The sequence below is a fragment of the Anguilla rostrata genome, chromosome 15 (genome assembly GCF_018555375.3).
Source record: "Anguilla rostrata isolate EN2019 chromosome 15, ASM1855537v3, whole genome shotgun sequence".
Taxonomy (NCBI): Eukaryota; Metazoa; Chordata; class Actinopteri; order Anguilliformes; family Anguillidae; genus Anguilla; species Anguilla rostrata.
The window spans coordinates 10,572,771-10,826,372 of record NC_057947.1 but is presented as its reverse complement, the minus strand read 5'-3'; the positions used below and the strand labels follow the sequence as shown (position 1 = coordinate 10,826,372).

Below are 253,602 nucleotides of genomic sequence, written 5' to 3'. Positions count from 1 at the left end.
CATTCACTGGGGAACGACTGTTAAGGGTAATTTTCTCATGAATGAAAGATGATTGCCTGAATGAAGACTACAGATTGACCCCTAAAGTGAATGGGGTTGTCAGGCGTGGTCACCGTCAATCATTAGTGTCCAATCTGGGCATTGTATACTGACGGCATTGACCAAGCAACAATGGAACCCAACGGAAACGTTACAGGAGAAAACCCGAAAATACGCTGATGCATAGAGGCACAGGCAATCTCGGCATGATTTGTGGCTGTGAACGTACCGCAGCGGACAACAGACGTGGCTTGCTTAAGGATTTATCGTTAAATCTCCTCACGCTACGGATGGCTTATCTATCCTGCTCAATGTAATAAATAAGCGGAGAAGGCTGGTTCTGCTTCATAAATCTGCTGACGATGTGTAAGTGTAGACAACAGCACAGACATGCAGAACTAAGCTGCGGATTGGATCAAACTATCACCAAGATCTCTGGGAAACGAATCAAGCACTTACTACAGCTTAGTGGAGCTTTACCGCAGACAAAGTTACATCCATTATATCATTGTATTGAACAGTTTAATAGTTAATGGCATTACGTATACTGGGATACAATGTAGTAAAATTTAAATCCAACTTCCAACAGAATCTTGCAAAAACTCACTGTTAAATTATCAACCTGGCATACGTTTCTGCCCAAGTTATCATTTGAAATGTTTTGTCAGTAAAGACGCTAAAAACATTTCTTTTTCAATATTTTGGTCACTTTGATCCAAATGCCTGACTGCGCATCATAAATGATAACTCCACATTAAAAATAACCTTTATTATTTGCTTTTACTTAGTCAGAACGGCCAATGGACGCACCACAGTTAGACTACACGGAAAGCCCTGCAGCAGTGTAGGACTGGGCCAGGATGACATCATCCATTGGCGACTGACACCAGTTGTACAGCCTGTACCAGTATTCTATTGCACAACGCGCCTTGTCATTCACGTCACTGTTTGCAAAACTGGCATGGAGATGACGTCCGTCAGCAATGGCCTCTACACAGACTAAGACACAGTCTTTAAGCTTTAAGAGCTTGAAGAGTGACCTCAGTAATGTGGATATCTGGTTTAGGCTTCCATTTGAATGTTTGATCAGGCACTCTGTACTGGTCATCATTGGACGGTCAGCACCGTACTGACAAGCGTCTGGCAGGCTCCGCCTCCTCCACATTACTGAACGGGAAACGGTCTGGATAGGGGGATACGCAGGCATTCCTGAGAGTATTAGCAGATTCTGGACTCAGCTGAGGCAGATGTATAGATGTATTGATGTAGTGCAAGGGCGGCTGGTGTCAGGCCACCCAGGCTGCTGTCAGTCTATAGCAGTGGTGTCAAACTCGTTGCCATGGAGGGCCGTGTGTATGCAGGTTTTCATTCCAGCCTCAGATCTTGATTATATAATTAGTTAAATTATTTGCTGAATTAGGGATGCAGGTTTGTGCACAATGGTGACCCGACGTCTATGGTGACCCGCATTGTCTAAATAAAAATTTTCTTATATTCTGTGCTTCAATGCAGTTAAACGCATATGGCTGAATGAGTAATTGGACTCAATTAAGGCAGCATTAATTGGTTGGAATGAAAACCTGCATACACACGGCCCTCCATGGCAACGAGTTTGACACCACTGGTCTATAGCATACCTTGTCCCTGTTTTATGAAGCAGGATTAGAGTTAGCTGGATAACTGCATTGAGTAAAACCCGGAAAAGCTCTTTTTACTTCAGTCCATGTTCCAGATTTGGGAGGGTTCCAGGTTTTACTCAACGCAGTGATCCAGCTAACTCGGTAACCCTGCTTTGTGAAATACCCCCTGGTGTCCCTCTGCTGACCTGTCAACATTAAAACAGCCAGTAACTGTGCTGACCCCCACGCACAGCCTTCTAATGACCTCTTGCCCGCGATCATGTTTCAGACCTGGCAAATTCATTTATTGCATAATAGATGCCTTTCAGTGTAAACATCGCCTGAGTAAACATTCTCTGACAGACAGAAGAACGTGAGAAATATTTAGTTTCCCTGAAAGAAAAGAAAAAAAAAAACCTACAAGCATCATTTTCAAAAAGTGGCAGTTTATTGTACAGTATTTTTACAGTAGGTAACAGAACAAAAACAAGATAATTGTTGTAAAATGTAAAATCAGGGTGGAGGTCCAATAGAAACTGCAACTGAAGATCTGTTTTGCCTAAAAAAACAAACAGAGTGGTGACCGTACTGAAGGGAAGCGGTAAATGGGTCGGAAAGAACCTCAACGAAAAGCCCACGCGCTTTGCCCTCGGGTCTTGGCTCGTGGACAAAATCCTAAAAGCACCTTTTTGTCGTGACAGTCTTAAGGAGGACTTCGGAAGTGGCCGCAGGTGGTTTTTTTTTCCTTCCCCCCAGCCCCTTCCTCTTCCTGTCCTTAAATCGAGCCCCTCAGGCCCTGTGCGCCCGCAGCAGGGAGATGGGGGGCGGTAACGCTACTGCGGGGGCAGGGGGATGCCCCTGGGGTCCGTCACCTGGCCCTCCTGCAGGTTCTTCACCAGCTGTGCCAGCCAGCGCTTGGTGGTGGTGTCGTCCTTCAGCACCTGGGCGAAGGTGGTGTCCTTCAGCTGGTCGGGCAGGCACTGGCGCAGGGCTTCTCGGGCTCTGGGAGGAGGAGACAGGGGCCCGAACGTTACTCCGGCACATTCGCCTCCGACACCTCGCCCTGCGCTGCCAAGCCGCAGGCCTGCCGCGCGCAAGGCGGCGCACGGCTCCCCCTGGAGGAAGTTCAGGGTAAAAACAGGGAGGCTAAATCTACAGCGGGCTTTTTTTAATACCTTGGGTTGTCAGAGAGACGGAGGTAACAGCGGACGACGTGCTTCAGGAGGCGAGCCGAGGGTTCTTTAGACAGCTGCAGGACCATTTTACCCTGTAAACAAGAAGGGATATTAGCATATATCTGCATATATCTACATATGACACACACACCCGCACCAACACGCACACGCGCACGCACACAGCTTCAAATGAGAGCACAAGGCAATTAACAGAAAAGCTTACGAGTATCATTGCCACATGAGAAAATCGCTCGTAGGTCTGGCATATGTAGGCCAACCCTGTGTCATCCAGGAGGATTTTCTGTAGAATAAATGTAGCAACCTGCAAAGACACAGAGAGATAGCATGAAAAGGAAAGGAACAAGCCGTTGTGTCCGACAGAAAATGTGCATTGAACTGTGAAATCACCAACATTTTAAATAAATATCTTTAATGTGTTCACTCTCAAAAAAAAGCAACAATGCAAATGATGACTCCAGTTTGAGGTCTATAACTACATGCATGGTGGAGAGCATGTAGGCATCCAACCTCCTTTAGCATAATTATTGTCCGGTGATCCATATCCTGTTAATCAGGGTGTATTTCTCCCTTTCTTGTCACAATTTGCAGTAAATTTTTGACAGAAGGTGCAGATATGGACAGTATTGGGATGGTGTCGGGACAGATGTGGACAGCACTGTGATGCCGTTGGGACAGATGTGGACAGCACTGGGATGGTTTTGGGACAGATATGGAGGCACCGGCATGGTTTTGGGACAGATGTGGACAGCACTGGGATGGTGTTGGGACAGATGTGGACAGCACTGGGATGGTGTTGGGACAGATGTGGACAGCACTGGGATGGGGTTGGGACAGATGTGGACAGCACTGGGATGGTGTTGGGACAGATGTGGACAGCACTGGGATGGTGTTGGGACAGAGGCAAACACAGGAGAAGCTAAGGGTGCTCACCGTTTTGGAAAGCTCACTACCAGACTCCATTATGCGGAGGCACAGGGGAATGATTTCTGTCGTCAGCAAGAAATTTATGACTTCCTGTTCATCTGTTTTGACTAGTGCCCCTACAGAAAGAAGTCAAAAATGCAAGACGTTTAAAATTACTGACAACAAAAACACTGAAAACAGACTGCTCTTTACCAATGATTTCCAATTACATGCAGCAATCAAATTACAATTAGCAGTCATGCACACTCATGCGTATTTCTGCATTGAAGTTCCACGAGACAACCAGAACCAGGAGAAACATTAAAGATGGGGGTACCTATCACTCCTAAGCTAGTGAGCCTCAGGTATTCAAAGGGGCGGGTCTTGCTGACGGTGTGCAGGAAGGGGTACAGGAAGAGCGGGATGTGAGCGGCCAGAAACGCAGACCTGGAAGAAACAGAGTCAAAAACCAAGAACGCGTCAGACTTCTTCTCAGGCACCGCACCGCTGAAATTTCATTATAATGTAATGAAAATGTAATGTATTTACTTGGCCAACGCACTTATCCACAGTGATATACAATAAGTGCATACCGAAGGTCATTGGAACAACTACAAAATACAGGTCCGATACGGTACAATACTCATTATGAGACAGCTATTCAAAGCCATGAACACATTAAGTCCAGTTCACACAGTACACGTTAATCTCTGACCTAACCTATGCTAAGTCAAACTTGGGGGCATGACAAGCTATGACATCAAGATAATGATACAAAGTACAATAAGTTCTGGATAGATGTACATGTAACATGAAAGTGGTGACGGAGGTACATGGGTATCAAGAAAGAGGGGGATTTAAGTGATACAAATAATCCCAGATTGGGAGTGCCCTGCGCGCAGAGTGGTGATAGTTAGTCCAGGTATAGTCTGAAGAGATGAGTCTTCAGATCACAGCGGGAGATAGGCAATGACTGAGTGAGATGGGCAATGACTGAGTGAATTTCTAAAGCCAGCCTTTTCCCGATTAAACAGAAGATGGGGGAGAGAGGCACCTGGTCTCTGGGTGGGAGGCCACACACTGCAGCAGGGCCAGAGCGTTGCACACCCTGTTGGACTGGTGCGCCGTCAGGGTCGGCGGATTGATGGATGGATATATGTTGACAATTTCCTGTTAAAAAAACATGACGGCTATATTAACATTTATACAATGAGTCTTCAATAATGATAGGACTCAGCAAGTTTAAAGAAGAAAACCTCTTTCTGATAAACCAGGCTCCAGTGAGTGCAAGTTAATGACAATTATTTACAATAAATTCTAACAATTATAACGCAAACATTTACACGTTTGAAAGTTGGTAACTGCGGTGTCTGGAACTGAAGCTCAATACTAAGGGATGGATATATTGCTACAGATGCACAGCAATCAGGACCAATCCAGGTTTGAAGAGAAGTTTATGAACGCCATACACTAATGGCTCTCAGACTTGGTCTAGAGGACCCCTGTGTATGCTGGTTTTCCTTCCAACCACAATTGCAAACAGAGAATTCTAACAAGCTGCCAATTTCATGATTTGAGGGATTGTTTTCCAACTGAGACCACATTATATCAGAAAAAGCAATGTATGCCAGGAAGAAATAATAAAAGCCTCATATTCACATTGTGCTTATTGTTCTATAGTCTATATTGCAAATGATTACATAAAAAGGTGAAGATTACAATAAGAAAATCAACTGATCAAAGCAAAGTCGAAATCGAATCGACAGGCCCCTAACTGGCGAAAGTGTGGACACATGGCCAATAAAACTAGCCACTTGGTAGATAATTAAGAATTCAAAGCTAACGCTAATGACCCAGACCTGCATTGTCCTCAGGAAAAAATCCTTAACTGAACAAGAGATCGGCTGTAAGAAAAACCAGCATACACAGCGGTCCCCAGTCACCTATAATGGCAGGAATGTACCTTGAAATACCTGGAGCGAGGGTATTTCACAAAGAAAGATTATAGAGTTAGTCGGATAACTGCATTGAGTATAACCCAGAACCCCCCCCCAAAAACTGGAACATGGACTGAAGTAAAAACAGTTGTTCCAGGTTTTACTTACCGCAGTTATCCAGCTAACTCAGTAATCCTGCTTCACGAAATAACCGCGGAACGGCTGTAACTGCTTTGCTTTAAGTGCGTCGTTTCTGTGCCCGCGGTCGCTAAACAGTGTTAGCGCTGTCGGAACCCACCTGCAGGAGAGCGGCGATGGTGCCACAGGAGTGCCACAGCATGGGCGCCAGGTCGGGCACGGACTCCCGTTTCTTACTGAGCTCCAGTAGGGCATTCTCCCGAGTCTCCGGGCTGGAGAGCTCGTTGATCCACTGATAGATCTTTTCCCTATCCACTTGCGCCAGTGCCGTGGTTACAGCCTGCAATACGCAACACACGCGACGAACAAACATTCTGACGTGGGTAATCCTGACGCAAGTCCCAAAAAGTCACTTCATTGCTTATTTTTTTAAGGTATTCAGATTAGAGAATGTAAATAACTAACATGAATTATGCTAACAATAACCTAAACTCTTTTTCAGCTTAAATTAAAATGTCAGCCACATATATTTAACTGGTAAACTTGATATTTAAAGAGTGATGCCATCTTTTATCAAGTTGAGTTCATTCCCTTAAGTGATTCACAGTCTCATGCATGGTCCTTTTAATGTCAACGAATCGACTTAAGATTTGGCCTTGCTTAACATGTGCAGTGCGTGCGCCGCATACAACAAATGTATTTTCATCTTAATTCCACTTAAGTCATAGGTAGGTAGGTAGGTCGTAGATGAAAACTGCACTGACAAAATATGCAGCATATTTTGCCTAAGAAGGCCAAAAGCAGGTGCGAATAAGGCTGGATTATAGTAACTTCACCACTCTACTTTTGGGTAAAGCCTAGACACGCGCAACGAACTAAGGACGTAAGAGTCTCTGACGCTGTCACACATCATTGTTTACTCTGTACATACGTCTTTGCACGCACTGTAATAGCGGTTTACCTAGTCACAACAACCACATGTAATGTGAACATACGTCTGTTAGCTAGCCGATAATTAATATTTAAATGCTAAAATCTAGCAAGTTAACCACATCAATATACTCCGCCGGTTAAATTAATTGTTAAACTGTAACGTTAGGTAGCTCCACATCGTTGGCATTGAAATAAAATAACACTGAAAAAATTATAAAAATACAATGCATTTATAGAGCAGTAGGAAATTGTACTTAATAAACTATCTATATGCATATTTTAGGGATTTAAGCCATCTCAATATGAGATAATCGAAGTAATGGAAGGAGCTGTATTCACAGTTACGTTCATTTTGAGGCCTAGCTTGTTGTTAGCTAACTGGTTAGCTAGCTAGCAATTTATCAAGTGGCATTCGCTTCAGACAAATCAATAAAATGATCTTACTGCTCCTGTAGCCAGCATTCTCTGCAGCGCCTGGATATGGTCTCCCGGGGGCTGTTGAGTACCTATTTTAAATCGGTTTTACTACAAATGTTTAATATGAAAAATACTCTCTGTCTCAAAAGCAGAGAGAGCAACTGCAGCCGAAGGCCGGAAACGCGACCTTTCAACCCTAACCCCGCGCAGTTTGGATCTGGGGCTTCACAGACCCACTAATGCTTTTTCTTAAATGGATGCATCAACTTAGAAACCCGTACAGAATATATGCACTCAATTTTACAGTCGATGAGCAAAAAGAACCGGTACAAGAGGACATAAATATCAGACAACCTACTGCGCAGCGCCTGCTAAAAACTGATGCCTGTGCGGCTAATATCTCGCGATAACATGCGTAATTTTTTGTGTTTTGGTCCCTCGTTCCCGCCATCATCCAGCGCAGCGCTGCTCCGTCGCGCGCTACGCTGTCAACAGCAATAATAAGACGGACGCCGCGTGCCGGCAACTGGGACATCAGGATTTCTTTGGGAATAATAAGGAAGTTATTCCTATTTAAAAGTAGGATAAAACGGACTTAACTCGCAAGTGAGTCATTTTTATTTATTTAGTAGCGGGAGCCTTATATTCCCCTTGATGACAGACAGTCGCTCGCAATTATTTCTGGCCTTGGTGTCATAACGTTAGCTTGCTAGCTAGTGTAAGCTAATGCCGACTAATTAGCTAGCTGGCTAGTTAGCTTGACTCGGAGCTAACACGCTGGGTGAAAGTGCGAGGAAGATGGTGATGACTAACGAGTTAAATCGCTGTGAAGTTAAGTGAATAATTTGACAGAAACCAGTTTTGTCCTCTGTGTCGCACATATTGCCGTGATTCCGAGAAAGTGACGAGAAACTCATTGCTAGCTAACATTTTCTAGCTAGCGTAACGTTAGCTTACTTGCTAACCGGTTCCCTCTGGAGCTGACGATACTCCGCCAGTCAGAGCTACGCTAACTGGCTAGTCCGCTAACTTCAGTGTGCTAATTATCTAGCTCAGCTCGCTAGTTAACGTTAGCAAGTCACCAAGTATTTTAAATGAATCAGATGTCCTCTAGTCGCGTCTGTTCCGTTAGCTGACTGTGTTTTTGCATTCCGTAACATTTAGCTTGAACTAGCTAGTCGTCAAGTATGGCCGGCTGCCGAGCAAGGTAGTTACCTTGCGCTAGCTGCCGTAAGACAGATCGCTTCTAGTTCATCAGCCGGTAGCCAGTTGCCTACGTTAACTAAGCTTCATTTATATATGTAGTTTTTTTTCGATTCTTGGTGAGATATTGTGAAACCTAGTTAACTTGGCTGAAGTCGCTGTCCGAGTTAGTGGAGTATCTTAAATTTCGTTACCAAGTTTAAAGTTTATGTGCGATGCTACCCAGCTAACGTTAGCTCATTATTTGTTGTTGTTTTGGGGGGGAGGGGGGGTTGCTTGTTCATTTGGTTTACTTGCAAAACAGCTCGCTAGCTGCCTGCAATTTGTCCCACAGTTACTGGTGCGGTGTTTATTAGCAAGCTATCAAAATAACTACTGCGCTATGCAAAATCAAGCTGATGGTGTGTCCAAGTGGTTTCTGTGTTGTGGTTTGGTTGATGGCGTTATTTTCTCAAATAACTCTCGTGGTTCGCTAATGATGGCTAATTCTGTACACGGACAATACGACCTATTGTTCAGTTCAGTATAAGCGCCTAAGCGTGTAGCTAGTTCGCAGAGTGGAGTTTTACGGGTCGTTCCTGACTCAGTACGGACATATGCACTTCTAACCCACCCGGGAACAGTTGACTGTTTAGCTGGCAAGTTACCTAACCAGTTGACATGCAGTAATTAATACAGTAACTTTCTGCTTTTTAGACGGGCTGTTTCTGAAATACATTGGGCCCTGTCGTCCGATTTAAGAGGTGTGGGAGTTTTAAAACGGTCACGTGTTTTCATTAGAATAATAATAACAAGAGCAACAACGTGACTGTACTTCGTTGACGAGGATGTAATCTTAATTTTTCCCTCCTTGTTCTTGTGTGGTCAGGGTTTGTGTTCTGCACGCTGCAGTTTGTGGACTGAAACTGTCCTGTCAAGGAGAACGCTGTCAGTGCCCCCTTTCTGACGACCACTCATGTCCGCCTCGGTGCTGAAGCTCTCCACCAGCGGCGCCGTCCGCATTCGGATTTACAATTCCGAACTGGGGACGACCAGGTGGAAAGAAGGCGGCTTCGAGATCCAGGAGAAGGACAGCAAAGTCAACCTGTGTCTGAAGTTCAGCAGCGGCGGAGCTCCTAAAGTCTTTCAGGTGCCGTGAAATTATTTGCATAGGTTCTCGTTTGACGCCTCTGCGCCGCCCTTGAAGCGCACAGTTACTTTGCATCACCACGTAGACGGCAGCTTGGTCAACACGCTCTTGTTATGCTTGACGACTGTGCGCGCGTATGAAAATGCGTGCGTTTGGCATGTTCTGGGGGGGGGGTGCATCTGTAGGATTTGTGCGGGGGAATTTGCCAGCTTATTTGTTCCTCTTTGTCCCCCAGCTAAACCAAAATGTGAAGAACGTGGTACTCGGTCCCATGCAGAGTCCAGTGAGAATAGTGGTGTCGCTGAAGGACTCCAGCGTGGTGACCTTTGATCGTGTGCCAGTCCATCTGGCCCAAAAAATGAAGGAGTACCTGGATAAGCTGAAACAAGGCAAACCAACGGGTATGGGCCATGCTTTAAAATGTTAAAATCCCTGAAGCGTTTTTGGAAAAGTTATTTTCCACTGAGGTGGAAATTGAGCAGTTAGGCCTTTTGTGAGCTTTTCTTGGCCTGGCGGTGTGGAGTGAAGTGAATACGAGACTGTGTTTTATTATTCTAGTCCTGAAGACGACGCAAGGCGGTGTGAGTCTGGGGGGCGTGCTCGGGACCCGGCCAATAAAGAATGACTCCAGCCAGCTCTTGCCCTCCGTGGAGAGACAGGTGAACTTCAGTTAATGCTTTTCTCAGGTTACTGCATGAGGCTTTTTTCCCCAAAGTGCATTGGTGCTTGCCCTGATGCAGCCAGTTAACCTGTTCTATGAGGTACATTAAAATATTAGTGATACTTAACTTGTTATTTTATTAATCTGGTTTTGATGAATTAAGTCATTAGGTGAAAGTTCATGAGTTTTAAGAAGACAAAATGTCTGTTTCTCCTAGACGGTGTCGAGAAGAGCGAGTTTGGACAACCGAGAAGACTCCACCCCTCGCAAGCCCCTGGGTAGTCCCAGCAGAGTCGCCTCCACACCCCTCCGGAGCGGGCTGTCTGAGAACAGGTACGGGCATCGCCAGCGCTCTGGGGTGTGTGTGTTCATACGGTCAGGTATGCCTGTGCCCAGCGCTCTGGGGTGTGTGTGTTCATACGGTCAGGTATGCCTGTCCAGCGCTTTGGGGTGTGTGTGTTCATACGGTCAGGTATGCCTGTGCCCAGCGCTCTGGGGTGTGTGTGTTCATACGTTCAGGTATGCCTGTCCAACGCTCTGGGGTGTGTGTGTTCATACGGTCAGGTATGCCTGTCCAGCGCTCTGGGGGGTGTGTGTTCATACGGTCAGGTATGCCTGTGCCCAGCGCTCTGGGGGGTGTGTGTTCATACGGTCAGGTATGCCTGTGCCCAGCACTCTGGGGGGTGTGTGTTCATACGGTCAGGTGTGCCTGTGCCCAGCGCTCTGGGGTGTGTGTGTTCATACGGTCAGGTATGCCTGTGCCCAGCGCTCTGGGGTGTGTGTGTTCATACGGTCAGGTATGCCTGTCTAACGCTCTGGGGTGTGTGTGTTCATACGGTCAGGTATGCCTGTCCAGCGCTCTGGGGTGTGTGTGTTCATACGGTCAGGTATGCCTGTCCAACGCTCTGGGGTGTGTGTGTTCATACGGTCAGGTATGCCTGTGCCCAGCGCTCTGGGGTGTGTGTGTTCATACGGTCAGGTATGCCTGTCCAGCGCTCTGGGGGGTGTGTGTTCATACGGTCAGGTATGCCTGTCCAGCGCTCTGGGGTGTGTGTGTTCATACGGTCAGGTATGCCTGTCCAGCGCTCTGGGGTGTGTGTGTTCATACGGTCAGGTATGCCTGTCCAGCGCTCTGGGGTGTGTCTGTTCATACGGTCAGGTATGCCTGTGCCAGCGCTCTGGGGTGTGTGTGTTCATACGGTCAGGTATGCCTGTCCAGCGCTCTGGGGTGTGTCTGTTCATACGGTCAGGTATGCCTGTGCCCAGCGCTCTGGGGTGTGTCTGTTCATACGGTCAGGTATGCCTGTCCAGCGCTCTGGGGTGTGTGTGTTCATACGGTCAGGTATGCCTGTGCCCAGCGCTCTGGGGTGTGTCTGTTCATACGGTCAGGTATGCCTGTGCCCAGCGCTCTGGGGTGTGTCTGTTCATACGGTCAGGTATGCCTGTCCAACGCTCTGGGGTGTGTGTGTTCATACGGTCAGGTATGCCTGTCCAGCGCTCTGGGGTGTGTGTGTTCATATTTGTGAATGGTAGTAAACTGTGAGCATGCTCGTGTGAGGGGGAAACAGTCATATTTCTGAATGGTAGTAAACTGTGAGCACGCTTGTGGCTGATCCTCATTTGGCATGTCCCACAGGAGTGAGAAAAGGAAGAGACTGATCGCCTCAGAGACTGATCTGAGCGAGGATTACCCCAAGGAGAACGACTCCTCCAGGTAAACCCCCCCACCCCACCCTACCCATCACACCATCCTTCGGCTGGGTCTAAGACCTCGGAAAGAGAGCCCATTGCTCTGCTTTAGTTTGATTCCCTTTACACAATGCTGTAGTCTGTGCTTTTTAACAAAATGTCTTCTGCTATGCATGCCACTGTGACTAAGGTCATGCTAGTCATTTTAATCCGGGTGCCTTAAGTACTGGATTTTTAATTTGCACTTTCATTGAGTACTTAAAAATACTCTACTGTTTTGTGTGGCTATGTCTTCTTTTCCACTTTAGAACCCGTCTGCTTCACTTAGATCAGGTTCTTTTGTGCTTTTCTGTCGTCTTATTTTGGGGGAGTATTTATTGTGCAGATGATTGTGTAGATACGTGGCTCCAGTTGTCAGTTGGTTGTGTTTCGTGCCGCAGAATATTTGTGAAGTGTTTGATTCCCGCTGCAGCAATAACAAGGCCACCTCCGACCCGTCCAGGAAGTTTCTGCTCAGCTTTAAGGAGAAGCTGAAGCAGTCTGAGGAGAACAGGAGCTCAGGTTCGTGCTGCTGATTTAGCCCTTTTAAAAAAATCCCCATGGCGTGTAACTCTTCCTCTATATGGCAACCGAACAATCCGCTGACCGTGGCACTGGTTGTGTGTAAACACACCGCGTGGTGTATAATATGGGGCTGTGTTCTGTCGTTAAGTGCCACTGATCATTGTGATGTGGTGTTGGGATCAAGCGAGGCTTGATGTAATACTTTCTGTGATCTTTCTTCTCCTGTCAATCAGGCCCTGCGCCACTCCAGCCTTCCTCATTCTACAGCAGCAGATCAGGGACTAAAGACTACACACAGAGCCACTCCTTCCTGGACAGGTGGGTGCTGCACACTGAGCCACTCCTCCTACGCACTGACCCACTCCTCCTACGCACTGAGCCACTCCTCCTACACACTGAGCCACTCCTACACACTGACCCACTCCTCCTACGCACTGAGCCACTCCTCCTACACACTGACCCACTCCTCCTACGCACTGAGCCACTCCTCCTACACACTGAGCCACTCCTACACACTGACCCACTCCTCCTACGCACTGAGCCACTCCTCCTACACACTGACCCACTCCTCCTACGCACTGACCCACTCCTCCTACACACTGACCCACTCCTCCTACGCACTGAGCCACTCCTCCTACGCACTGACCCACTCCTCCTACGCACTGAGCCACTCCTCCTACGCACTGAGCCACTCCTCCTACACACTGAGCCACTCCTACACACTGACCCACTCCTCCTACGCACTGAGCCACTCCTCCTACACACTGAGCCACTCCTACACACTGAGCCACTCCTACACACTGAGCCACTCCTCCTACGCACTGACCCACTCCTCCTACGCACTGACCCACTCCTACACACTGACCCACTCCTCCTATGCACTGACCCACTCCTACACACTGACCCACTCCTACGCACTGACCCACTCCTCCTACGCACTGAGCCACTCCTCCTACACACTGAGCCACTCCTACACACTGACCCACTCCTCCTACGCACTGAGCCGCTCCTCCTACGCACTGAGCCACTCCTCCTACGCACTGAGCCACTTCTCCTACGCACTGAGCCACTCCTCCTACACACTGAGCCACTCCTCCTACGCACTGAGCCACTCCTCCTACGCACTGAGCCACTCCTCCTACGCACTGAGCCACTCCTCCTACGCACTGAGCCACTCCTCATACACACTGAGCCACTCCTCCTACACACAGAGCAGTTAAACAAATAACTGAAACACTATTTCTCATCTGAATATTTTCCAAACAATAGGCTCCATTTCCTTTTCAGTGAAGCATTAGCCTACCTTTAACCTAACTCTGAGATTTGTATCTAAGTTTCTATACAAATTCCTTGCTATTGCAGTATGAACATAAAACGTTGGTCACTTGATCTGTACTGGCACAAATTACTCAATTTATTTGATCTCCTTTTTTGAATATTCAAGGCCAACCACTACAAGCCAGTCACCATCATCGAAAAGGAGCCTGCTGTTTCCGGGTCACTCTACGCCCTTTAAGAAAGTGCGGTCCAGTTCGGACTACAGCGGGTGGAACAAGCCCAGGCCATCCTCTCTGACCCCCACACAGCCTCCACTGCAGGGGTAAGAGGGAGAGAGCTCCGGGCTCTGCCTGTGGGACTTCATTTTATTAATGATGAGTGATTGTGTGGTTATCTAGGCTGTGAGGTGCTTGTGTTTTATTAGTACGTGATTGTGTGGTTATCTTGGCTTTTGTGGTTATCTTGGCTGATGAGCACAGTGTTTCTGCTGCAGATTCTCCAACTTGGGAAACACGTGCTACATGAATGCCATCCTCCAATCCCTCTTCAGCCTGCAGTCCTTCTCCAACGACCTGCTCAAGCAGGGCATCCCCTGGAAGAAGGTTCCGGCAAACGCCCTGCTCAGGTACCACGGCCTCACCACTATTTCCTGTTGAGTTTAGTACTTATTTCCTGTTCTTAGCACCTCCTTCCTCCCTGAGCCTGGCTGAGGGATCGTCTCTGCACCTATGCGTCCTGTAGGCCACTCCCCAACTTTCTGCAGTGATCCTGTAACACCCCACCTTTCTGGTTATGCGTCTATACCCCTCCCCCAACCTTTCTGGACATGTGCGTCCTATAAGCCCCCCCCAAACTTTCTGCACATGTGCGTCCTGTAAGCCCCACCCCACCTTTCTGGGTATATGCGTCCTATAAGCCCCTCCCCAACCTTTCTGGACATGTGCGTCCTATAGGCCACTCCCCCAACCTTTCTGCACATGTGCGTCCTGTAAGCCCCACCCCCACCTTTCTGGGTATATGCGTCCTATAAGCCCCTCCCCCAACCTTTCTGGACATGTGCGTCCTATAAGCCCCTCCCCCAAACTTTCTGCACATGTGCGTCCTGTAAGCCCCTCCCCCAACGTTTCTGCACATGTGCTTCCTGTAAGCCCTGCCCCCTCATCCCCCTCCTTGCTCTGTGTGCAGGCGATTTGCCCACCTGCTGGCCAAGAAGGACACGTGCAGCCCGGAGATGAAGAAGGACCTGCTGAGGAGGGTGAAGAGCGCCATCTCCTCCACGGCGGAGCGCTTCTCCGGGTACATGCAGAACGTACGTCCCGCCTTCCCGCTTCCTGCTTCCTGTCCCACGCGCACGCACTTCCGCAGTCTGCTCGTTGCTCCGCTCAGCCCTGAACTCGCAGATTCCTCTCTGTCAGCTGAACAGTGAGTGAATGGGCTCTCTAAGCAGGAGTTTTCAGGAACGTCTCTGCCTTTGGACAGTTTCGCGGGTGTGGCTGCCCGACCTTGTTCCTGGAGATATGCTGCCCTGTAGGTTTTCACTCCAGCCCTAACAAAGCGCACCTCATTCAGCAGTGAGAGTTGAGCTGCTAATTTCCAGAGTCATGTGTGTTGAATTAGGGTTAAAGTGAAAACCCACAGGATGGTAGGCCTCCAGGAGCAGGGTTGGGCAGCCCTGGTCTGAATGGCTGTTTTAGTTTGGGTACCTGCCGTAAAGATGGGTCGCGTTGCAGGACGCTGTGGTCTGATTGGCTGCTTTAGTTTGGGTACCTGCGGTAAAGATGGGTCGCGTTGCAGGACGCTGTGGTCTGATTGGCTGCTTTAGTTTGGGTACCTGCCGTAAAGATGGGTCGCGTTGCAGGACGCTGTGGTCTGATTGGCTGGTTTAGTTTGGGTACCTGCTGTAAAGATGGGTCGCGTTGCAGGACGCTGTGGTCTGATTGGCTGGTTTAGTTTGGGTACCTGCGGTAAAGATGGGTCGCGTTGCAGGATGCTGTGATCTGATTGGCTGTTTTAGTTTGGGTACCTGCTGTAAAGATGGGTCGCGTTGCAGGATGCTGTGATCTGATTGGCTGGTTTGGTTTGGGTACCTGCGGTAAAGATGGGTCGCGCGTTGCGAGCGGGGTACGCGTGTGGTCTGATGTGATCTGCTTTGGTTTGGGTACCTGCTGTAAAGATGGGTCCGCTGTGCGAGGGACCGCGTAAGAGTTCGTAGAGCCACGAGTCTGCCATGGACCAGCTGAAGGAGGACGTGGAGAAGGTGAACAAGTGCTGGAAGAGCGAGTCGTGGGAGGAGCCCCAGGGCTCGCGGTCGGGGGAGGAGCCTGACCCCTCCCGAATTTACACCTGCCCCGTGGCGGCCAACATGGAGCTGGAGGTGCAGCACACCATCAGCTGCAAAGAGTGAGTTTCGGCCCGATGCCCCTCCCCTCCCCTCCCCGCCCTGCCCGACCTAACCCCTGCGTCCACACCTCGCCCTGCCCCTCTGCCTACACCCCACCCCACCCACACGCTCTGCCTCGCCCCGTCCCTCTGCCCTCTCCCCACCCTGCCCCTCCACCCACGCTTTGCCCTGCCCCGCCCCTCCCTACCTGCCACACCCTGCCCAGCCTCCGCCACTCCCTGCCCCGCCCTCCCGCCCCTCGCCCTGCCTGCCCCAGCCCCCCCCATCCTGCCCCGCCTCCTGCCCTCCCACTCCTGCCCCGCCCTCTCCCTCCGCCATCCTGCTCGCCTTCATCGCGGTCAACGTTTGTCGTTCCCTCCATTGCGGAGAGGTGGTCACCAAGCGCGAGCAGTTCAACGACCTCTCCATCGACCTGCCCCGGAGGAAGAAGACCCGCCCCCTGCGCTCCATACAGGACTCCCTGGATCTCTTCTTCAGGGTAGGACTGGGGGCCCGTGGGTAATGTAGTGAACGCGCAGAATGCGACGCGCTTGAGGCTGCGCCGCGTCTAGACTGCATGGCGGTGACGAAGCCCTGTGGATTTTACAGATGGAGGAGATCGAGTATTCCTGCGAGAAATGCAACGGGAAGTCGGCGACTGTGACGCATAAGTTCAGTAAACTCCCCAGGTGAATATGATTTGTTTTATATTGTTATGTGCTTTGCTTGGGCAGACGTAGCCTACTTGCTGTGTCGCAGTTGCATTTAAATTCATTTCAGAGTATGCTAAACTAGTACACCCATGTTTGCTTGCGTATGGCAGCTGGTTTGATTGCATTGCGAGAAATGGTCTGGAGGGCTCGATGGACTGACTGAGCTCCTGGGTGTGTGTCTCTCTTCCCTCCCGCTGCAGAGTGCTGATCCTCCATTTGAAGCGGTACAGTTACAACGCCCAGCTGTCCCTCAACAGTAAGCTGGGGCAGCAGGTGCTCATACCCAAATACCTGACCCTGCTGTTCCACTGCACCGACTCCACGCGGCCCCCGCTCGGCCTGGGCTGGAGCCCGCACGCCGCCACGTAGGTACCCCCGGAGCGGAGCCACACCCCCCGCCCCCCCTTTGCCCCACGCGCCGCTAAACCCCGCCGCCCTGTCTCCCTCTCTCCTCCCAGGCCCCGCACGCTCAAGACCTCGCAGTCTCTCAACTCCTCGGCGCCGCCCTCACGGTTAGTGCCGCCGAACCCGCCGAAGCCGCTTCGGCCCCGCCGTCCGCCGCATAGCCCCACAGTCCGCCCGCTGACGCTCTGCCTGTGTGTGTGTGTGTGTGTGTGTGTGTGTGTGTGTGTCTGTGTGTCTGTGTGTCTGTGTGTCTGTGTGTGTCTGTGTGTGTGTCTGTCTGTCTGTCTGTGTGTGTGTGTGTGTGTGTGTGTCTGTGTGTGTGTCTGTCTGTGTGTGTGTCTGTCTGTGTGTCTGTGTGTGTGTGTGTGTGTGTGTCTGTGTGTGTGTCTGTCTGTGTGTGTGTCTGTCTGTGTGTCTGTCTGTGTGTCTGTCTGTGTGTGTGTCTGTGTGTGTGTCTGTGTGTGTGTGTGTGTGTCTGTGCGTCTGTGTCTGTGTGTATGTGTGTGTGTTGGTGTGTGTGTGTGTGTGTGTGTGTGTTGTGTGTGTGTGTGTCTGTGTGTGTGTGTGTCTGTGTGTGTGTCTGTCTGTCTGTGTGTGTGGTGTGTGTGTGTGTGTGTGTGACTACGCAGGAAAGGGCCCCTGAAAGCGGGGAGCCCCGGCGCTGTTCTGCCGGACTCGGACAGCGAGGAGGAGCCCAGCAGGACCCGCAAGCGCCGGCTCAGCGACTGCCTGACGGAGGACGAGAGGGGGGAGAAGGTGCGCAGAGAGTGAGAGAGAGAGAGAGAGAGAGAGAGAGAGAGACACGTCTTACTGATACAGAGCTTCAGCAGCCACTCAGGGAGGGAGGGAGGGAGAGGGAGTGCCGTCTTACTGATACAGGGCTTCACGTTTCACTTTTGGAATTTTCCTGTTTTTAAACGCACTGAAACAGCTGGTGCGGTTTGAGTTTGTAAAGGGTATAATCCAGTGGAAATGACAGTTTTCCCCACTTGCATAAGTTTATCTTGGTAAGAACCCCTGGGCAGGAGCGTGGGCAGCCCCTCATTGGAGTTGGCGTACGCGCAGGCTGACCCCTGACCCCTGACCCCCCCCCCCCCAGGTGCAGCGGAGCCTGCCGGCCGAGCAGCCCGAGGACAACGTCATCAACGACGACGAGATGCTGGCGGCCGTCCTGGAGATGAGCCAGCAGGAGGCGGCGCTGTCGGGGGTCCCGGACGACGAGCCCACCAGCAGCCCCGACACGGGGTTCGGGGACGCCGACACGCAGGACCTCAGCCACCACACGGACCTGCTGGAGACGGACAAGCCCCCCGCGGGTACCCACTACCCCCCCAAACGCACGTTACACACACCAGGGCCCTGTTTCACAAAGCAGGATTACTGAGTAAAACCCGGAACCCTTCCAAATCTGGAACATGGACTGAAGCTGTTCCAGGTTTTACTCAGCACAGTTATCTGGCTAACTCAGTAAACCTGTTCTGTGAGACACCCCCCCCCCCCCGGGTCTCTGCGGTGCTAACGCCCAGCGGCTCTGTGTGTGCAGAGGCGCTGGACTCTCTGGACCTGACCAAGGACCTGGATGAGAACAAGGAGAACCAGACTCCCGAGGGGGTGCAGGGGGAGCTGGACTGGATGCAGCAGTACAGCCTGGACCAGGAGCGGGAGGAGCAGGAGCTGCAGCAGGCCCTGGCCCAGAGCCTGCAGGAGCAGGTAGAGAGCCCCGCCCACCACCGAAACTCCGCCCACCGCTGGTCGCTGCTTACACACCTCCGCACAGCCAGGCTGGGGTTCTGTGTATCTGCGTGTGTGTATGTGCGCGTGTGTGTGTGGTGTGTGTGTATGTGTGGTATGTGTGTGTGTGTGTGTTCTGACGCTGTGTGTGTGGTGTGTGCGTGTGGTATGTGTGTGTGTTTGTGCGTGTGTGGTATGTGTGTATGTGTTCTGACGCTCTGTGTGTGTGTGTGTGTGGTATGTGTGTGTGTTTGTGTGTGTATGGTGTGTGTGTGTGTGTTCTGACGCTCTGTGTGTGTGTGTGGTGTGTGTGTGTGTGTTCTGACGCTCTGTGTGTGTGTGTGTGTGTTCTGCAGGAAGCCAGGGAAATGAAAGAGGATGACGACCTCAAAAGGGCTACAGAGCTCAGCTTGCAAGGTACTGTACAGACTTGGGCAGCGAGTCCTTTTACTTAGCTCCCCTCAGTCCTCTTTTGAGATACAGGGGATACAAACCATAGGCTAGAATGAAACAGTGAAACAATCGCGTGTGGTGTGTGGGTGTGTGTGTGCGCTTGTGCTTGACCTCTTCAGAGTTCACAAACTCCTTGCCGGAGCTGCCGTGCTCAGACGAGGACTCTGGGAACGAGGACGTGCTGGACATGGACTACAGCGAGTCTGAGGCCGAGGACCTGAGGAGAAACGCAGAGGTCAGCTCTTCCCTCGCGCCTCGAACCCGCGCTCTCACACGCTTCACTAGCCTGATTCCTGCAGGCTCTCACACTCTTCACTAGCCTGATTCCTGCAGACTCTCACACTCTTCACTAGCCTGATTCCTGCAGGCTCTCACTCGCTTCACTAGCCTGACTCCTGCAGACTCACACACTTCACTAGCCTGATTCCTACAGACTCTCACACACTTCACTAGCCTGATTCCTACAGACTCTCACACACTTCACTAGCCTGATTCCTACAGACTCTCACACTCTTCACTAGCCTGATTCCTGCAGGTTCTCACTATCGCTTCACTAGCCTGATTCCTGCAGACGCTCACACGCTTCACTAGCCTGATTCCTGCAGGCTCTCACACGCTTCACTAGCCTGATTCACTAGCCTGATTCCTGCAGGGTTTTCCTGGCTCAGACAGGGGCTCAGGTATGAAATATGAAATGAAATGTTTCAGCGGGAGCGCCGACCGTGAACCGAGTGTGACCGCGTTCCCTCCGTGTTTCTCCTCAGAGCGGCGAGCTCGCCAACTCCTTCCGCCTCATCAGCGTGGTCAGCCACATCGGCAGCAGCTCCTCATCCGGTAAGACCCGCCTTTTCCCTCACCGGCTGCGCTCGCTGGAACGTACCGGCTGTAGTGACTGTCAAAGTGTCACTCCTCCAGTGGCTGTGAAAGTGTCACTCCTCCAGTGGCTGTAAAAGTGTCACTCCTCCAGTGGCTGTGAAAGTGTCACTCCTCCAGTGGCTGTAAAAGTGTCACTCCTCCAGTGGCTGTAAAAGTGTCACTCCTCCAGTGGCTGTAAAAGTGTCACTCCTCCAGTGGCTGTAAAAGTGTCACTCCTCCAGTGGCTGTAAAAGTGTCTCTCCAGGGCTGAAGTGTCCACTCCTCCAGTGGCTGTTAAAGTGTCACTCCTCCAGTGGCTGTAAAAGTGTCACTCCTCCAGTGGCTGTAAAAGTGTCACTCCTCCAGTGGCTGTAAAAGTGTCACTCCTCCAGTGGCTGTAAACATGTACCTTGCAGTTGAACGTTCGTGGTTAATTAGCTGGGCTTGGCTCGTAACCCAAAGGGGTGCAGGCTCTGTTCCCACACACGGTACCATTGAGCGAGGCGCGCTGTAGCTTCAGTACACCTTCAGCTGTTCACAGAGGGTATATATACACTGTAACCTGTGCAGGGAACCCTGCGTAAGGGCTGTACCCAGGAAGTGAACGCAGGACAGAGGGTATATATACACTGTGACCTGTGCAGGGAACCCTGCGTAAGGGCTGTACCCAGGAAGTGAACGCAGGACAGAGGGTATATATACACTGTGACCTGTGCAGGGAACCCTGCGTAAGGGTTGTACCCAGGAAGTGAACGCAGGAGTGACTGTCTTCCACAGGTCATTATATCAGTGATGTCTATGACATGAAGAAGCAGTCCTGGCTGACCTACAACGACCTTGACGTGTCGCGCACTCAAGAATGCACCGTTCAGAGGGAGAGGGACCGGAGCGGATACATATTCTTCTACATGCACAAGTGACGCGTCTCCAGGGCTGTTTATCTTAGATAGCCTGTGCGGGCTGGTAGTGGTTGTGGATAAAGTTCTGGTGTGTGTGTGTGTTCTGTGTGTGGTGGCTTGTGTGGTGTGTGGTGTGGGTGTGACTGTTGTGTGTGTGTTGTGTGTCGTTGTGTGTGTGTGTGGTGCTGTTGCGTGTGGAATGCACGTTCGAGGGAGGACAGGTTTTCTCTGGTGGTGTGTGTTGATTGTCTGGTTTCTGTGTGTGTGTGTGTGTGTGTGTGTGGATGACAAGTTTCTGGTGTGTGTGTGTGTGTGTGAATGGAATGACAGGTTTCTGGTGTGTGTGTGTGATTGACAGGTTTCTGGTGTGTGTGTGTGTGTGTGTGTGTGTGGATGACAGGTTTCTGGTGTGTGTGTGTGTGTGTAATGACAGGTTTCTGGTGTGTGTGTGTGTGTGAATGACAGGTTTCTGGTGTGTGTGTATGTGTGTGTGAATGACAGGTTTCTGGTGTGTGTGTGTGTGTGTGTGAATGACCGGTTTCTGGTGTGTGTGTGTGTGTGTGTGTGAATGACAGGTTTCTGGTGTGTGTGTGTGGATGACTGGTTTCTGCGTTTGTGGTCTGCAGGGACGTGTTTGAGGAGCTGTCGGAACTGGAGAGGACGGGCGGGTCTGGGGAGGCAGGTCGGACCGTGCTGCAGCCTCTCTGAGATCCCCCCCCCCGCGCGCCCTACAAACCGTTTCACGCCGAAAGCCATGGGGAGAGTTCCAGGGTTAAAAGTGAAATCTGTCTCATTTTCCAGTACTACTGATCACCGTCCACCATCCCCCCTCCACCCCCTTCACTTCAAGCACTTTGTCCTAACACATGAGCTACTACCCCTGCCGGCAGTCCTGCGGCAGGCCGACTTTCGACCCCGCTCACCCCCCTGTCCCAGAAACCCTATGTGAAATGAAATACGCGAGCGGAACTGAAAGCTTTTAACAGTTCGCGCCGTGTATTGTTTTAAGCTGGTGTGTTACATTCAACTGGAATTAAATTAGCCATGAACTTTTCAATCGTACATTTTTTCCGCTTCTGTTTGTTAAATAAAACTTTGATACGATGTTTCTCCGCATTGCAATGGAATTAAGAGATCGAGACCGCGGCGTCTCGACGTGAGAAATACTCTCGGTTCTCCTGAGCTCGTTTCTTTACACTTTTTAATCGGTCATATCCTATTTGACGAAATGCGTATTCTTGTACCTTGGACGAGCGTACGTAACGGTTGGGAGTAAGGTGACATTCGGGTTCTCGCTCTTCGATATGCAGCCTCATGAAAGTGGTGCAATATTTTTGTTTTGTGGTGGTTACATGCCCGTGGGCTTTTACCTGTTTTAAGTTTGTCCAGTAGAGCTTGGTATGAATGGTTTGCGTTTTCATTTTGGAGCTGTTATAGGACTGAAGTTTGAATGTTTTGATGTTTTTTTTCCCCCCTTCCTCATTTAAATGTTTTATTCACGTTGCATACGCCACCTCTAACGAACCGGCTGTTGGTGAGGGCATTTCGTAACTCCCTGCGTTTGATTTTCACTGGAAGTGCCTCGTGCCTCTCAGTCTGAACCGCGTACACTACTAGCGATTTCCTTTTTCCTTTTTTCTACTGAGCTTTACTTTTGTGAGTGACACAACCAAATTTCGGTTTGAATGTATTCTTCAAAACTCAGAATATAACTTAGAAACCTCTTACGAAAACATTAAGCTGTCCTGAATTGGGCTTTGCTGAAAAGGCCTATAAGATTTAACTATTTATTTTTAAAAAATGATTTCCGTGTTTACAATGCAATCTGTCAGATTATTCTTTCCACACAACATGGCCAGTATTCATATCTTGGGAAGTTTTATTAGCTGTTCTTACATTCTAAAACGCTGTCCTTGGACTGTTCAGATCCCCCTGCTTGCATTGAGCTGAGAGATGGAAACGCTACTGGTGAAGTATGTGTTTGATATGTAAAGTTTTCGGTGGTGTTGAAAGCTAAGCTTACATTACCTTCTAGGCACCCAGTATTTTACTCCTAAAGCGCATTTTAAAATAAAAATAACCTGGGGAAAAATTGTCTGTCTTTCCTTTCATTTTCACGTAAAACAATCGCATAAATGTTTGACATTTATGTTTTGTCGTCGTAACAGTGCAAATTGAATATGATGGCATGTTTCGTAGCGGTCATGTAAGACTGCCATTTTTCATGTGACCCTTTGAAATGTGTATGCATAGCTCACAGTTTTAGCTGGAATTGAGTCAACTGTTTCAGCAGTTCTCGACCTCCGTCGTGGGGACCACCACAGAATTTTAACAAGCTGTTAAATTTTCATGTTTTGAGGGATTATTTACCGTCTTCAGCCACATTATGTCCGAAATAGCTATGTATACCGTGAAGAATGAAAGTCCCATGTACATATTGTGCTATATTGCGAACAATTACACAAAGAGGTAACAAAATTTAATTGATCAGATTAAAGACTGGGATGAGATAATAGGCTCCAAATTAGGCTACTGAACACGTGTTTAAGTTCTTCATTTTTTCTTTAAATTTAACACGATGCAAGCTCGCCACGCTCGTCATTTGTTTTGTTCGAGTTTTTAGTTCAGTGGTTAGTTTTAGTGACGTTGACGTGATGTTGTCACGCTTTCACCAAATAGGAGCCTGAAGATTCTTTGATCGATCAGTTGAATTATTTTCTTCTCTTTATGAAATCGTTTGTGATTACGGGACTTGTATTATTCATGACACACATGGCTATTTCTGACATAATGTGTCTTAAAAGGGTAAATAATACATATAACCGTGAAAAGCGTAATTAAGGAAAATTAACGACTTGTTAAAATTCTGGGATTGCACCAGAACCAGCGTACACCGCAATACCCCAGGACCGAGTTTGAGAACTGCTACATTACTTGCATCGCGATCCACTTGTGGATGTTGAGGATTTTTTGTGGGTCGCTAAGTAATTTAGTTGTATTAGAACACATTGAATGCTGTAAAATAACAATCGTACTGGTGATGTATGCTGCATCGTTAAGTTCTGTTCGTGAGAAGGGGCGACCTGGGGTGTGATTTAGAGTGGATGTGGTCTCTAATATACCAACAAGAAAGGTAAAGGTGTTACTTTGGGTTTCTATCTACAGTTTGTATAGAAAAGGGATAACCCGCGAAGTGCTGCAGATCAGTTCATTTTCGATGAAGCCTGTGATTTTAAAGTAAAGCAGGCAAATAAATGACTTCCCTGGGAATGAATTACATGTACTGACTAAACTGGGGATATGCTATTTAAATTCAGTTTTAAATACAATAAATCCTTTTAAATATTAGGAATTAAAGTTATTGCAAATGCAAGTTATACAATTCAGATTACATTTCTGCTGGCACTAATTAATCCCCATGTTATGGGGAGGATTATTTAAATATTGAAATCAGTGGTTTAAAATGCAATCTAAACCGCAAGCAGTCATTTTCCCTGTAGATGGCAGTGTCTGCAAAGTAGCTCTCACGCGTAGTTTTATTTGATGGTGTCGGAATTCAACGTGACCCCGTGACGTTTAACGTGAAAGTAGCCAATCCCCATAAACGTTTTCTGTATCTTGTGAAAGCTACAGTCATAGAGGAGCATATACTGGCTACAGTGAACACGCAACTGCATGTCCAGAATGTCATTGCATTTCAGTCAAAGGTAGGTCTTGATAAATTCGGAGGCGTACAACATTACTTTATCAACAGTCGGGTGTTAGGTTACTGAAACGCCAGGAAGCTAACGTTGGCTTTCTTGCAGCGTGACTGAAAAAAGTTAAAAGCAGACTGACATTATTCGCGATCAACTTGGTTTTCTAGAATGTAAAGTAATACAGACTTGCAGTTGCCTGTGCGACCACGGACCCATGTCTGTTGTTCACAATTACATAAGCCTTCCATAACCATGTCGTAAAAGTCGACTGTTCGTGAAAGCATACGACCTTGGTTACCACCAGACCTGACCTGCAAAACATTTCATCCAATTTTACTATTAATGCATTTACCACATTTATTGGCGATTCTGAGTACGAGTGTCCCAGCATCACAAATTAATTGGTAAGCTAGCGATGTGCTTACTTAGGAGGAAGCTGGGTTCGTGTCAGACTTACCTCATACATATACAACTATGTACAGTGTGGGTAAACCTGTTTGGCATGCTCGGACGGGACAGGACATATTATTTTACGTGGAACAGACCTCTTTCGATCAAAGTACTTAAAATATTGGTTGACGAAAGCGAAAATACATCCTTGAACGTCCAACAATGGTTTTATTGAAACTACTGTAGTTGTGGAACAACCATGAATTAAATTTGAAGTTAGATTTCAAGGTAGCACAGACTTTAGTATTGTATATAGCAGCAACTCCACTGCCATGACCTGTCAGATGAGGAATGTGCGTATCACTGTTTATTTGTTCTACTTTGGATACCTCATAAAGTCTCACACTTGGACCTCTGTGTTGGCTCAGTCTTAATTTGAGGTAGGATTAGTTCTACTTCCAAATGACAAAATTACTGCAGGAAGATGATTTTGCTGTCTTGTGTTATCATTCAGTGGGTTTACATGATGTTTGAAAAAGTCGATTTATTGTATTAGTCCGGCTAAAACTGGACTTTTAAAAATCATGTAAACACTGGGTGAGGTTTCATATTCTGGTCTGAGAAACAGTGATGCTGACAGTGATACTTACAGTGATGCTGACAGTGATACTGCTGTTTGTCTGAGCTGCAGGTGTGGGGGTGCTATGCGTACAGCCTGTAGCACGGGTGTCCTGGCAGGCCGTGGTTGGCTGGCTTTTGGGGTGTTCTTGGCACAAGTGTTTCATTTACGTCACTGGCTGAGTAATCCACACACCTTGTTGTCAAATCCTTACTTGGTAGCTGATTGAGACGGAAATGCGAAAACCCTGCAGACTCTGTGGCCCCCTCAGGATTCAGTTTGACACCCCTGGCCTATGGCCTGAGTGTCCCTCAGTGAGCCTGTCCTGAGTTCACTGGACAGCCCCAACTTTATGAGCGTTTCACTGCTGCCTGGGCGGTCGAAAAGCCGGCCTGCTCCGCAGCCTGGAGCTACGGAAAGCAGTGCGGTCCAATCAGCACGAATTGACTTGCCTGTCATTGCTCCAAGTGTAATATTTCACGGCAGTATCAACAATCAAATATTTTCTCTCTAACCCGCACTGATTAAATGTATGTGACCTGTGTACAGTTCGCTGTTTTTGTATGACATTTTTATGACCTTTGTGACTATTCTGTAAAAAAGACTTTAGGCAACAACCTGTGATGATAAATTCAAATCATTGTGCATGCAGATCACATTAGGAAAAGATTAGGCCTATATCCTATATCTCAAAAGGATATTCTCTCTCTTTCAGGCTGAAGTCAGTCTGCAGATTGCGAATAATTCAGCAGCATATGGTAAGACTGTATCTCTTACATATCTGATAGAATCAGTTTTACTGCAGGGATATTGCCTTAGGAAGGTGCAGTTTGGGAATAACTAAGGCTCATTGATTTCTGTTTTTACCAATAAATTCCCTGATTTTTTTTTTTTTTTTGAAAAAAAAAAAAAAAAAACATTGAGCTGATCGGGAGGAAAATTGGGGATCTTGTATTAGCTGTCAGTCAACCCTGAAATAAGCAACAATCAAACATAGTGAGGCGGTTATTATTTAAGACACCATCCCGATTGCAGGCTGCCTGTAAAGTGGTGGCTGGCTTGAGATACCAGATTGCTGTGTTGTGGAATGAACGTTCTTACTTATAAAGTGTCTAGCATTGTATAGATTGTATAGCTTTATGTTTCTGTGTAAAGTGTCTAAAATTGTTCCGCTTTATTGTGAATAATAGACAGTTTAGTACTGTCTCTCTTGCTTAGATATACCAGTGCAGTATATTGGTCACTTAGCAGTTATTTGTAGGCTCTGTACAAGCGGAAAGCTTATCATAGAATTATGTGATGCAGTGGCAGTTGAGATGATTCAGCAGAATGTTCTACAAAGGAGTCAAAATAATGTTATAATATGTGTGTGTGTGTGCATGTGTGTATGTATGTGTGTGTGCGCGTGCGTGCGGTAGATGTCCTCTCAGGCGGGGTCGGACGTGCTGCTGGAGCGCGTGGGGAACGCGGGCGTGATCACGCTGAACCGGCCCAAGGCCCTGAACGCCCTCAACCTGTCCATGATCAGACAGATATACCCGCAGCTCAGAGTGAGTGTGACCGCCCCCTGCAGGAGACGCCTCGCACTGCGCCCTGTGTCCGCCCGGCCGCAGTGTGACCGCCCCCTGCAGGAGACGCCTCGCACTGCGCCCTGTGTCCGCCCGGCCGCGCGAGCAGCGCAGCGCGCGCCCTCCTCTCACTCTCCGTTTCCCCGCTCTCCCTCCGCAGAATTGGGAGAAGGATCCGGAACCCCACCTGGTGATTATAAAAGGAGCCGGAGCGAAAGCGTTTTGCGCTGGGGGAGACATCAGAGGTCATTCCCCCCCACCCCCCCCCCCCCCCCCCCCACCACCCCCGCCGAGTCGCTGTGACGCAAGTTGCCGCTCAAGTGCCCTATGCTTGGAGACTATCTAACTGTAGCTTTTATGTTTCTGATTTCGTTTTAAAGTGATTTCATGTCATATCACCTCCGATGGTCATATTCATTTAATGCAAGCCATTATTCTTAAAATTAACTTACATCATTCTGTGTCTAGCTCTTATGTTGAATTGAGTGGCTGCTTTTCTCCGTGGTGTGTGCCTTCTCTGTTCTGGAGTTGATGGTGTAAATCGTGTCTTCTACTCTTGTTCTCGCAGCTGTAACAGAGGCAGGTAAATTGGGCGAGTCCCTGGCACAGGACTTTTTCCGTGAGGAGTATATATTAAACAATGCTATTGGTAAGTACCTTCCCCTTATGTGGATTTCAGTTCAGCAACATTGAGATATATTATATTTCGCATAAAATGAAAGCACTAAACTGTTTTAACACTGTATCCTTATTTGTGCTTCATGCTCAAAACAATGGTTGTTCGGTAACATTTTACAATGCGATCACTTGATTGCCATTAACTAATGTAGCTGTTAACTACTAACTACTGAAAAGTTAATCTGTACTGTTTTGTTAATGTATTTGTACATCATTAATTCATGTAAACAACTACATTAGTTAGTGGCAATTTATGTGACCTTATTGTAAAGAGTTACCAGTTATTCTCCCATTTGCCCAATTTTCCTACCTGTATGCCCCTTTATATGATTCCACACGGTGGAGATTCCAAAGTCTGCTTCTGTAATTGGCTGGCGTGATCTCAGATAGATGGCTTGAGTGAAAGGTCTATATTAATTAGTCCTTCTATCTCCAGGTGAATTCACTGTTGTCATTGTTGTTATGGAGCCGGTTGTATGCCATCTTTTGTGAATTTTTCAGTCAGTATTGCCATGAGAGTCTGAAAAAAGCCTTTCAGTGAAGCAAAATGTTAAGAAACTCATTTTATGGTCAAATATCCTTCTGTGGACTGTTTGTGTGAAAATTGTTTTTTTGTTTTTAAGGGACATATCAGAAACCGTACGTGGCGCTGATTGATGGGATTACAATGGGAGGCGTGAGTATCAGTTTTTCCCCTCGTTGCTTTAAGCCCAGCTGTGAATGCCGAATGAATTCCAGTTTAGTTCATGACCCCCTGAGTGGATAACAGAAGCAGATGGCTGTGCAGTGTAGTTCAGCCTCATCTCCACCAGGTGTCACTGTGTGGAAATGATTAGCATGGACAAAGGTGAACTGAAGAATCTGAAGAAGGTGAAATTCAGTTGAAGAAGGTGGTTGTGTTTTTCACCATCGTTTCTGTTTAAAAGAAGAAGAAAGACGTCATGAGAATTTTTTTTCCCTGTGGTCCCAAACATGAAACCAGCTTGCTACACATTTGCACATTTGAATTACAATAATTTTTCTAACTTCTCTCTGTATGTATATTTAACTCTGAAGGTCAAATCAGCTGTGAATGTTTGAAGGATGAATGAAATACAAACCTCTAAAATGGTGAATATGATTTATCTATCCAAACGGAATACAGCACCTTTTCTCGTGTGCAGTAAATCTAGATATAATGGGGAGGACAGCACAGTCAGTTGTGCATCACATATATAAATAGTATTTTTGCGTTCTAGTTAAGATTGTACCTTTGCATTCATTCTCGTTCATTTTTGATTATTATAAGCATCCCAGACCTGTTTGCATACAGCATAGGCTTGTCTGGGGATTTTCCTCGTGCAAATGTGTCATTTGCTTAGCCTTATGTTTTAAACGATAACATAATAAATATATAGGAGTGCATTGAGTGTGTTGTGTATAAAATACGTGCAGGTATTGTCTGGATTTTCTATCAAGGTATAATGTGTTTCATATTGCTGTCCTTATAAAGATATAATGGTGTGGTATTCAGGTGCAGTTTGATATTACCTGTGTAGATATGAGGACGCAGTGTGTGTTAAGGTTTGGTATGGATAGAGGTCCAGTACGCGATGTGTATATCATGTGGATGCTATGAGTCGGGTGTGGGAGAGCCCGTTAAATTAACGTGTTTGCAGGTTTCTGAAGCCAGCTGCTCTTGTCAAAGCTGTGATAAAATATGGGAATCACCTCCTGAAAAATGCAAGCCTACCACCTCTCTTACAAGAGGTTGAACATGGTGAATATTCATTATATTGGTGACAATACGCAGTGGAAACAAATTGTGCAAGATTGATAATGGTTTAATATTTTGTAAGATTTTATTCATTTTCCTAAGAAAATGCTTATCAGACAACCTCATATCATGTTCAAGTTATGTTCTTCAGTTCCACACATGATGGATGTGAGATTGTGATTATGTGGCACACGGGTCTTAAACCATTACAGTGAATGGTCCCTCTGTGTTCATAATGTGGATGCATCGCATTTCCAGCAGGGGGCACCCAAGAGCCATGCTTTACGGTTCTGCTCCTGGGTTGTTGTGAATTAATGCCTCGGTGGCTTCTGATTGGCTGCAGAACGGAGTGACACGCATGCTGGTGTCATTATTTATGTAATTTCATCTTGACACTTCTGAATTGTATACTGAAAATGTTGTTTTTTTTAATTAGCTAAAATCAGATAAACACACTTTGCATTTTCCATCTGGACTGTGGATGAGCCTTAGCTGATATAAAGTATTAGTTCTGCTATCACAGTAGGAGAGAAACATTAAGATACACATAGTGTTGCTCTTGTACTGCTATAGCAGCACCAATGCAGTATTTTATATTCAAATATGATGTATAGTAAAGTATTTTATTATTAGCAAACAATATAGAATATTACAAAAATGTCAGGAGTTGGCTTTTTACTAGTAAGTTTTAAAGTTTAAATATTGGTTTGTCTTCATCCGTTTAGTCTCATTTATAGCAAGAAAAGACAGTATGTGCTTTCTGCTTTACCATTAGTCACTCACTAGTCCTACACCTGAAATACAAATTCAGCTGGTGATCTGGCTGTGCACAGGTCTGTCGCTGGACATGGGGGCTGCCCCTGCCCAAGCGTTTCCGCGGTGTTATACGCTGGCCGTTCGGAGGCTTGCCTGGTCGGCACGGTGACCGTCGGTAGAAGAGGGTCCCTCGCGGTCTCAACCGAACGCGTTAGAGACCGTCGCTCGATAACAGGCCTCGCCGGTTGAGTGGCACGCGGCCGTACGCAGACGAAGAGACAGACGTGTTTTGTCGGATGTGAACGGCTTTACCACTCTTTGCTTATTCTTAATAGCCCAGCGGCCAGGATTTTGACTCCTGAAGAAATGACTGTGAAAGAATACAAAATGGCCACCTATGACCCTGAAAGGCTGATTTCATTCCAAAGAGAAAGGCCTATTTTCTCTCTGCATTGTAACCATTTAAATCAATAGTCCCAAAGCCTGTACTGCCGTATATTTTGTCCTCCCCGCTAGATAGATTTTTTAATAGTCTTCCCGTTGGTCGATTCAGTGATTTGTTGAGGCAGCTCCTTTGCCGATGTTTAGCGATGTTAGTGTTCTGTCTGTGAGGAGACCTAGTATTAATAAATATCTTTATGTCCTTGTCACTTTACCAGCAGGGTTATTATACCGGTGTCATCGTTCAGCTTAGCAGTGTCCCTGCTCGGCCACGAAGCACACATTTAGTGTTCCTGTGTATTCTCGATGTGCAGTGCCCATTTAATATGATTTTTTTTTTTACATAATTGATGAATAGATATCAAATATTGTCTGTCAAAGCTCTCTTTGGAGTTTGAGAATGATGTTGGATGGAGTTAGTGGCAGCGTAGTATAGAGGTCAGAGAACTGACCTTGGGTGACTTGGGTTTGATTGACGGCTGCTGTTGTCCCCTTGAGCAGGGCGCGTGTCCAGAGTCGCGCTGGTAAAAACATCCGGCTGAAGCAGTGGATGTAAAGGTGTAAAAATGCGCGCGCTGCGTAAGTCTCCCGCGGTAAGAGCGTACGTCGTTCCCGCAGGGCGTGACAGCTCGGCTTCCCGGCCAATCGCAGGGGTGGTGGCAGTGGCCCCGCCCCGCCCCGCTCCGTCAGCAGCCGTCTGCATTCTAAGCCCCGCTGCGGGGGGCGCTCCGTCCGGTCCAAACACCTGCCTTTGATCCCCCCCACCCACACCCCTGTTTCCATCCCGACCGGCCCCCACGCCTTTTTAATCATCCCCCCTCCCTTTTATTTGCTCCATAAAGCCTGGTGCTGCCTCGCATATTTCCATTATCGCTGAGCGCAAATTCTTTACGGAACAGAGGAGAAGGCATAAATTTCCCCAGGAGCACAGATGCTGGGGTTGGAAGCTTGGAGTCCAGCTGATCAGACAGTCTGAACACAGCGATCACACACTCTCTGAGCACAGATCGAGCAGACTGAACACAGCGATCACACACTCTCTGAGCACAGATCGAGCAGACTGAACACAGCGATCACACACTCTCCAAGTGCAGATCAGACAGACTGAACACAGCAATCACAAGCTAGCCAAACACACAGGGGGCGGAGCCTGTGAGTGATTACATCACTCTCACGCTGGTGCTAAATCGCTGACAGCACATAGATGAGCTGTCATCTCTGCTGCAGAAGGGCTGTGTTAATTATGTGTTACACTTATGTGTTAATTATGATGTGTGTGTAACATAAACAAGTGAACTCCAGGTCCTTAATCGTGAATAATTATACTCAGGTGTTTCCTTAACGGTGCTTTTCCTTGCTGATATCATGAGTCCCCGACCGTGATCCTGGAAGGCCACAGACTTTTATTTTGAAAATTCAACGAAATAACGTAAGAAATGTAATTTTACTTCCTGAACGCGCGCGCTCTTAACCGCATTGCAGAAGGCCGGGGACCGTGCTGCTGGCCCAGCGCGGTCCTCCCTCCACGCGCGGGCAGGAAGAGCAGGTTTCCTGTGTTTACGCGGCCTGTCACAGAGCGGTCTGAGTGGAGGGGGAGCTCTGCGTCAGCGCTAACCCTCGTCCCCTCAGACAGAGGAGATTCGGAGCCACGCGCCCCAGCTCTCCCCGTCTGCTGTGAGCCCTGAAGGCTGTGGAGGGGGGTTTTAGGGTGAGCGTCTGTGATGAATCTGAGGTGAAGTCTGACGGTGGTCTGAATCAGAGCCTAAAAACCCTGTAGGGGATTTTGTGGTAAAGGTCTTTAGTAATGTCTGAGGTGAAGTCTGACAGCGATCTAAATCAGTGACTATGAACTATAAACTTATTTGGTAGCCTTTTCCTATAATTCTAGTTTTTGGTCTTGATTTGATTCAGTTGTGCATGCTTTTCATATTTTATGTTCTCATTTACAGTATTTATCTATGGCATTAATTCATGGTGGTTTGGGGGCTGTGTCTCTCACTGAAAGGTGTAGACAATCAGAGTAAGCTCTTGATATTTCGATCACTAAGCAACCTGAGATTTACCTGAGGTTTTGTTTGATTATATCAGGCAGTGAGTTGGGGCTGACTGCCAGTGAGAGCCTGCACTGTATTCCTCCACTATCCCATCAGCCCCAGGACCAATCAGCATCCCAGGACTGCTGTGGCAAGGCATCGCCACCACCGGTCACTGCTATTGGTGGGATCCCTAAAACGGCTGTTTAGGCAGAAGTTCTTGGTGCCCCTCTGTTCTTCTGTGTTGCACAGCTTGGACTGATATGGGCATGAAGGTGCCCTGTTTGACCGACCCCCCCTCCTGGCATTCTCACTTTACAAATCAGGCCAGCTTTGTGACTCCCTATAAATGAGCCTCTGCTTCTGACAGTGTTTCAGTGTTTATATTAATTGTCCCAGTGCAACCACAAGAGGAAATGTGGTGTTGGTCCATGTTTCAATTCCAGCAGCAAAGTGGATCTGCAATGGCCCTAGTAGGTATGATGATCACTGAGATCCAGAGTGTTGCTTTCCAGGGAAAGGCTCCTTATACCCGGGCAGTTCACAGGAACTGGCCCAAAATAAGGAGCACTGGACAGCACTGAGCTCAGGGCAAAAAGACACTGTTTACTGAACAGGTGAGACCAGACTGATGTGTCATTAAACAGTATCTTTTGCCCTTAGCAAAGTGTGCTCCAGTGTTTCTTACTTTGGGCCAGTCCCTGTGAAGTGCCCTTTTACTCTAGTTTGACCATCCTAGCTGTTGAGCACTTATTCAGACCTATTTTGTTTTAGCCGGCTTTAAGCACGTTGGGCATCTCAGTTGTATGTTGTTTTCAAGTGCTTAGGTTTTGTGCCGTTCGGTTCCTCAAGTACAGTAATAGAAACCATTGTCTCCTCTGGAGGGCTGACCTGACCCCGCCAAATTAGCGACGCACATCCCTGCTTCGGGCTCCACATGACCACCAAGGGTCCACCATGATTACTCAAAAAAAAAAAAAAAAAACCATATAGTATATCATTTATAATGTTGGATTTATGGGGGGGGGGGGTGGGGGGGTGAATAAAATCCTGTTTCGGGCCCCTAAATGGCTGGGGCTGATACTGCCCCTCTGGGGTAGCTATGGAGAGGCCAGTATTGTTCCAATGTTTCATTTTCCCACTGGAAGCTCAGCGATGCAATTTTTATTTATTTTTTTATTTATTTATTTTTCAAACTGATATAGTATCATAAGTCTTTATCTCAAAGTGGTTGGGCTCTTGTAAATTTAACCGTGATCATGTAGCTCAATGCTCTTTGAGGTGTCCCTTTGGCATAAAGTGATGTATCATAAATTAGATTTGTTTCATATTGACATAGCAAATTGATATATTCATCCATATAGCAACTTGGATCTATGGAACACAGTTTACAAATGTTCCTGTTTTCAATATGCACTTATGCCACTGAGACGAGTATTGTACAATTCCTCAGAAATCAGAGTAATCATGCATGCAGATATCAGGCCAGAGTGTGGTGATAGAGCTCAAAATGGGGATAGTCGAGTTTGTAGAGTACAGTGACCGTGCTGAGGGTACGGATAGCTGAAATTGTGCTCTCTTCCAGAGGTCATGACACACAAATATCTGGACTTCCTGATTTCCACACTTATGCAGTGTGTTGGCCGCCAACTTCAGTGATTCTGCAGATAAATATCTTCCACAGCAAAAGACAAGTTTTTGCAAGCTTTAAAACTCATAATTTAATGTTGAGATCGAAGGCAGTGTCATTTGTTCTACACTGCGCCCGACGTTTCGACTTACACATTTCCTTCGCTCAGTTGTGCAACCTCGGTGGAATCACCCATGTTATCACAAACGGCCAAAAATGATTCTCGGTTTGGGAGATTTGTTGCTCATATAACGTGTCATCCTCACTTATAGTACGCTCACTGGCAGTGTTAAGGTCGGTGTGTTAATAAGGAGTGACTGAGAGAGGAGGGCGTCTGAGAGAGAATCCCAGCGCGTTATCGAACGCCATCATTACACTGCATCTCGCCATGAAATGTCAGAGGTGGCTCTGGCTCACGAAGAAGCCATTTTGGTCTCGCTGAGGAACGGGAGAGCATTGTTTATTGGTCACGCTCGACTGGTAATGAAATGTGTGTCTCTGTGGAGGCTGTCCTATGGAAACGGGGGTTCAGTAAGTGGTTCCGTGTGTACGCCTGTTTCCATGGCTTAGCATTGCCTGACCGTTGTGGAATGCCGGAGGAAGGATCTCTTTTTAAGTCGAGTTATCTTGAGACGCCGCGCCGGTGGAGATATACAGCCAGGGAGAAAGAGTCTTCATGAATCTCCGTCGGGGAATTTGGTTTTCCACATCGATCTCCGTGGGCCGCCCTGCTGTGTGGTATTTTCCATGTTTGCCTCAAACTTGTTCTTTTTATAGAGCTGCCCTGTCAGACATCTAATTTTTATGAGCAACGTTCTACTTAACGTTCTTCATTATCTCTGCGAAGCACTAACAAAATGCAACCTGTTATTAAGAGAAAGGGATTATGAGAAGGGATTCAGCATTTAATTTGATTTGAAGAAAATGGAGAGCTATGCATGCGGAACTGTTTGCTGCTTTTGATGAATCAAGCACGAACTGTGCTCAAACATGAAGAAAGGTCAGTTTTAAGTATTAGAAATAAAGGAGTGGTTCTCATTATGTCTGTATGACATAGAGGGCTCTCTGTGCTGTAAGGCTATTGGTGGGCTCTGTGCAGGGCGGGGCAGCTTCAGAACCATGGCCCATATTGAGCGTGAATGACATTGAATAGCTGTCGTGATGTCACTTGATAGGATTCCCACCAAGGACCAATCACAACAGCCTGGAGAGCCAGTGATGCTGCTTTACATCAGTGATTTTGGCCAATGCTCTTACCCAGAGAATCTAGAATTAAAAAAAAAAAAGTGGTCCATTTATACAGTTGGGTATTTACTAAAGCTGTTATCTTGCTTCTGGGTCTGACGGCAGGGCACCAACTTGGGAATCGAACTGGCAACCTCTTTTGCTACGTGAAAGGTCGAGCATCGGTAATGTGACATGCTGCCGGTTCAGGGCTCGCAGTGTCTGGACCGTAATAGCGGTCATGCTCAGCTGCCTATTGAAGCCGTGGCTGTGGAGGGAATGACCTCCGGTCCTGTGAACTTGCAGTGGACGACACCGTGACTTTGCAGTCTTTCCCACCCAGACTTGGCACGGTAAATTGGGTGTTTATTTGTGTGGGTTTGTGGCAGAAAGGATCGAGCAGATTAATCACCTCCCGCAGTGCAAAGCCTCTGATGTCACGTTGGGTCCTGTCCTGCAGGCATTGGCCGGAAATCAGGTCCCGATTCCAGCTCCGCTTATTCATCGGTCTGTCTTAATGTTACCATGGCAACCAGGAGCCGACCTTCGGAAAGTTTTCCTGCGAGGCCACAGGAAAGCATCTTTTTACCGGTCGTCCAGTCCCTCTAGTCCCTAATCGCTGTGATGGTTGCTTAGCGATAATCTTTAACATCCTGTTAATTAGACCAGTACATATACGAATATCTGATCCACACCCTCGCCTCTTTTCATGGTTGGATTTGACGATGTCTGCTGATGGTAAAGGATGGTTTACATTTATATCCCACCTTTCATGTCTGATCACAGAGCTCTTTACAGTAAAAGGGGAACCTCAAATTTCACCCCCGTCCGTCCAGTGCCCACGTGAGTGCACGCGGCGGCCATTTTGTGTTATAACGCCCACCACTCGCGTACGAGGTCGAGGTGGCGAGGGAGAGAGTCATTGGGCCGAGCAAGCAGGGGAAGATTTGGGGACCAGGATAGGAACCCCTACTGTCCCATCCGAAAGCAGAGGAGGTTGCGATCTGTGTTGAGTGAGGCAGAGCGATGCTGCTCTCGATGACGTGGGTCTTGTTCTTTCCGCAGGGCGTCGGTCTGTCCGTCCATGGCCAGTTTTGCGTGGCGACTGAGAAGACCCTGTTTGCCATGCCGGAGACTGCCATTGGTAAGCATGTTGTTCCGACCTGCTTCTTTTTGTTTGGGTGCCCGTGAGTTCACCGTCTCCGCTCGGCGCCTGTGGATGAGTTTCACGTTTGCAAACATTGGAGAGTGCGCTCGCAGGCCGGGGGCAAAAACAACAAAGGGGACAATCTCAAACGCTTTCGCCTCCGCAGTACCTCTTCTCAGGGTTCTGTATTATTTTATCATCATTACGAGTTTTGGTGCGATAAAATATTTTAGTGTATCTATTGAATATAATATTTTAACTGTAGCATGTAGCCAGATAAGTTAGGAGACTACGTGGGCAGCCTGCTAATGTGGACCACCTGACAGCAATCGTGTCAGTAAATTGTCTGAGTGAAATTACCTAGGATCTATTTCACCCTACGTCAAAATAGTCTTACAATATGTCTTCTGTCATGGTTAGGTAGCTAGCCACGTAAGATAAGATGCTCCCATCTTATCTTCCACACATATATGTACCTGTGCAGAGCTAGCTCTCTTCCTGGTTCAGTCTGGAGCTAGCAGGCTTCAGAGATGAATAGAGGGTTCTGTGTTTACTAAAATAAGGGACCAGATCCTTTTCATGCTGTTCAGGGATTAATTTTACTCCCATAGCAAAAGTGAGTGACGGTTGGTGGTTCATTCTGGAGTCTCACATTTCAAAGGGGAGCCTGTCAGTGGAGCTTGCTTTATATTGCAGAATTCGATCAATGTTTGTAAAACATCAGGATTTGGCTGTAAATTTGGCTTCATATTTATGATTAATGTCCACCAGTAACTAAAACCACTGCGATGGAATGTTAGTTTAAGTCTGCATGTGTGGGAAGTGTGCATGTACATAACAGGATATGTGCTTAACATGTTCTATGAATGGTGTTATGTAAGAGCTATGTAACTCCCTCACAAGTATGACATAGCACATTTATAAATGCGTATGTCAGTAATTGCAAATAGGCACGTGCTGTGTCACTTGGAATGCCATGGCTATTTATTTTTATTTCACCTTTATTTAACCAGGAAATCCTTTGAGGTAAAACAGTTATTTTTTCAAGGGTGACCTGGGCAAGGTAGCAGCTGCTAAATTAAATGCACGTTCCATCCGAAACAAACACATAACAGCACAATAACACGCAGGAAATGACAAAGTCAATTAATTCAAACCCAAAAAACACAGCCTCTTGCTGTGTAAAACAGTCACGCTCTTCATTATGAACAAGAGATTAAAAATTACCCAGGGGTATTAGTGCTTCCAATTTAATGTTTTATTTTTATTTTTTTGCAAATTATACCAAGCCCAGGAGGCAGACTAAGAAAATGTTGTTTTTCCGATATCTGCAAATACCTTCGGAAGGACTGTAGCTGATAAATGCTCTTATTGGCCGAAAGAGAGAATAGAGAGCTGGAGGGCGGTCTATGCGGTATTGATCTATTGATGAAAATATAATAATGCCGCCGCCTACTAGGTTGACGAGGTCTGTGAAGGCCCATTCACAGGAAACGCGGACGTGACGGCATTTGCCACACCAAGCGCACAAAACAGCAATGGCTGTGGTAAAGGAGCAGATGGGCGCTGATCATTTCAAAGTCACTTTAGTTTATTTGCAAAAAAAAGAAAAGAACAAAGAGAAGATGGCGTTTGTCTGTTCAGTCAGACTAGAATATGGGACACAGCTCCTGCCTTTACTGGTTGCAGTAGAATTATGCTTCATGGCTGAAGCCTTTTCATTGGTTGCAGTAAAATTATGCTTTGTGGTTGAAGCCTTCTCATTGGCCGCAGTAGAATTATGCTTCACGGTTACAGCCTTTTCATTGGTCGCAGTAGCGTTATGCTTCATGGCTGCAGCCTTTTCATTGGTCACAGTAGAATTATAAATGAAAGAATGTCCTGAGATCTGCATACATCATCCTACTGTCACACCCATCCATTTTGTGTCTAGAAAAAGAAAAGAAACTCTGACTCATAATGGAGAACCTTGGTGGCATGCTTTTGTGGTTAATTAATATTTTAGCTTGTGAAATATTCATTTATAATTGTATACTGTTTTGCACTTGAAAATGTGTCTTATTTGTTAAACCTTGAAAGCAGTTCAAACGACGCTGGTCGGCTGATTGGCTCTGTGTTTGACATCACCTGGACGAAGTGCGTGCGGTGTATCGCATTGGAAAAGAGTGCCGCGTTCCTGGATAGTTAGCTTACGCTGTGTTTGACATCACCTGGACGAAGTGCGTGCGGTGTATCGCATTGGAAAAGAGTGCCGCGTTCCTGGATAGTTAGCTACAGTACGCTTATCTCCGAGGTTATTCATTATCAGGATCGTCTGTGCAAAATATACGGTTGATATTTTTATGTGGAAACAGCCCCGGCGCTCATACGGGCCTGCACGGGGGGGCGCCAACACGTCGGACAGGCATGCCGTTCCGTTTTGGGTAGCTGGAACACTACAGTATATCAGCGGGCTCAGGAATGATCACCACGCGCTCGCCGCAAATCAAAGGTGCGTTAAAACGCCGGGGCGGGGGGCGTCCCGCAGCGCGGCGGAACGCGTCTGTTTCCCCCCCCCCTCCCCCCCGCCGTCGCGCTGACGCTCCCGTTAGACACGGGAGAACATCTGGAGCCTCTCGAACCCGCGCCGGCGGTCCGTACGGCTGCGCTAAGGCCCCCCCCGAAGCACCGAAGGGCTGCGAGCGGTCAGCAGTGCGGCCTGCGAGTAACTGCCCATCGCGCGGAAGGCCTGTCCCCCTCGTGAATCAAGCCTGGCTGTGTTCAGGCAGCTGAATCTAATTACGGTTAATTGGTTAATCGAGTTGCTGTGGGGGGAGATTACTTTTTCACGTGGGCGATATGGGTGTTTGATAACTTGTTTCCTTAAATAAATGAAATGATAATTTAAAAAAATGTGTTTTGTGTTTACTCCGGGTTCCCTTTGTCTAATAGCTTTGATAAGGGAAATGTTCTGGGTTCCTCGCTTTGGAAACAAATTCTGCAAAGGATTAGTGTAGCGGTTTGACTGCTGGAGGTTACTGACTCGAGTTCGCTTATTTTTTTTGTGTGCTTATTTCATTTTCCACAAAATACTGTGTCTCTCGGTTCCTGTGTCAGTCTGAACCACTTCCTGACTTCTGCCGCGCCGGTTCTTCTTGCGTATTGTTCATAAATTGTATGGAAGTGTCGTGCAGCCTTGAGAGTAATTCAGCTTCCCGCTCTCTGTGCACATCGCTGTGCTTCCAGTTCTCTTACGTAAGCCTGGTGCTCGGAGACGTTGCTGCAGCGTGTCTGGTACTGAACGTCTTTATTAACCTCCCTGGCGGTTTCGTTCGAGTGGCGCGTTGACCTCGGCCACAGGAAGCAGGCCCTTTTCGAGAAGGATTCTCGTTCCTGGTCTTGGCCAGACGGGGGGGAGCGAGCGGCCGGACTGTTCCGGAAGCTTTGGCGTGGTGACGCCTGTGGCAGCGGGGCAGACTGGGCCTGTGCTGAAGGAGAGAGGTGTTACTTCCCCTCCGTCCTGGGAGCCAGCCAGCACTAGACCTGCGTTGTGTGAGTGTGTTTACGTCCTCTGAGCCTTTCCCTCTCTTCATCATGTCCTTTGTCTTCCTGCGGGAGCTGTACGGCGGCCTCTGCCTTTTGAGCCTGTAATGATTCATCATCGGCGGGGGGGCTGTCCAGGAATATCTCTTCACCCCCCACCCCCCAATGTGACCCGTGGCAGTTCACGGTGATTGGCTGCATCCGACCCCTATTTCCCTCCCCCTTGGCTCTCGTCCCAGGCTGGGCTTGGTTCCCGTCGTTCGTGTAACGTTCAGAGTTTTCCCCGGAAAAAAGTCAAACGCAAGGAGAGCTGGCTATTTTATCTGCTCCCTCATCAGAAGCCTGCATTTGCCTGTGATTTCGCTGAGATGTCATGGGAGTTGTTTTTAAAGAGGAGACCGAGGCTGTTTCCTGTGAGTCCCGTTTGCAGGCTTTTTATCAGTCCTCTCACTGGTCCTGCTGTTTCCAGTGTTACACAACCAATTTGCCAGTGAGCTCAGTTCATTCACAAAGATAACCCACTATACTCAACGTGACCTGCTGCGGGTGATATTGAAGTTATGATTCAATAATACAGTACCCCAGTGCTCACACATCTGTATCAGATACACATACTGTAGAAAATGATGGGAAGACATGATTTAAAATATTAGTCTGTGTAAATATGCTGCTGGTGTTTGTTTATGGTTCTTTAGACTTGTACTCCTTCATGCAGTGAGTGTATATGGGGACCTCCGTGTACTCCTTCATGCAGTGAGTGTATGTGGGGACCTCAGTGTACTCCTTCATGCAGTGAGTGTGTGTGGGGACCCTGCCTTCATGCTGGTGTGGGACCTCAGTTACCTTCATGCGTGGTGTGGAGACTTCTCCACCTCAGCTTCCCTTCCCCTTAGCCAGGAGATTAAAGGATAAGATTTTATTTCCTTAAATGGTCTTCCCTGGGAACCAAGCAAACCCCAGCATTGCAGTTATGGTCTGCACATGTAATAATGCATTTTCAGCAAAGGGTCAGGTCAGAGAATCAAATCTCTGCTCTTATCCAATGTAACTGACCTGCGGGATAGTTGGATATCTTTTCCGTGTGTGTGCTATGACAGATACGCCGATGTCTTTGATTTGTAACGGTGTCTGCTTAGTCAAGAACATCGTATTTGGATACATTTTCTGAAGCTCCGTTGTTTTTCCCATGGGTGTGCTGCGATATTAAAACGGTTTACTGATGCATATCTTTTTTTTCCTCGGAGATTATCTTTCGATTCCAGAGAGCATTCCGGAGGCTACGAGCCACAAGTTTACCCCGACGGCTGGTGTAGCGGGACGATTTAAATACGCGCCGGAGAGCTCTGTACCGCTTTTTAAAACGTCCATTTTGCTGCTTTGGGCTGGAGCGAAAAAGCGTTGTTGCATTAAGAGTATAGACATGCTCTCTCGTGTTCTCTGAGCCCGTAAGCATTATTGGCACTGTGTCCTTCTTCACTACACCGCAGGACCTCTGAGAGATTCGATCAATACTCTTAAATTTCACTCAACAGGCTGTGCAGAACAGCCGCCAGCGCGTGCAGATGTTACAGACTGACTGAGCGTATTCTCCGCGCTGTGATTATTATTGGCTTTTACAGTGGCTCAGAGGGTTTGAGCTGTCGTTTACAGTGGCGAGGTGGATCATTTAATTAAAGTGATCGTGATTTTTTTTTCTGAAATTCTAAAATGTGTAACATTTCCTTTAAAGGGACTCTCCATCGGGCTTCTGGGGGTTGTGGCAGGGTAGTTCCCTGCTAAAAGCGGAACGGCTAGTTTCCCCGATTTTCTTCCTTTTAAGAATATTTTTATGCATAGATGTAATGCATTGTTGATTTTGAAATTTCAGAAAAATCTGTATCTGGTTTGCGATCATTATAAATCAATGGCTAAAAGTTTTCTGCTGCTGCAGTTTGGTGATGTGCATTTTGGGAACCCCCTAGGGAACCCCCTTGTTCTTTACTCTTCGCCTGGTCTTCTCCGAGAGACTCGTCACTCCGTACTCTTTCCCTCATCCTCCTCTCTGAGCTCCTCAGCGGTCCCTCGTCTCAGTTTTTTTTTTTTTTCCCCTCTTCCTGTTCGGCAGGTCTGTTTCCCGACGTCGGAGGCGGCTACTTCCTGCCCAGGCTCCGGGGCAAGCTGGGGTTGTTCCTGGCTCTGACTGGCTTCCGGCTGAAGGGGCGGGACGTGCAGCGAGCGGGCGTGGCCAGTCACTTTGTGGACTCTGAGAAGGTGAGTGGGGGAGCGGGGCGACGGGGGGGGGGGGGGAGCAGCAGAGATGAGAAGGCGAGCCAGCTCGCGGCGGCGGCTCAGCGGAGTTCCGGGCCTGTTTTGGCGGAGCGCGCTGACGCTGACCCCCTCGTGCCGCGGTGGTGACATTGTGACCGCGAGGGCGATGCCGGAGCAGTGGGGAGTCCTGCTGGACGTAACCCAATTATCCCCACTCTGGAGCGCCGAGTATTCAGGTCTGCTCTGTTTCTGCTGGAAATGAGGCTCGGGAGAGACAGAGAGGAGAGCATCCTTTTATTCCACAGAGCGTCGGACCTGGAAATACACGTTACAGTGTAACCTCTGAGATACTGTTACAGTGTAACTTCTTAGATACTGTTACAGTATAACCTCTGACATACTGTTACAGTTTAACCTCTGAGATACTGTTACAGTTTAACCTCTGAGATACTGCTACATATAACCTCTGAGATGCTTTTACAGTGTAACCACTGAGATACTGTTACAGTATAACCTCTGATGTACTATTACAGTATAACCTCTGAGATACTGTTACAGTTTAACCTCTGAGATACTGTTACAGTTTAACTTCTGAGATACTGTTACAGTATAACCTCTGAGATACTGTTACAGTTTAACCTCTGAGATACTGTTACAGTTTAACTTCTGAGATACTGTTACATATAACCTCTGAGATACTGTTACAGTATATACTGTTACAGTATAACCTCTGAGATACTGTTACAGTGTAACTTTTGAGATACTGTTTACTGTTACAATATAACCTCTGAGATACTACTACATATAGCTTCTGAGGTACTGTTACAGTATAAACTCTGAGATGCAAGTGTATTCAGAACATCAGAAATGTTGCTAACTTGATAACATTAAAAAGGATGTCTAAATAGACTAATCTGAATCCATGCGTTGGTGTAGTTTTTTCCTTTTTAATTAGGTACTCTAATTTTGTACCTACAATCTCAGTTCCAATGAAGGAATAATCAAAGCAGTTTTAGTATTTTTATTATTATTAGATTATTCATTTTTTAAAATACATTTAACAACACGTTGCTTTTTCAGTGAACCACTATCGGTTTGGAACCCAAAGTAGGGTTCTTTTGTACTGTATGTTTGGTACTGTATGTATGTGTACTGTAGGTGAATCCATACCCCTGAGGTTCATATCTTAGGTTCTGTTGTAGTGGAGCTGATAGTGTAGCACGCGCACGCCATGGTGAATTTGCGTCACAGTGTGGCAAGAACAGCGCTGCGGGTGAGGCTAGCATTTCGCTGTGAGCTGCGCATCCGATTTGGAGCTTCTCACCCTCCTCTTCATCGGGCCTCTCGGGGGTCCCTGATCTGGTACCGATGACCTCAGCGCTGCTTTGCGTGGAAAAGGAGGCTCTTTTAAGGAAGCAGAGCATCATGGGAAACGACGTGCTGTGTCTGGTCCAATAAAACCAGGAGCAGTTGGGGGGGAGGGGTATTACTGAAAGTTTATAAAAATAAATGAAGTCATGCCAAAGATATTTTAATCCTGGATCAAGACATCTAACTGCTCCCGGTCTGCTGCTTTAACTGTGCCTTCCGTGCGATCCTGTGCAGACCAAACACATTCCTGTCATAGAGGAATGCTATCCCTTTGGTTATTGCAGCTTTACTGCATTATTTATGTGCTTAGCCAGTTCCTTTTTTCGTGGCTATGGCTAGCTTTCGCTTTCCTGTTTTTACATTCATTAAACATTCATGAACTGGGTGTTGGCTGAAGGGTATAGTTTAGGGCACAGCAGCCAGCATTGTCCTGCTGGGAGAAAGTCATCTTTTGGGTGGTACGGCCACCAGCTACATCAGGCTTTCCCAAACTTTTCAGGCCCTGTGAGTGTTTTAACGAACCAAAACCTTTTTCTCGGTCCCACCTCTCATTAGAATATAGCCTGGTAGGTGATAAACTGGAAAATGAATGTGCTGATGAAAATGTGTTTTCTCTTGCTTAATGATGCAGTGTTTCACTCAGGACTCTGAATGTTGTGTGCTGTTTAATCTGACTGGTGCAGTGTTTACTCTGACTGGTGCAGTGCATTAATTCGTACTGACTGGTGCAGTGTTATTGATTCTGTTGACTGGCTGAATCAGTGTTTTACTCTGACTGGTGCAGTGTTTAATCTGACTGGTGCAGTGTTTAATCTGACTGGTGCAGTGTTTACTCTGACTGGTGCAGTGTTTAATCTGACTGGTGCAGTGTTTAATCTGACTGGTGCAGTGTTTAATCTGACTGGTGCAGTGTTTAATCTGACTGGTGCAGTGATTAATCTGACTGGTGCAGTGTTTAATCTGACTGGTGCAGTGTTTACTCTGACTTGCAGTGTTTACTCATGAAACTGGGTGCAGTGTTAACTGACTGTGCTGTAGCTGGTGAGTGTTACCTGACTGGTGCAGTGAAATCGACTGGCGCATGTTAATCTGACGGTGCAGTAGATGGGAGTGATAATCTCTGAAGTGCAATCTGTATCCAGTCACTAAGCCTGAGGGAATGATTGTCAGCAGGCCTGTGTAGAAGAACGTGCTATGAATGGTCAGAGGATCTTTATTGTTCTCATCACGCCTGAGAGACCGGATCAGTCTCCTCAGCTCAGGCTGTCGCTGAAGTGTTGGAATCCTATCAGAGCGAGGTAGCGCACCTAACTCCATCCGCCTGACGTTGTGACCGAGAGCTTTTACATCATTGCCGTTTGAGCCATTATAATCACCACTTGAACGTGTCGGAAAGCACAGTCGACTGCGGTTCCCCTGGCATGTACGTTTTAAAACCGACGCCACATTGACGTCTTTCTCCCCCATTAGCGATGGGCTCTTAATCCGGAGTTCAAAGTAATCCTTTTTTATTTCGCGAAAGATAATTTGTGATCTGTATTTTTCATTCGCCGTCTGTTTTGCTCCCGGTCATTGGCCCCGTCTGACTTGGGCGTGCTGGGCTGGGGGCTTTTCTGTGGGTCGCCATTTCGGTGCTGACCCCTTGTAAGAGTGGGGGGTGATAGAGAATGCTCTGTTGTGGCTGAATGTGAGGTGTGGTTGTGGGGGGGGGGGGAGCCAGCTCCACAGTGTGGGAATCCTAACCTTGGGGGGGGCTCTTTTCTCTCTGTGCAGAGCAGTGTGGACAAGGACAAACCTTTCATTCTGGAGCCGCATATGGAGAACATCAATAGGTAATACCCCCCCACACACACCCTCAAACCCTCCACCCTCAAAACCCTACACCCTCAAACCCTCCACCATCTCACCTCAAAACCCTCCACCCTCTCACCCTCAAATCCTCCACCCTCTCACCCTCAAACCCTACACCCTCAAACCCTCCACCTCTCACCCTCAAACCCTACACCTCAAACCCTCCACCCTCTCACCCTCAAAACCCTACACCCTCAAACCCTCCACCTTCAGACCCTCCACCCTCAAGCCCTCCACCCTCTCACCCTCAAACCCTCCACCCTCTCACCCTCAAAACCCTACACCCTCAAACCCTCCACCCTCTCACCCTCAAAACCCTACACCCTCAAATCCTCCACCTTCAGACCCTCCACCCTCCATCCTTAAACCCTCCACCCTTAAATACTCCGCCTTCAGACCCTCCACACTCAAACCCTCAATCCCTCCACCCTCCATCCTTAAACCCTGAAGTCCTCCACCTTCACACCCTCCCTCCTCAAGCTCTCCACCCTCCAAACTCAAACTCTTCACCATCGTTAAAACGCGTGCCTGTCCTAATCAAGAAACAGTGTCCCCGAGTTCTGAGCTCAGCAAGCCAGAGGCCGTACCACCACAGGAACCAGAGAGGGGTCCAGAGCTGTGTTGCTTTAAACTTTGCTCTATTTGGCGGTGGAGCTCGCCCGGTCTGGGTTTGGGGTGAGCTGAAAAGCCCTCGCGCACCCCTGAGGCTCTTCACAATGGGCCTGGAGCCTCTCCAAACAGCAGAGCGGTTTCCTGATGGGGCGTTCCTAATGGCCGATTTTTTACGAACGCGCAACTGGGTCCGCTCTGACTAACGCGCGCGACTGAGCGCGTCTGGAGTGTCCGTGTGGGCCGGCTTCCTGTCCGTCGCCCGGGAAACGGGTGACGATGACGGTCTTCGCGCTACGGAACTGCGTTCAGCTGCCTCACCGAGTGTGACCCCGACATGCACGCGCCCCAGGGGTCGGCGCTTAGTATTTTGAACCCTGCTTCGTTTCGCTTGTCCCTCATGTGGCTCTTGACTGACAGATAATTGGGCTGGAGCACTGAATTAATTATGGAGTCTGGATCGTTTGAGAGTTTCGCAGCGTATTTGTCTCTGGGCTTAATTGGCGGTTTGCTTGTGCCGGATGGGAAGGGAAGAGGATTGTGGGAGACTGGGCCTGACTGCCGGTAAGCCTGGCGTGACCCCCATTCATAAAGCTCGCCAGCATAAAGCAGCCAATCCTGTGTCTGGGTAAACTGCCATGGAGTCCCTGAGTGATCGTCCTCTGCCACATCCGCTGCTTTACCACCCTCTGACTGAAGCACACCGGATTTGCACATTTTAAAGCGGTCGGTCCAGAAATCACGCGGTAAGCGAGTGTTGAGTCATCTGCGTTTGTTGGGCTCCACCGGGGGAAGGGGCCGCCGCTCGCGTCGTTTACGGCTAGCGCTCGCGCGTCTCGGCTGATGCAGTCGGAACTGATCCGGTATTCTGATCACAGCCCGCCGCTCCGCCCAGCGCTGATCGCCCCCGAGAGCGAGAGCTGACAGCTGCTGCCGCCTGTTGCATTTTAAAAGACGTGGACGAATCTCTGTGTCGGAGCTGTGACTCCACAGGTTTCTCATGAGCGTGTGCTTCGGCTATTCGGACATTTCTTCAGTGATTCTGAAACGAGCTGTTTCTGAGTTTGTGGCTGTTACTGCAAACAGTAACACTGTGTACACTTCAGAGTTTAAATGAATTGTCTCTGAGCAGTGTTTGTGTGGCGCGGGGGGGGGGGAGGTTGGGGGGAACGGGGGAAGGGGGGAGGGATGGGGGGCAGGAGGTTAGGGGCGGTCGTGGCGGTCGTATGGACGTGTGAAATTTAAATCCCTGACTCCCTGTGTTACTGCCATAGGCTGTTTGAAGCCAGCAGTGTGGAGCAGATCTGTGAGAATCTGAAGCAGGATGGCTCTTCTTTTGCACAGAAGCAGCTGGAGGTAAGGCCAGGGCCTGCTGCCTGAAAATACATACAGTATATTACACATTATTACTTTTACATTAAAATATATATTACTTTGATATCACCATCAGATTCCCTAAATATTTGATTATTTGATTATATATATATATACATATAATAAGATGATGAAGATGACAAAGCCACACCCATTTCTACACACACACACACAGTATATATATATATATATATACTGTGTGTGTGTGTGTGTGTGTGTAGAAATGGGTGTGGCTTTGTCAAGATGTCTACATACTGTAGAGACAGTCACTCCTATACAGTAATTACAATGAGTCACTCTATATATCTACGTAGACGCATCCCAAGCTAAATATATATGTAATATATATATATATATATATCTAAATATAAAAATAAATACATATATATCTAAATATATATGCCAAAATATACAGGGACAATTAAATGTGATATGTGCATTAAGTGAAACGAGACATCCCAAGCTAAGTAGACACATCCCAAGCTACACAGACCCATCCCAGGCTACACAGACCCATCTCAGGCTACGTAGACACATCCCAAGCTACACAGACCCATCCCAGGCTACACAGACCCATCTCAGGCTACGTAGACAATCCAAGCTACACAGACCCATCCCAGGCTACACAGACCCATCTCAGGCTACGTAGACACATCCCAAGCTACACAGACCCATCCCAGGCTACACAGACCCATCTCAGGCTACGTAGACACATCCCAAGCTACACAGACCCATCCCAGGCTACACAGACCCATCTCAGGCTACGTAGACACATCCCAGGCTACACAGACCCATCTCAGGCTACGTAGACACATCCCAAGCTACACAGACCCATCTCAGGCTACGTAGACGGCACAGTCGAGGGCCAGTTCACTCCCTGCAAAGCTTTACTGTAAACACACACCCCAGAGTTTCAGTTCCTTCCTTGGACTTTAATGATTTCTAATGACTTGCATAATGTGATCATCACTGTGGTATTGTAATAGCAGAAATGCATTGGTAGGGAACAGGGAGTTTTTGCATGACATCTTAACCCAGTTAGAACTGTACTGTACTGATAGGAAACCATCATTTTGCTTCTATAAATTTTTATGACATTTTATATTCCAGTGTTGCTGGATTTGGAGGATGTAAGACACCGAGCCATCTTTATTTAGGGAATCTGATACTGATAATTGTGTACTACAATGATAAATATGATATAATGTGCAAATGTGCTTGAGTTTCCAGAATTTTTAATGAATTTATGTAACTTGAGTATGTAAATCTAAACCACTTTTTACTGATATCCAGAAAAAGCAACTGCAAGACCCAGCAGTAATTTCTAAGAGTTTTTTTTGTGCTTTCTACACTGAGGAAATAAAAATGATGTTTTATGGATGTGGTTCTTCACTCCCTGTCCCTTTTGTTAGTTTGTTCTTAGAAGTTTATTAATAAAAACACTTTAAAAAATAGCAGGATCTTAAATGGAGAGGTGAGAATAGAATCTCCTGTTTCCTGTTTGTGGCTGGGCGGATTTCACCGATACTTTGGTGTGAAGCAGACTACCAATCAATTGATCAATTTTGGTGGAGGTGTCTCAGGGTTCAGAACAGTTACGATCAATCCTTAACCCAAAGGAAAGTCACTGATCCATCAGTTGCAGGAACACATACTCACTTAGACATGTTTTCAGCTGCAGAGGGAGTCTGAGGGCACTACTTGAAGACAGTCTTTGCTTCACGTTTCAGTGGTGAGCCTGATAGTTATGTGCGATGCCTTTTCTCATTCTCAGACCCTTTCCAAGATGTCTCCCACCTCCATGAAGCTGACGTTCAGGCAGCTGCGGGAGGGAGCCAGCATGAGCCTGCAGGACGTGCTCGTCATGGAGTACAGGCTGACTCAGGCCTGCATGGTAAGCCTCGCGTCCGAGTCTCACTGCACACGGCCTGCATGGTTCAGCTTAATGATGTTTACGTGTGTTTTAAGGTTAAGAGCAGTGCATGTTACATTCCTTTATGTTCAGCAGGCGTATTTAATCCTGTACTGTTATTAGTCTAGACAGTGTACTTTATCCATGTACTTGTGTTATTCTAGTTTAGCACAGGTATATTTAATACATGTAAATGTGTTATTAGCTAAGCACAGGTGTATGTTATTCATGTACCTGTGTTATTCTAGTTTAGCACAGGTATATGTAATACATGTAAATGTGTTATTAGCTAAGCACAGGTGTATGTTATTCATGTACCTGTGTTATTCTAGTTTAGCACAGGTATATTTAATACATGTAAATGTGTTATTAGCTAAGCACAGGTGTATGTTATCTATGTACCTGTGTTATACTAGTTCAGCACAGGTGTATGTTATCCATGTACCTTTTATCCTTGTTGTACCTGATCCATTAGCTTAGCATAGGTATATTTTATCCGTGTACCTGTGTGATTAGTTTAGCACAGGCGTATGTTATCCATGTAACTGGTATATTAGCTAAGTACAGGTATATTTTATCCAAGTACCTGTGTGATTAGTTTAGCACAGGTGTATGTTATCCATGTAACTGATATATTAGCTAAGCACAGGTATATTTTATCCATGTACCTGCGTTATACTAGATTAGCAGGGGTGTATGTTATCCATGTACCTGTGTGATTAGTTTAGTACAGCTATACTGTGCTATGTGTTAATGGGCCTTTCTCCTTGCAGAGCGGCCAGGACTTCTATGAAGGTGTGAGGGCAGGTAAGCAGTGTGTGTCTGTGCGTCTGCGGCATATCAGCGTTAAACAGTGGTGCTATAACCATGAAATACAAGAAAACAGCTAGCCTTTCTCAATATTCTGTAGAATGTCCTGGATTTCAGTTAAAGTTCATAATACACTGATTCACATTTCACTGGAATATTAATTACAGGGGTCTTCTATTGCATGGGGCACTCCTGTTAAAGCCCTTTAAAGTAATAATAATAATAATAATAATAATAATAATAATAATTGTACAGTATTTATATATTACTTCTCACAAATGATGTAGCCGAAGGTCTTAACCCAAGTGTGTAAATCTAAACTTGTGTTTACTGATGTGCATACCAGAGACTGCAATCCGCAGCCGATATATCCGTTTTTCACTGAGGAAACAAAAATTGCGTTTATATAAATGTGGTAGCTTTTGGTAGCCTATTCTTAAATGTGCATCAATAAAAGCACCCTCAGCGATGGTAAAACCCAAACGTGGAGAGAATATGTTTCTTTTATATGTGATTTGTATGCTCATTTCACAATAGAGGATAAAAAAAAAGATTTTATTGACTTGATTCAATAAAACAGCTGAATGAATTATTGCCGAGTATCACCGTATTTCTTGTCGTTAGGCTAAAAATGATGACCTACCTGAGCTCACCTCCACGTTATAGCACACATCACTTCCCCTGCCTTAAACCGCTCAACAGCAGATTTACATTCTGAAGGCGTAATGTCCCGTCAGCGATGTGAGGGGTTTTTACAGCCTCCGGGCTGTTTGTGAGATTCTCACCCTTCGGTTGTACGGATATGCAGATGCACACGTGCGTGCAGATATACACATGCGTGCATGTGTGCGGATATACACATGCGTGCATGCGTGCGGATATGCACACGTGCGGGTGCATGCGGATATACACATGCGCGCATGCGTGCGGATATGCAGATTCGCGCGTGCATGCGGATATGAACACGTGCGCGTGCATGCGGATACTGCATGCTTAAAGTGAGCCGCTGCATGTGGTTATCCTGCGGGTAGCGTGCTGTAGCTGCCGCTCCCCGGTAAAGCTTCCATTTGACTCGTTCACATGTAGGAATTCCTGGTCTTATAGTCAAGTTCATTCATGAAAGTGTAATTTGTGACATTAGAACCTCTGTCATGCAGTGGTTCACTATTCAATTAAAAATATATATATATATATTGAAAAGGTTTCCTAAACATGATCCCTTTTGATACTAAGTTCCGCTGTACACAAGATCACCCAAATAACTTGTATTGCTGTAATAATTGTGTGTAGGATTGTGCTGTGTGAGGTTTTAAATGTGCGTGTGTGTGTGTGTGTGTGTGTGTGTGTGCATGCGCGTGTGTGTGTGTGTGTGTGTGTGTGTGTGTTTTCACAGTGCTCATTGATAAGGACCACAGCCCAAAATGGAACCCACCCACCCTGGAGGGAGTGACAGAGTCATACCTGGACGACTGTTTCAAACCCCTCGGAGATCGCGACCTCAGCCTCTAAGCATGCTCACTGCAGCAAGACACCGCCCTCAGACTCTGAGCATGCTCACTGCAGAGAGAGACCGCCTTCACGCTCTGAGCATGCTCACTGCAGAGAGAGACCGCCCTCAGCCTCTGAGCATGCTCACTGCAGAGAGAGACCGCCCTCAGCCTCTGAGCATGCTCACTGCGGAGAGAGACCGCCCTCAGGCTCTGAGCATGCTCACTACAGCAAGACACCGCCTTCACGCTCTGAGCATGCTCACTGCAGAGAGAGACCGCCCTCAGCCTCTGAGCATGCTCACTGCAGAGAGAGACCGCCCTCACGCTCTGAGCATGCTCACTGCAGAGAGAACCGCCCTCAGCCCCTGGGGCTCATGGCTCCACTGCAGAATGGAAGAGACCGAACCTCAGCCCTTGGCCATGACTCATCGGGGAGAAGAACATGCTCAGCCCTTGAGCCTATAATACATGTTGGAAAGAACCGCCTCACGCTCTGAGCATGCTCACTGCGGAGAGAGACCGCCCTCACGCTCTGAGCATGCTCACTGCAGAGAGAGACCGCCCTCATGCTCTGAGCATGCTCACTGCGGAGAGAGACTGCTCTCAGCCTCTGAGCATGCTCACTGCAGAGAGAGACCGCCCTCACGCTCTGAGCATGCTCACTGCGGAGAGAGACCGCCCTCACGCTCTGAGCATGCTCACTGCGGAGAGAGACCGCCCTCACGCTCTGAGCATGCTCACTGCAGAGAGAAACCACCCTCAGGCTGTGCCCCCCGGTGTGGTCTTCACATTGGCTTCCCCAGCTGCCACTCTAAAACTCCCAGAATTTGGACCAAGAAGATATGAAAACACTAACTTAGTTCCCCTTGCCCAGACTTTCAAAATGCGCGAAAGGTAGAAAATTTATTGAAAAATCACCCTTAATCCTTTAATAAATTAACATTTTGGAAAATATGTAATGTGTTGGGTTTGTTATTTTTTTAAATCCCCATGTACAGTATTTGAAAAGGATGGTCGATGCAGATGTGTTTGCAAAACCTGCAGTGCATTTTCAGACGTAGTTCCTCCTCCAGAACACCTGCAGGTTGTGGAGCGGTGGTCTCAGAGGCCTTTGTGTGAGTCTTATGCTGGAGCAGATTACTCTGAGCGAAGCAGCAAGGCACTGAACGATTACTGAGCAGACCTGCTACTGAGATTCAATAGTAATAAAACACGGAGTAGGGCATCTGGTTTCATTCCAGAGCTCTTAGCACTATGGAGTACTTATTAATATTTTAAGTGTACATAACTCGCAGTGACTCGTTTTCTTAAGCATCAAGCCTTTGCTGTGAAGGCAGGCATTTTTTCCGATTGAAAAAGACCTTTACCACCAATTGTTAGAGTTGCAGTGAGGTGGTCTGACTAACTTTACAAGCAGTCAAGTTTTTCCCAGTGGCTGTTTAGCCAGGCCAACCAAGCTCTTTAACCAGTTTGGTTAATTGACCTGTTTACTGAACACAGGTTTGTAGCTGACATCATGTTATAGTTGTGTGCTGAGGGTGCTTTGGTAGAAATGTGTTTTTGTTAGTGTGTTGATGCTTTTGTATTGCTTTAATGAGTTCCTGCTCATCCTGTTCACTTTAATCAAAGTGCTAATACACATTTGTAGGGATGTCATAAATATCAAATCGATATCTAAAATATTGATTGGCAGGTTGTTATATTGAGAATTTTTAGACATCTATGTATGTATTAAAATTTCAGTAAAACCTACTTTTTTGGTATTCTGTTTTTCTATTAATTTGCTTTTATAATGTAATACCATGGGTGACCACACCGAGGCGACGTAACACTCTACCACCACCTGCACACCTCTCCTCCTCCACCCCATTTTAGCTGCCAGTTTGACAGAATTTGATAGATACTGTGCCATAGTGTGATTAAACTAGGCTATGAAGCTTCTTTCTTGACTTATAGTAGCCTATAATGGGCAGTGGGCCCAATGAAAGTTTGAATTCAGTTTGAATCTTGTGTTTTCAGTTTCTTTATCCTGCTTCGATGATGTTTAATTGAGAAAATGTGTGGTTGACTGCAGTGGAACGTTATGTTCCCATTTTTCTATGCATGAGCAAGTTGCATAAATTGGCTAAAACAAAACAAACTGAGCACTTCTTGGGGCAAAATGTAGGCTGTATGTATTATATACAAACCGTTCATTTAAAATACGAATTAACCTTTATTGCGACACATCCCTAATTGCTTAAACTAGTAAAAATGCAGGTTCACACAGCTTCATCGTGCTTGTAATTAAATGTATCAAATCTGAACACAACAACAGTGCTCAGTGTTTTGCGGTGCAGCCGTCGTGGAGGTTGTTTCTGTTTTTAATATATCAAAGCAGAAGGATATACAAGCACGCTATGCGCAGGCCTGAGTGTTGAGCCTGTGTGGGCTGGTGTTTGGGCTGTTACTGTATCTGTGCACTGATCTTCCCTCTCCTCTGTGCATACAGCACACCCCACAGCCTCCATCCTGACCACAATGTGCATTTTCCTTCAAATTACTGGAGGCGTTCTGTTCCGAAACGTTAATTTGGTAAATGCAATTATCATGGGTGAATTTCCAACCGTCATCTCCTAACCTACAGAGCCTCCTCCCCTCCCCCTCGTCCACACACACACACACACACACACACGCATACACACACACACACTCTCACATACATGCACACTCACACAAACGCGCACACACACACACACTCTCTCTCGCTGACACACACGTGTAAGAGGACAGAAACCTGACCAGCGATGCCGCTCACTTATTCTCAGGTCTTACTGAAGGACCGTTCGCACATTTTAAAATTGGCAGGATGAATTAGCATTTGGATCTGTTCACGTCCATCTATAACGAGCTGATCCTGACCTTTGAACGCTGATGCCGTTAGCTGACTGCGTGACGTCCGTGTACGACCGCCAGGATTACCCAGGATCCTCAGCGGCGCTCCATTGGAATCTGGCTCCGCAGCCGGATGTTTTGCACACGATCAGCCGTTGCTTCTCAAAGTCCATGTTTGCTAAAGTCCGGTTTATTGTTTGATTTTCTAGGCGAGAGAGGTGACGTTATTTAGATTATCTCGTAGATAAATGCAGTGTGAGTATTGTGTACCTGCAGTGTAGCATGTGTGCTAAACCGAGAGCTTTCAGAAGCTTTCAGAATTTACTGGCAGGAGTTCACACTGCCATTAGAGGCCAGTGTCATGCTCAGCTCCTGGTCTGTTTGAGGGCGATTGCTTGCCTTCCTCCTACAAAATCTTTTCCCTTTCTCATTTCTTGGCCCTTAGGCCCCTGGTGAGACACTAGGGGGCGCTTGTACAGAAACACGAGGAAGGAGCCAATTATATCGCACCGTTGTGGACTGCCAAGCACAGGCGGCTAATAACATAGCCCAGCGCAGACCCAAATTAGTCCCCGCAGGAAGTTACAATAGCAGAACTTTAATTATTGAGATTTTTTTTTTCTTGGTCTGCCATTCCATCTGAATTATTTCCATCTAACCAATAATTAAAAGCAAAACCCCCTCTGATGAATGCATTAAGTGCAGTTCTCAGTCTGTAAGTTGGAGATAAGTACATCCCCTGTGTGTTGGTAGGTATCTTTCACTGCTAAGCCCAACTTCAAAGGCTTTGGAATGGTTTTGTGGGCCAAGGGCCGTTGCCCTAAAAACTGAGCTCCTAGAAAGACATTTCGTAATGAAGTGAGATGCTATCCAAACTTTAGCTTTGTCTGCCTGCTTCTCGTCGAACGCCCATTTCTATGCGTTTCAATAGCGCAAAGGCAACATTAGCATTAGCAAGCTACAATGTTGAAGTTCAGTTGAATTCTAGCTCTTTTGCAGTCTGACAATGAGATTCGTTATGAACTAAGATGTATGTGAGTGAGAGACCTGGAAGCTTTGTGCGAGTGCTGTACCATAATCTGATCATCATCTCAGTAAAATAAACCAATTAGCTTCATTAGTCCAGCTCCCAGCCCGAGCCACACTTGCCCATTACCGCTGCGCGATGGGGGGCTCAGAAGCCCTCGTTTCGAGTTTCGGTGCTGCTGATTCTGAAACGCTGAACCCGCCAGTGCCAAGGGCTGCCAGATTGTGTCATTTTTCAGCCCGGTGTTGACAGACGCCTGATGCTCATTAACCCAGGGTACCTTTGTAGAGGGAGGTCTCCTTCTCTCTAAGCTGTGTGCTTGACCAGCATGGGAAGATGAGTGAATTTCCCTTTGATGTGGCAACCCAGAAACAAGTCTAATGATTACAAAAAGGGCACGGTGGCACGGTTATGGAAGCTTCTATTTGCAGCGAGCATGGGGGGGTAGGAGGTGGGGGGAATCCAATATACCACCATAACAGGGGTCTGCAACCCTGGTCCTGTAAATGCCTGCCATTTAGTGATCCAGAGCTAGTGCTGGTCGGTACTCAACACACATGCCTGGCATTTAGTGATCCAGAGCTAGTGCTGTTCGGTACTCTACACACATGCCTGGCATTTAGTGATCCAGAACTGGTGCTGCTCAGTACTCAACACACATGCCTGGCATTTAGTGATCCAGAGCTAGTGCTGCTCAGTACTCAACACACATGCCTGGCATTTAGTGATCCAGAACTAGTGCTCCTTGGTACTCTACACACATGCCTGGCATTTAGTGATCCAGAACTAGTGCTGCTCGGTACTCTACACACATGCCTGGCATTTAGTGATCCAGAGCTAGTGCTGCTCGGTACTCAACACACATGCCTGGCATTTAGTGATCCAGAGCTAGTGCTGCTTGGTACTCCACACACATGCCTGGCATTTAGTGATCTAGAACTAGTGCTGCTCGGTACTCCACACACATGCCTGGCATTTAGTGATCTAGAACTAGTGCTGCTCGGTACTCCACACACATGCCTGGCATTTAGTGATCTAGAACTAGTGCTGCTTAGTACTCCACACACATGCCTGGCATTTAGTGATCTAGAACTAGTGCTGCTCGGTACTCACAATCCTAAAGCAAGCTTACTCTCTATGTCAACATATTTGGGTTGTACCTGAGTTCATTTTACAGTTTTAAAAAAGGGGTGCATTCCATTGACAGAAACACTTGTATGAAGCATTCTGAGAATCATGGAAATGGCGCTGAATTGATCATTTGCTTGCAAATTTTCTGCAAGCTGAGTAATTTAGAGATCAACAATTAAGTTTTAAATGTCAAATAACTATAAACGCTGGTTATAAAGAAATATAACTTATTCATGAGGAACATAGTTTGAATACTCTGCGACTGCTAAATATGTAGTACAGTGGCTATACTGCCATGGGCTTTCCGATGTTCTTTTTCAAAGTTAAAATCCCCGCTAAAATCAAATCTTAATTTGTGTCCTGTAAGCAGCAGCAGCTATCAAGATGGTGGATACAAGGTGCTAAACGCATTTGCCATGTCGATGCATGAGAAAGAAGAGAATTTCTTCCAAAGGGCGTTGCAAATAGTCAGAAGCACTAAGGGAATCAATTCTCCTAACACAGGCAAAATGCTCGCAAGGTTCCTCATACGCTGACCAACTGAAGATTTATCTGGGCTGGGCTCTGGCTGTGGTCCACGCACTTATACACCGGTTATAAACGGCCTTGCTCATTAGTGCACAGTCATAAAATTCATACAGTAAAAGATTTACACTCGGTGGTCTCAAGTTAACGCGAGGCTAATGATTCAGCGGTTTCATCAATGAAATGTTGTTTTACCTTTTATGAATGTCACTTTTTTGTCTACAACATAAAGAAAAGTAGAAATCGATAGCCTTAATGGCCAAAATAAGATGGCTGCCCGTTTCTATGTGAAACGATACCACAGCAATACCCCATGTGAGATTCAAACGTGTGGCTCTCCATCACCAGCACGACCACCTGCCCTCTCGGCCCCTGTTGCTAGGCTTGGAATAATCTGGAAGCACTAATATGAAGACTAAAGTGGGGTATGGGCTTTTATTTTTTATTATTTTGCATGAATTGGCAGCACATCATCATTTACTGGCCTGTACAGTGGCAGCTGAACTGAAGGCAAGTAGTACCTGGCTAGACAATACAACAGAGATCAAAAATCATTTCATTAAAAGGCGTGTTACCTATACAGAGCTATATCTCATCTTCCATGGTCTGGAAATGTAAAAATAGTTGCTATCTTGTTACTTCTGTCACACAGGGATTAATCGCAGCGGATCTTAAGATAGTGGTAGGATAAGATTAGAAGATGTTTTCCTTTTTAAGTTAACTTACTGTCCATAGTATCCCAACAGCAAATGCATCGGCACTTGAAGAATGTATGGGAAGAACTTATGACTGTACTAAGTGGTAATCGAAAATCGAAAGGCCAATATTTAATAAAGCAAATTTTTATACTTCGCAGGCTTCTGGTACAATACAGGTTTCGGCCTATTTTTCTTTTGAACCATGATACACAGAACAGCCCTGCCTTTATAAATTAATTAAGAGGGCACCATCAATTAAATTAATGCTGCAATATGAATTTTCCTAATGTTTCTCCTTCCTGTGGTTATTTAGTTATTTAGACTCCAACCATTAATTTTGTTGAAAAAAAAGTAGGAATCTAGTTTGGAAATGCAGTTTGTAAGCTAATGCAGCTTTATCGGTTATTTGCATAATTTGCCTTTGTTGGTGGCCCATTGGATGAATCTCTCAACCTGAATCACTTAAGGAATGTAATTATTATATTTTGTCAATTTATTCTGGATTGGATTCATTGTTGGACAGTATCCATATAACACTGTCAACAACACACAGCTACATAGTTTGTTTAAAGGCCTCTTAAAATAACAACTCATAGAGCATTTCTAAACTGTAATATATAAACCTTTGTTTGTAAGGCTTTAAAATGATGGCTATGTCCTGTTTGTGATATACTGTACAATATACCCTGTTCAAAATCTAGACATAACACAGAAGTAAAATTGACATCATCTTGCACTTTTCTGTAGAAAAGTATGGTTGCCATTTTTCCCTGTTCTGATTGGTTACTCCAGACACAGCTGTATACTGTGCAGCTCTGAAGTTCTGGCTTAACTGGATTCCAGTCCTAAGGCCCCGGCAGTCTCTGTGTCCTTGGGCCTAGACTGTCAGCTGGGTTACCACTGCACTGTCTAAGCATACAGGGGTGTCTTAAATTGCTGTTTAACATTACCCATTTTATTATAAATTGTACAAAGGGATAATTCACTGCTATTGTATAAAAACATCTCACACACAAATGCTACTGTGCTTGCGTTATCCATTCAGAGAGAGATGTGTTCCTCTCCATTTTCCGTTGTGCATGTTTTGGATTTTAAACAGCATCGGGCTATTTCATAACAACATTAACATTAGCGAACGCCAAGGCCACGGAGAATTGTGCTGCATAATACAATTGGCAGATGGCAGTAAATGATAATATGTTTTGGCGTTGCGTTTCAGTAGCACTTAGCCGACTTCGTAACGGTCAAAATGACCGGTCTTGAACATCCTTGACCGGAGCTGATCTTCTCGTGATTCGCAGGGTCGTTGAATGGGCCTCAGGCTGAACGGTCATTTCAGTTCTCTCTCCTTCCTCCTGGAGATCCCATGTTCCTCTGCTGAAATTCGCTCCTTTGGTTCTGCAATGTATCTTAGGCTGTTATTTGAGTAGGTTTTCTGTGGGGGTGTGGGTGGGGTTGAGGGGCACTGCAGTGGTCCTGTATGTTACACTATAAGTTGATAGCGGGGCACAAGATGCCTATTAATAACTCCATCGTCGGGGGCTGAATTTCGACACCAGCACGCCGGCTGAGCAGATGTCAGATTTTCATTTAACTGCAGTACCGTACACTCCCTCCCACCAGCCCGACTTCCTGCCGCGAAAATTTATCGATAGGCTATGCTGCTTCATCACTGCGATATGACGTCCACATCATAGTCATCATCAATCCCTGTGGGTACGGCCTGTGTCCCTTCTGTGACCTTGGCGTGTGTGAAAGCCAGGCTGAAGAGTAACTGGCAACCGGTCGCCCTCAAGCAATGTGAGAGGGCCCGTCCATGTCTGTGTGCTTTTGTTTATTTAAACTATGTGATTTTTTTGCCGCGTGTAATTTTTTGTGCTAATGTCATAACTTGTATCCCCAGAGGCGCGAGCGTGAAGCTGAGCTGAAAGGGGGTCACGTGATCAGACACGGCTACTCAAGGTCACCGGACCGCGCTCGTGAAACCGTGTGCGTATACGCAGAGTAGCATATTAGCGGTTTGATTAAACACAAGCTGCGTAACTGAACGCAGCTCAAGGGGGATCCTTGCGTTTAACGCCACGCACCTCCGTCCGGGCAGACTTAAGGGGTGTGGCGTCTGACGAAGATTCTTCACACCCAACTGTCCCAGACAAAGGGGGGCGACTCACGGGGGGGTGAAAGATTTACCGCTCCCCCTGCCCTGCTCCTGGCGGACGGACCTCAGACACGGCACGACAAGGAGTAGGAGGAGGAAGAGGAAGAGCAGGAGAGGGGCTCCCCGCCGTGGCGGTCTGCCTTCTGAGCGGGCCTCAGGGCAGGTCGCACTCGATGTAGGGGATGTCGCCGTAGCGACTGTCTACCTCCGCCCACTGCTGCACCGCCCGCGCCACGATCTCCTCCGACAGCCGCTGGGCGTAGTCCAGCAGCACCGGGTCAATTTTGGGGGAGTCCCGGCCCGGCCCCGTCTCCGAGGCGACCAGGGCTGCCTTCTCGCCCCCCTGTTGGCTCGGCGGCCGGTCGGCCTTCTCGGCGGGCTTGGCGTCCTCGGCCCGCCTGCTGCGCTTGGACTTGATGCATCCCATGCTATAAATAATGCAGCATTGGTCTGAAGGCAGAGGGGACTTTTTTTTTTTTAAGAACAGGCTAATGTGTCCCCCCCTCCCCCCCTCCCCCTCCCCTTCCCCAGATGAGCGAGTGTGTGTGTGTGTTTTTTTCAGAGGATTCTGGGCGCAGTAGCTAGGAGGCCATCTTCATCCCCTCGGTTCCGGAAAGCTCCAGACTGCCGGCCACACTCCAGATCCCTCTCGCAGGCATCCCTAATCGGCACTGTTTAAGGAGGAAAGAGAGGGAGAGCATTTCAGAGAGCAGTCTTCCTGTTTTCCCACGACAGCCAATGAAAAGACGCCACATCACAGGCAACACTGCTGGCCCTGAGAGTTACACAGTGACTTAGCATCTTCTACCCTTGCTGGTAGATCACACAGTATGGCAGGTGAGTCAGAGGCTGGACTGGGCGGTTTCCAAAAGCAGCGGTCAAATTAAAACACACACACACACACACACGCATACACTCACATACACGCACACACACCATATTTATTTTATTTCAGACGGATTCCAGGAAAAGCTGAAGACCCCTAATTACTCTCAGTTGTTATTTCCAGAGAGAATCTAAATGTTTCTTGCAGGTATACCATCTCCATATTGATTAAACACCCATTAGATTTGCCCTGATACAGGTGCAATGGAGTGAAAGCACTGTAATCCCTTTCCCCTGCTGCTCTGTCTCTGAGCTCGGATAACAGGATCAGCAGTTGGCCTTCCCTCCAAGTGGCATTTCTGCCATGTACACAGCCTGGAAGGTCAACAGAGAACTCTCATTTCCTTCTACAGCCAATCAGCCGGGCGCTAACTGCCCAGCCACACCACACTACGGAAGGGCCAGTTACGTTGCTGGACTGATGGAACAGAACCTGCCTGGGACCCCATGGTAAACACCATGCTCTTCTCTCTTCTGGTTAGCTACCCACCTCCGCCCACCCCCCTGGCTGAAAATTAGTATGGAGTTCCGCAATCAATTCTCAACCTGTCACCATCCGCAGTCTTCATGATGGTGAGCACCTCCCCAAAATACTGGCTCCACCCATGAAATGTAATGTAATACTGTTCTACAGCACAGTGACCCTTCGCTGAAGTACCTGTTCCCCGTTAAGCAAGCCAAAACCACTTTCAAAGCCTTGTTTTCCAAAGAAACCTCCCGCCAAGCACTTTTCGTTTTCACTTTAGAATCACCTCAACCAATTCAGACCCATGACCCCAGAAATTCACCCTCCTGTCCTGTAACGCAGGCAGGAAATAGAAAATTGGACAAATCTTTCATTGTGGACAGGTAATAACAAGTCAGAAGTAAGACAGGTGTCAAGATTTCAATCAGGGAATAAATACATAGCAGACTGACTTATTTACAAATGCTTCTTAATCCAAAGCAAGCATAAAAACGTCCATGGTTTCAGCTGCTCGGAGCCAGTGCAATGTACGGCCTATTACCCGGTAAGCATGAAGTTAGAGAAGCATCAACTTTTAAATGATAAGCTCGAAACATTGAGATGTCTAGTTCTAGCGGTTCGTATTGGCAACGACAGCATATCGACCCTGTTGAGGCGCTATACGTATAGCTACGTGGGATGTGTCCCCGCGCCAGCCGTGCACTTCATGTACAAATCCGCGAGAGCTATTAGTTTCATTCAGTAATTGCAAAGACAGTGAAATTTGATACAGAAAGACACAATAAATCAACAGACTGGCGCAGGCTAGTCAGCTTACATATAAAATGTACATCTCAGCACTGAACTGATTCCGTTTTCATGTTTTGTCAATCGAAATACGTTAATTATTAGTGCGCTAGTGGACGCGAAATGGACAGTGTCCAGAAATTAAGAATTTTACGGAATCATTCCTTTTCCCTGGAATAGCGCTAATGTATAAAACGCGAGCAGCCCCTATGTGAAAACGCAAGGTCAACTGGAAAACCACAACCACAACATAGCAGAAATATACATACAGAGCAATACATTTACTTCATAAGTACCATCCTGCATGCGCTATCGGCGTGGCTGGAAGGTTAAGCCCCCTTTTCGAGCCTATACGGTAAAAGCATTAAATTTCTATTTATCGCAGTATTTGCCTGTCTTTAGTAAATGATAAATCTGATCCATACCAAACCCATGGCCACATGTTAACGTTGTCTTAATCTGGCAGTATGTGGTGGTACTTCATAACCTACCTTTGAGTGTACATCTGGAAGTTAACTGCATGATAATTTAAACAGAAGCGACCTCTCGGATCGCAGCAAATAATATTTTACAAATAGTGTCATGTTTCTTCATGAAAACGCAAATCCCGCACTACTCCGTTTGGTTTGTGGCAAACTGCATAAACGAAACAGTCTGTCAGTGGGCTGCAGAACCTTATCTCTTTACAAAAAAAAAACTACACATATCTTTTTGAAAACCTACATGCAACTTACGTGTAGGATGTTAGATCCTCGTCAAAGGCTGCGTTGGAATTTTCAGCACCAAGTTCGGTCAAAACTATTTCTCCGCATTTACTCTGAGCCGCATCGTCCCACGCAGATTTAGCGACTCCTCTTCGTTTGAAATCCAGTGAACATGGTATTTGGTCGAAGCTATCAAATGGCTTACAACTGTGTAGCTGTGTGTCCAGGCTGCCCTGTTGGGGCTTTCTCTGTAGTAAACACTGCTCTTTTCTAAGTAGGGTGATTTGGTCCTGAGACTGAAAAGAATGCTTATATTTATCACGGCAAATTTGTAATCGGTAGCCTATTAAACACACAGAATCAACTATGATTATAAAAGCATAGCTACATATACGTGTACCTTACGTCCTTTTAGTGTGGTTACTGGGGTTAAATTAAACAACAATGCCCTCTTGTGGGAGCAATACGCCGGGATTTTAGTTTCACTGAAGCACTCCTGCGGACGTCCAACCGCTCTCCGCCGGACATAAAGGTCCAAAAAGGACGTGTAAATAAATACACGATCCACCATTTAGCCGTCCAGCAAGTAATATCCCGATGAATTTCCGAAATTTCTAAGTATCTTGCAAAGCTTTTTGTTCATGGGTGAATTTTAAACATGTGTTTGGTTCATACATACATTGTAATTATCAACTATGCGTGTCTTCTATGAAATTATTCTTAATTGGTCCATTTTGGCAATTTGGTGCACAATGGAGTGAAGTGGTTCGAAATGCAAAATCTGAATTACCATTTTATTTACTGTTTAATCCTCATAAGCAGAAATATGTCACATTATATTTGGACTTTATGCTGACTGATGTGTAAACGCGATATGTAAGCTTGTTCCTGTTTCTGAAATGTTCTGAAATGTATACCATTGTCCAAAATATGCTGTTTTAAAACAAATAAGAGAATACATTTCATATTTCTATTTATTGAATATTATCCATAATTAATATCTGATACATTACAAAGATATACTATAAGGTAACCTAAATCGGTATGTGTATGCGCATCTGTGCCGTAGGTGCAAAGGACTGTGAGAGAAGAACAGGTGTGAGATAAGAAAGCAGTGTGCACTTGTGTCACAGGAGAACAGTATCTTCTGTAAACGCACTGTAATACTGTAGCATAGGCCCTCCGTACAGTATGTACTATAATATAGGCCTTCAGTACTGTACTGTACCGTAATATAAGCCTTCAGTGAACTACTGTACTGTAATATATGCCTTCATTCAAGTACTTTACTGTAATATAGTCATTATTACAGTAGTGTACAGTAACATATGCCTTCAGTACAGTACTGTACTATAATATAGGTCTTCATTACTGTAACGTACTCTAATATATGCCTTCAGTACAGTACTTTACTGGAATATAGCCCTTCAGTACTGCACTTAAGTAGCCTCACTTTCTAGGCTCATAACTTTATGTTACTATGAACCTGACCAGGCTGCTCATAATACAGTATCATTGTGCTACGAGCCAGACCAGGTGCTCATAACCCTGCGATAATATGACTCATGTGAGATGTCTACCAAACTTCTTGTGAAGTTCTAATACACCAATGGTCAGTTACCACAGTTAACTGGCTAAAACGACACAGTCAATTTGCTGGATACCATATGTACATGTAACCTACCCTTCTAGAAACTCTAGAGATCAATTGGAACTAGTAGCCATGCAATATTATAATCTTCCACCCTACATTTGTTTATGCAAATTTTCATTATATTTACAGGCACAGATGAAAATGCCTCACCAGCTAAGTATTAGTGGTGAAAAGTCATTAGTCATAGCATTTAACTTATGAAGTTGACAATAACTCATGGCATTGTATGCAATGTACTCAGGGGCTGAAACCTATCCCAGCATGCACTAGGTGAGAGGCAGGAATACATGCTAGACAGGTCACCAATCCATTGTACACACACCATTCACTCACACACTCATACCTATGGGCTATTTAGACTCTCCAATTAGCCTAACATGAATATCTTTGGACTGTGGGAGGAAACCAGAGTACCCGGAGGAAACATGGGACATGGGAACAACATGCAAACTCCACGCAATGCCCGGCCGGTGGTCGAATCCGCGCTCCACCGTGCAGGAGCTGGACACAGAAACTCTCAACACAGGAGGAATTCAGTCACTTGCCCTCCCGTGGTCACTGCTTATCCCATATGTATACCAGCATAGTTCAGATGCCTACCTAGAGATGGCACTGTGAATCCTACAGTGACTTTGGCATCCTCCACGTTGGGGGTGATGGGGGTGTGTGCAAATGCAACAGAAATATTAGTCCTTACATATGACTGGGCTGCCAGGAAGCAAGACATCACTGTCGAAGACTTGAGTCCCACATCTAGCCATTAAATTGGAAGTAACACAAATTGTGACGGTAGGTCTTTGTGGTCAGATGCAACTAAAATGTCGCTTCTGGGTCAAAATTCAAGGCTTTGCATCTGGAATTAGCCAACCTCAATGAAGTTTAGCCAGAAATAGACACGCGGTGCTTCACTGTATTGTGGAAAGGTGATAGAGATCGTTCTGAAAAGACATACAGCCATCATTCCTGCCGAAACTTCATTCATGTACTGACTTGGTGATTATTAACAATGTAATAAATACCTTTCATTGGTATACAATGTATACCAATATAGTACACAGTTTCTTAATAGAAATTCACACTGTTAGATTTTTTTAAAATATATTAATTTAATCTAAATAGATCTTTACATTATTTAGCAATTTGTAAATATGCTAAATTTACTGAGGTTGGAAAATACTGTAAGGAACAGTATACAGATGGATGTGTGGGATCAGAGCAGCTGTAATTGTGGAGAACCATCTGTAACTGTGCACAAACATAATTCAGGCCACTGAAATATATGTGACAGAAACAGATTATTATAAAACGGCTAGACATTACTCTGACGATGAATTTGGCCCACAAGGAGGTTCGACCTGCTATGGTAATTTCCACCGAAGCTCTGCATGCCTCATCTGTACAGAACAGAATGCATTAGGAATTACCTTACGTAACATTACATTCGTTTAGCAGATTCTGTCATCCAGAGAAATTTACAATGAAAGTAAACAAAAGTGAATCCACCAGATTGGCGCGTTACGGTGCCAAACCTGGCAAACAACATTTCCAAACCAGTCCGTCCAAGTAAAACATCAACAAAGCACTAAATGTAAGTTACCGTATGCCTACCCAGAACAATACAAGCCATACTGCTGAAATGCATATAAAACCATAGGCTTATCTTGTGGCGCGCGCTCCCATCCCAGTGGCCTACAGACCATCAGAGAGAAGTCGACTCTCGTAAGCAACCGGCCCGCGTGCTGCGCAAGTGCGCATTCTGTGCGCAACCGCGTGTCCAATTACACCGTATATCTCGTGATGGACGATAAGAGGCTTAACGGTGAAAGACAGAAAATGTATTTAAACAAGTTCAAGTAGCCTATGTCCTAAGAGAAAATATAGCGATATTGAATTCCCCGTAATAATTGTGAATTCCATTATTTCGAATAACTCTGCTGTGTATTCGCTAATGTGATAATTATACTAATTATATGCTTCATAACATTTTACGCTGCGAAGTTTCCGGTCCTTGCTCACGGTTTTTTTTGTTAAAAGAAGCTATTTTTAAAACGATCAGTAGATGGCACACGTGATTCTTTCAAGAGTCAAATTTTAGTGTTCTGATAGGTCTTTGAAACCTACCTATAGCACGTAGGTGAGTAATCATTTGTGTTAATGAAAGTCTATAGTTCTACTGGTCTTAATCAGACACTGCCTTTTTATTTTCAATTTATTTACCCACCTGACTTGTATAGTACCATCCGTTGCATAGTATATGTAATATTAGTAGGTCCATATTTTATAGCGATATTGTAATTTCCCTGCGTGGAGAACCTTTTATATTTACGCAGAGAGGGCTGCTGCATTCTAAGAAAATGTGTTTGGGTTTTTTTTTTTTTTTTTTTTTTTAACCTTCAACAGCCAAACAGAACGCAAAAAACCGTGACTATATCATGCTACATAACTGAATCCGAGTTGCGTGGAAAGCGGACGGTATAAATCAACGGATTTTTCAATGGCAGCTGGCATGCGGCAGGCAACGAATTTGGCTCCATTTACTATACAAAAAAACTCCTGAATTCCAGAGCAGGTATTCGATAAGTTAATGAAATATCTTCTTTTTGATTTATAATGCGCAGTTGTCTCGTAAACTAATGTTTAGACATGCCTTACCACTTTAAGATTTGGCAGAGAAATTGAGATCATGTATGACCAGTGGATTCATTGTTGCCGGCCCAACCAATCATAGAATTTTGACGACACTATAGAGAAGCCAAAGTAGCGGTATAAAAAGCTCCGTTGAATTACAGCATGACACCCACCAGTCTAGAGCACTGCTTGAGGTGCAGAAACTGCAGTGTGTATCACTGGACGAAACACCCACACCACGTTTAAAGAAAGACATCAGAGCTGGAAACATGCACCTCATACAAGTTCTTCTCTACTTGGGGTTGATTGTTGCGCTTGGTCCGGTGGGTCTGGGAGATGTCGCAGCACCTTCAGTAACGGCTGAAGACAGCGAGCAGTGCTCGACGTGTGAGTTCCGGCAACACAGCAAACTTATGAGACTTCACGCCATCAAGTCCCAAATTCTCAGCAAGCTTCGTCTCAAGCAGGCCCCCAATATCAGCAGAGACGTGGTCAAGCAACTGCTTCCCAAAGCTCCCCCGCTACAGCAGCTGCTCGACCAGTACGACGCCCATATGGAAGAGAACGGAGATGGGATGGAAGAGGATGACGACCACGCCACCACGGAAACCATCATGACCGTGGGCACGGAAAGTGAGTTTTCGTTTATTTCATGATCATACTGACAACCTGTAGGCTAAAATTTGAAGTGTTTCTTCGTGTGCAACTTTTGTTTTCTGTGCAGCTACTTGAAGTACAAGACTAACCAAACTATCCGGGGGTTTGTTAAAAAAAAAAAAAATGTTTTTAGCATAGGCTACAACGTTACCGTGTCGCCCTTCCGCACACAGAATGTGTTTATTTAGTTTTCTTTTCAAGTTATAAGACAAATAGCGTCTGTTCAGAATAACATTCCTTTGAAGTTTGTGTTCATGAATTACGTTCTCCCAATTGCGATTAAATAGCCCGTTTATTGAGACAACTATCCTACACGATTTTCTATATTATTATTATAGCCTATAAATATTAGTATTCGTCATCCCCTCCATGTTAAAATGCGAAGGAATATAAGACAGTACAAAACAGCGCGTGGTAACTAACATGACCTAGCGAGAAATGTGTCTCATGTCTCAGTGTCTTAGCATGAATGGCATCGGACTTTCAATTCTAGCATAATTCTGCTGAACACAGTCGTTCATTTCAAAAAAGCTTTGATAAGCGAGAAAGGTTCCAGTTATTAAGCTGCATAGCCTATTGCTCACTTAGCCCTGTTACATGAAGAAAGCGACGTTTAAAACACAGTCTGTAATATCAGCACAGACGTGGTAAACGTGGTAAACGCACTACATGCGCTGGGCTACTTCTCATTTAGGCGATGAAAAAGCACCGGTTGTTCATTCCCCCAACCGCAGCCTAGCATAAACTTAATTTATTCATCTATTCATTCAGAACTCCTTAGTTTGGTCATCATTATTTCGGAATTTTGTGATTTAAAGTTTCCTCCATAATGCTTTTTTTCTCTCCCTAACAGATGACCCAGACTACCAAGTAGACGGGAAGCCGATTTGCTGTTTCTTCTCCTTCAGTCCGAAGATTCAATCTAATCCCATCGTAAAAGCGCAGCTTTGGGTTCACCTTCGCGCGGCCGACGAAGCAACTACAGTATTCCTGCAGATCTCCCGCCTGAAACGCGCAAATGAAGCATATAGTCACACGCGAATCCGCTCCCTCAAGATTGAAGTAAATGCCGGGACCAGCTCGTGGCAAAGCGTAGACGTGAAACAGGTACTCCAGGTCTGGCTGAAACAGCCGGAGAGCGACTTGGGAATCGAAATTAATGCATTGGACTCCAAGGGAAACGACCTGGCCGTCACCTCCGCGGAGACTGGAGAAGAAGGACTAGTGAGTCACAACGTTATGTTGCATGTCTTGAAATTATATAGTGTCTTTTCATTATTATACCTTGGAAGTGAGCTAACTTGCGTGTGCTATCATACGCAAAAACGAACTGCTCGCAATTAGTCGATATGAAAAGCGCATTTGGTTCGAGGGCCCTATAGGTACATTCGGCATCAATTAATAGATCCCAAAGCCGCTGGTCTTCGTTTGGTTCTTCTGTAGAGGGAACGGAGCACACCCACACGTTTTCGTATAAAAGTAACTCACATTTTAAAAGAAAATAAAGCTTACAGTTTTCCTTTTCTTTTAGCGACAAGCCCAAAATTTCATGTGCTTGCATCACAAAATTTAAATACTTTGCCTGGACTCCCATCGCCACTCCATTGCTTCACGTGATAACACACAAACGCGCCTTTTGATGCTGTGAGCTCTGGAGGACAGTGCAGTTAATTTCTTATGAATTCGTAAGGGTGCCCTGTGGTGATGGTCAGAGTAAAACATTCAACGAGAAGATAACAGAGACAAGTGAATCACAGACACAAGCAAGTAATGGACAAAAACAAATCACAGACATGCTCCGTCACCTGAGCAGAGCTACATGTGAAAATAATACAGCATCAGAAACTGCACTTTTATTGCATACAGATCATTATGCTGCCTATTCGTCACATTATGCACATTCTGGATATTTTCGCCTGTACTGTATATTAACCTTAGCTTTTTTTTCTCTGTTCCCATGCAGCAACCCTTCATGGAGGTGAAGATTTCGGACAGCACCAAGCGCCTAAGGAGGGACTCGGGCCTGGACTGCAACGAGCACTCCCCCGAGTCCCGTTGCTGCCGTTACCCCCTGACCGTGGACTTCGAGGACTTTGGCTGGGACTGGATTATCGCTCCCAAACGCTACAAGGCCAACTACTGCTCTGGGGAGTGCGAGTACATGCACCTGCAGAAGTACCCCCACACCCACCTGGTGAACAAGGCCAACCCGCGGGGCACCGCCGGGCCCTGCTGCACCCCCACCAAAATGTCCCCCATCAACATGCTGTATTTCAACAGCAAGGAGCAGATCATCTACGGGAAAATCCCCTCCATGGTGGTGGATCGCTGCGGCTGCTCGTGAACTGGCGGGAGTGCCGAGGCAGGCGGGGCCGGGGCGAGGCAGGGGGGCGGGGCTTGCTCTCGTCTCCTCCGCCTGGACTTCTGAGTTTCTGAAAGACATCGGTGACCGGTGCTTTCCATTCTCTGAAATACTGTGCAATAGAACCAGAATAGCAGCGCGGTGCCATCAACCACCAAGCTGAGTTTCACATACTCGTCCCCCCCCCCATACCCCCACCCACTTTTTTTTATTATTTTTTTTAAGACCCACATCTCCTCTCCAGAAGTCAGATATCAAACTGATGTCCTGCAGGTGTGGGGAAGAGTTGGATCGGTTGGACTTGAAGGACAGACGTAGCTAGCGGAAACATTAATGGCATCTCGTGACAAAAAATCTGTTCTCTTATATTTTTTATCACACTCACATGCTTTTATCCAAACAGCTTGGACAGCCTACATTAAACTGTCAGCGCAAATAATATAAACAGTATTGCCTGACGAGCCTTGAGGACTTTTAAGAAAGGCTTATGAAACTAGCTGAGAAGTTTAGAATGGGGCTTTGCATTCCATTAACAAGTATACATGCAAGGCTTCATAATTTAACTGTAAACTACGGCTATACTATTACATCATCACACAAACTTCCCTACACACTTGAAATGTTATTGGAAATCACCGTTACTGGACAGATGGACTTGAATTAGTGGCACGAAGAATGCAGTCTGCACATTGAGTTGCGTGAAAGACAGAGACTTGGAACTCATGAATGTTAAAACCATGGTCAAACTCTGTCAATGGAAACAGTTTGCACTAAAGCAGACCAATAGAAAGGATTGGTTGCTATAAAAGTTGTAAAAAAAAAAAAAGAATGATTTTGATATGTTTGCTAATTTGTTTTGGGTACATGCCATGATTTTCTTTGTTAAACGCTTTTAACAATTGTATAAGACCACAGACTCGCAAAAACATGTATAAAAGCAAATATATGATCTGTTACACAAATAAAGGTGCTTGCTGTTATATATCCTTATTGTTTAACAAACACCGTCATATATCAAACTTAAACTGCATATCAACAAACATAAGAATATTATTATACTCGTATAGTGATTATGTGCACACTTATTGACAGGCTTTAGCTAAATTAGCACTATCAGTATGTCACAAGAGTATTCATAAAAATAAAATTAATATATTGTCTTTTTATTTTTCTATTGAGCTCTGTCAGACCATGAATATTTGTCACATTTTGACATTTTTAAGGAACATTAGCAGTTTCAAGTCAACAATTCATAATTTTAACAAAATGGTAAACAATAGTTTTCATCTAATATTTTACTCTTTCTAGTGTTAGTTAAAATAAATGCTGAATTGTTGGACGACTGAGATTGAAATGTATTCATGTTTTGAAAGTTCAAATATCTACTAAAATAGTTCAATTTTCTTGATTTTTAATCGGCCATTTAAATAAAAAACTTTATTTACAAATTAAGATTTTATTTGGGACATTCTGTGTGAACATCCATAAAATGAGAGAATGCAGACTGAGTGAATCTGACTGTATCTTACACAGATACTATACATAATATTTCAATTTCACCAAGCAGAGCAGTCATTGTAAATCTACTTTTCCAATCTAATACTTAGGGATTTTTAAAATCACATGAAATAGTGCTTTGAATCCCATAATTGAAGACTCCACATAGATTTTTCTTTCACTCTGTGAATCCTGAGCTCTCAGGGGAAGCTGCATTAAAAGTATTTATGAAGGAGGGAAGAAACATGAGGCAGATTGAATAATATTAATGTCTACTTTCTGCCAATAGGGGGCGATGTGAGCGCTGTGGGAGCGCCACAATCTTTCCTGCTGTGAATTGGACCTCGGCCATGTCAGCCAGGTGGAACTCCAGCATAACATGTGATGAAATTTGGGGGATAACATGAATTTTGCTATATCATGCTGTATCTGTTCCTTGAAAGTAAGGCACTCAAAGCTGTCTACTGATCCCCATTACATTACATGGCACCCACCCAAACCAATACTGTGGGGAGAAATGGATTCTTTTTCAAGCAAGTAAATTATACCATAAATATACCATGCGAGTTAAAACATACATAGGCAAGACCTTTCAAAACACAATATATCTGCACATAGAAATATGCTTGGAAACTTGATCGTTTGCCAGGAATGTCCATATGGAAGCACAGACCCGTACTGTTTTGTGCTCAGACATGTACTCACGCTTCAGAGCTGGATTAAGGGTGTTTATGGTGTTTCTTTTACAATCTGATTGCATGTAATGCTTCTTGCTGTAGGTTGTAAAATAAAATGAAGCACTAAAGATTTTAGACTTTTAGATTTTAGGAAATTCTTGTGGGAACCCCTCTGATGTTTGAGATTGACCCTGCTGATGGTTATCCACTTTGCCTGGAGAGAGAAGACTGCGATGCAGGGCAATGGGCAGCCTGTATAGTTTTGGGGGTTGGTGCGGAACTTGGTGAAGACCCAACATCCATACGTCAGGTGCGTCTCCACAACCCATCTCAGTGCAGAGAAAGGGAATGGGATCTGGAACGGAATAGGGAACGGAAACGAGAATGGGATCCGGAATGGGATTTGGAATGGGAATGGGATCCAGAACAAGAATGGGATCGGGAATGGGAATAGGATTGGGAATGTTGAATAGGATCAGGAACAAGACTGGGATTGGAACAGGAAAGGAATTGGGAACTGGATTGGGATCTGGAAAGGGAATAGGATATGAGAGCGGGAATAGGAATGGGACTGGGAATAGGATAGGGAACAGGAAAGGGAATGGGAACAGGATGGGGAACATGAAAGGGATCAGGAAAGGGAATAGGATCGGGAATGGGAATGCTGGTCCCGGAGCAGCAGGCGGAGGAGGAGAGAAGCCCAGCGGAGAAGCACATCTGGATTTGGCGACTGGCAGGCCCAGGTGTCACGAGTGTGCGAGCGCTCCAGCTGCACACACATCTGGGGGATCCCTTCTTAGTTTCTGATGAGTCACAGACACGCTCATTCATAAGAATACGCCGCACTCAGAAAGATGCTGAGAAAGAGCCGTGGCTGTGTGCTACAGGAGCTCCTCCAGCTTGAGCATGCTGTGTGACTAAGGGGATAATCAGTGGCATGCACCATGCACAGAGCTGGAGGCTTAACGATGCGAGCAGAACGGAAGAAAGGAGCGGCCGCTCCTCCGTCCCGGGCCAGGCTACTGCACAGAGGCCTGAGGTGCTGAGCGCAGGCAGCTCCAAGCAGTCATCACCTCAGAGAAAACAGCAGAGCTAACGGTTTGAGACAGGGACGCTGGACAAATCTACAGCAAATGTCTGACATGCTGCTTTACTACCTGATCCATTCACTTCTTTGACAAGCCTGATGAGTAGCTCCATTTATAAGAAGAATATATTGTACATTTTCACAACGCAAAATCATCAAATAAAGAAGTAATGAGAAAAGGCCATTCAATCCATTGAGGATACTAGATGAGTATCCAACATGATATCAAGGACTAGGCTTGAACATACAAAGGGTCAGTCCTTTACATAATCCACTGTGCAGTTCCATGTAACAACATCTCTCCATGTAAGGCACTACCTACTGATATTTTTGTGCAATTTACCTTTTGCTAATTTCCACATATGTCCCCCTTGTACTGACAGAACTGGAAGCTCTTTTGGAGTTTATTTAATTCCTTTTAAATGACTCTTAAATACCTTAAAATAATCTACACCTGGTTTCATTTTACTAAACTTGAAGAGATAAAGCATCTTAAATCTTTCCCCACTATTTTACATTTCACACCAGGAACCGGTTTAGTTGCCCTCCTTTGTACTTTGTACCAGAGCTCCTATATCTTTTCTTTTGTGTGGCACCCAAAACTGCCGACCTGCATAGCCTATACTTCCGGTAAACATATTGAAATAAATCAAACCAAAAAATTAAGCTGATCTACAAAATATAAAAACTATTATAACAGATAAAAAAAATTCATCACAGATAAAAGTTTATGTACACGATGTGACAAAACAATGGCTATATTTTAGCTCTACGTGGCTTTTCTGACACAGCAGAGACTACAGTGTAATCCCCAATATCTACAGCGAGACAGAATTCATAAAAAATTCCATCCATATTACTACTGTCTCAGTATGTGTATCATAAATTATTCGCCATTCAACAGTAAACTATCCGGAGTAATGTATTTTGTACTCTAGACTGGAATCAAAACTCCACTGAAAATTTTTAACATTGACTGACAATTATAGTCTTAAATGATAGTGACAGTACAGGTACTTCCGCCTGCTCGACTTTCACTATACCTGGCAATTTTTTCACTCAGTCTTATCATCAAAAAATTCTGACTCCTTAATACACAATATGTATGTATCAGGGTTATTCTTTTTCAGTGTTTATCCTCCCCTGTAATAAATAAATAGATTAATAGAAAATAAATAAATAAATACACAAATAAATAAAAATACACCTGCTCCTGAAGCGTAGCTTGGCTGCCTTCAGAGAAGCTGTGAATCACATTCCCTGGACACGAGTTTTTTTAACAAGGAAACTTCATGACATTATATACTTAAACCATGTTGCAAAAGCGGTCCAAGCTAATAAATGATACACTTTCAGACTGCTGCTGTTGACATGGGCTGAAGATGGATGCTTCTCCGCGGACAGCTCTGGCTTCCTCATGTCATCAGGGGTGCCAGAATTTGTCAGAGTCGATATATTTTAATTTTACTGCCGGAAAAAAAAAATCGGAAATTAAGGAATTCAAGCGATTTCTTTGTGAAACATAAGCCTATTCAGAATATGAAAATTGAAACGAAATACATATACACAACAAGAAAAGTATACATTCACTGGACACTTCATAGGTACATCTGCTTGTTAATGCAAATAGCCTGCACCTCCAAACAGCGAATCATGTGGCTGCAACTCAATTTATAAAGAGATAAAGGTTTAATTTTGCATTTGTCCAAATATTAGAATGGGCACGATAGACAAAGAACATCCAGGGAGCAGTCTGCAGCCAGAAGCACTTTGCCAATGAGAGGCCAGAGGGAAGTGGGCAAACTTGTTCAAGCTAACCGAAAGGCCACAAATGCTCAGATAACTGCTGTTTACAACAGTGGTGTGCAGAAGGGCATGTCTGAACGCACAACCAGTCAAACCTTGAAGCGGATGGGCTGCAGAGGCAGGTGACCCTCCCCCCCCCCGGGTTACACTCCTATCAGCAAAGAGCAGGAAGAGGAGGCCACAGTGGGCATGTGATCAACAAAACTGGACATTTGAAGATTGATTTCTACTGTGATATGCAGATGGTAGGGTCAGAGTTTTCTGTAAATGGCATGAATCCATTGATCCAACCAAGTGGTCAGCTTCAGATGCAACTGCTCCCATTGAGCCTGACAGGAAGCTGGCAAGGATACTGACAGGAAGCTGCCACTGAGACTGGCAGGAAACTGGCATTGATATTGACAGGAAGCCCCCATTGAGATTGACAGGAAGTGACCATTGAGACTAACAGGAAGTTAATGTTGAGACTGACAGGAAGCTGACATTGAGACTGACTGGAAGTCCCGCCAAGCTCTTTTGGGCTTCTTTTAATCCAGAAAAGCAAACTGGTAAGTGACTGAAATATATAGCATTTACATCATGAATGATACTTTGAATTTTAGTAATTGATATTGAACTGTTTGCAACCTGGATAGACTTCCATATGCTAAATCATAAGAATGTTTCATTTTCTTGCAATGTTATGAATGACTGTATAATGCATATATTTATGTCTCTTTACTCAAGTTAATAAAAAGAATATTAGACAGTAGGTTCAGATAGTAGAAAGAAAATAAGGATATACTGATTCTTTATTTTAACAAATAAAAGTTTTTATAAAAGACGAGATAGAGATCTCAAATTGGGGTGATGGTTTTAGAGGGAAACAAATTTAATTCAGGTATAATTGTCTCTCATCCCAAATAATAAGAATGCACAGTACAGCATTTTAATGTAAAGCTTTTATGCTGCATGAGCAAACTTGCGGATTTGGCAGACTGTGTCACACACCTCTTTGCCTCATTAAGTCCAGAACCACTGGAATATTAAATCCTCTACTTCTGTTTCTTCAATTTACAACATTTTCATTGGCTTGAGGAAGCTACCTCTGCAAAACATAAGCAAATATTTCCTGGGTCTGAATCAGTATAGGATGATTTGGAAAATTGAGACGTCCTGCAGGCTTCCAACTGTCCAAAATAGATTTTAAATAGATGTGTTCTCCTGGTGAGAAGGTTCAACTGGCGAGTGTGGATCCTGTATGAGCATAGCATTCCACAGGAATTATTGACAGATGACTCATTAGATTGCACGAGAAAAAGTGTTATTGTCCCAACACAGTCGATATACCCAATTGTAATGCCGATCCTAATCAATATGTGTAAAAATAATCATTCAATCCCGGATTTGTATTCAAATCCATTCCGGAATCGAAGAATCCATTCTCAGTGCAGTCAATGCAGTGGTCGTGTGCTTAGAACACTGGCACAGGAAGTGTACCTGGAAAACCTGTGTTTATATTCAAGTTGATGCTTATTTTAAAACTTAAATTGAAAGCAAGCTAATTCAATCCATTCTAATGTTACTATTTTTTCTGCATAGAATTCCAATAAGCTCTCATTTACATTTAAACTATTTTATAAAATGTATTAGTTTTGTTGGGAATAGTTGGTAAAATATAAAATAACTAGTTTCCACATATGGATAAACATTCCACATGTATTAATGAATGATAGTGATTTAGTTGGCAGTCATTCTTCACAGCTTATAAAATACTGCAAAACGTAAAATCTGAGAAATAATTTGCTCCATTAAAAATTAGGTCAAGCTGATTAAAATCTCTGTTTTACTCAAAGTTAATATTTGTCATTTTGGACAATTATCAGTCAAGGCTTTCTGTTACAGAACCAGAATTGGTCTTTATCTACAGCAGTGGTGTCAAACTCGTGCCATGGAGGGCCATGTGTATGCAGGTTTTCATTCCAGCCTCAGATATTGATTATATAATTAGTTAAATTATTTGCTGAATTAGGGATGCAGGTTTGTGCACAATGGTGACCCGACGTCTATGGTGACCCGCATTGTCTAAATAAAAATTTTCTTATATTCTGTGCTTCAATGCAGTTAAACGCATATGGCTGAATGAGTAATTGGACTCAATTAAGGCAGCATTAATTGGTTGGAATGAAAACCTGCATACACACGGCCCTCCATGGCACGAGTTTGACACCACTGATCTACAGTATCACACTATTCCTATTCCAAGTGCAATAGTTAAGGGCAGGCGGTGACTGTAGAAAGTCCTTGCTGAAATTAGATACACTATTTTAAAAAATATAACAAATATACATACTCCTGGGCAACAAAAAAAAAAATGGGCCAAGCCCAAAATGGCAAAAATTAATCTTTTAATGGTTGTGGTGTGGGGATGGCTGGTTTAAGCAGCCACACTTGCCCTGGGTCAAGCTAATTAGACCAGGCCAATTAGATAATTGGTTAAGAATGAGATAATTGGCCAGGCTAATTGGGCCCGAGAACAGGAGTGGCTGCACCTGTGCGTAGTGAGGTAATCAGTGTCACAGGTTAAATCTGCCATCCCCACTCACACAAGGGAGAACCTCACTGTCATGAGTGTTTTACATCTGCTCCTTGGCTGTAACATCTTGCCACCCTCAAGAATAAATGTGGACTGGTTTTAACATCGTCTCCCTGTGTCTCTGTGCTGGAGGGCCCCTTGGAAAGCCATTTCGGTAGCCTGTGGCAGGTGTTTACCACAATGGTCTTAACAGCAAATCATTGGTCAGAATATGAGCAAGAATTAAACAAATGCACTCCTGAGACCTCCTGTGCCACCATTTGCTTGTTTACTTTTGCTGCAGTGAACTGTTTGGGGGGAAAGCTAGAAACAGGGAAATTCACTTATACAGTAGACAAATTAACATAATGTCAAATAAAAGAGTCATGTTTTGTATTTGGTTGCATATCATTTGCATGCCATGACTTCCAGATGTTTGTGACCTATCAACATCATCAGAGTCTGGATATCTTATTTTCAGGTTGTCCTACAAGTGATGCAATTATGCTGATACAGTATGGAACACATTTGTTGGCTAAATGGCTTTAAGTCATCAAGGGGCCAAGGTATCAAATAAGCCTCAAACCACCATGCTGCAGCCAGATATGCAGTAGATAATACAAGCATTGTTTCCCCTGATTAATTTTCCTGTTGAACAAGAATTGTTTAATTCTTGCTAATTTTCTGACAAATGATTTGTTGTTAAGACCATTAAAAGTTTAATATGCCCAGGAGTGTATTTATTTATTTATTTTTGGGGGGGCACCAACAGTACCACTCGATACAACATGATAATATTTGAGGGGGACCATTTGATGTATTTTCCAAAATTGGGGGACGTGTTTCATGCCATTACTTTTAGCCACTACCCCATCACATCCACTGAACTTCCTGCATCATCCAATGGCTTAATTTGCCCTCGCCTTCCTTTTGCTTCTGAACACACCATTGCAGTGCCCCTGGTGGACACATCCGGTAGGGACAGGGGGAAGCTCTGCTCAGTGCTAATAAACGCCATCATGTGAGGAAACTGAAACCCGATACGGCAGCATATGATAATATTATAGTTAGAGTAGGAGAAGGTCAGACCGTGACTCCAGTGACACGACTCCTACACAGCTGAGGGGTGCACGTTCAATAAAGAGACACGCAAAAAAGTGCGTTACCCCCCCCAGCGCTGAAGGACAGACCCTAACCCTAACCCGTTTCTCTCAGACCCTCGTCTGAGATTTCTCCTGTGGTGTGACGGGGCCTCCTGCTCTGTCCATGAGGACCTGGAGCAGCTGAGAGAGCTAGCATGCGCTAGCATGTGCTGTCTTCAGCACGAGTGATACTGTATACTGTACGCAGGTGATAAGCGGGGATTAAGATGCCATCATATGTGAGCGTGTGACCTGTCAATTTAAAAGGTCAACCGCAATCTTTTTTGGCACCTGTCACTCAAATTTATTGGCGAAGATATTTGTAAAAAATAAATAAATAAATAAACACAGTAACCCTTCAGAATACTTTGCATTATTACAATAATTTTCAACTATCATTTTCTTACCTTTGCAGTGCTTCTGACGGTATCTGTTTTGGTTGTAATCAGAGCTTAGGCAACAGTACACCCCCTTTTACAGCGTGTGTAACCTTATGCATTTAACAAAGTCATCAAATTAAAAATAGATACATGAACTATATTCTACCTCTGCTCGTTATTTTTGGTATGATGAGAATGCCAGAGATGAAAATGAGTTTACTTATGGGAAACTGAGACATGGTGCAGCTCACAGCAGGAAGTGCAGTTCGCCGTGGCAGGAAGTGACGTGCGCTGCGGCAGGAAGCACCATGCAGGAGGAAGTGGCACGCACTGAAGGCTCTTATTTTGCTCATCATTGACAGACCTCATGAGAAACATCTTGCATGTTTCCTTAAAATGGGATTGTTTACATCCACTTAGGTGTAACCAACTGACGAGAGTAAGTGCCAAACAGACCCCATAACATCTCCATCAACTGCATCCAGTATAATGCCTGCATTATCAGCATTTGTAAGCTGACAGATTGAGTTGATGGACCCCTTGAGGAGCTCTTGTTCCTGCACTGGCTCAGTGAAAGTGTGTACATGCTTCCTCTCTGTCCCAGCCTCCGTGGTTGGCTGAGTAGTGTTTCGTCACGCACCTTCTTCTTCATCACCCACAACACAGGGAGAGATGACGCCTGCCCTTATAAGGTGTGAACAGGCCCACCCATGGGACTGTTCCTGATGTCTCTTCCTGATCCAGCACTCCCTGCTGCTTACTCCAACTAAATCACTTGGCAAGCACTGCCATCTGAATCATGGGAGATCTCCTGGGCCCTGTGCAGTCATCGTATATTTATACCCCCTATTAGGTAACAGTTCAATGGCAAACAACATGCAACACAGCACGCACCAAACAACACGCAACACACAGCACACAACAATCAATACAAAGCATGCAGAAAAAAATACACAACACCCAACATGCAATACACAGCAAACAACACGCAACACATAGAAAACAATGCAAAGCCAGCAACATGCAATACAAAGTATGCAGCAAACAAAAAGGATTTGCAGCTTTTGACACTAGATGAAAATGAGGGAAAACCACATTAGGAAACTGCGAGATCTGGCGTCAAGCCTGGCCACACAAGTCAAAGGTAAGGTGCAAAATTGGCAGGTGACTCCTCAGTCACACAGTCTTCTGATGAGGCTGAAAAATGTGTTACATGCCACTCCTAACACTGAGAAAAGTGTACACAACCCTCCACCTCTTGACATATTTCTGGATTATGCCTCAGGACACATTTGTCATCATTATTACCACATAATATGAAACATATAGAGGCTCTGGAGAAAGTACAAAGAAGGGCAACTAAACTGGTTACCGGCATGAAATTCAAGAGTTATAAAGATAGACATATAATTTATTCTGCCTACAAAAAGAGAATACTTAGGGGGGATTTAATAGAGGTTTTTTTAAACTACTTACAGGTATCAGTAAAATGAGCTACAAATGATTTTTTTAGGCTGAGTTCTGTCAATAGAACAATGGGCCACAGTCTGAAATTAACCAAGAGAAATTTTCAAAGAAATACTATGAAATTTTACTTAACTCAGAGAGTTAATGCTTGGAACAGTTCTATGTCTTTTGCTTGGCTATTTATTTGTTTGTCTGTTTATTAACCTTTACTTATTATTTACCTTGTTTGTTTTATTGTTTTTTGTTTTGTTTTGTTTTTACTGATTCCCTGATTTCACTAGTGTTATGAGTTATATTTGGTATAAGACAGCCTGCCCTGAGCTGGACCTCTTTCCGCCCATCTAACCACTACAAACCAGGTCACCCCCTCTGGCCAGGTTCCCTCTTTATGTAGTCTCTCTTTATTTCTCCTACTATGCTGATGATACTACTCTCTCTTTCTCTCTCCCTCTTGCGCTTGCTCTATCTTTCTATCTCTCCCTCTCTACCCCCCCATCTCGCAGGTCCCACTGCGCAACACTGCGTGAACTGCGGATGTCTCTGCCCGCCTGAATGACGGATTGTCACATGCAACTCAATCGCTCTAAGACGTGCTCTGTCAGCCAGCCAGGTTCTCTCCGTTCCATCAACAACATCACAAGAATGAAGTCACTCCTCACCTATGCCACCACTCCTCTGGTCCAGGTCACAGAGTACTTTCTGTCAGGAACACTGCAGCCCCACACTGGCAGCCCAGAGCCCCAGTGCACCAGCAATTTAAGAGTGCAGCTCCCCCTTCATTCACTGCCTTTCGCCACTCATACACGCTGGATTCAGCTTCCTCTGGGTTACCTTGCAACTGCAGGTAAAGACACACCTCCAAAATGGACTTTATCTCACCTCTGGCAACCCCAGTGCTAGAATGAGTCGTGAATCCAGAACTGCACAATCACTCATGGCTTTCTCCCACTGATAAAAAAACACAGTCATTGGGCTGCTGGGTAGATCTTCCTCTTGAGATACTGGGTTACAGTGTCCTTGACGCTCACCAAAGTCTGGTATCACGTATTGACTGCACAGGTAAACAACTGTCCATAAAACTGCCCAGCAGCCCAAGTGCATCATTTAAATTTGAATTCTCCTAATTCCATCCCACAGTAGGAACTCCTGGTCTATTAGATTCCCCCAATCATCCTGCCCTACCACTACACCCACCTTGCAATGACTGAACAGCTCAGCTCACAATCTGTAGTGGTTCAAGGTTTGGTGGCTGACAGGAAGCTTGTTCTCATAGTTTTCACTGCAGCAACAGGACAAGCCTATGAATACAATTCAACATTCCCAATCTTTAGAAAAGAAAATAACCCAAGTTTTTTTTAAAAAAATGGACCCATTTAGACTGGGTTTGCAGATCCAGGAAGTGTCCAGAAAGATCTTACTGCCTCGACAGTTTGCACCATGAGCATTACCTGATGTAGTACCATAGACATCCTTATTGATGTTTAGTGTGGAGCAAATTCTGCATCTAGACATTTAGCCACTATTCTATGGCATGTTCATGTGTAGTAGAACCAGGGAATACTTTTCCAGTTCAATGAGAACAATTCTGTCAAATATGCTCGCATTGTTTAACAGGGCTCTTTCTTGCATAACCAGGGGGCTAATTTTATGGTCTTATGATCAATGTGTATCTTAAATAGTGGCTCATGCTGAAAACCATGACTAAGTAGCAATTGATAAAATCCCACTTTGACGTTGATCCTATCTCTACGTTAAAGTGTATACTAGACGTAATTCCTTGCTGGTCATGTGGAGGTACTGGACATACTGCACGGATTCCCGGTAAGGGCTGTGTTCACGGTTTAGAAATAACATTTTAATGATAAACAATGTTAGGTAGAATTTTAGGTGAAGAGTGTAAGAAATGTTGAAATGACTGCATTCGCAAGGTAATTGTAAAGCATGTTCACGATAGTTCAAATTGAAGTTCATTTGAAATGTATCACAGATGCGTAAAACGCGGACGCCCCACTTTAAACCAACGTCAGCAACTGTATTGGTTCTCCGTTATTTTTGTCAATCAAGTGTAAGCACAACTTGGGAAATACTTAAAGTTTAAACTGAGTTATGAAATGAGACCCCTGGAAAGGGTCCACTGATACTCAGCACTTTACTTCCTGTTCTGTGCATACGTACTTATTGGAGCTTCTCGGATATGCAATTTAAACTAATTTTACACAATTTACTCTGGCTTTGATAGCCGAGCCAGTGACTCTTTATAAAACCAGCAATTAAGCAAATTATATAAAATGGGAGGTATATTTTTAAAAAAACCTTCCTCCAAAAACCCGCAAGACGCAGCTGAGGTCTTGACAAACCCCGCCCCCTGCATCATGCGGAGTCGATAAATTCCTTGTAACATACTCCCCATATGGCAGGAGGGCATGAACTGTAAAGAAAATCCCCAGCATCTAAAGTTTATTTTCAGGTGGTAATTGGAGGTCCCTCGCGGTGACCGTGCATTTTCCCACTCATTCAGCTCGTGGCTACGGGCACGCGGTCTTCCATCAACGGCTGATGCGCGGGTTTTCAACACCCTGCTGAATCCAGGTTTGGGTTTCACTGGGGATGATGCCAGTTTACCTGTTTTAGACTTGTTTAAAAAATGTAAGTGTTTTTTGGATATAAATACGAATGCAATTTATAACCTGTCCAAACATACATTTGTATACTTTAAATTCAATGTGTATATTTTCCCCCAGTGCCTTAATTCAGTGCAAAAGACATTTTAAAAAATACAAATATGCCAGCAAGTGTTAACAGCGACCATCACACAGCAGAGTAGAGGGTAGAAAAGATTCACAATCAACGTTCACATTCTGTGGATTAGGGCAAGCACCTGCGTCCCGCTCATAAAGCGATCTCCACGCGCCACAGAAGACAATTTAGATTTATTCCCTCCGATTCAAAGGGTGGGCACACAACAAGCACAGTGAATTACATTCGGCCACGGAGGAGTCCGGCCACACTTCATCACACAGCCTGTTCGGCGTCTCGCTGGTTTATGCACAGCTGCGTACCTCGGGGATTATGGGAAAGGAAGACATTGTTGGCATCTGCTCAAGTAATCACAGCTATCAGCGGGTGCAAAATCACGCTGAATCTAAGTTACGTTCCTGGAATGCAAGAAGAACCGTACTTCTTAGAATTACGATACAACATATATGCTCGACTACACGACCCCGCTATTTAAGAAAGAATATAGATATCAAAACAACACTGTTCTCTTCTGAAAACATCTTGCTTGGTGGCTAAGATGTGTTATTTCAGATATTAGAACATTATTAAAACCCCTGCCAGAAAGCACACCCTGCACTTGCGAATGATCATGTAATACAGTATGCAGTTCGGAGTAATCCTTTTGGTCAGCCTGACCTATACAATATTATGTATTGAAATTTAAAGCAAAGATTAAATTAAAATAATATTTTAAATGTTTGTGCGGTATGCACATTATATTATAAATACAAGAGAGCTCTCCAGAGAATTTAAGAATTAAATGATGTCAGCAAGAATAATCCCGTTGCAGTGCTACGGTAGCCTAAAGTACCAAAATGTATACCAGCATGCATGCTCCTTATAACTCGACGTCTTTACCAATTCAAAATCAGTCATATATAAATGTGCAGGTACTTGACCTTAGTCAGTGAAGCACTTTAGAAAAATTATGTTTGTTTCTGTTAAACTTTACTTTTTAGAATGTATTCATATTAAAACTATTTTATTAGTTTTTTTTTCATATAATAAACCACGTGAACAAGACAGGACAATATGCATACCAAACACAGATTATTGTTGTAAATATCGTAACTATAATACGTTACACAAGGCATACTGGTATATATAGTGTCACAGATAAATTATCTCAGGCCTTAATGCGTGCACAAAAATGATATTAAATTAATACATTAAAAATACATTTTAAAAAGAGAGAGCATGTATCTCATGATATTTCCCCACCCTTTCTTCTCTTTCGAGGAGAGAAGATGTGTCTGCTCTTGATGTGCCACATACCTGGTCCTGGCTAGAACATCAGTGTAAGAAAGGGGCCTGTCATGATGTCATGATCTTGTCAGATTTTGCTGCTGTGATCAGTGTATGGTTGATGGGAAATGCATTTCAATGCCAAATGTGGACAATCTATATCACACGTGGTACAGACTACAGCCACAATAAAAATGAGTAACAACACACAGAATGAACTAAGAGACTGAACTAACTTTCTGCTTGAAGAAAATTGTAATGAAGAGCCCCCCACCCCCCCTGCCGCCGCCAACTCAGTGGAAAAGTGGACAACTTTGTGGGGAAAAACATGAAAAAGGGCCTGTGTCCATTTTATTGAACCAGTTGAAGTGTGTATCTGTTTCATGAAAAATAAAATGAACACCAATATTGAAAAAAAAAAAAAAACTTTGCCTTTTCATCCTAATAAGTGGAGGTCATATTCGTGACATTACCAGCTGGGCTGCTTCCAATGCCGTATTAGCCAGGTTAGCGTGAATGTTTTCTTATACCGACAAGCCCTGCGCATCTGAGACATGCCAGGGAAGTGATGGAGAGACCTGTGTGCTTGGAAAGGGACCAGGATGACCTCCCCGAGCTGCTCTCGCAGTTCGAACCGAATGTCCTGCACTTCCTCCCCGGAGAACATGGGAAGCAGCTGTCGCGCCGATCGTCCTGCTTCCTCCATTACGCGCCATGAACCCGGCCGCTAGCGGTAATGACAAAGCCACACGACCTGCCGTCCCATCTCCCCGTGCTCTCTGCCGTGACTCAGCAATGCTGCTTTCCTCTGAACAAGCTAATATATCACAGAATGAAGGTGTCAGACTCCAGTCCCGAAGGGCCACAGTGCATGCAGGGAATTGCGGTTCCAAAGCCTTGAGAACGAGCTGTGTGGATTCTTTGGCCCAGTGGTTCTCAAACTCGGTCCTGGGGGACCCCTGTGTATGCTGGTTTTCATTCCAACCTCAACAGCAATCCCAGAATTTTAACAAGCTCTTAATTTTTGTTAATTAGGTGCTTTTCATGTTTTAGGGCTGGGGTTCCAGAAAGGGCCAGTGTGGGTGCACACACCTGATTCTACTAATCAATCACTAGAGTGATTGCTAAGCACCTTGATTAGTAGAATCAAGATCAGGTGTGTGCACCCACACTGACCCTTTTTGGATAAGACTGTTGAGGTTGGAATGAAAACATACACAGGGGTCCCCCAGGACCGAGTTTGAGAACCACTGCTTTAGCCAATCAGAATTACTGGTGCTGAAATGTGCCAAATACCGACAGACACTCCAGGACTGGAGTCATACCTGTGTCCTAAGCGATTTAAGATCTTACTGCTACTTAACATCTATATTTGTTAATATATCAATATGAGCCCGATGATGAAAGGCCCTTGTGGATATGAACATAGCTGTACTTCTGCGGCCTTGGAGTTAAATAGGTGACGACACAACAGATATTTGACTATCAATCTAACTGTGTTGACTGTGGACTCTCTTAAAATTAACATTTGATGAATTTTTATCCATAGTTTCGCAAATAATCATTTTTCGGGAAGGGGATTAAAAATATTAGTATGGTTGTCAGCAATCTAGTTTTTAGATGATCCCTTTTGAGAATCTGACAATATAATTCGATCTGGTAAACTTGCTCTGTGTGGCCATAGGAATGTTGTCTGTTTATACCTGATCCCCTCTCCACAAGCATCAAAGGAAACATCCTTTGGACAATTGGGGCCATGTCTATTTTTCTCCCTCTCTCCTCAACAGGCATAAAAATGGATATTTCACAGCCCAGTGTTGGGTGCCAAATTATAATTTAAAAAAATGGCGTGCTAGCACTGAAAATTCTAGATAGGTAAAGAGAGTCTAGTGAATAGTGCCGTTAGCTAGCTAGTTTCAAGGCTAACAGACCTATAGCTCACGACCAGGATGCTGCCTGATTGCTGAGGCTAGTTTACCTAGCTGGTGAACTTTTTCATTAACAGGGTTTACCAGGATTCTTCATCAATATTTAGCTCTAAGGGTTTTCAGGAAGCATTTGATTGTACAATGGTACAGTCACTCAAAGTGAAATGCCTAGGCCAGTGCTACAGGAAAATATGTCAACATTTCACATAGCTATTATATAAAGCATGTAATGTAGTGCAATGAAATGCGAGCCAGTCAATAGCCTGTTGGATACTTCTGCTGCCACAACCAGTTGCCACAAGACCATTGGCTGCATGGGGGTGTGTAAAATAAATAAAGTTAAATTGTCAGCATTAATAACCCTACATTTTTTCAACAATTTTTAGCTGCTTGCGGTGGAGTGGGGTGTTGCTGTGGTATAATTTGAGGGAGGGAGGTTTGTTCTCAAAGACTTATGATGCGCTGGATGACTGTTGTGGCCTTTGACTATTAACACAGGAACCACACAGAAACCATGGAGTAGATACTGACTATTAACATAGGAACCACACAGAAACCATGGAGTAGATACTGACTATTAACATAGGAACCACACAGAAACCATGGAGTAGATACTGACTATTAACATAGGAACCACACAGAAACCATGGAGTAGATACTGACTATTAACATAGGAACCACACAGAAACCATGGAGCAGATACTGACTATTAACATAGGAACCACACAGAAACCATGGAGCAGATACTGACTATTAACATAGGAACCACACAGAAACCATGGAGTAGATACTGACTATTAACATAGGAACCACACAGAAACCATGGAGCAGATACTGACTATTAACATAGGAACCACACAGAAACCATGGAGTAGATACTGAGTCTTCAAGAGTCCTATTTATAAATTAAATCCAACAAATTAACTTTTTAAAATGATACCTTTGACACATTAATGTACAGTCTAAACATTTAACAATTATTGTATACAAACTGGGTTTTAGGATGCTTCAAACCCTTGGTCCACAGAGCTGTCTGACCTCTTCACTGTCTCTTCACTGTCAGTCTTCTTTTTCCAGGTAAGACGTGCAAGCAATCAGCGATACTGGCTTCTCCCAAGCCTCCCTCGGGGGCTGAAGACCTAGCCAAGGAAAACAGAAAACAAGGATAAATATACTCTCGATACTGGCAGCAATGGCCAGGAAAGAATAATAAATAAATATTCAGATTTATGCTCTAGTTAGCGACGGACTCCAAGCAGCAGAGCTGCCAAATGGAGTGCTAAATGACTATTACAATTTCCCCACAGGCCGGGAAGAATAACCCAGAGAGGAAGATGGATTCAGGCCGTGATTTATAATCTGCTCTCCGGCCAGACAGAGCAGCCACTGCGATTTCGAGGGCTCAGCCACAGCCAACCAGAGCATTACCAGGACCCCGTGATTCAGCTGAAAAGCAGCCGTACACAGGTGGGCAAGCAAAACTGAGAGGTTAGAATAATAAAAAATTTTTTTATTTTTTTAAAAAAGGTCATTAGCATGCATCTACATGTTTACATGTGCTCTTTGGTGTATGTTTTTTGGTATACAACAGGTCAAGCACCCGATACTTTAAAAAAATGACAAAACAAACGTGGATTTAATGCAAACGAACGCTGTGATATGTGAATGTGTGACTGCTACCTCAAAGTTATACCATCAGCAGACAGAGGCCTGTAATTCGATGCTATTGAAGGTCATGTTGTTGTTTTTATTTTTTTCTTGCAGGAAGAGCTCCAGAGCAGGCTCTTGTCATCGGCTCACTGCAATAGAGAGCAGAGCAACTGTGGCGTTTTTTTTTTAAGGTCCGCCCTCACCCCGCGTTCCGACCGCTTGTACCGAGCACCGTTTCCCGCTGCGCCGCTCCGGACGAGGGGGCCTCTCATTTCCCAGCAGCCTCGGTGTTGGCAGGTGCCGATCGCTGGCATTTCACTTCTCCGAAAAGGGCAGCCTTTTACCCGGTCGCCAGAGCCGCTGTACGAGCCCGCTGCGCTGGCACGGAACCAGGAGGCTCCTGGAGTCTGCCCAGGTGACCCGCCTGGAGGCCGAGGCGTCAGGTGCCTTGTCCTATCAAAGCAAAGGTGAGGGTACCTGTGGCCACTGGGAGAATGGCATGAGAAGCCCCCTCAGTACTGCCAATCAAACAATGCTTTGGCACTAGGAAAATAATACGAAAGCTAATAATAAAAATCCTTCAATTAATTATACCCCAAAACTTTAAAGATGTAATATTTTTCCAGAGATGGTTGCATCAGTTGGAGAAGTATAGTCCCACTGGATGATGATGATGAGGATGATGCCACACCCACTTCCCTTTCTTTTTATTCACCTCGCACTTAGAAATAGAAGAATATAAAAATATTCCTTCGCAATCATCAGAAGTCCATCAGAAATTATTGCATAAAACCCTTTAATTCTGGCCCCTTTTGGTCAGTTGACATTTCTGACTTATTTGTGAACTCTGACATTAATAATGTCCCATTGGCCCTGCTTTTGTTAAATCCAATCCAAAGAGACCTTTACGCAGCATGACACAGGAGGCATCCAAGGAGCATATTACCAAGTAAGCACTGCAGTTACGTGATTATTACTTTACCAAAAATAGCGCAACACTTTACAAACTTCATACTAGCCACTCACATGAGTGACTCACATGAATGCATTTCATAGAAAACTATGTAGCCAACTTGCTGAGGCTAATCCATTTTCATTAATTCCATCACGCTGCACACTTTTACATAACATCCAGCTGGGAAGTAGCGAAAATGAAAGTGCAGACCAAGCACTTTCCACCAAAGCGGTTCATTTTCACAGTGATCTCATCCCGAACAGCAGAAAATGTCACCCGTGGAAATGTCAGCTCTTTAATGAGAGTTCGACCGGGTCCTCTGAAGGATAGCATTCCACTAAATGCACATAATTATAATTCATATTTATAGCAGTGAAGTGGGTCAGTCTCCACAAAGTAATGAAAATGTGCACTGCTCTTTTAAATATGCTGTTGTTATAAACAGTTTAAAATATGTGAAGTACTCATATTTGGCTAACATATTTGTGGATTACATTTCGGCTATGTTTTGATTTATGGTTTACTAAGCCAAAAATGATTAGCCAAAATTATTAAATTATTACAAAATTACTATGAACCATTTATAAAATGCTAATAAGGACTATATATTGTTGTTCCATTATATTGTTTTATATATAAAATATTATGATTATTTAAGCGTGAAAATCAGTTATGCAAATGGAACATAATAAGTTAAAGTGCATTGCTAAAACACCTGACTGCACATTGTACCAAAACAGAAACCCCTATTGATTATAAAACTGGAGGTTCCTGCTTTTGCACTTTATTTGTATATAATTGGTCTTGTAAGAGAGACCTTATTGAATTAGGTTTACTTCTCCATGGCAAAGCTATTTTTGTTAAGGCAGTGAACATCAAAGAAATACAGATAAATAAATAAATCTGCATGACGGACAAGCTCTCTGCTGGAAGCATATTACTCTGCACAAGTCTTAAAGTGCAAGACCTCCAGTACTCCAGATAGATTAAAAAACTTGCTCCGGGAATGGCCACTTCAGGACACAAGGAGATTAGGCCACGCCCATGCAGGTGGGTTAGGCCACGCCCAATCTGGGAGGTTAGGCCACACCCACACATGGAGATTAGGCCCCACCCATGCAGGGAGATTAGGCCACACCTACGCAGGCAAGTTAGGCCATGACCGATGCTACAGGAGGGCTTGGGCTCTATCTGCACCTAGCAGTTTGGGAAATTAAGCGTTACGGAGTACAATGCCCCATATCAAGGCACTGTTTAGCATCACATCCATATAAATTTCTATTTATGTGAAAAATAAATGCTTAAAGTCTCAAAACTGTGTTTTCTTATCTCACTGAATGTAACAAATCATGCAATACACAAATGAGAAATGTTTATTGCATTTATACGATTTTAAATTATTAACTGCTTAAAATAAATAAATAAATAAATTTAAAAAATTGACCAGTCAATTGTAATAGGCAGTTGCATATGCAGTTAACACGACTTTTACTGAATGGCACTCATTTTGGACAAACATTTGAAATATAGCCTGGAGGCCCTGAAAGACTTCCTGGAGTAGGGGCAAAGCCAAACTGAAAGACATCTCCACTTCTCCCAGCTAAGGTTACTCATGCTCGTAATGTTGGTGCATCTCAATTCAATTTGACCTTTTCTCAGTGAAACAGTTGTATGACAGCTGAACTAACACCTCAATTAATACCTCATTTATTTTAGTTTTCTAAATAATATATAGGTCAGCCAGCACTAAATAATAATAATAATTCATTTATAATTTATTGCTATTCAGAAATTCGTTTTTGTGCCCTGTAGAGGACACACGTTTCTGGTCTTAATCTCTTGTTTTAGAAACAGTGTCCATAGACACAGGGACAGCTGTGGAATAAGGAACTAATGAGCAGAACATTAAAGAGAGGAATGAATTAAAAAATTACAGCAACTACTATCAATAATTATAATTTTTAGGGAGTGGAATGTACACTGGTTCCTTTACTTATTGCCTGTTAACATTACTGAGAAATGTTTTGTATTTTTCCTGGGAAATATTCTCTACCACGCCACAGCACACATTAAAGTTGTACAGGTTACTGGATACAGTCTTTAATGAGTGTTATTCCTTGATTTGTCTCTGCACTGCATATCTGTGCTTGTAACCAGTTTTTATCTCCTGGAACATATCAATGAATCAGTACTTGTTTATTTCAGAGCAACATTGCACAATGATGAAATGACATTTTCATGTATTTTTTATGTATTTAATGTATGTTTTATTAAAGTATCTTTAACAATACCTTTCTACGTAGAACTGTTTTGTAACTTACTGTATGACAAGCAACATGTCATGCTTTTCATTCATTTCATTCATTTTTCTTTCAAATGGTCCATATCTTCATCCGTATCCATATCCAATATATGAGCTATATATACATCTTGTTAAGATGAGCCTTGGATTTTTTTAGTCATGAACACAGCTTGCCAATTAAATTATTTTGACATGTTCTTGAATATTAAGATTTTTTTAAAATCAACTTACATAAAAGCAGCATCTGGGATTTTATCAGGTTTTCTTTAATAAAAAGGAATAGAATCTGTTTATGAAAAAATAAAGGTGGTGGTGGTGGGGAAGGGGGGGGGGGGTTAACAACTTATCAGTGCCATTGTACCTCAGTCATTATGAATCAAATCATGGGTCACAGTATATTTTGCTTGGGTATGAAGATTCATAAATTAAATAAATATTTGTGGCATCCATGCTATGGCAGTGTGTTAGTCTGATACTGTATACCTACAGTACTACACCATAAGTGACTGGGGAGTGCTCAGTTGCCCTGGTAACAGCTTCTCCCTTGGAGTGAGACCGGGGAAGGTGTGCAGGGCCGGTCTCTCCTGACGAGGACCGTGATGATTCCTCCAGGATGCGCGGATGCAGGAAGCATGCGGAACACATGGAGACCCCGGGGCCGAATCATCTCCGCTGCTTCCCTGTCCTGTCCCCGCCCCGCCCCCGCCCCGCCCCGCCCCACCTACGAGCCACGGCGAGGGCCCGGGCGGACATGTTTTGCCCCACATGGCTGATGTGAGCCATTCGGCGGAAACTCCTTGCATCGCGAGCCTGGAATTGATAAAGGGGATCCACTGTACATAAAAAAGGTAAAATAAGAACGCAATGTTCCTTCGCGCGCGTATTTTGGAACGACACCAAGTCCCTGTACAGCTGCTGGGGCAGAGCCAACTGCTTTTAAAGCAGAGCTCCACTCAGGCACACGGAACATCAGCGGCGCTGTTCGGGGGTTCCGCGGGCGTCCTGGTCCCACGCGTCCCTTCCCTCACCCGCGCTTGGACAGCGCCTCGCACAAGGCACGCCTGGCCTATGTTACAGCGGCCGGTGAAAAGCACGGCGGCTGGATTTATGGGGGTCGACCTTCACAGAGAGTAGTTTGGAAACATGAACCTTTTAAGTGTCCAGCACTTTTCACACTGCATTTGGGTCTGTGCCTCTCAGGCAACCCACCTTGGGTCAGGTGTGTCCCGTTACAGGACACCAGTTAATGAGCTAACAACAGCAATTCAAAAAAATGAACAACATTGAGGAGACCACCAAACCCTTAAACTGAGTTCATTTTTAGTCAAAACAAAAATAGTTTGTAAAAAAAAAAGAATTATAAATTGCACTATAAAATTTCATTTACACTGCTGCAAATGAGACATAACTTGATATATTGTACAAAATGTGTTATTTATATTGATCACGAAGTTGAAACTCTCATGTTTTCTCATGTTTGTCATGTGCATAGTCACTGAGTCCTTTACGGAGGGTGTTGTGTTTCCTGTGGGGAGCGTTTGGCCACATGGCTGGATGCTCAGTTTGCCCACACATCGAGAGCGAGGGGAGCTCTCATTAAGGACCAGTGGCTGTGATTGTTTATGAGCATCACCCAGGCAAAACCCGGTTGGTTTAGGCCTTGGGTTAAAAGCCTCTCCTAGAATCACATACAATGCTGCAAGTGAGTGTTTATCTAATTCCCTTTGTATTTTAGATGGGAAATAATTCCCATGCACGCTTTCATAACTTGCATAAGTGTGTTACTTTTCCGGCTATTTGTATAGATACATACTTTATTAAGCCACCCTTTCTAAGGGTAGTTGGTTTAGAAAACATAGGGTAAAAGGCAGGAATACACCCTGGACAGGTCATCAGTCATTGTCAGGACTCACAATTCACACACACGTATCCCAAGGAGAGTGTAGACTCTCCAATTAAATAAACCTGTGTGACTTTGGACTGTGGGAGGAAACCGGAGCACCTAGAGGAAACCCACGTGGACACAGAACTTTATGAATCCCCAATGTAAAATTAAATCGGATGAGTTGTTTAGATGTGTTTATTGAAATGGCACAGTACATTTATAATGCTGAAACTGCCGTTGAGGCAATGAGTTGATTGTCATTGGTTTAAACTAGAGAGATTAAAAGTCCTGTTAATCATGATGTCCTGAGTGTGAGAACGCATCTGGATGTGCCTGTAAGTAAATAATGTGTTCCTTCTGCCCTGCCACTGCCCAAAGCGGAAGGAATTTCATTGGTCGGAAGAACAACAGGAAATAAATATAACCATATCTGGAAAAATGCAGAAAATTGACATGGTGCTCTAAATTACATTCATGAGGGAGGATGTTTTGGACTAGTATAAGCCAAAACAATTAGTTTTCCTTAAAATGAACAACCGCTTTGTCACCATTATTCAAATTAAAGCAAACTTTGAAAAATAATGTGATATATTACATGAATACCTCTGGAAAATATTGACCAGCTAACATTATAATCAGATGCTGTTGTCTGGAAAATATAAACATATATCATATCAACAATTCGCCCTGTGGTTTGCAGCAATGACAAGCCAAGAACTTTTTTCCACACCATAGTTTATACAAGCAGGTGACAGGGCTATTTTTTTATACATAATAAATCAAAAATGGGGAGCGCGTGCTTCGAAGGTGAAGTCTGGAAACATAATTCTCTCTATCTTCTTCCCCCCTGGTTTTTCTATCTCTCTCTTCCATAGTGACAGTGACATTATCTGTCCATGTAGCCTTTGACTTGGGGGGTCAGGGGGTTGGGGGCAGGGGGAGCTGTAACCCTGCTCCTGGAGAGCAGCAGGGTCTGCCCAATAGTGGGCCAATCACCATATTAAATACCAATTAATATTCTCAGACAGGACATAAAGTATATTAATAATAAATATATGCAGAAGCGCATTGTCAACCTCCTGGAGCAATCTATGCCATGTATTGCTCAGTGCGGTGTCTTGTTAGGACCCTAGCCTTGCTGAAATCATCTTTTTCACAGATGGTGTGTATGCTGTGAATAAAACTGAGTCTTTCATGTTCGATTTTTCACTTGTGCATTTCTGGCCCCCATCCTTGGGTGCTGAGCAAGAAAAGTTTTCAGTCCCCCGTCTGATGTTTTATTCAGTTTGTCTCAATAGCTCCAACCAGCCTGCCATGAAATGTTTCCTTACTTATAGCTGATAATTACAATTACATGCTGTAGTTTCCATGGCCGCACTCGTGGAATTATGAATAGTTATGTGTGTTATACTAGAGACTGTGGCCATTACCTCAAGGTCGGAAATGAAGACTGTTCTGCCCTACCCAGTACCTTACAGATAAATATATAAATTACAACAACTGGAACAATTTAAACAATGTCCTTCAGATGTTTTAAGGCTAATTAAACTGGTTTAAGTTGAGCATAAAGACTAAGGCAGAATGACTGACAAATGTAACCCTTGCATTTGGTTTGGGTCAAATTGACCAGTTTTAAATTTTTAGAATAAAGGAGGCATGGTGCTTTTGAAATGTATTTCATAAACAGTGATGAAACCAGGGTAAAGTAGGTTCCTGGTTTGTGCTTTTATGCGTTGTTCCTCGACTGTATTTGCTTCACTGGCCTTCTTGCCTAAATGATTTACTAGAACAGAATGAGATAAAAATGAAAAATAATTGACAATATCAGTCCAAAACAATAAATATAATCAACAGCATGAAAAAGGTTTCAGTTAAATTCTTCACAGATAAACATGATTTATGCCCCCATACCTTCACAGCGGATTTTAAAACATATGAATCACATCTTCATCAAAAATGAGTGACACTTTCATTGTTAAATGTAATCTAGCAGAGGTAAATGGCAACCATATATTTTATTTCTGTATTGCTTCTCGGTATATTGGACCATAGCTAACAGTTTCACAAGTACTAACTAGTAAACAGAACACAAGAGTTAAAGAGTGAACTCCAAGTGACCGTAATAACGCGGTTTAATTAGGCACAGCGTAGTGATGGAATTCTACTGAACCGAGGAATCTACCGTCATAAAATATTTTTGCATCCAGGAAGCCGCGTTTTCCCCGAACATCTGTTTAACTGGTTAAATGGCTTGTGAAATCCCTGAGCCGGTGGATGTTTGCGAAAGCAACACCCCCTGCGCTGATGTAAAGAACACCTTTCGCGGTGATCTTTATACAGCGTGAGGCCCGGGCTTGCGTTCCCGAGCTGTCCGCGCGGGGGCTCGCGTGTCATAATCTGTAGGTCAGAATATGACTTGGCATCGCGCCGAAGCCGTTGCGCGAGCATCTCGCAGGTTAATGACTGATTGCTCGAGCAGAGGACTCAGCATATGAAAAATAAATACCAGCCCATAAATCAACAGTTCAGAATTCCTAGAATTACAGACAAATAATGAACTGCGGACAAAATACATTTCCTTATCTGGCACAGGAGTTTGTGCAAAAATTGGTCAGACCCAAATTTGGCTATACGCTGCGCACGCATCTCCATATCAGACCCAGTAAGATGCAGCAGTGTAACAAGACCGCAGGGCTACAAGTGTAAAACTGTCTTTTATGGTACAAATATCACAGTAGACAGACCTCAGAGGATTCAAAATAAAAATAGCCACGAGGAACGCAATAAATACGTTAAATCATGAAATTGCATTTACTATCACAATACCCTCTCACACCAGACGCAGCATCACCTGTACATTTACATTGGGAGAGAGGAACAGACCTCTGGAGTACATTCAACACTATCTGAAGAAAAAAAAAAAGCTGCACTGTTTAAACACACACGCGCACGCACAAACTGTTTAATTCTTAATGAGATTACTGTTTTGAAAGGAGTCACACACAGGTGATATTTTTGGGGGGTGTGGTGTTAAGCAGTTTGTACTGTAGAGATAAATCTGGGCTCACCAGTTCAAATGTGGTTCCAGGTGAGTAGCTAGGTGTGTTGCTAAAGCAGAGTAATATTACAGTTGAGTTATACTGGAGTAGAATAGCACTGCAGTCAGAGTAATACTGCAGTAGAGTAGTTCTGCAGTGAGTAGTACTGCAGTGAGAATAACACTGCAGTAGAGTAGTACTGCAGAGAGAGTAACACTGCAGTAGAGTAGTACTGCAGTGAGAGTAATACTGCAGTAGAGTAGTACTGCAGTGAGTAGCACTGCAGTAGAGTAATACTACAGAGAAAGTAGCACTGCAGTGAGAGTAGCCTCTCAGTCACAGTAAGAACTCTAAAGGGATTGAAAATGAGATGGACAATAATGGACGATAGGATGAATATGTTCTCCTTCCCCTGTCTATTAAAGGCAACTGTGTAAGGCCCAGTGCCCAAAATTGTAGTGATTATAATTTACAAAGGATGTAGGTTGAGTGTGGATTTACTTCTCTGTAGGGTAGCCTCTCGCTGACCCATGATTGTTCCAGGCGATGATGGAGACACAGTGCGTTCGTCATCCTGGCTCTTCCAAACACTGCTCTGATGGACAGCTCGCCATCAGATACCCTGGCCTTCTGCCAGCTCACTGCCAGAGTCAACATTGGAAAATGGGTCAAGTTTTTTTTTTCCCTCTTCAAACCTAAAAATAGACCTGTTAGTTGAAAGCCATCTGCAGCATTGCTTTCTCCCCAATGTATACCTTGTACCAACCAGAGCTCCTGCAACCACAGCAATCCTCATTACATGCCTTTAGAACACACAAATATCAGGTGTAAACAGCAAGATTTAGCAGTTTACCCACATTGAACACATAGTTCTCAAGTTTGCAAACTCCAAACGTGTGACAATTAGAGTAGGAATGCATTTGTGTGTGTGTCTGTGTGTTTGTTGGGGGCGGGGGGTGTTAATTTTGGCAAGTTTTGGTTTAAAAGAATTTCAAATTTGCCATCTGTGCTGCTGGAAAACAATTTATTTTCAAGAGCTGGGCAGGCATGTGCGAGATTGGTGCTCGGTGTGAAGTGAAAGTGTTCATGAACCAGGTCTAGAACGATCATCCATCGGCCCTGGGGGTATACCAGGAAGTGAGCTGTTTGTGCAGCACTGTAAGTATTCCTCAGTGAAAACGTCTTTCCTACACGTGTTCCCAGCTGATGAACCCCTTAAGCCAAACGGTCCTTCTGTCAAACACTCGTATCACATGCACACTTCTGCGGTACATGCAGTTCAGTTCACCCTCGGTGTTTGCTTTGCACGGATTTACTGTGAACTTCTCATCCCCACGTCAATGCTTTCCTCTGCACTCTGGATAAAAAGTGTCTATCAGGTACCTACAAAGTAATTTAAAAAACTGTATTGTGTTCCCTGTGACACTTAATGAACACATTTGGCTGCAGGTGTTACCTGTCGATGTGACTGGGTTACGCAATGTAAGCGTACTGATCAATACAAATGATAAACAAGACTAGAAAATGAGAACAGAAGTTTGAGATAGATTCCCGGGTGTATACAATGACACATTGGGGGGGGAACTAAAGTGGCGTATTAAAGTATATAGAAATTAAATCCACAAAATGGAGGCAGACATGATGAGACCTGCGTGTGGGTCAGTCATAAGCATGACCACAGGCTAATATATGTCCTGGGCATTGAGTTCTGAAATGCTGCTGCCAATAACACACCTCTGCAGAGAAATGTGCATTTGGTTTCTGTAAAGGGGTCAGTGTAGTAAACAGCTTTTGGAAAGGCTATGAAACTCAACACGGACTCAAGTGCAAGGTTTGTGATACGGTATATGGCTGAACTGCTGAACCAGTAAAACGGGCTTGTGATCATCTGACATCTCCAAACACACCAAATGAAGAGGGTACCATGTTCAACTGCCCCCAACCCCTGCCCCCCATGACCGTCCCAATGTTTCAGTCAAAGTGGCCAGTGTGCCTGGAGACCTGAGGGGGTCCACTGACTGTCTCCAAATAAACCAAACCCAAAAAAAACACACCGTATCTGGGGTGCAAGTTCGATTCAAAATGGCCACTTTTTTCAAGCTCTTCCCACTTGAAAAAAAAAAAGTTTTATTCAAAGTGGTCGCTGTTTCTGGGGGCTCTGTTCTTCAACACTCCCCACCCAGAATTAAAGTTATCATGCAACAAGTCCAAAAATGTTGAATCCAATTTGGTGAAATCAACTAATCTGTATAACGGGGTCAGAATGTTTACATTCCTCTATATATCCCATCCATCTGCAGCAAAGTCCCCACACAAATTTGAAGCATAGTCCCTGCACAAATTTGCAAATCTGCACACAGGCACATAAATTTACTGCAAACTCCGGTCCTGGGCATTCCCAGCCAGTGGAAGAGGTGTTTCCACTCCCCTTTACAGCTCTACGCTCAGCCCACAGAGAACGCTTCCATATGCCCCACTTCAAAGTCCACTTTCCAAGAAAGCCGTAATAAACGATGAAAAAAAAAACGGCCTTTCTCTCTCCGCGTGTCCGATGGGGCCGATAGCACCGTCAGTACTCAATCCCTGTCCTCTAACAAACCGCTATTAAACCACACAGGTGCACTGAAATTACCAGCACAAATCACAGTGGCATCACAATGTACAGAAATCAATATAACAGTACTGACACATACGATAGTAAATAACCAAATGACTATATACGCAGTAAATAACCATAATAACCATAACCATTGAATTATGACATAACTTTTTAAAGGAAAAAATAAAAGGTGTTACATCGCCATTTTAATCTCAAAACATTGCACACAGCAGACAGCAGAATGTTCATGGCATAGGTGAATGCTCAAAGACATTTGTAAAACTATTTATCAAGAAAAATAAATTTGCTGCTGGACGAGGACACCCAGTGGTGAAAAGCTGTAGCACATGCCAAAGACTTTCTGTCTCGTTGATTGAAGAATTTTCAGGTGAAAATTAATGAGCAAACACTCCCCTTTTAATGATGCATGCACCATATGATGCATACACCATTATCAACACCAGTTACAAACTAAAAACAGATGTTTCTTAATATTCCTATTTTAAATAACTATGCATGTATGTTCATATAGGAATAATAATAACAACAACAACAACAACAGCAATAATAATAATAATTATTATCATTATTATATACAGGGCAGGGCAAAAGTATCGGGCCACCGGTGGTTTATAAAAAAACTTCAGGTAGAGAAGAATTAAGTTCATACATGCACATTTATTGAACAAATCAAAGTATAAACTTTTTGTTCAATTTCCACCTACAACACTACAAAAAGTTTTATTTAAAAAATAATCTTAAGACAGACATGACTTTCCTCAAAATAACCTCTTTTGGCATTGACTAATTACAATTAAACTAATCATTGGAAGTACATTCAATCATTTTGCAAAATGGGAGGTGGGGGGGTGGGAGGGAGGTGGAGGGGTAATTCAGTTGAGTTAATTATTATTTCTATTGTTTTTTAAAACCACAGGTAGCCTAATACCATTGGCCAGTAGTGTAAGTAAAATTGGCACTAAATTTGCAAGAAATAAGGCAAAGAAGAAGGAGTTAGGCTGCGATGTGTCGGGCCCAAGTAAAATAAGTAAACATGTTGTGTCAGGTTATTCCCTGTGACAAATTGCAAAGCTTAAGATTTCCAGGTGCAGTGCTCTGTAAGCTCAGAAGGGTCCAGCTGATGGGCAGTAATGTGTTGGCCTTGGCAGAGAGTGGTGCTTAGTGGCAGGGATGTGCCTTAACCCCGTTAGAGTCAATCAACAGGAGAAAAGCCTTGAAAACAGAATTGAGGCTTTTCTGCTGTTTTGACAGCTCATAAAAAAAGACTCAGTAGTGTCCCTTGTCTGATGGCAATGCCCCATAACTGCTCTGGGGGGAACAGTAGTGCCCCTTGTCTGATGGCAATGCCCCCATAACTGCTCTGGGGGGGGTCAGTAGTGCCCCTTCCCTGATGGCAATGCCCCATAACTGCTCTGGGGGGGACAGTAGTGCCCCTTCTCTGATGGCAATGCCCCATAACTGCTCTAGGGGGAACAGTAGTGCCCCTTGTCTGATGGCAATGCCCCCATAACTGCTCTGGGGGGGGTCAGTAGTGCCCCTTCCCTGATGGCAATGCCCCATAACTGCTCTAGGGGGGACAGTAGTGCCCCTTCTCTGATGGTAATGCCCCCAATACTGCTCTGGGGGGGTCAGTAGTGCCCCTTCTCTGATGGTAATGCCCCCATAACTGCTCTGGGGGGGTCAGTAGTGCCCCTTCCCTGATGGTAATGCCCCCATAACTGCTCTGGGGGGGTCAGTAGTGCCCTTTCCCTGATGGTAATGCCCCCATAACTGCTCTGGGGGGTCAGTAGTGCCCCTTCCCTGATGGTAATGCCCCCATAACTGCTCTGGGGGGGTCAGTAGTGCCCCTTCCCTGATGGTAATGCCCCCATAACTGCTCTGGGGGGGTCAGTAGTGCCTTCTCTGACGGTAATGCCCCCATAACTGCTCTGGGGGGTCAGTAGTGCCCCTTCCCTGATGGTAATGCCCCCATAACTGCTCTGGGGGGTCAGTAGTGCCCCTTCCCTGATGGTAATGCCCCCATAACTGCTCTGGGGGGAACAGTAGTGCCCCTTGTCTGATGGCAATGCCCCCATAACTGCTCTGGGGGGGTCAGTAGTGCCCCTTGTCTGATGGCAATGCCCCCATAACTGCTCTGGGGGGTCAGTAGTGCCCCTTCTCTGATGGTAATGCCCCCATAACTGCTCTGGGGGGTCAGTAGTGCCCCTTCTCTGATGGTAATGCCCCCATAACTGCTCTGGGGGGTCAGTAGTGCCCCTTCCCTGATGGTAATGCCCCCATAACTGCTCTGGGGGGAACAGTAGTGCCCCTTGTCTGATGGCAATGCCCCATAACTGCTCTGGGGGGTCAGTAGTGCCCTTTCCCTGATGGTAATGCCCCCATAACTGCTCTGGGGGGGTCAGTAGTGCCTTCTCTGACGGTAATGCCCCCATAACTGCTCTGGGGGGGTCAGTAGTGCCCTTCCCTGATGGTAATGCCCCCATAACTGCTCTGGGGGGGTCAGTAGTGCCCCTTCCCTGATGGTAATGCCCCATAACTGCTCTGGGGGGAACAGTAGTGCCCCTTGTCTGATGGCAATGCCCCCATAACTGCTCTGGGGGGTCAGTAGTGCCCTTTCCCTGATGGTAATGCCCCATAACTGCTCTGGGGGGGTCAGTAGTGCCCCTTCCCTGATGGTAATGCCCCCATAACTGCTCTGGGGGGGTCAGTAGTGCCCCTTCCCTGATGGTAATGCCCCCATAACTGCTCTGGGGGGGTCAGTAGTGCCCCTTCCCTGATGGTAATGCCCCCATAACTGCTCTGGGGGAACAGTAGTGCCCCTTGTCTGATGGCAATGCCCCCATAACTGCTCTGGGGGGTCAGTAGTGCCCTTTCCCTGATGGTAATGCCCCCATAACTGCTCTGGGGGGGTCAGTAGTGCCTTCTCTGACGGTAATGCCCCCATAACTGCTCTGGGGGGGTCAGTAGTGCCCCTTCCCTGATGGTAATGCCCCCATAACTGCTCTGGGGGGGGTCAGTAGTGCCCCTTCCCTGATGGTAATGCCCCCATAACTGCTCTGGGGGGAACAGTAGTGCCCCTTGTCTGATGGCAATGCCCCCATAACTGCTCTGGGGGGGTCAGTAGTGCCCTTTCCCTGATGGTAATGCCCCCATAACTGCTCTGGGGGGGTCAGTAGTGCCTTCTCTGACGGTAATGCCCCCATAACTGCTCTGGGGGGGTCAGTAGTGCCCCTTCCCTGATGGTAATGCCCCCATAACTGCTCTGGGGGGGTCAGTAGTGCCCCTTCCCTGATGGTAATGCCCCCATAACTGCTCTGGGGGGGTCAGTAGTGCCCCTTCCCTGATGGTAATGCCCCCATAACTGCTCTGGGGGGGTCAGTAGTGCCCTTTCCCTGACGGTAATGCCCCCATAACTGCTCTGGGGGGGTCAGTAGTGCCCCTTCTCTGATGGTAATGCCCCCATAACTGCTCTGGGGGGGTCAGTAGTGCCCCTTCCCTGATGGTAATGCCCCCATAACTGCTCTGGGGGGGTCAGTAGTGCCCCTTCCCTGATGGTAATGCCCCCATAACTGCTCTGGGGGGGTCAGTAGTGCCCCTTCCCTGATGGTAATGCCCCCATAACTGCTCTGGGGGGGTCAGTAGTGCCCCTTCTCTGATGGTAATGCCCCCATAACTGCTCTGGGGAAGTCAGTAGTGCCCCTTCCCTGATGGTAATGCCCCCATAACTGCTCTGGGGGGGTCAGTAGTGCCCCTTCTCTGACGGTAATGCCCCCGGTGACGGCTCCTTCAGCCGCACGGCGGGGCTGGCGGTGGCGATCCTGCCCCTGGCCCCGCGCGCCGGGGCCGACTGCGACCGCAAACGCCGCTTTTCAAAAGGCGCCACCCGGACGCCGACGCTGGTCGCACAGCGAGCACCTGCGGGGGGGGGCAGAGTCACTCAGACAGGGCAACCGCACACAAAAACTGAGCTTCAGCAGCAGGACACGCCCACGCCACTACTCTACCCCAAAGCCTTACATTCACCCCCCGCTACTGTCGTCCAGAGGAAAATAAATAGGATTATGATTAAAGTACAATATAATAACATTATATTATTATAAATAATAGAGACCGCACACAAATTGATAGTCCTTTTTTTTAAAAAAATCTTTGTTTTATCATGGCTACCACTCAAGGTTTTGCTCTCACCTTTCTCAAGGGATTATTGTTAAGATTTTTACTACCAGGTCAGGCTTCCAATTTAGAGGTGACGGTAACCTGCAGGAATCTACAGTTTTACCAACGCTCTACTCACGCAATTAAGAAAATAAAGAGGAATAAAAACCTACCTTGATTGTGTTGAGGGACAGGTGGGCCGCCATTTACTTCCAAACTGTTAATGGGGTGGGGGGGTGGGGGGAGGGGGAGTTATGTCAGCCACTTATGTGTGGTAATATTTGTACGAGACGCGTATGAATCTCTGAAATATGAACCGTTACACACCTCAGAGAGGGAAGCCCCACCAGCTTCTGTCGTCTGAAGTCAGCAGTGAAGACTTTCGATATCTTGGCGTCTTCGATGAGATGCTCGGTCAAGAGGTCGTAGGTGGCGGGGGCGTTCCGACATTTGACCAGCAGCAAGCGGTGGGCCTTGCGGTTGAAGGAGAGGTAACCCAGCGCACAAGCGGCCGATACCCGAACCTGGGGTACAGAATCACCGGTGAGCAGCACCGAAACCGCCAGCAGACACCGAACGCGATTCCATACGCGTACTCAAGACCTTCTCGATTCATCTGCTTCTGTGGCGGTATTTCTGCGGAAATGAGGAACTACATTTTTTCCGTGATGCTATTTTTCTTTAACCTTTTCTATGCTAGAAGGAAATCTCCAAGCCCTACCTGATGTCACTTCCGCCCCACAGCTGCAGAAGGATAAATATCGATGGTTGAAAGTGCCAAAACCCAATTAATGACAAACCTGCTAAACGCTATTCATTGGCCCGAATTAATTAAATAATACTGTAAAAGATGCCAGTCGAGGGCAATCTGCTGAGCTGTCAGATCTGAAGAGCAGGCAAAACCAATGCAAAAATGCAAAGCAATGAGGTTATGCTGTTTTAGCTCTTCATAGCGCTAACATACTGGCCCCTGGGAATGCAGGATCACAGACGACCAGTTGGGTTAAAGCAAGGCTAGCATGGCCACTTTTTAATGCAGCTGGTCACCCTCGAGCCTAGCACACAGCATTAATGACACAAACCTCACATGTTTATGGGAGACTGTACAGGGGACTGCTACGTGACTGTTTTAGAGCTAGCCGGACACCGAGTTGTGCGCTCTATTATTGTTATCACAAGGAAAGGTAGGAAAAACAACAAGGTGTGCCTGTGTGTGTGTGTGTGTGTGTGTGTGTGTCAGTGTGTATGCATGTGTGTGTGCACGTGAGCGTGTGGTGTGTGCGGTTGTGCGCGTCTGCGTGTACACATGTGCGTGTCTGTTTGTACAGGTATGTGCGCGTGCATGTTTATGTGCCAGTTCCGTATTGCTATCGTCTTGAAGGGAAATGAGAAACAGACCAATCACCGTCAAATAGGGGAGTTGAAACATGTTGTATGTTTGAAATGGGAGAGTAATACCTGTTCCTTAATAAGAAAACAGGTCCAGCTGAAACATCATTACCTCTTCCTCTTCTGAAAACAGGTGCGCGCACAGGTGGTCCACAGCTCCCATGGTAATGATGCCATCAGATATACCTGCCCGCGTGTGCGCTAGGCTAGCAAGGAGCTGCGCTGTAGCATAGACAAAATCAGCCTCAGTCACCGAGGACAGACACAAGCAAGCCTCACCATGCAAGGGCACTAGAACCAAGGGCCTACCTTGGGAGAACGCCCTGGGAAAGTATTGCTGTAGAGTGATGTATACGCCCAGGTCTAAATTACCTGTCAGTGTGACAGTGTCGGGGTGGCTCGACTGAAGCAGCTTCACCAGAACTGTGACCCCTCTTGCCGACAGAGCCACTTGGTCCATGTCCGTGATGACGTTGGCAAGTACGACGATCTGTAAAAAAAAAAGACCACGCCCACCTCAGGCCTGACTCACAGAGTAATGGAAGCGACTCCACTCAAAACCTTTTCAAGGCAAAGAAAATATGCGCTGCTTGTGCACATACCTACATTTACTTTAGCTGTTATAAGCAAAATCTGAGAAAAAGGACACATGGAAGGATGAACGGCTCACAAAATACCCCTCAGTATGTCTAATTTACACAACCAGTGCAGTAACGCAATAGCAGCTGTCCACATAACTTCAGAGAAATAAAGGAAATTAGATGCATTTCTCTTCATAAGGTCCCTCAGCCAGGTGCGGTACTCTGAGCAGGAGGAAAGGGTTCCTCAGAGGTACTCCGAGCAGGAGGAAAGGGTTCCTCAGTGGTACTCCGAGCAGGAGGAAAGGGTTCCTCAGAGGTACTCCGAGCAGGAGGAAAGGGTTCCTCAGCGGTACTCCGAGCAGGAGGAAAGGGTTCCTCAGAGTGCAGCCCGGTCAGTCATTAGGAGGTGGGCAAGCGTGTCATTCCACCAGGACCCTGCCTCGGTTAGGCCGTCCTTTCTAAACAGAGCAGCCGGCAAAGCCGGCTACGGGGATCCATGACGAGGGCAACAGTTTCGAAAGGCGAAAGAATGAGAAAAGAGTTCAGTATGTAAGATAGAAAAAAAACACGGCAGTTACCCACTCAGGCTCAGTCAGTGCCCCCCACGCACGCCCCCCCAGCACCAGCAGCTCGGGCGGACAGGGTCACAGGTACCTGAAATGCAGCCTTAGCTCTCTCCGCCTCGCTCTCCGACTGCAGGAAGGGCTCATACGTCGCTATGGAGACGCCTCCAGACTGCAGTATGAGGGCCTGCTGTGCTCTGTTGTTGTACGCAAACAGAGACAGAGCGTATCCGGCTTCCAGGCAGACAGTCTACAACACAAGCACAGGAACTAGCATTAGCCTCTGTGTGTGCATATGTGTGTGCCAGTGATACAGTGTTAGCCTGTGTCCAGTGGCACACAGTGACATACAAGCGAATGGGCCTGACGCCGCGTCCAGGCTCTATCCACTGCAATGCTAACAGTAATGCTAATGGTAGAACCACAGAGGCCTCGGACCTCAGACGTCTCTTGCGTCTGCAAGTCAGTTACCACAGATATTATCACGCTCTGACCCGACAGTGTAGTCTGAAAGATCAGCCACCCTTCTGTTAATACTGAAACATTACAAACTGATGCATCTTTTCAAAGTCACAGTTTTAATGGATGTTAGAATCAGTGGGAACTCATGTTACCAAAGACCAGAGACCAAGGTCTCTCTGCAATTCATAAAAGGGAGCATGAAATACAGGAGTCAACCATCTGGTTGGTATATTAATATCCATGTCAATAAACACCAAACTTATTGGTTAATGACCAAAAATACAGTGTCCCAGTGTAGTGTACTTGAGTGGCTGAGAGAGAGAAAGGGCAGTATACCTTGTCTTGTGCTTGCAGGAGCTCCAGGACGTGAGCGTAGATGAACTTCATCTGGTCTGAGAGCAGAGCCAGTAGCTCCTGGTTGCCCAGAGTAACACAGGCCACGGTTTGCACTACCTCTACCTGTGGATCCAGCAGTACAGGTCAGCTAACACAGTCTCAAAAGAACACCTGGATCCTGCAGTACAGGTCAGCTAAAACGGTCTCAAAAGATCACTAGGATCCTGCAGTACAGGTCAGCTAAAAGGGACTGAAAAGACCATTTGGATCCAGCAGTACCGGTCAGCTAACACAGTCTCAAAAGATCACCTGCATCCAGCAGTAGACGTGAGCTAACACGGTCTCAAAAGATCACTTGAAGCTAGCAGTACAGGTCAGCTAACATGGTCTCAAAAGATCACCTGTATGAGTTTTATAACAAGGTCAGGCATTAGATGAGACATTAGAAAATAAAAATAGAATTGCACACTTAGGCTCCAAACAGAATTTTATCATTTAATTTAACCACAAGGCTGTTTTCACACAGTTTTGACATTTTGGCACACAGTTATGATGAAGATCTACAGATCTGCATGATGAAATAAAATGTTCAAAATCTTTGGGAGATAAATAAATATGTGAGATTTTAATCCTCATTTCCTCATGGGGCACAGTGACTCTACACCTTACGCTAAGACTATATGTGAGTGTTCATGTTCATTCTCTTACGGTGATTAAATTAAGATTTTACCTTGACCTGCAGAGATTCGTGATATTTCAGCAACTCCATCAGAGTGAGCATGGCATTCTCCTCGGAGATGGCCTTCTGACTGTTTGAGTTGCTTGTGTGCGCTACTCCTGAAAGCAAAAACGTGATTCTTACACTTTGAGAACTTTCAATTATAGGATTCAACCTGACATGTTTCCAGAAAATTATGACTGTCTATAATGAATCACAGTGCCCCCATATCCCTGTGCATTATGGATCACAGAGCACCCCCATATCCCTGTGCATTATGGATCACACTGCACCCCCATATCCCTGTGCATTATGAATCACACTGCACCCCCATATCCCGGTGCATTATGAATCACAGAGCACCCCCATATCCCTGTGCATTATGGATCACACTGCACCCCCATATCCCTGTGCATTATGGATCACAGAGCACCCCCATATCCCTGTGCATTATGGATCACACTGCACCCCATTCCTGTGCATTATGGATCCACTGCACCCCATATCCCTGTGCATTATGGATCACAGAGCACCCCCATTCCTGTGCATTATGAATCACAGAGCACCCCATATCCCTGTGCATTATGGATCACAGAGCACCCCATATCCCTGTGCATTATGGATCACACTGCACCCCAATCCTGTGCATTATGGATCACACTGCACCCATATCCTGCATTATGAATCACAAGCACCCCATATCCCTGTGCATTATGGATCACAGAGCACCCCCATATCCCTCTGCATTATGGATCACACTGCACCCCCATATCCCTGTGCATTATGAATCACACTGCACCCCCATATCCCGGTGCATTATGAATCACAGTGCACCCCCATATCCCGGTGCATTATGAATCACGGTGTAGCCCCAGGTTGTATTTGGGGTGCAGACGCACCGATGCAGAGGGTTCTCAGGGCCTGCAGCACACACAGGAGGGTGCGCTGAGTGGTGCGGGACCCCCGCAGGAGACGCACCAGCGGGGGAACCCCGTTCTCCCCACACAGGCCGTCCTGATGGGCCCTGCAGTCCTGAGTGAGAGCTACCACCGCCTGGCAACCTGCAACACACACACACACACACTGTTACAGCCTGGCAACCTGCAACACACACACACACACACTGTTACAGCCTGGCAACCTGCAATACACACACACACTGTTACAGCTGGCAACCTGCAACCACACACACACACTGTTACAGCCTGGCAACCTACAACACACACACACACACTGTTACAGCCTGGCAACCTGCAACACACACACACACACACTGTTACAGCCTGGCAACCTGCAACACACACACACACACTGTTACAGCCTGGCAACCTGCAATACACACACACACTGTTACAGCCTGGCAACCTGCAATACACACACACATACACACACTGTTACAGCCTGGCAACCTGCAACACACACACACACACTGTTACAGCCTGGCAACCTGCAACACACACACACACACACACTGTTACAGCCTGGCAACCTGCAACACACACACACACACATGTTACAGCCTGGCAACCTGCAACACACACACACACACACTGTTACAGCCTGGCAACCTGCAATACACACACACACACACACACCAACCTCACACACACACACACACACACACTGTTACAGCCTGGCAACCTGCAACACACACACACACACAACACTGTTACAGCCTGGCAACCTGCAACACACACACACACACACTGTTACAGCCTGGCAACCTGCAACACACACACACACACACTGTTACAGCCTGGCAACCTGCAATACACACACACACTGTTACAGCCTGGCAACCTGCAACACACACACACACACTGTTACAGCCTGGCAACCTGCAACACACACACACACACACTGTTACAGCCTGGCAACCTGCAACACACACACACACACTGTTACAGCCTGGCAACCTGCAATACACACACACACACACACTGTTACAGCCTGGCAACCTGCAATGCACACACACACACACACACACACACACATACACACACACACACACACACACTGTTACAGACTGGCAACCTGCAATACACACACACACACACACACACTGTTACAGCCTGGCAACCTGCAACACACACACACACACACACACTGTTACAGCCTGGCAACCTGCAACACACACACACACACTGTTACAGCCTAGCAACCTGCAATACACACACACACACACACACTGTTACAGCCTGGCAACCTGCAATACACACACACACACACACACACATACACACACACACACACTGTTACAGCCTGGCAACCTGCAATACACACACACTCACACACTGCTACAGCCTGGCAACCTGCAACACACACGCACACACACACACACATTTTATTACAGCCTGGTAACCTGCAACTCACACACACACGCACACACACACACACATTTTATTACAGCCTGGTAACCTGCAACTCACACACACACACACACACACACATACACTTTATTACAGCCTGGTAACCAGGCTGCAGTACATTCCATATCCACAAGGTTGCGTTAGAATGCCTTTTCCTGAAGAGTGCTGGCTTACCCACGTACTGCATCTTGTCGGATGAAGACAGGAGGAACTCCAGAATGAAATGGTAGCCGATGTGCTCGGCCATGAGCCTCTTCTGCTTGTGGGCGTGGCCCCCCAGCGCCCAGAGAGAAGCCGCACCCTGCTCCTTCACCTCCGCCTGGAACACCTGGAGGTGCCCCGTACAGAAAAGCCATGCATGGAAATATACGCAAACTACATGTAGTTTAATAGATCTGCTTATATTTTACATCATATATTCATATACATTTCAAATATATTGTCAAAATATATTTAAATATTCAAAATCGGCATATTTATGACATATATTTACATATATTTAATTGTAGTAATATAGTAATATTTTAAAATGTGCACACAAAGAGTGCGAAAAGAGTATACGAATACTTAAAAATATATTGAAATAAATCTTGTTAATGTATGCATTTCTTAGATATATTACACAATATATTTAAATAGATTTAGAATTTCCTGCAATGTGTTACATTTCCATTTGGGACAGTAAAGTTTAGCGGCGAGAGCGCTGCTTGAGCTCAGACTGCAAAGCGTTTAGCGGAGCCTTAGCGTCTTAGCAGCGGCTTGGGCGAGCGTTCGCGGCACCTTCAGGAGGCGGAGCAGGTGCTTGGCGGCGGACTTCTTCAGGAAGCGGGCCTGGATGGCCGGGTTGTGCTCGGCGACGGTCTCCAGGGCCCTGGCGGCCCGCACCTGCGCCGCCAACCTCCTCCCGCGCAGGATGCGCACCAGCGGCCCCACGGCGCCCGCCGCGCACACCGCGTCCTGGTTCCCCCGGTGCCCCAGCGCCAGCTCCGCCAGCGCCGAGCACGCCTCCTCCTGCAGCACCTCTGAGGGAGAGAGCCAGCGGCCGGAAACCCGCCCCAAATTAGCGCCCAGCAGGAAATTTAACACCGCCCTTCAGTCTGTGCACCAAAGCAGTAACCATCAGGAGAACAATGGGCCTGTTTCAGCTGGCCTGACAGGACTAGTCATGTGAAAGGGGAGAACTTTAATGGTGTAATCCTGGTGTGGGCGGGATTTGACCTCTAACCTGATTTGAGGGTCAGGAACTCCACAAGCGGCGGTATCGCTCCGGCCTGGGCCACTGCGCTCTGGTTGCCCGGGCTACGGACGCACAGGGCCCGGACGCACCTCACGGCGTTCACCAGCACGTCCTGCAGGTCGGAGTTCAGGAGCCGAACCACGGGGACGACCCCGCCCTGAGACAGGCACAACGACACACCTGTGACACGCCTGTTAGCAGCGGGGCGGATTGCGATTTTGCACTGCGACAAATACAACTGGCTGTCGCACACTAGATTATGTTAGCTATTGTGACATCATCATATTTAAACCCTGAGCCAGTGGTTGATGCCCACTAGCGCCTGATTGGCTCACAGCCTCAGGATGGAAAAAGATGTTGCGGCGAAGATGGTGGGGAAAATGACAATACACATATTTGATAATGGAAGTCAATGGAGATCAAGTCCACAATTTTAAGTCAGATTGCAGGCAATCAGGAAGCTTACTGGACATGCGCTGAGACCAAATAGTCTTAATATATCGATATTAGTATTGAAACAATAATTGAGCATTAAGCAAAATAATGTTCTTGCGAACTAACTCCTTTGTTGGTTAAATAAGACCTACTGAACAGCACATCTCCAGGGGCAGCCCTGATTTACACTGACTGGAATGAAATGTACCATTGGGTGCTCAACATTCTCCTGGAGGTCACATTACAGCACAGCCCAAAGGACCTGACCCCATCCCCTCCTGGGTACCCCAGCTTGTTGGGCCTCACCAGCTGGGCGATGAGGGCCTGGTAGGCCTCGCTGCGGGTCGCCAGGTCGGCCAGGATGACGGCGCAGCGGGAGTGGAGCTCTGGAACGCGGGTCTCCAGGAGGGTCAGCAGGACCGGGACCGCCCCGCACCGCACCAGCTCCTCGCACGGCTCCGCCCTCTGGGTCATGTGACACAGCACCGCCGCGGCCGGGCACTGCAGGACCCGCTGCTCGCCGCGCAGCAGACCCAGCAGGGCGGGGACGCCGCCTGGCGGGAGGACGACCGGACGACCGGACGGACAGAAAGAGACAACGACACAGAGCGAGAGACATAGGCAGGTTGTTCTTTCTTTGCTTAGTAAGCACTAGTTAGCACAGCTCATGTCCTCCAAAGACCCAACAGAAAAAGGTCAAAAAAGTATTTTTGGACATAATACAAGTGTCTTTGTAAGACAAAAACTGTATCAGTGAAAATACTGAGCATACATTTCTATTGAATGTTCAGTGTAGTGTAGGTTTCAGCACAGCAGAATATGGTTCTTAAGATTAAGACCAGACTCACACCCCTTACAGTGTGAATACCTGAGTGTTATATTATCAGTTTATAGTTCATAGCACGGCGTGTGCTGCTATGCTTACTGAAGCAGTAACTTTGGAAAACAATGCTTGCTAAGCTCCAGTTCTTTGTCCGTGACACTGCCCCGCCCCCCACGCCCCTACAGAAACAAACGCGTGGGGAAATCGGTAATTACCGGCGTTCATAATGTCCTTCCAGAACGACTCCACTGTCACGCAGAGAACCTCCATGCACCTGACCGCCATCTCCCGCCGCTTCTGCTTCTCGCTGTCCAGCATCTCTGTCAAAGCAGGCGTCAGCAAGCAAGAGCACTCCAGCGAGTCACTCTCCACTTTTACGGTCACCTTCAATTCAGTGCGTTTCTATGGAGGCTCGCCACAGCGAAAAAACAATGTTGAAACGGCGCGCACGCTGGCGTATAGATACACCTTCAAATCCGCCATACGTAAAAGCGAAATGCTTCCAAATACAATATACATCGATTTCACTTTGAGCACATTGCATTTTCAATTATTAAAAACCACTGGAATAGAAACCATGTTCACTGACATGTTACCTTATATCTTCGATTTGTTTTATTTCGTCTCTACTCTAGAAATCATTCAATGGACATTCTTAACTGCAGTCAAAAAGTGCCAGGAACTCAACAGGCAGGAAATGACATAATTCCCCCCTGAGAACACAGTGGTGAAGGGCAATGTGAGATAGGCCCCTCCCCCCCGAGAACACTAAGGTGAAGAGAAATTTAAGACTGGCCCCTCCCCCTCCTGAGAACACATTGGTGAAGGGCGATGTAAGATAGGCCCCTCCCCCTCCTGAGAACACAACGGTGAAAGGCGATGTGACATAGGCCCCTCCCCCTCCTGAGAACACAGCGGTGAAAGGCGACGTGAGATAGGCCCCTCCCCCTCCTGAGAACACAGCGGGGAAAGGCCCTGTAGCACAGCGGCGTACCGACGAGCAGGGCCCAGACCGGCAGGTCTTGCAGGCCCAGCTGGACGAGGTGCTTGAGGACCCGCGTGTGGAAGTAGAGTGCGGCCAGGTGGACGGCACCGTTTCCTTCGCTGTCCTTCCCCCTCCAGTCCGCCCCCACGCAGAGCAGGAAGTCCAGCGCCTCCAGCGAGCCGGAGGACACCGCCAGGAGCAGGGGCGAGGTGCGGTACCTGCCACAGGTAAAAGGGGAGGTTCTTAAATTCATATAAGGGATCAGCAACGTGATCAACAAAAATGATTTTCCAAGGTGATTTGGGGAAGGAGAACAAAGGGTCACAGTTGAAAATGAGGCAAAGTGTTGCAGCCATTAGGAAATGTGTTTTACAGAGAGAACCATCATCGTGAGGACCAGCTTGCTAGCTCATGTAATAGAGGCAGAGACTCTCGGGCTCGGTCTTAACACACACACGATAAGAAGCCCCACTCACTCTGCAGCACACACACACGATAAGAAGCCCCACTCACTCTGCAGCACACACACACGGTGAGAAGCCCCACTCACCCTGAGGCACACACACACACACACACACACAGTAAGAAGCCCCACTCACTCTGCAGCACACACACACACAGTAAGAAGCCCCACTCACTCTGCAGCACACACACACACACACACACACACACAGTAAGAAGCCCCACTCACTCTGCAGCACACACACACACACACACACACACGGTGAGAACCCCACTCACTCTGCAGCCACACACACACACACACACACACACACACGGTAAGAAGCCCCACTCACTCTGAAGCACACACACACACACACACACACACACACGGTGAGAAGCCCCACTCACTCTGCAGCACACACACACACACACACACGGTGAGAAGCCCCACTCACTCTGAAACACACACACACACACACGGTGAGAAGCCCCACTCACTCCGCGGCGGTGTGCGTCTCCTTCAGGCCCGGGTGGGTCCTGCAGAGCGCCCGGAGGCAGGCCACCTGGCCGTAGTAGGCCGCGAAGTGAACGGCCATCCAGCCCCTCCGGTCCGCCAGCCTGCAGTCAGCCTGGAGAGCCAGCAGGCAGTTGAGGGCCTCCAGCGACCCGCACTGAGCGGCGAGATGCAGCGGGGTGACTCCTGCCATGCCCCCCCCCCCCCCGGAGAGCCTTCATTAGACCTGTCTGATCCAACGGCAACATCTACACCCGCGTTCCTCAACCCTGGTCTTGGGGACACACTGTGTGTGTTGCTTTGCGTTCGAACCTTAGTAACTGTATTTGTATCTGTATTATACCGAGCTGCTAATTTTTGATTTGACACAAATTGTCCTTATTTAGTCTTTTTACGTCTGTTTAAAGGCAATTTAACATGCCAAAACAGGCTGTGTGTACACCCTAAAACAATTAGTTCTCCATATTCACATCCCAGGAATTTCATTTGGTCAGACTAACTTATGCTTTCATTTACTGTGCTGTATGTAGCATATGGCAAATAATGGCAATTGACAGAGGTTCCATTTTAAATTGATTTCAATTACGAACTGACAGGTGAAATCAGCATGGGAACCTGAAACCATCTGTGTAAAATGAAAGAATGATTTTACTGACAGGAAATGCCAAAACCTGCATTGTGTTAAAATTGTGTTACAATTTCAACAATCATAATTGATCAAGAGATTCCAGCCTACACATTGTTTTTCCAGGACCTGTGTGTGTGTGTGTATAGTATGTGTGTGTGTGTGTATACAAAGTGTACTGTAACTGTGATGGTGAACCTGTTGCTGTGAGTGTGTGTGTGTAAGTGTGTGTGTGTGTGTGTGTGTGTGTGTGTGTGCTCTGTGTGTATACAGTGTGTACTGTAACTGACCTGTGCGAGTGAACCTGTTGCTGTGGGCCTGGTCCACATTGACCCCAGCAGCAGCCAGCTGACAGAGGATGTGGGCGTGGTTTCGCACAGCGGCGTGGTGCGCGAGCGAGTAGCCCAGCTCGTCCACGGAGCACAGGTGAGCGGCGGAGTTCTTCCGGCACAGGGAGTGGAACGCCGCGGACAGGCCGCGCTCCACAGTGGCCTTCAGGCCAAACTCCAAGCCACTCTGACCAGGGAAGAACCGCAACACATCACCCAAAGCGCCGCAACACATCACCCAAAGCACCGCAGCACATCACCCAAAGCACCGCAGCACATCACCCAAAGCACCGCAACACATCACCCAAAGCACCGCAACACATCACCCAAAGCACCGCAACACATCACCCAAAGCACCGCAACACATCACCCAAAGCACCGCAACACATCACCCAAAGCACCGCAACACATCACCCAAAGCACCGCAACACATCACCCAAAGCACCGCAACACATCACCCAAAGCCACTCTGGCCAAGGAATTAAACTGCTAAACATCACCCAGGCCACTCCAACTAACAAATCAAACTGCAAAAAACCATGCGCATTCTTGCCAAATGTGTGCACCTTTAGCAGTATTTGTTATTCTAAAATTGGTTTGGGACGTTTCTAGGCGTGCCACACTTTTCTGTGTGGGGAGTGGTGTGGCTACAGAGCCTGTGGTTTCGGATACAACTTCAGCGGAGTGTTTGTAGCTAGCTAGCTAGATACAACAAAGCGGAAAGAAAATCCAACAGGGCTCGTTCAAGAACTACAGTTATTGCTTTTCCTCGGTGGAAAATGAGTGGGCGGGGTTGAAGACGAAGGAGGAAACTTCTTAGATTGTAAACACAGGGACCACAGCAAGGCAAAACATCCTGCATAGTATGCCTTTAAATTCACACTTGGCATAATATGATCAGTTCCAAACCACCAGGATTTAAAAACAAGGATCAAAGATGAGAGAGAAGCTGAACAGTGTGCTTCCTGATTTGAAGTTTCCATACCTTACACTTGATGGCATTTTTGTATCCAAATATTTTTTTAAATTGTTCATGCAACTGAATGTCAGTTAATGGCAACCTCTTTGCCCTGAGAGCTTTGATGACTGAACTCATGGCCTCCCACCACTGAATCCTGTTGGCCTTTGCGTACAAGGCCTCCAGGTCTATGGCGATCACATTGTAGCTGTAGTAAACAGAAGAATGCAGGTCACAAATGGCACATCTGGACTCCATATTGCATGATCTGCATGCACACAAAAGGGCACTTTGACGCATTAAAACTTGCCATTTCCCAGCGTACTCCCGAACAGGCACTGGGAAATGCTGCCTGTAGACGGCGTTCTGGGACTGCAGGTCGATCAAGTGATCCGCTGCAAGATTCTGCAGAGCTGCATGGGCTTCCTGTGTGTTTAAAAAAAGCATTTTACGCTTTAGAAGAAAAGAAGACCGAAAATATTCAACTACTTGGCTGGGCACGCAAAGCATTTGGTAAAATATATACTCAACTAAACAGTCATTGGGGTCACTGATTCAGAAAAATTGATTTCAAGCTTCAATTAGATTAACATTTCCTTGTGCCAAAGTGTTGATCTTTTCCCAAAGCACATTCTCAGAGCCCTTGAGCGAAAGGGTGGTACTCTCACCTTTATTTCTGCAGAGACCTCCTCCAGAGGAGGCGTCCCAACATCAAACTCGATTCCACCGTGCAGGTGAAAGTACTCGTCCTGCTTGTGCGGAAAATGTTTACAGGTGAACTCGGGTCCCAGGAGCAGAGGGGGAAACTCCCGTTCGGTCTTTACCTTCTCATCTACGGAGCAAGCGACAAAGGTAACCCTTATGAACAAATAACCTGTTCAAAAACCACATGTGAACACCCAACATGAGAAAAGGACACGTGAACTATAAAAAATAACCATACTCAACAGACGAGAGAGTGGAAAAAGGTAACCTACGCTATTTAAAGTCATATGTTTTGTATTCACGTGTGAAAATTGTAGTTCACGTTTTACAAAACGTGAAAACGTGAAATTGCAAGTGACTTAATGTGACATATTTTCACATGTGGAATTTTTTATACACGTGAAAAAAGTCAGTCACATCATGTGAAAATGTCCAGTTCAAAAAATGTTAAATTCACACGTGAAACTGTGATTTTCATGTGTGAAAAGGCTCATTTTACGTCAAGGGAACAGTAGGTGAGGACAGGAACGGGAGCACCTGTGGCCACCTGCTGACAGACCTGAAAACGGCTCAAACATCAGAGACACGTCAGGTATCTTCATTTTTTTCCTCAGCCCGACCAGGAAGGGCACGAGGAAAGCGATGAGCCGGAGGTAGGCCAGGCTCTGGCAGGTCTCGGCCTTCCTCTCCAGGCACTCTCTCACGAGCTTCTCCTGAAGCGCCAGCCGCTGCTGGAGCCTCTGGTAGGCGGGCAGCTCCAGCCTGTCACGGGGGACCCGCACGGCGCTGGCTACGCCGTAGGAGCTCCCGAACACAAACAGGTTCTCGTGCTGCTGGCAGGACGACACGCAGGAAGCCAGCTTCATAACGATGTCCTCCGAGTACTGGGAGAAGAGCTTTTCTTCGTCGGGACTGTTAGGCTCATAGGTTGGGTCTGCGTCAGCATCCTGGTTGTAAATGCCATGGTAACATGGCTCCTGGGAAATATCCACCAAACCTAGGAGAAACAACGGACGTCACCAAGTGCAAGATCAAACTGCCGATTTATGACTAGAGAAAATAATGGCACATTCAGCTAATTTAACACATCCCTTAGGCTCACCCATAACTGCATTAAGCAAGACAGCCTTTATGATAATTGCACAATTCAATTAGACTCACACGTTGCATCTTGTAGTATATCACACACTGCATGGCGTAAATTCACCTACCTACATAATACTGTGTTATTATTTCTTACCTGCCGTGAGAAACTCAGAGAACACGTCCTTTTGAGTCTGAGGTACGCCATTAGCATCGACATCCATGCTGGATCGCCACAGTTCAGAGAAGCGCACGCGATTATCTGCTGGCATGACGGCGCCGTGCCACAGGCCTTTCATGACGTAGTCTATGTTTATCAATATCTGTCCGACTTTTGTATCATAATAAGCTGGTGTCAGCTGACAGGACGTACTCTTGTCAAAGTTGGGTTCAAGGCTGATAAACGGAAGCTGGTTGAAGCAGTATATCCCAACAGTGAGCTCCCTCACAATTTGCTGGACCACTTTGTAATCGAGGGTTACTCGGGGGTCGGCGGGGGTAAGAATAAGCACGTTTGATTGTGCGAAATTCCTCATTTGTTTTATAATTCCAGGAGGAAAATCCACCGGTATGTTGAAATTGTCACTGCATAGCAACCAATTACAAGTTGTGAGGCTCAGCAATTCCTGGATCTCACTCCTGTCGTACCTCTCAAAGAAAACGTGAGCATTCCTTTGCGCCGTCAACGCCGCCAGACTAGCCTGAGCGTCCTTCTCGTCTTCATCATTACGGTACTTCGGTTTGCGGCTGGAAATCAGAGAACGCGCCATGGATGCTGTGCAGCTTCCTGAAAAAGTTAAACATGGAAAGAAAAAAAACTTGGAATAGTCAGATACGGAATAGTTTCTTCAGTTATGTAGCTTAGATAAAAATAAATTCTCAAAGCTTGCTAACAATGTAATAATTGCATTATAATATAATTGCAAATGCAATAAATCTAACTGAGATTATACAACAAATTACGAAAGCAGCGCTTTCTTTAAAATGCATTTCATGTTTGATATAACGGTATCTTACCTGTTTTTCGGGCGTTCAGCCAATATCCGTTTTTTAACGCATTAGATTGTGCTTTATTTACACATTTGCACGTTTGGTCTCTTCGTGAGACACTGATTTGCGAACATTGCTTGTCTGAATCCAGATTCCTGCGCACAGTAGCGCTTAGCAACCCGAGACGCTGGGTCGTGGTTTCACTTTCCACGTGACCTCTTTTATTCTTTCACAGTGTGTACACTAGGTGGAGATATTACAGTAAAAACAGAAAATTTCCTTAGGTTTACAAATGTGATTTTCTAACGGCTGTTATTCGGTCTGCGGGATGTTTATCAAGGCTGCAGAGAGATGTTGAAATTAATCTTCCAGAATTTCACCAGGCTTCATTCTACCTGCCAGAGTAATCCTGCTCAGTCTCTAGATAGGACACCAACCTCCCCTGGTAACTGTTGGAGAACAAGTGCTTGTGTTTGGCGAAGTAAAATCGCTTTTTATTGTTTAATTATGTTTTTCAAATTCCAGTGCTTTCATTAAGAAATTGTGGCATAAAAATGGAAATCGACCGATTGGCTCAACTGACACAATAGTTCAGACACCTCAGTGGTTGCCGAATTTCCATGAAAAATGCTTATAATAGTGAATAACTATGGGGGAAGCACACATAAGCAGGTAATTCTCGATATTGGGAAATTCAGTTGAAATACAACCCTGAACTTTGCGTTCCTCCATCTCACGTGGAGCACACTCTTGCATCTCATGAACAGATATTTGTCAGCAGCCCATTTAATGGGAATTCAATAGAAAAGCAACCCTCTGTATGCACGGTGCATTCTTCCATCACAGGAAATACATTATTCAACATTCACATTTTTTGTTGTTCAGTGAAACAATATAATGTAAAATGTAAACTCATTTATTTGAAGTTTAACTCAAAACTAAATAGTTCATTTTTGAATTCTGTTGGTAGGTTTTGCAATTATGATAAGGTAAAAGGTTTATGTTTCGAAATGCACGTGACATGGTAACTGCAGCCTTTGCAAATGACCACCCCCCCCCCATTTCCATTTTATTCCTGCTAATTTCCACATATTCCCTTTAATTCCTGTATATTCCTGTTAATTCCTATGAAAAGTTTACACCCCTGAATATTCCCAAATTTTTGTAATTTCCCATGATAAAATGGCAGCAGTGTTGCCAGTGAAAACCCTGTTAATGAAGGGAAACAACTGTAGAAATCCTGTATAACTTTATAAAACTGTATAAATCTTGCTACTTCATGGGTTGGCTGTTAAATAATGAACTACTGTCGTGATTCTGACTTTGACAGTGTTTGAAAAAAACATTATTTAAACATTATATAAAAAAATACATTTCTACAAACATTTTAGTGTAAAAATACAACTTTTTTACCGTGTAGCTGAAGCAAAGGTGGAGGGGAGGAATACTTTTAGACAACAAAAGTGTTGGGAGTATTAGATGGACAGGGAGAGCCAGAGCGTGAATTCTTCCAGGAGAATGGGGAACCGAAACTCTTTGTGACACTGCCATTAAATTATATTTCTTTTGAACACATTTTGTATTTTTAGAGACTGCCTTCAGCTGACAATCCAAACTGGAAGGACAGAGGATCACCTTACAGTGATTGGAAGGTGTGTGTGTTTTTTTTTTTTAGAGTGGGAGAGATCAGCTGACTCTCTTTAGTCGTCTGTCTCTTAAGATTTATTGAAACATTTTTTGTACCTGTAAGCTACCTGTGAGTGATTATACAATTCCGGTAGTCACGCCAGTGCACAGATAAGGGTGAGCCGAAATAGCAATAAAAGTAAGCGAGTCCAAATAGACATTTATACTTTCTTCTAATAAAAATACTTTAATTTCAATGTGTAAGTGTAGGAAATTTGGCATCACGAAACAAGTAGTAAAATTGTAGATTGAATTAATGCATTCCAGATATTTTTTCTGTATTAGTAACTTGTATATTAATCTACTTTCTTATCTGAAGATTGTTAATTGTTAACTTGAAGCAATATGTAATGTTTTCAATTTATGTAGAAAATTGGAATAATTATTTCAACATAAAGCAGAAACAAATAACTCAAAATAAACTGGTGATAAACAAACAAGTGAAAGGATATTTATCTTGCAGCAATATAGATTTTTAAAAACATCATCATCAGCTTCTTACGCAACCAACATCAGCTGCTACCAACAAATACGGTTTGTCAGGATCTATTAATGACATGTCAAACAGTTGCCAAAGTTTGCTTCCAACACCCTGGATAGATGGGAAATATGATAGCTGAGGGATTTCATGTCATGTTCTTGGGAGCACACACACACACACACACACACACACACACACACACATCTTGCATCCAAGGCATTTTCTGAAAATAGTTAACTAATGTCCTAAGGAAGATTTATGTACTAAATGAAAGCAGTTCTTGTTTGAACTGCTGGGGGTATGCTACAATATTACTAATCAATTTCATTTATAATTTGCAAATTCATCTATCTAGACTATCATTCTGCAGGCATAAATTCTGCTGAAGTATTACTTGCAACAAAAACTATTGATGAGCAAAATATACCCACAAGGTTTTCATTTATACTAAACCGGTTATTTCCACACCTTACGCAATGATAGAATAGGTGTATCAGAAACCACGAGGCTTCCCTGCACTTTGACTGAATTTGGCCTGTAGTTTCGTCAGAACGGGAACTTTTCTCGCAGTTGCAAAATTCAAGGACTTTGACTTTACACCTGTTATTTTAAATGTTTGCTTAACCCTCCACTTCTTTTACCCTCTCAGCAGCAACTGTTACCATAGCAACAGGGATGCAGTGTAGCCACGTGAGTGAGTTTAAAGGTTTCCTCAGGTTTCCGCTGCCCTGTCTGTCCTGTCAGCAGTCTGTGATTGGTTGTGCAGGCCCATCATGCTCGCCTTGCGTGTTCACACCGTTATACAGCACACCTGTGTTCTATAACCTGATGATGTCATTGGTTACTCGATGGTGACCTCTTGAGCTGCAACAGTTCTCCTACTAGCAGTCCAGTTTTTAGGAAAATGTAGGTGAAGATCGCAGCAGAGGCACAGACAGCCCAAGGCAGGTCGATAGGTTATGCACACAACTTAGTCCTCAGCAGATAAGCTCGGCTGTGGCATTGATCTAAAACACCTGTGCAATGTTTGTCCCCAAAGTCCTCAGTTACCGAAACTGCACTTGCATACGGGGGTGGGGGGGGCGCACTGACTATAGTTGATTTTTACTTTCTCCCTCGTTGCCTGACACTCCCCTCCCCATTCCTCCCGCCCCCACTCGACTTGGATGAAGTCCTAGACGACTGCCCTTTTCACCTATGTGTGTGTGTGTGTGTGTCCGTGTCTGCATGCGTGTGTCTGTCTGTGTGTGTGCTTGCGTGTGCGTGCGTGCGTGCGTGTGTGTCTGTATGTGTGTGCGTGCATGAGTGTGTCTGCATCTGCGTGTGTGTGTGTGTGTATGCGTGCGTGTGTGTGTGTTTTCCCCGATGAACATGCCATAATGCCTCAGTTATCATATTTCCCATCAATTCCCTAGAAGCAAACTTTGACAACTGGCTGACAGGTCTTAACAGATCAATAGATCTTTACCACATCCAGTTTTTATTGCATAATAAGCTGATGGTAATATAATTTCTTAAAATCAAAATCACTTCAAGATAATTAAATATTCCTTTGTTATTTGTTTGTTGAAATTGCCATTTTCAAAAAGATTACCTGATGTCGAACTTCAAAATTCTGGCAATCAATATAAAATATTTGCCATGTGGATTCCTTTAGAAAAGCAAAAATACATGAAATGGCTCATCTCAAATACAGCAATGTTACAAAATCATTATTACTGTTTAGTCATAGGTCCAGTGATGTGTGCTGCTATGTTCAGACTTTTCTAGTCCTGTGATATGTCCACTTAATTTAACTTGTGGTCATTTACCCATGGAAAATTAGCACTACCATTAGCACTGGTGACCAGATCTATTAGTACACGAGCCTTACTATATGACTGCCAACATGTCAAAGAAAGGCCTCTTATAACTTGCCCTTTGCCTTCACACAGACACTGCAACGATTGCTTGTGCTTATGGGGAGAAGCGCAGATAAGATGTCCTGAAATGAATCCCTTTCCAGGTCGTGTATCAATAAATAAAGAAGATGACATTGGCCCAGGAATAGTGTTCAAAGGACCGGATGAAATTACCATCAAACGTCATCCATAAACATAAAAAGCCTTGACTGCCCGGTGCCAAGTTTGAAAAGAGGCTTGGGAGGGCTTAAAATATTTATGGCGCAGGTCCACCAAATTGCCAGTTGCATCAACATGGCATAAAAATATAGCAATAACTGTGTTTATGGACCCACTTCTCTCTGGTTGTAAAGGGTTGAACAATGTCATATATCATATAAGGACACGTACCAGGCCTGACACAGAGATGTCACTATACAGTGAGCTGATGGTGTATCTGCTGATAGCAGCAGAATGAATTCTGAAGTGTAAATGAGCATCTTATCTGTTCAAGCAAATGCCTCCAAACCCATTGGACAGCACTTCATCCTACAACAAGACAATGATTTCAACCATACTGCTTAAGCAACAAGGCAGTTTTTAATTAGCAGCTTTTCATGAGTTCTGCTTTGTAGGGTGAATTGTCCCCATGTTTATTTTAGTTCCAGAAATATTGCCTTCTTTGTCAGTTTTTAATTTTGTTAATTAAATCACCGTTTTACCATGCCACCTGATTCATGTCTCCTGCAGCTCTACCCCTGGGTTCACCTCTCAGTTTAGACCTGTAACAGTTTGATGGGATTTATTTTTTTTTTTGATCTTCAGCGAGTGAAATGCATGTCTAGTTGGATTCAAGTCAGGCGATTGACTTCGCAAGAACTTTCCACTTTACGGGGCTGAAAAACTCCTTGGTTGCTTTTGCTGTATATTTTGGGGAATCGTCCTGCTGCAAAGTGAAGATATATAAGGTGTTTCTGTACACTTCAGAATTCATCCTGCTGTTGGCAATACTAGATTTTGCATGTTTTAATTATGACTTAGGTATAGATGGTGCTTTGTATGCGTGAGTAACTTGGCACGTTTGTACATTGTGAACGTTTTTGTTTTTTGGCGAGTTTGTATGGAGCTCAGCAAAAGAGGGGAAAGAACAATAATCAAAATAGATTTCCCTCGCTTCACTTCTAAACATGTTTCTAAAAAAAACTGTGAAAGAATATAATTTTTTTAGAACAAATGTAACCGAATTCGACAGAATTCGACTGCAGCAACTTCAGTGCATGTAATAGAATTGGCAGTACATGAAAAGCCGAGGAAATCCCAATTTAATGTTAGCCTTTAACAAAATGATTAAGTTAGCTAACAGCTAGCTCGATGTTTCTTTAATTTTTCCATATAACGACTCTGATCGTTGATCGGCAACGACATAACATAATTGTTTGCCTGACTGGCCATAGGATTTGGGCTCCTAATAGCTAAAAAGCAATACGGTATTCTTATTTTATGCTATTAAATTGGCAAAGACCTCAGAATTTGCATTTACCGCCAGTCAAATTAGAGCGGCCGCTTTCACTCAAAAAGGGGCGGGGGCATGACGCAAGGGCAAAGTACCCGGATAGGTTGCTCTCAATAGAAAGAATGAATCTGGGAAGTTCCCGCCCTCAAGCGCTAGGATTGGCCAGGTCAGCTTGTCAGTCAGCCTGCCAGGAGTATGGAAAGAGAGAAGTTGCACCAAGGATTAACGTTATAGATATCACAGATGTAAATTTGATTAATTGCCCAGTCACATACATTTATATTTTTACTATCGTTCATTTAGTCTTTAGCATGAAAGTGAGACCGATGTTATCACCTTAGCGCGAAAGTGAAACTGATGTTGTCACCAGTGCTGTTGTAGTGATAAATGAATTTACCTCAGGCTCGAGAGCATCTAGTCTGAGGTAAATTCATTGATCATGAATTGAATTGAATAGCTAGCGTTCGCAACTAAAATGCCGGCGTCCACAGGTTATATTGATCCACCCAGGCGTTACTAAACTTTGCAAAACAAGGTAATACTGTTTAATCTCTGCATGACAATAACCAGCACTTGTATACTACATTTGATTCTACAGCTATATTAATTAGATAAGAAAAGTTGGGTCAACATTATCACTTGCATTCAAACTCAGAAACATATTTGGGTTCGAACCTGAGCTAGCCCACTAATTTGCTACAGTTACACGTAAAGGGCATCACTGCAAAATAATGATTTCTTGCGATGGTTTATTAACAGATGGACGTGATTTCTTACGATGGTTTATTAACAGGTGGACGTGGAGAAGTAGCAGAGTAAAGTAAGACATGTGGCTAACATAAAAAAGGATTATTTTATGGTCGTCTAGTGCAGTTGTAAGCAAACGCCATAATGAAATCACTACGAAATGGGATGCCTGCATTTTCTGACTTCGCACAGGTGGACCGTGCGCGATGAGTCGGAGCTGCAATAGGCCTCAGAAAGCCAAGAGGCGCCACCTCCCACCCCAGTGACCATAGACTGTAGCCCCTACTGTAGCTTATTTAGTGGTCCACAGTAATCAGGAAGTGACGCAAACTGTACCTCATTGGTCCACAACAAATATTATAACAGTGCCCAAATGAGGTACAGTTTGCGTCACTTCCTGATTACTGTGGACCACTAAATAAGTGGCTTTGAAAAAAGACTTTGTATTTTGACCGCATTTGTACCGTAGACTTACATGGAAATCGGATATGGAAACACCTATACTGGAGCCAACCGCAGTGGCGCTAGTGAGAAACCAGGAACAACAAGACCAGGAAATGAGCTTCAAAAACGAAGACTGGTTTTGGCCGCTTGGTGGCTACTGCATGAACTGCAACGCCTGGTTGCAAAAAGGATCTCAGCCAGGCAGAGTGCTTCAGCGGCAGGTGTGATGCTGTGTCGTTTTATTCCGATTAGCTAGCTACATACGATCTCACCATTTAAAAGTCCAGGGTCCAAAAATGTTGTGTGCTACGTTCAACTGTACTAACCTCTGTTCTCTGTTCTTACAGTTCTTTCAGTTAATACACTTGAGACATTTTCAGATAAACCAGGTCCTATGTTTCCCCTGATTCTCATAAAGTCTCGTCTTTTATAATTTGTATATGTTGTTGGTGAGATCAGATTTGTAAGCAGTATTGAAGCTTCTTTAAGAAGACAAACTAGCGGGATTTGCTTAGCTAGGGGGAGCAAGCTTACCGTCTTGCTATCGATCTATCTGTCTATGTAGCTAACTTGCTAGCTATTTATCTCGTGATACATCTGTCTAGCTATCTAGAGTTCTGTTATCTATCTGTCTATATAACTAGCTAGCTAGTTAGCTAGTGATCTAATTTTCTATGTAAATATCGTAACACTAAACGTATCTTGCACAATTAACTTTTTTGAAATGTTATGACAGTACGGTTCTGTGGTTGCAAGGCCACGATTGCTGTCCAGACGTGGGCGTGTCTAATTACCATGCAAGGTAGTCGGGGTGGATTTTCCTGTAGTCGTGGACTTGTCTTTCGCGCCACTGCGCTTGCGTTGGTTGCAACCAGAGACTGTAAAAAATATGTTGCAACGGGCAATGTGGCTGCGCCCTAGTTTGGGCTTCATGCGCCAGTGAGCATAAGCTAGTAATTATTGTTTCGGTACTCGTCCCGTTACCCGGTACTGTCAAATCATGATGACGATCATAAAATCAAATCTTAGGAAATTAATCGCGTCAGTAATTTGTCTGGCAATTGCTCGGTAAAACAGCGGACTGCTACATGGTAATTTAAACAAGTTTTACGTGATTGGCCACTGCAGCGTGAAGTTGGGTTGCGTTCAGGCAAAAGTTGATTCTGGTTCAACTTTCTTGCCATAGGCAGCTGCGTTTTTTTCGGTACCCCATCCAGTCCCCACTGCCGCAGCCTGAACGCACAACCCCCATTCAAATGAATGGGAAGACTGCCGTTTTGCCGCATTGCCTGATCTGGTGTGAATGCAGCCCAACCATAACAAATCAGTGCGTGACGTCATGATCACTCGTCTATATTTTTATACGGTCTATGGTTAATGGCTAACATGACTCCCTAAAATTGAGAACTGCGTGGTAAATTTGTTTCTAACAAATATGTTTCTAATCTTAACACCAGCGATTACATTATTATCACCGTCATGTTTTTTTAAACATTTGCAAGCAAGCGGATCACAGGATTGGTTTGGCCTTTGTGATAGAGTCGCAATGAAGTCCCGCCCACACCGGAGGGGAAAACAATTCATCACGTGAAGGTGCCTCCTTGCCACTTTCGTCTGCTAGCAAACAACATAAAAATACCTAAAAGCTGGTGTGTGGTGGGATGCACTGCCAACTGGGTAAAGAACCCAGAACTAAGTTTTTATAAGCTGCCGAACCGAAAAACCTATTCTATTATTGTGGCGCCGATTGTTTTCCCCTCCGGTGGGCGTGGTTTTCAGAGTATGACGCGTTGCGCTCTGCTCTATTGGATCATTCTTCATGAATTATTCATTAAATTCCTAGATTCATCTTAGGAAACAAATATTGGCCGACAGAAACAAACAGGTCGGACCGTCGGGCGGTTTCGGCTTGCATTAACACTAGTTTTTTAAAAGTAGTTTCATATAAAATATATCTTTCCAACTTCAGCTACAGTGATAGCTAAGTTTGGAGAGGAGAAAAACAGCTATTTAGAATTATTTGCAAATAGATAGTCTAATACGTATTTTCAGTGGGGTGATACTACTACGGAACGAAGTGAAAAAAGCCTACTACTAAATACAGCGATCAATACGATGGAAAACTCAAGATCCAAGAAATGTGGTGGTAGGCACTGTATTTCAATGATGTGGTTTCAATACATGACATTAGACAGTGCTAGCTGCATGCACTGAAGAAAAGCTAGACTATCGAACAGTAATCTCTATACATTTGCAGGTTCTTTTTGTGATTTTTTTACTTCGGCGAAGTTTCTTATTTACCTTGGGCATGGTTTTTCAACGTGGGTGAGTAAAACAAATACACACTCCTTTATATTGAATACATTTATTGCAAGCAAGGTTCTGACACGTGTTTTTAACGTATTTATTTTTGTTTGAAATGTCCACTGTTAAACAGTTGTCTATTGAAAGAAATAGGTAGGCTATGACAGTTTTAGCTTTCTTCAGCAATTTATAAACAACACACGCACATCAAACAAGGTTTCCGATGTAAAGCTAACATTCTCATATTTTCCTGTCTTATTGCTTCTTAAGATATTTTGACATTATATCTGTTATACTATACAATAAAAGCTGCAGCATCAGATGTTTTCACATGGAAATCACTCATCGGTGGTTCTTTTCCCCATTGGCTTTCAAACAGCTCAGTTGGCCAATTAACAAAGAACATTCTTTCTGCCAGTACGCATTCTGTGTTTGTCGTGGCCTGGCTACATTTTGGTCGCCTTTACACTGCCAGGTAAAAATGACCCAATTCCGATTTTTTGCTCACATTTGGCACAGATCGGATAAGTATTATGGACGTGTAAGCAGGAAAAAGGCACATGGAATCAGATATTCTCAGATCCTCAGGCCTCAATCATATGTGAAAATAATATCTGATATGAATCGGATATCTGCCAATGCGACTGTCATCTAAGCGGACATATCGGATATTCTCGGTAATTGCGATTCGCACGTCATTGAAAAAGCGACGATTTTATACTTTTACGCATTTTAATGATGTACGATGTTACTTTCACATGCACAACTGGCTACTCTCCGCTGAAATAAAACGGCGAAAGTAAAATAGAGGACGACGGCTGAATCCAGTGGACACCTGCCGAGGTTACCTGTCTTTTAAGCCTTTGGGGCGAAGAGTTGGTGCAGGCTAAAATAAATGGTTTGTACCGAAACAAATCCGTTTATGAAGAAATTTCAGTCACGATAGGAGAAGCGAGGATTTAAACGCTCGTGGCTACAGTGTCAGCGCAAAATCAAGACCTTAAAATCGAAATACAAGTAGCCTCGGTCAAAGACCAAAACAGCAAGAGTGGCAGTGGTTGTGCTACATGTCCCTTCTACGACCAAATGGAAGTCATTTTAGGTGACAAACCAAGCTGCCGACCAACTGAGATACTAGATAGTTATCGACAAGAAGCAAGCATCGTCAGTGACAGTGGACGGGGAAGACACGGAGTGTGATAACATTACTGGTAAGGAAGAACTAAAGTTATTGCTGACATTAGCTAAATTAGCTGGCATATTATCTAGACTAACGTTTAGCCATCGCCAAATTGGAAAAAAGTGATGTGATATTATCAATAACGTCAGTGTTAGCCTATTTGTTTAGAAACAAGGATGTACTGGTGTTATTTTCTACAGTCTCTGGGTGTTACCAGCTAGCTAGCTAGCCTAGCTATCATCATTACTAAGCATGATGACATCTCATACCTAACCGAACGTGGCTGGGTAACGTAAAGCAATTTCTAATTTGGTGATGGCTACAATAGTAAGTAATATGCTACGGAAATTCAACAGGCTATATTACAAATTTGTTTTTCTTATTATAGCCTGTATAGTTCAATAATGTTAGTCCTACTTGTTGAGGGTCATTTTGAATATCTTTAGTTCATATCAGTCACTTTTTATGTTACAAGACAACATTTGCCTTTAACCAGATGAGCTTCCTGACACACCAGAGACCACCTCATCTAGTGAGACAACCGCCTCATCCAGTGTGAGCACCAAAGAGGCGACTTCAAGGGCCTGAACACCAACACCTGGCACACACCAACAGGAGCGTAGTGGAACCGGTAAGATTTCAAAATGTTGTAGTAGTCATTGTTCTTCAGAAAATATTATGTCCTTTTTACAAATAGTTATTTCAGTCCTTCAAGGTATTGTACATCCTTTCACACAAAATTGTTAATAGAACAAGACAGCTAGAATGATAGGGGTGCACAGTAAAGTAATCCATAAACAAAAGTAATAAAGTAAATCATAAGCAAATGGCTCACTATGTATAGAAATTAATTATGTCTTTCTACAGGTGCATCTACAACACGCAGGAAGCGGAAAAACAAAATGGAATCCACAGTGGAGGTGTTTGGCCAGAAGATTAAAGAATCCCTCTCCCAGATGGATGACACCAAGCTTCAGCTTAAATTGCAATCAGCCCAGCACGCCCATGAGTTAAGGATGATGACCCTGTTTACACAGTTCCTTGCAGGAAGACAATCTCACCAACCTGAGATGCCACTCCTTCACCTGGGCCATACCACCCAGTCAAGCTCATACCCGGATCATGTCCACCCTCCTCTGTTTGGTCAAGATTATGCCCGCGCTCCACCCTTTCACCAGGATCATGTCCGCCCTCCACCCTTTCACCAGGATCACACACTCCCCATTCCAAATGATGCCCACCCTCTTCCTCCCTTTTACCAGGATTATGCTTCTGCTGGTCCCTCTCACCATTCACACCCTCCATTCATTCAAGAGGATCATACACACCTCCTTCCTCCCTTTCACCATGATACCCAACCTTCACCCTCTCACCAGGCCCACATCCACTCTCAGCCAATCATTCCTGCCCAGCCCAAGCCAAGCAGCCCCCAGCCGCCATTTGAGGATGACTAGTCCAATTATACTGATAACAAGATGATAGGTATAATCCCCCCCCCGCCCCCATTTTTTCACCTGCCTAATTCAATATTGTTCAGGATTAATATTCAGGCAATAGTTTATGTTGGCTACATTTAAGGTGAGCCCTGTTTTCTCATGTTAACATTGTACTGTTGTACACCTTGTAGGTATGGGTGGGCGATATGACCTCTATCACCTTTAAAAAAAAATTTTTTAAATTAATATTCAGGCAATTTAAAGTTCAGAATAGCCTAGATTTTTTACATTAAGTGGGAACACTGGAAGGTGTTAGTGGCCTACATGCATTTGAGTTTTCTCCTGTTAACTAGAGGAGTTATCTTAGCCTAGTCTTCTTGTCGGGTGTTTATACAACAGTCTTGAATCAAACCCAGGAAACTGCAAGCACAAAGCATGCACCCTAGTGTTTGTGCTTCTTGTGTTGCTTTTCAGTTAGTTTTTTGTATTCGTCATGGGTTCAAGATCTGTTCCATTCAAGTCATTGAATACAGTTTAAATAAATAAATATTCAGCATGAAGAATGTGGACTTGACTTTATTATTATACAATTAATGCACTTTCAGTTCATTGTACACCACAATGCAAAAAATAGTAACGTTACTGTACTCAGCAAAAATCCTATATACTGTGTCTAAATAAAATGCTTCAAATATAAAACTATAAACTGGCATTTACGTTTGCCAACGCCATTACATTTTTAGCCTACAGTAGCCTATATACGATTACTTGTGCCACCATATTTCAGTGCTGTTCAGCAAAATGTTGGGCCAGTGCCTCCCTGATTCTTAATGGTTGGGTGTCTGCAACACCCAACGGGAAAACGGCCTCTGCTGGTATGTCAGGAGGTCCAGCTGCATTGAGATCCTCACTGTATGCCTCGCATATATTATGCAGAGATGATTGTAGGGACCAATGATAAGTCTACATCGAGACATTTTGCCAGGCACCTCCATCGACCCTTTAATCGACCGAATGCACACCACCGACATTCTAGCCCCGCTTAACCTCTGTGCTCTGGGGTCATGAAAATATCAGAAAATATATAATTACAGCTCTCATACTGAAGAGAAATATGTGATCATGGCATGACTATGCAAATCCAGGTTAAGGTTTTCAGTTATATAATTGTACGTCAATAGCAATGATCCATACTGTATTTGTATATCATGTCTAGGGTTGCAAAGGGTCGGAATATTTCTGGTAAATTTCCGGAAATTTTTTAAGGGAAGTTAAGCTCGGGAATTTTTGGAATTTTGTACAATTTAGATATAAAAATCCCAAAATCTCTTTCGCTGTGTCCACCACCATCTTGATCCTCTCTGATTCTATTTCACTAGCACAATTGATCACCATCGCTATAAATGCTAAGAACCTTCTTCTATCCATATACATCATTTCTGTCACACCTCACTTGATCTTTTCCTTCTGTTTCAGTTCTATCCTGTTCCTTCCTCACAGCTCCCGTTTCTGCCCTCACTCTCTTCGTTGCTTCTGCATATGTTATTTTATTCTGCACTCTTGTTCTTTCCACCTCGCTTTCCCTCTTCCTTCTTTCGCACTGCTTTGCTCCTGCCTCATGATTTCCCCCACAGTGAAAACATATTGCCTGGTCTTTAGACATTGTGCAATCCTCATTCGGACATCCATCTTTCCCACACCTTTTACACCTGTGATCCCTTTTCCTTCAAACTGCTGCCACGTGTTCATAATCCTGACACCAGTAACACCTCAGTGGAACCCTTTCATATGCCCTCACCCTGTAACTAACATAGTCTAAATAAATCCTCTCCGGTAGTTCTCCTTCAAATTCTAACAATATTGAGCCACTTTCTTGTTCTTTACCCTCCCGATAACTTTTCATTCGCCTCGCCCCCAATTCTCCCTCCACCTCCAAGAAACAGTCAGCATAGCGATACCGGGACCCCACTGATCACCCCTTTCCATAGCACCCTTTACCTCATTAAAAAACAGACAACTTTTGTCAAACCAAATATTTTAGCTTTAAGTGCTTTATCCCTCAATCTTTTTGACTGGCACTCAATGCTTATAATTCCCCCCCGGTTACCCTCACTGCCCTAACTTCCCTAATCTCCTTCTTCATTAATCTCCCTATTTCATGGACGTCATTAAAAACAGCATTTGCTTCCCATCCAGACCCGGGCTTAACATCCACCTTCATTCCTACTACAAATTTCTCATCCTTATTTTCATTTTCTATTAAAGCAATAGCTTGGATGAATATTTCGGTCTTGTTTGCGGCCATTGCAAATAGCGGAAGTGCCGGCTGAATGTTTACTTCATAGATCTAAATCTATGGTTTACTTCCTCTTCGGGAACCAAACCGTCGTGTACGCATGCGGGTTGTTTCAAGTGCTAAGCAAGTGTAAACACAGGTATTGGATATGGGTCACTTTTAAAAGTAGATGAAAGCAGGCGGTCAAAAAATCGGATATAGGCAAAAATTCCGAACTGGGCATCAAGACCTGCAGTGTAAATGCGACCTTTAAGTGGACGATAAAACTGCAAATGTGCTATACAGCTTCTCTTTGGATTGGAAGATAGCCAGTTCACTTATATTGTGCATTTGTCCCAGTCAAGCACATTACTGAAACATTTTAAAGAATAGCAAAGTAGGCGGGTGGAATCAGGTCATCTGGGACACTCTTTGGTAGAATTACCAGGAGACCATCAAAAAAGCTGGTTACTCACTCCAATGATGTTTTTATAAGTAGTCACGGATCTCTGCAATATTTCTGTTTTTAAATTATGTTGTAAAGTATACTTGTTTAGAAACTACAGACCTTCAAACACACCAAGACCCCTTCTCTCACGTTGATGACATGTTCAGGTAAAATGGGACAGGTGGTAAGGTAAAGGTAAATTTTCAGTTCAAATATTTTTTTTATTTGAACATAGTACATAGTACAATTGAACATAGTAAATCATACCTTATAGAAGGGCTGACCAGAGTAAAATAGGGAATCAGGTGTTGTATGAATACAAAAATAATTACAATTAACAGCATGCATCTACTTATACCAAACTGTAAAAAATCTAGAAAATGTATCTAGAGGCCCATGTAATGTTTTTTATGAATACAAACACTTTGCCCAATATAAGAAACCATTTCATACTCATTTTAATGTGAAATTAACATGACAAATCAATGATTTATGTGCCGGACATCAAAAGACACCGCTCAGCAATATTGACCTAGGCTACTAAACTGTTCAATTAGTGAACAGTGCTAGCATGAACGAATAAACTCTGATCAACTGTTATCTATAACAGCTTATTCATGTTATATTCAACTGCATTCCCTATCTAACTATACTCCCTCTCTCCTATGTGTGTGTGTGAGTGTGAGAGAGAGAGTGAGTGTGTGTGCGCACGACCATGTTAGTGTGTCCCCCAGGTACAGACACACACACACACACACACGGGTGATACAGAGCATCTTAGTCCCTACTCCCTAGATTCATATTGTTAACCTTAACCTGTGTGACAGTGCTTGTGTGGGAGCATAGCCTACATTAGCCTAGGTTTCATGGGGGTTGTGGGGAGTATTGTGTATCTGTGCGAGGCAAAATGTGTGACCAGGTCAAGATAATACAAGAAAATGCCTATAATAACAGGGTATTACAGCATAACTGATCAAATCGCAATCTTATTGCAACTATTAACACTTAAAAGGTGTCGCAATTTAGCTGAAATGTTTGTACCATTTTACCAAACACCTTTTGGTAAAATGGGACAGTGCTTCAAATGCTTATTCACTAAAAAACAATGTGTATTCAGACTTCATAAAGACTTTATAAAACACTTCATCATAATACAGCTCTGCAGATTGTTAAATAGTCTGTTTTTGGGTTAGCACCCTTATTATGCAAAAGTGAAATTCGATATGCCACAGCGCTTACCGAGCAATTGGCCTGACCTGACGTCCTTCAAGGTTTTGCCACACACTTCCTGGTTACTACAGCCCAATCAAAACGATTGTTTTATGTTAAGTAGTGATGTAGCAACAATTGAAAGTTTTCAGTGATTGGCTGCTAATATTTAAAGAGCACAGTGCCTCAAAGCTTATATGTCCCACTTTACCTGATGTCCGAATTTACCTGACATAACCTAAATATTTAAGAAAACAGCAGGTGTATCTGAAGCCGAAATGAAACGCATGCACTTACATATAATTGTTTTAACTGTGAAATATTTGATGCATTTGTCGTGCAGGGAGACCGTATGTGGAATTTTGCAGTCGCTGTGTTTCTGGTGGAGTTGTACGGTAACAGCCTACTGCTGACTGCCGTATACGGACTAGTAGTGGCGGGCTCTGTCCTGCTGCTAGGAGCCATTATTGGTGACTGGGTGGACAAAAACCCCAGGCTTAAAGGTTTGTAAGGCTTAATGTCCCTTTCATACACACATACCCTGTAATAACACTTGAATTATGATTAAAAGTACACTCCTGTGTTTATTATCATTTGAATGGTTTTAGTTATTAAATAATCTTAGGTTGTACATGCCCTTATAAATTCGTTGTAACTGACATGTCACTATGGGGGCCCCTGTGTGCCACCTTCTTAAGTAGTAAAATCTACATTCACATAATTAAATGGACACAAATAAATATAGTTAAATTATTTATATATATTTTCTCTGAACTTAATTTGTTATATTTAGTATTTTGCTCACAAATCACAGATTTATTATTTTATTTTTTGTATTTATTAATTTAACCACTTTTTAAACTATTCATTACGTCAAATACATTTATTCATTGTATTTCAATTTAGTATTTTCCTCCTTCTATTTCCTGTTTTCTTGCTCCAATATTATATTTGAGAATGTGGCACATTCGGGCCACGATATTATAATGAGGTGACGAGGTCTAGAAGGTGGCACACAGGAGCCCCCATAGTCGCAGGGGTTATTTTTCCTTATATGCACTTAACTGTCTCTTTTTGGACCTTTCTATGTATTTATGGTTTTTCTGTTTTTGTACAGTTGCACAAACCTCATTGATCGTCCAGAACTGTTCTGTGATTCTCTGTGGAATTCTGTTTATGGTGGTTTTCCAATTTAAGACACCGCTCAAAGAACTCTTCGATGGGTGGTTGCTTGTGAGTACTATACTTAATATTATTATGTGTGTATTTATTTATTTTACAGATAACTTGTTGGAACATGATTAAATTAGTTAGGAGTGAAGCATTAACAACTTATATGAACTAAGACTGGACAGGCTGCACAGTTTAGACCAGCGTTTTTCAAAAGCGGGTGCCGTGAGATTCTTCCAGGGGTCCCCTCAAGATTTGAGTTAGCCTTTGTTAAAAATGAAAAAGTTATGATAAGACTCAGATTTCAATTTATAATGGAAAATTTGTAAGCAGCGCCGTCCCTATACTTTTGGGGACCCCTCAACATTGCCACCTTATTTACTGTGGAGGCATGCATAAGAGCACATTAGCAAGGCAGTACATTCAGTGACCAATTTCAACAAAATGGCTGTTTGAGCTGCATTTTAATGAAAAATTTATTATTATTATTATTATTATTATTATTATTATTATTGTTACAAATTTCATTAGTTGGTCAAATAATACATGAGACAGGTATTCACCAGATCTAGCCCCTGCTGGTTCTATTATTCATAACATGGTCTGTTTGAAAGGCCCAGTTTACATTATAGGAGACTGTGCTTACATTGTGTGAAGATTTCTACTGGTTGTATATACTTTGACCATGGTCTGGCCGCTCTTAACTCTACAAATGATAAGTAATTTTAATGATCCATCATAGTGGTGATGGCTGTGAGCTTACATGCACCTCCTTTCCACACATCCAATACTGAAAGCGAAATTTCCTGCCTAAAATCAACCAGATTTATTGTGTCATCACCACGACCGCTCTGCCTCATATAAAATACATTGGCAAAGTCACTGTGTTACTATCACATAATATTGGATATTTATGTGTCCATACCGCAAAATTTTGAGTACACAATCATATATCTATATCGTGAATGTGGGCATGCTTAATGTAACAAAGCAGAGAACAACAGTGACTAAATTGTTTTTGGTTACTTTAATACCGCTTTTTAAAGTGATCATACCTTTCATCTATGCTTGTTCATCGTCCTTCAATTTTTCTGACGTGTCTCCACACCAGAGGGGTTTGGGGTTTCGATATTTTTTCCTTCGGTTGAAAACGATATTTAATGATGATTGAGGTTTCAAGGGGGGCCCTCTGATTGGCTGACCGACCTCCCTATGACCAATTAAATAACTAAAAAGGCTTTGATTAATACCACTATGAATTTGGGAGACACACTGATATTTTCTTTTAATCGATCTGTCAAAGACGGTAAAAGGTGTTGAAAACTGTGTACGTCATTTTGCGGTGCTGCGGAAATGGAAATTATTTACAGGGGTGCCTTGGGCCTGAAAGGTTTGGGAACCATCGGTTTATAAAATGGAAATTAAAATGTATGCTATCCTGCTGTATAAATATTCAGGTCATTGTAACTGCACTATTTTTGAGGGAGGTTTTCCACTAGAAATAAGATAATGAATCAAATGAACTGGCTGACATCGGGCTTGAAGGGAGCCAGCCAAGCCAAACTTGACACTAAACAGCATGAAAGAGTTGAAAGGAATATATTCTTTGCAGCTGTTTTGAAGATGCATTCTGTTTAAAATATTTTTATTGGAAGCATTTGTGCAGAAATCTTGACCTTTATACAGGATAGAGAACTGCTTCAATTTTTACATTATTTTACAAAAATAGCATAAAATAAACAGGAGAGAGAGAAAAGGAAGACAAAGAGACAGCAAAAAGGGGGAATGTACCCGTCAAACCACCCATCCACCCGCCCGCCCAGCACTACTTGTAACTTTTGAGTTTGTGTTCAATTTGGATGTTGTTCCAGAAAGGAAATAAATGGTGACCATATTTTTAAAAACTGTTTCAATTTATCTTTCAAGATAAATCTAATTCTCTCTATGTGTAATGTGTCGTGTGTTAATTCTGTTATCCACAGCTTCACTGGAGGAACTTCATCTTTTTTCCAGAATTTAAGTATATAAGTATTTATTAAGTATTTTAGTTTTTTTGCTGCTATTAGCCCGTAGGAGACAAGGTGTTGTTGAGATGCAGTCAATTTTCTAAGTGCCTCCGCATTTCCCAATATAATCAGTTTTGAATCTGGCTCCAGTGAGATTTTCAGTATATTGGAGAAGATGCAGAATACTCTGGTCCAAAAGCTTTCTATTTTGGGGCAAAGTACAAAGCTGTGTGTTAAAGTGGCTTCTTGAAGCTGACATTTGTTGCAGAGAGGGGAAACATTGGAGAATATTTTATGCAGTTTAGATTTTGAATATTAAAACCTGTGCAGCACTTTAAACTGTATCAGGCAGTGTCTGGCATTTATAGAGCAAGTATGAATATATTGTAGGCTTTCATCCCATAAATCATCTGAGATTTGTTGACCCAACTCATCCTCCCATGCATACTTGGGTACACGCCGGGTACAAGAGTCTAAAGTGATGTACCCGCAGGATCAGATGTCGAGGTGGAGCGTTGTCGTCTGGTCGTGTTCTCAGCGCCCTGTGTGCTCGGTCAAGCAGAGGCTTTGAGTAGTTTAGTTGTAAAATCCCGTGTTCTACACCTTCCTTCACTCCGGCTATTCTCAAGTTTTGACGCTTTGAACGTTCCTCCAGATATAGACAGTTTTCTGATAATTTTGACACCAAGCCGGAGATGCGCTCCACTTCGACTTTCAACTCGTCCGTAGCGTCGGAGCTAGCTGTAGCCGCTACCTCTAGCTCTTGGATGGTCTCGCTGTGGGAGAGTGAGGTTGCCTGAATAGTTTCCAGCTTACGGTTGATATCGGTTTCCAATCGTAGAATTTCCCCTCTCAGGGCCGCGGTTACCTCTTCAATGCGAGAGTCTGTTTTGGCGCATATTTCCGGCTTCACTGCAGAAAGTTCTAGGCGAGGGGTTTTAATGGCCTGTAGAACCTGCATTTGGTTTGCATTCTCTTTGCAGGAATGTCTCTCGGGCGAGTCCGGGGCTTCTGTGTGGCCTTCCTCTCCATCTTTTTTTCGGTTTTGGTTTGGGTGGCATTATGGACTGTTTTCCGTTAACGTTTGTGTTGTTGATATTTCGGTATTTCCGCGTGTGATGGTGTAGTGGTAAGCGGTTTTGCTCTGTTGTTAGCGCAATTTGTTCGAAAAAATGCAGAGCTACTTAAACTGCATCTCTCCATCTCGCCATCTTGAAGATGCATTCTGTCAGTACTGCACTCATGAGGAAATATTTCAGAACATAAAACATTTGCTTATTTGTGTAGTTTTTGTTGTTGTTGTTGTAATATACACTGAATATCTCGGGTAACAAGCTGCAATGAGACACATTACTTGGCCATAAATGGAGAGTAAAAGTGTGGAGCCTGTACTCAAATGCAGGACCTGTACTCAAAAACAGGGCTTGTACTCAAATGCAGGACCTGTACTCAAACACAGGATCTGTACTCAAACACAGAACGTGTACTCAAACACGGGGCCTGTACTCAAACACAGAACGTGTACTCAAACACAGGGCTTGTACTCAAATGCAGGAGCTGTACTCAAACACAGGACCTGTACTCAAACAGCTGTCTTTTCAGGTTTCTCACAAACGTCCTTTTCTTTACGATTGACAGACTTCCTGTTACATCATGGTCATCACCATCGCCAACATCGCAAACCTGGCGAGCACGGCCACCTCCATCGCCATTCAGAGAGACTGGATCGTAGTGGTGGCAGGGGAGGACCGGAGCAAGCTGGCAGGTAAGGGGTCGCCATGGAAACCCATCCGAGTGTAGAGGTCCTTTATGTCTGCAGCACACCTGGTGTGAACTCCACAGGAAATGTTTCTGTTATTTTACCTTTTATAACTCCTCTCATAGCTCAGGTAATGGGGAGCCATAAAATGCAATAATAATACAAAACACGCACGCCATCATTTTTATAGAATGCATTTATCATTCATGAAGTACAACGGTGTCAGTTTCTTGACCTGGATATGGACTTGTACACAAATTGAATGCACTGCAATATATTGCATATATGGAATTATTGCAAAATATTTTAAATATATGTAACAGCAATATATATGGGCATATACTATATTAGTCATTTGAGTATTTACCCATGTAATGTTAGGCTATATATTTGGATAAGATAGGACTATTTTTTTCTGATCTTGATGATGTTTTATATCAGTATGTTGCGGTGTATTCAATTTCCGTAAGTGCTGTAATATTTTCTTAATGATGCGTAAGTAAACTTGCCTGTAGTTCTTATTTTTTAAGGAATATTTTTTTCCCACACTGCTTTTCATACTGGACAGGCACAGTGATCATTGATACTACAATAAGCAGCACAAATGGGACCTAGACCATCCTGGAAGTACAATGAATTAGCCTTCCCTTATATCACATGTATTTACATGTATGCGTTCTCCATCTCCTGCGAACAGGCTGGCATTTAACAGTGTCTCGGTCTCTCCGACAGACATGAACGCCACGGTGAGGATCATCGACCAGCTGACCAACATCCTGGCGCCCATGCTGGTGGGCCAGATCATGGCCTTCGGCTCCCACTTCATCGGCTGTGGCTTCATCTCGGGCTGGAACCTCTGCTCCATGTGCCTGGAGTACTGCCTGCTCTGGAAGGTGTACCAGAAGACCCCCGCCCTGGCCGTCAAGGCCGGCCAGAAGGCCGAGGCCCAGGAGCTGGTCCAGCTCAACGGCCAGAAAGGTGCACCACCCAAGCTCCGTAAACCAGTGACCAGAGATAAGAAGAAAGCTTGCGTGCGTTGGTTATCTGTGTGCTTGATTACACGGCCTCAGTGTGTCTCTGTAACGCCTTTCTCTTGTTGATTTCAGACCCAGAGGACGGCGAGAAGCCGGGCGAAGGCTCCCAGCTGATGACCGAGGTGGAGCAGGCGACGGCGGGTTCGCAGGAAGAGGCCGGGGGGCGCTGCCACCAGCTGACCGAGCCCTTCCGCACCGTCCGGGACGGCTGGGTGGCCTACTACCGGCAGCCCATCTTCTTGGCAGGCATGGGCCTGGCCTTCCTGTACATGACCGTGCTTGGATTCGACTGCATCACCACGGGCTACGCCTACACGCAGGGCGTGAACGGCTCGGTGCTCAGCCTGCTGATGGGCGCCTCGGCCGTGTCGGGGATCTGCGGCACGGTGGCCTTCACGTGGTTCAGGAAGAGGTGCGGCCTGATCCGGACGGGCTTCCTCTCGGGCGCGGCCCAGCTCTCCTGCCTCCTGCTCTGCATCCTGTCCGTCTTCGCGCCCGGGAGCCCCTTCGACCTCAGCGTCTCGCCCTTCCACGAAGTCGTCAGCCAACTGATGGGGGGGGACGACGGTTCCCTGGCCGAGGGGCACTCGACCCTGCCGGGCGCCCTCTCCACCAACGCCACCAACGCCACCACCGCCCCCACCGCCCCCACCTCCACCGCCGCTAACTACTGGTCCGTGGGCCTCCTTTTCTCCGGGGTCATTGCTGCTAGAGTCGGTAAGCGTCAAAGACCGCCGACCCTGACGGTGGACAACCGCACGACATGCTGGCTTCCCTCGTCAATCTGCGCTTAATCGATCAGTTAATCGGCTGGTTACACAGCTGACGAACACACAACTCCGCAGACTCTTTCCTGTGAAGGTACTGGGAAAAGGAACTTTATGATTGTATGTGGTGGTGGCGTTCAAGGGGTCGAAAAAAAGGTGTTTATGGGTTAAGTGCCTCACTCTGAGCCTCGTGTTTTGACATAGTGTGTCAAAATCTGCTGCCCATGGCATACATTACCGCTGTTATTAACCTTGTCTGTCCTTATCTTCTGATGGCTTATGGCTAGCCATGAGTGTTTAGTACTATAATAATTGTCTCTTATCACTCATAATTATGAGGTGATAAATATTTATCCATGGTACTTAATTTGTCCTTGTGTTCCAGGTCTTTGGTCCTTCGACTTAAGCGTGACTCAGCTAATCCAGGAAAACGTGATCGAGTCTGAGAGAGGCATCATTAACGGCGTCCAGAACTCCATGAACTACCTCCTGGACCTGCTGCACTTCATCATGGTCATCCTGGCGCCCAACCCGGAGGCTTTCGGCCTGCTCGTCATTCTCTCCGTCTCATTTGTCGCCATGGGTCACATGATGTACTTCAGGTTCGCCTACAAGAGCTTGGGAAGCCGGCTCTTCCTGTGCTGCTCGCCTGACCCCAAAAATAGGAAGGAGGACGCCCCGCTTCCCCCGGCGGTGTAACTCCGTACCAGGGCATTGCCTCTTGCGTTCCTATCTCTTGTGTACCCACGAGTTCCTGCCAAGATCTGATATCATAGCTCATATTGTGTTAGCGTGCTTTCGCTTGTATGGCTACCGAGCTACATTTAACCTTGCGCGCTTTGTTGGGTCAGTGTACACCGCACTGTCCTTTAGCCTGTAGGGCTGTATCACACAGAACAGGTGAAGCAAGCGTCTCTCTTGGGCGCTGATAGCCGGCTGGCCTTGATGCCGTGTTGGGGGGGGGGGGGGGGGGAACCCGGTTTTTACACACAATTTTTTTTCTGTCAGTCTCTTCCCTTTGGCCTTTGAGTACTGAGTTAAACTTTGTACTGTAGTCAATAGGGGCTTGGAAGCTTCAAATGGAGGAGAAAAATCCTAACTAGATAGTAAAGTCTTGTACAGTAAAAAAAAAAAAGTTCATGAAGCTTGAGTGATCTATGGTTAAAGGTACTTAGCGTAAAATGTACTCTGTAAGAGTTGATTTAAGGAATCATGCTTTGTATCTTCAATCTTCCTGACCCCGTTTTTGATTGTAATATATACGCGATAAACCAGTGTGCCATTTTTAAATTGGTTCTTAGAAGCCCTTAACATGAAACGATTTCAAATGACAACAATCCTACTTTTGATTATATTTCAATCACTGTATGTTCTATCAAAACAAACTCCATTTAACATGGGTGCAATATGACCAAAGCTGAAGTTTTCATTCAAACGTAACGGTTGGTTCTCTGCACGTGTGCAGTTCATACCTGCCTGATGTACTGTAAGTGACAGTCTTGTACAGGGCCGTTCTGTGGCACTGTGTTACATAGTTAATTAAATCTATGGCCTCTTCATGGCACACTTTACAGAAAGCTTTCCCCCACGTCATGCTTCTGTTGCTATGGGATTTAAAATGGTGACCCTGAGGGAATAAGTAGCTTCCTGCAGCACACTGAGGTCACAACAAAGTCACCTGTTACCCAGGAACAGATCAACACAGTGCATGTGTCCTGAAGTTAACCTTGCTCTTTCAGAGGCTGTGGGTAGCTTAGCTTAGCTTAGCTTAGCGGAATCCTTAACAGACTACTGACTATACAAAGACAGAGCTGGAACTCAGTCTCTGACCCATTCTTGATATTCTAATATGCATTTATGAGTTTAGTTGAGTTTGGCTCATTCCAGAACCTAACACCGCTAACACTTTTGTCACTAATAGTGTTTGCTTGCTGCACATGCACATTTGCTTGACAGTCGTACGTACTGCCTGAAAATCTGCATTGTATCTTTGGTGAGGTGCGCCATTTTCTGAATAAAAAGCTGCAGGTGGTGCCAGCCGGCATCACAGGGAGTAAACGGGAAATATGCCTCAGGCACATGCCATGGGCAGGTAGGGAAGGTGTTATCAACATGGTGGAGGTTAAAGAATCACTGTGTAGACCTGAGCCGATTTCTGCACTAAAGCCACTCAAATCAGCTGCCTTGTTTTGTTCCCCGAGAAATATCTGGCAAGTGTAGGAACCTCATTATGTTGGCTGGTAGAAAAGAGCACCAAATGTACAAATCTTTCAGCACAATGTGCCTTTTGGTGCTCCAGACACGTTTGTTTTTATATGTATGTATGTAACAAATTATATATATATTTCCTATTTGTCTTTTAAAATATTTTTATGCTTTTGTGTACTTATTTTTTTTCCTTTGAAATGTTTTTTTTTATTTTTACATATTATCTTAAACTGTGAAATTAAACAGAACAAGAGGCAATACTTTGGCAGGAACTATAAAATGACATTATATCAAATGTAGTTTTGTACATTTTAAATAGTTTTTTCCTTGAAACAGTTATATATAAATATATACATATACATAATAATTTTATACTGAGCATTCATTTGCATGATTTTTATATGTTAAGTTCTATGAGCAGGCTTTTGTTAATTGTGTTAAGGTTAATTGTGGCAATCGGGCCTCCTTAACGATGGCAGAGTTGCAATTGGGTCATTAGTTATTCTGTGTGCGCCATGGGGCGTGTTCTTCAAAATAAACCACATAATTCAGCCAGTCTGTGCGTCGGTGTGTGAATGCGTCCTTTCTGTTGGGGGGGGTGGGGGCACTTCTTCCCCTCTGGCTTTTGTCCAGCTGTGTGTTTCAAGGGCACTTGAAGGTCATGTTCTTACACCGAGCCAGATGGCAGTTTGCTGAGGCCCTGCTCTGAAACCCGACTTTCCGGCTCGGCTCGCTGTTATCTCGTGGGAGAGTAACAAATCGACCCGGTTTGGCCCAGTGGCGAGGGCGAAGGATCTCGTACGCTGACCTCCGTGCACGTGACGCGATTCTCTGGCGTTAACGGTCAGGTGGGGTTGCGCCAGAGCGGATCTAGAAACATTTCGAAAAAAATTTTTTTTTGTAAATCATACGGATTATGAAATGTCCTCATTCGGAAAATGACAGAGGGCAAGAGCGGTTAGAGGAAAAGGCCAATGTCTACTTGACAACAGCATTGCTGACACAGTGCACGAAAAAGATAAGCAACTCTTTCGCAACAGCTCAGCTGCTTTTTATAGAAGCTCCAAGATGTAGACTTGGGTGAGAAGATTGGAAGTCATGCGGTATGAGTGAGCCCTTCCATTTAATCTTTAAACACTGCTTCTCATTTCATATCAACAGCTGACCTGTAGCCATTCATAAAAATACTCATAAAGATTCATTCACGGTATGTCTCCTGCTACCATAAAGCAGTTTACAGAATTGCTCCCATTAATCTAACATTTAGCATCTCTCAAAGATACGGATCAATTACATTTTACACATGGCTGCAATCCACATTACAGCTATTTCTAGCCAAGAACACAGTTTAGTTCACACAGTGAACACTATTCAGACCTAACCTCTGCAAAGCCAACTAGGCAGAAGAATAAGCTACAGTATTAGGACAAATACAAATTACCAAAAAGTGCTGGGATGGGGCAACATGTAACAAGTGTCATAAAAAAGGGGGGGGGGGGAGATTTAGAGTGAAATATACAGCGTGGTGGTGGTTAGTCTAGGTATAGTCTGAAGAGATGAGTCTTCAGGCCATGGCGGTAGTGAGGGGGAGGTTCGGAGAGGGACGGGGAGTTCGTTCCACCACTGGGGAGCTAGGGTGGAGAAGCTCTGTGATTCCTTTGGGCGGGTGGGAGGGGTTACAAGGCGCCCTGCTGCCGCAGAGCAGAGTGGTCGAGCAGGCACATAGAATTGAGTCATGTCCTGCAAGTAGATGGGGGCTGTCCTGTTGGCAGCAGTGTAGGCAAGGGTCAGGGCATGCTTTAAACTGGGAAGCTTTAACTGTTTCTCAAACTCTGGAGAGACGGGGTCCCATTTGGGTATGAGAACAACTCACAAGTGTAAGATTTTAAATGTTTCTTTACGTTTTTTAATTTTTATATTCAGAAATCTTTTTGTATATTCAGGAATGTATCAGTGACTCTTATCCACAGTGACCTTACATGGCTTATTCTTTTTTTTTTACATACCATGCATTTATACAGCCGGATATTTACTGAAGTAATTGTGGTAATTCAGTTGATGCAATCAAGTAATTCAGTTGATGCACCTTGTTCAAAAGTACATCAACACTGCCTCACCTGAGATTAAAACCTTTGAACTGAGTTACGAGCCCAGTTCCCTGAGCAGACTGCTACACCACCACTCGCGTGATATAGAAATTCTGAATCCATGAAAGACCAGATTTCTCTGGTAATGTAACTATTTTTCATAATCACTAATTCTGCTTTTTTTTTTAAGCTAAACATAAAAATGCACAAGCTACAAATATCTCATGCCCAGTACAATGAATCTGACTTCAATGTCAGAGATAGCAGTCTGTCTACAATTAACATCTGTCCTTAACTTTTACTTACAAATAAATGTAAGGTGTTTCTCTACCAATTCAAGTTAGGAAAGTTAGTTTTACTGATGGCTACTTTTTAAACTGTGTTTGTGAAAAAAAGCAATTCTTGTTTTTAACTGTTCTTAAGTTGTTCAAAGTGACAAATGTTGATTTAATCAGTTTATGTACATGATCACATGACTTAGGAGGATTTAGGTCTTAAAACTGAACAGGTACGGAAGCTAGCAAAATCTACAGATCATTTTTCATCAATGAAAGCAAAACAAAATAAATTCAAATTATTTAGTTTCAGAGCTAGCACATTCTAGCACATATACCCTTTACATCAGTTAATCATTGACTGACTCTCTTTTTAACTGATATATTTCACAGGATTAGCCAAAAAAATGCTTTTAATTTCATCCAAAAAAAGTCATTAAAAATTTATATTATTAAATTTTCATAGTGGAAAACCTGGTTATTGTTGGATTCATAATGCTGACCTTTAAACATGACACTTGAAAATGTCAATTCATGCAAACACTTTGAGATGTTACCTTCAAACACAGTTCTGCTTTCTTAACATATGCACATTGGTGTGTACAAAGGCAAGATTAGAAGTTTCCATGTTGTTCTTGTCATTCTTTAGCTGTAGTCTGAAGGTGAAAACAGAAACCACTGTGTACACAAAACAGTTTTGCAGTCTTCTGAGGCAATCCTGTAAGAACTTTACATAAAAGAACACATTAATACCCTTGTAATGCTTTTAATGTCTTTAACCCTAGATTAGAATTCGGATTCATTTCAAGCACATAGTGTAACAAAGGAGAACAGTACGACTTGTTTTTGCATGTTTCTAAATGTCTTTCTTCCTAAAAAGTCCTTCCAAAAAACTCCAAGTATAAAACAGTTCCTGAATTTCCCAGCTAATACAACATGTTAGTGCAACATTTGAGTGCATGGGTGAGCCCCTTGGTCTTTGTTTGTAGGACCTTGCCAGAGCGACTGTGACCAGCTGTCCTGCAGGGACCCCGCCCAATCGGCGATCGTGTTGAGCAGGGGGGGTGGGATTCAGTCGGCTGGCAGGGTACTATGTTTCTTCGCTCTCTCTGGTGACCCCTGCTGGTCAACCAGGCACCCAGGTCAGTTCGCTAAAGCTACACGTGAAGCATCTTCTGACTGGGGAAAGCTTGGCCCGTGGGCTGCAGTGTGGCCACCCCACCAAACACAGCGTTTCGGACCTCATAAACCGTACAAATGTTCCCAAGCACAGGGCGAGAGGGTGTGCGGTCATCGCCATAAGCCCGTGGGGCTTGGCTTTCCCAGCACAGTAAGCCTGAAGGTCAGTGAAGTTCACAGAGTTTTATGCTTTATGGACAATATTGGGTTTTATGACAGCAATTTGACAGAGCATCCAAAATGATTAGCTTGAGATAGAGCTGTAACTGTCAGAGCAGACGTTACACAGTGGCCTGTGTTGTTGTACAGAATAAAAGAGCAGTTGCCCTAGTTTTTTGCACTGTCCCAGATTTGTCAGTTGGTTGAGGAGGGAGGGGTGGGGGTGGGGGGGGGGGGTCGTCTTGGTATGCATAAGTTCCTGTCTGGCAAAAATTATTACATTACTGTACATTACATTACATTACAGGCATTTAACAGGCATTTTCCAGAGCAACTTACACAAATTTTATTTACATAGCATTTACATTGCATCCATTTATACAGCTGGATATATATTGCCTGAAGCAATGCAGGTTAAGTACCTTGCTCAAGGGTACAACTGCAGTGTCCTACCCGAACATTGAACCTGTGGCCTTTAGGTTACAAGACCAGTTACTTAGAATTGAATTCAATGGATTCTTTCTTTGGATACCTGTCTACATTTGTAATTGTTACTGACAAAGAACTACGCCAGGCAGAGGTAGAACACTATATATATGTATATTAGAAAGAATAAAAAATGGGCCATAATATTTCACTTAATATGATAATGTAATGTCAAAATAATATTTTATTCTTAAGTGGCATATTGTTTAAAATATTGCTTATTTTATTTTTTACTGAATGTGTCGTGTATTGTAGGTTTCAGCATAATAGAATCTTTGGTCCTTGAGTTTAATACCAGAGACTCACCTTGCTACAGGGGACAAAAATGAATTGCCAGGTTATAGGAAGATATTGAAAGCATATTGGGTACAGGAATCACCTTGATCTAGTGACAAACAACCACAAGAAAGAGTCATTCCTACAAATGCTGTTTAAATATTCTGTCTCTAACAATAACTCACTCCATTTCAAAGAGTGATTTTTGGTTCAGTCAAAATGCATAACAAACAGCTAAATGTTTAGCATTAAACTAGCTTTGACAGAGAGCACTTTACCCTGAAAGAGTAAATGTTTTTTATCCCTTGTGGCTTAAAACACTTTCAGGATTGAATTAACATTAAGCAGTTCACTGTGTACCCAGTGAATGTAGGAAATGATAGGCATCATTGATCCTATCCCAGCAGGAATCAAGGGTCAGTCCACTATCGATGTTTCCCTATAGTCAATATGCCACTTTAAATGATCTGTAAATCTGTAAATACTTACATCTTTCAAAGCTTTAGTTAACTTTCTGGAGTTTTTATATATTACTGCTTTACAGTGGTGAGTATCAAGGGATCCAAAGGAATATAGTTTAAAGTAAGAACACACAGTTCAGGATATTCCAAAGCAGCATATGAAGTGGTGTCATCAGGGGGTGCACTTCAACTTCAACATCCTCCATCACACATGAAAACTGCCTGGCCCAATAAAAAAACAAAAAAAACATACACTAAACTGATTTTAAAAAAACTCCAGAGTGAACTATCCCTTCAATTAATATATATCCCACCAAGTATACAATCTTGCCTCCCGCTTGTCTCTATATGGCATCCAATATAAATAATATAAACATCACAGCCACAAGCTGTTTGAAGGTCAGACAGTGCAGCTATGTTCACCAGCTGCAGAGAATTAAATCCAGTCAAAAACATACCATTTATAAGCATGTATTTTACTGTATTAAAACTACCATGGAAAACACCACTACTTTTTAATTCTATTTTTTTTTTTAAACCAATACCAATACTCTCTACTCCTACATTAAATCTCATAATTCGTCTGAGTATATTACAACAGCAAAGTTACCTTGATGTCTTGCTTTCTGAAGAACGCAACTGGGGAACTTTCACAAATGCAATAATGGCTGGTTAATTGTTTGAATGGAAAACAGAAATATTTTTTCATCCAACCTTTACTTAAATGCATGTCACAGGTTTATTGAATCTTAATGATGGAAGACACGATGTAGAGAAGGTGTGATTTAGGTTGTCCTTGTGTGGAAGAACTGTTTGGGAGAACGCCAAATATGAATTCCAAAACAACTAGACCCAGCAGCAGGACTGATGTTAGCAAACAGATGAAGCCTGTTGATATGGTTTCTCTTTGTTACCGTAACATACACAACAAGAGTATATTCATTGTAAAAGGGTTAGGCAAACAATCAAGATTTCGCATAAACGTCAAGTCAGTGACAAAAATGTAACAAAACATCTGAATACTGCAAATTATTACTGTTGTGTAACAACAAAGAATTATATTTATGTAATAAATATAAGTACCTCCCAGGCAGGTGCTGTGCTGCCAGGTGGATCATATTGACTACACCAACAGGCCTCTTTTATTCATGCTGGACAGACACAAACATTATCTCACAAAAAATCTCTGAACTCAATAACTGCAAAGCGTTAAAGCAATTACAACATGTCACAAAGCAACCCTCTGGTAAGTTGGAAAATCAGCAAAGAATGAAGCTCAAAAATCATACATTACCTTGATGAGAATAGTCAGTGAATTCTTAAAGTGTAACCGCGCCATCTACTGAGCAAGAATGAACCTGCAGGGGAGAGGGACGGAAACGCAAGCAACTGAATCATCACTTCACCCATTTGCATCAGATACGGATCTTAGATACCATCAGTCCAGTGAGACTACGTGACTTAATTACAAAAAAGTGGCTTATCTGATTGAGGACGATGACAAGTTATGTTATTGCTGTGTATTTAGGCATTTAGGCTGTGCACATTCCTGTACACATATACCCCAATGCATGAACCTTTACAAAAGAAAACAAGGCAGGTCAGTTTTATAAGAACCATTTTCATAATCTTAGGTGTTATCCATTTGCTCCTATCAATGATGACAACAGCCTTATAATTGGACAGCTGGGAGAGAGGGTTGAGAAATCCCATTCCAGTCAATGTGGAATGCTACACCACAGCCCAACCAGTAGAGGCGGTTGTAGGATCACGTCACATACAATGTGGTCCGTAGGTTTGATGAATATTAGGGGAGCCGTCCAAACACGCTCAACCTTGATTGGTGCCAGGAAAGTTTGAGAGATTCCTGCTACAAGCATCTTACATTCTCTGGCATAAACCCAAAGATTTCACTCAATTACCCAGTAGTGTTATAACAGTAGAACAATTCATTTCTCTATGCGGGCTGCGTGAAAGTGAGTTACGTGGGATGTCGCTGGGCCAGTTCCACATATTCGGATAGCTGCTCCAGTTCTTTTGACAATCTGTGGTCTAGATGGCTTAAACCATCGAGATATACAAGAACTAAATACAGCTTCCACTTACCGGTGTACAGTAAGTGCAAAGACTGTTGCGGGTACAAAACCTGTTGCCTTCCGCTTTCAGTCCAGTTCGGGAGCTGGTGTCATTTGTATTGACCCCGTTTTTGAAACAACGCTAAGCATGTGTAACTATGCGGTTCTTCACATAGCATCTGGGTTGGACAGTTTTACCAGATTATTAGCCTGCAGCCTAAAGCACTGTAATCTAAACAGCTAAAGCAAGTGAACTGCAGAAAGCTAGTTAGCAAGGAGAAATGCATTTAGCTAAGTGCGAACAGCTACAAAAGAGTGGAAGAGTATAACTGTACGTACAGATGTTCAAAACAATGTAGGCCTACCGAAGTTTAAATCATGTGATAGGGGTTTACCGGAAGCGAAAAGAAACAGGTTTTGTACCGGCAACAGTATTTACGCTGACACCGTTTCCGATGATTCCTATGAGAGCTGCTCATTGGCGCCATAGACATGCATATTTAATTACACAGGTAAGCGCACCTTCAGCAAAGCTAAGCATGTGAAGTAAGCCTGTGCTGTGTAAATGGGGGATATCAGACTTTTGAAGGCAAAATAAAACTTCCCTGTTGGTATTCTTAAACTCTATGAATGAATGTTACATTTCATATGAAAAGCAGATTGTAAACGTATGTAATAGATTATGTACATATTAATAAATATTTCCCAATACTTCTGGAAGGAAACAGCCATTGTTTCACAAACTGCTACATATAATGAAAAACTAAAATAAAAAATGGACCGCTGACGTTTTCTTTGGTAGTTCAGTGACGTTGGTTTTCTATACTGAATTCAATGGGCAGCAATTGCTCTTTTGCCCTCAACAGTAGAGGCTGTTTCTCGTTACTTCGTAGGCTTCACCGCCTTGTGCACTCTACGATCGGTGCATGAAGCCAGTAACCGTTTTCAGCATGGTGAATCGATGAGTCAATCACAGCCTCAAACTCGTCCATGCACTGGTGTGCCCTTGTTATCTGGAGTGGTGCACTGTGATGTAAAACCATGCGGACCAAACTGGAATGTTATGTCTTCCGCTCAGAAAGAAAATCGATCCCTGGAAAGTAATTAGTTCGGTGTTAAGAAATTTTACAATTTCAAAGTACGGTCCAAAATAATATAATTTGGCCAGGGTAAATTCGAAGTTTGGAATGGACTTCAATGGCAAACACTGCTTTTTGGCACTGACGTTTGCTATACTGCAACACCACGAGTAACCACTAGAGTCTGCGAGTCTCACGGAGAATGGTAATCCCTGGTCCGCTGGTTAAACTCCAGCTAAGCACACTTAATTAATTTCAGCTCACTTAGCTAGCGACAGCATAGACATATCTATGACCGACAGCGGCTACCTTGACGACTGGCGGAAGTGAAGAGACCTGTTTTCCAGTTTGGTCACGTGATGCTCAACGTAACCCATTGGTAGCAGTGCGCTTTAACGCATTTGAAATCATAGCGCGAGATGAAAGCAGTCCGACATTACTTTTAAAATATGTTGTTTCAAAAATGAATGTAGAGTAAAGTGTAAACGTATTGCCCATATAATTATGTAATTTGCTTCTTAAATTGGTTTGTTTATACATCCTTTATAAACTTCTAGTTCTACTTGGGTTTCTTGAGTAAACCGTTCAAACAGACATTAGTGGTAGATTGGCCCCATCCAGTCTTATTTGCCTAAATACCATTTAATTTCATAGCCGAAGCAATTCCCTCAGAATAAATGGTCACAGATTGTTATGGAAACGCTTTCCCCCGTCAGCAGTGTGTTTGATGGATTCGTCATAAGTAGAGCACTGCCCACGCCGTGACGCCAAACATAGCAAAGTTTACAAGCAGAGGAGGAAACCTTTTACACACGCGCTGCAGGTGCCGGAGGTGCGGCTGGATTGTTCGCTCGCTCGCTACAAGAAAAAGGTTTGTACATTTCCCAGTTACAGCACTAATTGTATACATTTTGTTTATCTTTCCCTAATTTCTCGGTTTTTCATAATCGCGTACTGTATTCGCAGGCGTATTCTACTGTAGATTAGAGACTAATATATAATGTACTAATATATTCAGAATTTTACATTGAGAATTTCAGGTATATCTTGTATGGAGAAAACATGCTCATCTTGAAATTGATGAGACATTTTCAAAACTTGTTTCCATCCTGTTAATTGTTTTTGAACCGTTTGCTTAGTGATTTTTAATCCATTTTCTTTAAGTTAAAATAGCTTTTCAGCCAATGCATTTTATCTCTATGTATAATGTATACTGTGTGTGTGTGTGTGTGTGTGTGTATGTGTTTGTGGTTCTGGATTTTCTGTAGTATGAGTCAGTGGAAACAAGTCCAACAGTTAGAGGTCAAGTTCTTGGAGCAAGTGGATTACTTTTACGATGACAACTTTCCCATGGAGGTCCGCCAGGTGCTGGCTGCCTGGATCGAGAGCCAGGACTGGTAAGTTCGGGGATAGCTATGGTCAGAGACCTGGACCTGTGACTCAGGTTAAATTCCCAGGTGGGGCTCGCCCACGTGTACCTTTCAGTGAGGCACTTCGCAAAACATTGATCCCTTCCGTCTGGAAGAGCAGAAAAAAATCATGTTATATTGAGGTTTGTTCTTAATGTCTGACACTGTGGATGTAGATCCCAAGATGAGGGGACATGCCCCCCTTCGAACTTTGGGAAAACATAAAATTGTCCCCCCAATATTATCATGTTGTATTGGGGGTGATACTGTTGGTGCCCCCCCCCCCCCCCAAAAAAAAAAAAATGTGTCTAGCACATTTTCACATATTTTCTCCATGATAAACTTTATTGCTGTTTGGGTTCTAAAGTTCATCACAGGGCCAACTTTTCAGGAAGTACTAAATCAGCTCGTTCCCGGTTCACAGCGTTTACCGTCACAGAAATGCGGAATGGCGGGGGGCGAGTACCGCCGTTAAAGTGTTTTTTTTTGTTCTTGAACGGTTTCCTGTCACTTTCCCCCAGGGACACGGCTTCAAACCACGAATCTATGGCCGCTGTCCTCTTCAGCAACCTCCTGACCCAGCTGGAGAGGCTGTGCTCGCAGGAGCAGAACTTCCTGCAGAGGCATAACCTGAAGAGGATTCACCAGCAGCTGCAGGTGTGTCTGCCGTCCTCGTGGCTCCAGGGGGACCCGCCCTTCTCAGCCCCCGCGCTCCTGCAGGCAGGGCCTGACAGAGCCGGTTCCCTGGGGCAGTTTCACTTCTGGAAATGAGCCGAGGGTTGACTGGCATGCAGAAGGCTCCTGTCAGGACGCTGTTTAATTGACAGCGTGACACACGTGTTTCAGAGAAATTGTACGTTTTGTCGCAGCTTATGGGAAATTGTGTTTTTATTTCAAGATGAAATGCTTCAAAAACATGATTTAAAGTAACAAAAATGTCACTTGGGCACAGATATTTTATTTTAAGTTATAAGAAGTGGAATATGTAAATGAATCCACTGGTATGTGGTACTTTTAGTCATGAGGTAGCCAATAGCTTTGGGATGCAGATACATTTGTTTTCAGAATCCCCCTTAAATAATGAATCCCGGTGACTATTAAGATTTGATTTCTTTAGATTTTCACAGCTTCTTTAGTACTTTGCATCAACACAGGAAATCACTGGCAAAAAAATGAATGGTGTGTCACAAGCTGCCTTTTCAGAAGCTTTCAACAGGGCTCATAAGATGAGATAGGCTGAATGTGGTGCTGTGGGCTGTGGACTGTGCTGCTTCTCTGGTGCTCAGGCCTGTGACTGTGTTGCTGCTCTGGGCTGTGACTGTGCTGGTGCTCTGGTGCTCAGGCCTGTGACTGTGTTGCTGCTCTGGTGCTTAGGGCTGTGACTGTGCTGCTCTGGGCTGTGAGAGTGCTGATGCTCTGGTGCTCAGGCCTGTGACAGTGCTGATGCTCTGGGCTGTGACTGTGTTGCTGTTCTGAGCTGTGACTGTGTTGCTGCTCTGGTGCTTAGGGCTGTGACTGTGCTGCTCTGGGCTGTGACAGTGCTGATGCTCTGGGCTGTGACTGTGCTGGTGCTCTGGTGCTCAGGCCTGTGACAGTGCTGATGCTCTGGGCTGTGACTGTGTTGCTGTTCTGGGCTGTGACTGCGCTGGTGTTCTGGGCTGTAATTCAGTTGCTGCTCTGGTGCTCAGGGCTGTGATAGTGCTGCTCTAGGCTGTGATTGTGTTGCTGCTCTGGTGCTTAGGGCTGTGACTGTGCTGCTCTGGGCTGTAACTGTGTTGCTGCTGTCCTGCTCTAGGCTGTGACTGCGCTGGTGCTCAGGCCTGTGACTGTGTTGCTGCTGTGCTGCTCTGGGCTGTGACTGTGCTGGTGCTCAGGCCTGTGACTGTGTTGCTGCTGTGCTGCTCTGGACTGTGACTGTGCTGGTGCTCAGGCCTGTGACTGTGTTGCTGCTGTGCTGCTCTGGGCTGTGACTGTGCTGGTGCGTGCTGTGCTGCTGCTTTGGGCTGTGACTGTGCTGCTGCTCTGGTGCTGTGGGCCATGACTGTGCTGCTCTGGGCTGTGATTGTGCTGCTGCTCTGGTGCTCTGGGCTGTGACTGTGCTGCTGCTCTGGACTGTGACTGTGCTGCTGCTCAGGGTTGTGACTGTGCTGCTCTGGGCTGTGCTGCTGCTCTGGGCTGTGACTGTGCTGGTGCTTTGGGCTGTGACTGTGCTGGTGCTCAGGGCTGTGACAGTGCTGGTGCTCTGGGGTGTGACTGTGCTGCTGCTCAGGGTTGTGGCTGTGCTCCTCTGGGCTGTGCTGGTGCCCTGGGCTGTGACTATGCTGGTGCTCAGGGCTGTGACAGTGCTGGTGCCCTGGGCTATGACTGTGCTGGTGCTCAGGCCTGTGACTGTGTTGCTGCTGTGCTGCTCTGGGCTGTGACTGTGCTGGTGCTCAGGCCTGTGACTGTGCTGCTCTGGGCTGTGCTGCTGCTTTGGGCTGTGGCTGTGTTGCTGCTCTGGTGCTGTGGGCCGTGACTGTGCTGCTCTGGGCTGTGATTGTGCTGCTGCTCTGGTGCTCTGGGCTGTGACTGTGCTGCTGCTCTGGACTGTGACTGTGCTGCTGCTCAGGGTTGTGACTGTGCTGCTCTGGGCTGTGACTGTGCTGGTGCTTTGGGCTGTGACTGTGCTGGTGCTCAGGGCTGTGACAGTGCTGGTGCTCTGGGCTGTGACTGTGCTGGTGCTCTGGAGTGTGACAGTGCTGGTGCCCTGGGCTGTGACTGTGCTGGTGCTCTGGGCTATGACTGTGCTGGTGCTCAGGGCTGTGAATATGCTGCTCTGGGCTGTGACTGTGCTGGTGCTCAGGGCTGCGACTGTGCTGCTGCTCTGGTGATCTGGGCTGTGACTGTGCTGCTCTGGGCTGTGACTGTGCTGCTGCTCTGGGCTGTGACTGTGCTGCTCTGGTTCTCTGGGCTGTGACTGTGCTGCTCTGGGCTGTGCTGCTGCTTTGGGCTGTGAATGTGCTGCTGCTCTGGGCTGTGACTGTGCTGCTCTGGTTCTCTGGGCTGTGACTGTGCTGGTGCTTTGGATTTACCTTGATAACTTTTTATTATTAGTTTTTTTATTTTATTGATAGTATGGCGATAGTCGGTAGTTGTAGCATCTCATTCTGTGTTCTTCAGTGTGCTATTTACTCTTCATTGATAGTCTTACTGAAAATTACTCCTGATGAGGAGTGCTGACCTTTCTGTTTTATTTTACTGTCTATAGAACAGTGTAACACTGAATACAGTTTGACACGCGTAGGTTTGCATTGCCAAGTTAAAAACTTCACTCAAGTCAGTGCCTCAGCCTATGGCATTCAGAGTGTCTTCTAAATGATACCTTGGGGTTTTCCAGGTACAAAGTTTAGTGTCTCATATTACATTACAGGCATTTAGCAGACGCTCTTATCCAGAGCGACTTACATATGAACAGCTGTTGAATAAATGCAAAGTGAAACAAAAATAATACATTATTCGGGAGTGTAAAGGGAACAGAGCCTTTCTTCCAGCCTTGTATGGATACTGAAACCCACATCAGGTGTTACGGCTTCCCTTTCCGCATAGCGAAGTTGAGGTTTGTGCCAGTTGGGCTGGGCTTTCCAGTAACTGCGCGACGCCGTTTGTGTCTTTTCGGGAAAGCCGCGCGGGAAAAATGTCCGACTGCGCAGATATGACCGAAGGTTCCTGGCTGACAGATAACCATCTGTCTGTTCATTGAGGAACTTTTTTTCCTCCCCCCAAAATAACAGGGCTAGCTCGAGCCCTTGTGGCGCTTGTTTTGCGAGGCCTGGGCTTGTCGCTGCACGTAGCGCCGACTTGCCTGGAAACTGGCGTCAACAGAAAGGACCGTTGTGGTTTCCCGTTTCCTGTGCAGTGATGAAGGTGCCGAGCTGATGAGAGCAGAGGAAGCACCTACAGACCTGCTGCTCACATCAAAACAAAATGTATTATGCTGTTGACTGCTATAGCAACGTAAATCTCCCCTACATTTCTGCTGCAGTCACGGGCACTGATCATGGAAATTAGATAGGCGTCTGACTGGTTATGGCATTCCTATCAGTATTTCACTGATTATGAGAATTAGAACAGTGTCTCGCTCATTATGAGAGTTAGATCAGTGTTTGACTGATTATGGGAATTAGATCAGTGTTTGACTGATCATGGGAATTAGATCAGTGTTTGACTGATTATGGGAATTAGATCAGTGTTTGACTGATCATGGGAATTAGATCAGTGATCCCACTTGATTCCATTTAAAATTGGTTTGATTGGTTTGGTTTATGTTTTTGCCAGCAGCCATAAATCCTTGTTGTTATTTCTGTTGGAACGGAAAAAGATTAGGGGCATCGGGCTGGGTCAGGTTAACAGTCAAATTCTCAGTGTTAATTTAACTTGACAGAGTTTATGTGAGTTCAGACTAGGAGTTGATTTAACACTGGATTTAACAAATTGCATAATATCTTGGCCAGATTCCAATTCTGGGACTACTAGAGCACTTTCCCATCCGCAGGGTTACTTGATGGAGCCCCTGTTTCTCCACATCGGTTGATATCTATGGTCTCTTGTCATGTACATGTTTGCTGTAACTCACCCAGATGGAGGGGTGGGGTCAGTAGACCACTGCTCAGAACTCGCAGTGAAATTAGCGGCACATCGAAATGCTTTTCATTTCTGTCAATAAAGACTTTCACTTTTGTACAAGGAAGTGGTTACTCAAGTTTCATCAGAGGTTAGAAAACCTGTTACACACCCTTCCAAATTAAAGATCTCTCTTTGCAGTACAGCCAGATGTCATAATTAGTTGAACTTCAAGAGACGTGAGAAGGTGAACTCATCTTGTTGCGTTAGATGCCATGACGACAACCTGTTCTTCTGAAGTAGGACTTTTCAGAGACTTAGAAAAGGCTGTGTAGGCAGTAAAGGGGATTTTGGTGTGTGAGCAACTGCAAAAGCAGTGAAAAAGGCTGAGACCAGGCGAATCATGCTAAGCTAAAGACACAAAAAAATTCCCCTTGTCAGTTTGTGTTCTTATCTGTGTATTTGCCTTGTCAACCCACAAAATGGCACCTCAAAGGGCACCGTGAGGGAAACTTCTAGAAATGTTCAGTCTAGTTTCACTCTGTCGCTGAAACAAAGCAACACTATTTTGGAGAAAAGAACGGGAAAGTTTCTATGGCTTTTGTACTGCTCAGAATTCTCTGTTTATGTCCTATAGGTCAAAGATATGTTAAAAACATTTTTCATATTTGCCTGAAAAAGTGTTTTATAACGTATTGGTGATTTTGATTGAAAGGACACACATATTTTAAACATAAAGCACGGTGCTGTATTTCCTCCATTTTTACAACAATAAAGCACAATAAGATTAGTTTTTTTACGATGTGTACCTCATGACCACCTTGTGTATCCTTTTACTTTTCACTGAATTATTGTGATTTTACCCTAGTTTAACGTCACTCCTGAGGCCTCATTTATAAAAATGTTCTCGGATTTAGACTTAAATGTAATTTTGTGATCATTTCTAAAGTTGTGCTTATGGTTGATTTATACAAAATATAAATAATAAATAACTGACCCTGGCAAAAGCTGCTTTCCTTGGTTTAAAGTAACATGCCTGTGCCTTACACTCAAACATGCAGTACCTCCACATGACCAACAGGGAATTAACTTACGTCTAGTATAAACTTTACATAGCGATATGATCGTGTCAACGTTTAAGTGGGATTTCCTGAGTAACTATTTAATTAATGTTTTCTAGTACACCACTGTTTAGGATACAATATGAGCGTAAGACTATTTTATAAATGAGACCCCTGCTGTAGTGCTCAGTACATAATCTTCTCATGTTTGCAACAGATATCCAATAGAATAATTATATCAGAATGAAACACATAGAACGTGTTTTTTCAGAAGTCTGAAAATAAAATAAAGATAGCACACATTTCTGTGAATCTGACACGCTTGTTTTCTTGAGTTATGCTGATTACGTTTCCCTGAGGCGGTTCTAGGCGTAGGTGACAAGGCGTGTCGCCTAGGGCGCCACCTGTCTGAATGGGTGCCACAATCACAAAAAAAAAAAAAATACGGTCTACACCCCCTCTCCCCCCCCCACACACAATTTTACCGTGTCCAGCAGAAAGGCTAAAGGTAGCGCCGACAACCCGTGATGCTATTCAGTGGAAAACACAGAAAGGGGTGGGTGGGGAGTGGTCAGCCGTCTAGGAATATGCTTGGTAATGAATCCCTAAAATATAAGGGCATTCATAAAAAAATCCACAAAACAAGTGTAACTTTCTTTTTGTAATGGTCGTAGTCTCACTGAGAGACCTTTTCAGGAGACACACCGTATTCAAGGGAAGAACCAGACATGCAGGCCACTGTACCCTTTCTGCAGGGGGAATGACAGTAATGTCACACAGCCGATGCGTGTGTATGAACGCTCTTCCTCCCCCACCAGGCGAAATATAACTCCAGTCCCTTACAAATGGCCAGCATCATCTCCACCTGTCTGAGAGAGGAGAGGCGGATAATAGCCACAGCCAGTGTGCAGGAACAGGTATTACACCGTCTACAGGCCTCGCTGACCTCACCTCACAGCAGCTTGCTCTGCTCTCGGCTCTATTCCTCCAGTGTGTGTGAACACTCTCTCCCTGTTCCTCCAGTGTGTGTGAACACTCTCTCCCTATTCCTCCAGTGTGTGTGAACACTCTCTCCCTGTTCCTCCAGTGTGTGTGAACACTCTCTCCCTGTTCCTCCAGTGTGTGTGAACACTCTCTCCCTATTCCTCCAGTGTGTGTGAACACTCTCTCCCTGTTCCTCCAGTGTGTGTGAACACTCCCCTCCCTATCCCACCAGTGTGTGAACACTACCCTCCCTATTCCACCCGTGTGTGTGAACACTCCCCTCCCTATCCCACCAGTGTGTGAACACTACCCTCCCTATTCCACCCGTGTGTGTGAACACTCCCCTCCCTATCCCACCCGTGTGTGTGAACACTCCCCTCCCTATCCCACCAGTGTGTGAACACTACCCTCCCTATCCCACCCGTGTGTGTGAACACTCCCCTCCCTGTCCCACCCGTGTGTGTGAACACTCCCCTCCCTATCCCACCAGTGTGTGTGAACCCTACCGTCCCTATCCCACTGGTTTGTGAACACTACCCTCCCTATCCCACCGGTTTGTGTGTGTGTGTGTGAACGCTCTCTCCCTATCCCACCAGTGTATGTGAACACTCGACTCCCTGTCCCACCACAGTGTGTGTGTGAACGCTCTCTCCCTATCCCACCAGTGTGTGTGAACACTCCCCTCCCTATTCCACCAGTTTGTGTGAACACTCTCTCCCCTCACCCTGACCCCCCGGCCCCTTCCCCTATCCTCAGGGACCTCTGGAGAAGTCCATGCAGAACTCGGCTGCGTTTGAGAGACAGAAGAACATGGATAACCGGGTGGCTGTAATCCGAAGCAGCGTACAGGTCAGGCTACACTCAGGCCGTGCACCTTCACGCTCAGTTCCCAGTTCCTCAGGTTCTTTCTCAGGTGCTGTTCATTCACACGCACTTGGTGTTGATTTTTTAAAATGTAAAAAAAAAAAATATCTGATTTGAGGGCTCGTGCCTGAGGCGCATTGTTGGTCACATGAATACGCACCCGATTTATTTGCATAACAAGAAAGAGAAATGGTTCAGGCTTTGCTGTGTAGGAGGAGTGTTACTGAAGGAACCTCTTTTCTCTTCCCCACAGATGATTGATCAGGCAGTGAAGTACTTGGAGGACATGCAGGACGACTTCGACTTCCGCTTTAAAACACTTCAGTCTCGAGGTGGGCCAGCCTTCAGGCAAATACATAGGCACACACACAGACACGCACACGCACACGCACATGCACACACACGCACACGCGTATGCACACACACACACAGACACACACATATACACACACGCACACGCACACACGCACACGCGTATGCACACACACAGACGCACACATGCACACACACACGTGTATGCACACACACACACATGCACACACATACATACACACACACATGCACGCACACACACACACAGATACACACACACATGCACACGCACGCACACACGTATGCACACACACACACGTGCACATACACACACACACGCACACGCACACACGCACACGTGTATGCACACACACAGACACACACACACAGACGCACACATACACACACACACGTGTATGCACACGCACACACACACACACACGTATGCACACATACACACACACACACATGCACGCACACACACACAGGTACACACGCACATACACACACACACATGCACACACACGCACACGCACACACGTATGCACACATACACGCACACATGCACACACACACACACACACACAAATACACACACACATAATATATACACACAAATGCACATGTGTTTGTGAGTGAATGCTCCATCACTTAAATTCAAAGCTAGTTTTCACCACAATTCTTCAGAAGCAGTTTCTATAGGTTTATTTATAAAGGACTGCTGACAGTACTCTGAGCAAACAGGAAACCACCTGAACTCACCTGTGCATGCATTGGCAGATAATTCTGCTAATCCCATTCCACTCATAACAAACACGCACCTGTACTTCTCCACTGTGCACTGGTCTTTATTGCTGATGGAACTTTTATGCTCTACTCAGACCCAGCAGAGAGAAACACTACATTTGTGAAGCAGGAAGTTATTACGCTTCAAGAAATGCTGAACCGACTTGACTTCAAAAGGAAGGCAAGTGCCGCTCAGTGTGTTCCTCTTTGTTTTGATCTGGTGCATATGATTTCTACAAGTCTACAATAACACGAAATGGCTCTGGTTAGCAGTTAGCATAAACAGTTTCCTTTTCATCAGCATTTTTTATTTCCAATCTTTAATAAACATGTGTGAGTATAACGGGCAGTGCACTGCTGCCAGTATACATAAATGACAGAATAAATAGAGCTCATATGTCAGGAAGCGAGTCGTTTCATAGATATGTGTTTTGTCCTGAGATCTGAGGTCACTGTAGCTGTTTGTTCCTGTTGTTGGTCTGCACTTTCTCACTGTGTATTCATGTTTCCCGCGTGTTTGTGTTTTTGCATTTGTATATCATCAAAAGGAACAGTTACGATTGAATAAGCTCACAACACATATTTTATACATGTAACACTGAAGTTCTCTCCCTAAATTGAAGTTAAAGGGACAGTTCCCCCAAAAATGAAATAAACCAGAGTGCTGTCCATCCGTCCAGATAGTTTTGCTCAGATTTGGCAAGGTTTTCTGGATATCCACTACAGCGCACCTTGATATGGGACCCCAAGGCTTTGTGACCTCTAAGCACCGAAAATTTACATGAGAAAAATTCAACAGCAATATCGCTTTCCAAATATAGTGCCACAATTACTCACGAGTATCCACAGGGCTTAACTTTACTTAAGTTTTGTCAAAAGCTTCTTTCCCTACCAAAGTACACCAACTGTGTTTATCAAACTGAGCAGACTCTCAACCAAAGCATGTTCGTATTGAGTGTTTCAGTTTACAGTCCTAAAACCTGTAAGTGAGATAGCACTTTTAAGCCATGGGTTCCCTCAGCAGATTTCGTGTGCTTTTTTTCCAATAGGGTTTTTGATTTATTTAGAAAATCAGGTCTGTGGTGAACACAAGCTCAAGATAGTTTCATGTGTTGTTCTACGACATGAATTACACTTGTTAATATCTCAACCTTGAATTTCGAAGGTGTTATGTGCTTTAAATAAGTTAGTCGCTAACAAGTTACACGCTAACTCCTGTTACCAACCGGAAGCTCCTGTTGTTAAGAAGTAGAGAGGATAGAAGGATTGCGTGAGCTGACCATCTGGTTAGTATGTAGAATTTGTGTTGAACTGTGCTCTGAGAGGGTTTAGACCTGATTATTACACGGCTTTGTTGAATGCTGAGATTGGATTATCCAATTAGCATAAAGTATTTGTGAGTCTGTGCTATCAGCGAGCATTTAGATCTGACTAGAGTGTGAACCCAACCCTGTGCGGGACTGTGCCATCGGGGAGAGTTTAGATCTGGTTAGTGTGTGAGATCTTTTGTAGCACTGTGGTTTCAGAGAGGTGGTTTAAGGGCACAATAAGTGCAAGGGCGTGTTCATACCTCTCTACTACATCCCCTGCAGGAGATTCTGTCCAAGATGGTGGATGTGATCAAAGAGATTGACGCGCTGATGAGCTCGCAGATGAGCCCTGAGCTGAATGACTGGAAGAGGAGGCAGCAGATCGCTTGCATTGGAGGTCCACAGCTGACTGGTTTGGACCAGCTCCAGAACTGGTACCGCACCAACCCCCCCCCCCCCCCCCCGCCACACACACCACCAAGCCACAGAATAGCAGTGCCTTCTCACTGAAACTCTCATAAGTACTCTGATGGGATAGTGACTGAGGTGCCGAAGAGATAATTTCACAGTAAACCCGCCATGGGGGTTACGTTGGTACAGTAAAGACAGCCCATACGCTGCAGGTTGTTTTTTTTTTTTTATCAGCTCTTGATTTTTAGGTTGTTCTGAAAGCCTTCGCCTTGTGACTCCCCTTCAGAAACGCTTACCCAAAAGTCACCCTGCTCATTTCACCCGCAGCTTTCCGTTACCCTTACATCAGAGTCAGTGTAACAGGAGAAACAACGTGAGCTCTGTGGCCCGGTGGCCCATAATGCACTGAGAACGCTGCCTCCGCTCGACAGGTTCACTCTGATGGCGCAGAGCCTGTTCCAGATCAAACGGCAGCTGGACAAGCTCGGGGAGCTCACCCTGAAGGTGACCTACGACGGAGACCCCATCACCCAGCAGAAGCCTCAGATGGAAGAGCAACTCAAATATCTCATCTACCACCTTATCAAGAGGTACAGCACTGGCCTTCCTCCTGACTACTTTCAGTTCCCGGTGATTTAAGGTAACACTGGGCCTCATTCACAAAACATGCGTACGATCACATTTGATCGTAAACTGCGTGTAAAAACGTTTCCAAGAACATTTCGGCATTCAGCATTTTCTTGTATTTGTTCATGGCTGTTTCCTTATGCAAATCATATGAACAGGATTGCGCATTAAATTTACAACTAGCCAGCATTCATCATCTTATACACCTGGGATATGCACAAAAACAAAGGTCTGTGCATGTGTTATGAATCTCATATTGTTTTTTCATAGGAACATTTTTAAGAACAAAAGTAAGAATAATTTAAGAAAAGTTTTGTGAATGAGGCTCAATATTCCCACTTCATAAGCTTGTCTGGTTTCAGATTCCAGAAGGAGGGTTGTTTCTGTAATGTGCTTCATTGTTCCAGTTCATAGAGAGTTTGAATTTGGATGGTTATGATAATTTTTGTGTGCCGAGTGTACATCGTAAAAGGAATGTATATGAAAATACAAAACACAAGAACATAAACTAGAATATATGAGATTACAGATTTAAAATGGTGAAAACACTGAAAAAAATTTAAACATAGAGCTAAAACAAAGTAACTCTAATAAATAAATTAAATAAGTAATTAAATAGAAGTAAAATTAATTAAAGCAGTCACAGTACAGGCTAATCATATTAAAAATACTCTTTCTGAATGTGCTTAATAGGACAATGAAATAAAGTTTAAGAGAACATTGTAAAAGGTTCCAAGTATCCGGAGCACAGAAGCTAAAAGCTGTGTTTCCGAGGTTTGAATTTGCCCTGGGAACCTCGAGGGACATCCGGTCTTGTGAACGGGATAAGCACTATTTCTCCATCGTAAAAACACAGCAAGGTGTGGCGGCAGTTTCTGTGAAAGACATTTATATATGAACGCATACCAGTGAGGGTTTCTCTTAACCGTCAGCGATGGCCAACCGACTTTCTGGTACAGAAAGCAGTGATGAGTATCGAAGACATTGTCTGTAATACACACGAGTGCGGAGGGATGAAGTGCATTGAGAGATTTAAAGAGGAGGCAGAGACATGTGTATATGATACTTCGCCATAGTCTAGTACAGATAGCAAGGTAGCTTCAACTATCTTTCGTCTGCAAGACATGGGGAAACAAGATTTGTTTCTATGCAGGAACCCAAGCTATGTTCTTAAGGCAAATTTTAACTTTTCAATATGAGTTTTAAAAGTAAAACTCTCATCCAGTCAGATGCTAACATATTTCAGTGCTTACTTCGGAAATATACTTAAAATGTTATTGAAATGTATCCTTCATGAGTTTTTTCAAAATTAACTAATAGCTTGTATTTGATTTAATTAGTCTATATTATGGAGAAATTGTTGCACATTAACACTGACAATGCCTGTTGGTCTGCTTCAAACTGATTAATAAATAAATCAAAAAAGCATTTAAAAACATTTACCCACCTACCTGCAGGCGTACTCAAATCTAGTTCCCAAGGCCAGTAGTACTGTTGTCCATAATACAATGATGTCACTGATAAACCAGAAATTACTCTCACCTGGTGTGTCAGGTTTAAATCTGTCCTGCTTACAGGGGAGGGATTGAAATCAACAGTACTACTGGCCCCAAGGGCTTTTGAGCCTGCACCATTTTTGATTAAATGATAACAAAATGGTTCTTATTTTTTGCCAGTAAGTTTACGTGCGAGGTGCCTGGTAAGTTTGGAATAATAATCATCATAAGCTGGGAATTAACCCTGAAATAACCTTAATTTTAGCCAGGTACTCTCAGGACACCTACATTTTCCCAGGTTGTGTCACTAAGAAAAGTACGTGTGTTGAGTGATGTCATGTGAAAGTTTCGATGTGCTGCCCTGTCATTGGGTGGTGGGTGGTAGGAGCAGACTCTGAGGAGTGATGTCATGTTGGTTGGATCTTTGCAGCTCGTTTGTAGTGGAGAAACAGCCCTGCATGCCCACCCATCCTCAGAAGCCTCTCATCATTAAGACACAGGTGCAATTCACCACGAAGGTCAGGTAGGCACCTCCAGCACCTGCCAATGTTCAGAGCTGACACTATCAATGCATTTCAGAACTGACACTATCAATGCATTTCAGCACTGACACTATCAATGCATTTCAGAACTGACACTATCAATGCATTTCAGCACTGACAGTGTCAATACATTTCAGCACTGACACTGAGTATCCCCTCTATCAACACATTTCAGCACTGACACTATCACTGTATTTCAGCACTGACACTATCAATACATTTCAGCACTCACTCTATCACTGTATTTCAGTACTGACACTATCAATACATTTTACCACTGACACTATTAAAGCATTTCAGCACTGATACTGAGTATCCCCTCTATCAATGCATTTCAGAACTGACACTGTTAATGCATTTTATCACCAACTGAAAATGTTCCTCCAATTTAGTGATTTTAAGCAGTTGCACTGAGCTGCCCTGTGTATGTACAGTAATTCATTTCCACACTGTAATTCGGGGATTCATCGTTTATCATGATTAACCACATCCAGGTTTGTCGATCTATTAAATGCTTTTTTCATTTTCTGTTCTCTAAAAATGTTTTCTCAGATTGTTGGTGAAACTACCAGAGGTAGATTATCAACTGAAGGTGAAGACCACATTTGACAAGTAAGCCCTTTCAAATAACAATTAATTTGCGCATAAAAACATCATGCAATTAAAATCCCATATTTGTGGTTGGTTTGTGTGTGTATATTGAGTACTAAGCCACAACCAGGGCCCTGCTTCACAAAGCAGGATTACTGAGTTAGCTGGATAACTGCACTGAGTAAAACCCAGAACAGCTCTCTTTACTTCAGTTCATGTTCCAGATTTGGGAGGGTTCCGTGTTTCACTCAGCGCAGTTATCCAGCTAACTCGGTAACCCTGCTTTGTGAAACAGGGCCCTAAGCGCTAAACGTTTTGCAGTGATATAGATATGTGTGCTCCTACGGATTAGTTTGTGTTTGCAAATGTTGACCAAAAGACACGCAACACAAGCATGTGACAAGGGCAACTGCTAAGGCCATTCAATTGAATTTCCATTACATTTCAAATGCATACCCATGAAATATGACAATAATGTTTTTGCACTTTTAAAAATGTGGAATCTGGCATCGAAGGGGCATATTTGGCAGGCCCAATGCTAATGCTTGTCTCCTAACCAAGGAGCAAAGAAACAGAGAGTAGTGGACCTGTCGTTAAGTGGGCCTGACGGGTTTTTCGAAGGTGACAGGCATGCCCGAGATTTGTTTTGTTTTGTATTCTTTAACCTAGCTTTGTTTCTCTCTTCTTCAGGGACCTCCCTCCAGGCAGAGTGTGAGTAACAGCCTGTGGTTATCATTTCCTTCTTGTTTTTTTGGGTCAATTCTGTATACGCTGTTTCAAAGCAAAACTAGAGTGTGTGTGTGTGTGTGTGTGTGTGTTAGTGTGTGTGTGTGTGTGTGTGTGTGTGTGTGTTGTGTGTGTGTGTGTGTGTGTGTGTGTGTGTGTGTGTGTGAGTGAGTGTGTGTGTGTGTGTTCGCAGCACAAGATGTGGGTGCAACTTAAACTTCTCCATTTTCAGGTGTGTCTGATGTTGAAATAAGGCTCATCTATTAAGTGTGCTATCATTACTAATATTTAAGGAACTCTAGAGTAGCATCAGGTATCAATACAGTGCTGTTTTTGGGTATACGTCCTTCAGAAACACACACACTCACACACACGAACACAAACACACACACATACGCACACACGCATACACACACTCACACTCACAGGCACACACACACTCACACACACACTAGCACTCACATGCACTTACACACACACTCATAAAATGATTTTCCGAATGGTTTCCGAATGGTTTTCCAAACATTAAATTAATGTTTTGAGGGAAAACTTGGTAATATGATTATAAGTATTTAATCTTTTTCATTGCATGTAATTACTTTTTTTTTATGTAGCATTTCTGTTGGAACTTAAAAATCTTTAATATTTTAAAGGGTGAGGCTTGCAGTAGAGAGAGTCCCATCACCATTACATTTTTACATTAGAAGTTAGCTTCAATTCTGGGACAATCCGCAAACCTAGTCTCACACAGAAAGAATAAAAAATAACATTTGTTCTCAGCAGAGCGGATGCCCTCATTCTGCAGTCAACCAATCAACAGGGGTTTCAGCAGAACTAGACTGAGGAACTGTGGTCATACCTGGGCCCTGACAAGACGTATTTAAAATTAGGTTAAAATTTTACTGATCTGGGCAGGAAAACGTTTAAATGGTAGAGACCACAGACAACTGACGCATGTATTTGAGTTGAACGAATCTCTTATTTTGATTTCCAGCCGATGTTTTTGTTCATTTAGCGGCTTGGCTTTGTTCCCATAGGAATCGGCAATTCTTCATATTGACCAACAATACCAAAGTGATGGATGTAGAGGAATCCTCCAATGGTTGCCTCTCTGTGGAATTCAGACACTTGGTAATCAAATTCTTCTCCTATCATAGACCAATCAAACCAATTTACGTACCTTACATTTGCATATGAATTTGCATACATTAAAACAAAGATAAAATATGTTTCAGTGCTAGGATTATTTGTAGTACTTGATGTTTACAGATTATGTTCACAGAATGCAATGTCTCATAGTGATACGAGTCTTATAGTTAATTGTTATATATTATAACAATGTTGTGTGTTATTTTTATTATTGTTACTTTCTGCAGCAGCTGAAAGAAAGAAAATATATAAATGGACCAAAAGGAAATGAGGTGAGATGACCTGTACTGCCCAGCCCTGCTGTCCTACATTATATTATTTTATATTATATAACACTCTAATGGCTGCGACACATGAAAATGTTCTGCTCTTTTGTCTCTTGCCTTGCTACTCTGTAAAGTGTCTTTGTGACAGTTGTCTGTAAAAAGTGCTATACAAATAAAATTGTAAGTGAAAAGGTGATGAAAAGCAGGAGACTGGAATGCTGTATTGCCTGCTGGAGTACATTTAATTACATTTGAATTCATGCTCTGAACACTCATGAATCCAGTTAGATTTATACCAGTTTCTGACAGTAGAGGGCAGCATAACATTCCTGATCCGATAAGTTCCTGAGAAGGGGAGGCTGCTATATGTGAGAGGGAATTTTTTCACCTTCTGCTTTAGAAGCCGCACCTTCTTTCGAGTGCTGAACTTCTTTTCTTTCTGTAACTGTTGGATTGTCTTGCTGTCAGCGTGCCAGATAAAGAGCACAACAAGGTGAAAGTGGTTCATACTGACAGTGTTTCTCTGGTTGATGTTGTGTGTGGGGGTTTGTTCTACTCAGGGTCCTCTCACGGTGACCGAGGAGCTCCACTCCCTCAGTTTCGAGGCCCAGTTCTGCATGCAGGGCCAAAACATCGACCTGGAGGTCAGTCTCCCAGACGTCTCATAAACGACGCACAGACGTCTAACTGACCTGCTCCCTAAGCTCTGCCTCTCTCCCTCAGACCTCCTCTTTCTCTAAGACCTCCTCCTCTCTCTCTCAGACCTGCTCCTCTCTCTAAGACCTGCTCCTCTCTCTCTCAGACCTGCTCCTCTCTCTAAGACCTGCTTCTCTCTCTCTCAGACCTGCTCCTCTCTCTCACAGACCTGCTTCTCTCTCTAAGACCTGCTCCTCTCTCTCTCAGACCTGCTCCTCTCTCTAAGACCTGCTTCTCTCTCTCTCAGATCTGCTCCTCTCTTTCACAGACCTGCTCCTCTCTCTCACAGACCTGCTCCTCTCTCTAAGACCTGCTCCTCTCTCTCACAGACCTGCTCCTCTCTCTCTCAGACCTGCTCCTCTCTCTCACAGACCTGCTCCTCTCTCTCACAGACCTGCTCCTCTCTCTCACAGACCTGCTCCTTTCTTTCTCTCTCTCACAGACATGCTCCTCTCTCTAAGACCTGCTCCTCTCTCTCTCAGACCTGCTCCTCTCTCTCTCAGACCTGCTCCTCTCTCTCACAGACCTGCTCCTCTCTCTCACAGACCTGCTCATTTCTGTCTCTCTCTTACAGACCTGCTCCCTGCCCCTGGTGGTCATCTCCAACGTCAGCCAGCTTCCAGGCGGCTGGGCCTCAGTTATGTGGTACAACCTGCTGACCGATGAGCCCAAGGTAGGCCATCATCTTTTTGTGGTCTTTATCGCAGTCCCCCAAAGTGCATGTTCAGAATTTATCACACTGCAACGCCCAGCAAGCAAGCACCTGCTACAACACCGCCACTGAAGACTCGCTGGCATTTGGGAAAATTTCAGTCCTAGCCATGAAGTCCTTGACCCATCTTGTTAGTGTCTGGGAGAGTGGTAAGGTATTTTATTGAGTCTGTAAGGGACTGTACCCCACACTGCACCACGAGATTCCCCTCTCCCCCCTTCCCCTCACTCATGCCCCCTCCCCCCATATTGCACCCTGTCTATACCCCCCCCCCCCACCCCCCCCCCCCCACAGAATCTGGGCTTTTTCAGCAGTCCTCTGCGGGCCAGCTGGGGGCAGCTATCTGAGGTCCTCAGCTGGCAGTTCTCAACCTTCGCTGGGCGGGGCCTCAACAGAGAGCAACTGAGCATGCTCGGAGACAAACTGCTGGGTGAGTACGCACATACATACACGCGCGCGTGCATGCACATACATACACACACACACATACACAAGCGCGCACACACACGCGCACACATACACATTCAGTTTGGGCACATTCATAAAACATACATACACGCACACAAAGGATGCAGTTCCGTCATCTTCTACATGATGGTATTGTAGTTGTCTGTTTGTTTGTCTGACGATTGCTGTATGGCACATGAATTTCTGAAAGGACTAATAAATATCTGTCTAACCCTATGGGCCATTTATCATTATTTTCCTGAAAACCGTACGTAAATTTATTTTTTTGTATTTGTGTGCGTATGTTGATAAATAGCAATCAATTGTAAAAGAAAAGTGCATACACAAAACTTGTGATTACCCTAATAATTGAACCTGTCTGTGATCTATAATTTGTTATTGACACAGTGACTGAGCGTGTCTGTGACCCAGAATGTCTGTTATTCTCTCTCTGACTGAGTGTGTCTGTGACACATAACGTTTGTTATTCTCACTGACTGCGTGTGTCTGTGACCCATAACGTTTGTTATTCATTCTCTAACTGATTGTGTCTGTGATCTGTAGGTCAGCAGGCTTCTCACGCGGACTGCCAGGTTTCCTGGTCCAGATTCTGCAAGGTAAGCGATAACATTAACGCCGCACTCAAACTGTAGGCAGGGCGGCCATTTGTAGTCTCAAAGTCTGAGTCAATAAAACTTCACATCTCGGAATCGCACCTGTGGTTAACCTGCATTGTTTTTCCTCTTTTTTTTCCAACTAATATCTGCCTATCATATGAAACACCACAATGATAGGGCATACTTGGCCCGGTTTCTCCTTTCGTCCTGTTCAGGAGTACCACAAATGACATTCAGCTACTAAGGGCTTCTGTTTTGATACTGTATTTGGCACGGTAGGGTAGAAACAATGGGAGCATTGTGATTGTGCTTCCGTTATGAAAGCCCTGCTGTGGCCACTCCTAACCATCCTGTTCCTGGCTTTACCAGGAGAACATTCCCGGGAAGCCCTTCAGCTTCTGGATGTGGCTCGACTCCATCCTGGAACTCATCAAGAAGCACCTGCTGCCCATCTGGATGGAAGGGTGAGGCGCACATGACCGCAAAGCGAGCCCACATTTCGGCTGTATGCTGAAACTCACTCAGCTTCAGCGTGTATATAAAAGCGAGCTGACATTCCGGCTGTACACTGAAACTCACTCAGCTTCAGCGTGTGCTTAAAGCGAGCCCACATTTCGGCTGTACGCTGAAACTCACTCAGCTTCAGCGTGTGCTTAAAGCGAGCCCACATTTCGGCTGTACGCTGAAACTCACTCAGCTTCAGAGTGTATATAAAAGTGAGCTGACATTCCGGCTGTACACTGAAACTCACTCAGCTTCAGAGTGTGCTTAAAGCGAGCCCACATTTCGGCTGTACGCTGAAACTCACTCAGCTTCGGAGTGTATATAAAAGCGAGCCGACATTCTGGCTGTACGCTGAAACTCACTCAGCTTCAGAGTGTATATAAAAGTGAGCCGACATTCTGGCTGTACGCTGAAACTCACTCAGCTTCAGAGTGTATATAAAAGTGAGCCGACATTCTGGCTGTATGCTGAAACTCACTCAGCTTCAGAAATAGAGTTGGCTTTCAGTATCAGGGTTTATCGAAATGATCATATGACTGAAAATTAAGTTAGAACTTGTGAGCATAAGAACTCATAATGACGAAAATACACCATACAGCCCTTCTTGGCTTCCTATTTATCTACAAAGTCATAAAGCACGACCTGTTAGATTCATTTCACATGAAAAAAAATATGACATACAGATGTGTCCTGTGTGATTAAAAGTAAAAGTTTAAAAAATGCCAGATAATTTTTAGCTGGCGAATAAGTGGCACACAGATGGGCCAGAACTGCATTGTGGGTAGAGGTGTGGCGTCGCTGAGGTGGGCGATGGGCCCCGCAGGTACATCATGGGCTTCGTGAGCAAGGAGACGGAGAGGGCGCTGCTGAAGGAGAAGGAGCCGGGCACCTTCCTGCTGCGCTTCAGCGAGAGCCACCTGGGGGGCATCACCTTCACCTGGATGGAGCAGGGGGAGAACGGTGAGCGCCGCCCCGCCCCGCCCCGCCCCGCCCGTTTCAGCTCGCTCCGTTCCCGCGAGACCGGCTCGCTCCGTTCCCCCCCCCCAACTACAATCACATGATTTTAACAAGCAGTTATTTTTTTCCTGATTACAGTTTTCATGTTTCGAGGGATTATTTACCCCCTTAAGACACGTTATGTCAGAAATAGCTACGTATGCCACAAAGAAGTCCCATATTCACGTGCTTATTGTGCTATATTTGGAATGATTTCACAATAAGATGCTAACAAAATGTAACTGATAATGTTAAGGTCTGCGGTGAATCAATAGGCTCCTAATTGGTGGACAACTAAACATTCAAGAGATAATAAAGAATTCAGGCAAAGCCAATAATAATAACCCCAGACTGCATTGTGTTAGTAAGTCTGAGGAAAAAGCACTGCAAATAGCAGCATACACAGGGGTCTGAGAACCACTGATCTAAAGAAACAGCACCAGCAGCACACTTGGTGTCCCAGGGAAAGACTATATGTGAGCCCTTTGATGTATAAAAATCTAAAAAATATATTTGCAGTTTGGCTGATGATCGGTTCCTGTACTCCTTTTCCCGATTTTCGGAATCTTTTTTTTTTTGTCTGACACGCTTGCCAGTTTATGTGATGCGTGCCCTCCTCTGATGCAGTTGGCACTCTGACAGGTACAGTTTTATAGTCTGGCGCAATGTCCTGCCCGCAGCATTATTGGATTGGTTTAAATGTGGGCAGTGACGCGTGAATAGCCAATCAGCACTTTTCTGTGATTGTGGGAGAGATGAGGAAAAGTCACGGAAGCATGTAAAGTTACAAAACTCACTTGGGGACGTAATCTCCCTCTCTCTTGCTCTCTTTCTCTCTCTCACACACACACACAGGCACACACACACGCTTACTGAGATGCTCCGTAGATTTTATACCAGTAAAATGATAGCCTACACATTTATTTCACAAAATACCTACATGCAAAAATGGACTGATGACTTAGACTGCGCTTGATGGTGCCAGACCAAAATAAATCAACTATATTAGGAGCGTGAACAAGCATAGAATCACAAGATAGGCTTCGACGCCAGCTAAATATAGGTGCCTATCACATTTGTCATCAAAGCCTTATGCATTATGTTGCAATATTTGTTTATGTGCTTGATCATTTTTTGCGCTACAGGCTATATGTCAATATATATTTATTTAGTAGCCTAATTAAGTGGCTTTACAACCTTTGTTGTAGATTTACACTCAGATACCCCCACTTCTAATATAGAAAACATAATCTTATGTTTATTTTACAGTGTTATTGACAATCTTTTGACTTTTTACAGTCATTTTTGTTATGAGAGGCAACAGATAATTTCAAGCTAGGTTTGGCAGTAATTCTTTATGTATTTAAAACAAGGAAAAAAGGAGGAAATTAAAATGCCATGGATTGGCACAGTATGGATTGAAAAATTGTGAATTCCTCTCAGACACAAAACTGGACCAAAAACTCCCCTTGCAAATGCAGGCTTACAAAATAAAACATAACATTACTCTTAAATTGTGATATGCCCATGTGATGTTCTTAGAGTTGGAGTTTGTGTTACTCCAAATTTTGACGGTAAAATTTTTATATTTACATATGAATATCGGCCCCAAATATCACTTATCGGTCTCTTTAATTGCTAATTGTCTGTATTGGCATTGGCCCTGGAAAAACATATTGGTCTCCCCTAAAATAGATCATTCCGATGCATCAAAAGCCATGCCTTTACCCGGGTCTGTGTATGCACTGTGTCACTTCCCCCTACTGACAGAATGATAAATTACACATCTTTATATGTTGTTTCAGTACGTGGAATATTTCTGGACCGTACGCAAGAGTTTTAACTTATAGAGGACTTGGCAGAGGTAGTGAGAGTCGTCTTCTCTCATAGCTGCTCTCTGTTCTTACTAAGGAGAGTCTTGCGTGGATCAAGCATATTATTATTATTATTATTATTATTATTATTATTAGTAGTAGTAGTAGTATTACTATAGGACCTTTTCTGACAAAATGAAAGAGGTATACATATTGTAAATATTGTAATCAAGTTCAGTCTCAAGAAAAAAATATTTATTTGGCATCAGCAAGGGATACTGGTCGTACTCAAGCTGTAGAACAGCATTGTCATCTAGTCAGGTGACCAGGTGTATATAATCCCTTAATATTACCAGAGTATTATCACCATGTAAATGCATTCCAGATCTTTTCCTGTCATCTGTGAAACTGGAGAAACAGCAACCACTGTAAAGGGAATGAGCTTAAATGTGGCCTGCCAATGGTGAAGGGCTGCTCGCGGACGGCAGAGCGTCCTGTCGCGCCTCAGTAATCCCGTGACACCGAACGGGTGTTTCCACAGGGGAGCCCAAGTTCAACTCGGTGGAGCCGTACACGAAAAGTCGGCTCAGCGCTCTGCCCTTCGCCGATATCATCCGCGACTACAAGGTGATCGCCCACGGGATCGTGCCGGAGAACCCGCTGAAGTTCCTCTACCCGGACATCCCGAAGGACGAAGCGTTCGGGAAACATTACAACAGCCAGCCGAGCAAAGGTAGAGTAGCCCGTCTCATGGGAGAATGACTCGTGTGACTCACAGCTGTATGTAATCAGAGGTGCAATACACTAACAAAAAAAAACTATTGTTTTGGTTATTGTTGACACTATTGCTGAGCCTACAAATGCTAATAGGCCTACATTATGTCACATGTTCACTGTGTGTTGCATTATTTAATTCTACACAGAGCACAATGCTAACATGTGTATTTCATATCTGTTTTTTTCACTCGTCCCTGTAGCCTTTCCCTACATCCCCTCAGCTTTCATTCCCATCTCGTTACGGTGAGTACAGCCGTTCTGATTCTTCTGTGTGAGTACGTCGCTTTTCTTGGTGAAGTCGGCCTTTTCAATGTTTTTGGGTGACCTTGTCTTTCCAGTCCGCCCCCCTCCTCGTCTCCCGAACCTCCGATGACGCCTGGGATGTTCGACATGCTGAACCAGCACCTGAGCCCCTTTGAGATAGAGACCGCCGTGAGTCACGTTTACGACAGTTGTGTAGAATGCATGCTTGCCTGAAGGGCGGCTGTGTCGATGTTAGCACTGAGCTAAAGTAAAAGCTCTGCTTGTTCACCGCATTTCCAGAAGTATGAGGACACCTCATCCACTCTGATTACTGGTTTTGGCTATTTCAGCCACTTCCATTGCTAACAGATGCATAAAATCAAGCATACGGCTGTGCAATCTCCATTGGCAAACATTGAAAGTAGAATGAGGCTTACTGAAGAGCTCAGTGACATAGGATGCCACCTTTCCAACACGTGAGTTTGTGCTGTTATTGTGAAGTGGAAACTTCTAGGAGGTCAGCTGTGAAGCAATAGGCCACACAAGAGTGCTGAAGCATGTAGTGTGTAAAAATCATCTGTCCTCGGTTGCCACATTCACAACAGAGTTCCAAACTCTGGAAACAACATCAGCACAAGAACTGTTCGTCAAGAGCTTCATGAAATGTGTTCATGAAATTCATGCTTGTTGAGTTTGGTGGGGAAGAACTTGACCGGCCTGAACAGAGCCCTGAACTCTACCCCATTAAACTCCGTTGAGGTGAACTGGAATGCCTTATTGCCCAACATCAGTGCCCAACCTCACTCATGCTCTTGCAGCTGAATGGAAGTGAGCCCCCCGCAGCTATATTCCCAAATCTACTGGAAATCCTTCCCAGAAGAGTGGAGGCTGTTACAGCAGTGGGGGGGGGGTCTAACTCCATATTAATGCTCATGGTTTTGGAATGAGATGTTAAACAAGTACATATGGGTGTGATATTCAGGTGTCCACATACTTTGGAAAATGTAGTGTAAATGTGTGTACTCATTGCAAGTGCTTCAGAAAAGTGGGGAGGGATTTTCTAATTGGTTTTCTTTTCTGCATCACAGATGAGTTCACCATACTCGGAATGACATGGACAGTTTGTCACCACACATGATATGATGCAGTCTCTCACAGTGAACCCCGAAGTCTGTCACAGTGCACCATAATTTCTGTTTGGAGATTTTTTGGAATGGACATTGTTATTCTCATGTTAATCTTATGTGTAAGTATTTGTTTCCACGGTAAGGTGCCAGGGTCATTGCTGTCCCTCAAAGATAATAAATATGGTATATGTATTTAACATAAGATCATATAGTTTGATCTCTGCCTTAAATTTTTTACATATTGTTATACTGTCAGAACATATAAAATGCCAAAAGTTAGGAAATGTAATTTTTTGACCTTTTTAAAGACATTGAGTCAAATTATGGAATTATGGAAATTTCCTGCCATATCTTTGGAACAATTATGTCAAGGTCTAACCATTACACAGAGTTCCATAACATGGAACCTTCCATGAAAAGCTGCAATAGCAAAGAATCCTGCTCTGTAAATATCTTACAAGCTTATGGATGCACAGAAACCAACACTTACAGTGATCCCTTCACATAATCCATCCTCTGGAATTATCAGTGTTAGTCAAACCCTTCCTGGCCATAATTAGTGATGAGTCATTAGGTATAGCATGACCGACCATGCCATTTTGTGTGGATTTGCATGTGATCTCATGTGGTTGTTAGTGAGGGTAATTGACCAATTGTGTTAGCAGTTCCAATCTTACACACTGTCAAACTTTTATTTTTTTTTGATTTATAGAGAAATGTCATTATCGTATGTTAGTGCATTGCAGTCCAATGTATCTCTGTTTCTGTATGTCAACCATTGTGTCAATCGTAAAACACAAACACAGCAAAGAATGTTGCCTTTAAATTTCCATTCACAGCTGAACAATTTTGAAAATATATGCTTTACCTGATTGCCTTTATCTTTACCAATATGCAAAATATCCACAATTGTTTGGTAAATTATGTACAGAATCATATCTGTATGAAATATAGATTCTGGAGTGTTCAAACTTAAAAAATATATTTGTGTTGCTTTTTCAAGAAACACGGTTACATTCAGTAAATAAGCGCAATAGAACTATTCAGATAGTAACCAGGGATGCAGTTAATTGATCTGTGCATCACCCCTACATTTTAATGCACAATATATACTCAGCCTGTTACTGCATCCAATTGTGATTCTACCTTTTATTACATAAGATATTTGTGCCAAATATGTTCATGCAATGCAGTTCACTGACTTCTACTTGTAGAGTTACTCTTTCATTACGTTTACATTCATTTTCATTTCTGTCCAAAGAAAAATAGAGTTGCAGTTACTATGTAGAAGCTCTGTTGATCAGACTGACTGCCTGCCTACACGGACAGTCTCAATGCTTTTGTGCTCCTCTGAGTTGTCAGCAACCCTATAAAAATGGTATCTGTATAACACAGTGGTGTACTCTTCTGCAAACGGGTAAACACTCAATAAAACAGGTGCAGAATTTTTTTTTTTTTTTTTAAAGGTAATCTCTGCAAAGGTGCACACAAACAAACAGTTCTCTAAAGCAGATTTTTTATTTTTATTTTTGTTTCCTTCATGAATTGTCAAGTGCTGTTTGTGAACACATGCTTATGAACACAGTTTGTATACGCCTGTACACTTTCCAATAAATCTTTGCTAAATACTGAAGGCTATTTCTTCAACCTCTTTGACTTCTGGCCTATAGTGGAAAAAATGTGCTGTATGTATTACCATTATGTGTCTTATATTTCATTTACCTTGATCTGTAGGATATTACTATTATGTCTGAATATATATATATGAGACTGATTTCACAGCCTGACATCACCCCGTATGAGCTGTCCTAACTTTTCTTCCAGCTAGGTTCAGGATGGAGAGAGCAATGCACTAGCACTGTGCGGAAATGGACCAATTTTAAGTTTCGTTTCACTATTTCCTCCCAGTGCCGTCGCCTACAGAGCTGTTTCGGTTTCCACGAAAGCACGTGATTTCAGACGAGCTGTTCCTTCGACTGCTGCGTACCCCCACCGACGCCAAACCTCAAGCAGTCTGTCTGAATCTGGGGAATTCATGGCAGAACGTTTACTTTTTACCATGTCATAACATACATGTCACATTGTTCACGTACATTAATTCTTTGCACATAAAGAGAACTGTAACAAAATTTCTCAGACATTTTTTTTCTGAGATCATGGTATACAGAACATATTTAATTTAAAAGCATAGTTAATGAAGTACTTCTAGTGAATCTAACATTTTAACTCATACTAATTTTAAAATAGTTTAAAGCAGTGGAATACAAAACACGGAAACAGTATTGATGCACCTGTTATTATTTTTCTTCATTATTATTATTATTATTATTATTATTATTATTATTATTATTATTATTATTATTATTTATTTACGGGTAGTCTATTTCACAATCCAATCCGAAACATGAAATTTATAACACTTCTTACTAATTATATGTATGTTCAGTACGAACTCTCCTAATATGAAAAATTGTACCTAGCTTCTTATGATGGTCAAGTTTTAAAAAATAAACGCCTGAAAAACAAGTGTATTCAAATTCATTCAACAGCAGAATGCATCGCTTTTAAGTTTAGTTTTCCTGGTCATACCTGCCCTAATGTTTCAGTTTCTCGTTTCCCTTTTGACAAGGGAGGTAACCGTATTGCCAGAACAGCGATGACGCTATTTAGTTCCTCTGTACCTTTAAGAGTGAAGCCCCTTCCAGAGTATCCTTCGCGTTGATTGGTTTTTCACGAAAGCGGAAGTAGTTTACAGAAAGTTCTCGATTTTTATTGGAGAAAACAAGTGTCATTCTTACAGTGTAGACAGTAGAAGAAATTAGTAGTGGTTGTTGTATTTTTGCAGTCTTCATGAAGTGCAGGTAGCGGGTAGTGTCGAGAGAAGTGCGAAGTCAGATTCAGAAGTTGGATTCACTTTAGCCTAACACCAGCTTTCTAGTTTTTCGGTTTGTTCGTAGTTTTAACGGTAAGTACGTAATGCTTGTTATTCTTGTTTTGTTTTAACAGTAAGTTTGACTATATGACAACATGGCGCATTATCATTTACAAAGCACACCATACACATGCTGTCGGTACTGTTTTGGGAAACCACTAATTTACTGCTTTCATGTAATTATAAGCAATGCACTAAAAAGTATAAATATTCAACCGTTTCTTAATATATGCAGATTTACAGGTTAAGTTCACGTGGCTTAGTGATCTGTATTAGGACTTTTAAATGGTGCGCAGATAAAGATGAAATCTAACGTGACCTAGAATGTCTTAAACATTTTCTCAGTAGCCTACTGTCATTGCTAACGTTGTGAAAGGTAAAGTAGCTTCCTGTTACCGTCCTCTTCTTTTGTCCTTATTCTCGTGCACTTATGAAGGTTCTGAAGTGCACAAGCACTTAAGATCTGTGTTGCCGAGATATTGAGGTATTTATAAAGACATTTATCTACATCACCTAATTATCTCAATAATTATACGGTAAATCTCCCCATATCGCTTAAGCTTGTACTTAAGTATACTTTAGTAAATTGCTGCTGTTTTGATAATCTGTGTATGCAACCACTATTAATATGTCCGTCCCCCCCAACGAGGAATTCGTATGCTGTTTTCAGTAATTCCGTACTGTTTATTTTTATTTATTTTATTTTTTTGGTATGCCATTATATAGTATAGAGAGGTACTAGGGTTCAAATGTACATATGCTGAAATACCTGTTAAAACACACACAAAACCTGATAGATGTCATACGGACATTGGCCCGGGAGCTGGAGACTTCATTTAGCATCACAGCTGTGCCACACCAGGGATTTTACAAGACTGCAAGACTATCTGACACTGGCATTGACACCTGTATGAGTCAGTGCTAATGGGTGTGCGAGTGATCACTGGGCACTTCTGGTACAAACAGACCGGTGTTGTAATAATAATAATAATAATAATGCCATATGCAGTAGGCTGTAGGACAGTACACTACAGTAACCTTTAAAAGAATAAAAATATGTATATATAATGTTACATATATATACGTGTTATATAATATTATATATTACATTACAGGCATTTGGCAGACGCTCTTATCCAGAGCGACGTACAACAAAGTGTATAACCATAACCAGGAATATGTGTGTGTGTGTGTGTAAATATAAATATTATCAGTAATTCTAACAGTCATACTCATTACTAATTGTGAAGTTTAGATTCCTTATTTCCATGAACTCCTGGCTCCGCCTTGTATTATAGGAATTGTGATTGGGCAATATCCAATATTCAGAACAGCAGTATTTTATAGGCAGTGTGATTGAGGAATATCCAATATTCAGAACAGCAGTATGCTATAGGCATTGTGATTGAGGAATATCCTCTTCAGAACAGCAGTATGTTATAGGCATTGTGATTGAGGAATATCCTCTTCAGAACAGCAGTATGTTATAGGCATTGTGATTGAGATATGTCCAGTTCAGAACAGACGTATATTATAGGCATTGTGATTGAGATATGTCCAGTTCAGAGGTTTTATTGGGCCGACAACATTACATCCTGCTCTTCCTCAGGAAAATGGCTCAGTGGTACCGTTTGCAGCAGATGGACTCTAAGTACCTGGAGCAGGTTGACCAGCTGTACGATGACACCTTCCCCATGGAGGTCCGTCAGTACCTCAGCCAGTGGATCGAAAGCCAGGACTGGTAATCATCGTTTCAACACTGCTGACTTAAGTCAGAAATTCTGAATTTGATTGAAGTTATATGATTATGTGATAAAGTTATTAAGTGGTATGGTATATGACCAGTGCCTGGTGTACCACGGGCCTCTCTGTACCAAAACCTCTACTAGACCAAAGCTTTCAGTCCACTCAGTGATGGTGACTGGTGTTTTTACCACATGGATATTTTCAGAGATGAAGACCCTGTCGAGAGTTGTGTTGAGAGTATTGATGTGCATTTTTTCTGCTGAGATTATTTAATTCTTTACAAAATGAGTGAAAGTTCTCTCTAGGAACCCATGTGAAGTTATTTAGACTGTATTTTCCTCATATCTTCTGTATGTTAGAGACAAGTCTGATGGCCAGGGCTATGTGTAATAGAGCTACACACTGGGATTATGCTTATTATGCAGAATGTTTTTATTAACTGGAGGGTGCATTTGATGCACTGATGAACTTTCACACATCTAAATCGGTAGCAAGTTTTTCGAGTTTCGTCATCTCCATTTTGGCCGCGACAGCTCGGTGTGAAACCTGAGAGATGAGCTAGGTAAACAAAACAGAGCAGTGCATTGTGGGAGGCGAGAACTACCTGGTGAGTTCCACCAAATACGGTGCCATATGGTCTTGGTGTTTGCACTGGTTGCTTATGATACTGCCAGCATAGAACGGTGTTTCTGGGTTGTGAGTGGTCTTTAGTGGTTAGAAAGCTGTTTCTGGGTTGTGGGTGGTCTTCAGTGGTTAGAAAGCCGTTGCTGGGTTGTGGGTGGTCTTCAGTGGTTAGAAAGCCGTTGCTGGGTTGTGGGTGGTCTTTAGTGGTTAGAAAGCCTTTTCTGGGTTGTGAGTGGTCTTCAGTGGTTAGAAAGCCGTTACTGGGTTAATGAGTGGTCTTTAGTGGTTAGAAAGCCGTTGCTGGGTTGTGAGCGGTCTTCAGAGGCCAGTGCTGTTCAGTACCGTGTTTCAGTTTCTCTCCCTGTCACTCATCCCCTACAGGGAGCTTGTGGCAAATAACGATTCCTTGGCGACCGTGCGGTTCCATGACCTCTTGGGCCAGCTGGATGACCAGTACAGCCGATTCACCCTGGAGAACAACTTCCTGCAGCAACACAACATCCGCAAGATCAAACGCAACCTACAGGTGCAGACAGAGTTATCCAAATATCTGCTGGATTAAACACAACCTACAGGTGGCGCTTCGGGTGAAGCAGTAGCCCCCAGCGTTAATGTTCCGGCTCAGTTAAAGAAATGTACATGCCAGCGAGCTCAAATGGCTGTTCATTTAATGTTGTGTATCATAACATTTTTTTGCCGCCAACAGTGCCACAGCTTCCTTGCTACATTGCAAATGGTTCCAGATTTTATTTTTTTAATAAATAATTAATTAATAATTTAAAAAGTATTTATATTGCAGGCATTTAGCAGACGCTCTTATCCAAAGCGACTTATACAACTTTTTACGCAGCATTTACACTGCATCCATTTATGCAGCTGGATATGTACTGAAGCAATGCAGGTTACGTGCCTTGCTCGAGGGTACAACGGCAGTGTCCTACACGGGAATCAAACCTGCGACCTTTAGGTTACCAGACTGGCTCCCTACCCATTATACTACACCGCCCGCCCCTGCTGTTTAAGTAACGTGTGGACTATGATCGTGCCTTCCGAGGGGAAGCGAGTGCTTGTGACGCTGAAGGGGTGGCTGTGCGCCCACAGGACCACTTCCAGGAGGACCCGGTGCACATGGCCATGATCATCAGCAAGTGCCTACAAGAGGAGCAGAAGATCCTGGCGTCAGCGGAGAAAACCGAGGTGCGTTACAGCGAGGGCAAAGGCGCGGGCGTGGGTGCGGGCACGCTCACACGAGCAGGGTCCGAAACAGCGAGGGTCCAGGGCGTGTGGCGTGAGCGCATAGCGGAGAGCGCTCCTTTGGAGAACCCTCTTACGCGTGGAATTAATTCACCGGGTTCGTTTTAAAAGAGCGGGTTTTCATTACGTTACATTACAGGCATTTAGCAGACCCTCTTATCCACAACGTTTTGCAGAACGTTTACATTGCATTACGTTACATTGTGTTCACTGGTTTGCTTAAAAGGCAACACAGAGCCTCTGGAACAACGTGGAACTGCCTAAGGGCCTAACAACTACACACTGGTGTACAACCCCCTATAATTTACATGAATTCTTATGGCAGGGAATTCCCCTCTGTAAATCTTTCTAATTTCCTTGAACATAACTGCTGTACTTTGGCCGTGTGACTTCATCAGTTAACGCTCGCTTCATTTCCCTGCCTGTCTTTGGCAGGACAACATCGGGAGCACACAGAGCAGCATGGTGGTGGAGAAGCAGAGGGAGCTGGACGGCAAAGTGAAGGACATCAAGAACAGAGTCCAGGTGAATGCCAGACCTCCGCCCCGCGAGCCGAAACGCCGGCCCCCTCCGACCCCCCCCCCACCCCCCCGCGGTCACCCCACCCGGTCGCCACGGTGACCCGTAACCAGAGGCGCAGGAAAAGCACGGCCCCAGTTACCCCCCCCCCCCCCCCGCTGCACGTCACTGCCACGCTCAGTCTTTCTGCATTTCTGTTGCCAGGAAATAGAGCAAAAGATAAAATCTCTGGAGGACCTGCAAGATGAGCACGACTTCAAGTACAAGTCCCTGCAGAGCAGAGGTGAGACGCCAGACCGCTTCGCCGTGCGCTTCAGAGAGAAAGCGCTTTCACGTGGCCTCACACATCTAAAATGGCGTCTCTGCGTTAATGCTGATACGGACAGGGATGAGGTGTTGGGTTTGAGTGGCCGTACTGATGTTGACACAGAGATGTGTCATCGTAGCGTGACACGTAATTCGCCAAACCCGCTCTGTACAAAGGTTCTAGCCACCTCGGTCCTGTGGCCTCCCTGTGCATGTTGATTTTGTTACAGCCGCAATCGCGATTCCAGAATGTCAACGAGCTGTTCGCCTTTCATAATTACAGTTTTCACAGGTCGAGGGATTATTTAGCATCTTAAGCCACATTACACGTTGGGTTTATGGTGCTATATTACAAACATGTACATAAAAAGAGGAAACTGTAAAATGATTTAACTGAACAGATTAAAGAATGAGGCGAATGACTGAGTTCCCATGTGGTGAAAGTATGGAAAATGGCCACTAAAACTCACCGTTTGGTAGATAATGAAAAATTCGAAGACAAAGCAGATGATAACAAGCCAACCCTGAACTGTGTTGATAAGTTTAATAAAAAATGATGAAAGAACTTAAACACCTTTGTTCAGGAACCCAGTTGGGAGCCTCGTGATGCACCTCAGCCTTTAATTTGATAATAATAATAATGGGTCAACCACAGCTTGCTTAGCTGGAGTTAAAGCTCAGGTCTAAACCCCTAGACCACAAAACTGTGTTAAACCCGGAACCGCTAATCCTTATTTCTCTGATTTGGATGGCTGTTCCAGGTGTGATGTAGTTCTGTGGTCTAGAGATATAAACCTGAGGTTGAAACTCCATGTAAGCACACTGAGAACAATAGAAATGGAAGTGAAGCGGTGGGGAGGAGCGGCATGTTGAATATGGCGGTGTGCTGTGCTTTGTGTGCAGAGCACGATGTGAACGGGGCGAACCAGAAGGAGGTGAAACGTGAGGAGATGCTGATTCGAGAGATGTTCCTCAGGCTGAATATCCACAGAGAGGTTAGAGATTCCCCTCCCCCTCGTCATCTGAGAGTCTGACAATCTGTGCCAGGAGCTGCCAGGGTTATGAATGCCTGTCAAATTTTTGGCTCAGAATTCTGTTTTGCATGTTTCATTGCTTGAAATCAGCTTTTCATAAATTGCTGGAATGTGCAGTACAGCAGCCGAATGGGCTTGTAGTGCTTTGTCAGTATTGTGATGGATATTGTTCAGCAGAGCCCAAATATTCTAGCAACTGTTTATGAAATGAAACGTTGCACGGAGAGAGGCTTTAGGTGTGCACAGTGTGCGTGTGTGCGGGTGATGTGTTGAGCCTGATTGGGTCTGATGTGTGTGCGGGTGATGTGTTGGGTTTGTCAAGCGTACGGGTGATGCGTTGGGTCTAACGTGGGTGATGCGTTGGGTCCGAGGCAGGCGATGCGTTGGGTCTGATGCGCGCGTTTGCGGGTGTGCTGCAGGAGGTGGTGCGTCAGATGGCGGACGTGCTGAACGCGGTGGAGCAGATCCAGTACGCCCTGGTCACGGACGAGCTGCCCGACTGGAAACGGCGCCAGCAGATTGCCTGCATCGGGGGCCCACCAAACACCTGCCTGGACCAGCTGCAGACCTGGTAATGGCCAGAGGAGGGCGCTGTTTCACACGCTGCCCTAACCAACACCCACATCACCTACCTTTGAGAAGTCAGTTATCGCTATTGACTGTTGAGATTATTTTGGTTTTCTGAGAACTAAAATGAGGATATGTTTACATGGACGTCTTGCGTAGGTTCAAAACTACGGTGAAAATATGTAGCTACTGGTCAGTTCAGTAACTCTGGTGAAAAGAGCGTAGGTTCAGTAACTCTGGTGAAAAGAGCGTAAGTTCAGTAACTCAGGTGAAAAGGGCGTAGGTTCAGTAACTCTGGTGAAAAGAGCGTAAGTTCAGTAACTCTGGTGAAAAGAGCGTAAGTTCAGTAACTCAGGTGAAAAGGGCGTAGGTTCAGTAACTCAGGTGTAAAGGGTGTAGGCGGGGCTTCTTACCGATCCACCCGCCCCTCAGGTTCACAACGGTGGCCGAGAGCCTCCAGCAGGTGCGGCAGCAGGTGAGGAAGCTTCTGGAACTGGAGCAGCAGTACACGTACGAGAACGACCCCATTACCCAGAAGAAGGGCTTCCTGGAGGACCGGGCGCTGAACCTGTTCCGGAACCTCGTCATCAAGTAAGATCATACCTCAGTTCAGCCCTGCCTGTTCTGGTACAGGGAACACACCGCACACAGCCTTTAACCTCAGCTGGGGAAGGATCCCCTTTTCACAGGATACTCTGTCTGTTTACACCTTCATCTGTTCCTTTCCCTTTTCTCCCCTCTGTCCGTCTTCCCCTGATTTCATTTCGTATTCTGTTCTCTTTGTTGGCTGCTGTTTTTCATTAAAAAAAATAATGGAAGACATGATGATGACATTAATTATGATATTTCTAATAATAGTAATCTTGAAGAGTATGTTTTTAGGAACTTGACTGTACTGCACCTGTACTGCATTGTCCCTAGCAGTGATATTTTGGAAAAGTGTGAGTGGGAGAGGTGGTTAGCTGTGCTGGCGGTGGCCGTGGCGGTTCCTGAGGTGTTGGGTGGGCCTCTGTTTCAGCTCCATCGTGGTGGAGAGACAGCCTTGCATGCCCACGCACCCACAGCGACCCCTGGTGCTGAAGACGGGCGTGCAGTTCACCGTCAAGCTCAGGTATGACCTCTGACCTCCACTGAGGAAACTCTGCCGGTTACCGCAGTTCAGTTGTTATTAGGGGAATGACCGTTTACTCAAAATCGTAGAGAAAACAAAGAATTGCAAAAAAAAACACAAAAACTGCTAACGTCACATTGTAATTATTGGAAAGGAAATGGACAGCTGTCAGGTACTCAGGTACTTGTTCGCTTCCTGTTCTGGTCTTCTGAGCCTCCCCCCCCCGCCCCCCAAAAAAAAAGTATTACTGCAAGGACAAGCTTGTCATCATTTAGAAAAAATTGTAAAATGTCCCACACCTAGTTATCAGTTGATAGCTAGGAGCTGCATGATTTATGCATTATGCGTATAGTGTGTAAGTTTCTATACACTTAAAACATTTCATGCCCTTTTCATGCAGGAAAACATATGGTTATGTTTAGGCATAACCATATGACTAAATATAATTTTCCTCAACATATTTTTCTTAACACTTAGTGTTGTGACATTTTGTTTTATGATGTCACATTTTTTTGTTCTCAGGCTGTTGGTGAAGCTGCAGGAATTTAACTACCAGCTCCGAGTCAAAGCATCTTTTGACAAGTGAGTTTGTGTCCATGGCCAGTGTTTTCTAATAAAAGCATTTTATTTGCTCCATGTTTAGATATAAAATACACCCAAAGCTCAGCTGTCTCCATTCACTGACCTGGTCGTTTTCTCCCCTAGGGATGTCCCTGAAAAAAACAAGTTGAAAGGGTATGAGATTCATTTCATAAACAATCCTATCGACTGAATTGACTTTAAATTATTCCTGCAGTTGATGAGGAATAATCTTTTCGGTCTGTTCCAGCTTCCGCAAGTTCAACATCCTTGGCACCAGCACCAAGGTGATGAACATGGAGGAGTCCAACGGCAGCCTGGCCGCCGAGTTTCGCCATCTGGTACGAGCCTTTATAACTCCATAAGGGCGTGTCGTAAGCATGTTGTTATAAGCTGTTATGAAGGCTGTTCCTCCTTCTTTGGCTACTGTGTGAAAATCTGTGTTTTGTTTTCTCAAACGCAGCAATTGAAAGAACAGAAGGCCGCTGGTAACAGGACAAATGAGGTAAGGAAGAATACACCGGAAACTATAAGGTGCTGATTTGGCGGTTTGGCTCTGTGTGGGAGTTTGTATAAGGTGCTGTTTTTGTGGTTTTGGCTGTGTGGGAGCCTGTAAGGTGCTGTTTTTGTGGTTTTGGCTGTGTGTGGGAGTCTGCAAGATGCTGATTTGGAAGTTTTGGCTGTGTGTGGGAGTCTGTAAGGTGCTGATTTGGAAGTTTTGGCTGTGTGTGGGAGTCTGTAAGGTGCTGATTTGGTGGTTTTGGCTGTGTGTGGGAGTCTGCAAGGTGCTGATTTGGGAGTTTTGGCTGTGTGTGCATTTGTAAGATGCTGATTTGGTGGTTCTGGATGTATGTGGGAGTCTGTAAGATGCTGATTTGTGGTTTTGGCTGGTGTGGGAGTCTGCAAGGTGCTGATTTGACAGTTTTGGCTGTGTGTGCATTTGTAAGATGCTGATTTGGTGGTTCTGGATGTATGTGGGAGTCTGGAAGATGCTGATTTGGTGGTTCTGGATGTATGTGGGAGTCTGGAAGATGCTGATTTGGTGGTTTTGGCTGTATGTGGGAGTCTGCAAGGTGCTGATTTGGTGGTTTTGGCTGTATGTGGGAGTCTGTAAGATGCTGATTTGGTGGTTTTGGCTGTATGTGGGAGTCTGTAAGGTGCTGATTTGGTGGTTTTGGCTGTGTGTGGGAGTCTGCAAGGTGCTGATTTGGGAGTTTTGGCTGTGTGTGCATTTGTAAGATGCTGATTTGGTGGTTCTGGATGTATGTGGGAGTCTGTAAGATGCTGATTTGGTGGTTTTGGCTGTGTGTGGGAGTCTGCAAGGTGCTGATTTGACAGTTTTGGCTGTGTGTGCATTTGTAAGATGCTGATTTGGTGGTTCTGGATGTATGTGGGAGTCTGGAAGATGCTGATTTGGTGGTTTTGGCTGTATGTGGGAGTCTGTAAGGTGCTGATTGGGCGGGTTTGGCTGTATGTGGGAGTCTGTAAGGTGCTGATTGGGCGGGTTTGGCTGTATGTGGGAGTCTGTAAGGTGCTGATTGGGCGGGTTTGGCTGTGATCGCAGGGGCCGCTCATCGTGACGGAGGAGCTGCACTCCATCAGCTTTGAGACGCAGCTCTGCCAGCCGGGACTCGTCATCGACCTGGAGGTAAGACTGGGACACTGTGACCGGGGAGGTGCCTGAGATTTAACGGCTGACCGCAGCACGGCGAGCGGTACTCATACGTCCTGAATATAGTGCCTTCGTAGTGACTCTATCAGTATTTAGTTAACATTTTACACAAGACAGAAAATCCATTATTTCCACTTCGCCGCTACCTCATTTTCCTAGACAGCAATGTGGGGTATTTGCATTGTTTTCAAGGAGCTGCAAATTCCAGTCAACTGTGTTGACAAGGCAATAAAGTTTTGATCCTTGAATCTCACAGCCGAGAAAGAAAGAAATGCTGGTAAGTGTGGTTTTATAGTGTTATTTGAGGTTGGTCTGGTCCTGCTTTTTAACACTGTTGACCTCTCCACCTTGTAGTTTCAGATGTTAATGTTTGTGGTGTTACCACTATTGCATCAGCAGAAAGGGTGACTTGATTCGGTTTAACACTCAAAATTTTATAGTAGTGATAAGGAGCTTCATATTGCAAGGGTGTGATTGTGTGCGCTGCTTCCTGGTTCATAACTTGTTTGTTTGACCGGGCAGGCTGTATCTTTGAGGTTAAATTCCCTGAGGTGTGTGTGTGTGTGTATATATGTGTGTGTGTGTGTGTGTGTGTGTGTGTATGTATATATATGTGTGTGTGTGTGTGTGTGTATGTGTGTGTGTGTGTGTGTGTGTGTGTGTGTATGTATATATATGTGTGTGTGTGTGTGTGTGTGTGTGTGTGTGTGTGTGTGTGTGTGTATGTATATATATGTGTGTGTGTGTGTGTTTGTGTGTGTGTGTGTGTGTGTGTGTGTGTATGTATATATATGTGTGTGGGTGTGTGTGTATGTGTGTGCATGTGCGCGTGCGTGTGTGTGTAGAACATAAGATGACTGATAAGACCGTTTTCTCCGTCTCTCCACCTCCCCGTGCTGCCGCCCACAGATTACCTCCCTCCCGATTGTGGTGATCTCCAATGTGAGCCAGCTCCCTAGCGGCTGGGCCTCTATCCTGTGGTACAACATGCTGTGCACCGAGCCAAAGGTCGGCCATTTTATTCCATTTCCTCCCTTGCACCATATTTCTAGTACTATCCGTGGTTTTATTTCTGTGCCGCCAGCTCTCTGGCTGCTGATTGGCTGACGCGCTTCCCTGTCCTTCTCCCCCGTTCCAGAACCTGTCCTTCTTCCTCAGTGCCCCCCAGGCCCGCTGGTGCCAGCTGTCCGAAGTGCTGAGCTGGCAGTTCTCCTCCGTCACCAAGCGGGGGCTGAGTGAGGAGCAGCTCAGCATGCTGGGAGACAAACTGCTGGGTGAGTATGGGTAATTCAGCTGTGTGGTGTGAAACTTGAAACTATCCTTCCTGAGACTGTTTGATGTGTCTTATTGACTGCTTACTGGACTACAGTCCCGTGAGGGCTTAGAGCCAGATTACATGACATTACCTAGGTGTGAGGGTTGAGGAACGGGGAGGTTTCTGAAGAGCTTGTTGTCCTGTAGGTCGAGAGGCGGGCGGAAACCCCGAAGGGCTCATCCCCTGGACCAAGTTCTGTAAGGTGTGTCATCATCCGGAGCCTGTGCAAACTGCCGTTAAGTGTAGATCTGTGGTGTCAAACTCGTGCCATGGAGAGCCGTGTGTATGCAGGTTTTCATTCCAACCAATTAATGCTGCCTTAATTGAGTCCAATTACTCATTCAGCCATATGCGTTTAACTGCATTGAAGCACAGAATATAAGAAAATTTTTATTTAGACAATGCGGGTCACCATAGACGTCGGGTCACCATTGTGCACAAACCTGCATCCCTAATTCAGCAAATAATTTAACTAATTATATAATCAAGATCTGAGGCTGGAATGAAAACCTGCATACACACGGCCCTCCATGGCACGAGTTTGACACCACTGGTGTAGATGAACATGCCATTTATGTTTTAGCATGGTAATAACATGAAATAACGCTAATAATATTTATAACATTTAATCATTTGTGTTTTCAAAATGAGCTGAGTGAGTGTTTTTACCGTGAGCTCAGTGAGTGTGTTTTACTCTGAGCTCAGTGAGTGTGTTTTTACTGTGAGCTCAGTGAGTGTGTGTTTTTACTGTGAGGTCAGTGAGTGTGTTTTTACCGTGAGCTCAGTGAGTGTGTTTTACTGTGAGCTCAGTGAGTGTGTGTTTTACCATGAGCTCAGTGATTGTGTGTTTTACTGTGAGCTCAATGTGTGTTTTACCGTGAGCTCAGTGAGTGTGTGTTTTACTGTGAGCTCAGTGAGTGTGTTTTACTGTGAGCTCAGTGAGTGTGTTTTTACTGTGAGCTCAGTGAGTGTGTTTTTACTGTGAGCTCAGTGAGTGTGTGTTTTTACTGTGAGGTCAGTGAGTGTGTTTTTACCGTGAGCTCAGTGAGTGTGTTTTACTGTGAGCTCAGTGAGTGTGTGTTTTACTGTGAGCTCAATGTGTGTTTTACCGTGAGCTCAGTGACTGTGTTTTACTGTGAGCTCAGTGAGTGTGTTTTTACTGTGAGCTCAGTGAGTGTGTTTTTACCGTGAGATCAGTGAGTGTGTTTTTACCGTGAGATCAGTGAGTGTGTGTTTTTACTGTGAGATCAGTGAGTGTGTTTTTACCGTGAGCTCAGTGAGTGTGTGTTTTACTGTGAGCTCAGTGATTGTGTGTTTTTACCGTGAGCTCAGTGAGTGTGTTTTACTGTGAGCTCAGTGATTGTGTGTTTTACTGTGACCTCAGTGAGTGTGTGTTTTACCATGAGCTCAGTGATTGTGTGTTTTTCATGTGAGCTCAGTGAGTGTGTGTTTTACCATGAGCTCAGTGAGTGTGTGTTTTTCATGTGAGCTCAGTGATTGTGTGTTTTTCATGTGAGCTCAGTGAGTGTGTGTTTTACCATGAGCTCAGTGAGTGTGTGTTTTTCATGTGAGCTCAGTGAGTGTGTGTTTTACCATGAGCTCAGTGATTGTGTGTTTTTCATGTGAGCTCAGTGAGTGTGTGTTTTACCATGAGCTCAGTGAGTGTGTGTTTTTCATGTGAGCTCAGTGAGTGTGTGTTTTACTGTGACCTCAGTGAGTGTGTGTTTTTCATGTGAGCTCAGTGAGTGTGTGTTTTACCATGAGCTCAGTGAGTGTGTGTTTTTCATGTGAGCTCAGTGAGTGTGTGTTTTACTGTGAGATCAGTGAGTGTGTGTTTTTCATGTGAGCTCAGTGAGTGTGTGTTTTACCATGAGCTCAGTGAGTGTGTGTTTTTCATGTGAGCTCAGTGAGTGTGTGTTTTACTGTGAGATCAGTGAGTGTGTGTTTGTCATGTGAGCTCAGTGAGTGTGTGTTTTACCATGAGCTCAGTGAGTGTGTGTTTTTCATGTGAGCTCAGTGATTGTGTGTTTTTACTGTGAGCTCAGTGAGTGTGTGTTTTTCATGTGAGCTCAGTGATTGTGTGTTTTTACTGTGAGCTCAGTGAGTGTGTGTTTTACTGTGAGCTCAGTGATTGTGTGTTTTTCATGTGAGCTCAGTGAGTGTGTGTTTTTCATGTGAGCTCAGTGAGTGTGTGTTTTACTGTGAGCTCAGTGAGTGTGTGTTGTTACTGTGAGATCAGTGAGTGTGTGTTTTACTGTGAGCTCAGTGATTGTGTGTTTTTCATGTGAGCTCAGTGAGTGTGTGTTCACTCCGGCAGAGTGAGAAGACCTTCCCCTTCTGGCTGTGGATTGAGGGAATTCTGGAGCTGATCAAGAGACACCTGCTGGCACTCTGGAACGATGGGTAAGGTGATGCACAGGGCTGAGTCCAGCGAGGATTTGGGTTGGAGGGACAGGTTTCTGTTTCCACCACGGCTCAACTGGCTAATATTCTGCATTAATTAATTCTGCAGAATAAGCCACAGTAGAGAAGTTTCATATAGTGACACAACAGCTGTCTTCAGGAGTCACAATGTAGCTAAAGTGTCCGATCTCATATAATTGGGTTAATTAAATAACAAGTACAAAAAGCAAATGTGGACCTCTTTTCCCAGATGTTATACACAACAAGGCTTATTGATGATGAATAACAGGACATGGGGAGGGTCTCATAGTCTGATATTGAATCCGGATTGTTCCAGTACCGACTGGGGCCTATAGCCCCACAGCGCCACAGTTTCCTAATTGTAATATTAAAATACTGTGTGTGAATATGATATTTATGTTCCTGAACTTGGGGATGGTGATATGACTGGATAGAGAGAGATGGGTTGCCGGGACACTCTTGTTCACTGTGCTACTGTTTGGATAAGACAAACCATTTTTCCTGGAATTTTTTTAATTGACCTGACAACCTGGTCTTCCCAACCAAGAACTAACCAATCGCAGCCCCACGTAGGCCAGGTTTTAATTATTGGGCAGAAAAAGGGTTGATGCTATGTAGCTATATTTGCATAATGACATTTGGCTCCTCTGTGTGTGTCTGTGTGTCTGTCTGCGTGTCTGTCTGTCTGTCTGTCTGTGTGTCTGTCTGTCTGTGTGTCTGTCTGCGTGTCTGTCTGCGTGTCTGTCTGTCTGTCTGTGTGTCTGTGTGTCTGTCTGTCTGTGTGTCTGTCTGCGTGTCTGTCTGCGTGTCTGTTTGTCTGTGTGTGTGCGTGTCTGTCTGCGTGTCTGTCTGTGTGTCTGTCTGTGTGTCTATCTGCGTGTCTGTCTGTGTGTCTGTCTGTGTGTGGTACGCAGGCACATTATGGGTTTCGTGAGTAAGGACCGCGAGCGGTCGCTACTTAAGGACAGGAACTCCGGGACGTTCCTGCTGCGGTTCAGCGAGAGCAGCCGCGAAGGAGCCATCACCTTTACCTGGGTGGAGTTCTCCCCCAACGGTGAGGGCCGGGGGTGGGGATGGCTTTACCTGGGTGGAGTTCTCCCAAAACGGTGAGGGCCGGGGGAGGGGGTAGGGTTGAGGGCCGGGGGTGAGGCCGGGGGCCGTGGAAGGGTCCTCTCGTGTGCTCTGACTGGACCGGAGGTGTGGTCAGACACCCCCCCCCCCCTACTCCAGGCCAGTCTGTTTATGTTGTACTGCCTGCCTTCCACAGTAGGGTCTTTAAAATGAGTAAAGGCCCTGTCTATTCAAAATCTCCATTTTGTTTGTAGTTCTTATGCCATGCTAATTCTTCGACATTATATCAAATTTATTCTGTTTTTAAAAAATGTGAAATTGAGCACACGTATGTGGTGTGTGTTATGTTAAATTGAACACACATACTGTATGTTGTGTGTGTTATGTTAAATTGAACACACAAATGTTGTGTGTTGTTAAATTGAACACACATATGTTGTGTGTGTTATGTTAAATTTAACACACATACCGTATGTTGTGTGTGTTATGTTAAATTGAACATACAAATGTGTGTTGTTAAATTGAACACACATATGTTGTCGGTGTTATGTTAAATTGGACACACATATGTTGTGTGTTTATGTTAAACTGAACACACAAATGTTGTGTGTTGTTAAACTGAACACACAAATGTTGTGTGTGTTATGTTAAACTGAACACACATATGTTGTGTGTGTTATGTTAAATTGAAAACACGTATGTTGTGTGTGTTGTTAAACTAAACACACGTATGTTGTGTGTGTTGTTAAACTGAACACACGTATGTTGTGTGTGTTGTTAAACTGAACACACGTATGTTGTGTGTGTTATGTTAAACTGAACACACGTATGTTCTCACACATGCAGGCGAGCCCCAGTTCCATGCGGTGGAGCCGTACACCAAAAAGGAGCTCACGGCCGTCTCCTTCCCCGACATCATCCGCAACTACAAGGTCATGGCGGAAGAGAACATTCCAGAAAACCCGCTGCGCTTCCTGTACCCCAGCATCCCCAAAGACAGCGCCTTCGGGAAGTACTACAGCCGGCAGACTGAACGTAAGACTGACCCCCAATACGGCCTGTAGTCACCCTATTAAGAGTTCTTATTTTTATAGTGTTCTAACCACCTAGTCAGATATCATACTCACGCCCTTTAAATTCCACTGTCACTAGTGACTGTGTCTCAGCATCAAATGCATAACTCCCTTGTTTGTCTTTCTAGCATTTTGGTGCGTGTCCTTGAAAAGCAGCACATCTGTAATAAAGCCTGTTGCATGCACAGACTGAGTGAGACACCCCTTAAGCCCTGCCCTGGTCTCACATCCCACCCCGAGTCTCAAACCCTGCCCTGGTCATAAGGCCTGCCCTGTATGGCCGTGTTCGTATGCTTACAGGATTGCATCAGCTTATTCTACCTTCTGTTTATTCAGAATCGGAGCCCATGGATGTGGAGAGCCCCAGCGTACCGGGGTACATAAAGACAGAGCTGATCTCCGTGTCGGAAGTGTAAGAGCCTCCTTTACAGCCTACAGATCTCTACAGCAGATATGTAGTCAGACACAATCCATATTTACTTCTGTCTACCAATAAGGTGGTATCCAACGTCATTATCCTCTCCCTCCATGGGGTGTAGGCCAGTCCCCCAGTGTCTCTTGTGGGTTAACCGGGACGGAGTTATGTGCTGTTTGTATGCAGTCTGCTGCATGAGAGGAGTGTGATAACACTCTCTGTCTTTTTAGTCATCCTTCTAGATTTCAAGACACCATGCTGCCCTTGTCCCCAGAAGACTTTGGTGCACTCACAAAGTTCATCAACCCCGCGGAGATCGAGACCGTGGTACGTCAGGTTCAGCGTTTCTGTAGTGCCGCCACGGATATGTACTTGAACACGCACCACTGTAGCCAATCCATACAGCATTAATATTCTTCTCCTTGTTCTCCTATTGGCCGCATGCTCTTAAGATACAGCCCACAAAGAAAAAAGGGCAAACACCCAGAAACCTCCCAGGTGCTTTTTAGAATAACAGGCAGAAAAGCAAGAACTGGGCAAAAGTGCACAGTCACAGATTGCCCGCACATCCTGCTTATGACTCAATGGTTGCTTTATAATATTTTCACGGTGAAAATCCTGCATAGCATGCCTTTCATTTTTAAGGAGTTGCATTTTTTAAACTGAAGGTATGCCTAGTTTTTTTTTTTTTACTGCTGGAGTTTTAAGAGCTAACTAAAGTTCTTCAAAGCAGTGCTTTGGATTAGATAGGAGGTACAGGCTAACATTCTGGACCTGAGTCTGATCACACGTGTAATATTTACTATTGTCTCCCACGCTGGCCTAGTTTCACCTTGGCCAGGTGTGTATTAAGTGGCAGGTTCAGTGACAGTGTAGTGGGTTGAGAGGTTTCAGGTTCGATTCCCAGGTGGTGCACCGTGGCTTTACCTCCAAGGCGCTTAGCCTGACTTCCTGTCACAGGTGTGTGGTTTTGCGGTACGGACAGCATGTAAAAATGCAAGCCGTGGGTAAGGGCGTCTGATACACAAGTAGCACCTTGTGTATGCCCCAGGTACGCACTTTTCTCTCGCCTGAGATGAAGTGGCGTTGGCACCTGCCATCCCTGCTGTGGCCATGTCCCCAGAAGCAGTTTTCACCCAAAATCTTCCTTGGTGTCTTTGTGCCGACCTCACCGAGCGTTGCCCGGATTGTGTTAAGCATGTCTCCCACTTAAGTGCAAGTTTTAGCTTTTTACCTTCAGCTACGGCAAAACAATCACCGGAGCTAACTCACAAACCGTGTTTTAGCTGGTGAAAGGAACAATCGCATTTATTTATTTAAAAGTGGCCCTTTATAGGTTTGTTAATAAAAATATGTCGTTTTAAATGTCAAATATTTTCATTAATAGTGCGAACGTATAATTCCATATGAATTAATACCGTACTAATTATTAATGATCAATACCGAACTAAATGTTAATTATTCGGTACTACTAATACTTAATAAAGAATGACGTATCATTAATACAGTATTACTGGTTACCGTTGCAGCCAGGCTGGGCTGCTTTCTTGTTGTTAAGCAAAGACGTGAGCTGTTTTCAGGCCTGTTTGTCAGTTACTCTCACAGCCAGGAGACTGAGCCCGATCAGATTCTGCTGGTATACACAAGGGACTTTGTGAAGGTTGATTTGATGTTCTAGAGGTACAGTGGATACACGTGGATCATCCCTTTCATTTGAAACATTTAGTTTGTGCACTGCTTCTTGCTTTAATTGGTCAGTATTCCTGGGTGAAAGTACGCACTGTGTGTCTGGCTTGTTTTTCAAACATCTGGTTTCCTCTACAGATGTGCAGCGCGTTCCCAAATTAGACAGACTCCTATCCGAACCTGGATCCACCGGGCAAGGAGAGGTTCCTCATCTTTTCGTTGATGCTTGGAGTGTGACTCCTGCTGAAAGCATTGGCTGTATTAGCCTTCTCTGCAGTGACTTATGTCTGCTTGTATTACTGATGTTACATTACTTGCACTTGTCTTGTACAGATACTTGTTTTAAGTATGCTCAATCAAAATCATTTGCATGTTGTTTTTTTTTAAATGTCTGAAATCCAACAGTTCAGTTCAGTTCAATATGTTTGTTTGGTTATTTTTTTTTCCTCTGAAAAATCCACATTGTCAAATGTTATTTTTAACTTATCATGACGTACTGTAGCAAAAGCAGTAACGGACCCAGGCGCCTAGGGGGCGCTGCTCCACATTCAGATGTGTGAATATCACTACGTATGCAATGCAAATAAATTCATTTGTTTGTGCCTCTGAAACCTTTCTTTATTTTGGTCATTAAAATAAATACATTTCCATCGCCCGCCACAATGCATACTGGGACAAGCTGCAAGGTAAACTGAAAGGTGTACACTAAAACAGGTGCCCCCAGTCTCGGCCCTGCTGCTCTCCTGTGTATGCTGGCCAACCAGTCTCCAACCAGTCCCCACAGGTGTGCTGCACGGATTTGCGTGCTTCTGAGCTCACGCTCGTCTTGTAGTGGAATCTGGGTTTTGCTCGTTGCCATTTGAATCGTCATGGAAACGGTTGATTTCTCTTTCCACCTTTTCAAAACATGGGACTCTCATCAGCGCTTAGATAGCAATGGCAGCGAGGCTAGAGATTTGCCCTAGAGCAACTGAACAGTGAAGTTGCAATTTTGAAAAGAGTTAAATTTGTACATTGAAATGTGTGATGAGTTGCAATTTACAGTACTTGTTGCAGCAAGTTTTAGCCAGTGTTATCTTAACAGTCCAGTGTGACTGAGTTGGCTCAAATTTGCCACCTCCAATTGGAGCCCCACTTACATGACATCAGAAATAATCGACCAATGGTTTGTTAGTAAAGCGCATCCCCAGAATTTTGGTGGTCTTGTCTCACATCATTATGTGAAATTTGGCAGGTTTATGAGCCAGGTAGCTGAAGCTGGAGACTGCTCTTCAAGCCTAAGTAAAGCCAGTATACACAGCGCACCACCAGGGCCAGACCTGGAGCATCATATGCTAAACGAAGAAGAATAAAATGCATAATACATTCACAACTGTCCCAGTCAGTTTGAGACCGATCCAGATCAAAGCCAACACAGAATGGAGAAGAACGTAAACACCTACTGAACACGGATTTTGCAGATAGATGGATAATAATATCCAGATGGCCATTACTGAAATTCTGAAAATTAGTTTGAGCTGAACAGAAAGGAAGATTGCATTGATAGTTCTGCTTGAGGTTCAATGATTTGAATTCAGCCTGAATTCACTCAACACTTGTCTTCAGATTCAACTTGCAATTAAATTGAAATGTTTTTCAGTACAAATATTACTCATACTTTTCTCTAAATGAGTGGTAATCTCACAAAACTGTGAAGAACATTTTCATTGTGACTCAAAGTTACGGACAAGTGTTAGGCTAAATCCAGGACCTCCAGCGTTTGCAGCGTTTTACTTTTTAAATTTGAATGAATTACGACTAAAATCCGTCTCACGTGCTCAAAAACAAAGGCACACACACAACACACACAAACACTTTCTAAAAGGTTGGATTTGCGGAGAGACAATTCAAGTATGCGCACGTTTCACTTCGGCCTGTACAATATAACAATGTGCTTTTCTCCGTACAAAAAGGAGATCCTGCTGTCATTAAGAAGATCCTGCCGTCATTATTCTGGTCCAACATCTCTGTTCCGCCTCTGCCTGTGTTCCAGAGTCTCAGGACTTCAGTATATCTTAAACTAATTTAATGGACAAATTAAAATAATTATGATTCATCCCCCCCACCTCTTTTTCCTATGTCTGGAATCTCTCCACCCATAAAGAACAGCAAGGAAGAACCAAAAATTGGGTTTTAGTTCTAACATTCTCTGATTTTAAAACGATCATTTTGATTGGGTGTTGAGAGCAAAAATGTTTTGCTTGGTTCATTCAAGGTCAGAGACTGACAGACACTTTAGCCCCTCCCACTCTCGACTACCGATGGCCACTCCTGTCCAACCGACGACGTAGCACGGGCTTGAGCTAGCGACCTCCAGTCTGCAGAGCACGTTCAAGTTCACAGGCCGCAGAAAAGAAGTGTTCTCTAAACGCAGTCTAGCTCTTAACAGGCTGTGAACTTTAGTGCACTGTTATAGCGGATGGAGAATACCCTGTAGAGATGCATTTTGGGGATTGATCTTCAGCTCCCTTCATTTGAACGATGAGGTGACCATACACACTTGATTCTTTGGCTAAAAAGCGTCATACTTTCCTCACCATACGTGATAGAGCCAAACAAAAAAACAAACAAACAAACAAACAAAAAAATATATAGTGGTAAAGCTTTGTATGTCACCTTTTGTCATGAATTGTGCAAATGTCACTTTGGAATAAAGATGATGAGGGAAAAGGATAAAGAAATCACCCATAAACTCAACAATCACAAAGCATCTCAAAGCATTTTAACACCCTCTGTGGGACAGTGTTTAAAGGGATAGTTCACTTTCTGGGTTTTTTAATATGAATTATTATTTCAGTCTTAGTGTATGAGCTCAATTGGCCAAGACAGCCCCTGTATTTGCTGAATGATATTTTAGATATTTGGAGAGGATTTTGAAAAGCCAGTGGGTTTTTTTTGGCAGGTACAGTGCATTTAGGGGTTGGTGGTCTAAAGCAAGAAAATACTGTTCACATAGCTCCAAAACAGCTTATACAATGACGTTATCCCTCCAGAGGTTGTATACACATGTATATTGCCAGATTGTTCTTCAAAACGTTAAGCAAAATATGATTTTTGTATATAGCTATTTCAATGGAACATGCAGCCAGAGACCTCTGTGCTCAAGGCATGATGGGAACTGATATTTGTGTTTATAATCGTGAATAAAGGCTGTAGAGTTATTCAGTTCATATTTACAGTCTGTGGGAACATAACTCCACTGTGCACGTTCCTTTTGAGTTTCCTGTAGTACATTTTCTTGCTTTAGACCACAAATCCCAGAATTCCTCCCACCGTAAAGCCTGCAGACTGTCAGAAATGTCTCTAAATATCTATAATGCCCATTAAAATCATATATTAAAACTGAAATGATATCAGAAACCCCAGAAAGTGAACCATCTCTTCAAAAACAAAGAAAATGATGTTCAGTTACTGCACTCCAACCATTCATATTGCTGCACTACAAACACAACAGTATTTACACCGAAAGCTTACAGTTCTGTGATATTACATATCATATTACATAAGATATAAGACTCCAACATTACGTGATTATATAATGTAAATACATGTGTTTTTCATATAGTCATTTTATACACGGTTACGCATTAATAAAAACACTGAGCCTGAAGCAGTTTAAATGACACAAACTGCAGGTAGCCGGACAGAGAGGCGGGAATCGTGGGGGCTCGAGGGGGCGTGGGGGAACGGTTTCGCTGCCGCAGAGTTTCGCACGTGAAAACGGCTGGAAAAAAGGACAAACACTCGTTTACAGCACTACCATAATGAACGAAGTCGACGGCACTCCCACAAGACTCCCACCGGTCACACACAGAGTTACGATTGGTTTACAGGAGTGCTGCGCCCTGCCCCCTGTCCTGCCTGGCCCCGCCCGCTGGCAGGGGGCCTACAGCAAGCCGTCCAGGTTCTTCTCCGCCGTCTCCTTGTCGTCGGTGGTCTCCGGGGGGCTGTACTTGTCGTGGTAGTCCTTGAGGATCAGCACCACGTCGTGGTGCCCGAAATGCACGGCCTCCTCCATCGGGGTGTTGCCCCACCTGGCGTGACAGAGAACTGAGCTCAGCTCCGCCTTCTTTTAAAGAAACGACCGTGTGTAAAGGAACAAAACGTCTGCTCGAGTTTTAAAGAACCTGTGCGATCGCTTGACTGAAGTGCAACTGAAGAGTCAATGAAGTCATAACAACATAAATATATGACACAAAAGTGGTTAAAATTAAAGTGGGGTGTTATTTATGCGATACACATGCTCTTCAAATGTCCAGTACTTAATCTTACTGTAGTGGGCAATATGAGTATAATTTTACTTTCAGAATAACAAATTCATTTAGTCTCAAATGAATAAAACTGGCTCAATATCATAGGATTGTTTACTTTGATTTACTGGAAAAAATATTTTGATGACACAGGTTATTTAAACTGCCTCAGTCATCCTGCATTATATTGCTGACAGGATCCAAAATGTCTAACATGTAATGTGCACTAGCACAGATATTTTTTAGACAAAAATACACAGGAAGTCAAATGAAAACTGGCCTGTATGCACACACACAGGAGCCAAACACAGGCATGTCCATGTGCAGACTGGCCTGCACACACACACACACACACACACACAGGACAGACATGTCCTTGTGCAGACTGGCCTGCACACACACACACACACACAGGACAGGCATGTCCGTGTGCAGACTGAGCACGGTAAAGCAGCTGACCTGTCTCTGGGCACGGGGTTGACCTTGCAGGCCTCCAGAAGGAAGCGCACCACTTCGGAATGTCCTGGAAGGAGCACACACAGGACAGCGCACGCATCACACCCTCTGCTTCCCCTAAAACTTCTCAGGGTGTAGCCCTCTTTCTGGGAAATGTGTACGCCATTTTAAGTCAGTCTGGACGATATGTGAAGTATAATGTATAAGGAACTGGTCTCAAAGGTCACATGTTTGATTCCTGGGTTGTACCCTTGAGCAAGATACCTAACCTGCATTGCTTCAGTATAAATCCAGCTGTAAAAATGGATGCAATGTAAATGCTAAGGAAGACGTTGTGTAAGTCGCTCTGGATAACAATGGCTGCTAAATGCCTGGTATGTAATGTAATGTAATATATCGCCCACGACACCAGTCACTGATGCCTGATAACCCCTCTCAGAACTTCACAGAGCTCTGAAAATCTAAACTCAGCCACATCTCACTCATTTCAGAAGCTGTTTGTGTGCACAAACATTGATGACATCAGCCACACGAACACTGGTGATGTCACAGAGAGCTGTTACTACCCTGTTGACCGCAGATATAGCAGACTGCTGCTCTAGGACTTTGTAGAAACACCACTGTGTGGATTGCTCAGAAATGCAGACAGTATCCCCACCATGTGGCCTCTCTAACTCAGCCCAGTATCCCCACCATGTGGCCTCTCTAACCCAGCCCAGTATCCCCACCATTTGGCCTCTGTAACCCAGCCCAGTATTCCCACCATGTGGCCTCTCTAACCCAGCCCAGTATCCCCACCATGTGGCCTCTCTAACCCAGCCCAGTATCCCCACCGTGTGGCCTCTCTAACCCAGCCCAGTATCCCACCATTTGGCCTCTGTAACCCAGCCCAGTATCCCCACCATGTGGCCTCTCTAACCCAGCCCAGTATCCCCACCATGTGGCCTCTCTAACCCAGCCCAGTATCCCCACCATGTGGCCTCTCTAACCCAGCCCAGTATTTCCACCGTGTGGCCTCTCTAACCCAGCCCAGTATCCCCACCATGTGGCCTCTCTAACCCAGCCCAGTATCCCCACCGTGTGGCCTCTCTAACCCAGCCCAGTATCCCCACCATTTGGCCTCTGTAACCCAGCCCAGTATCCCCACCATGTGGCCTCTCTAACCCAGCCCAGTATCTCCACCGTGTGGCCTCTCTAACCCAGCCCAGTATCCCCACCATGTGGCCTCTCTAACCCAGCCCAGTATCCCCACCATGTGGCCTCTCTAACCCAGCCCAGTATCCCCACCATGTGGCCTCTCTAACCCAGCCCAGTATTCCCACCACGTGGCCTCTCTAACCCAGCCTGGTACCTTCCGCTGCAGCCACGTGGAGCGCGGTCCTGGAGTCGTAGTCCCTCTGCTCCATGTCCATGGAGGACAGTGCAAACCTGCAGAGCACACAAAGGGCCTGAGGTTAGCCGTTAGCAGCTCCCAAAAGGGCCTCCTCCCACACACTGATATCTTTTAAAGGAGTACCATGGTGATTTTCACACTTTCTCGGTTTTATGTGCTATTTGCACAAGAGGCATTGAAGAAACACAATGAGTGAAGTATTAAATATGTCCCTTCTGTATTTTTGGAGAAATATGCGTTTTAAATTTATCGTCCTATTTTCAACCGGTTGAGAAAGTTGTCAACTGGATGCGTCACGAACACAGTAACCACTCCCCTTTCCACGCCCCGTAAACCCATGGATAACTCGAGACCCATAGTTTGCGCCGCTGGCTTACGGGCAAGACAATGCAAATATTTGACTAACGTTAAGTTCACTTAAATTTTGTTTGCTTTCATAAGGCAATGTTATCGATAACGTTAGCTAGCTAGTTTGCTTTTATGAGGACGTTATAGCTGTGCTTTTATCTTAACTTGGCTAGCTAGATAGCAAAAATTATAATTGGATATAATTCAAGGTCCTTACCTTAGCTATCTATCGATACTTGATATACTACTAAGCTAGCTAGCTTGTGAAAAGTCTCCCAAAATCATGGCGCTTATCATGGGGGTAGCTATGGTAACGGGGTACGGTCTGTCAATCATAGCTAACTGACAGTTCTCATTACCACGCCCAGACGGTTTGGGTGAACTTTTATAGTGGGAAATTTAGGCTTAGAAAAATACGTTTTAAAGTACATTGAAATAACTTAATAATTAAAAAGTTATGCACATTTGTTTTGTTGTTGCCTAAAGACAACTGGGAAGTGTCACGTTCAACCACCATGTTACTCCTTTAAAGGCCAAATGTCCAGGTCTTTCAGTGATCCTGGAAGTAACTGGTCTTTAGAGGTTACTGGCTAGCTTGTACATGCGCACGTGTACATGTGTGTATGCGTGCGTGTGTCAGTATGTATATGTGTCTGTTCGTCAGTGTGTGTGTGTGTGTTGTGTGTGTGTTCATATGTGTATGAGTCTGTGTGTGTATGAGTATGTGTAGGTGTCTGTGTGTTTGTCGGTGTATCTCAGTGTCTGTGTGTGTGTGTGTCTGTGTGTATGTGTGATTCTTAGCGTGTGTGTGCGTGTGTGTGCGTGGAGCTGTGCATTATAAAGCGCTCCTTACCTGCGAGTGCGTGGAGCTGTGCATTATAAAGCGCTCCTTACCTGCGCAGCGCAGACACGTCTCCTGTATAGGCAGCAAACAGGAGGTTGATCACAGACTTCACCTGCAGGGAGACACAAGAGCAGTTTGTAAAATGGCTGTACAAAGCCAAATTCCCAGTACAAAGCCATGCTGTTATCAGACAGGCCGGCTAAGGGACGGCTATGGCTTCACTATCAGGAGCCTGTTTCCCTAAGTAGGGTTACCAAGTTACAGCTGGATAACTGCACTGATTAAAACCCGGATCGGCTCTCATTACTTCAGTCCATGTTCCAGATTTGGGAGAGTTTCCGGGTTTTACTCAGTGCAGTTATCCGGCTAACTCAGTAATCCTACTTCGTAAAACAGGCACCAGGTCTCACCTCATAGCCTCAGTAAATCAGGGGCTCTTTACACACTGGCAACTGCACTGGAACAGTGGCTTTTCCAGCAAAGGTCTCAGACATATCCTACAGGACCCCTCTGAAAGTATAACTTTGGGTTGTATGGAAAACAAGGTGGCATCGAGAATGGTCTCCATGGATAAATTAAGAGTGATTTGCTTTTTTAAAGTTCTGCCGGGCTTTTCGAGGGAGCATATAGATTCACCAGAGCTCCAGGTTGTTCCCCTCCCCCCTCCTCCATATGAAAAAGACAGAAGTTAAAAAATGTAATAAATTCTTAACAACACATCACTCCACCATGAGCCACTGCTTTCAGCAGTGTGGTTGTCATGTAATTAGACGGCCACTAGGGGGCAACATGAAACTTAGTAGCACTATTTGCCACCTCCCTATCTATACCTCTGTTTTTATGGTAACATAAGGCTGATGAGATACAGAGATTTAATTGATGTTGTGTCCAGAGGTTGCACATTTGAGAACATTCATTTAAAAGCATATTCACAATTGCAAACATTAATGCCCATTTATTTTTTTGGGCTTTTTCAGATTTATTTGACAGATCAGTGTAGAGAGACAGGAAGAGCTAGGAGGAGAGAGAGGGAGAGACATGCGACAAAGGTTGGCGGTCGGACTCGAACCGCCAACGTCGCAGCTCGCAATGAGCATATGGGCTACGCCACACGAGACACCCACAAATGCCCATTTTTATATTGTACCACTACTTCTATCCCTGAGTCCAGAAGTCCCAGGTTGTATGAACCATACTAAATAGACTAAATGTAATTTTCTTGGAAAATAATCAAGTAATATGCAACCTCTGGAGACATATCATGACCACACATGCTGGTTTGGAGTTGATTTGAGTGTTTTTTTTGTTCTTTAAACCACATACTTGTGAATACGCCAGTCCCACCAATGTAAAGCCAGCAGGTTGTCAGAAACCACGGTTTCTAAAATAACCTTTACCTCACACAAAATCTGTCTGGGCCAATCAAAAACATACATACATTAAAGTGGAAATCACTGCTTAAAAACACAATTCAAAATTGTACTTGGGGGGGCTCATTTCCTAGTAAATGTGGTGTCATTCCTTTAGCATCAGAAGTTCATGAATAGGCAACAGAATAAAAACAAAATGCTCAAAATAATTCAACCTGCACATACAAGGCTGTTTTTAAGCCTAGAGAAATTCCAACATAGTCATTTTGAGGCAAAACAGGGTCTATATCAGGTGTAGCATGATAACACTTGTATAGTACACAGCAAGCAGACAGTAATTCTGTTAAAAGTATAGACTCTACCGACAACTGATCAGTTCTGTTAAAATGTGAGACTAACAGATACAGTAGTAATCCACACTGCATAATCATGTAATTACTTTTTACATTAAAATAATCAAAATATTACATTATTTTCTGAACACGAATCAAACCTGTGTAATTGAATCTGAGTGATGTCTTGTTCTCAATTGCATCAGTTATATCAGCATCTCAACTTGGCGTTTACACAGGACAAAGTTACAGGAAATACTATAGGAAAAACTTGGTGACATTGTTTTGGAATAGAGTTTTGTATGAGTTAAGACAGCCAATGTTGTTTGTTGTACCTTTGCCTCATTCTGGTATCAATACTGAGCGCCTAGTCTATATTTAGCAAGTTTTAATTAATGCATTATAGACAGTTCTTTGTAGGCGTGAGTAACTTGCCATTTTTATACATTGAAAACATGTTTTTGTCAAGATTATATATTAGCACGGCACTGTTTTCACACACCAGCGAGATGACGGTTTTTTCAGGTCCCATATGGTTCTTCCCTATACAGAAGAGAGTGGAGAGAAACAGCGAGCAACAGCTGCACCAGCATAACAGAGCAACGATCAAGGACGTTCGCAGCCGCAGAGCGAAGCTAACGGCAAGCGCGTGCCGTCATGTGGGGCGAGCCCCAGATTTGGATATCTGGGCACAGTCACGACGCACTGAACAACGTCGTGGTGACAGGATCTGATCGCTGATCTGGGTTTTTTTTGTTGAACCAATACCAGTAAATTAAGATGAAACAACCCCAGTAAAGTAAGTTGAACAAATTTAGCAAATTAAGTTGAACCAACCTTAGCAAATTAAGTTGAACCAACTCCAGTACATTGAGTTGAACCAACCTTATTAAATCAAGTTGGACCAACTGTAAAAATAATGTTGAGCCAACCCCAGTAAATTAAGTTAACCAACCCAAGCATATTACGTTGAACCAACCTTAGTAAATTAAGTTGAACCAACCATAGTAAATTAAGTTGTTCCAATCCCAGTAAATTAAGTTGAACACCAGTAAATTAAGTTGAACCAACCCCAGTAAATTAAGTTGAACCAACCCAAGTAAATTAAGTTGAATAAACCTAGTAAATTAAGTTGATCCAACCCCAGTAAATAAATTTGAACCACCTCAAGAAATTAAGTTGAACCAACCTTAGTAAATTTAGTTGAACCAACCATAACAAATTATGTTGAACCAACCCCAGTAAATTAAGTTGAACCAACCTCATTAAATCAAGTTGGACCAACAAAATTGCTTAATCCTTAAAGAAAGCCATTTAATTATGTGGAAATTCATTCCATAATTTTTTTATTTTTGTTAGATCAACATGAACAAAATGCATCAGAGAGGCTACTGGCAGTGAGATTACACAGGATGCTGAAACGCCACAGCGCAGACGTCTCAAAGACCACCCACATTCACACCTTCCAGGCTCTACGGCCATTCTGAAACGCGCGTCAAATATACGTCACGCGCGCTCAAATTCCATCTTCCCTTCCACCCGCCGCAGCTGTTTTCTGAGCAGCGGAGCCAGAAAAACATCTGCTGTCAGAACGGGTGCCATTTAGGCCGAGAACGCGACGTAGCATTAGAAACTTGAGAATGGCTTCAGTTACACAGACAGAGTCCTTAACGGTCTTTATTGAAATGAAACTGGGTTTAACAAGGCAGCACAAAACGAGTTACAGGCTTCTCGTCTGCAGTTACAATACAAGATGGCACAGTTCATTTTCTGCTAAAACTTAGTTCCAAAAAGGCAATCCATTCAAACGCAACCTGTTTTACATCGTCAGGTCATATGACTGATTTCTGAGTCTGCCTCCACTCGACTGAGCCCTTCATATACACAGCATTAAGCTGTAAATGGTGCATTTCCAACCAATACATTCACAGGTAAGCCTTCAGACCTTTTTCCGTTTGATGTTTCTGAAAAACTGCTCCGCGAATTTAAAAGGGTGGAGCTGTTAGGGTTCAACCCAAATTACAGAGATCACAAAAACCAAACATACAATGGAAAACATAACCAACTTAAAGGAAGAGTTCTAAATAATTTATTTAATCATACAAAAACATGCATGTTTAAAGGGAAAAAATATCAGAGACTGAAAATGAGAATAACAGAACTCCTATGAAGAAACATGTTACATACGCTTTGAGAAATACTTCCACACAAATACTGGTACTGCATTCAAAAACCATCTCTTATGGATAACCGCCATGTTATGATAACAATTTGGTGACTCTCAGAGGTTCAAAAACCTCCAAGTTTAAAGCAAAGTTTATAAAGTTACTTTATTATAAAATTAAAATGTTCATAATGTTAAAGCCTTTTAAAAATTAATAAACACTATATAATCATGTACTTCTGACTTAAGGGGTCATATGTAAATTATTACGGACTGATCGCCACTTCCCAATTAAATCCACTGAGGTAAGCTTCTGAATGCAAAGTACCACGTGATGGGCAAATACTTCTGTACTTTCAGTAAATCTGAAAGCATTTTTTCATACAATCATAAAAGTGAACATATTCCCAAAGATAAAAGCCTGTTGCAAGACTGCACAATACCAACAGCTGTAAGTATATAATGAATACATTCGATGCAATATGTTGACCTGTTAATACTCCCACACCGCTAAGACAGACAATGGCTTACAACTTCATCCAGCGTGATCTGACATCAATATATCAATCTATCGCAAAAATAGTTCCTATGTAAAGCAGCACAGCATCGAAGGCCTCAAGGTTCAAAAATCCTCCAGTCCCAAGAATACATCGGGAGAGAAGGCAAACAGCTTCAGGAGAAGAAGATTTCTAACACGGACTGAAATTCACCTCGCTAACGCATCTAATGCTAACACAGCTTCTATGCACTGCAGACTAGCGTCTAAGGCCTCGCGTCGTAGCGACTGCCCCTTCCAATGGAGGAAGATAAACAGGAAGGGAGCAGCTTTGCTAGTGGCTAAAGGAAAATTTACGGACAGCCGATTCCCTTTGGGCTTCTGACTCGCTGTTGAGCTTTCCCGCGGTTCCGTCGTGCCGCGCCCGTGAGTAAGAATAGTATCCGAGCCATTATCCAAGTAGCCACACCGCGCTGTTGTTAGAGCCGTATTTTCCTGCTGCGGGGGAAACCGTAAGGCCCTTTTACCAAGCAGGCCTTTAACCAAGACCCGTGAAAAATTTCAGTTAGATAGACAGAATATAGAATACTGATTTGAATAGACAAATGAAGGACGCGGATGTTACCACGGGAACTTTTATCTCGACAGCATTTCAGAACCCCTCAGCGATGTCCTGCTATTTAAAACCTCATTGGTATGTGAATAATAATGTAAAGTGGACTGTGTGTTCCACGCTATGCATAAGAGATTCAAGTCCGTAACACTGCTGCACTTTAAAATGCCTGTTTAAGCACATAAAGCGCTCTTCCTCGCTTGCTTTGGTTTTAATGACAAAGTGTTGAAAAGAAAACAAAGACTGGAAGCAGAACCATCCATGTTGTGTCATCCAGGAGAAAATTTCATACGTACATTGAAACAAAATAACAATACAATAAAGTAATTAAATAAAATACAGTAGTTCAGAGAATTACACACAGTGACCTTTACAACCCACCAGACCAAATGAAAATAAATACTTTTCTGGATAATCCATAAATAAAGTGTACCGGGGGCAGAGAGGAGCACCCCCTTGACCCCCCCAACGTGGTACGACAGCAGATCCTTTAGTTTTTGTCGGCGACACTCTCCATCCTATAGACTACAGTGGTGGAGCTGTCCTCGTTGGACTCTGTGGGGCAGACTCTTTTCCACAGCGAGTCTTTGAGAGCCAGCTCCTGCTGGAGGCTCTCGTAATCCATCGGTGCGATGTGCTGCTGTTTGAGCAACACGGATAACCTGTTAGTTTGTTTATTTTTTTATTTTCGCCTTTGCAGAAGACCAGCTGTGTCCGTGAACAGGACATGCATTTAACTTCTCCAGTGAAAAAAAAACAAAAAAAACACTTTGTGGGGCCACATTCAATAAGGATGGAGCTGTACTTGAGTAAACGCACACTGTAGGTGTTATTAATGCGCAATATGTAATTTAAACTAGGTACGTGGTATGACCAGATTTTGTTTAAACATAAAATGAAGGTTTAATTGCTGCAGCTGGCAGTATATATGCTAACAGTGTGTATAATAGTGCTGCATGTGTACACACACAGTAAAATGTCCAGTGTTAATTCAACTCTTAATAACTCTTTCAACTCTTAATAACTGGGACCAAATGTTATCTGTTAAGAATTGAATTTACACTGGAAATTTTACTGTGTACAGTGTGAGGGAAGGGACAAACTTCATTTGAATGAGGCTAAAAGGAGTCCATTATTAAAATAGGCTATTGCTACTCGGCGGAGTGGTTACATCAGCTATCCTGCTTCTTTGTTCTGAGTCAACACCATCGATATCAAATCCGGCCCGATAAATAGATCTACATGAAAATTCTAAATTAAACGCTGAAAGAGAAGCCAGAGCACATCTGTACAGACACACACATACACACACCTGCACACAGACACACACACACACGCACGCATGCACGCGCACACACACACCTACACACACACGCACACACATTTTTTGAAGTACAGTAGCACCAGAGAAGCCTACTATTCCTCAAGAGAGATGCCACTTCTTTCAGCAAGCTTTTGCACTCCACACTGTATGACTTGTCTAGGTTTGGGAAAGCTGTCAGTCATGTGACAGTCAGGAATGGTTATGATTGGTTGGTCATGACAGAGCTTGCTGAATGCAGCCATAGCCTCATTTCCACCCAAAGTACCCGGAACTTTTAGTCCCAGGAACTACTTTTCAAGGACCCTAAAGCCACGTTTCCACCAAAGTACCCAGAACTTTTAGTCCCAGGAACTACTTTTCAAGGAACTAAAAGGTTAATTCAGCCCATTGTTGCCTGCATTTCCACCGCGGTCTACAGTCCCGCGAAGATTAGGCAAATTAGGTCCATCTGTCCTATGATTTCTTCTGTAACCCCATACTACCACCGAAGTAGCCTACATTATTTTCTAACAGCCGGGACAGCCTGGAGGGGTTTATTCCACTTATATACAACGGGTTACCAACAATGACTATATATGGTTACTTTTGTATTTATTGATTTTTATCGATTTAATTCAAGTTATTATTACGAAAATAAATCGGTTTGCGGCTGCAGACTTTTAAAAATGGCGGTTGAAATAAAATACTACGAGTAGTCGACCAATCAGAAATATTCAGCGCTTGCGCCCCACCCCTAAAGTTCCGGTACTTTTGGAAAGTACTACCCCCCGACCAGGGACTTTTTTTGGGGTAAAATAAAGTCCCGGAACTTTTAGACCCTGGTCCCTGCGGTGGAAACGCACTGAGTTCCTCAAAAGGTTCCTAGTTCCTGGAGAAAGTTCCTGTGGTGGAAACGCGGCTCATGTCTCCTGAAGATCCACCAGTTCATTTAGCCAATCACAGCACAACCCAGGCAGAGACGCAGAAAAGCACCCTGCAGTATATTTGGCACGGTGCACCGAGAAGACAAATCCTGCCAGCGTAGACTGGCAGTAACTGGCACTGCAGTGACACAGTGCAACTCTAGGGGCCAGGTCTGTCTTTCCAGAGCGCTCCACTAAGAGGACGTATTAACAACGGTGAGCGAAGGTGAACATGGTTCCCGTTACAAGGGGAACTTCACTCTGCTGATACGAGCCTTGCTCCAGAGCACTGTTTGGAGGATCTGTGACTTATGCAGGTCTGCCCCAGCGTTCTACCCCATCTGTGAATGCACAGGTCCAGGGTACACTGCGAGTGTGGGTGTAGGGGTGCTGAGGCGATCCCGGGGCCAGCCCTGGGGAGCGGGGGGGGGGGGGGTTTAGTACTCACCCGCTGGTCTCCTCCCTCCCTGCGCGGGTCCAGCTTCTTGGCAAAGTGCCTCAGGTTGTCGTAGTTGTGGAAGTTGAACAGCGACACCAGGTCCTGGAATGCAGTTACAGTCGGTTAGCCCTTATTCAGCCCTTTCCTGATCTCACTCTGCCAAATTCAGCCCTTTCCTGCTGTCACTCTGCCAAATTCAGCCCTTCCTGCTGTCACTCTGCCAAATTCAGCCCTTCCTGCTGTCACTCTGCCAAAGTCAGCCCTTCTTGCTGTCACTCTGCCAAATGCAGCCATTCCTGCTGTCACTCTGCCAAATTCAGCCCTTCCTGATCTCACTCTGCCAAATGCAGCCCTTTCCTGCTGTCACTCTGCCAAATTCAGCCCTTTCCTGCTGTCACTGCACCGAAATCAGTCATTTCTGGTCTCACTCTACGAAATTCAGCCCTTTCAGCACTCATTCTGCCAAATTCAGCCATGTCTGGGCTAGGTCTGCCAAATGCAGCCCTTTCTGGGCTCACCCTGCCAAATTCAGGCATACGGTTGATTCCTATCACAAGTACTTTTGACCATCAATAGAGCAAAATAAAAACGGCCACGTAATCACAAAAACAAATGGCATCCCAGGATTAGGTCTTCCAACCCTACTCTGTACACCAGCCAGTTTTGTAGGATTCGGATCGTGGTCTAAGATCGGTTTCTAGTGTTATAATTTATATAAAACCAGGGGCATGAAGATTTTCAAGGTCATCAAAATATCCTACACACGTTCCATTTTCAAAAATATTGAAGTCTTCTATTTTATATTTCTAAATTTGAGGATGTTCAAGGATTTAAAAGGAGCTTGAAAACCCTGTTGGCCTGCTTACAGATGTCATGCTACACGCTTCTGTCATATTACATGCTTCTGTCATATTACATGCTTCTGTCATGTTACATGCTTATGTTATCTTACACGCTTCTGTCATGTTACATGCTTCTGTCATGTTACATGTTATCTTACACGCTTCTGTCATGTTACATGCTTCTGTCATGTTACATGCTTATGTTGTCTTACACGCTTCTGTCATGTTACATGCTTATGTTGTCTTACACGCTTCTGTCATGTTACATGCTTATGTTATCTTACATGCTTCTGTCATGTTACATGCTTATGTTGTCTTACACGCTTATGCCATGGCAAGTCAAAGCTTCTTTAAAGAGCTTCTTTAATGAAGAATAAGCTCCTGAGTAAAATATTAGTGCATTTCCTATTTTAGGACAGTTTGTGATGTTGTAAGTGTGCTGAAAATGTGTTGATTATATAACGTGTGATGAGCAGATTACACCCCACACACTTTTCCTGTGGGCCTCCCAGCCAAGTCTTCAGGACCGCAATGGAAATAAGTCACGTGGCTTATCGCCATATCCGGATAGTATTGCACGTAAATTTATCATAAAAACTCAACCAATGAATCAATCAATCCAGAGTTAAAGAACAAAACACAGTTGACTAAAAAAACAAGTACATAACTTCATACTGCTAGAGAGAATTATGTGAAGTTTAACAGGGGCAGGGCAGGAATGAACAGTGCGTTAGATGTGGGGGAAAAAACCTCACTGAGTGTCAATCAAAACACACCGAGCAGCACAGCTGCACCTCGTTACCCCTGGCAGATAGGCCCCGCCCCCTGTCGCAGGTCTAATGATGAACCAGCTTCAGAAGACGCAAGCTTGACCCTTCACACGCACGCGGGCAGGGCTGGAAGCCCACGGAAGCCATTTTGTAAACTGAGATTTATTCGATGCGCACGGGGTGTTTATCACGAGGCCTGGGCACCGAAACGAAAGGAGCGGCCCTCTTCTGCATCTTTATTTTTTATTTATTTATTTTTCTTTATTTGACAGGAACATTCCTGCCTCTCACCCAATGCACGCTGGGATAGACTCCAGCACACCCCCCCCCCCCCCACCCCCCCCCCCCCGCGACCCCGCCCAGGATAAGCAGGTATAGATAATGGATGGATGGATGGATGGATGGATGGATTTGACAGGCACGGTGAGCAGAATTAGCTGTCTGTGGCTCCGGGGCAGACGGTGTTGAGATTGGTGAAGACAGAGAGAGAGAGAGGTGAAGGAGCTGAAGGTTAGGGCTCGGGCTAGGGTTTGGGTTAGGGGCGTGGATGATGTATCCAGTGTATGCAGAATACAGGCTGATCCAGCGCTGTTCAGCGATCGGTGAGAGACCCAGCGTATGAGCAGTCAGGGGTGGTCCTGCGTGTGCGTACGGCAAGCGTTCGTGTGTGTGCATTTGTGTGTACGTATGAGTTTTTGTGTATCTGTTTATGCGCTTTTGCCTGTATGCGTGTGTGTGTATATGTTTGCCCACATGTGAGGTGTGTGTAGGTTTGTGTGTGTGTGTGTGTATATGTGTATGTATATACCTGCACGCACACATAAGGTGTATGTGTGTGCGCATGCATGTGTGTATGTGTGTACATGCGTGTGTGTGTGTGTGTGTGTATGCGTGTGTGTGTATGTGTGTGCGTGTGTGTATGCGTACGTATGTGCACGCATGTATATGTGCGCATGTATTTATGTGAGTATGGTCGTGCGTGAGTGTGTGTGTGTGTATGTGTGCGTGCGTGTGTGCGTATGTGTGCGTGTGTGCGTATGTGTGTACATGCGTGTGTGTGTGTGCATGCGTGTGTGTGTGTGCATGTGTGTGTGTGTGTGTGCGCGTGTGTACATGCGTGTGGGTGTATGAGTGTGTGTGTATGCGTGTGCGTACGCGTGTGTACATGCGTGTGGGTGTATGAGTGTGTGTGTATGCGTGTGCGTGTGTGTGCGCGTGTGTACATGCGTGTGGGTGTATGTGTGTGTGTATGCGTGTGCGTGCACTGTGACGTACCGTGCAGAACTGGATGCCTCTCACGCTGTTCCCCAGCTTGTCCAGTGGAGGGGACCAGCACATGATGCCCATCACATTGGGCACCACCAGCAGGATGCCCCCGGCCACGCCCGACTTCGCCGGCAGACCCACCTGCCGTACAGACCAAAGATCACATTACATCCCATTACATTGCACTTCATAACATTACATTAAACTACATTACAATGCACTACACCACATAACATTACACTACATTACATAACATTACATTAGATTACACTACACCACATAACATTACATTACAGGCATTAGCAGTCTCTCTTATCCAGAGTGACACACCTTTTTTATGAATTGCTTTATATCCAGCTGTTATTTATACAGCTTGATACAAAACAATTTTGGTTAACCCTCCTGTTATGCACATGGATCTGCTACCTCAGCTATAATTTCCGGGTTCATTTTCATCTCCCAGCTATCATAATAGGTATTTGACCTTCCAGCTGTCTTACTTACCTTACTTACCTGTTTGGTCTGTCAATTAGCCAGTAATATACAACTGACTGGGTGGAAAACAAGTTTTTTTGTACTTCACAGTTCCTACAGACCTCATTCATAGTGTGATACACCACACAGTATAGTTTACAGTGCCCTGGCACAGCTCTGGGGGCGGGGGGGGGGGTGAACTCGGGTGGGACTCACATGGAAGGCGAACTGTCCGGAGAAGTCGTACATGCCACAGGAGTGCATGAGGCTGAGCGTGTCCCTCACCGCCTCCGGGCTCAGCACGCGCTCGCCCGTGATTGGACAGAAGCCGCCGTTGGCCAGGGTGGCCGCCATGACACTGGCGCTCTCGCACGTCACCTCGATGGAGCAGAGCTGCAGGGGGGGGTGGAGCAGATGCACAGGGGCGGGGCAGTTATGGGTTTATACCACAGCCAAACATGATACAGCCATTATTGAATGCAACCAAACTTGATTAAACCAGGACCAATGCGCTCAACTCATTAAATCACATTGATCGTTAAGAAGTACCGAATGCAGCCACTGACAAATATGGAACGTCACAGGCATGTTTACATCTGTAGAAATTCAGGAGAAAACAGGCCTGGACTTCTGCATTTAATGTGCTGCCCAGTGCCTCAGAAAAAAAAACTTGGAAAGACCACCAATCACAGCACTGGCAGTGAAATCCTGAAAGTGCGAGTGAGCTGTCAAGACTGGTGACATCATCAACATCCTCTCCGCACTCCCCCATGTGATGCCAGTCAGCTGGCTATGAAATAACATGGTGCCGGTGCCAGAGTGAGTTCCCCGCACAGTGCTCTGCTATGAAGGCATGAACAGATGCTGCTAATGACCACGCCCTTTGACCCCGACTCACCTGGAAGTAGAAGTCTAGAATGGAGGTCATGTCCGTGCCCTCGGGGAAACACTACACAGGGAAACACAAGAGAGACTCATTAGATCTTTTCAGAGAAACAAACATGCTTCACAAACACAGTCATTCTTCCCAGACACAGCCAAGAATGCTAACCATGTCATGAGAACAAAGAGGAACTTGTGGCATCCACAATCAGTTACTAAGCAGCTGAACACCCAAACACAAAGCAAAACAACAAATACAAGGCTAAACGCCACAACACAAGGATTAACAAGGAAACACAAAACAAAACATCCAAACTCAAACAGAACACACAAACACAAGGTTCAACACCCAAACACAAAGCAAAACATCTAAACATAAAGCTAAACATCCAAATATAAAGCTAAACATCAAAATATAAAAATAAAAAATACAAACATGAAGCTAAATATCCAAACATAAAGCAAAACACCCAAACACAAACAGAATACACAAACACAAGGTTCAACCCCCAAACACAAAGCATACAAGGCTACAGAGAGAACAGCTTCGCTGTGTTTCGTATGCAGCGGACAGAGTGGCATTTCTACTGCCAACGTAACAGCTAAATATAAACGAAGGGGGCCAGTGGGGTGCGACTCTGAAGGTCTACCACTCTAAAAGCATCTGCGGCAGGGGGGACAGGGCTCAACGCTGCATTAACATCACTTGTCATTACAAGAATTGTTTGGCTAATTCACTGTATGGAGACAAACATTTTGACAGTTCCAATAACCATGTTACTTTAATCAAAATAATTCTTTCAAAATGGTCCAATTCTATAAATTGAGATCCAGTTTGTTCCAGGAAATGTTGAAGAGGTCCATATGCGGGTCATCCGACAACCGCATCTGTGGCTCGATGGTTCTTTTTTAGTCATTTTTATTTCTGCACAATTATTTAATCCCAAAAGATTAATGATAAAAGTCGTGGGGAAACAACTGGTCATGGCTAACGTCAGTCCACATGTTGAAGAACACCGCCTGTGTACAGCTGGTCCGCATAAGACAAGTCACATCACTAGCAATCTGTGCAGCTAATGCATTGATATAATACATTGCAAAGTTACGTAAGTTATATGAATGCATTATTCGTTGCTTGTCTGATGCAAGTCTCATCACCTGACATTTCAGATGCTACGATAGCCAGTTTGCTGTCACACTACAATCCAACACCATTTACCATAGCTGCTTTTATTTTTAGTGTCCTTGAGCAAGACACCTAACCCCAACTGCTCTGGTGAATGAGAGGCATCAATTGTAAAGCGCTTTGGATAAAAAGCGCTATATAAATGCAGTCCATTTACCATTTACCAACACCACGCCCAGAAACACGGGTTGTGACAGAACCTGGCATCCCCTCCAGTTTCAATCCAGAGCGAATGGTAAGGTGGTTGTCATACTTTAGGCTGGGATTGCAGTTCTCCCTTGTGGACACTAGATGGGGTCAAATAACCCATTTCTCCTTTTTAAAGAAAGTGCGTCAAGGCCCTTCAAATGTCTCCAAATGTAAACAAACCCAGCAGAGATGAGGAAACAGCGTGTCCCTGGCTGAAAGGAGATCTTATGAAGGCCGACCTGATGGCTAAAGCGTCACGTTTCTCGCCCAAAAATATGGCTGCATTCCTAAACTTGCTAACTATTTGAGAATGGTTTTGCGGCCAGTTGAATTGCCTCACTACTTCCTGAATGAGTCATTAAATTGTTCCGGATAGCATTCCTATCTTTGCACTTTTTTTTACATTGGATCTAGTTCACAGTGTGCTAGTGTCAGGAACATCCGACAGACAGAAACTATGAAGGTAAAAGCCAGATGATGCAGTGATCTGCTCAAACTAAAACAGAGGCTCTAACTGAGAATTCATTTCCAATGAACTTGTACGGCTATGATGAGGGCATGTATGCTTACTGATGATTGTGGATCTTTTATGAACATTTACACAGTAAATTAGACGAGAGAGAGGTGATCAGAGGGAAGGAGAGGAAGAGCTCAAAAATGAAAGGGAGGAAGAAAGAAAGAGGGAGAAACAGAAAAACGTACAATACAGAGACACACAGCCAGAGAGCACTGACCTTCTTCTCCTTCAGGTAGTAGCCGATGGCGAAGTTCCTGTCGCCAGACTCCCGCTCAGACTGGAATCTAGGCCAGAGGGGACAGAGACCGGTGTCTACACCCCTCACCTCACCGCCAAATGCCGATGCAGTCATCCATACCACAGTTACTGCAGCAGCTACTGCTCTTACAATTACCTTCACCTTCAACATTATTCACCATGACAACCTGAATTAGCCTGTAACCAGTTACTACCTACAACTGTAGCAAATTCTTCTACTACTGGGTTATAATATGGAATTTGCAATGAAAATCAGAAAGAGCAACTGCAATATGATTTGACTTTGTGTCAGTAATTCTACACTCACACAGCATTGCGAACTGTATTAATTCAGTGTGTCAGTGATTCAGTACTCACATAGTACTGCTAACCGTATTACTTCTGTGTTTCAGAGATTCAGTACTCACATAGCATTGCTAACTGTATTACTTCACTGAGTCAGTGATTCAGTACTCACGTAGCATTGCTAACTGCATTACTTTAGTGTATCAGTGATTCAGTACTCACGTAGCATTGCTAACTGCATTACTTTAGTCTGTCAGTGATTCAGTACTCACGTAGCATTGCTAACTGCATTACTTTAGTGTGTCACTGATTCAGTACTCACGTAGCATTGCTAACTGCATTATTTTAGTGTGTCAGTGATTCAGTACTCACGTAGCATTGCTGAAACCCACATATTCATTTCCTGCCATTTTATTTAGGAAGTTCATGACCTGTGGGGCAAAATAATCAAAAATGAACACAGCTCGTTTTACAGCAAAGAAGATAATGTAATTTATCAGCACAATAAGACAGTGGACGTGGCTCAGTTCTGTATTTGGAATACTTTAACGCTTCAGATGCCAGATGGAATGAGTACACACCTGGGAAAAGTTCCCTGGGAATTTTCAACAAAGCTTGTTGCTAACCTTAAAACATACCATTATATGAAAGAAGAATTCCGTTCAGGACCTTAAGGAAAATATGTAAGAATATCTGCAAGAATTGTGTCTACAGTGTTACCAATTCTTAATTTAAATGAACTACTAAAAATGAGCTCAGAAAAAAAGGAACTCACATAGTCAAATTTCTCCGCATTACTCGCCCCTTGCTGCAAGACAAAAAAATTTAAATAAGTATGAACACTTTATCGATATAAAGGGTACTCAAGCAGAAAATCTATATAAATTCCACAGCCTTGGCTCAAATCACTAAAGCTAAAATTCAAACTAAGATACAATATTACACATACAGTTATGAGTAAATTATTGCAGAAACAAACATTTTCAATCATTCTAATGCACAGAACATTCACTGCAATTGACTGCAATACTAAACTCCCGTGAATGTATATATTTCAGGAGTTTAATAATATTTTTGTGAAATATAACTATAATTAATGAAAACATGAAAATATGTGAAAGTCATGCTGGTTACTAGAAAATGCATTCAGGATATTTGGAACACAAATGGCAAAGAAATAAAAGGTAAAATAAAGCAAAGAGAAACCATGGATTTTGAGCCATTTTGGGTATAAATGAGGACATTTTCACAATATCTTGACATTAGCGCTATCTTTAACTGTTATTCTATGTAAGTACGGATACATTTGTAGTAGCAATTACATTTTAGTCAGATTACATTTTCATTAAAATAACGTAGAGAAAATAAGAAGCTGTAAACAAAGAGAATTAAAGAAATAAATAAATAACCAAATCCTATACGTGTTTTTTGATTGTGTGACACAGCACTGTGTGTGCATATGTGTATATGTGCATGCTTGTGAGTGTATGTGCCTGCATGTGTGTGCATGTCTGTGTGTATGTGCGCACGTGTGCGTGTGCATGTGCGTGTGTGTGTGTGTGTACTACAGCAGGTAGGCTGGTGACCAGCTGACGCCCGGATTAAAGGGAACAGATTTAATCAGGACGACTCTGCACATCAACACCCATTAGCGTGTAGTGCACTGTCAGTGGGGAGGGGAGGAGCAACAGCCATTACCTCCTACCTCCTAGCACAGCCAAATATGCATATAAGTGGCACAAGGGACACTATATATTTATACATAAATTACAGAATAAAAGAAAATTTTAAAATGTGAACACAAACCATTCTACATAAATAATTGTTTGTTGCAGTTTAGAAACCCTTTCTAAAGCTGGTACATGGTCCAAGCCATTCGCTACTCTTTCGTAAAGTAGCGCACTCGAGTTGTGGAAAAACGTCAATTATGCGTGTGGTGTTAACAGGACGGCTCTAAGCTAGTGTGCACATGGACGCAGATCCCGAGGTCACGGGGGGATCTGTCCCCCAAAATGTTTGGAAAACAAAAATGGTCCCTCCAAAATTATCATGGTGTACTGGGTGGTGCTGTCATGTAATGTCCCCCCACCAAAAAAAAATCAAGAAAATGTACTGTTTGGTGCCCCTCCCCCAAAGTTAAAATGAGATCTACGTCCTTGAGTTTGCATCCAAATTTGTTCAATGTGGGGAAAAAAGTTGAAAGAAAAAATTACCAACGTCATTGAACTGTTGAAGTAGTCAAAATATCCCATAGATCCTAATGCTGTAAAATATGTAACAAGATAGAAAGCACAGAGAAAACCTGGAAAAAGACATCACACAGTTCCACAGTCCCTGAAGCCTCTTGGGTATTGAAGAAAAGACAGCATGCTTTGCTTTCTCAGGTTGCTATGCAACTGGGCACATGACGGACAGCTCTAACCAACACTAAACAATACATTACACCTGAGAAACCATCATTAAAGGGCAAAAAGGGACTGGATCCAGACTCTCAGTATATGAAGGCTATTCACATATACTCAGTGCATCCCGCATTAGCCAATGAGCAGGCCTGGGACATTACTCAGTGCATCCTGCAGTAGCCAATGAGCAGGCCTGGGACATTACTCAGTGCATCCTGCATTGGCCAATGAGCAGGCCTAGGACATTACTCATTGCAACTTGCTTTAGCAAATGATAGGGTCGGGACATTACTCAGAGCAACCTGCATTAGCCAATGAGCAGGCCCCTGACATTACTCAGTGCATCCCGCTTTAGCCAATGAGCAGGATCAGGACATTACTCAGAGCAACCTGCATTAGCCAATGAGCAGGCCCGGGACATTACTCTATTTTAAAATTTTCTATTTTAAACTCCATTTTGTGAAAGCACTGTCCCCTGCAAGTGCTGACTGGTGTTCTAATTGCACAATATCATTGATGCATGCATTTGGTTTAATTCATAAAGAGGAACATGCTTTTTGGGGGTCATGATGTCATAATGTCAACACAGAGACATAAATACATGAAACCAGATCCACTGCATGTTGTGTGTTCCATTCCAATTTCATGCACTTCAATGCGAATGGTATTGTCACTCTGTCACATATTTTCACTGAATAACGCAGCACAACCCAGATGGCAAGTTTCCAGGTGCTTTCCAGCCATTATCCAGTAGGTGCTGCTTAAACCAATCTCAAACCACTTGATTTGTTACCAAGGTTTTGTGTAAAATTGCACTTGTGAGTTGCCCTCTGTCATAGTTTTGTTAGCTTGTATTGCTAGTGGTGTGATTTTTATTTCAACGTACTCATTGTACTCGTACACGTACTCAAGAGTCCAACCCAAACCGCCTGCCATCTGACCTGTAACCCATCTCCTCCCTGCCCCTCACAGCAACCACCACGCACACCAAAATGACAAGGAGAATCACTGGATCCGATCAGTGATTTTTAACCGGGACAAAATAAGACCAACTCTAAAACGATGATTTTTGAAGCTTTCGCAGATGAAGATTTGGACTTGAAGTTGGACTTAAAAAAAAATTTCAGCACTTGCCAAAAGTAAAGTTAGTCCAGAGTGGAGCGTGGTGGTGGCATACACTGATGCTTATACTGCAGGGTAACACTGAGAGAGAAATCAACTGCCTAGCACAGTCAACATCACAACAGTGTCTCTGGAAGGACTTCACTGAAGTGTCTACAGAGTGCATTCAGAGATCACTGCCAAGCAATATTTCACTGAATAACGTCCCACATCAACCATGTACAACGAAGAAGCTGTGAACCTATACTGCTGCACCATTAAATACATTGTGCTTTGACTCCAATCCCTTTTCTTATCAGCGGACAAGGCTAAGAGTGATAGAGCCATATGACTGCACAAGCGTTTCCTCTGCCTTGTTTTTGACAGAAATATCAGCAGTCGGACCCGCACAGCGACGTGGGAAATCTAGAGCAGGGATCGGTCTCTATTTCCGGAACAATCCAGGGTGGCGGACGAAAGGCCGCGTCCCGGCAGATAAGATTTATAGGCTCGGAGATCTGGCTTGACTCGCACTGGCACTGAGGGGTCTGTTACACGGGCTGGGGTGCGCTCACTGTAGCACGAATCGAGATGCCCCCACTTGCACAGGTTGGGGTGCACTCCCTGTACAGGGCGTCACAGTGAAACGTTTTCAGCCTGACCATTCACAGCCTTAATCTCTCAACAAACTTGGCTGGAGATTTGGCTTGGTCAGCCTTTGCCGCAACGGCGCAGGACGAGCGAACTCGCGGTCGTTCGCGGAGAGTTCCGGAACGCGCCAGCAGAACGTGGAACCGGGGACGAGGGCTCGTTTGCGCTCGTTTGTCTGAGCTCGTTCGTCTGAGCTGGTTTGAACGCGACGCCGCTTCCCACACGCACCCACACACCCAACTGCCACAGCTATCCTCAGAAAGACTCCTAGGTTGGAGAGAAAGTGGTTTACCTTTATGAGGGAGGTGCACACGATCGCACCGGCGTTCACCATGGGATTGTGAGGCTTATCTGGAGAAACAAACACCTGCGTTAGAAGGCATACATTTCTTCATTCGTAAACATACAATTCATTCTCGTTTTTTAAAAACGTTTCCCTTTTTATATGGAATTAGGACTGCGTAGACTCTGTAGGCCATTCTTGGCACAGAGGGTAGGACATGCACACTTCAACGAAGACCGCGTGAGTTATGAAGAAACGCTGAAACAGAGCTTCTGAGGTCTGTCATCACCTGATGCGCTAATCTTCCCTGCTGCTCTTGTAATGGCGTGAGAAAATGCTAGAGACAGAAACCCTTCTGGTAAACGGCTGTTAATATGGGATGAGAGGAGCACTGAGCAGTTATATGGGAGATTAATGAACCTGCACCACAAAGGAATGATTACACCTGATTACCTCCATTCATGAAGCATTTAAAAAACTTACTCAGATGGCTTAATCTTCCCCAAAACCACAAAAACATGCAGATTTCCAGGCTAGGTTATCTAGCTAGCAGACCTGCTAGCCAGATAACCTAGCCTTATCGAATAAACGGCATTCCAAACGATGGAATTTCTGATTCACAAAAGAAAGCGTCACAAAATGGCACCAGAATTTTGGGCTTTTTAATCGAGGCCTGTGCAATTACATTAACAAAGCCATTCGAGTTAACACTTCTGCATTCAAAAATAATAATAAAAGTTAAAGAGCTCAAAAACGAGTCTATACTCCCGAACAGCAAAACAGCAGGATTCCATTTCGGCATTAATTTAGATGTTTACATTCACGATTTTGAAACGGCTTGTTTATTAACGATTCGCTTTCAAGCGGCGACGCAAAAGGTTTGCTGCAAGGCCAGCTTCCCTTCACCCGAGACGCGCTGTGAATGGAAGCGGCTTCAAACTCATTACTATTTCATCCGGCTGCCATGGCAACAGACTGCCGGTGAGGCCTTGGTCTGAATTTATGACGTCAAACAGCCGCCGCATCCGGCTCCCTTACAGCAATAAAGCGACCGAGCAGCGGACAGTTTCTTCCACGGTATGCCGGAGAGAGCCGTCACACAGGATCGACAAATCACGTTTGCGTGCTTTGGTGCGATGTTCAAGGGGCAAAAAAAGAAAGTTGTTACCTGCTCCTGGAAAATAACACGCGGCAAAAAAAAACCCTGAAAAAGGCATGAATACGTAATGCTTCCCTTAAGGCTATGACACACTGGCGGCATTCTGAGGCAATGCAGATGGGCAGTTTTGCACACAAATGTGACCAACAGCATTTTCTAGGGGGCGAGAGTGGGAATTAATGGCACTAATCCCCAGAAGAAGCGCGCGGGAGTCGGGATCGGTAGCACTAATCCCCAGAGGAAGCGGACGGGGGCCGGGATCGATGGCACTAATCCCCAGAAGAAGCACGCTGGAGTCAGGGATTGATGGCACTAATCCCGCGAGGAGGTGCGCCACGGTAGGGATTGGTGGCACTAATCCCCAGAGGAAGCCCACGGTGGTCGGGATTGCTGGTACTAATCACCAGAGGAAGCACGTGGAAGTCGGGATCGATGGCACTAATCCCCAGAGGAAGCGGACGGGGGTCGGGATCAATGGCACTAATCCCCAGAGGAAGCACGTTGGAGTCGGGGATTGATGGCACTAATCCCCAGAGGAGGTGCGCAGCGGTAGGGATTGGTGGCACTAATCCCCACAGGAAGTGCGCATGAGTCTGGATTGGTGCCATTAATCCCCAGAGGAAGTGGCCGTTGGGGGATTGATCCTCACCGTCCTCGTCCAGGAAGAGCTTGTTGAAGCGCAGGCCGCTGGGCTCCTTCCCGATGAACTTGTGCACATAGTCGGTGCCGTGGTCGTGCACGGCGATGGCGTACTTCAGTGGCTTCACGCACGACTGCAGGCAGAACGGGACTTTGGTGTCGCCAACGGTGTGCCTGCGAGGATGAAGAGGAAGAAGAGGGGCCACACCGTCATTCCCGCCAACCGTAATATCCTTGAACACAAAACAGCTGGCTAGCAAAACCAGTGGCGGGAAAACGGTTTTCACAGAGGCGAGGTTAGGCCGGTCTGAGACCAACCGCTACATTTACCCTCAACACATGATGATAATGCACCGACATACACCGATTTTATTCTTTTCACTATTTACCTTCTCTCTTGTCTATTGTTCTTATTGGGGTTTTGTTATTAAAAATGGATGAAATGTGCTTTATGAATACAGCTGATGCGTTAAATCTTTTGTTCCAGGCAGGTTAGCATACTTGTGTGTGTAAGAAGCAAAGAGTGATGGGAGTCTGCTGTTAATGAGTGAATATGGTGCAAGAGAAGGGAGGCTTCACAGTTTAATTACGGCTTCATCGATGGGCGGAGTCTCATGAGCGAATACAAACATCCCCGGTGGCTATCGCCGGGCGGACTTCTCCCAAGGTCCTCGGGGCGGGTGCGTTCCTGTGCGGATTAACGGCACATTTCCCTCCGAAACGCAGCTAGATTATTAACCAGCCAGCAGATTAGACGAAGGAAGGACCAAAATAGGACTGAGGCGGCTCTTTGGAAACGCTTTCCCGGATTTGCTCAAACCATAAAAAATTCCACTCCTGACTTAGAAACAGGACAATCTAGCCTCGTAAACCGAAGGCATTTATTACAGAGTAAAACCCTAAAAACGAGGGCGCACAGATTACCCCTTTTTTTATGAGGCGGAGTGTTATCTCAGGATTACCTCTGCAGCATTAACACGCTTCGTGTTTAACTGTGTCACCGTTTTGCATAAGAACAGTCCGTTACAATCACTTAACAGGCACTCTTATCTCAGGAATACAAAAATGTGATTTTCACAGAGAAGGCACAGACGCCTGTCAATAAGATAATGATCAATAAGGGTAATATCAACCCAACTAACAGCCGTTTATATTGCAACTGTCACCAATAGACAGATAACCAATCTTTGCACAGCCGTAACTATAAGATTGCGCAAAGTGAAATTCAAAGGAAGAGAAAAGGAAAGGTTAAGCTAAAGGGGGTCGGGGGAGAGATGGTGCAATCTGAAGAGACAGGCGAGTCTTCAGTTTGGCAATATGGGCGGGGTTTCTGCTGTTCTGACTGCAGTGGGAAGCTCGTTCCAGAACAAGGGCCGGAGAAGACTCTTAGTTTTTAAATGAAGAGCGGCTAATCTTTACGATAGCGCACCAAAGGCGTGCTAAAGATTAGCCCCGTACACACACCACGGGTCCGTCGGGCGCTCCTGCTTACCTCTGTCCGTCCACCGTGCACAGAGACACCGCCCACAGGTCAGGGCTGAATTTGGCAAGTTGGGGGATGTAGTCTGCAACCTACGGGGGACACCATTTTGCATTGTAAATGCTGACGGTCAAAGTAGCATTTACATGATAAAAGGAGGATAGGACAGACCTGTTGCTACTTTTTATTAAAGGGGCAGTTCCCCCAAAAAATAAAATTAAGGTATCCACTTACCCAGTGTCCATCCAGTTCGCTGACGTTTGGTGTGTTTCCAAATACAATGCAACGGTTACTCACAAACATCCACAGAGCTCAATTGGTGCACAGCTTTATCGAGAGCTACTTTCTGAGGAGTAAACCAACTGTGCATATCTGCACAAAGTCTCAACCAAAGCACGCCAATATTCTGGGGCGCAGTGTCAATATTGTTTTAAAACATTGTTTCCACACCCTTGACCCAGAATACTGGTGTGCCCTACTTTGTAGAAAGTTGTTTTCGATGAAACGGTGCACAAATTAAGCTCTGTTGATGTTCGTAAGTAACCATGGCATTATATTTAGAAAGACACATTTCGATTATAAATTTTTGGTGCTTCGAGGCCACAAAAGCTACAGACCCATACAGGTCTGTTGTAACAGGGTGAGCTGCATCATATATCTAGAAAACTCCATCAAATTTCAGTGAAACTATCAGGATGGATAGTTAGTACTCTGGATAAGCGGAAACATACTTTAATTTAATTTTGGGGGGAACTGCCCTTTTAACTGGAGAGGAGGTCTGCCAATCATGCAGTCCATTGGTAATGAGAAACAGAACTCCAGCAGTGATTGGTGGAGAAACAGAACTCCAGCAGTGATTGGTGGAGAAACAGAACTCCAGCAGGGATTGGTAGATATTTCTTGTATTCATTCATCTTTCATTAACAATGTATTCCATGATTGGTGGAGCTCCTCTATGGTCTCTACGTGACGATACGCCTGTCTTACTCATGTATTTCTATCCCAGCATAAGACCTACCAGAGAAGAAACTATCAAACAACAAGGAGACCACACAGCCTGCTCTGAGAGTCTCCACCACAGATTCTACAAATGATCCAGATGGTCAGCTCCAGGGTCTTATCACCGACGGCGCGGTCTCTCCTCCGCCGAAGGTGAAACGCTCAGAAGTGAAGAGCCTTACGATCGTACGATAACGTAACTCCACTACGTATCTAACATCAGCGGGCGGATTGAAAGTACCTGTGTTGGGATTTCCTTAAACTCTGGAACGAGGGGGTGACCACCTGGTTGTTGTACAGGACCTGTGGGTGCACCCACCTGCCCTCCGGACAGCCTTTTGGCGCTGTCGTGCAGCTCGTCGATGTGGGAGCAGAAGGTCTGGAAGTCGGGGATGACGAACTTCTTGCGGAACGCTTGGGTCAGCAGCACGATGTTGCTCTGGACACACCTGGGAGAGGGGGGAAGGTGAGTGTGCACCTGGAAAACCTGCCCACAGGTAATATTACTTATGGATTTGAGGGGCTTTCATAGATGCTAACGAGACGAATAGAATTTTTCCATTTCTTTAATAAATGTTGAACGATTTAAAATGCTTAATGTCTCCCGAAAAGGACACTATATGTACATGGTTTGCAACACTATCTAGTGTCCCTGATATCCAAATCTGAAGCCCTCTCCATGACCTCCCTGGGTACCAAGCCTCAGGCCACCAATGGCCACCAGTCACGACAAATAAGCTGTAGCAGGTCATATGCATACATTTCCATTCTCTCTTTCCATATTGTCGTGGTCCAACGTCAGAACTAAAATACATACTCATTAACCCAAATGCGCTAATTGTACGGATGCCGCATTTCTCTCGTTTTTCCAGTGCACACCTTCAATGTGGCGTCTGTAAAAGCCCAGAAATCCTTAGTAAATATGACCGTAAAACTACACAGCCCTCGGAGGCAAACAGTAAGAAATACCAGACGAGTGGTAGACTAGGCCTTTATTTTGACACGGCTGTCACACACACGCTTATCTCCCAAACTCATTCCTCCAGAGTGAACACGTTAAAGCAATGGAACTCCACTGCATACCTAACATTCCACCATTCCACATCATCCACACCTTTGCTTGCAGTGTGTGGAATTCACACAATTCATACTAACCTGAAGTCCAGAGGACCTATTTATTACAGTGCTGCGTCCGAATGACTCGTGCCCAATTACAAACGAGCCACACTGAGACGCAATACCGCATACGGACTTCAAACGGTCCATATACGGTATTGCAGATATGAAAGGGCCGGTCTCTGACAGCAGTAGAAAGCACCGCTGGACTCAGCAGGGCTCTGAACTCCAGTCACAGGCAATCAGAGCAAATTCCACACGACCACCCGCATCACGTAAAACATCAGCGGCAAGCAGAGGAAAATGGCGGCGTGTCGGAGGACGGAAACGCGATGAGCTAGGAGGATGACGACGGAGCCGTACGACGTCCCAGCGGCCACGCGGTCTTGATGACACGGGACAGCCGTCCGCTCGTCACGCTGGCAGTAATTATTAGCATCAGTGCGACGTACCATAAGCGCATACCGAAGGTCACTGAAACAACTACAAAACACAGGTCCGATAAGGCACAATACTCATTATGTAACAGTTATTCATTCGCGCCAGCCGACAGCCGCTATCGATCTCGCGCTGCCGCCAACGAGACTGTCGCCTCGGCTGGCCACTCCACCGACCCGCCGTCTTTCTAAAACAGGGAGCCCGCCGGACCTGTCCACGGCCAGGCGTCGTGGTGGTGGCAACAGCGCAGCTCGATCAGCGACGCAGAAGGAAGAAAAAGTTTCCCAAAGAGAGAGTTTGAAAGTGAAATACAGGACAACTTCCCGGGCAACTTCTGATAAACAAGGCGCGAACAAGAACCCTTAATGGAGCGCAAACCTGCAAATGTGCGCGTGCACGTTGTGTGAATGTGTGTGCCTGCTCGTGCCTGAATTTGCACGCGTGTTTATGTTTGCGTGTGCTTACGCTGGTGCATGTTGTGTGTACACACGTCACGTATGGTTCCTGTGTGACGCTTCGCGGTTCTCACTCGGGGTGAGGGCTGCGTTAGAAAACCAGTCACACAGGGAAAGTGAACAACAAGCCAAAGATGCCACTGCACTAAAACAAGAGCCTTTCCCTGAAAATTGACAGAAGTTACACCCACCTGTACAGAACTACACACAAACACACAAATACACGCTTTTCTGGCCTTCAGACAAAATTATTCCAGGATGCTTTAACACGAGGTGGGCAAAGCCAGCATCAATACAGAATTACTGGAAGTCTGACAAGATCAACATCACAACAAAAATAAACACACAATCGAAACCATCACATCACAATCGAAATTTAATCAAACACCGTGACCTTTTCTCAGGAACCTCCTCCATCACTGACTGCTGAAAAAGACACTGATTTAAGCAACCGCTGACTCACTGATTTAAGCAACCACTGACTCACTGATTTAAATAACCACTGACTCACTTTTTGAAGAGGTGTCGGTCGAGCATCACTCCGTCGGAGGTGGATTTGAGGGTGACCTTCAGCATGTCCATGCACTCCTTCAGCCGGGGGTCCCCCGTCCGCAGACCGGTGGCTTTCAGGGCCTGGAACACCACAGCAGGAGGAGGGTTCACGTACGACAGCCGAGCCGCGATCAAGGCGCTATCCCACGCTGCTTTGCCACGAGCCACTACAGTCCACGGCTTCTCTAAATGTCAACTTCCATAAACCTGGACTCATATAAACTGTGTCTGAGAAAATTATATATCAATGCAAGAAAGCATCAGTGAGGCAACCTAAGCTTGTGAGTGAGCGCGCTCAAAGCAATTCCCAACAAACTGTAATAGTTTGTTCAAAATAAGATAAAGATATAAGGTACATGCATTGTTTTATTTCCTGTATTGTATTGTGTTCATCAAGGAACTATTATCGACTGTATCGTCTGAGTTTGTTGTCCTCCGTAAATATTGCAGTGCGTTTTTGTAAGGCTCGTAATTTCTTCAGTGCAAAAATATCTTTAGTTAGACATTGTTTCAGAGTTTGCATAAATGGATTGCCTTGGTGGTCCCAGGAATGTAACCCTTACGCAACTCAGGCACATATTGTACTAATAAAATGAGAGAAAACACATCACCTGCAGTTATGACAGAACCTCAGAAATCCTGAAGTATGGAGAAAGTATGAGGTCTTTAGAAAGGTCAACAACTTTGAAAGTGATGTCAAAATACACCAGTTTTAAGAATTTTAAACCTTCATTGACTGGAATCTGCTTAGTCTTCTATTGTTAACTAGGCTATTCTCATGTTGCAACCCTTAATATAAATAAGAACCACCAGTAATTGGGATCTCCTTTCTTAGCTATGATATCAATATGTAATAACACACATTTTTTTAACTTCTACAGTACATGAGCTTTCTGAACCATTCGCCTACTTTTCTGAGACCAAACACTGTTGAATTTCCAAAAATGTACTCCAGTAAAACAGCCCCAGCTGTATAATTTTACAGCATTTTGACGGTATTTTCTTGCCAAAGGAAAATATGACTTCAGCGTACCGCTCATCAAGCTCGATTTCTATTGGCCGTGGAAGCACGTGCTCCTCCCAGTTCCAAACCCCATTGGGCTGACTGGTCATCCTGTAATTCTGAAGTTCATGCCTCTTAGGTTCTACTGAACATCTACAGTGCGCTGCTCCACTCACTGTCAACAGCTGAACACAGGAGCCTCACACAAACCAGCTTCTGAGAACAGGCAGCTGCCATTTTGAAAACATCTACAATTAGCTTCTCTGGGAAGTTACAGATGATATGATGCAGTTATGCCTGATACATATATTTTTTCAGTGAGAAAACAAAAAGCAGTGACATCAGCAGTGTACAATAATAACTAAAAGCTGGCACTCAGTAGAGCACATTCAGTACCTCCGTCAAAATCATGCAGTCATGCAAGATATGCCAGTTCCACATGCTGGCTATTTACCAAAAGTACTTCTGCCATGCCCTTCAGGTCAGGAGACACATTTTTATGACTGAGTCTGAGCGTGAGATATGCCTATTTACATTCCAGGCACTCTTAAGCATTTTAGTCAGTTATTGCAACACCAAGTGGCACTATATTTGTTCAGTTGCCAGAAATGAGTATTCCAGCACCCCCCCTTCTAATAGGCACGCACATTTTTATAGTGTTCCGTAAATTCAAATTCGAACTTCGTAAATGATACGCCTTTTTGTGAGCAGCCTAAAGCACTGCCACACCCCACTGTGGGCGACCGGTGTGAAAAGTTAACCCGTTCTTCCTTGCGTCATGACCAATGCATGGGGTATATTCCTACAACATTTTTACCACACGCAGTACCATACGTTTCCAATGGAGGGTAGAAGGGTGAAACTGTGAAACTAGGAATAAATCCCATGCATTTTGAAATATGGCGGGTGGGCTTTATTGTTTTTTAAATATGAAAAATTCTACAGGTCCTGGAGCACCTGTTAAGATAGAACACCATGTTCATAACAACATTATGAACACCAGTATGTACCAAGATATTTAAATAACAAAATACCCCCCCCCCTCCCAATGAGCTTACAAGATTTCCATTTTCATTTAAAAATTAAACTTCTGAATGCAATTCACTTATGATTATCAGCTTATTACATTACATTGCAAGCATTTGGCAGATGCTCTTATCCAGAGCGACGTACAACAAAGTGTATAACCACAACCAGACAGAAGTGTGTTGAGAACCCTAGAGAGAAGTACCGTTCCAAGTGCAGGGAACAACTGCATAGTTTAACTTATACAAGTACAGATATTATGTAATGAAATATTAAGTGTTTATAGACAAGTTTATACAGTTTAAAGCATTTTTAATCATGAAAAAACTGGTTTAAGCAGGTGTGTCCAAACTTTTGACTGGTACTGTAAATCCATTCATAACTTCTGGTGATATCCTGCTAAAAGACGGACACACAGACCAGCGGAATGGGGCGAAACGGGGAGCGCGGACTGTCTCTACTCACGAAACGGCTGCAGTTTGGACAACGCCAGGGTGTACGGCTCAGTAAGACCAGCCGTTTAGTTGGCACGGTGACCCCTCGGCCCTCCCGACTGAGACGGAGATGGGCGACGGGCGCAAGGCGCTAACGGGCGCAGGCGTTCGCCGGGGGGCGGAGCTGCGGCCCGCGTGCTCACCGTGGTGAATTTGTGGGCGGGGATTTTCTCCTGTCCTTCGGCGATGGTGTAGAAGAGCAGGTCCTCCAAGCTGGGCAAGATCCCCGCCTTCCTTCTCCTGAGGAAAAAAAATCACACACAGGAGGTTTGAAACGGAGTCGAAGGCCAAGGCCAACTGCAGCACAGAAACCTGCTCCACTGCATCACATGTAGCAATAAAGAGGTCACCGGACATTGCAATGCATTTCAACCCTGCTCACAGAATACGAGTCAGGAAGCTATCGCATTCAGGCTAAAGGTTAATTAGCTTTATTTTTATTTATTACATGATTTAGTGACAGATAATGTGTGTCATTTTTCAGTGTTGGAAAGATGGAGGATCTGTCGAAAAAGATCCTCCACTCAGGATCAGCTACGTTCCCTTTACAGCCACTACTAACAGCGGCACCGTGAGGCCAGAGAAACCGCCCGGCTGGCTAAATAACTTCCCCGGACCCCACGCCCCAGACCCCACACCTCAGAACCCACACCCCAAGCCCCAGAACCCACACCCCAGGCCCCACACCCCAAGCCCCAGACCCCACACCCCAGAACCCACACCCCAGGCCCCAGACCTCAGGGCCCTGATTAAAGCCAAATTAACTGACACATTAGTATGAAGCTGGGCTGAAATGCGTGCAGGTGTGTGAGGGGAGTTAGTGTGTTACAGGCCCAATGTGACCCTGGCAGCAGCGCATTTGTGAGAACGCACCGGACCCTTAGACCTCCACCATCTTACACACAGCGGAGGACCTTCAGAAACAGAGGTGACTCTGGGACAGCAGGTTACCATGTGACCAGCGCAGAGATGACTCAGAGATTGACAAATTTTATTACTCACTTACAGGGAACTGCGCACCCCAGGTAATATAAAAATATATAGGCTACACGTACATGATTTAAGCCAGCAACTCATAGCTCAACTATATCAAATAAAACTGGGATATTTTAAACAAATATTTCATAAAGGAGCAGTAGATCACAGAGATGTCAGTAACTCGTTTGGCTATAGCTAAATCCTTTCAAATTTGAAAACATTCCAAAATCATAAGTGGAACTGAACAATCAAGTCAGCTGGTGAAACTGGGTTTTTTTCACCCAAGATGATCCTCTTTACGTGTACAATTACATCAATTCTACCAGTACTACAAGACCCATTCTACCAGAACTATTACACCCATTCTACCAGAACTATTATACTCATTGATTCTACCAGTACTATCTACCAGTATCACTAGACCCATTCTACCAATGCAATAAATATATATAGCACCAGTATAATTGTACTCATTCTGCCAGTACAAAATCCATTCTAATAGAACAATTATAACCATTCTACCAGTCACTAGCAATACAGCACCACAGGATCCAGACAAAGTAATACTATAGGCCGAGCAGTTTTCAGCTGGCCAATCAGCTGGCCGAGCAGCTTTCAGCTGGCCAATCAGCTGGCTGAGCAGCCTTCAGCTGGCCAATCAGCTGGCTGAGCAGCTTTCAGCTGGCTTTTATTCTTAAACCCTGCCTTCTTGGTTAATAATGAAATCACAATGTTATCCACTTTCTTCCATTTAATAACAACCCTGCTGAGGTGAGCAATCACCTTTGTTATTACCACCGGCACTGGCTTTTAAAAGTCTATTCTAGTGTTTTGGCCAATCTCTGGTATCACTTCTGCAGAGCTTGCATTGGTCAGGAGTTGGGCACAAGGGGAGGGGGAGGAGCTTGGAGAGGGAGGAGCCAGCGTTGCCAGTCGAAGCCTTGCGCTCTGCCACAGTCACACACAACGGAAATATACTTACACAAATAAACGCAGAGTACGCAGGGTGATGAAAGAGAGAAAAAAACACACACAAATAAAGGAATGAGTGACATCAAGATGCAAAGAAAGGTGATTCAGCTTCATAACTTGCATTGAATTTACCTTTAAATATAAAAAATGATCATGGGCAAGGTATAACCTATTAATATACAATACAAGCCTTTTGCACAGATGTTATGCAGTAAAATAGAAGTACGTAACTACGGTTTCATTCACAAACAAGGACACACAGGGAGACACAGTGGAGCCGGCATCCTGACTGCACACCAGTCTGGCACCATTCCCCTCACTCCCAATCAGGGCTCCAGGACAGTTCTGCATAAGTGACCTTTACTTGTGCAGGAGGCAGAATTTAAATGCATGTGGTAGTTATGCAAATAGAGAGATTTTTGCCTTTGATTTACATGCGATATAGGCCTATCAAAAGAGAAACCGAGAAAATAATAAAACAACACCTGCACAGACAGCAAAGGTAACACAGTAAACTCTCAGTGGGATTTTTGGGTTGACTGTATTTGTTTTTGAACTAGGAGAATGAAGGAAAGTTTGCTTTATTTTAACAAAATACCACATCACCGTTTTACAAAGGTACATGCTTTTTTTTTTATTGAGACAATCAAATAATATGAGATTAAATATACGCCACGGCGGGTCAGTGGTTAGCGCTGTTGCCTCGCAAAACAAGGAGGTTCCGGGTTCGAGTCTGCATGGGTTTCCTCTGGGTACACCAAAGGACATGCATATCAGGTTACGTAGACTCCTGTCATTGCCCTTGACCAAGGCACAGGCCTCAGGACTGGAGTTGGTCCCCGGATGCTGCACTGTGGCTGCCCGCTGCTCCTAATTAGCTAGGACTAGGATAAACGCAGAGGACAAATGACTTCTTGCTGTCAATAAAGTGTAAATTAACTTAAATACACATTTAAATGAGTTTCAATTGAACATTAGAAAGATAAAGCCTTCTTTAGCTGTACACTCTGCAATACATCAAAATAGGCAACACTGCGTTGTCAACTCTGTACTAGCTAAAATGGATGACGCGCTAGTTAGCGAGAGCCATGGTCACATGACCCTGCCCCACCTGCATGAGGCCTGTAAAGAGCTCACCTGCCTCCCGCACACAGTGCTTTGCTGCTAACTAGCCATTAGCAAGCTAATAGCTAATGATGCTCTATGCATTCAGGCTCCCGGCCAACTGACCCGCGCTGCGGAGGAAACGACTCCCGCGCGCGCGGAGAAGCCGGAGAGCTGCCGCATCCGGGCCCGGCGGGTTTCGGAGCGCAGCGAGGTCAGCCGCCACGCCCCGCCCCGCAGCGCTGCGTTCCGCGCGGCTCGGTCGCGCCTCCGTCAGCTGTGTGTGTGTTTCCAACCTCGTACAGCGCTGTGTGTGTGTTCCTAACCTCGCGCCCTCGGCGGGGTTTAAAAAACAAACACGCCGTGCCGAGGTCCAGACGGGGGCTAGCCGCGGTCGCGGAGCGCGCACAGGCCCGTCTCGTTCCCCTCCAAAACCCGACAGGCTTTTCACCGGGAGAGGCTAACAGGCCTCTCATTCGCTCGCTGAGGACTTTGATGATAAAAACAGCGTCGCGCCCCAATGCGAGCAGACAATGTCAACCGACGGCACGGGGTCCATAAATGACTCATCGGACTCGAGAGCGTGCGTTTCCCAGCAGCCAGCAGAATGCGGGCCATTCGAGATGAACAGGATCACAAAGAGACTCATTCAAGAGGCACGCAGACAGAAGGACTGCAGAACTCCAGCCAGCGACAACCGCCCTCAGAATGCCACTGAGCTACAATGCATTCTAGCGAGAAACAGGATGCATCTCGCCTCCCTACATTCTGAACTAGGGCAGTCCCCCCCCCCAACCCCAAACAAACGACTCTGACAACACTAAGCCTAATTAACACAGGCCCGGTGCCAATACGGCAGTGAATTAACCGTCTCTGTGCTATAAATGAACCTTCGCTGGGCGAAGCCCGCTGCCGTATTGGCACTAGGCCTACGTTAATTAGGCGTAGCGTCGTCAGAGCCTTCAGTGGCGTGGGGCGAAAGTGGCACTGAGACTCAGCCCCATTTCAGAATGTAGGCGAGGCAAAGAAGCTGCTCTTACACAGTTCTGTGGTTTTTCTACTCCAACTCCACAAACAAGTCATTCATCACTGATGGAGAGAACCTAGGCCTACATTTCCCATGATGCCGAGGGTGGGGGATGGGGAGGGGGAGTTCCTTTCGAGCCCTGAGGTGAACATCCTCCACATGTGCTCCTGTGTGCTCAGGACTCATTTACATACAATGCATACATTTCCCAGAAGGCTTTGCCCACCAGCGTGCTCCTCCCCCACAGCGGCGAGGCCTCACGCGGACGCAAACGTGCGGAGCAGCATGCGATGGCCGCCGCTGCCAGCTCTCCAGTTAAGCGCCCGGAATAAACCTGCATCCACAGCACCAGGCTGCGCGGTGGCTAGGTCACTTCCTGTGAGCGCCCGCGCTTGCCATCTTCACCACTCAGGACTAGCGCCGCACCTCTGTTCTTCTCCTTCGGTTACTTCACAGAGCTCACGGCTCCAGTAACCACGGCGACCACAAATCAGAACACAGCAGGATTACTCAACTGGACTTCATTACCTAAAAGATCATTATGGAGACCTTTCATCAGACTGGGATACCGTGGGGAAAAAAATATTTTATTTGTAAGTCAAATTAAAGGAGAGATATGGACCGGACTTGGGCATGTACGTGCACTCAGTGATTTTATTTTCCCAGAGTGGTTTGATTCTGCTTGCTGTAGAAATAAAAGAGCAGCCAAACCTCCCCTGTCAGACGCACGCTGAGAGGGACATGCTGCAGTGAGCGGTCAATGAGGGAAGTGACTTTAATAGGCATAGGAGGAGCGGACCCAGGGGCCTCAGAGTTAATGCTTAATTGGGTGTTTACACTGAATTGGCTTTATTAGCCACAGGCTGGGCTTGAAGAACAATGTTTCAGAGTCTGCACGCTGGTCCCCAATCAGTCTGCTCTTTAAGACAGAGGCAGAGAGACAGAGACATAGAGAGCGAGAGAGAGAGAGAGAGCCACTCCAAACCTTTCAGCTGAACGGATATGTTACTGGGGACGCCCACAATGAACTGGTTTACCTCACAATCTCCCAGGGTATGCATTTACTGGCCAATGGCTAGAACGCACTTTGGAGAAAAAAAAAATGTACACACTGAATTGCGGATTTGCAGAGGGCAAAACCAGACTAGGAAAGCTGGCTGTAGGAGCTGAATGCCTTTAATGCAATCTCCAGACCTCCTCCCTGCATCCATGTTACATTCACACCATTTCAGCACATCCAGTCAGTCTTCTCCAATCTCCAAATTGCCATGAAAGTGAAATTGCCAGAACATTCCGAGAAGGCAGCTCTTACGCACTTTCCTGTACTCAGGCGGTTCACACGTCATATTATGAAGGGCAAAACATCCTTGTACAACAGTAACAGCATGCTATACAGTCATGCCATTCTTCACTGGATTTACAATTACTGTATTTTGCTGTATATCCACTGACCATTACATGCAGCAAATTGTATTCCTTTTAAACAGAACAAATACAGATTGAGACAGGACATCCACATCTTCATGAATATCAATGCAATCAATCCATCTTCATTTTCCCTGACTGATTTTCAGTCTGGCTGAAGATGTAATTTCTCCTTTAAAAACAATATAGAAACTGCCTCACGATGATAACTATTATAATATTCAATAAATAATAGAAATATATTTTCATGATGCCCAGCAAGCAAATGGCATTCGATTAAGTAGCCTAAATAAAAGCTACCACAGCATTACAATAATTCTTTTTGTGAAGTTGATCTGTGTTATTGTAATACAATATTACCCAGTCTTGTTCAAAATGGAACAATAACATTGTTAATATTTAAATAATATTTGCATTCCTCTTTGTTACTTACTGATCTCTTTATTTAAATTAGATTGTTTGGATAATTAGAATTGTTATTCTCCCAGAAGTAAAATTTGGTCATGTATTTGAATGAGACCGGGAACTGAACCCGGGTGTATGGCACATAAATTACAACACAAACAAGTTATAACGAGAATGATTCGAATTACGCTGATGACGGATCCTCCAATGGCAGCGACCCTGACAGCGCTTTGGCGACAGATGCTGAGGTCAATAACGCCGATGCTTAGATTAGCCGTGTCTGGCAGAAGCGGCCACTGCCGGCTGACTTAAGGCAAAGGTTGTGAGCATCTGCTGGGCCGAGGGCTGCTTCAGTGTTTGCTTTTCCAGAAGGTTCCGCGAGGACAATGTTCTCAATTTAGAACTGCAGTCGCAGCAATCTGGTGAGCGGCACAGTTTCCCCCCCCCCCAAAAAAAAAAACACCTGGAGCGAGCGGAACCTACGTCTGCTTGAATCTTCACAATGAATCTGACCCCAAGAAGTCGCTGAAGAACATGGCAGGACTCCTAATATCAAAAAAAGAGAGCTCATAATTAACTGCAATTTTCTGACGCAAAGACAGGAGCGTGACGCAATATGTGCGTATGTGTTTGACCCAAAAGGATTCGTTTTATGGCTTGGGCGGGGAGCGAGTCATGGGCAAACCAACTACACAGAATAACCCATTTTGTCCGAGGACTGACATTCATTCATTCATTTAGATTAGTGCCGTCGTGGCAAAACGCCAGGCTCGGCTTCCGCTCATCTGACGGGCATTTTCTCTCTGAACAGTTAGCGGGAGAGGAGAGAGTGTAAAAGAGTCCCTTTAATCCTCCTTAATGGTTGTGTAATGTGCTTGACTTAGCCAGAGTACAAGGCAGGATGTTCCTCAGGCCCTGTGCTGTCCGAACAGCAGGCATGCTCCCGCTGCCGCCTACGCCACATAATACACACACGCGTGCGCCTCCCCAGAGTATGATCGTGCTCCAGCCGGATCCTCCGGGGCTCGCGGTTTCAGGTTCACTATTCTTCACACGTCAACGACAGCTAGCCTGCGCAACAAAGCTGCAGCCGCTATGAATGGGCAGCTAATCGCGCTGGCGTGAGGTGGAGCTGGCTGCCTCTCTGCTCGCTCACTCTAATACTTTAGTATCTGGCTCCATATCCAATCTCTGCCTCCGCAATTCCTCCGAGACTGTGATTGACGTTAGTTTGTTTATTGGTTGGCTCCGTCCTCCCACCGTAGCCTACGCTGGAGCACAGCGGTAGCCGCGGAGCTGCAGTGCTGACAGCCGCAGGCCTGTCGGGCTAAAAACTGCGCGTCGCGGACCGCGAATCAGCTGCTGAGAGACTGGAGGTCTTTGCTGTGACGAAGCTTTTATGACTGCGTGATTTCCATCTTGCACAGCTCTGCAAAACACAGGCCATCGAAGCTTCTGGGAACTGGCTCTTCACTAATAATTCTGTTTTCATTATTTTATTACATTTGTGTATTACAAAGAGCAAAACACTGTGTTCCTTGGACAGTTATCAACATAATCACCGTATCACCTGACATTTGACAAATAATGAATGTCAGAAAAATAAATATGAGAGAAAAACATGCACAGCCCTATAACTACCTTAACAGCAAACCTCTCTAACGGGTAGAGCTTTTTTTTAACAATAATAACAAGTCCCAGTCTTCACACTCCAGCACTAATAGTGCCAAGGGAACACTTTCTGGGGAGCTAACTGGAAAAATAATTTGGGAGCACATCTACTAATTGGGATGTTTTAGTGTGCTCCTAAAATTTTCAGCTTAGAAGGACATGTGATCCTTGGAAAGAAATGTTAGCTCTGAGCCCTGGTTTTGCCGGAAGAACACTTGCCACTCCGCGGTTCATTAAACAACCCAAGGGAGCGCGTGCTGTCCAGAGAGCCGGGGCGAGAATTGTGCTGCTTTAACGAACGCAGCGCCATCTTCCTCGATTAGCGAGAGAAAGACAGCAAACCAACCAACCAAAAGCTACAAAAGCTCTAATAGGCAGAATTCAACCGTTTTGTACAAAAATAAAAACGAAAAAAGATTAAAAACATGAAAGATATTCTGGGATAGATTTTTTTAAAAATGCAACCGAACTCCTGTCAGCTGGCACGAGCTGGCGCATGACCTTGCGGATCATGAGGTTGGCCCAGTACTTTTCCGCACCCGAAGGGATGCCGGCATGCCGCGCTAATACTTTACATGGCACCAGAATGCACTACACGGCACCAGGATTAGCACACAGCACAACACCAGGATTAAACACTCAGGTAAAATGCCACAGATGTGTCCTCCTGTGCGCATGGAATATATCATAAGTATTATTTTTAATTATTCATTTACTGACTTTTCTATTCATCTAGTATATTCTGAAATAAATATAATATGTTCTGTGTTATTTATTCGTGGACATATTTAAAGGAATGTGTTTTTTTTCTCTTATTCATTTTTTAATCCACTTTGTGTGTACTATCATGTTATTGGATCCCTGAGGTTTATGTATGATTTATATCCCCAACTGTTTATATTGTGGCAAACTACTACTCCGATTTTCGATTATCGGATTTTTTAAAAACAACTCAATAAAATGAATGAATGAAATGAATGCCTGAGAACAGAGCATCTGTTTCACCCCACTCCTCCCTCTACTGCAGTCATTCTCTCTCTTTCCGTCTTCACTGGAATTAGGAACCTCATTTCTAAAAAACTGAGGCACCACCAAAAGAACCGCGAGTAGAATTTCAAGAGAAATTTAAGAATTTTAAAACAGTACCAGGCGTTTCAAAAAGGGAACCGCATCACCCGACCAGCAAATGTAAGCTAACACATGGCGCCCGGCTAAATCTGAGCTCAGGAGGAAGCACGACTGGAGAAATTCGACCTTCAGAGTAAGCAGTAAGGGCAGCTCCACGCTGACAGACGCACATCTGCGCGATGCAGAAAGCATAACTGACGGCACACACAGCAGATCCACATATCACAGCCACATACGCCGACAGCCCCGTCTCTCCCACTGCTGCAGCCCGACATGCTCAGTCACGTTATGGATATTTCTCAGGGGAGCCGGATGGGTCTGCCAATGCATCTCCCCACCATCAGCTTCATCACGCTGACACGGCAGTGTAGCATAGAGGGTAAGGAACCGGGCTTGCAACCGAAAGGTCATAGGTTCGATTCCTGGGTGGGACACTGCTGTTGTACCCTTGAGCAAGGTACTTAACCTGCATTGCTTCAGTATAGCCTATATCCAGCTGTATAAACAGATGCATTGTATGTCGCGCTGGATAAGAGCATCTGCGAAATGCCTGTAATGTAAACGTAATGACACTAGGGATCACAACATAGCGAAAACCATTTCTGACTGCTGAGCTGAAGTTCATTAAAAACTAATATTATCCAGTGCTGCTGAGAAAATATTTCATTTTGTATTTAGGTTATGGCAGAAACTACGTCAGACTGGAATAACATCCAAAGCATGTTATTTAATTTCAACTCATTATATTATTGGAAGAAGGCAGATAAAGTTTAGGCCTAAATGAAAAATATGGACAAACTAATTTTGCAAAGAAGTTTTTTTGTTTGTTTGAAAAATAAAAAAGTTTTAAAAAACTATCCGCTAAAATATCACCACTTTTTTGTCATTAATATTAGGCTTAAGTAATATTTGTCCAAAAACATATGTACTATTTTGTGCACAATAAAAAGCCTCCATTCCCAATTCCCTGGCACTAGCACCTACGCGATATCTTTAATCAATCTTCCTGACAAGAGGGCAAACACAACAGAGCAGATAAAAGCTGGCTATCAAATCAGAGACAGCAGTCGCATATTTGCTTTTCTGTAGGTAATCAAAACTATGTTGATATGGGAACGACAATGCAACGGTACATATGAACGATAAAGCTTCAAGTCGCGTTGCACAAGCTGTGTGGAAAGATGTTCACTTTATCCAAGATGAGGCCATTACCTCAATATCTGGGAGCATGCAGGAAGTGTCAGTCCCAGAGGTGAAAGTCAGGCGCAATGCTGCTCATTGACATTCATGCACACGGTTGAGTGACCTTGGCAAAATGACCTCAACCCTGTGTGCTTGGCATTACATTCCCAATACTCGTCTGTAGCAGGTACTGTGAATGGCGCGAGCGGCAGCTAACTGCTAACCGATTTACCGGACGAGATTAATGACAGGAACGGGTCGAATACAATCACGGGCAACGTCACGGCGTTTAGCGGCCCATCAAATCGAGACACGCAGCCAGAGCCTTCCTGTCAGGAAGTCGCCCATTAACGCGTCTGTGGCCAGACCCCGCTGAACTCACGGGAGAAAAACATCCCACGCTGCAGGAGGCCCACAGACGTTCGTCTCCCAGATGCCAGTCTGCGGATTACAAAATGCGCCAAAAACACAGACTCCGTACAGAGCTCCAACGACCCTAAATAGTCTCTCTCTAAATATAACTGGTTCCCTACTCTCATCTCATCTGCAATATTCAATATTTTTCCCATTCAAATACTAAAATGCAAAATACCAAGTTTAACAGTCTTTTCAGCCCAGCGTGTAGCCAACCTAAGTCAAGATAAATACACGGTTCTTCCCCCCTCAATAGAGGGCATAAACGTGCGGCGGCAGTACACTGTCCCTGTACAAATAGCCTCTCTCTACTCTGGTGGTTAGGCCCTGTTGAGCGCGTAATTGATAGAGCCCATGCTGCAGGAGCTTTTACAAGCATCTGAAAGAATTTCCCGGCTTTTTCTCGGGAATCAAACCCTTGCAATCACGGCAGCTTTAGAAACCGCTATGTCTTTTTTCCCACAGAGCGACACAGTGAGCTAAAACTGAGACGACTACCAGTGAATCAACAGGCTGGAGTAAACTGGATTAATATATATATATATATATAGTATCGTACAGCGACGAAAACAAAACAATACAGAAAACACAGATGCGTTAATGAAACTGATGAGCAAGGCAAGGAAGGAAGAGCGTCCTAAATGGCATACAGTATGCATCTGTGAAGCACAGGAAGTCATCACACCTTGACCCTTCGGAAGGCTCCGCCTCCCCGATTAATAAACACGTCCGCACCACGCCCCCATTCTGTGCCGCCTTCTCTCTCATCTATTCCTGTGTGCTATCCTCTGGGATGTGGACATTCACTTAAATCAATGCAGAGCGATGATACACCTGGTGCTAACAACGTGCGCAAACACACTGGAGCGCGTATGCTGGAAATAGCCTGTTTAGAACGGGGGTATATTTATCACAATCCACTGCACTGGACCAAACACCTGCTTACGGGAACGCGTGCAGCTGTCTCTGCTGGTTGTTATGGCTATGGAGGGACAGCGATGCTGCCGACCCATCTGCCTCCGATCTCCCACTGCAAGCCACCAGTTCAATCCCAGCATGCTCCTCTCTGCCTCTTGCTGGTTCTGTGATTCCCTACATTGGTAATACTCCCTCACGCACAAGCACCCACGTGAACAGGCTGTGCAGAGACTTCTAACACGTACAATGAAAATGTTTAAAATGCGACTAAGGGATTATAAACGGAAGCATAATAAAAAGGCCAAAAATCAGCCCAAGTCCGACATCAACAGGAAAGAGCGTTACAATGATGTACTGCACTGCGCACAAGCTTCAGTACGTGATCAATGTGTACAGTTTAGTAAGAGGGACTGTTGCACAACAAACACCCCCTCAACCTGCTTGTTCCCAAAACAATGTTCAGACACCACCCCTGACACACCCCCTTAGAGAAAGAGATAAACTGTCGAAAAACAGGCACCCAGTGATGTTTGCTTCACAAAAATTAAGATTACTGATTAACTTATTTACAGCACTTTTGCTCATGCGGGTCAAGAACACTCTGTGCCGCTTCCGCTCTTCACTCCATTAAAAAAAACCCCACGGCAATAAAAACAGTTCATAGATTGGGTGTTCAATAACTGCTTTTGCAACTGCTTTAACGCTTTTGATACTACACCAAAGTGCACAAACCCTGCTGAGTTACCCCAGGGTCACAGCACTAAGCATGCAGTGATGATGTAATTTTCGTTACAGGGTAATCAAAACCAGCGATTTCAGTACAACACGCTGAGACATTGAGAGGTAGCCGAGATATATCTAACAAATGATGGTTCGCTACAAACCAACATTAATATCCCAATGGCTAACTTAATTTTTCAGTACATCTCAAAACCACAACGACTGACTGCTCCATCAAACTACTACAAGTGCCTTTTAAACTTGTTGAAGAACATCAACTGACATTAATGCAAACATTTTGAAAGGTAACAAACGTTTTAGCAGCCAGTTTTTCCAAAAAGTGTTATTCCAGCAACCTAGTGCCTGATTATGAAATACAAAATGGAGACATTTTTTTTTACATTCCACATTGGCTCTGAAACATTTACTTTCGAATTCCAACTTACACCCAATTTTGCCAACTTTGGTCAGACGGCTGGAGTGAGATTTGTTGCGTTCACGGGCGGGGGCAATTGATACTGCAAACGGGGAAGAGGGTGGGGGATTGATGGGGGAATGAGATTGCGAACCAGGGAGAAGACGGCGCTGTCAAACAAATCAACAGCCTGAGGGGGCGGCTTTGTTTTTAGTTGCAATCTTTTTATTTGGCGTGAGATGTGTTTGGATAACGTTAGCGTGAGACAGCCCTGCTGAACCCATTTCTCCTGAACCACCCAACTTTGCCCCGCGCGACGTACAACTTAACTAAAGTAGTGAGCAAGCTAACGTTAATGAAAATTCAAACGTACCGATAGCCTGAGCGCTAAACAAACGACTTGCATGCCAGCTGGTTGGTTCTGTTTAGTTGCGTGTATGTCGACAATATAGCAGGGTATCAAGTTAATCTCTTGTGGCGTGTTTAAATAGCTGTAAGGCTAGCAGGCCGGATAAAGCTTTCATTCAATCCTTAGCTAGCATGCTAACTACTCCGCTGATCTCAGTCAAATCTGACAGGTGTGATTGTATTGCAGCCAGGATAACCAACGTTTGCTTAGTTGGCTCACCTCGTTTTATTAAATTTTTAACTACGAGCATGCATTTGTCAACATTATCTACTTACTTTTCAGCTTCCGCCTCTTTAACGTTACCGGTTCCGCCATCCTTGGTCGCCTCGGATGCTGCTACAGCACCTTCGCTCTCCGTGCAAAATGATCGGATCCCATATGAGGAACGCCACACAGGTCGGGACCCACCGGCGAGGGGGTTCAGTCTTGGCAGCGCTGTGACATTGGGGCAGGCGGTGCTAAAGCAGATGGTTGCTGGTGACGCTTTGTTCCTTACAATACCTGTCAAAGGACGCTTGAGGTTGGATTGAAACAACTCCTTCAGAACTATCGACAACCTAAACTGTAACATCTCAATCCTGTCGAGCTAATAGATGGGAAATTTTCGTCTAAATAAATAAGACGGGAAAATAGTGCTTCTTAGGTAGTCAAAATGTAAGATCCTGCACGCTCTGTGAAATGCGTGTTATGACTAATACTGTAAAGGCTCCCTCGCTGATGAAGGAGTCTAGGCGAGTCACGCCCTATGCGAATCTCATTGGCCAAAGTACAGTAAGACGTTTTAATTTAACAACATTCTGATTGGGCAGATATTGTGTCTTTCACCGTTCAACCAATCACCTTCGTTGTGGACACCGGCGAAAACACAGATTTTCGCAAGTGGCTTTATGAAGGACATTGGCTTTGGGATAAAACTGAACCCATTTACAGCTACTTTGAAGTACACACATTCGGCGACGGGATGAATGCGTGATCAAACAAGGATTTAGGAAACGAATTTTGAGATTGAGATTAATCAAATGCTGTGGAAAAATACTGCCCCCCCGCCTCTCTCTCTCTCTCGCGCGCGCGCACACACACACACACACACACACCCACACCCCTCCTCCGTCTATTGATTCCAATTCCAGCCAGTCACTTTGCTCTCTCATTTATTGTCCATGTTCGTAAACATTATCGTCTTTGAGTCTTGCCGTCAACAATTTGTAGTCGCGTCGCATTCGTTCATCTATTGGGTTAAATCACTAAACGCCCCTATAACCTCTGATGTAATGTAACAGTGTATACAAGTGTTGATACTAGGCTACTACATGATATAACAAAAGTACGTCAAGTCCTATAAATGCTCACACTATAATTATATAACATATTTTGTTAACATTGTTTATATGTACATATGGGCTACATGTATTTTAAATACATGCACTTGCACGTATGTATTTCATATGCAACACTGATTGCTTGACTCTTTTTGTATGGCCTATACCTCTGTCCTGACTGTAGTTTTTTATTGTACAATATAGATGCATTATTTAGCAGTTAAAATTTAGTGTGTTTTGTCGTGGAAATTATAGTCTCTCACAAAGAACCATACTGGCCACAAGGCAGAGATGTGGTCAATCAGTGTTGCTTTATTCAGCTGAAGAGAGCACGCCCATAAAACACTCAAAGTGGTGCTATAGGATGACTCTACCCTAACGTGGGGCAGGTCGTGTCTTTATACACCTCTAGCCCATCAATCTTGTCCTCCATTTTTCCTTATAAGGATAAGAAAAACAACTTGTTCTTATGACATTTAAAAGGAGAGGTTTTTTGGAGAGGACAGGGCTCGATCTGTTAACATTCCGACACAGGTTAGTGCACAAACACATATTACAAACAATCCTGCTAAGAAAAGAATTATTGGCACGAAAATCTTAGCAATACTGCCCTGAGAACAGATCATCGAACCCTTCAAGAAAATTCCAACCTTGCTTCTTATGCAATTCTTCAATGCCTTTTTTGTTTGATTCATGAAATTCTTCTAGCGCATTTGAGGAGTCAGATATGTAAGTGCAGCATTCACTTCCCACTACTCCACACATACCTCCTTGCTTTGCCAAAATAATATCTAGAGCCATTCTATTTTGCATCGCTACTTCCTTAATTTCACCCATTTCAGTCGCGAGGGCAGTAACCACTTTATCAGACGCATTCACGTGTCTTTCTAGCACTGTGGATAAGGCCTGTAATTCCTTTTGAGTGTTGTATATTCCATAACTATGGATGATTATACCGAAAAGCTAGTTCGGTCCTCCAACGGCTCGGCTGCTGTCTGGCCCAGGGTGGCCTCATCGCAGTCGATCTTCTTGCAGTGTGACATGTGAATCCACGCCTCTCTCTCTGCCACTTTCCCTGCGGTCGGCGTGGTCAGCAACACCTGCTATGGTCCTCGCCACCTGGGCTGGTGCCAATGTTTCCTGCATTGATATTTCGCCACGATCCAGTCCCCTAGCTCCAGGTTGTGATGAGTCATCTCTCTTTGGTCAGGTAGGGTCACCTTTACCCTGGAAAACATATCTTTTAGCACTTTATTGAGTGCCACACAGTACACTACCGTATCGTCGTCCACTCCTTGCAGGGTCAACCTGTTTTGGGGAAAGGGAGTGTCGATCATTCTCATTGGTCTTCCTGTTAACACCTCGTAAGGAGAAAGACCAGTTATTCTGTGTGTTATGCCTCTCATATACATAAGGGCCAGGGGCAGTACCTGGACCCAGGACAACTGTGTTTCTGCTATCAACTTCGTCATTTTTATTTTCAGAGTCTGATTTGTTTGTTCTATTGCGCCTCCACTCGCTGGGTGGTAATATAATAATAATAATAATAATAATAAACTTTATTTATATAGCACCTTTCATATCATAAAATGCAGCTCAAAGTGCTTTACAAGAGAAACAATAGAGAAAAATAGTAATAAAATAGATTGATAATGATAATATAAATTGATAATGATAATTGGTAGGCACAATGCGTCTTTAAGTTGATGTGCAGACTTGTGGTTAAACTTTGGAGTACCTTATTTACAAAATGCGGACCATTATCACTTGAAATTTTCGATGGCAGACCCCACCTGGGCATTATCTCGCGCATCAGTGCTTTTGCCACGCTTGCTGCATCTGCTTTTCTGCACAGAAAACATTCTACCCATTTAGAGAACACGTCTATGATCACTAGACAATATTTGTAACCCATTTTGCTTGATGAAGACCCTGTTGGGTTGAAACAGTGCTTTTTAGTCAATGAAGTATTGTGAGCTGTAATCCAGTGTGCGGATATCCATTTTCCTTCAATCTTCACATGTACTTTTATCCTGCACCTGGCCTAAAAACAGGTTGGATGTGCACACAGCTACTCTACAGTATTTGTAACCCTGACAGGGGTTCAACTCTATGAAATCAATCATCAGGTGCTCAAAGGGGCCTGTTGGCTTCGGATGTGCCGAAGCTGGCATCTGTATTTACATTACATTTACATTACATTCATTTGGCAGACGCTTTTATCCAAAGCGACGTACAAGAAGTGCATTTTCATGATCGTAGACAACTGCTGAACACGGGTTCAGTTAGGTACAATTACTTATTTTGTACAGCTATTTCTAGCCGAGAACAATGAACACTATCCTGGTCTAACATCTGCAAAGCCAAACTAGGCAGAAGAATAAGCTACAGTATTAGGACAAATACAATTTACCAAGAAGTACAGGAATGGGGCAACATGTAACAAGTGACAGGAAAAAGGGTTTTTTAAAAAAAAATTTTTTAATACAGCGTGGTGGTGGTTATTCTAGGTATAGTCTGAAGAGATGAGTCTTCAGGCCACGGCGGAAGATGGATAGTGAGGGAGAGGTTTGGAGAGGGACGAGGAGTTCGTTCCACCACTGGGAAGCTAGGGTGGAGAAGCTCTGTGATCCCTTTGGGTGGGTGGGAGGGGTTACAAGACCCCCTGCTGCCGCAGAGCGGAGTGGTCGAGCAGGCACATAGAATTGAGTCATGTCCTGCAAGTAGATGGGGGCTGTCCTGTTGGCGGCAGTGTAGGCAAGGGTCAGGGCTTTGAATCGGATCCTGGCAGCGACCGGTAGCCAGTGAAGTGATCGCAGCAGAGGAGTGACGTGGGAGAATTTGGGGAGGTTGTAGATGAGCCGGGCAGCGGCATTCTGAATCATCTGTAGTGGCTGTATGGCACAAGCTGGCAGGTTTGCAAGGAGAGAGTTGCAGTAATCAAGGCGAGAGGTCACCGTAGCCTGGACGAGCAGCTGGGTGGAGTGCGTCGTCAGGTATGGTCGAATCCTCCTGATGTTGTATAGGAGGAATCTGCAGGACCTTGATGTTGCCTTGATGTGCTCCTTGAGGTCCAGTTGGTCATCCAGGACCACCCCCAAGCTCTTGGCAGAGTGAGAGGCAGTCACTATGGTGCCATCAACCGTGATTGAGAGTTCACGAAGCAAGGAGGTCTTGTACGGGAAGAAGAGCAGCTCAGTTTTGTTGAGGTTGAGCTTCAGATGGTGGCTGGCCATCATATTTCATGGCCTACATTGTTGGTTGCACATATAACACATTTCCAACAGTATTCCTGTGCGAAAACAGGGAATCCTGGACAAAACCAAAATTTATTTACAAGATCCACCATAGTGTCAATTATTTACAAGATCCACCATGTGTCAATTTCGCAAGGAAGGGAAACATGGATTTAGGAAGGGCGGGACGCCCAGCCGGGTCGATCCATACGCCATCTGCAGAGAGAGTGCACGTGGTTAACCATTTCTGCTTTTCGTGTCAGAAGTTGCGCACGCTACCTCCTGCCACCCGACAGTAATCAGGTTTTTCTTTTCCCTTTTAAACAGGAACCCACCCACCACAAGGAGAGCAGGGTGAGGTAAGTAAAAGGCAAATTTCTTTATTTCTTTTACAGGTTTTACGCAGTTCATAAAAACAGAGCACGCCACAACCTTGCACTAACCCCAGCCCTTTCTACTTCCTCCCTACTTCTACCACACACCGCTACCCGCCTGTGGCCCCCCTTCCCTCCTGCGGAGCCCCAGCACAGGTAAGAGCACACACCGCTCAACACAGCACACACACGTAAGCCACTTCGGACTACCCCACACACGTGCTCACATTCAGCACACCATATAGTCACCATATAGTGATCCCCACTCCGGCTCTCCTGTACTCAGTCCCGCTCTGGGAGGGGAGACCCCACTCAGCCATCTAAAGGGGGGGGGGGGGAGTCACCAACTCTGAGGGGTTCTCACTTACATGCCCTTGCTCACAACCACACACACACCACAGGACACACACTGAACAGTAACAAAAGAAATACGGGTGGGATGTAGTCCGGCCCACGGCTCTATGCTGGGCCTTTCTACATCCCAAAATAAAAAACCCAAACAAAAACACGCTGCCTCCAGCCCGTCCACGCTTCTTTCCTAGGCTTCTGGGCCGTGTCCCGGACCACACTGCCGCGCCCCGCACTCGGGCCTGGTCCCGGTCGCCGCCAAACTCAGGTCTCACTGCTGTTAGGGAGGGAGCAGGCACTGGTTCAATTCCTGAACCCCCGTCCAGCACGGGACTCGCGCACCCCCACAACGTGGTTTCAGGATTGCCAGGGTCCGGGGTACCCCCAGTGCCGCCTGTTCGCCTGGTGCCACCAGCGCCGTCTCTCCTCGCCTCCCCTTTCTTTTTCGCGGGACCAGTGCAGCGTCTCTCTTCCTCCAGGACTACCCTCCAGTAAGCCACCGCCGGTCACGCAACCCACAAACACGCTCACACAGAAACAGAAAAGCAGAAGCAGAAGCAAAAGCGAAATAACTCAAAAACCAAAAGTTTAAAATCCTCACACAAGGCAACCCATTCATTCATCCGGCATCTCCCCCTCCGTTCTGCCTCTTCCTTTCCCTCTTTATCACCTGGCCCATTAACTAATTTCACCGAGAATCAGCTGCGCCGCTTCCCCGCCAGTGCAACCCGCAATCAATCAATTACCCTGGAGCGCATGCCAGACGCGAATCCCAATCAACCAATCCCCCGTGATATCAGCACAGCTAAGCTGGCGGCTTGTCAGGCTCACCTCCTGACATTCACATTCGTCAGCCCCCTGCTTGTAAGACGGAGACGTCATGAAGTGAAAAAGGATCGCGGGAAACCGGAACGGAAGCCATCTGCAGAAGAGGGGAGACAGGAGCCGCTTCAGCCATCGCATTACCTTGGGAGACGGGGTCAGAATTATTAGTGTGAGCCTGACATTCACACACTGCAATACTGGAAGGAAACGGTAAGGCACCTAGCAGTCTGCGTACCAGAACGTGATGCATGATAGGCTTGCCAGAGGAAGTGAGAAAACCACGGTTGCGCCACAGAGTGCCGAAATCATGACAGATCCCATAGGCGTTCCGCGAACCAGCGTAGATGGTGAGGGACTTCCCTTTTGCTAAAACGCAGGCTCGAGTGAGCGCAAATAGTTCAGCTGCCTGCGCAGTCCAACTAGCGGGCAGGCGAGCGCTTTCAGAGACAGAGAGAGGAGTGCAGAGCGCATGACCCTCTGTGGGAGATCGCTGAGCGGAGCCGTCTACACAGAAGATAAGATCAGAGTTTGGGAGTTCAACATCCAGCAAGTCAGCCCGTGGTTTGCAGGGCACGTCCACCACCTGCGTACAAACATGAGGTTCGCCGTCGTTTTCTGTGGGAACAGTACAGCGCTTCAGAGTGACGTGAGACGCGGTTAGCTACACATTCTGATAGTGCAGAAGCCGCGCGGGTGTGAGATGTGCGGTACGTGCCCGCGTGATGAGAGAACGCACCGCGTGAGGAACGTGAACGGTGGGGGGGGGGGCGCGTTGCCACAATATCAGCGCAGGCTGACGCAGCCTCGGCGGCCGCTGCCACGGGGCGCAGGCACGGGGCGCAGGCACGGAACCAAACCTCGTGCCACAGCATCCGGGCGTTCAGAGTGATATCCTACTGGACGCTGTCTGTCGACGTGAGTCTGCGTTAACACGGCAGACATGAAACCGTCCTTTTCCGCGACGAGAAGATCGAAAGGCTTGTCGTGATCCGGCAAAACGAGACAGGGTGAGGTAGACAGCGCTTGTTTGAGCTCGGTCAGGGCAGTCCACCCGATTTTTGCAGAAAGGAGAATTTCCTCCCGTAGACTTTTTCCTGCCAGTCTGTCACTCATTGCATCTGCAGCAGCCAGGGGCCCACACCTCTAAATTTACGACGTGGAACGTTCGAAAGTGATACATGTGGAGCAGACAGAAGATCAGCAAAAGCTGTTGCTCCTTAGACAAACGTACAAGAGCTGCTGTAGATTCAAGGCCAGCATAAACATTTTGCACAGTGAGGCTTTCAGAAGGTGTTTCTAGTAAATGGACTGCATTTATATAGCGCTTTTATCCAAAGCGCTTTACAGTTGATGCCTCTCATTCACCCATTCACACACCAAAAGTGAAATGCTGCCATGCAAGGTACCAATCACCTCGTTGGGAGCAATTAGGGGTTAGGTGTCCTGCTCAAGGACACTTCGACACGCCCAGGGCGGGGGATCAAACCGGCAACCCTCCGACTGCCAGACAACCGCTCTTACCTCCTGAGCTATGTCACCCCATGTATTCCATATGTTCTCATATGAGTGGTCTCTGGTCAGGGGCGTGTAATGCGCGGTGCAGTGTAACTGCGTTGGTACATCAGCGTGCGGGGGCGCCATGTTCCGCAATTCAGCGGTTGCGTCATCGTCATTTAGGTTCCATGCGTACAGCCAATCCGTTGCTACAGAATCAAGCGCATAGGTTTCTGCCATCAGCGTGA

At 44.7% G+C, this 253,602-nt stretch overlaps 9 protein-coding genes and 3 long non-coding RNA genes across 18 annotated transcripts; 7 read left to right on the top strand and 5 right to left on the bottom strand.

Annotated features, from left to right (window-relative positions):
• Positions 1-2,087: 2,087 nt before the first annotated feature.
• LOC135241383 (CCR4-NOT transcription complex subunit 9) lies at positions 2,088-7,534 on the bottom strand. Its single transcript, XM_064311706.1, has 8 exons — positions 7,210-7,534; positions 5,993-6,172; positions 4,812-4,927; positions 4,095-4,204; positions 3,785-3,894; positions 3,057-3,155; positions 2,834-2,925; positions 2,088-2,660 (listed from the first exon to the last, which is right to left on the bottom strand). Exons 1-8 carry the CDS (start codon positions 7,225-7,227, stop codon positions 2,492-2,494), a joined length of 894 nt encoding a protein of 297 aa, XP_064167776.1. The 5' UTR covers positions 7,228-7,534; the 3' UTR covers positions 2,088-2,491.
• Positions 7,535-7,633: 99 nt separating this feature from the next.
• Positions 7,634-23,234, top strand: LOC135241382 (ubiquitin carboxyl-terminal hydrolase 37-like). The gene is made up of 24 exons (XM_064311704.1): positions 7,634-7,788; positions 9,254-9,514; positions 9,750-9,915; positions 10,073-10,173; positions 10,393-10,508; positions 11,812-11,889; positions 12,337-12,425; positions 12,662-12,746; positions 13,873-14,028; positions 14,200-14,331; positions 14,892-15,033; positions 15,925-16,106; positions 16,468-16,585; positions 16,696-16,775; positions 17,000-17,164; positions 17,258-17,311; positions 17,834-17,960; positions 18,304-18,520; positions 18,748-18,914; positions 19,292-19,352; positions 19,508-19,623; positions 20,153-20,222; positions 21,021-21,159; positions 21,769-23,234. Exons 2-24 carry the CDS (start codon positions 9,341-9,343, stop codon positions 21,848-21,850), a joined length of 2,817 nt encoding a protein of 938 aa, XP_064167774.1. The 5' UTR covers positions 7,634-7,788; positions 9,254-9,340; the 3' UTR covers positions 21,851-23,234.
• A 1,464-nt stretch (positions 23,235-24,698) lies between these two features.
• On the top strand, positions 24,699-52,530 carry hibch (3-hydroxyisobutyryl-CoA hydrolase). Its single transcript, XM_064311514.1, has 14 exons — positions 24,699-24,849; positions 26,565-26,607; positions 27,268-27,399; positions 27,578-27,662; positions 27,986-28,066; positions 28,719-28,771; positions 37,001-37,079; positions 42,709-42,854; positions 45,461-45,520; positions 45,996-46,054; positions 47,957-48,038; positions 49,831-49,950; positions 50,742-50,775; positions 52,172-52,530. Exons 1-14 carry the CDS (start codon positions 24,818-24,820, stop codon positions 52,285-52,287), a joined length of 1,122 nt encoding a protein of 373 aa, XP_064167584.1. The 5' UTR covers positions 24,699-24,817; the 3' UTR covers positions 52,288-52,530.
• Positions 52,531-58,241: 5,711 nt separating this feature from the next.
• Positions 58,242-64,107, bottom strand: LOC135240797 (small membrane A-kinase anchor protein-like). Of its 2 annotated transcripts, none has more exons than XM_064310726.1 (2): positions 63,553-64,107; positions 58,242-61,352 (listed from the first exon to the last, which is right to left on the bottom strand). In XM_064310726.1, the coding sequence occupies exon 2, from the start codon at positions 61,106-61,108 to the stop codon at positions 60,836-60,838; it is 273 nt and encodes a 90-aa protein (XP_064166796.1). In that variant the 5' UTR covers positions 61,109-61,352; positions 63,553-64,107; the 3' UTR covers positions 58,242-60,835. The 2 variants fall into 2 exon arrangements, with proteins under 2 accessions (XP_064166796.1, XP_064166797.1); XM_064310727.1 differs by lacking the exon at positions 63,553-64,107 and adding an exon at positions 63,310-63,529.
• A 3,250-nt stretch (positions 64,108-67,357) lies between these two features.
• On the top strand, positions 67,358-71,808 carry LOC135241035 (growth/differentiation factor 8-like). Its single transcript, XM_064311141.1, has 3 exons — positions 67,358-68,437; positions 69,315-69,685; positions 70,425-71,808. Exons 1-3 carry the CDS (start codon positions 68,074-68,076, stop codon positions 70,803-70,805), a joined length of 1,116 nt encoding a protein of 371 aa, XP_064167211.1. The 5' UTR covers positions 67,358-68,073; the 3' UTR covers positions 70,806-71,808.
• An 11,169-nt stretch (positions 71,809-82,977) lies between these two features.
• On the top strand, positions 82,978-87,913 carry LOC135240990 (uncharacterized). The gene is made up of 3 exons (XR_010325847.1): positions 82,978-83,254; positions 83,901-84,079; positions 85,451-87,913. It is a non-coding gene; the product is annotated as an uncharacterized LOC135240990 (long non-coding RNA).
• A 15,179-nt stretch (positions 87,914-103,092) lies between these two features.
• ankar (ankyrin and armadillo repeat containing) lies at positions 103,093-119,872 on the bottom strand. The gene is made up of 23 exons (XM_064311118.1): positions 119,563-119,872; positions 118,703-119,332; positions 118,022-118,459; positions 117,426-117,589; positions 117,068-117,183; positions 116,785-116,965; positions 115,761-115,986; positions 114,830-115,031; positions 113,897-114,105; positions 113,118-113,222; positions 112,386-112,633; positions 111,633-111,801; positions 111,188-111,429; positions 110,582-110,735; positions 108,938-109,099; positions 108,051-108,157; positions 107,321-107,443; positions 106,614-106,772; positions 105,751-105,868; positions 105,491-105,600; positions 104,317-104,513; positions 104,163-104,206; positions 103,093-103,749 (listed from the first exon to the last, which is right to left on the bottom strand). Exons 2-23 carry the CDS (start codon positions 119,313-119,315, stop codon positions 103,574-103,576), a joined length of 4,263 nt encoding a protein of 1,420 aa, XP_064167188.1. The 5' UTR covers positions 119,316-119,332; positions 119,563-119,872; the 3' UTR covers positions 103,093-103,573.
• An 8,044-nt stretch (positions 119,873-127,916) lies between these two features.
• LOC135241175 (solute carrier family 40 member 1-like) lies at positions 127,917-144,638 on the top strand. Its single transcript, XM_064311341.1, has 8 exons — positions 127,917-128,432; positions 128,544-128,611; positions 135,482-135,641; positions 136,256-136,371; positions 139,953-140,079; positions 140,806-141,051; positions 141,180-141,824; positions 142,260-144,638. Exons 1-8 carry the CDS (start codon positions 128,402-128,404, stop codon positions 142,571-142,573), a joined length of 1,707 nt encoding a protein of 568 aa, XP_064167411.1. The 5' UTR covers positions 127,917-128,401; the 3' UTR covers positions 142,574-144,638.
• Positions 128,618-131,769, top strand: LOC135241176 (uncharacterized). Its single transcript, XR_010325920.1, has 3 exons — positions 128,618-129,801; positions 130,267-130,401; positions 130,638-131,769. It is a non-coding gene; the product is annotated as an uncharacterized LOC135241176 (long non-coding RNA).
• A 1,381-nt stretch (positions 144,639-146,019) lies between the features above and the next one.
• Positions 146,020-151,529, bottom strand: LOC135241177 (uncharacterized). Of its 2 annotated transcripts, XR_010325921.1 has the most exons (5): positions 151,112-151,529; positions 150,300-150,363; positions 150,089-150,156; positions 148,575-148,653; positions 146,020-148,045 (listed from the first exon to the last, which is right to left on the bottom strand). It is a non-coding gene; the product is annotated as an uncharacterized LOC135241177 (long non-coding RNA). The 2 variants fall into 2 exon arrangements; XR_010325922.1 differs by lacking the exons at positions 146,020-148,045; positions 148,575-148,653 and adding an exon at positions 149,407-149,814.
• A 1,344-nt stretch (positions 151,530-152,873) lies between these two features.
• LOC135241273 (uncharacterized) lies at positions 152,874-198,164 on the top strand. The gene is made up of 47 exons (XM_064311513.1): positions 152,874-153,030; positions 153,428-153,556; positions 154,090-154,225; positions 160,047-160,145; positions 160,969-161,061; positions 161,330-161,408; positions 162,270-162,355; positions 163,767-163,918; positions 164,327-164,485; positions 166,449-166,541; positions 167,113-167,172; positions 167,842-167,862; positions 168,915-169,008; positions 169,254-169,298; positions 169,853-169,936; positions 170,563-170,661; positions 170,995-171,130; positions 171,712-171,764; positions 172,134-172,228; positions 173,092-173,228; positions 175,620-175,811; positions 176,056-176,098; positions 176,194-176,287; positions 177,187-177,209; positions 181,767-181,898; positions 182,909-183,053; positions 183,629-183,724; positions 184,217-184,306; positions 184,505-184,583; positions 185,510-185,601; positions 186,060-186,211; positions 186,640-186,798; positions 187,226-187,318; positions 187,841-187,900; positions 188,024-188,053; positions 188,148-188,238; positions 188,361-188,402; positions 189,462-189,545; positions 190,479-190,577; positions 190,708-190,843; positions 191,031-191,086; positions 193,202-193,287; positions 194,223-194,362; positions 195,226-195,414; positions 195,789-195,864; positions 196,098-196,194; positions 197,692-198,164. The coding sequence occupies exons 2-47, from the start codon at positions 153,429-153,431 to the stop codon at positions 197,713-197,715; spliced, it is 4,449 nt and encodes a 1,482-aa protein (XP_064167583.1). The 5' UTR covers positions 152,874-153,030; position 153,428; the 3' UTR covers positions 197,716-198,164.
• Positions 197,927-246,491, bottom strand: LOC135241174 (glutaminase kidney isoform, mitochondrial-like). 5 transcript variants are annotated; one of them, XM_064311335.1, is made up of 18 exons: positions 246,034-246,490; positions 233,134-233,230; positions 230,427-230,548; positions 228,148-228,355; positions 226,920-226,999; positions 225,438-225,601; positions 223,639-223,697; positions 219,968-220,000; positions 219,565-219,623; positions 218,867-218,933; positions 216,774-216,824; positions 216,092-216,268; positions 215,411-215,542; positions 212,533-212,625; positions 204,934-204,995; positions 203,650-203,726; positions 202,302-202,365; positions 197,927-201,626 (listed from the first exon to the last, which is right to left on the bottom strand). In XM_064311335.1, exons 1-18 carry the CDS (start codon positions 246,327-246,329, stop codon positions 201,479-201,481), a joined length of 1,989 nt encoding a protein of 662 aa, XP_064167405.1. In that variant the 5' UTR covers positions 246,330-246,490; the 3' UTR covers positions 197,927-201,478. The 5 variants fall into 5 exon arrangements, with proteins under 5 accessions (XP_064167405.1, XP_064167406.1, XP_064167407.1 ...); XM_064311336.1 differs by having other exon boundaries at positions 233,134-233,224; XM_064311337.1 differs by having other exon boundaries at positions 228,226-228,355; positions 246,034-246,489.
• Between the last annotated feature and the right edge of the window lie 7,111 nt (positions 246,492-253,602).

Excerpts from the sequence above, each read along its gene's own strand:
- LOC135241175 (XM_064311341.1), top strand. The coding sequence starts at position 128,402 with ATGGAAAACTCAAGATCCAAGAAATGTGGTG. Across the intron at positions 136,372-139,952 it reads TCTTCGATGGGTGGTTGCTT|ACTTCCTGTTACATCATGGT; the intron begins GTGAGTACTATA and ends TACGATTGACAG. Across the intron at positions 140,080-140,805 it reads GGACCGGAGCAAGCTGGCAG|ACATGAACGCCACGGTGAGG; the intron begins GTAAGGGGTCGC and ends TCTCTCCGACAG.
- LOC135241174 (XM_064311335.1), bottom strand. The coding sequence starts at position 246,329 with ATGTTACAGTTTAGGTTGTCGATAGTTCTGAAGGAGTTGTTTCAATCC. Across the intron at positions 220,001-223,638 it reads TGTGCACCTCCCTCATAAAG|CAAGGGGCGAGTAATGCGGA; the intron begins GTAAACCACTTT and ends TTTGTCTTGCAG. Across the intron at positions 212,626-215,410 it reads GAGGCATCCAGTTCTGCACG|GACCTGGTGTCGCTGTTCAA; the intron begins GTACGTCACAGT and ends ACTGCATTCCAG.
- LOC135240797 (XM_064310726.1), bottom strand. The coding sequence starts at position 61,108 with ATGGGATGCATCAAGTCCAAGCGCAGCAGGCGGGCCGAGGACGCCAAG.
- LOC135241382 (XM_064311704.1), top strand. The coding sequence starts at position 9,341 with ATGTCCGCCTCGGTGCTGAAGCTCTCCACCAGCGGCGCCGTCCGCATT. Across the intron at positions 20,223-21,020 it reads CGGCAGCAGCTCCTCATCCG|GTCATTATATCAGTGATGTC; the intron begins GTAAGACCCGCC and ends TGTCTTCCACAG. Across the intron at positions 21,160-21,768 it reads ATATTCTTCTACATGCACAA|GGACGTGTTTGAGGAGCTGT; the intron begins GTGACGCGTCTC and ends TGTGGTCTGCAG.
- LOC135241035 (XM_064311141.1), top strand. The coding sequence starts at position 68,074 with ATGCACCTCATACAAGTTCTTCTCTACTTGGGGTTGATTGTTGCGCTT. Across the intron at positions 68,438-69,314 it reads CATGACCGTGGGCACGGAAA|ATGACCCAGACTACCAAGTA; the intron begins GTGAGTTTTCGT and ends TCTCCCTAACAG. Across the intron at positions 69,686-70,424 it reads AGACTGGAGAAGAAGGACTA|CAACCCTTCATGGAGGTGAA; the intron begins GTGAGTCACAAC and ends GTTCCCATGCAG.
- hibch (XM_064311514.1), top strand. The coding sequence starts at position 24,818 with ATGTCCAGAATGTCATTGCATTTCAGTCAAAG. Across the intron at positions 48,039-49,830 it reads TTGCACAGAAGCAGCTGGAG|ACCCTTTCCAAGATGTCTCC; the intron begins GTAAGGCCAGGG and ends TCTCATTCTCAG. Across the intron at positions 50,776-52,171 it reads CTATGAAGGTGTGAGGGCAG|TGCTCATTGATAAGGACCAC; the intron begins GTAAGCAGTGTG and ends GTGTTTTCACAG.
- LOC135241383 (XM_064311706.1), bottom strand. Across the intron at positions 4,205-4,811 it reads GCCTCCCACCCAGAGACCAG|GTCTGCGTTTCTGGCCGCTC; the intron begins GTGCCTCTCTCC and ends TGTTTCTTCCAG. Across the intron at positions 3,156-3,784 it reads GTAGTGAGCTTTCCAAAACG|GTTGCTACATTTATTCTACA; the intron begins GTGAGCACCCTT and ends GTGTCTTTGCAG.
- LOC135241273 (XM_064311513.1), top strand. The coding sequence starts at position 153,429 with ATGAGTCAGTGGAAACAAGTCCAACAGTTAGAGGTCAAGTTCTTGGAG. Across the intron at positions 166,542-167,112 it reads CAATTCACCACGAAGGTCAG|ATTGTTGGTGAAACTACCAG; the intron begins GTAGGCACCTCC and ends ATGTTTTCTCAG. Across the intron at positions 167,173-167,841 it reads GTGAAGACCACATTTGACAA|GGACCTCCCTCCAGGCAGAG; the intron begins GTAAGCCCTTTC and ends TCTCTTCTTCAG.
- ankar (XM_064311118.1), bottom strand. The coding sequence starts at position 119,315 with ATGGCGCGTTCTCTGATTTCCAGCCGCAAACCGAAGTACCGTAATGAT. Across the intron at positions 106,773-107,320 it reads TCCTGCAAGCACAAGACAAG|ACTGTCTGCCTGGAAGCCGG; the intron begins GTATACTGCCCT and ends CTTGTGTTGTAG. Across the intron at positions 103,750-104,162 it reads TGTCCCTCAACACAATCAAG|GTGCTCGCTGTGCGACCAGC; the intron begins GTAGGTTTTTAT and ends CCCCCCCCGCAG.